Source organism: Lactuca virosa, chromosome 6 (assembly GCF_052849685.1).
Source record: "Lactuca virosa cultivar CGN04683 chromosome 6, Lactuca_virosa_CGN04683_v6, whole genome shotgun sequence".
NCBI classification, from domain to species: Eukaryota; Viridiplantae; Streptophyta; class Magnoliopsida; order Asterales; family Asteraceae; genus Lactuca; species Lactuca virosa.
Genome location: NC_136431.1, coordinates 176,095,576 through 176,383,933, shown reverse-complemented (window position 1 = coordinate 176,383,933; position 288,358 = coordinate 176,095,576).

Here is a 288,358-nt window from a genome sequence, read left to right as displayed (position 1 = left end):
TGTCAATCATCGTACAATTAATATTTTCGGAACATGTAATCTAAGACAATGTACTTGATGTGAACAATACCAGTTGTAATATGTAATGTTTGGTGATGATTGTGTTATGTTTCATGTATATTCATTGTGATGATAATTCAATTGATAGTCACACGAGCCCCCAGACGATTCCGATGTCTGGTTCGGGGTGTGAAAACCCTGATGATTTTGGGGTCGAACAAGGAGGGTATCATTAAGATGATGAAGGATCGCCTCAGGGCATTCAGGAGTGACATTGCACCTGGCCAGTCAGGGACTCACATGATCTCCTTCAAGGATTTCAGGGGATGCGGAGCACCAAACTTCAGCGGGGTGAAGGACCCCATTGTGGCGAAACAATGGATCGCGGACATTGAGTCTACGTAGGTGACGAGTTTCTGCCATGAGGGGTCGAAGGTCAGGTTTGCTGCTGGTTGTTTGAGAGAGCAGGCTAGAGACTAGTGGGAGGAATTCAGTTATACGTTGGGAGCCCCAACCATTGAGGCCATGACCTGGTCGGACTTTGTGACCAGATTCCAGGCCGAGTTTGCGCCAGCTGTGGAGATTCAACAGCTAGCCAGAGAGTTTTTGGATATGAGATAGATGATTAGGACAGTGGCAGAGATTACCGCCAAGTTCAGGGAGAGCGCCTTGTTGGTGCCCCAGTACGCGGGTGATGAGGAGATGAAGAAAACCCGGTACCATGATCTGTTGAGAGATGGCATTCAGAAGTATGTCAGCTATTCGGCATGCCCGACCTTGGAGGATATGATAGCCAGGGCATGGAAGAGAGAGATTGATATAGAGCACATCAAGAAGAGGAAGGCAGAGGCTGGGCAGACGACTGGGGTTTCTATGAAGAAACCTAAGGGATTCGACTCGATATCGAAGGGCCAGTAGGGCCGGAGCCACTGTGGGAAATGCGGCAAGACGCATGAGGGAGTTTTTCAGATTAGGGGGACCGGGCTGCTATAAGTGCGGCAAGTTGGGGCACTTTGGCAGGGATTGTACTGCATCTACCCCCACCCTTCAGACATCAGACCTGATTAGCTTTCATTGCAATCAGAAGGGCCATAAAAAGGCCAACTGCCAGAGATTGGTATCAAGAGCGCCAGTTACGGCACCGACTCCAGCGACCCTGCGGATCACAGATGTCCGCCAGGGCAAGACAGATGCTCCAGTGGTGAGGAGCCGAGCCTTCCAGGTGACAGCCGAGGAGGCATGTGCCACACCGGATGTGGTGTCAGGTATGTTTTTTTCTCCCTAACTTTTATTATATGTCAGTTTTGATATTTATATTCTATGTGTTTTGTTTAGGATCGTTCCATGTAAACGACATCCCAGTACATGTATTATTTGACTCGGGGGCTACCCGATCATTCGTATCTCTTGCACTCATCAAGAGGTTTGCTGAGTCTTCAGGAATGTTGGATTTTCCTTTAGAGGTCGAGATTGCGGATGACCAATCCATTCGGGCATCAGAGGTTTACAGAGATTGTGTCCTGAGGATGTATGATGAGCGTTACCTCGTGGATTTGGTTCCCATTCCTTTGCGTGGGAACAAGGTCATCATAGGCATGGATTGGTTGATCCCTAATGGGGCGGTGATCGACTGTGAGAAGCAGTTGGTTCGTGTCAGGACCCGAAGTGGAGGAGAGTTGGTGATTCATGGCGAAAGGCCGCAGTGTGGACCAACTTTGTGTTCAACAGCGAGACCTAGGCGCTACCTTCAGCAGGGTTGCGCAGGTTATGTTGCCTATGTTATGGATACCCGGGAAGGGGGTAAGGCGACCGTGAGCGATGTTCCAGTTGTGCGGGAGTATCCGGATGTGTTCCCGGAGGAGTTTCCTCGGATACCTATGAAGAGGCAACTAGAGTTCAGGATTGACCTAGTTCCGGGTGCGGCTCCGATAACCAAGGTATCATATCGGTTGGCTACTCCCGAGGTGCGGCTCCTTGGGGAGCCCCGATTCTGTTTGTGAAGAAGAAGGACGGGTCACGTCGGATGTTTATAGACTACCGGGAGTTGAACAAGGTAACGGTGAAGAACCGTTACCCACTCCCGAGGATTGACGATCTCTTCGACCAGCTTCAGAGGGCATCTTGGTTTTCCAAGATAGATTTGCGTTCAGGCTATCACCAGATGAGAGTCAGAGATGAGGATGTATAGAAGACTGCTTTTCGGACCCTTTGGGCTCACCAATGCTCCTGCCGTGTTTATGGACCTCATAAACCGCGTATGCAGACCGATGCTGGATCGGTCTGTGATAGTCTTTATTGATGACATCTTGGTTTACTCCAAGACACAGGAGCACCATCAAGAGCACTTGCGAGAGGTGTTGGATACCCTGAGGAGGGAGAGCTTGTATGTCAAGTTCTCTAAGTGCGATTTCTGGTTGTGCGAGGTGCATTTTCTGGGGCACCTTGTCAACCAGAATGGTATTCTGGTCGACCCGGCCAAGGTGGAGGCCGTGATGAGATGGGACGTTCTGAAGTCTCCATCATAGATTCGAAGCATCCTCGGCTTAGCAAGCTATTATCGGAGATTCATTTAGTATTTCTCCAAGATAGCGACGAAGAAGGTTGTTGTCTTTCACTGGGGGCCTGAGCAGCAGATAGCATTCGAGACTTTGAGGCAGAGGTTGTGTGAGGCACCGATCTTAGCCCTGCCAGAGGGCGTTGAGAATTTTGTAGTGTATTTTGATGCGTCCATCTTGGGTTTGGGCGCAGTGTTGATGCAGAGCACGTCATCGCCTACGCCTCGAGGCAGTTGAAGCCTCACGAGGCGAATTACCCGACGCACGACCTGGAGTTGGGGGCGGTTGTTTTTGACCTCAAGATTTGGCGACACTACCTCTATGGGGTTCGTTGTACCATTTACACGGATCACAAGATTCTGAGATACTTGATGGACCATCCAAATCTGAACATGAGGCAGCGACAATTGTTGGACGTGGTGAAGGATTACGATTGCGAGATCCACTACCACCTGGGGAAGGCCAATGTTGTGGCCGATGCACTTAGCCGTAAGGCATTCACATCCCCGATTAGAGACATATGCCTGAGGATGACAGTAGTGACTTCGCTTTTGGAGCGGATTCGGGAGGCCCATCAGGAGGCTATGAAGGAGGAACATTGGAAGAGTGAGCGTATTGTGGGTCAGATTTCTTCTTTCAACTATGATAGTCGCGGGCTGTTGACACTCCATCGTTGAGTGCGGGTTCTGTAAGCTAGCGGGGAGCGCCAAACCTTGATGGAGGAGGCGCACAAAGCCAAATTTTCCATCCATCCCAGGGTAACGAAGATGTATAGTGATCTTCGTCCTGATTACTGGTGGCCTTTCATGAAGCATGATGTAGCCTGGTACGTCGAGAGATGCTTGACCTGCAGGAAGGTCAAGGCCGAACACCAGAGACCTCACGGCAAGACGCAGTCGTTGGATACCCCTGTGTGGAAATGGGAGGATATTACTATGGATTTCATCACGAAGCTTCCCAGGACCGCACAGGGAGTGGATTCGATTTGGGTCATCGTGGATCGGTTGACCAAGAGAGGTTATTTCATTCCGCTTCAGGAGAGCATTTCGGCTGAGAAGCTGGTTAACATCTACATCAGGGAGGTAGTAGCTCGACACGGGGTGCCAGTTTCCGTGATTTCCGACCGAGATGTGTGGTTCACTTCCAGATTCTGGAAGAAATTTCATGACAAGTTGGGTACTCGTTTGCACTTCAGCACGACTTTTCACCCGCAGACGGATGGTCAGAGCGAGCGGACCATCCAGACCTTGGAGGATATGTTGTGGGCGTACGTTCTACACTTTGGTGGTAGCTGGGATACCTACCTTCCCTTGGCAGAGTTTTCCTACAATAATAGCTACCACGCCAGCATCTACCGTCCTCCCTTCAACATGCTTTATGGGAGGAAGTTCAGGACCCCGATATGCTGGGGCGAGGTTGGATAGAGGGTCATGGGGAGTACCGAAGTGGTACTCAAGACGATAGAGAAGATCCAGCAGGACCATAGTAGACTCCAGACGGCCCAGAGTCAGCAGAAGAGCTACGCCGACAAACTTCGATCATTCCTAGAGTTTCAGGTAGGAGATATGGTCCTCCTAAAGATGTCACCTTGGAAAGGTGTCATCCGGTTCAGGAAGCGGGGCAAGTTGGGCCCCAGATACATTGGTCCGCTCAGGTTCTTGGCTCGGATGGGCCGGGTTGCGTATCGACTGGATCTGCCAGCCGAGCTTAGTCAGATCCACAACACATTTCATGTCTCCTAACTGCGAACTGCTTAGTGGATGACTCTGCATTTGTGCCTTTAGAGGATATTCAGGTGGATGACAACCTGAATTACATCGAGAGACCAGTAGCCATTCTCGATAGGAAGACGAAGGATCTGAGGAACAAGAGGGTAGAGTTGATGAAGGTGCAGTGGCAGTACCACAAGGGCTCGGAATGGGCGTGGGAGCTGGAGGATGAGATGAGGGAGCACTAGCCAGAGCTATTTCCAACCACAGTAGACTTCGAGGACGAAGTCTGACACAAGTGGGGGATATTTGTAATGCCTGGTTCCTGGAGAAGGTATTTGAAGAAGGAGCAAGGGCGTGTAGGAGGAGAGTAGATCGAGAAGTTGGGCTTCATTTCTAGTTCATCTGAGGTATAAAGCTCCTACCTTGTCGATAGCATGCTTAGATCTAGTTTTAGGATGCTTTCTTCATGTTTTGGTCCAAGTATGTTGGTTTTTGGGATTTGGACATCCCATGTGGGAAAACCCTTGTGATCTAGGGTATTGAGGGGACTTCATGGCATGAAGGTGCCAACTTTAAGGCCATGGAAGTCCCATGCAACTTTTAGACCATCTTTTGGTCTTTTAAGCCCAAGTAGGTCATGCATGCAAGTAAAGATGGGAACTTTACGTGACCAAACTGTCCCTAGATTATATAGATAAAAAAAATAATTGTAAGAAAAATGCATTGGAATCTTGAAGTTTTAATGGCTTTTGGGGTTGGATCTAAGCCATTTTGAGTTAAGGTTAGAGCTCATTTCTTCTAGGAGGGGTCTCAATGGGTAAAGTAAGAAACTTTACCCTCCTAGATGTGTATTCGGCCCATATCTGGAATATGGGACTTAGATTCGAAGAATGATATCTTAATACATTAAGAAGGCTTAACAGACTGAAGAACTCGACGAGTTCATAGAGGAACTCGACGAGTTGGATCGAAGTGTCCCGACTCTATTAAAAGGAAGGAATCGACGAGTTCAAGGACGGGCTCGATGAGTTGATTTGGAAAGTCTCGATTCTGTTAATAGGAGGAACTCGACGAGTTAATGAAGAACTTGATGAGTCGAATAACGATTTCATGATTTTATGATTGTGGAACTCGGCGAGTTGAGTCAACTCAGAATGTTGACTTTGACTTTAACCAATGTTGAGAGAAAAACTTTTGAGAAACACTTGAACAAACGTTAGTATAAGTTATATATTGCGGAATGAAGTTAATCTCAAAGGATCATAAAGCTCAACAATAATAAGTTAGATTTGTTAGATGCGGAAATGTAATTGCGAAAAGTAAAGGAATTGTAAATGACAACAAGTTATAAATCAAGTAAACACTAAGCTGATTCTTAACACATTTTGCATTCAAACCGAGTTAGTATATGTGATCAGCTTGAAGTAAATGAAGACACAAGGAGTTGCTCCGAAGGAGAGTTTGAGAGTTCGATCTTAATATATGAATGTAAGTTCACAAAGATCTTAGAAGGCAAGAATAGAGAAAGTAATTTAGATAGAGAATAGAGATAAGAGTGATAAGAGATGTATATCATTCAGAAGCGGAATACTCTATTTATAGAGTTCCGAGAAATTACATAAGAGATAAACAAAGACTAAAGTACTGATAGAAGTGTCCATGCAAGGTACACTGGACAATACAAGTTAAACAGAAAAGTTAAAAAAGCTAATTCTTTGTCATTAATACCACTACGGATAATTGAGACTGATTACGGTTGGGAGATCATTGTGGTTGCTGAGGAGACTTCGGATTGACAAGTTAAAGAGGCCCACTTTCATGTTTCAACAATTTCCCCTAAGTGACCTCTTAACTTCTTCATTTGTTGAGTTTCAGGAACTTGATAAGCAACCACCAAAACTTTCTTACTTCACCCAGCCATGTAATCCTCCTTATGATTTCAAATTTTACTTCATCAATCATGTGCTTCGTCCTTTGAACCGAAGTCGGGGTGACTTTCAGTTGGTTGCGGTTTAGGAGGTGCATAGCTGTGATGGGGACGAAGTATTTTATGTTGCTATTGACTCTTTTGAACACAACTCCCAATTCTGGAAAGTTGGTTGCAACTATGGATCGATCTTGAAATCCTTCGGTGAAGAAAGAAGCTGGATCAAGTACATGGAGGTTAAACTTTTGAGCAAGAGCTGGATGAATATCAGCATCAATCTTGACAAAGTCGCAAACTGCGCATTTCAGGTACTCACAAGCCTTTTCATACGCAATCTTCATCTTGGGATGTTTTTCAGACTTCATCTGAGATACCCTAGCAATCAAGAATACCTCCTCCGGATTCATGCAGGGAAAGTCTGCTTGAGTTCGGATATACTTGTCACCTCTCTTGTCAGTGTGTACTGGACAAAGTCTAACTTCATAAATCTTATGATCTTATAGCTCGTGACTCTGGAGGGTCTATCGTTAGACCAAATGCATTCAAATGTTGATCCATGCTTGGCATGAAAACAGCTGAGTCATTCAAACTCAAGAGGAAGTCTTTGTTCATCAGGTAGACTGCGGTCGAAGGGTTCAAAGACAGTGAAGAACTTGGCATTGGAAGAGATTGGGATATCCAAATATCCATCCGAAGGGGGTTCAGCATAGGTCAAGATTGGCCTATAGTCTTCATCAATCAATCTTCTAGTAGGTATAACCCATGAATTGATTAGTGTTTCATCCATCGTCATATCGAAAATATGTTCTCTCTAGATCATTTCAGCAAATTTTGCTGCTTTCCAGTCTTTCTTTCTTTGTTGGGTTGCGGGGGAGTCATTGGAGTGTTCGGATGACATGGTTGCTCCAAATTTTTGAATTGAGGTGGAGTTTCTTGACGAGGTGGGGATTATGAATTTCTTGAATTGGAGAGTTTTCTTGAATGCGGTGAGTGTTTTTGTTCTTGATGTGGTGAGTGCGGTGAGTGTTGTTGTTCTTGATGCGATGAGTTTTGTTGGAGAGGAGGAAATTGACGAGTCTGGACTGGAGAGGGAGGCTTATATACATCCGTAGTTTCAATTTGAATTTGCTAAGAAGAGTGTTGTTGAGTTTCGATCCTTGGCTGTGAAGTACCAAAGTGAGATGGACCGAAATTTGGAATGTGAATTGCCTCAGTAGATTGATGGTGTTGTGGATTTGAGTCTTCACTTCCCCCTTTTGAGGAAGTAATGATGTGTTGCTCCTCAAACCATTGACGGATGCCATCAATCTTTGAGAAAGTGGTGGTAAACTGTGACTTGACCAGATCCGAGAGTTGAGTGTTGGAAGGAACTTCGGCTTTAAACAGCAAGTGTAGATTTCCTTGGTCAACCGCAGGATTTCATCAACATTGGAGTTAGCCGTGAGAGAACGTCTCAGGCCATTGATTGTGGTTTGGAGCACAGAGAGATTTGATTTGTACGCTTTGTGCGTTTCTTGAACAAGATTCTTGGATGAGATAGCTTGATTCTCCAAGGTAGATTTGAGTTCATCCTTGAGAGCAGTGACTTCCTTGATGAGTTGTTCTGCGGTAGAGATAAATTGTTTATGATCAGCAGTTATGTTGTTTTCAAGGTCTCGGATACCCATTTCTACTTTTACAGAGAGTCTTTCAACAGCCATTCTTTCTCTAGTCTCTAGTCTCTCAATTCTTTCTGCGATGGACTGCGGACCACCAATATTTGAGTCTTGCGGTTGAGAACTGGTGACTGCAGCCAAAATCTTGTCAACCTTGGACTGAGAGAGAGAAATTCTTTTCGGGATACAACAAGCTTCTTTTTCTTTTTTTTCTCATTTGGCTTAGAGGTGGAGTGTTAAGAACCAGTGGACTCTTCATCTTCATCAAATATCATTATGAAATCATCGGAGTGAATAGGCTGATCGACTTCATCAACTTCAAGATCATCGAGTCCGAACATAGGTCCTAAACTGATTTCAATTGTAGTGCCGTCTTCATTGGATCCTTGTGGGACTGCAGTGGGGAGGGGTTTATATGTACCAATATTGTGAAGATTTTGAGCATTTTGTAATGTTGCTTCCATGCGAGACATCCAGTCTTGAACTTGTCGGAGATCATACACAGCCTTCGCGTTGTTGATAGAGTCTGCCCAATATTTTTCAACTGATTGAATCTCCTGCTCCTTTTGCTACTGTTGCTTTGTTTTCTGATCTTTGCGAGCTTGGAAGGCCCTGCGGAAGGCTTCGTACTTCCTGACTTCGGACTCGGTGTTTGGTTGATACCAGGTCCAGGAGTCATCTGAAACATAACCGTCAAATCTATGAGTACGCACTGGGGTGTCCCCCGGGTTCGTGGATCATTGCACATTTGTGCTCACCACACCAAAACCACTTGTATTTAATGTAGGCAGAGTAAGATTTCCCAGGCTTCCTTGGTCTCCTTGAGTCGTAGTCAAGTCTGGCCTCGGCCTGGTTCCAACAAGGGCTGAAGAAGTGCCCTGTAGTTGGGTATGTGTATCAAGTGTTTGGGTTACACCAAGAAGGATGGAGCGCAACTCCTCTAGATCAAATATATGAAGGTGGGATGCCCTGGAGACCTTAGGGCGTGTACTACCACTGAGATCCTCTTGGGATTCCAATGGGGTTGTGTCTCCATGATGAAGTGAAACAGATGCACTTCCTGGATCTTAGTAGCTAGAGAGGGTTGAAGTAAATCTGCCTACGGGAGCACCAAGGACTATCGGAGTCTTTTGAGAGACTGTGGTATTTGTCGGGTCATGCATTTGGCTCTGGCTAGGTATGGTCATCTGTCTTTTGTGTCTGAGAAGTGGAACGGAGTCATCATCAGATTTCGTCTTCTGTCTTTTGTGCCTTGTCTTACGTTTCTTTGAAAGGGTTTCACTTTTCCTGGCTTTGCTGTGGGGAGCCTTTTTGGAGTAAAAAAATCTTCTTACGACGTGTAGTTGTTGGAGGGACTGAGGCAGGTGCAGATTTTGAAGGACCTTAGTTTGCGGTGGTGGCTATAATTTGCTGACTGGGATGAGGCGGGGAAGAATGGTATGGGTTGTCACACCCCTAAACCTGAACGGCGGAAACATTCGGGGGCGGAGGACGTGATATACAGTATCATAACAAATGAATAGTAAAGAAAGTACACACAACCATCGTATACATAATTGAAAAGTTTACATGATTGTAGTATTACATGTTTTCAAAAGTCAATTACAATATGATGTCCAAAAGATTAAACTAACGCCTGAGCGTGAGTCTTCAAAAGCAGTTGCTAACCTGATTTAGAGATTTCCTGAGAATACAAGTTATTTCAAAGAAAAAGTGTCAACATTTAAGTTGGTGAGTTCATAAGTAGTGTTTTGATAAAATGTATGCCATTCGAAAGTCCGTGTATGTTTTCCACAAAATCCGATATTTTCTTAATAAAGTGGGTTGTGAATCATTGTTGTATAAATTGAATGTTTGAACCAGGAAAATCCTATATTTTCCTAAATGAGATGCAGTCTTAAACGACCAAGACTGTAACCTGTAAGTAAATATGCCATGCTTAGAAATGAAGATGTATAGTTTTATTATTAATTAAAACTAGTTGTAGAAGTGTTTATCCTGAATTCTGAACATGCTGATAATACCCTATAATATAGTTATTACCCCCCGAGCATGATTGAGTTATGTATTACTACGTGCATGAGTCATTGTTTCCGCGTGTTGTGAGTTCCTCATAACCATACTAGACGCAGTACCTAATGTTGATACTTGTCACCCCAGGGACTGTAGCTAACAGTCAGGGTGCGGAGTCGTCATCCCCGTATAGATCTATACACACTTGTCACGCTCTCCCTCCAAGAGACTCTGGTTATAGGTGGGGAGTTTCGTTTGGTACAAACAAAGCCATATGACATCACATGATTGCTAACAACGATGTTCACGAGTAATATGATGAAAAATCTTTTGACAATTCGAGATAGCATTTAAGTCACGTATGCAAAAGTGTGTATGTTTATGCTCAAAATGATTACCCTTTATATGATGTAGTATGCAAATGTATAAATAAAACGTATTTAATTTATAAAATATATTGTATCCCCGGAGGGTAAGTTGTGTTGTGAGATGTTTTGCATGATAATGACTTCATAAGATAGTTAAAACAACAGTATAAAAAGTATAGCAAAAGATCGATGTTTCACACGACTTTAGCCGTGTGTTTACTTGTATTCCCCCCCCCCCCCCCTTGAAAGTGTTTAAAACATTTAAAAAGTATTTGAAAACGTAGTGATAGGGGTATGAACTCACTTGTTAGGAGTAACGATTTGATGAAAATGAGGCTTTGCTCGGGCAGCACTTCGACTGGAAAGAAGTCAATTTCTCGGAAATCTCGGGACTTCGGGACTTGCGTCGTGTGTTGGGGGTGTTATCGGGACTTCGGGGTGGTCTCGGGAGGCTTAACACAGAGTAGAAGTAGGAGAGAGGATAGGAATGAGCAGCCAAACTCGGAAGGCTTCAATTTCTATATATAGGCTAAAAATTGAAGCTCACGTCGTGAGTTTTGCCAACTCACGTCGTGAGTTTGTCCCGATTCGCTCGTGGCATGCGTCATCTGACAAGTGGCTCTGGAATGGTCAGTCACACTGTTCACGTCGTGAACTTTAGTGTTTACGTCGTGAACTCTGACAACTCTGACACAGCGTCGAAATTCATGCCTTGAACTTCAGAAATTCATATCTTTCGCATACGAGCTCCGTTTTTGACGTTCTTTATCTCCACGCGTAGGTGAAATTATGCTCTACAACTCTCGTTTAGACTTCGTTGGCTAAATTTGACTTTATTTTTAATATTACATTTTTAACAGGCCGGGACAGGAAAAGTCCGTTAAAAATCCATAACTTCTTCATCTGATGTCCGTTTTTGTCAGAATTTTTACCGTTGTAATACCATTGATGAGATCTTCGATTCTCGTTTAGGTCATGTTGGCAAAAAGTCGCTTGATCTCTATTTCGAGTTTTTAGCTGTCTATTGCTACGTCCGAAACTTCGAAAAATCATAACTTCCTCATATGAAGTTAGATTTGGGCGTTCTTTTTATGTATGTTTACAGTTTAATGATATCTACGACTTTCATTTAGATACCTAAGGTTAAAAAGTATTTTATTGAAATTTCTCGTTTTATGCTTAACAGTGTTTTACCGGTATTGTCGCGTATCTTCGATCAGTCATAACTTCTTCGTTATAACTCGGATTTTAGTGTTCTTTATATTTTTGGAAACCTAGTTACGATATCTACCACTTAGTATACTCAATTATGGTTACTGAACAAATTTTTTTTTGACCTAATTTTGCTGGTGTTACATTATCCCCCCGTTAGAGAGAATTTCGTCCCGAAATTCGCATTTTGACTGGGACTTCAATCGTTGAGGAAAGATGTGTGTACTTCTATTCCATTTGATCTTCTTGTTCTCTAGTGAATCCAGATCCTAGCGTGGGTGTTCCAACGGATCTTCATTATCCTGTCTATTGTTTTGATCGGTAGAGGTCGTGTGGATTTGGGTTTATTTGTCTATGTTCATCTAAATGTTAGTATTGATTACTCGTAATACAGGTCGGCTTTGTCTTGAACTTCATAGTTGAATTCATATCTGGTCCGTCTATCATCGCCTTGTGTATACCATTCGCATACACATTTTGTAGTGATAGGTTAACCATAATCATTCCTAGCCTCCGTGTTTGAACTTGACTCGTCGTACGTGTGCTATTACTAAATAGTCTGTCGGTAATACTTCGGGAAGGTTGCAAAGGATATAGTACTCCTCACATGAGTGCTATGGGATTTTGAAACTAGGAACGGTTTGGGAGTTGTGTCGGGTTTGTCGTTACAAATCGATAGAGTTTCGTTAGCCAACGGTGAAAGTGAAGGGTCTTTTCATAGCACATGCAATTGGCATGGTGAAGACCAAGCCAATCCATTTCTAGTAGCTATTTGGGAACTTCTTATCGTAATAATTGTGAAGTCGATTAGGACAAGTGTTCGTTAGTAGGATAGTGCATTCTACATATGTGTTTTCAGTGCTTTTAGTCTATCTTTGTTATTACTACTATGAAGGTTTTGCTTAATGATTGGGGTGTTTGTTTGAGTAGATTTTTAAATTTGTGACTCACGGAACTCCTCTCCGCTCCGATTATCAAATGGAATGCATGTAAATGAGATATCGAGGAGAAATGTACCCGGAATAACCGTGGGGTCTGTAATAGCCTCCTCTTGGCCCATTGCGAATACTCGACCTCCTCCACCAGCATTCCTGTTGTTTGCCTTCGGGCAGTCCCTTCGGAAGTGCCCCGTTGCTCCGCACTCATAAAAAGTACGGTCTACTCCCATATTTGTGGCTGGTTGGGTTGGTTCCCTGCAGTAGCGGACTGTGTGTCCCTTACTATTGCACCTAGTGCAATGCATTTCACGGCAGGGTCCGTGATGATGAAAGTTGCATCGGTTGCACTTAGGCTGGTTGCCATTGTACGGCCTTGTGGGTGTGGGGGTGGTAGGGATAGTAATAGTGTGAGCTGTCACTAACTGTTGCCTCTTGGGGTTCTCCTGCATTGTTTTCCCCTTTCTCTTATTCCAGAGTTTCCTGCGGTCCTCTATATCCTTCGGTGGCTCCGAAACAGCGGCAATAGTACCCTGTTTAACACCGTGATCAATCAATCGTTGAGCTAAGCGCTTCGCGCTGTCAAACGTGATTGGGTTAGAGGCCAGGACATGCCCCTGGATCTGAGGTGATAATCCCCAAATGTACCTCTCCACCTTCTTCGATTCCGGGTTTATCATACCTGGGCACAAGGCTGACAAATCACTGAACCTGGCCGTGTAAACGACTAGGTCTGATCCGGTCATCCTTAGGTTCCATAGCTCATGCTCTAACTTTTGGATTTCGCCCCTCGGGCAGTATTCTTCCAGCATCAAGATTTTGAGATCTTCCCAGCTCATGGCATTAGCAACTGGGAGAGATAGGGCTTTCACATGGCCCTTCCACCAGGTGAGGGCTCGATCAGAGAAATTGCAAGCGGTGAACTTGACTTTGCTGGTCTCCGGGCATGCACAGATCTCGAAGACCGTTTCGGTCTTCTCGAACCATTGCATAAGTGCAATTACTCCTCCTACCCCGTTGAAAGTCTTTGGCTTCGTATTCGAAAATTCCTTGTATGTGCATTCCCTGATATGACCATCGCTAGTGCCATGATTAAAGTGGTTGGTACTGCTTCCAGTTCCACCAGCTCCGTTAGTATTTATTTGCGTAAGAGCAGCTGCTACTGCTACAGTGATAGCATCCTGCACCATGATGGGATCATATTGTGGAGGAGGTGGCGGTGGCGTAGGTGTTGTGTTGTTGACGCGGCGTGCAGATCTGCGAGGCGGCATCGAGCTGCCAAAGAAATAACAATGAAGACAATAAGTCTTTAATGATTGAAGCCGCGTTTTAATGAGTTAGCTATCTTAAACATTTCACAAATTGGACTTGACCTAAACAAGGTTTTGAGTTTGATTCATAATGAGAGTTTTTGTATAAATAGATAAACTTATGAATTGGAGTGATAACCAAGAAAATTTATACGCATGTAAATGCGTTAGTTATATATATATATATATATATATATATATATATATATATATATATATATATATATATATATATATATATATATATATATATCGTGGATACATCGAAATGTTGGGAAAATTTGACCTTATCTACAGGTCTACAGTACAGGAAGTTAATACTAGGGTCTATAAAAAGACCTAAATTATCTCCAAAAGACAGAGTAGAGTAGACTCTACTTGCAAGGGGAATTGTTGTGATAGGTACTTGATTCAGCCCTGGCTTCAGCCAGCTGCTGTTCTGCTTCCCATACGCGTCTTTGCAGTGCCACCTGGTTCTGACGAAGATCCTTGGTCTCAGATCGACAGGCATCCAACTCTACCTGTAAGGCGTCAGTACGAGACCTTTCAAAGTCCTGGTCTTTGGTCAGATGACAAAGACGAACTGTGTTGACTCTAGAGTTAGCACGGTTCTCTCTGACTTCAGTTTGAGTTGCAGTTAGCTCTCTCTGCCAAGCTTCATTTTGATTTACGGCTGTACCATGAGCTAATCCTAATTGTCGGATGCGAACTGTATTGACTCCGGTGTTCGCATAATTCTCCTCGGTTCGTTGGATAGTTGCCCTTACTTGCTCATAGTTGCGGGCAATTCGGCGAACCAATATAGGAAGGACTCTGTCTGCTGAGCCTCCCTCGCTCAGATTGTAGAAGCTTGGGTCTCCATTTTATGGAAGGGGTTGACCCTGTTCGCGACTCCACCTATTCAGGTTGGTTGCCCATAGAGGTGTCGAGCCATGAAATTCCGGTCGAGGATTAGGATTTTGGATCGGAGCCACTAAGGGTAGGTTATTGTCCTCTGGATCTAGGTCCGAGTCTTCTTCCATTTCTTCTTCTGGATCATTCTCCACCCATCCCCCACTGTCTTGGTTCGGGTAGTAGGGATCGCCTGGTAGATGGAATCCGGCCATTGCGTCTGTACGAGAATAGGGAGATAAGGATTGTCTAGAACTAAGGCACATAAGGTTGAACATCGAAGTTAAACTATCGTATGCATAAAATACTCCTATAGTATTCTAAATGTTATGTTTAATTCTAAGGTTTATAAGTTTGGTAAGTTTTAGACTTGTTGTCCACTATAGCTATCCCCTGGCATATGCTGGTCGGCTCTAGGACAAATATAGTTGATTAGGCTATATCCATCCCAGTCCCGATTACATAATCCAAGGCATACCTGTATTGCACAACTCATCTATAATACTTCTATATTGTTTTCATTATGATACTGACCCTGTTATATAATGTATGCATGTATACTTTATAAAAGTTTCATTTTAAAAGTATAAATCTCACTCAGAGTGTTTTTGCCCAGTTGTGTTTATAGTTGTATATCAAAAATGGTTTTGATATACTTAGTTCACTATAAACAATGCTCTGATACCAATCTGTCACACCCCTAAACCTGAACGGCGGAAACATTCGGGGGCGGAGGACGTGATATACAGTATCATAACAAATGAATAGTAAAGAAAGTACACACAACCATCATATACATAATTGAAAAGTTTGCATGATTGTAGTATTACATGTTTTCAAAAGTCAATTACAATATGATGTCCAAAAGATTAAACTAACGCCTGAGCGTGAGTCTTCAAAAGCAGTTGCTAACCTGATTTAGCGATTTCCTGAGAATACAAGTTATTTCAAAGAAAAAGTGTCAACATTTAAGTTGGTGAGTTCATAAGTAGTGTTTTGATAAAATGTATGTCATTCGAAAGTTCGTGTATGTTTTCCATAAAATCCGATATTTTCTTAATAAAGTGGGTTGTGAATCATTGTTGTATAAAGTGAATGTTTGAAACAGGAAAATCCTATATTTTCCTAAATGAGATGCAGTCTTAAACGACCAAGACTGTAACCTGTAAGCAAATATGCCATGCTTAGAAATGAAGATGTATAGTTTTATTATTAAGTAAAACTAGTTGTAGAAGTGTTTATCCTAAATTCTGAACATGCTGATAATACCCTATAATATAGTTATTACCCCCCGAGCATGATTGAGTTATGTATTACTACGTGCATGAGTCATTGTTTCCGCGTGTTGTGAGTTCCTCATAACCATACTAGACGCAATACCTAATGTTGACACTTGTCACCCCGGGGACGGTAGCTAACAGTCAGGGTGCAGAGTCGTCACCCCGTATAGATCTATACACACTTGTCACGCTCTCCCTCCAAGAGACTCTGGTTATAGGTGGGGAGTTTCGTTTGGTACAAACAAAGCCATATGACATCACATGATTGCTAACAACGATGTTCACGAGTAATATAATGAAAAATCTTTTGACAATTCGAGATAGCATTTAAGTCACGTATGCAAAAGTGTGTATGTTTATGTTCAAAATGATTACCCTTTATATGATGTAGTATGAAAACGTATAAATAAAACGTATTTAATTTATAAAATATATTGTATCCCCGGAGGGTAAGTTGTGTTGTGAGATGTTTTGCATGATAATGACTTCATAAGATAGTTAAAACAACAGTATAAAAAGTATAGCAAAAGATCGATGTTTCACACGACTTTAGCCTTGTGTTTACTTGTATTCCCCCCCCCCCCCTGAAAGTGTTTAAAAACATTTAAAAAGTATTTGAAAACGTAGTGATAGGGGTATGAACTCACTTGTTAGGAGTGACGATTTGATGAAAATTAGGCTTTGCTCGGGCAGCACTTCGACTGGAAAGAAGTCAATTTCTTGGAAATCTCGGGACTTCGGGACTTGCGTCGTGTGTTGGGGGTGTTATCGGGTTGATCATAAAACATCTACACCCCAATGAAAGAATCTGACATTCGGTTTGCGATTGTTGAGGCCCTCATAAGGTGTTTTGTTTAGACGCTTGCAAATGATGCTTTGGTTTTGAACAAAGCATGCAGTTGCCACTGCTACGGCCCAGAAGTATAGAGGAAGATTTGCAAAGTTCAGGATAGATTGGGCTGCTTCGACTAGTGTGCGGTTTCTTCACTCTACAACTCCATTTTGCTGCGGTGTATAGGGAGCTGAGAAGTTGTGACAGATTCCTTTGGAAACCAAGAAACTATTCAAGAGATGATTCGTAAACTTGGTTCCATTGTCACTTCGGATTCTTCTCACATGTAACTTGATTTGAAGTTTAATCTCTTTAATGAAGTTGATCAGGACCTGCGGTGTTTTGGATTTGAGCCTCAGAAAGAAGACCCAAGTGAAACGAGTGAAGTCATCAACTATAACTAGTATGTACTTCTTGTGATGGAGACTGGCTACAGTAGATGGACCGTAGAGATCAATGTGCAAGAGTTCTAAGGGTTCAGAAATTGATGAATCAATCACCAGTGGATGGCTTTCCTTCGATTGTTTACCACACTCACAGGTTGGGCAGAGTGTATCGTTATTGTACTTTATAATGGGGAGACCTCGGACGAGTTCTCCGGTGACAAGGTTGTTGATATATCGAAAGTTCAGATAAGCCAGCTTGCGGTGCCATAGCCAGCTAACTTCGGAAACTGCTTTGGACAGAAAACACAACTGCGGTTTCCCAATGATCAAAGAGACATCCAAAGGATACATTGTCCCTTCGGACTTAGATTTGATCAAACAGGTGCTTCTATCGCTTGTCATAATGTAGCAGTATTCATTATCAAACTCAACCAGATCGCCTGCTTTACATAGTTGGCCTACACGTATGAGATTATGCTTGCGGCCTTCTACGTAAGCAACCTTTTATATTGAGAAATTCCCTGTTGTTAACACACCATAACCTCTGATGACACCATTTGCATTGTTTCTGAATGTGACATTTCCACCGTTACATATAGGCCTTAAATCCCGAAGGTATTCTAACCTTTTGGTCATGTGCAAGGAGCAGGCACTATAAATCAACCACTCCTCTTCTTGTTGCTCCTTACACATTTCATGTTCAACGATGCTAAGACTTCCATCTTTTGCCATGTAACAGTAGTTTTTCACCAGCTTCGTTGACCCATCCTCATCAGCAGTTGCCAACATACACATGTTTCCCTTGCGCTTGATATTGAAGTCTTCTTCTTCATCACCGGAAGACCAAACTTGATGATCCCTCTTGACTTGAGCCACGTATGCCCTTGCTATTTCCTTTTCTTCCAACTCTTGAGACATTCTAAGGTAGAATGCTCTGTCCTTCACCACATTGGCTTTACAGTCTTTGGCAAAGTGATTTTCTTTGTTGCATTTGTGACAATTGATGGCATTATTGTTGTCTTCGGTTGAGGTACCGGAGTCATTTGATTTGACAGGCTGCGGTGCCTCCTTAGATTGATGAGTATTCTGAGGTTGCGGAGACTGGTGAGTGGGGTGAGGATTTTTGGGATATCGAGAATGATTGTTCTGTGGATTGAAGTTACGGTTAAAGGGAGGTTTAGTGAACTGCTAATTTTTTCGAAAGGAGTTTGGTGGTAGTCGGTTGAACTATTGGCTAACAAGAGCAATTGCATTCTGGAATTCTTCTTCATCATCGTACTCTATGTCAGCTTCGTATGACTGCGGTGGGTTGTCATATGAGAGAGAATAAGGTTGAGTAGTTATGCTCTGTGGAGTTTGAGCAATGAGAGAAAGCGGTCCTCCGAAGTCTGCACAATCTTTGAGTATGGTTGATTCTTGTGCTTGGAGTTCTCCATACAGCTTGTGTGACAACCCGAAATTTCTATCTAGTAAATACAATCAATTCAATCAAAATTCAGTCTTGTTTCTGTTATATTTTAGCATTGTTAAGAGTCTATTTGAGAGTTTTAAGCCTACTACACTCAAGGTTTGTGTGTTAGGATGTGTTAGCTCGGGTTCTTTAAGTTGTATTTGAGCCGGAAACTCCATAAAAAGGGGTTCACGGCCACATCTAGACTCCTGGCCATGAACAGTCCCCTATATAAACAAAGTTGGCTCATTTTCTACACTTTTTCAAATCCTTCAACCCTAGCCGTGAACACTCTTCATTCTCTCTCTGCTTCTTCAACCGTGAACACTACTTAAAGCTACCAAAAAGTAAGTATCTCTTCCATTAGCTTGTTGTCCATTAAATCACTTGATTTCATCCATGAAACAAGCACCAAATTGCAAGATCTTCAAGAGTTCACGGCCGTGAACCCTTCATTGGGCCGTGAACCCTTCATAGGATCTTGACATGGCTGTGAACCCTTCTTAAAATGCAAGGTTTGGCCGTGAACACCTCATAGAATCAAGGTTGGGCCGTGAACACATCATGTGTTCATTGCCCGTGAACCCTCCTAAGGCCGTGAACATCCCTTTGTTTGGTCGTGAACTCCTTTAGTGCAATCATATGTGATTGTAACACTTCATTCCAAGTGTTTCCTAGTCCCTAAGGTTGTTCCCTATCAAGATTAGTTGTTATATACACTAATTATATCTATATATGTGTCATTATATGCTTAATAGGATCTGTTTGTGCTCGGGACTTCACCTGACACTTAGCTTCCTATATCGATCTTACATTCGAATCAATCACTACAGGTGAGTTCATACCCTAACTTATCTTTTAAATGATTTTAAATGATTTTATGGGGGGGGGGGGGTACAAGTAGAAAACATTATAGTTATTATATCACATGTGATTAATAACTATCAAACAAGTAGATTTCTTATACTTCAAAGCTGTGTTATCAAACAAACTATTTCAAAACGTTTTATAAACTGATATCAAGTCGTTTATAACCATTGAAATGGTTAAAACTCTTTTATATGCTAAACTTTTTATCAAACTCTTTTAAACTTATATATTGTCAAAATCATGTCTATATAGATATAGTTATATAAATGAGGTTGAAAGGGCTTATGACTGATAACTCGCTTTATTTCCTATTCCTTGTTTGGTTGTGGACTTAGGGTATAGGTTGTTTGTCCGAATGTCGTTTGAATCTTAGTTATATATTATGTATATGTATATAGATATAGAAGTTCTTCCATCAGTTCAATACCTTTGGGTAGCAAAGGTGTTCAAACATAATCAGTAAATCAAGCAACTTTACTAGTAAACTATAATAGGTATAGTTTAGGAAGTCACTACTTACTATTTCTAGAAAAATGAAACTTACAAGAGTAAGTTCATACATGAGTCAGTTCAAACATACTATAATGAGAAACAGAGAGAACATACTATACACTAGAACAGACAGGACATACTATACACTAGAACAGACAGAACATACTATACACTAGAAACAGAGAGAACATACTACACTAATACAATAACAAGATAACATTAATGTGAGCCACTACTTCATGGCACGACAATATACTGTTGTGTCACGTTTTGTAACCAGAGTCTCCTGGAAGGAGAGCGTGAATTTGTGTATAGATCTATACGGGATTGAACATCCTACACCTTTTTGCTAGCTACAGTGGGACCTGCAGGTCTACGGGTGACGAATGTCATACCATTTCGACGTCTTTGATCGTCGTGTTTTCCTAGTCAATCAAGTATGGTTATAATCTCATCACATTTTACCTTATTTAAACAAACTTGTTTAAGGTAGTTAGTACATATGTAGTTACTTATACACAATACTACTGTACATCGTCATTTTTCCCATTACATTCATATTGTGATCTTCTCACATAAACAGTAATGTAAACTATATTTTTGGTAATGATAGTCATACTTGGGGAAAAACACTCACTTTTACAAAAGAACAAACTTACTAAACAGTTGGGTCTTGGTAGAAGACTACTTTAGTAGAAAATATAGGATTTTCTAGGAATTATTCAAACATTTACATCAAACACTTACAAACTTTACATCAAACACTTACAAACTATACAAACACTTTCATCAAACTTATACAAACAATGACACTAAAATACTTATGAACTCACCAGCTTAAATGCTGATCTGCGCTTTCAAAATAACTTGTATTCTCAGGTCACCAGTAGACAGGTACCGATGACCAGGTTTTGAGAAGACGGAGCAAGTTCAAGACTCGTCTTTTATTTTGATTCATATTTTTGTGCCTTTCAAACTATACAGAACACACTTGTATTAAGTTATACTATTAATGCAATGGATGATGTTGTTGCTTGTTTTACTATTATGCACTGTTATGATACTGTACATGACGTGCTCTGCCCCCGAACGTTTCCGCCGTTCTGGTTTGGGGGTGTGACAGCTTGAAGAGAGATAGTGAGTGAATCTTCCTATCACCTTGGACTATTATTTTATCCGTATTCTAGTGTTTACCTAAACCATTGAGAAATTGAAGGTTTGTTTCATGATTACTTCGGACGGTGCCAACATTTGACAATTTTGTGACAATCAGGTTGAATCTTTTGAAGGAGTCTTCAAGAGTTTCATCAACATGATCTTTGAAGTTGTTGAACTCGTTGAGTGCGGTGATAAGCTTCTTGTCTTGAGCTTGTTCAGAACCTTCATACAAGTTTTTGAGAACATCCCAAATTTCTTTGGCTGATTTACAATTGATGATGATGTCGAAGTTGTCAGGAGCAAGTCCGCAGGATATTTCACAGGAAGCAACAACATCGCTTTCCATCATATCAAGATCATCTTTAGTGGGACGATTCATCGCAACTTGAGCTCCTCTTAGTCTCGTTTGAGCAACATCTGTTTGAACTGGAGTTAAAACATTAACATAAGGTCCTTCTTCTACGGATCTCCACACATCTCTTCCAAGTCTTTTTAGATATCTTTCCATCCTTTGTGACCAATGATGATACTTATTTTCCATAATTATTGGGGCTCGATTAGAACCACCAACACTGTTGGACGTTTAGTGATAATGCTTGTGCCAGTTTTCCTTTGCTTTTTTTGTTTTTTTTTTTAAGAAATGAGCTTTAGTGGTATAGAAGGCTTTTCAAAATCAAAGTTTTGTTTAAAAAGCAACCACTTTGGCTCTGATACTAATTGTTAAGAGAAGAACTTTTGAGAAACACTTGAAGTTAATCTCAAATGATCATAAAGCTCAACAATAATAAGTTAGAGTTGTTAGATGCAGAAATGTAATTGTGAAAAGTAAAGGAATTGTAAATGACAACAAGTTATATATCAAGTAAACGCTAAGCTGATTCTTAACAAGGTTTGCATTCAAACCGAGTTAGTATATGTGATCAGCTTGAAGTGAATGAAGTCACAAGGACTTGCTCCGAAGGAGAGTTTGAGAGTTCGATCTTAATATATGAATGTAAGTTCACAAAGATCTTAGAAGGCAAGAATAGAGAGAGTAATTTAGATAGATAATAGAGAGAAGAGTGATAAGAGATGTATATCATTCAGAAGTGGAGTACTCTATTTATAGAGTTCCGAGAAATTACATTAGAAATAAACAAAGACTAAAGTACTGATAGAAGTGTCCATGCAAGGAACACTGGACAATACAAGTTAAACAGAAAAGTTAAAAAAGCTAAGTGTTTTTCATCGATACCATTGCGGATAATTGAGACTGATTGCGGTTGGGAGATCATTGCGGTTGCTGAGGAGACTTCGGATTGACAAGTTAAAGAGGGTCACTTTCATGTTTCAACAACCAAAGTTAACCCTTATGGGGTTATGAATATGAAAGGGTAATTAAAAGAAATCTTTTATGTGTAGGAGTTTGAGTGGGGTTGATTTCAGATCCGGGGACTGTTCAACTAGTCTACATCATTTGAGGTGAGTTACCTTCCATTCGAAGTGGGTCGAAGGCACCAATGTCGGCCCACTAGTAGCTGATTATAGAAAAGATGATTTTCTTTGTGATAATTGTCTGGTATGCCACTATATGTTATGCTTCATTTGCTAGTATGCTATGATATTATGTGATAGTGGTAGGAGGGGTGGGATAGACCCCATTGCCGGTCGAAAGGGCCGAAGGAGTAGGCCAGCAACAAGATATGCTAAGTAGTATGTGACTTATGTGTTTATGTACTAGGATGATATATGGTAGTAATAGGGGTGAAATAGTCCCCGTTACCGGTTGAAAGAGACCGAGGGGTAGGCTAGCACCCAGATATGCTAGGCAGTTGCAGGTTGAAAGAGACCGAAGGGGTAGGCCAGCACCCTGATAAGCTAGGCGGTTACCGGTTGTAAGAGACCGAAGGGGCAGGCCAGCACCCATATAGGCTAGGCAATATGTTATTGTATGGTATGTGGTATGATGGGGGAGCTCACTAAGCTTTGTCCTTACGGTTTTTAGTTTTAGTTTCAGGTACTTCTTCTTCGAAAGGAAAGGAGCCGACATGATTGTTGTGCATCACACCAGGATTTCCGCACATGAGATCTTTGGGAGTTATACTCTGATGTTGTTTTATCATGACACGTTTTGATTATTGTTACATTGATTTTGATATGAGTTGATACTTTGGATGTTTTCAGACAAATGGTTTTATAATTATTGAATTAAAAATGAAATTTTTGGTCTTTTACATGATGTCTCCACAACCTTTGTGTGCTCTATGTTAGGCTCTCTGTGCTCTGTGTTTTCACCTTCTAAAAGCGTGTGTCATGCACCTGGGGCGCACCGCGCACGACACAAAACACAGATTTTGTAAATTTCATAACTTCTTTATATTGACTTTGTTTTTGACGCCCTTTTTTACACACATAACTCTCAACAAGTACTAAAACTTTACTTTAGGCTCCATCGGCTAATTCTGACTTTATTTTTAGCCCTTTTTTATATGATTTAATGATTTTTCAAAAATCACAACTCTCTCGCACGGATCCATCAGCTAATTCTGACTTTATTTTTAGCCCTATCCTAAAGAGTACTACGATTTTAATTTTGGTGACTTTACGCAAAAGTCAACCATTCTCTTCGTACCTTTTGATGTTTAATATTTTTTTTAATTACGCAGTTGATTTGTATATCTTATAAAATACATATCTCCTTCATATGAACTCGGATTTCTACAAAATTTATATCTTCGGGATCATATGTATACTTTCAATATATATATATATATATATATATATATATATATGTGTGTGTGTGTGTGTGTGTGTGTGTGTGTGTGTGTTTTAACGCACTTATTTTTCCGATTTACGAACGATTTGGTTGATTTTTCATATTTTTCTTAATACAAAACTTATATTATATCTTAAATGCCTAACCTAATTCTGCAGGCGCTAAAAAGACCATGGGAAGGACTAGATCTATGCTTTGGAGCTCTTGAAGTTGTGGGAAAATGACTTAATGGATTAAGCTGTCCAGACTAGTCCCCACGGTGTGGCGAGTGGGTGGAATCCCGTCTGCTTTGACTTTTAGCAGCGACGACGTGGCCAAGGATGGCCGCAACATGGCAACCAATTATAGTTTAACTTTTGACTTTTGACTGTTGACCGTTGACTTTGACTAACTTTGGCTTTAAGTCATTTAGGGTATTTTGAGTAGTAGATTGAGGCTTGGTCCTTGTGTGTTGTACAAGTGACCCGTAGAGTCGGTACTTGGAGCAGCATTTAGTTCAGCAATCTTTTGGACATTGAGGTGAGTTTTCCTCACTATACTTATGGGTTGAAGGCACCAATGTCGTCCCACTAGGTTATGTATCCTAGTATATAGGATGAGGTTATGTTGTTTATATGTTAGACTGCTAGATCTATACGATTACCTGTGCTTGCTAATTATATGTTAGACTGGTAGATTTGTATGATTACCTATACGTGTTGGTTATTGATTATTATTGTATATCTCGGCATGTTATTGTTTTGATGGATTGAGGCGGTCCTGCTTTGTGCTGAAAGTTAAGATAATCAAGCGGTCCAGTTGATACTGTAGGCCCAAGGGAGTGGTCCATCTTAAGTCGTAGGCTCGAGAGCGGTCCAACTTATAGCTGAAGGCTCGGTGGTTGTCCAGCCTAGTGTTGCAGGCCTGCTTGTGTGCATTGTATTATGATGTTGTGTAGGGTACCTTGAGGGAACTCACTAAGCTTTGGCTTATAGTGTGATGTTTTGGTTTCAGATACTCAGAGGACAAGGGCAAGGCGAACGCTTGATTGTACACATCATCCTTGATTTTATATGACTTATGATTTTGGGATACCCTGATTCATGTTAAGGCCTTGAGAAACTATGTTTTTTTGTAACTATTGGATTTGGGAATGGTTTCAAAAATGAAAGTTTTTTGTCATGATTTTGGATGTTACAATATGAAAGTTGTGTGATAGTTAGGTTCAAGAACATAAAACGAACACCAACATAGTACATCTCATCATGACACCTATAACGATATATAAGAGGAACCTACTCAAAGTTGTCAACAAACAATATTAGAGGTGGATGTACTTTGTATACCTTTTCATTCCAAGAAATTAGCTACAAATGTATTTCTTTTGTTTATAATAAAAAAATGTGTTATCTTATAAGTAATTTTTTAAAAATATTTTACATTAGTTCTACGGTAATCTTTAAAATAATTCTAATATTTTGGCTATTTGTAAAAGAAATAACGTAATATTCAGAAAAGTCTCAGTATTTTCACAAAGTTAACGAAAAATGATAAATACATGCTAAATATACGAAAGCGGCCAAAAAAATGTTATTACAAAGTTTTAGCCGATTATTTGTTCTATTATAAAAAAAATTAATTTTTGATTAAACCGTAAACTAACCAAATATATTAAAACGTTATCGTATATTTACCCAAAATTATTAATGGAAATAGAGTTAACTAATTCTATAGTATTTATCACATTTCCAATTTTAAATAAACTAATAGGATTACATCAAAATTTGATATTGACGTTTCAAGGATATCAAATTTAGGCTATTGGGTATGGGCAACATGTTAAGACATGTCATCATACACAAAATTTGTCAACTCACATGTCATGTCATCTTTAACACCATTTGAGTTATATAGGAAATGGTGTGCAAATGTTATAACATGTTAAGAGATACAAAGAGAATTAGAAAGAGAGAGAGTGAAATAATAGCTTTTGATTGGTTAATTCTCACGTTGATTCTCGTTGCCATGATAACATCTCTTAATATAACACCAAATAACAAGAGAGGCGGGCGGTGTACAAGGCATTATAATGTCGTTTTTTGATTGCCACCTCAAAATAACGTGCAAGGGCGTTACCCACTCCTAGCAGTCTTATGAAGAAAAAAAAATTATATTGAACTGTCAGACTTATTGCAGTTTTAGATATATAATAAATAGTTTAAATAGTTGGATAAAATGATTACAAAAACCTCTATTTACTTTTAATATATTAAGCTTTGATAACTTGTTCTCCTTATTTATTAACTTATCTCACCTGTTATTGAAAAATGATTTCATCATTACATATATAAACATTATTTGCCAAATATTTATAATAAAAAAAAAATTATCAGTTTTTTTACATTTTGGTAATAGATAAATTAAAGAAAATAATTTTTAAAAATACGTTTTGGGACTGGATAAACTAAATAATAAAGATTATTATTGAAAAAAGTGGTTTTAAATAAGCAATCCCAAACACCCTTATAGTCTTTGATTTTTTTTAACGATATAGAGAACATTTTCTTATTTAACCATTGAGACTTTACATTTTTATCAAATAAAAAATATATTGCGACCAGACATAATAGGTTTTTTAGGTATTTTTGTTGACGTGACATTTGAAAGGGCAATTTTATATAAACCACTATAGTTTGGAAGGTGGCTTAAATATGATGAAGAGTTAGAATAAGAAGAATAGTTTGGAATGACATTGTTTGGAAGGTGATCTTGTACAAAACAAACATTCCAACTTCATTTAAACTAATCTTGTTAAATATTATTTTAGCATGGTGTTATGTGTGAGCTTCGTTAACCTTGGTATGCAAACCTAATCTTGGTGCACAAATTCTTGCGAAGTAATTTTTAGGGATTTGTGCTTTAGGAGCTAGCTTGATGTCAACTGTTACATGAAAGGGGGCTCATTGTTTATGCATTACATGTTCTATAAAGAGGTTATTACATTTACACGTCTGAGAGTGGAGAGAAAATACTTGGAACTAGGGGACTACAAACTTTGTTTTGGTCTTCTCTTATAACGCGCTTATAATTTTGTAATTTCTTGGCTACTTTGCAGTAAGGAGTTCCGTAAATGGGTGTTTCCATTAATTATATCCACCAACTCGACCAAGTTACAAGTTAGTTACAAAGATATGATTATGTGTTATTAAAATAAAAATGAATCAAATTTAAAATTGTAAAACATGATCCTAACAGGCTCATCGAATTCCTAATTGCAATTTAGGGGTTCATTTTTTATGATTATTTGATCCTATTTGGAGACTTAATATTGTTGAATGGGCTTCGATCTCTAATCGTTAACATTGGCATCGATTCAATAAAAGTAGGGAAGGAAAAAAAAAAAAAAAAAACAATGGATGGTTTTATTGGTGCCGCCGGGAACCGTGTTTCGTTGGTGTGAGCAAGCTTCTAACCTACTCTTTTGGCAATCGTGATTCTACGTAGTTATGATAGTTGCCACAATAACTTCAAGAATTGTTTTGATATTTTTAGGTAGAAATAGGAAAATTTTAGGTAAGGGTTTGAGATTGAACTTTTTTCCTACTAATTTTTTTTAGGTGGGATTGGAAGTTTCTTAATAGGAATTTCTATTTGTTTGGACTTCAATCAATTCTTAAATAGTTTATGAATTTGTTTGGAGTATGTCATTCATTACTTGTGTTATGTTGTATATGGACGGCAAAACTATGATCTACGTATTCAAATTGTCATTTGTTACTGAGAATGATAATATATAAACAAAATATAACTGATGATATATGGAAAAAAATGCATCTAGAGGACCTAGGTATGGATTCATGTTCTGACACTAATACATAAGCTGATTTCTTGGAATTGGATTATTGTAGTAGTTTCCCATCAAAAGGTTTCATAATTCGTTTCTCTTTCTTGCTCATGATTTTTGGTTCACCAAGTTTATTTTTTATAGATACTTGATTTGGTATTTCAATTTGTTTTTGGATAGTTTGATTTGTGTAATTTTATTTACATATTTTTCATGCATTGTTGTCATCATATGTGAAGGAATATGAAGGGCGTGGGTGTGGGGATGGGGTCCGGGTAGGGGTGGGAATATAAAGAGGGGATAATGACTCTTTAGGGTAACTAACTGTTGCGTTTGTTTTCATTTGGTCACTTTCCTTTTTTTATACTCAATATATCATCGAACTTGTTGTTTGTGTTCACCATAACCCTTTTGACCGACTTTTGACTTGTGATAGTCGGTCAAAGGGTTATGGTGAACACAAACAACAATTCCGATGGTATATTGAGTACAAAAAAATGAAATAGACCAAATGAGAACAAATGCAACAGTTGGTTGCCCTCCTGATTCATTTTCCCTTTACTCATTTACAGCAAATATCACGTTATCTACTGCTGATATTAATGACTTTATGAGATTCATTCTTGCTTCTCTTCAAAACATAACCCACGAAAGAACATTATTCATACATATACAACTTTGTAATGCATTTGAATTTTTGTTAGGGGAATCTTGACTAAGCAGATGCATTTCATGACTACATTTACATTTCCAATCAAATTATTTATCGTATCATGGATTCTAGACCAGTCTACAAACGAGTGAAACCACAAGTGCTGTGATTTTTGAGTTTACTTAGCTTTAAGATCGAATTCATGGGATAAGATACAACATCAATATGTACAATATCATGCAACTTTTGCAGACAAATCACCATAATATACCTTGAGGTAAACGTTTATGCTGATAAATATACCTCGCATACACAGTCATATCTTTTTGTAGAGAGGTGTTGACAGCTAACCACAGTAAGCATAGCATAGACCACGTTTTAACGAAGTTACCCCTCCGAAACGCTCTTCATATACGTTATGGCCAAAGAAGGTTATAGTCTTTGATAATTTTGCAACTTTAATTTCATTTAACTTTTCGGGGAAAATGACTCGGGAGGGTAACCAACTATTGAGTTTATTCTCATTTGGTCCAGTTCCTTTTTTTTGTACTTAATATACCATCGAACTTGTTGTTTGTGTTCACCATAACCCTTTGACCGGCTATCACAGGTCAAAAGCCGGTCAAAAGGGTTATGGTGAACACAAACAACAAGTTCGATGGTATATTCAGTACAAAAAAAGGAAATGGACCAAATGAAAACAAACGCAACAGTTAGTTACCCTAAAGAGTCATTATCCCTAGAAAGAGAATCAAATCAAGAAACCAATAACACTAACATCTCCTATGTCTAAAAGAATAAAACTAGACAAATTTAAAGTTTATAAATTTTGAAAGTTCATTTTAAAGTATATAACACTGAAATATGTTATAAGATTTTTTATTTTAAACTATTTATTTAAAAAAAAAGGAAGACATTATGGGTGTGTTTAGTTGCCGAAAAATGGATCGTTTTTGGAAAAAAAATTCAAGAAAAATAAGAATTTTGAAAACGCGTTTAGTTCGTTTATTTTTCTAAATTTTTCACGTAAAATGAAAATTTTCCGTTTTCTAAAATTACAAAGAAGTTGGAAAGTTTTGGAAAACCGATAATCATTGTTTTCCATATTTTTCTAATTCCAAAATTTTTCTAAAGTATAAACACACACTCACTCCCATCCCATCCACCTCTACCTACCCTAGCCTTAACACCCTAACCCACCACACCCCTATATACTCACACTCACTCCCAAGCTCACCCCCACCTCCATAAACACACACACACACACACATACACACACCAACCCTCACAAACATACACACACACACATACACAAACAAACACACACCCAGAAACACACACCCACCCCCACCCCCAAAAACACACACAGACACACACACACACACACACCCAACAAACAAATACCCACCCCCACCCGCAGCCCACAAACATCTACAAACTCTGTCACACCCCCGAACTAGACGGCGGAAAACGTCCGGGGGCTTGTGTGTGACTTCATCTTGTAATATCATCACAATTGTATATAATTGAAACAAGACAACACCATCATCATACATATCAAAATACAACCAGCATTGTTTACATCAAGTACAATATCATAAATTACATGTCCAAAATATCTAATGTATGATGATAACAAAATATAACAAATTCCACACTTCCTGCTGACCTTTCTGCTTAACGATTCCCTGAGAATACAAATTATTTTGAAAAACGTCAACATATATAATGTTGGTGAGTTCATAAGCATATTTGAATGAAAAGTTTTGAATTGTTTGTTAACACCAGAAAATTCGATATTTTCTGAAAATGGTTTGAACGTGATGTATCAAAATCAAGTATTAATGCATGTGTGTTTTCTATATTTGGAATGTATATAAAATGTAATCTAGATAAAAACCGTGTAAAATCTGTAGCAAGTAAAATGTATTGTTTAACTGTGTATTACCCCAGAAAATCCTATATTTTCTGTTTATAAAAGTGTTGTGGTCTCAACCCTAAGACCGAATATCAGTGTATGTATGTTTTTGTATCAACAAGATTTTATAGGTGTTCCATAAAATTATGTTGGAGAGGATCTCTATGTGAGCCGTTTTAACCATACTTGATTATGACGAATTTGCCTGTCGTGGCGTTTTTAGGCTCCGACTTGATGTACGGTAAGGTTTGTCACCCTAGACTCGCCTAGTCTAGCTGTAGTGAACAACTCAGGTGTGGGGTGTCACCCCGTATAGATCTATACACAAACTCTCGCTCTCCCTCCAGGAGACTCTGGTTATAACTACAGGCTACGATTGTACACTCTAGAGGTGTCAACCGACATGTCTCACTAGCATCCTTGACTGAGTTTACGCGAGTATTATATTATATTATATAATGTTTACTTGTATGTTCTATGTATGAAAAGCCCAACGAGTATGTATATGAATGTACGATGCCCAACAAACATGTAGGAGGACCACTAAGGCCCAGTAAGCATGTAATGCATAGTTCAGGCCCATTAAGCATGTAAATGGACCACTAGGGGCCCAATAAACATGTAATGCACAGTTCAGCCCCATTAAGCATGTAAATGGACCACTAAGGCCCAATAAACATGTAATGCATAGTTCAAGCCCATTAAGCATGAAAATTTACAATTTAGGCATGTTTGTAATAAAATTTTACACTTTAGGGCCCTTAAGGTCAAAAGTTTACAATTATGGACTTATTTCAAATAAAATGACATTTTTAGCCCAATATCATAAAATTTGACATTTTCGGACCAATTTTTGTGAAAATAACATTTTAGACCCAAGCTTTGTAAAAATAACATTTTCGGTCCAAATATATATAAATTGACATTTTAGGCCCACATTTGAATAAAGTGTCATCTTCAGCCCATAAAACCGTAGATTTTCATTTTTGGCTCCAATTTGTATAGAATGACATTTTGGTCCACAAAAATCATAATTTTTTCATTTTGGGCCCAATAACTGTAAAGGCCCATAATATGGCCCATTATGCGAAAAGTTCACTTTTGGCCCCTTTAATGTCATGAATATCATAAAGACCCACCTTTAAAATAAAATGATTCTTTTGACCCTTGTAAAAACCGTAAATGCCAAGAAAGTCTCATCTTTTTGTTTATTTGTCAAAAATGGCTTTTTTTCAAGATTTTGTTTAGTTTCTTTTGAATCTTCACATGTTTAACACATTTATCTTTATAGTAAGTTGTGTGAAGTGTTTTAGTTTCCAAATATCACAACTTTTGGTTAGAATTTTCGAGATCTATAGTGTTTCATCACATAATCACAGCTTAAATCAAGTAAAACACACATATCATGCATAAATACATAGATCTACCACATATGCAACTTGTATTCTCCCCCAAAACATGTCAAAACCGAAAACAAGGGGTATGAACTCACTTTGCTTTGAAGTTTCGGTTTCTGATGAAGAAGATGAGGAGATTTCGGCCCTAGCAACTCCTTGAGGAAGTTTTCGAACTTAGATGGTTCTAAGGAGTTAGATCATGAAATAATATGGGTTAAGAAGAGATTTTGATGAAATCTTAGAAGTTAAACCATAGATTTAAGTAAGAACTTACCAAGGATGATGATCTTGATGAAAAATCCTCTTGAAAACACACCTAAAATCTCGAAAATTTAAAGGAGGAAGGAGGTGTTCTTGAGAGATTTTTGGAAGAGTTTGTGAGTGAAAATGAGAAAGGTGAGGGGAGGGTTTCGGCCGAGAGGTAGAAGAAGAGGGTAGAAGAATACGTTGAGGTGATGTTTGCATGGATACCCACCATGCAAACATGAGGTGTCACTTGCAAAATAATTCTATTTTTCTCTTTTTTTTGTTTATATGCATAATGGGCCGAGAATTTGGGCTAGAGAGATGAGAATGAAATGAGTTGGGCCCAATCTTGGCTTTGTTCGAATCTTAAGAAGCCTAATCATATTTTTTTTGGCCCATTGGGCCCTTATTAAGGTTTTCAACCCAATGAAGCCCAATTAAAAGGGTTTACGACCCATTAGGGCAAATGAAATCATTTATGGCCCAACAAGGACCATTAGAGATAAGATGCATTGTTCTAGGTTCACATGACCTAAAATGCTAAAATCTTATGAATGTGGGTCCCATTAGAGCCCAATTAGGGTTCTTGGCCCAAACTAGTCAAATTGTAGGTTTATTGGTCCATTAGACCCTTTAAGAGAATCCTAGTTCATATTAGACTTAAACCAGGATTTTTAGGGTTTTCAACCCTTGGTTGACTATATGAGATGCTTTGTATAAGGTTTTGAACTTTACTTGTGAACATTGATTAAGTTTGTTGCCATTGAATGAGCATAGTGTATATTATCAAATTAGGGTTACAAATATCACAATAGATGGTGTTTACATGAGACTAGAATTTCCTAGCTAAAATGCTAGTTGTGACATCGTTCCCCCGTTAGAGGGAATTTCGTCCCGAAATTCTTTTGAGAGTTAGGCTCATGGATGAGAGAATAGGTGAGGGTACTTCTGCTTCATCTTGTCTTCGCGTTCCCATGTGAATTCCGGTCCACGCTTAGCGTTCCATCGAACCTTCATAATCGGAATGCGACTCTGCTTCGTACGCTTTACTTCCTTATCCATTATCTCGACTGGTTCTTCGACGAACATGAGATTCTCGTTTATTTCGATCTCTTCCGAAGGAATGACAAGAGTTTCATCTGATAAGAACTTTTTCAAATTCGAGACGTGGAACACGGGGTGTACATTGCTGAGCTTTGATGGTAGCTGCAGCTTATAGGTTACCGGACCATTTCGGGCAAGAATCTCGAACGGTCTGATGTATCGCGGGTTCAGTTTTCCCTATTTTCCAAAGCGAATCATTCCTTTCCAGGGAGAGACTTTCAATAGCACCCATTCCCCGACTTGGAATTCTAGAGGCTTTCGCCGTTTGTCAGCATAGCTCTTCTGTCGGTTTCGCGATGCTTGAAGTCGGGCTTTGATTTGGATTATATTTTCGGTCGTTTCTCGAATGATTTCTGGCCCTGTGAGAGTGATGTCTGGTGATTGTCCTTTCGCTAGTTGGGTGTCACCCACCTCAGCCCAACATAGAGGCAATCTGCATTTACGACCATATAAAGCCTCAAAAGGAGCAACCTTGATGCTCTTGTGATAATTGTTGTTGTATGAGAATTCAACCAAAGGCAAGTGGGTATCCCATGACTTGTCGAAATCAATCACACAGGCTCGCTGCATGTCTTCATGTGTTTGGATGGTCCGTTCATTTTGGCCATCGGTCTGAGGGTGGTAAGTGGTGCTCATGTCCAATTGTGTTCCCATTTCCTTTTGAAGTGATTGCCAAAACCGTGACGTAAACCTACTATCTCGATCCGAGATAATAGAAATTGGTAACCCATGAAGTCTTATGATCTCCTTGATGTAGATTCGTGTCAACCTTTCCATCTTGTAAGATTCTTTTATTGGCAGTAAATTATCGGATTTTGTCAACCTGTCAACGATTACCCAGATAGCATCTAATCCTTCTGCCGTCTTAGGTAATTTGGTCACGAAGTCCATAGTAATCCTTTCCTATTTCCACTCGGGTATTACAGGCTGTTGTAATAGTCCCGAGGGCTTTTGGTATTCCACTTTCAGCTTGGCGCAAGTGAGACACTTGCCCACGTAAGTGGCGATCTCTGCCTTCATATTTGGCTACCAATAATGCTGCTTTAAGTCCAGGTACATCTTATCCGAACCCGGATGGATGGAATATCGCGTCTTGTGGGATTCGTTCATGATTATTTCTCTGAATCCCCCAAGTTTAGGGACCCAGATTCTGTTCATGAAATAATAAGCTCAGTCCTCCTTGACTTCAAAGTTCTTTTCCATCCCACGCAGCGTTTCATTTGCGACGTTCTCCGGCTTCAATGCATCTGTTTGGGCTTCCTTGATTTGTGAGGTTAGGTGGGATTGGATTGTTATTATTAAGGTTTTCACCCAGCGACCTGAGTATACTTTTCTGCTCAGGGCATCGGCTACCACGTTAGCCTTACCCGGGTGGTACTTGATCTCGCACTTGTAATCATTTAGCAGCTCAACCCATCTTCGCTGCCTCATGTTTAATTCTTTCTGATTCAGAATGTGCTGGAGGCTTTTGTGGTCGGTGAAGATGGTGCACTTTGTACCGTAGAGGTAGTGCCTCCAAATCTTTAGGGCGAAGACCACAGCTCCCAGCTCGAGATCATGAGTGGTGTAATTTACTTCATGCGTCTTTAGTTCCCTGGATGCGTAAGCTATCACCTTTACACGCTGCATGAGGACACAGCCTAACCCTTGATTCGAAGCATCGCAGTAGACCACGAAATCTTCGGTTCCCTCTGGTAAGGATATCACTGGTGCACTACAAAGGGCTCGCTTCAGGGTTTGGAAGACGGCTTCTTGCTTTTCAGTCCAGTTGAAAGATACACCCTTTTGTGTCAAGGCGGTGAGGGGTTTGGCTATCTTGGAAAAATTATGGATAAACCTTCGGTAGTAGCCTGCAAGTCCCAAGAATTGACGGATTTCTGTTGGGGTTCTCGGGATCGCCTAGCCTTCAATTGCTTTTATCTTGGAAGGATCTATGTGAATCCCTTCCTTGCTGACTACATGACCCAAAAAGTTTACACTGCGGATCCAAAATTCGCATTTGAAAAGCTTCGCATAAAGTCTTTCAGCTCTTAGGGTTTCTAAGATTTGACGGAGATGTTGACCATGCTCTTCTTTGCTTCGAGAGTAAATGAGAATATTGTCGATGAAGACAATCAAGAATTTATCAAGGAATGGGCGGCAGACTCGATTTATGAGGTCCATAAATACAGCGGGGGCATTTGTTAGACCGAAGGGCATCACGACAAATATCTTGTTCGAAAAGCAGTTTTAGGAATATCCTCTTCCCGAAGTCGGAGTTGACGATAACCGGATCTCAGATCTATTTTTGAGAAATAACTGGCTCATTGAAGCTGGTCAAATAGATCATCGATTAGTGGAAGTGGGTACCGATTTTTGATGGTGAGCTTGTTTAGTTCCCTATAATCGATGCACGTCCTGAAGGATCCGTCCTTTTTCTTGACAAACAAGACCGGAGCTCCTCAGGGTGAGAAGCTTGGTCGGATGAATCCTTTGCTCAGCAGCTCGCTTAGTTGGCTGGATAACTCCTGCATTTCGGCGGGAGCTAACCTGTAGGGTGATTTGGCAATTGGTGTGGCTCCTGGTATTAGTCGATTCAGAATTTGACATGTCTTTAAGGGGGTATTCCCGGAAGATCTTCTGGAAAACACATCCGGTAGTCATATGCCACTGGAATATCTTGAATGTTTACTTCTTCTTTTGTCTTATCCACCACATGAGCGAGGAATGCGTAGTTCTTCTTGTGAAGAAACTTTTGTTCCTTGATACACGAGATAAGGCGAAGGTTGGCGCTAGGTTTATCGCCATAGATTATTAGGGTTTCATGATTTGGGAGATGAAGTCGAACGACCTTCTCGCAACACATAATATCAGCATGGTAGGGACTTAACGAATCCATGCCGATTATCACATCAAAACTCCTAATATTTACTGGCATCAAGTCTATTTGAAAGGAGTGATTGTTTAGTGTTAATGTGCACCCTACATAGATATCTTTGGTTGTTTCATTTTTCCCATTAGCCATTTCCACCGTGAAGGCTTCGTTGAGCTTCTGGGGTTGTTGATTTAGTAAGTGTTTGAATTTATTACTAACGAAACTTCGCTCCGCCCCACTATCAAATAAGATGCATGCGTATGTGTTGTTAAGTAGAAACGTACTAGTAACAACTGCTGGGTCCTGCACTGCTTCACCTTGACCCCTTTTCAACACTCTTCCTGATGTTCCTGCCCCCTGATTGTTTGCTTTGGGGAAGTTGCGCCGGAAATGGCCGGTTTCTCCACACCCATAGCAGGTGTGACTGGCCCCAGTATTGTTGTTGCTGTTGTCGTTGTTGCGGTTGTTGTTGTTGTTGTTGTTGTTGTTGTTGTTGTTGTTTGACTGTTGGTTTTGTTGTGGATAAGTTATGAAGTATCTTGCAGTGTGACCCTTTCGGTTGCATCTTGTGCAATGCATCTATCTGCATTCTCCCTGATGGTGGAAATTACATTTGCTGCACTTGCGTAGGGTCCCTGCGTATTGCTTGGGAACATTTGGTGTGGATGAGGCTGGAGCATGTGGTGTTGTGGTGGCTTGAGTAGCAGCATGGACAGTCACATTTTGTTGTTTCTTTGATAATTTTGAATTTTGTCTTCCCTTTCGCTTGTTGTTCTTACCCTTCTTATCATCTTCTTTCTTAACTTCCGCTTCCCCTGCTTTGGCACCCTTTTTGTTGCCATGGTCGTACAGTTTCTTGGCTAGTATCTTTGCACTATCATATGTGGTCGGGTTTACTGCAATTACATTCCCTTGGATTGGCGCGGTCAATCCCCAGATAAATCTCTCGATCTTCTTCCTTTCAGATGTGATCATTCCGGGACATAAGAGAGACAGCTCACTAAACCTTGATATGTACGCATCGATGTCAGAGTTTTGAACCGTGAGGTTCCACGGCTCTTGTTCCATTTTCTGGATTTCTCCCCTTGGACAGTATTCAGCCAACAACATTTCCTTAAGCTCCTCCCATGGCATGGTGTTCGCCACCCGGAGTGTCATGGCCTCCACGTGACCATTCCACCAGGAGAGAGCTTGATCAACGAATGTGCAGGACGCAAACTTGACCTTGCACCCATCCGGACATCCGCAGATTTCGAACACTGATTCCAACTTCTCTATCCATTGATTCAGGGTTATTACGCCTCCCATCCCTTTGAAAGTTTGAGGCTTGGCGTTGGTGAAGTCCTTGTAGGTGCAGGTTCTTGTGGTTCCGTGGTTTGTTCCCTGGTTTGTGCTTCCGGTTCCCTGCCCGTTGCCTTCTCTGTGGTTTCCGTTGCAAATCTGCGCAAGTGCTGCAGTGACCACAGCGGACACTGCTGCTTAGAATGCAACTGAGTTTATTTCTGGTGGAGTCGGTGTTGTGTTGTTTCCACGGTTTGGTCTTTGAGGCATCTTTCTGTCATAAAATGGAAAGATGTTGAGCACCCAATGCATTTAGTTTCACGATTTCTTGGTTATAGCACAGAGTCAGTGATTCGGTTGTGTATAAGTGAGTGAATGCATACAATCAACATGTATTAAAAGTAATAGAACACATAGCAGATCACAACATTACGATAATATATATATATATATATATATATATATATATATATATATCATTTTCACTAGTAATAACCATTTTAATACAGGGGAAATTTGTTTAAAAGGCATACAGTACATGGGGAAACATATGATCTGACAACATGATGACCCTATGAGTAGTGTAATCACTTAAACATATGGTCGATAGTACATAGAATAATACAAAAAAAAATCATAACGATAGTTCATAGACGTATACTAGCCGCGATGGGGTGGGTCTGGTAACGAAATCATATGTCGAAATATTGTGCTACAAGATCAGCCATCTCGGCCATCTCCCTGACTACCTCGTCTCTCTCGTGCTCGGCTTGAACAGCTCGGGCCTCTGTCGCTAATAGTTGTTGCCGAAGAGTGGCAACCTCCTCCTCTAGGGAGTGAGTCCTATCTACGGGATCCCGTGCCACTGTGGAGTGATCTTGTACTGTCTCGGAAGTGGGAGGTTCACTAGGGACTTCATTAGTATCTCCGCCCTCCTCTGCGACCTCATCGGATTCTCCAAACTCATAGTCCATCTCCATGTACTCTTCGGGCCCGACATCGGGGGCTGCCTCCACCACGGGGTCTTCCTCAATTATTCTGTGGGCCACTAGGTTCTGATAGAAAAGAACGCCCTGATGTGCTCCATCCATGGCGACTGCGTGAGAAACTGGGAGTGACAAGTGTGTAAAGGGAGTGTGTATATATAGTATTACCAAAATACTCCTATAGTATTTTAATTATTTGCGTTTGAATTCCTTATAAGTTTTGGATACGAGGTAAGCTTCTAGGTCCATTTCCCGCCATGATTACCCCCAAACACATGTTGGTCACATTTTGAATAAATATAGTTGATCAGGCTATACTTATGCCCAATATGACTACATAACTGTCCGGGTTTAATCACAGTGTTTCATTTCCTCCAGAGACTTTTAGTGTTATAGTTTTAATGCAAACCTAGTTATTCATTTTATTCAGAGTGTTTTAGTCCCATTGTATTTATAGTTGCATATCAAGTACGATTAGATATGCTAGTTCACTATAAACAATGCTCTGATACCAATCTGTCACACCCCGGAACCAGACGGCGGAAAACGTCCGGGGGCTTGTGCGTGACTTCATCTTGTAATATCATCACAATTGTATATAATTGAAACAAGACAACACCATCATCATACATATCAAAATACAACCAGCATTGTTTACATCAAGTACAATATCATAAATTACATGTCCAAAATATCTAATGTATGATGATAACAAAATATAATAAATTCCACATTTCCTGCTGACCTTTTCTGCTTAACGATTCCCTGAGAATACAAGTTATTTTGAAAAACGTCACCATATATAATGCTGGTGAGTTCATAAGCATATTTGAATGTAAATTTTTGAATTGTTTGTAAACACCAGAAAATCTGATATTTTCTGAAAATGGTTTGAACGTGATGTATCAAAATGAAGTATTAATGCATGTGTGTTTTCTGTATTTGGAATGTATATAAAATGTAATCCAGATAAAAACCCTGTAATTTCTGTAGCAAGTAAAAGGGTATTGTTTAACTGTGTATTACCCTAGAAAATCCTATATTTTCTGTTTATAAAAGTGTTGTGGTCTCAACCCTAAGACCGAATATCAATGTATGTATATCTTTGTATCAACAAGATTTTATAGGTGTTCGATAAAATTATGTTGGAGAGGATCTCTATGTGAGCCGTTTTAACCATACTTAATTATGACGAGTTCGCCTGTCGTGGCGTTTTTAGGCGCCGACTTGATGTACGATAAGGTTTGTTACCCTAGACTGACCTAGTCTAGCTGTAGCGAACAGCTCAGGTGTGGGGTGTCACCCCGTATAGGTCTATACACAAACTCTCGCTCTCCCTCCAGGAGACTCTGGTTATAAATACAGGCTACGATTGTAGACTCTAGAGGTGTCAACCGACACGTCTCACTAGCATCCTTGACTGAGTTTACGCGAGTATTGTATTATGTTATATAATGTTTACTTGTATGTTCTATGTATGAAAAGCCCAACGAGTATGTATGTGAATGTACGAGGCCCAACAAACATGTAGGAGGACCACTAAGGTCCAGTAAGCATGTAATGCATAGTTCAGGCCCATTAAGCATGTAAATGGACCACTAGGGGCCCAATAAACATGTAATGCATAGTTTAGGCCCATTAAGCATGTAAATGGACCACAAAGGCCCAATAAACATGTAATGCATAGTTCAGGCCCATTAAACATGAAAATTTACAATTTAGGCATGTTTGTAATAAAAATTTACACTTTAGGTCCCTTAAGGTTAAAAGTTTACAATTATGGACTTATTTCAAATAAATTGACATTTTTAGCCCACCATTAATAAAAATAGCATTTTTGACCCAATATCATAAAATTTGACATTTTCGGCCTATTTTTTGTGAAAATAACATTGTAGACCCAAGCTTTGTAAAAATAACATTTTCGGTCCAAATATATATAAATTGACATTTTAGGCCCAAATTTGAATAAAGTGTCAATAACCGTAAAGGCCCATAATATGGCCCATTATGCGAAAATTTCACTTTTGGCCCCTTTAATGTCATGAATATCATAAAGACCCACCTATAAAATAAAATGATTCTTTTGACCCTTGTAAAAACCGTAAATGCCAAGAAAGTCTCATCTTTTTGTTTATTTGTCAAAAGTGGCCCTTTTTCAAGATTTTGTTTAGTTTCTTTTGAATCTTCACATGTTTAACACATTTATCTTTATAGTAAGTTGTGTGAAGTGTTTTAGTTTCCAAATATCACAACTTTTGGTTAGAATTTTCGAGATCTATAGTGTTTCATCACATAATCACAACTTAAATCAAGTAAAACACACATATCATGCATAAATAAATAGATCTACCACATATGCAACTTATATTCTCCCCCAAAACATGTTAAAACCGAAAACAAGGGGTATGAACTCACTTTGCTTTGAAGTTTCGGTTTTTGATGAAGAAGATGAGGAGATTTCGGCCCTAGCAACTCCTTGAGGAAGTTTTTGAACTTAGATGGTTCTAAGGAGTTAGATCATGAAATAATATGGGTTAAGAAGAGATTTTGATGAAATCTTAGAAGTTAAACCATAGATTCAAGTAAGAACTAACCAAGGATGATGATCTTGATGAAAAATCCTCTTGAAAACACACCTAAAATCTCGAAAATTTAAAGGAGGAAGGAGGTGTTCTTGAGAGATTTTTGGAAGAGTTTGTGAGTGAAAATGAGAAAGGTGAGGGGAGGGTTTCGGCCGAGAGGTAGAAGAAGAGGGTAGAAGAATAGATTGAGGTGATGTTTGCATGGATACCCACCATGCAAACATGAGGTGTCACTTGCAAAATAATTCTATTTTTCTCTTTTTTTTGTTTATATGCATAATGGGCCAAGAATTTGGGCTAGAGAGATGAGAATGAAATGATTTCGGCCCAATCTTGGCTTTGTTCGAATCTTAAGAAGCCTAATCATATTTTTTTTGGCCCATTGGGCCCTTATTAAGGTTCTCGGCCCAATGAAGCCCAATTAAAAGGGTTTACGACCCATTAGGGAAAATGAAATCATTTATGGCCCAACAAGGACCATTAGAGATAAGATGCATTGTTCTAGGTTCACATGACCTAAAATGCTAAAATCTTATGAATGTTGGTCCAATTAGAGCCCAATTAGGGTTCTTGGCCCAAACTAGTCAAATTGTAGGTTTATTGGTCCATTAGACCCAATAAGAGAATCCTAGTTCATATTAAACTTGAACCGAGATTTTTAGGGTTTTCAACCCTTGGTTGACTATATGAGATGCTTTGTATAAGGTTTTGAACTTTACTTGTGAACATTGATTAAGTTTGTTGCCATTGACCGCCGCTATCACCACCACTGCCACAATTGTCGCCGTCACCACCGCCGCCGCCACCCCGCTGCCACCACCACCACTGTTGCCATAATCAACATCACCACTGCCCCTAGCCCCCCCCCCCCCCCCCCACCGTATCCACGCCCACTTACCACCGCTACTGTTTTCTAAAAATGAAAACCGATAGAAAAACACACATCTAAACACGTTTTCTAATTTTCTAAAACTGAAAATAAAAAATGAATAAACTTTAACTAAACCCGTTTTCTAAATTTTCCACCCGAAAAGCAAAACGAAAATAAAAAAAAAAATTGTTTTTATATTTTTCTTATCAATTTTTTTTATATGATTTTCGAAAAGCTATCCTCCAAAAAGGGCGGTTGTCAAATATAAGTTGTTTTTATCTCTTAAAAGAAAATTAAACTATGGTGGACCTCTATGAGCTCCACGTACTTCAATCCACTTCTTCATGTCAATGTTTGAGTGCACTTTTTTGTGAATTTTTCCAAAAAGATACTATTTGGATTTTGGATGTCTAAAATTTGATTGATGACCACCGAATTTTAAGTATAAAATAAAAAAATCTACTCCAAAAACGTTATGTTTTATTTTATTAATCATTTAGTTTTTATATGTTTTTAGTCGATTTAGCTTAAAAACCGAATGATTTTTATTCTTTTATTTTTTTTGTATTTTGATATTTTTAGCTCATAAAACGTTATCAACAGAATATTATGTCATTTTTTTCAAATAAATCAAAATATAACGTTTTTTTAAAATATATTGTTTTTAATTTTTTAATATTATCTTATTATTTTAGTATTGTTATAATAGTTTTTTTATTAGACAGCGTATTATCTTATTATATTTCTTTATTATTATCTTCCATTGTTTCTTTTATATAAACACTACTTTATAACTTGGGAAAACAACGGTTATAAAATTAATTAAACTTTCATAATAAAAACTTAAAATTATTAATCAGTTATTTCAAATAAATTATTTTAAATAAATTATTAATTAAAAGATATGTTTTTAGTTATATAAAATTATAATCGTTGATTTAAATAAATACATGAAATTATATCACCATATAATACATATGAATTTAATTTAATTTTTTATTCTAATGTTATTAATTTAATGTAATTAAAGTGTGAAATTTAAAATTTAAAATTTAAAATGAATAATCAACTATCAATTATTAATTTAATGTAATTAGAGTGAGAAATTTAAAAATTTAAAAATTAAAATAGAGAATTAATAGGTTGACATGTGACATATAATCTTAATGAAGATTTCTAATATTGTAACACTTGTCAATAGAAGAATAAATTTATTCATTTATTAGAATAAGAAGAAGAATATAAAAGTTACAAAAAAATTATCTTAAAAAAATACACTTTTGTTAAACAAATGATATCGATGTTATTAAAATCACAACCTTAATCTCATGACTGTATGTTCACCTAGGTAAAATGATCCATATTACAGATGTTTCTTTTATATTTTAAAATATTTATTGTTAACTGAATGATCAACTGATAGACGAAAAAATATTTTTTATGTTGTAAAATGTTTTTGATAGGACCCTACGTTCTTGACAACGTATATAGGATCTTATGATCATAACTTGGCAAAGTGGAAAAACAATCCTATATAGATCAATGAAAATACCATAAAATTAATATAAGATAATAAAGTAAATTCTAAACTTTTGAAATACCCTAGCTGGCGATTGTTTGACTTTTGGGTTGACTTTTCTCTTCTGATCATCTACGGTGTGTGTGTGTGTGTGTGTGGGGGGGGGGGGTGGGTGGGGGGGGGGGGCTCCAGATCGAAGATGAAGGAAATTCGGCAACGGAAAACAGGTAAGCACCAAATTTGTATTTAAAATCATCAGGAGCGACAGTTTGATAAGATTACGATTCATGGGAACGCTATGAAATTGGAATGTTTGACTTCGAATGTATATCTTACAAATTTCTCGGAATCGATGACTTCTAAAGACATGTGGAACTTATGTTCACGCCATGGCACTATTGCAGACATCTATATCACAAGAAAACTACCAAAAATCAGAAAAAGATTCATGATTATTAGGTTCTTGAAATCAAAAGATACCGATCAAACTGTTGAAGATCTAAATCATGTCTAGATTGGAAATTTTCACCTATTTAGTTCATGGACTCGTTTTAGCAGACAAGAGGAAGAAAGAGGTGGGGTTAGAAATGAAGAAGAAGAAGAGGCAACTTTTCTAATCGTGTGAGATCATGAATCATGGGTGAATCATAGTAGGAGGTTGGTGCATAGAAAGATCACATGCCCAAGTCTTTTGCATTAGTTCTAGTAAACAACATAAAATATTAAAAGAAGTCATTTATTGAGAAAGCTACATTGAAGGAGCTAAAGCTTGGTCTTTCGGATATGGTTATGACCCCAGACACGTCTACACTTGTTATTGCTAAGGTTTATGACATTAATGTTATTGAAAAACTGTACAAGCTTTGTCATAATGAAGGATATAATGGATTGAACGTTGTCTATCTTGGAGGAGTATCAGTTTGGATTGAATTTAAGAAACAAAGTACATGCATCAACCTCAAACAATGCAAGGAGATGAAGAAGTTGTTCAAAGATACGGCCCCACCCACACTCGACTAACTGTGAGATATGGGCCCCGCCCACACTCAACTGCTGAACATACATACACGTATCACACATACAACAAGTATAATCAAATCTATCAATCAGTCCTATATCCATACTCAAGCAATGCTATGAGATACGGGCCCCGCCTACACTCGACTAACTATGAGATACGGGCCTCACCCACACTCAGCTACTAATCAAAACATATACGGGCCGGTCTTGGTGCCTTCGACCCGATCAATCCAGGAGGAAAACTCACATCGCAAAGCTATCAGTGAAATTACGCGTGAGGAATCTCTGACGACTGCTCGAATGACTCTCCGACTATCATTATCATAATAACACTTAGTCAAAATCCAATAATCCTTCTTAGGGTAAAATGACCACTTTACCCCTGGTCAAATTTAACTTTCTGGTCAAAGTCAACGTTCTGGGTTGACTCAACTCGCCGAGTTCTATAAATCCAGAACCTTAAAACCGCGATCCAACTCGTCGAGTCATCCCCCTGACTCGCCGAGTTCCCTTGCTACTAGTAGTCGTGATAAAGCGAGTTAACTCGTCGAGTCCCTCCTTGAACTCGTCGAGTTCTACCTGGTACAGAATCGGGACAAATCGGCTCAACTCGTTGAGTTCCTCTATGGACTCGACGAGTTCCTCAGTATGTTTGGCCATCTTAATGGATTAAGCTCCTACACTTCAGATCTAAGCTTCATATTTCTTATATACACTGAAAATGTCCTTTTAAGGGTAAAGTTTCCAACTTTACCCGTTAGTACCTTTACTTAATGGGTTTAGCTCAAACCCTAACTCTTTAGGACCTAGATCTTGGTCCACAAGCCATCCATACTCCATACTAAAACATACAAACAGAGATCTAAACCCTAAACACTACATGAACACATAAAGCTTCCACCTTTCACTCCATGCATGGCCTTTTGGAGCTTAAAAGGCCAAAATGACATCCTATTGCTTGCATGGGGCTTCAATGGTCATAAAGTTTGCACCTTTATGCCATGAAAGCCCTCTATGATTCCAGATCTGATGGTTCACTGACTTGGGACGTCCATATCCCAAAGGTCAAGCTTCTTGGACCAAAAACCCAATAAGATGGTGATAAAGAGATCTAAGAAGCTACTAAGCAAGTTTGAGACTTGCTTACCCAAAAATGATGAGGAAGAAATGAAGTCTCTGGATCTACTATCTTCTTCTTGAATCCCCAAGCTTCTCCTTCCTTTATAAGCTTCAAAACACACAAAGTTTCACTAAAAAATGGCTCACAAGCTCACAATTGCACTAGGGTTTCTGAATCTAGGGTTTGGGACTTGGAGACTGGAAATGAGGCCACCAAGTGGGGATTAGGATGTTTAAATAGGGTGCAAAACCCCAAAATTAGGATTTCATCCTAACAGCCTTACTCGTCGAGTTGGGGCTCTCAACCCGTTGAGTGGGTTACTTAAGATCCCACGTCTCTTCTAATCTCTACTCGACGAGTTCGAGGCTCCCAACTCGTCGAGTTGCTCTACCAAAATGAATAAATTATAAATTAAATGCGTACCAGGAATCAGGCGTTACATGAAGGTTCTTCACCGTCAACCTTTTCAACTCTCGGTAATCAATGCACATCCAGTGTGAACCATCCTTCTTCTCGAAAAATAAAATTGATGCTCCCTACAACAAATTGCTCGATTTAATAAATTGCTTGCCCAACAGATCCTGATGCTAAGAGGACAACTCCTGCATCTCAGGTGGCACCTTATCAATTAGGGTCGCACCCTGAACCAAATCAATCCTGAACTCAACTTGCCTCTCCGGAGGCACACCAAGCAACTGCTCCAGAAACACATTAGCAAATTCTCTAACAACTAGCACATCTAAAACCAAAGCATGCTTCCCAACTCGGGCCTCAACCACATAAACAAGATAACCCACACACACATGTTGAATATACGATTGAGCTTTGGCAGCTGAACAAAAGTTTGATCCCAATCTGGTACCCTCTCCATAAATAACCAGTACTCCCCCCCACTCGGGGTTCGAAATACTACCCGCTGACCTTGGCAATCGATCATAGCCCCAAATCTACTAAGACAGTCCATCCCTATAATCATACACACATCTCCCATGCGAATAGCGATTAGATCAATCGACTAAGGCACCCCAAAAATCTCCAAAACACAATCTCGGAAAAAACTTGATGCAGAAATCCCGCATTCGTTGGCGATAGAAACCTACAACAGTGCAGCTCTCCAAGGGTCAAATCTAAACCCTGCTAAAAGACTGAGATACAAAGGGCCGACTCGCACCTGAGTTGAATAACACAAGAGCAGGAAAATAATTCACTAAGAAGGTACCTATTAGAAGAATACACATAATAATAGCATAAAATAATTGACAAAATGATAAATGGAAACATACCAGTAACGACGTCCGACGCCGCCCTGGCCTCCTCTGCTGTGAGCTGGAAAGCACGACCTCGAGCCCTTGGGGGCTCCGTCCTACCCTAGCGCCCATTTATGATCCACAATGTGGCTGGTGCTAGAGCATGCGCTGGTCCCGCAATGACCAAGGGACAGTTGGAATTAATTTGGCCAACCTGCTAACGGTGATAATAGATCCTGGTGCTCGGTACTTGGACCTGCTAGCGACAGTCATTGACATAATGTACCTCCTTGCCACATTTTTGGCATCCAAAATATGATCAACAACCACCGTCATGAACCTTTCCGCACTTGCAACAAGTGAGGCTCCTCTCACCCCCAGATCTCAAATCAGCAGCCTTCAACTACTTCTACGCAGGCTGCGTCTGCAATAGAGCCTGCCTCCTCTCCCTCGCCTAGAGCTCCATCTCAATCTCCCGCCTCCTCGCGACCTCCTGTAGCTCCACAAGTATACAATAACGCTAAGTGGACATGAACTGGCGGATGTCCGTCTTGAGCATGCTCAAGTAAAGGGTCATCTGAGCTTGCTCAGAATCAGCAAACTAAGGGAAAAATAGATCCCTCTCAGTAAACATCCTGTTGATCTCAGTCAACTACTCAGTCCCCTGTTGCAAATCCAAATAGTCTTGAGCTAGCCTCTCCTTCTCCATAAATGGAACATATCACATGCGAAACATCTCAGAGAACCGATCACATGTCACAACAACCCTCTGCTCAGGAGTGTACGAGCCAGTCACCAAATCTCTACCAGTCCTTTGCCCTTGACCGGAGATGGTCTAGGGTGCACTTAACCTTCTGGTCAGCAGGGTAGGAGCATGTTATGAAACACCCCTCCACATCGTACAACCACCTCATCGCAGTTATCGGGTCCTGAACTCCATTGAACACCGGGGATTTTTTATTAGCGATGTCCCTGTATTGGAAGGCTCTCTCTCCATGAACCCTGCGGCTGCAACGGTCGTAGTCGCGGCAGCAACAGGAGCCTCAGAAAGTGTAGCATAATGATCATTAAAAAGCTCAATTATGGCGGTCTAGATAGACCCAAACAACTACGAAATCGATCCCCGGAAAGCAGTAACCACCTCATCATAAATCATCTCCCGAATTTGATCATCGGTCAACCCTGGCCTATCTTAGCTGCCGGCTCCGGCTCCTGAACCTGATCCCCTCATAAGCACCATATTGAAAATAAACAAGAATATATATCAGAAAAGACACATTTGAAACCATACAAGCTATTCTAATAAACAGAATGCTAGGGATGTGACTTCCCTGCTACGCATACGGGTCCTATGCTTCCGGTACTCCGAACCCATACTACCTTGCACACCTACCCATATTTGTCTCTGAGGATCATCAGAACTTCCATAACATCAAACACTAGGATACACAAAATCCTATCCTCGCTCCCTATAAAATGGCTAAACATTCCTCAACTAGCCAGCTACTTACACATAAACACCTCCATGAAATTCCACCAACCCTGCAACATTCGTGTATACTAATCATACATAACACTGGATCCTACAGACAAACGAATACGTGATTCTACCCTAAGACCTTCATTGAACAAGAACCTGATATAAGGCCAATCCAAACATTCTCAGGCTATAGAATCTTAGTTATGTATAACTATGATGCATACACTAAGCAACTATAGTAATGATGTCAATTCCATACAAGAAATAATCCTAGGCTATCAAGCAACACATATCAGGCAATTCTATCATGCAATTCTTGAAGATCCATAGCCTACCACTAGCATGCTGTTCTACCATAAGCGTAATATCAAATAACAGTATGGGTAACTTGGGGTATACTTTCTTGCTCCGGTTGATCGTACACATCACATCCTTCCTTGGTAACTTTTGAAAACTATTTTAATCAATTTTGTAGTTCCCTAGTTTGAGTATGGATTCACGCGAATGTTCATTCAATTCTCACAACCCAAGGTTGTGATACCAACTTGTAACATCCCAAAAATCATAAAAATTTACAACTTTTCAAAAGAACCATTAAGAATCATTGTTTACAAAAGACCATTGTTTCAAAAGTAAAAATCATGTCAGAGTGTCCCAAAATTTAGTATCATGAAAGTAGAAGGATGTACACTGTCAGGCTTTCGTTTTCCCACGATCCTTTGAAGTACCTAAAACAAAAAACTAAAACTATAAGCCAAAGGTGAGTGAGTTCCCCCAAAAGTACCAACACACAACATAACAAACAAAGCATGAAAATATGAGCCTTCATCTTGACTCGTCCTCCTCGCAGGGCCTACAGCTTATCTGGACGGCTCTACGGTCCTTCGGCCTAACTGGACCGCTTCGCAGGGCCTACAGCGTATCCACACCGCCCTGAGTGTCTTGGCCTTCAACACCAAGCAGGACTGCCTCAACCCAACCAAAATATGTCGACATATGTAACATATAAACATAAACACATAACCAATAATACAGCTAATCATACAGATCTATTAATTAGTCATATACTAGCACAATACTATCCTATAATCTGATGGGTTTTGAGCATAACTACAAATCTTATGTGTTCATGCAACCCTATAAACTTTGGATCTAGGTTTTCACTAGTTGAACATGCAAACTTGAATATAAGAGAGAAACCCTAATATGCATCTACAATAATCGAAATTAACCTAATACTAGGGTTTACACACATACCTTAATTGTTATGTAGTAATAACAATTAATCCTTGTAGATCTTGAACTCTTGAGAGCAAGTGCCTCAAATATAACACCTCTAACGGCTTACAAACACTCTTTGCAAGAGGATGAGAGGAGAGAGGGGGAGATAGCACCAAAATTTCAGCTATGCTAGGGTTAAAAGTAAGTGGCCGAAAATCCCAAGGGTTAGGGTCCTTTTATATTTACGGTTGCTTAGTCCCAAAGCTAGGGTTTGCAGGTGGAAACCCTAATTTTCTGCTTAAGGCCTAAGCAGCCCATGGACTCCTCATCTAGAAGCCATGGATGAAAACTTATAGGGCCTCCCTATAATTTTTGTCCACTCCTATCTAAGGAGTCCAAGAGCCCTATTTCACAACTGTCAATGAATTACAAAAGAGCCCCTATACTATTTAATTAATTCCTTTAATCCCAAAAATAATTCCAAATTAATTTCTGATTAACTGTTAATTAAATAACATGATTTCTAATTAATATATCATTCCTATAATATATTAACAAATCATTTATATCAATTTATTATTCCAAATAATAAATTCAATTTCTCTCCAAATGTCATCCTATCAAGTTGCAAGAGTGAAGGCAACCCAAAAGGACTGTGATTTTATCAATTCAAGTATATACAAATTATAGTTATGGGCTTAGACACCTAATCCAACAGTCTCCCACTTGGATAACTCTTATAACTATAATTGCAAGTACAACTTCAAAAATTGACCAGCACATTGTAGCTCTCAAAAGCCGTTGTCGAACTCTGACCAAGTCAATTACGTGTCCTAAGATAAGTGATCATATAATCCTCCATTCTACAAGATATCATGTGGACAAATGACATGAAATAGAATCATCTCATTGTCCAACAGTTTGTTTCCCGATTTCTGATTTGTAATGACAAAGAACTTAATTGAACACACCAATTCAGTCCTGATCGGGCCCGACACATAAGTAAACACCAAATCATCGAGGGGCCAAAGATATCGCTTTTCCCCTTAGGGAAAAAGGAACATATAAACTTTGACTTATATTCTTGTACTATTTACTCATCAAATCGTACACAACTATGTGTTTTATAACATCAAGTTATTGATGCGTTTACGCATTATCAATACACAACCAACTCTTAAACAACAACTCATGTATCTCGATTTAAAGATTATACGATATTATCGTATCAGAATTACTTGTGATAAATTCCATGAAGTAATTCTCTGAGTGTGGGTTAATCCAATACTCAAATCTCCATTTCAGAAGTACTCATGAATGTTGCAGCAAACCATTGCTATGTTTAAGCACTTAGACAGTCTACAATCCAATTCATGATAGTCTTAATTCACTACTTACTTCTAAAGTATGATCAACTATGGATGTTTTGAATAATCCAATTAGTCGGGAAGTAAAACATGCAAAGTTGAAACACAAAGATAAACAATTGAAAAAAGATAGTAAACAATGCTCATAAATAAATCTCCACTTATTCAATCATCAAATGTCAATTCCATTTATTTGTTACAAGTTTCTAAATATCTATCTAATTACTAAAATTACTATCATCCTTCAAACCAATGCTCCTCGCATGCTGAACATGCTTAATCCTACTTAGACCTTTTCTGACGGGATCAACATGATTCTCTTTTGATGATACCCTCTTAACGACGAGGTGTCCGTCTTCTACTCAATGTCTGATAAAATGATATTTTCTGTCGATATGCCAAGATCTTCCATGATATATTGGTTACTTGGTCAAGGCAACTACTCCTTCATTATCGCAGAAAATCTCCATCGGCTCCTTAATGGCTGGCACAACTCCAAGGTCTCCAATGAAGTTCTTCAACCATATAGCCTCCTTTGACGCTTCGATCGCAGCTATATACTCTGTTTCACATGTTGAATCAGCTACGGTCTCTTACTTGGAACTTTTCCAAGTTACTGCTCCTCCGTTAAGGGTAAACACCCAGCCTGACTGAGAACGAAAGTCGTCTCTATCTGTCTGAAAGCTGGTGTCCTTATATCCAACAACTCTTAAGTCATCACTGCCACCAAGCACAAGGACCCAATCCTTCTTCCTTCATAGATACTTCAAAATGTTCTAAACCGCTATCCAATGAGCTTTACCCGGATTTCCCTGATATCGACTAACCATGCTTGAAGCAAGGGGAACGTCAGGGCAAGTACATGTCATAGCGTACATGATCAAGCCTACGGCGGAAGCATATGGAACTCGACTCATCTCTGCTATCTCTACATTGGCACTCAGACTCTGAGTATTACTCAGTTTAGTATTACTCTGGATAGGTAACTCTCCCTTCTTTGAATTTTCCAAGCTAAAACACTTTATCACCTTATCCACATACGTGCTTTGACTAGGTCCAATTAGGCTTCTACTCCTATTTCTTAAAATCCTTATTCCCAGAATATAGACAGCCTTTCCTAGATCTTTCATAGCAAAACACTTTCCAAGCCAGGAATTAACTTCCTATAGAGTTGGAACGTCGTTTCTTATAAGTAGTATGTCATCAACATACAATACCAGGAAGGTGACTAAACTCCCACTAGCTTTGACATATACACAAGATTCATCTTCACTCCTAGAAAAGCCAAACTCTTGGACCTTCTCAACAAAGCAAGGATTCCATCTGCGAGAAGCTTGTTTTAATCCATAGATTGATTTCTCAAGCTTACACACTCTATTGGGGTATTTACCATCCACAAAACCCTCTGGCTGACTCATGTAAACATCCTCAGCCAACTTTCCATTAACGAAAGCGGTTTTGACATCCATCTGCCATATTTCATAATCATGAAATGCAGTTATGGCTAACATAACCCTAATAGATTTAATCTTAGCCACTGGTGAGAAGGTCTCATCATAGTCAACGCTCGGGGTTTGAGTAAAGCCCTTCGCCAACCAGTCGAGCCTTGAATATGTGCACCTTTCCATCCATGTCGTTCTTCTTCTTGAAGATCCATTTGCACCCAACAATCTTACGACCTGACATATTATCAACCAAGTTCCAAACTTGATTGGCATACATGGACTAGATCTCGTTGTCCATTGCCTCCTTCCCTTTAGCATACTCAGGGCCCGCCATGGCTTCCTTGTAGTTAGAAGGCTCATCCAAATTTACCAGTGTACTATCACTGATAAACATATCACCATATGTAGTAATATGGAAACCATAAAAATATGGTGCCATTCTAACTCGAGTGGAACGTCTAAGAGACAACGCCTCGTCAATTGGTTCAACAAGAATCTCTTCCTCGGGTTGAGTGCTATTGTTAGAGGTTCCTTCATTGCCTGACTCTTGAATGTTTTTCAAGATCAATTGTACTCCCACTGTTCTCTTTGAATATGAGCTCTCTCTTGTGAAAGATTCCCCTTCGTGCTACGAAGACCACATTTTCACTAGGTCTGTAGAAGAAGTATCCAAAGGATTTCTGTGGATAGCCGATGAAAACACATCGCTCACTTCGAGGTTCAAGCTTGTCATGAGTCTCTCGTCTAACGAAAGCTTCACAAACCCAAACCTTGATATGTGCCAACGAGGGAACCTTCCCTGTCCACATATCGTGAGGTGTTTTGGCAACCTTCTTTGTTGGGACTAGATTAAGAATATGGGCGGCAATCTCTAAGGCATACCCCCTGAATGATATCAGTAGTAAAGCTCGAATCATCATGGAACGAACTATGTCCAACAAGGTTCGATTATGCCTGTCAGCCACACCATTAAGTTGTGATGTCCTAGGAGGTGTCAATTGTGAAACAATTCCACATTCCTTGAGGTAGTCGTGGAAATCGATACTAAGATACTCACCACCCCTATCGGATCTGAGCATCTTGATCTTCCTGCCCATTTGATTTTCGACTTCATGTTTAAACTATTTGAACTTTTCAATGGTTTCTGACTTATGCTTGATTAAGTAGATATATGCATATTAGCTATAATGATCGGTAAAAGCCACATAAAATCGATTTGCATCCCTTGTGGTGGATCTGAAGGGCCCACACACATCCATGTGTATGAGATCCAACAATCCTTCACCTATTTCACAAGAAATAGTGAAAGGTGATTTAGTCATCTTTCCAAGGAAACAAGAATCTCATGTATCATCTGACCTTAAGTCAAATGATTCCAACACTCCATCCTTTTGGAGTTGGGCAACGAGTTTCTTGTTGACATGTCCAAGACGACAATGCCATAAGCATGTCTTGTCTAAACCATTAGACACATCAATTTGTAAAACACTATTTCCTAAATTGTCTACAACCATCAAAGTTTTGTATACACCATCACAAGGTAATGCTTCAAACTAAAATACACCATTATAATAAGCATTAATAGAACCATTCTCATTATTAAAATAATATCTAAAACCTTGTTTATACAAACCATGAAATGAAATAATATTCCTTCTCATTTCAAACAAGTAGCAACAATTATTTAAATCTAAACTTATCCCACTACTAAGCACGAAAGAGTAAATCTCAATCTTGGTAACAGGCGAGGATCTCCTATTTTCCATAATCAGGTTCATCTTCCCATGCTCCACATCCTCACTTCTTCTTAGCCCCTGCAAGTCAGAACAAATGTGAAAACCACATCCTGTATCAATGACCCAAGAATGAGAATGCGATGAGTTTTTAGACTAAATAGTGTAAATACCTGCCAAGGTTCGCTTGATCTTGCCAACCTTTATATCTTTCAAGTACTTGGGGAAACTTCTCTTCTAATTCCCCTTGTCATGGCAGTAGAAGCATGTAGCCTCTTTAGGATTAGAGGCAGGGGAGCTTTAAAATTGGACTTTCCTTTAGGGTCATTGCTAGACGACCCGACTTGGGACTTTCCCTTTCTGTTCTGTTTTGAGGGAGTTTTCATCTTCTTCCCCTTCCCTTGCCCAATGGCCAAGACGGGAGTAGTAGCAGCAACAGGAGGAGTGGAGGTAATACTCTTTCCCTTCATTCCATTCTCAGCGGTTGTCAGCAAGCTTTGGAGTTGACTCAATGTGACTTCCTCCTTGTTCAGATGATAAGTCATAACAAAATTGATCATAACAGGAAGGCAATGAGTGCAAGACTATGTCAATAGCTAATTCCACATCAAAGTTCACATTGAGCTTCAAGAGACGATCCACATATCGTTACATACGTTGCAAGTGGGTCGTGACGGACTCTCCGTCCTTCATCTTGCTAGTTATGAGGGACTTCATTATTTCATACCTATCTTGACGAGCTCGTTGATGGTACTTTTCCATCAAGTGCTTGTTCATCTCATACGGCCAATAGTCCTCATAGAACCTCTAAAGCTCAGGAGTCATAGTGGCAACCATGATGCATGACACTTTGGTCGCATCGTTGCAATGTCTCCTATACTCAACAATTTCTTCAGGAGTAGCTTTTGTTTCATCGATCTCATTTAGCTCATTTTCAAGAAAATATTCCTTATCCTCAAATGTCGAAGCCATCTTGATGTTGCGAATCCAATAATTATAATTGGATCCATCAAAGGTGTCTTTTGAGCAGATGCTCAAGAGCGAGAAGTGGTTGGAGTTATTGTTTGACGAGCCAGAAGCGTTGTTGGAAGTTAACATCTGCAAAAGAAGAAAGACAAAATTTCGATTTGATAAGGAAATCCTTAATATAACACCCAAAGGAAATATTAAGGCTAGTATCCAACTAAATAAATCACCATTCAGAATTGGGATGTCGTAATATAATTGCAAATTATTTAAAGGTAGGTAAATGACGATTTACCAATTTCACCACGAAAACAAAATTTAAATGAATTTGGTCTTAAATGAAATTCCTAGATCTTTTGAGATTCATTGAACTATTCAATGGCATGCTTAATCTCGATTATGCCCTTTCCATTTGTGACTTGGATACCGAGGATCACAAACAAGGTGTGAATAACCATGCAAATTAGCTTGGCACTCTCGATGTCATTTATCACATAATTAATGTACCGGTTAAGCACACACGCTCCACTAATCAATGATAATTCACGAGCTACCCATTGCCACTCTTTATTAGTCCATATTAGTGTGCTGGTTAACCACACACGCTCTACTAATGACTTTTATAAAATGCAATGTGCAATTTCATAGATTAGCATCAAATTCACATTTTCCTAAAGTAACTAAGATTGATAATTTTTATGTAAAGATTTAGTTACTTTACTTATTCCATTATACTTATTAATGAGAATTTAGTGTCCTATCAAATCCGTTTGGCTAACGACCATCCACCAATCAAGAGAGTGGTGGGCGAGAGTGGACACTCATTCAACCGCCATTTTATAAGCAGTTTCCTTATACCCCCTTATAGACCGACTTCGTGAATAAGGCCTACTAACGGTAAGACTGACCTTTTCTTATATATATATATATATATATATATATATATATATATATATATATATATATATATATATATATATATATATATATATATATATTAACTTTTAATTTTACAATATATAAGGGTGTATTTTAACTTTTTAAAATACATGGGTTCTAAAATTTATGATTTCAAAATTAATCTATTTTATTAAATTTTAAACTATAAAACCAAAGGGTGTACTTTTAAAACTTTTCAAAAATACTAGGTTAAATTTTTTAATAATTAAATTAACCATAAATTTTATCTTTATCTAAAAATTTAACCCAATCATGAATTCATGATAAGGATACAATATTAGTGATTAAAATTTCCAATTTTAAACCATTAAAACGAATTTAAGGTAATTATCTTAATTAATCCATGAAAGATTTGTCAAAGCCGAAAATCTGGGATCTAACAGCTCAACTCGTCGAATCTGGGCAACGCACTCATCGAGTTGATGCAAACTCGTTGAGTTCTTTGAACAGAATGACGATTCTGCTCCCTTCTTCTTTTAAAAATTCACAATTGCATCATATTCAAGTGAAAAACATCCTAGGTTCTAATACCACTGATGGGTTTTGAGCATAACTACAAATCCTATGTGTTTATGCAACCCTATAAACTTTGGAGCTAGGTTTTCACTAGGTGAATATGCAAACTTGAATACAAGAGAGAAACCCTGATATGCATTTACAATAATCGAAATTAACCTAATACTGGGGTTTAGATACATACCTAAATTGTTATCTAGTAATAACAATTAATCCTTGTAGATCTTGAACTCTTGAGAGCAAGTGCCTCAAATATGACACCTCTAATGGCTTACAAACACTCTTTGCAAGAGGATGACAGGAAAGAGGGGGAGATAGAACCAAAATTTCGGCTCTGCTAGGGTTAAAAGCAAGTGGCCAAAAATCCCAATGGTTAGGCTCCTTTTATACTTATGGTTGCTTAGTCCCAAAGCTACGATTTGCAGGTGGAAACCATAATTTCCTGCTTAAGGTCTAAGCAGCCCATGGACTCCTCATCTAGAAGCCTTGGACAAAAACTTATAGGGCCTCCCTATAATTTTTGTCCACTCCTATCTAAGGAGTCCAAGAGCCCTATTTCACAACTATTAGTCAATTGCAAAACAGCCCCTCTACAATTTAAATAATTCCTTTAATCCCAAAACTAATTCCAAATTAATTTTTGATTAAATATTAATTAAATAACATGATTTCTAATTAATATATCATTCCAAATAATAAATTCAACTTCTCTCCAAAAGTCATCCTATCAAGTTGCAAGAGTGAAGGCAACCCAAAAGGATTGTGCTTTTATCAATTCAAGTATATACCAATTATAGTTATAGGCTTAGACACCTAATCCAACATAATCAGGATACATAATCTAGTGGGCCGGCATCGGTGCCTTTGACCCATGGATAAAGTGAAGAAAAATCACCTCACAGTCCGAATACAAGCTAAATAAATCTGTACTCCAAAATCTGGCTCTACCCGACACCTATTATTCAAAGTATTGTCCAACTTAAATTAACACCAAATTACCCAAAATACCCTTTGGTCCAGATTGGTGAAACTTAACAAACCAGCTGATTCAACCCATCAGAGTTGTCCGATCCTCATACATGGGGCGTACTCCGTTTGACAGAGGAGTCGGGGCGATGACCTCGTCTACGCAACGTACCATTTGGTAACCCAGCATACATACCTGGTTAACCAACAAACTCATTAAGTGCTTAATATATCAATACTTTTCGTCCAAAACCATATCCAAGTCCCAAATGTTGTCCTTGACCATAAAGTTTCTAGCTTTATGGTCTTGCATAGCAATTAAGAGCTTAAAAACTAACACCCCAACATCTTAAGCCATTAAGACAACCAAACTCATGCATGGGGAAGAACTAAGAGCCAAGATCGTATTTTTATCACTCAAACTACCCTAAAAGATCCAGAAGGACAAGTCATTGGGTCTATGGTAGCTTATACCCAAAAGGACCAAGAATATGGGGCTAATAAACATACACTTTGGACATAAGCAAGATCTAGTGATAGGATCATCAAGTTCAAAACTTTATACCTCAAAATGAAGCTTGGAGGTGAGGTGTTCCTGGATCTATAAGGTCTTGATCTTCCAAGTTGGTGCTTCTTTCTTTACCTTTCTTCATAGGCACCACAAACACACACTTTTGAGCTCAAAGGAACACACATAAGAGATTAGGGTTGCAATGGACGAAATGAGGGTTGGAGTCTTGTGAGAGAGTGAGCATTTGAGATTTAATGATGTTTATATAAGTTCCAAACCCTAAAAATTAGGGTTTGTGGATCAGGCACATACGCCTAGCGTACGTGAGCTCGACCCAAAAATTACAAAAATGCCACTCTGGGCCATTTTGCAAGCTTTCTCATGCACAAGGGCTAAAACGCAATAACTCTTCATTCTTAGGGTTAAAATTGAAAATACCTCATCATCGGAATGTTAAAATATACATCCATAATTTGTGGTAAATAGCAATGTACTTACATGATTTGTATAAATTAGCAATCTAATTACATGATTTGTTTGAAATAATAATGTAATTGCATGATTTGTTAGAAATAACAATGTACTTCCATCATTTTTTGAAATAGCAATGTACCTTTGTTATTTTTTTGAAATAGCAATGTACTTTAATGATTTTTTGTTATAGAACATTATTTGTTTGAAATACCAATCTATTTCCATGATTTATTTGAAATAGCAATGTACAACCATGATCTGTTTGAAATAACAATGTACTTACATGATTTGTTTCAAATAACAATATACTTCCACGATTTGTTTAAAATATTTTTATACTTCCATTATTTGTATGTCTTATCAGTCTACTTACACGATTTGTTTGAAATAGCAGTATACTTTCATGATTCATTTAAAATAGCAATGTACTTCCATGATTTATTCAAATAACAATGTACATCCATGGTTCATTTCATAAAGCAATATACTTGCATGATTTGTTTAAAACAGAAATCTACTTTGACTGTTTGGTTGCAAAAAGTTTATCTAACAAATCAATCGTTGTATGCCAATAAGTGCCTGGAATTAGTGTTGGATTAGTGTCTAAATCCATAACTATATTTGGTATGTACTTGAACCGGTTGTAGCATGGTCCTTTTGGGTTGTCTTCACCAAAGCAACTTGACTGGATGAATAATAGAGAAAGAGGATATTATGGTTTATTAATATATTCTAAGAATAATATATTAAAAGAGAAATCATATTTTATTTAATTAACATTAGTCAAGATTTAATTGAGATATAATTTTATGGTTAAAAGAGGTTAATTGAATTAAGGGGACTGAACTTGTAATTATGTGATAGTTGCAAAGTTGGGTAAGGAAACCCTATAGTATAGGGTGGACGAATTCTAAGGATAAAGCCTTAGGAATTCGTCCAAAAGAGGGATTCTAGAATTATCTTTGGGTTGCTTGGTGGCTAAGTAACCAGATAAGGATAAGGACTGAAACCCTAATTTCCACACCTATATAAAGACCCTTTGGCATAGGAATTCGACTAACATTTGAACCCTAGAAGTCTTGGAGCCGAAATTCCCTTCTCCCTTCTCTCTCTTGCTTCATCTAATTGCTTTTGGTGTTTGTGATTCATTAGAGGCACAACATTTAAGGTGCTAAGGTTCTCAAAGCTTCAAGATCTACAATCAACAATCAAGGTATTCATCTAACTTGTTTATTTGATATTCAATAGTTTTTGTTGTATGCTAGATTAAGGTTTACAAGCTTTGGATAAATTTGCATGTAAAATAGAGAAACCTAGATCCAAAGCTTTAGGGTTTTGCATGTGCACATAGGATGTTCTTTTTCTCAAAACACATCAGTGGTATCAGAGCCTTGCTTGATTTGTATTGTATTTGATGCATTGTGTGTTTGTCCTTTGCTTGAAATCGATTTTCTGGCCTTCTTCCTCACAGACTCGTCGAGTCCCAAAGAGGAATCGCCGAGTCAGATGAACTCGATGAGTCCAAAAGGGGACTCAGCGAGTCGGGCTGTCAGACAGAGGGAATTTCGGGATTTTTTTGCTTATTTTGACTTGGGATAATTACCATAAATGTTTCTAATTAATAAAATCTGAATTTTATTGATTCTATATGATTATCTTTGTCAAAATAAAAGATTTTTGTCATTTAATTAGATAATTAATACCTTATTTGATAAATCTTAATTATTTGAATTATTTGATCAATTATCTTGCATGCAATTTGATTAGGTCAAAATTAGATAATCACCAAATAAATTGTTTAATTGTTTATTTGAATTTTGATCTAGATAGTTTTGAAATGTTTCAAAACTTGCCCTCAAGTTTTGGAATTTAAATTTTTGATTAAAAGTTAATTTTGAAATAATTAAATTCCAAACCCTAGAATTTTACAAGTTTAAAATTCAACCCTATACTATTATAATATTATAAGAATAACTATTATATATGTATAAGATAAATGCTAGTCTTACCGTTAGTAGGCCTTATTCACGAAGCCGACCTATAAGGGGGGTATAAGGTTATGGCCTATAAAATGGCCGTTTAATGGGTGTCCACTCTCACCCACCGCTTCTTTGATTGGTGGAGGGTTATTAACCGAAAGGGTAGGATAAGGCAACTAAATTCCTCATTAAAAGTATAATGATTAATAAATTAAGTAAATGTTTTTTTATAAAATTCTCAATCTTAGTTACTTTAGGAAAAATGCGAATTTGATGCTATTAAATGGAATTACACTTTGTACCCTTGCTAAGACGTTAGTGGAGCGTGTGTGGTTAACTGGCACACTAATTTGGCTCTAAGCAAAGGTGGAAAAGGGTGACTCGTTGTTTGTCATAGATCAATGGAGCGTGTGTGGCTAACCGACACATTGATTAGGTGACTGTAACTTCGAGGGCACCAAGTACATTCGCATGGTTATTCACACCTTGTTTGTTATCCTCGGTATCCCAGTCAAAAACTTGAAGGGTATATCGAGATTTAAACATGTCATTGAAAAGTTCAATGAATCTCAAAAGATCTAGGAGTTTCAATACATTTAAAACTTAATCCTTTTGTTTTTCATGGTGGAAATTAGTGAATCGTCATTCACTTACCATAAAATTATTTGCAATTTAAATTACAGCATCCCTCTTTTAAGTTGTAAATAATGTTTTTGGATCCTAGCCCTAATTTCTCATTTGGGTGTTTAATTAGGGATTCTTATTTAATCAAACTTTGTGTCTTTTCCTTTTTAGATGTCGAACTCTAACAACGCTCAAGGCTAGAACTCTTCTGGCTCATTCTCACTCATGAATTTGTGTGGGAGGGTGATCTTCGATGGAAACAATTTTAATGATTGGATCCGCAACATACGAATGGTTACCCTCTACGAGGATAAGGAGTATGTCCTCGACAAGGAGCTGAAGGAAGTGAACATCGAGACTGCTACTCCCAAGGAGATTGGTGCTTTTGAGGCCCATGAGCGAGATGCTACGAAAGTCCATTGCATCATGCTCGCCACCATGATGGCAGAACTCCAAAAGTCCTATGAGGACTTCTACCCCAACGAGATGCATCAAGATTTGATGGATACGTACCATTAAAGCGCGAGGCAGGAGAGGTACGAGATCATCACTTCGTTGATCACGACCAAGATGAGAGAAGAAGAGTCTGTCACTGCTCATCTCCAGAAGATGCAAAGATATGTTGACCGCTCGCAGAAGTTAAATGTGGACTTCAATGAGGATCTGACGATTGACATAATTCTTCACTCCTTACCTCCTTGCTACAACCAGTTCCGCATGACCTGCCACATGAACAAACAGGAGGTCACGTTGAGCAAGATTCAAGGGTTGTTGATGACTGCTGAGAGCAACCTCAAGGATAAATCTGTTGCATCAACTCCTACTGCTGCCCCCGTCTTGGCTATTGGGTCGGGGAAGGGTAAGAAGAGGAAGGCTCCTTCCAAGAGCCACCATAAGGGAAAGTCCAATGATGGCTCGTCTTCTAGTGGAACCAAGGCTGGTCCTGATGCACCCACCTCCAAACCCGAAGGATTCAAAGTGCTACTACTACCATAATAAGGGGCATTGGAAACGAAGCTGCCCGAAGTACTTGCAAGATATCAAGGATGGGAAGATCAAGCCGTCCTTCGCAGGTATTTACACTATTCAATCTAACAACTCATCACATGCTATTTCTTGGGTACTTGATACACGACGTGGTTTTCACATTTGTTCTTATTTGAAGGGTCTAAGAAAAAATAGGGATGTGGAGCATGGGAAGATAAACTTGATCATGGGGAACAGAAGATCGTCGTCTGTCATCAAGATTGGAGTTTACATTTTAGTGCTTAATAGTGGGTTAGGACTAGAGTTGAATAATTGTTGCTATTCGCTAGAAAAGGCAAGAAACATCATTTCTTTTCATGGTTTATATAAACAAGGATTTAGATTTTTGTTTGATAATGAAAAAGGTTCTATTAATGTTGTTCTAAATGGTGTTTTCTATTTTGAAGCATTGCCTTGTAATGGAATATATGAAACTGTGATGGTTGTAGACAATTTAGGAAATGATGTGTTGTGTATCGATTCTTCCAATAGTTTGGATAAAGCATGCTTGTGGAATTGTCGTCTTGGACATGTCAACAAGAAGCGCATAGCCCAACTCCAAAAATATGGAGTCTTGGAGTCATTCGACCTTAGGGACGATGACGTGTGCGAGTCTTGTTTACTTGGAAAGATGACCAAGTCAGCCTTAACTGGTACTTGTGAAAGGGGTGAGGGTTTATTGGATCTCATACACACCGATGTGTGTGGGCCCTTTAGATCCACCACAAGGGATGTGAGCCGCTTCTATGTAACTTTCACCGATGATTATAGCAGATATGGGTATACCTACTTAATCAAGCACAAGTTAGAAACCTTTGAAAAGTTCAAAGAGTTTAAGCAAGAAGTGGAGAATCAGTTGGGCAGGAAAATCAAGATGCTTCGATCCTATCGTGGTGGAGAGTACCTTAGTATTGAATTCCACGACTACCTCAAGGAATGCGAAATCGCAATTGACGCCGCCTAGGACACCGTAGTTGAATGGTGTGGCTGAGAGGCATAATCGAACCTTGCTAGACATGGTTCGTTCCATGATGAGTCGTTCTTCAATACCTATCTCATTCTGGGGGTATGCCTTAGAGACTACCACCCATATCCTTAACTTAGTCCCTACAAAGAAGGTTGCCAAAACACCTCACGAGATGTGGATGGGGAAAGCTCCCTTATTGGCACACATCAAGGTTTGGGGTTTCGAGGCTTTCATAAGACGAGAGACACACGAAAAACTCAAACCTCGTAGTGAGCGGTTTATTTTCATCGGCTACCCGTAGAAGTCCTTTGGTTATCTCTTCTATAGAACGAGTTACAATGTTGTCTTCGTTGCGAGGAGAGGATTTTTCCGAGAGCGAGAACTGATAAACCAAGGAGACAGTGGGAGGCAAATCAATCTTGAAGAGCTTCAAGAATCGAACGATGAAGGAACCTCTTACACTGGCACTCAACTTGAGGAGGAAATTCCTGTTGAACCAATTGACGAGTCCTTACCTCTTAGATGTTCCGAAAGAGTTAGTGTTCCACCCCAGTTTTATGGTTTCCATATTACTACTGAAGGGGATATGTTTATTAGTGATAGTACACTAGTAAATTTGGACGAACCTAACAGCTATAAGGAAGTCATGGCAGGCCTGGAGTCTGCAAAATGGAAAGAGGCTATGGACAGCGAGATTCAGTCCATGTATGACAACCATGTTTGGAATTTGGGTAACAATGTGCCAGGTCGTAAGATGGTCGGGTGCAAATGGATCTTCAAGAAGAAGACCGACATCAATGGGAAAGTACACACTTATAAGGCGCGATTGGTTGCGAAGGACTTTACTCAAACTCCCGGAGTTGACTATCATGAGACCTTCTCACTGGTTGCGAAGATAAAGTCTATTAGGGTGATGCTAGCCATTGCTGCATTTCATGACTATGAAATATGGCAGATGGATGTCAAAACCACTTTCCTTAATGGGAAGTTGGCTGAGGATGTTTACATGAGTCAGCCAGAGGGTTTTATCTATGTGAAGCATCCTAATAGAGTGTGTAAGCTTGAAAAATCCATTTATGGATTGAAACAAGCGTCTCACAGATGGAATCTTTGTTTCGACGAGAAAGTCAAAGAGTTTGGCTTCCTGCGAAGCGAGGATGAGTCATGTGTATATCTCAAAGCCAGTGGGAGTATAGTTAGCTTCCTCGTATTGTATGTCGATGACATACTACTCATAGGGAACGACATCCCGACCTTGAAGGAGGTTAAGTCCTGGCTTAGGAAGTGCTTCGCTACGAAGGACCTCGGAGAGGCTGCCTTTATTCTTGAAATAAGGATAGTGGGAAACAGGAGTAAAAGACTAATAGGACTTAGTCGGAATACTTACTTGGACAAGGTACTAAAGCATTTTAGTATGGAGAATTCCAAGAAAAGGAGTTACCGATCCAAAGCAATACCAAGTTGAGTAAGACTCAATGTCCGAGTATCGAGGCCGAGATAGCAGAAAAGAGTCGAGTACCTTACGCTTCCGCAGTTGGCTCGATCATGTATGCTATGACTTGTACTCGCCCTAATGTGGCCTTCGCTTTGAGCATGGTCAGCAGATATTAAGGGAACCCTGGTAGAGCACATTGGTGTTGGGTTTTGAGCATTCTAACACTCCTATGGTGTACATGCAACCCTATAAACCTTGGATCTATGTTTTCTCTATTATACATGCAAATATTAACTATTCCAAGGTTTCATCCTAACTAGCATATTATGAAGCACCTATACTATAAAGTTCTAGTTAGATGACATACCTTTTGATGTAGCTTGATGTCTTCAAGCCTTAAGAGCTTAGCCCCAATAGTGTGGAAGCCTCAAATGGAATCACAAATCACCAAAACACCTTGGAAGAACTTGAGAGAATATGTATGCACACTAAAATCGGCCCACTCTTATTTTCACACACTTGTGCCAATTTTGTGAGCCAAGGACCCCTTTATATATTATGGAGGATTAGGGTTACATCCATGTAAACCCTAATACCCATGACCTTTCATTTACATAGGATCCATGGGTTAAAAGCTCCATGGACCATCCATGAAAGCTTAGCCCAACCTAAATGAACTTGGCCCATTCCATATATATAAGAGTCCATATTTAATTAGTTCTTTTTGATCACTTAATTAATTCTAAATTAATTCTTGATCAATTCTAATTAAATAATATGATTCCATATTAATATATTAGAACTTATAATATATTAATATAAATCATAAATATACTATTCTCAAAAGACTATCCATATAAATTGTGCCGGTGAAGTGCAATCCAAATGGACCATGCCGGGTCGGGTCAAGTACATACCAAATATAGTTATGGACTTAGACATTAATCCAACAGTCTCCCACTTGGATAAGTCTAAAACTATTATTGCGTATGACTTCAAAACCTAACTGGCAATCGTAGCTCTTAAAGCCGCTGTCGAACTCTGACCTTGTCAATGACTTGTCCATTAGATAAGGGATCATATATTCCTCCATTCTAGATATCATATGGACTGAGACATGGATTATAATCATTCTCTCTGTCCATTTGTTGTTTCCCGATTTTCGATTTATGATGACTGACTGATTGAACAAATCAAATCAGTCCTGGCTTGGCCAAGCACTCACATGTGTCATTCTAAATCAACGAGGGGCCCACATATATCACTTTTATCCCGAAGGTAAAAGGAATGGATAAACTTTGACTCATATGGCTTGTTCTACTACTTGTTGAATCATACACAAAGGCACGTTTTATAACATCGAGTTACCAACTGCGTTTTCGTGCAATCAATGTATAACCAACTCATAGTAACAACTCATATCTCTAGGTTTGAAGAATATAAGATATTATCGTCTCATGATCACTCGTGATAAAATCCATGAAGTGATTCAAATGAGCGCGGGTTGAATCAAATACTCAGAACTTATGAGCACTCATGAGTGTTGTAGCACCACTTTGTCCACCAACTTGGACCTCTACAAACCAACCCATGACAGTCTTGATTCATATCTACTTCCAACATATGACCGACTGTGGATGGTTTGAATAACTTAATCATTCAGGAAGAGCGACTTAATTATTCTGGAAGTCAAAATATGCAAAGTGAAACACAAGAATAAATGAATAAAATATGGTATCAAACCCTATGAATATAAATAAACACTTTTATTTATCACCATACTGATTACTCATTATTCATTGTTTCGGTTTTATCAACTTTATACTTGAATTAAAAACACTAGTTGTCCCATGCTCCAAGCCTGTACACTATGTTTTTCTTAAAGAATAGCTTTGCCATACACCAAGTATGCACTCTATGTTTGTCTATGATCCTTACTTTTTGAAATAAACCAATTGAACATAATTTCAATGATTCTAATTTCACACTCCCAAATCCTTATCTAAAAATGTGAGAATTTCAAATTCCTATGATTTATCGAAATCTGTTTAGATTTTAAACTTATATGCACTGACCCTCCTGTAATGAATATGTACAAAGTCACAAAGACTTGTCAACAATCATTATAAGGCATTCCAATGGAGATCAACTCCATGGAAACTAAGTCTCATATTCAAAGTACATTGCTTTGGACATGCTTCTTGCATTAAGTTTTCTAATCTTACACAGATAACTTCCACCTATGGAGACAACTCCATATTCTCATTTTGACTATCACTTCTGAATAAGAGATGCCTCTTTTCAGAATATGTCAATATGGTCCTTCCAAAATTAGCGCTATACTTCCAACTGTCCCTAAGCAACCAATCTTTGGTAAACCTCACATTGTCCTCGACAATTGCTTAATCATTTTAGTCATATCCAATTCTAGACCTTTTCCCTTCTTAATGCCTCTGGGCATTTGGAAAAATTTAGAAATGACAAATATTATAGCACATGCAATCGATCCTGTACCCAAAGCAAATGGTACACGATTCATGATGTCTCACATAAAGACATGATTCTAGACCAGTCTTTTGCTACAATATTTTTATTTGCCATGTTTTCAAAATTTGACTATGAAGAGGGATGCCGTAATCATAATCGAATTTTGAGAACGCAATATATAGAATTTCCTTAAGTTGAACCAATCCAACATGAAATTCATATATATATATATATATATATATATATATATATATATATATATATATATATATATATATATATATATATTCTTGACTAAAGATGATTAAGGTCTCAATCTAAGCCTTTAGAACTGAAATGAGTATATCCTCTCCCTTAATTATAGCAAAACAACTTTTTCAATCCCTTCAGCCTCACGAATTGAAACTTTTGTTTTCTATAATTAACATTGCTAACTTGCAACACTAACAATAATTATCATGCTCCCACTAACATGATGATTATTAGCATAACACTTATGCTCCCACTAGCTTTGACATGTACTCAGAAATCAGCTGGACTTCTAGAAACCAACACTTTATTGACTTTCTTACCAAAGTTCAAATTTCTGATACGAGATGCTTTGATAAAACTTTATCAAAATCATACACCTTTCCTTAGATAGCATGCATGTGTGTCTAAACAATTTCAGAACTATGAAAAGGGATGCTGTAATCATAGTCTCAATTGTTTAGACCTTTTGTCATCTGCTTCAAATCTACTTGGTGGAAGTGTTTCCTCACCATCATTTTCATGAATCGGAGAGAAACCTTATGACCCTTAGATTTTATGGTGTATGTGTTCTTATCAATGTGAATCGTCAAAACCATAGTCACAAGACAAGGATAATGACAAATCCAAACTCATATGGACTGAACTTATACAATCTTAACTTCTTGCCACCTGACAGTACAGGGTCTGCCATTGCTTCCAAGTTGTTATGCAACCAATTGAGAACTTTCAGAACTCCTATGCAAAGCCAACTTTAACTGGAATGGGCACAGAATATGTCAACACGATAGGTTATAAACCTCAAGTCGTGTGCTAGTGAAGAACCTCAGGTTTTATTCTTGATTAGTTCTTGAAATTCTTTTTAGGATCTTTAAGACTCCCACTATCCTCTTGACATATAAGACTATCTTGCCAAATATTCAAGAGATAGTGCGGATTCTTTATCAAGACAAACACTTCACATAATTGGCCTTAGTTGGTCTTTGTTTTATCCAAAACATCACAACTTACCAATTTCAAATGTACAAGAGTAGGACACTTTTACTCTTACATTTGACAAGTGTTTTAAACCTTTCTTTAAGACATGTCACTCAAGTTACAATCTTGGAGTATGACTCTAAGAATTGTTTTGGAACGAAGTATGACTCATCTTCCTGATCTAACCATTTCAACAATTCATGACTCCTCTTCTTAGTCATAAGAATGCACTAAGATGACCTTTAGAGGACTAATTGTGATATGATTTCTAAATCATTAAGATGATCACAAACATGATACTAAAGTACTCTCCCATCTTTTCAGATTTGAGAAACTTTTATCTTTCTGCCTAATTTGATTCTTCCCATTCGTTCTGCCATACATTGAGACTTTTCCAATGTTTCAGAATTATACTTAAACTTGTAAGTATAACCATATTTACTAAACTTTAGTAAATCAAATAGTCTTAACGAGCTTTGTGGTGGACATGACCAGTGCACAAGAATGTGTACTCGATCCCTTTAGTCCTTCACTTGACTCACATATCCATGTGAACAAGTAATTAGTCTTGATTTTCCAATGCTTGAAAGTTCTCATTCATCATACTATTCAACTTGCATGATTCCAAGTTTCGGTCCAATTGAAACTTGGGCGATGAGGAACTTTCCTGATTTGGTAAATTTAGACACTACCACAAATGAAAGAATCAAATCCATTTTCCAATATTGCTGTCAGTGGAATCATATAAGCAACAATTTTCCACAAATGCCATTGTAAGGATACTTCAAATAAATAAAATTAAACAATTTTCTTTTATTTGAAAACTTTGCGGAAAAACTTATCCTTACAATTCACATGGAAAATTGTTGTTATCTATTCCTTAGCAATATATCATAACTTCTTAAGCAACTGCTCAAAATTCTGATGCGATCGAAATCCACCTTCGCGATCAGAATCAACATATACTTCCTTTAAGATTTCTCTCTATTCTTTGATTCTTAAAACATCAACATGTGACCCAGTCACATCATGTAATGAGGATCTCAGAATAGAACTTAACAGAGTTAGATAATGGGCTCTACCTGATGTAGAGTCAAACTTATTGACTTTAACATCCTTAGGTAAATTTGACAGCTTTGCAATCAACGCCCCTTCCTTTGGCAAAATAAACATATGGACCCTTTGGTAATGGGACTATCTCAGACTTAGCCTTTCTCTTTACCATTTGGTCAACCGGGTTGACTATGGCCAATCCCTTTCCATTGGGAAGAGAATGCTTTTTCTGGATTTCTAGTGTCACCATTGTCACTGTCCATAAAGTTTTTGGGAAGTTGATCTTCTAATCAAATTTGCTTTACTATCGTTCCAAATCATTGCTGATTCAGCAGCACCAAGCAAATAGATATGATCATTAAGGTTCATGTCATAGTCTGTTTCATAGTAGTCCCAAAGGAACTCACTATGTGACTTAGAAAGTGATTGAACATCCAACTTTCGCAAGACTTTGACACCCAACTCTCCCGGCTTGTCAATATGTGACTTCATCTCTAAGATGTGATCACACATAGACCTTGCTTTCCATTAGGGCTTGAGTGACCTTGAACTTGTGGGTTAGGGAGAATAATTGGAGGAGGTGGAGGAAGAGAAGTATGACTTCCATGAGCCAAACTCGGGAAGTCATATTCATTAGGAAAGCTTGGTTTGGGAAGATCATTGTTGTCTAAACCAGACATCAACAATGGGAGAAATTCACGTAAAGTTGATTTAAGTTCTTAATATAACACCTAATATGATATATTAAGGCTAGGACCCAACAAACTATTTTATAACTTGGAAGAGGGATGCCGTAATCCAAGCTATAAAATATTTGAAGGTAGGTGAATGACGATTCACCAATTTCCACCAAGATAAACGAAATGTATTATTAGGTTTTAATTGGTTTTGAAACTCCTAGATTCTTTTGAGATTCATTGAACTTTTCAATGGCATGTTTCAATCTCGGGTGTGCCCTTCAGGTTTTGTGACTGGGATGCCGAGGATCACAAAACAAGGTGTGAAGTAACCATGCAAATATACTTGGTACCCTTAATATTTACCCCTCAATCGATGTGCCGGTTAACCACACATGCTCCAACGATACTATGATAAACATTAAGTTACCATTTGCCTACCTTGTTAAGTCCAGGTTAGTGTGCCGGTTAACCACACACGCTCCACTAACAGCTTAAACAAAGTGCAAAGTGTAATTTCATGGATTAGCACCTTATTCACATTTTCCTAAGTAACTAAGATTGGGAATTTATAAGTGTTTAGTTACTTAGTATTTATCATTATACTTATACTGAAGGGAGAATTATAGTCCTTGTCCTACCTGTTCGGCTAACGACCCTCCACCGGTCAAGGAAGCGGTGAGTGAGAGTGGACACCCATTAAACTGCCATTTTATAGGCAGTAACCTTATACCCCCCTTATAGACCGGCTTCGTGAATGAGGCCTACTAATGGTAAGACGACTTGCTCTTATACATATAATATATTAAACTTTTAATATTATAATAGTATAAGGGTGTATTTTAGACATTTAAAATACTTGGTGGTTTAATCTATTAATTAAACTAGACTTTTAATTTAATTAAACTCAAACCATATATTTATGGATTAATAATACTCTTTTAATTAAACGCTTTAATTAACTATTAATAAAGTCCATAAGAGTTAATTTGAACTATTCAACCAAACATCATAATTCCAATTATTAAACTCAAAATTAAAACCATTTAATTAATTGTTTAAGTTATGAACCCAAGAGTTTTAGAATTCAATTCTTTTTTTCATAAAAAACTTTTCTCAAATTCCAAAACTTGAGGGCAAGTTTTGTAATTCTTGAAAACCTTTGGATTCCATAACTTATGGAATTAATGGTGTTTTATGATGAAACTTTCCATGTTCCATAACTTAAGAACAAGTTATGGAATTCTTTAAAACATTAACACCAAATTTTGTAACTCCATAAAAACTTTAAATCAATTTTTTTTTTTTAAAAAAAAAACTTTCATATCCATAACTTATGGAAGTTTCAAAAACCCTTAAGATCACAACTTCAAAAAAAAACTTTTGAGCTCCAAAATTTTATGACAAAATATGTAACTCCTTAAAATATTTAGATCAAACTTTTAAAACTAATAAAATAATCATATCATTTTATCTTTTACTAAATTTGACATAATTCAAATCATATAACAAATGATTTAAATTTTACAAATAATTCGTTTTTCACAAAACAAGTAATTATCTTAAAATTTGACAAACGTCATGTTTGTTTTTCTTTTTTTTTCAACTTGAAAATAAAACATTTGCATCAATATAACAGAAAACAACCCATGGCTCTGATACCACTGTTGGGTTTTGAGCATTCTAACACTCCTATGGTGTACATGCAACCCTATAAACCTTGGATCTATGTTTTCTCTATTATACATGCAAATATTAACTATTACAAGGTTTCATCCTAACTAGCATATTATGAAGCACCTATACTACAAAGTTCTAGTTAGATGACATACCTTTTTATGTAGCTTGATGTCTTCAAGCTTTAAGAGCTTAGCCCCAATAGTGTGGAAGCCTCAAATGGAATCACAAATCACCAAAACACCTTGGAAGAACTTGAGAGAATATGTATGCACACTAAAATCGGCCCACTCTTATTTTCACACACTTGTGCCAATTTTGTGAGCCAATGACCCCTTTATATATTATGGAGGATTAGGGTTACATCCATGTAAACCCTAATACCCATGACCTTTCATTTACATAGGATCCATGGGTTAAAAGCTCCATGAACCATCCATGAAAGCTTAGCCCAACCTAAATGAACTTGGCTCATTCCATATATATAAGAGTCCATATTTAATTAGTTCTTTTTGATCACTTAATTAATTCTAAATTAATTCTTGATCAATACTAATTAAATAATATGATTCCATATTAATATATTAGAACTTATAATATATTAATATAAATCATAAATATACTATTCTCAAAAGACTATCCATATAAATTGTGCCGGTGAAGTGCAACCCAAATGGACCATGCCAGGTCGGGTCAAGTACATACCAAATATAGTTATGGACTTAGACATTAATCCAACAATTGGACCACAGTTAAAAACATTCTTAAGTACCTTCGGAGGACCAAGGAAAGGTTTCTAGTCCTCGGTGGGTGTGATAACTTAAGGGTGTGAGGGTATAGTGACGCCAGTTTTCAGACAGACCGAGATAATTATCGATCTCAGTTAGGTTGGGTCTTTACCTTAAATGGAGGAGCAGTAACTTGGAAAAGTTCTAAGCAGGAGACCGTAGCTGATTCAACGTGCGAATCAGAGTACATTGCAGCGAGCGAAGCTTTAAAGGAGGCTATATGGTTGAAGAACTTCATCGGAGACCTTGAAGTTGTTCCAGCCGTAAAGGAGCCTATGGAAATTTTCTATGATAACGAAGGTGTGGTTGCCTTGACGAAGGAGCTGAGGGATCATGGCAGATCCCGAAATATCGACATGAAATATCACTTTATTAGACATCGGGTGGAAGAGGGACTCCTCGTAGTAAAGAGGGTATCATCAGAAGATAACCCAGCAGAGCCCCTCACGAATGGACTGAGTAGGGTTAAGCACTTGCAGCACGCTAGGAGCATTGGGCCGAAGGACGATATTAGTTTAGATTAGATAGCTTTGAAACGTGTAATAGATAAATTGTAATTAACATTTGATGAATAAATAAAGGAGTATTATTTATGAGTAAAGTTACTGTCTTCTGTTAATCATTTACCTATTGTTTCAATTTGCATGTTTTGACTTCCTGATTAATAAGATTATTCGAACAGTCCACAGTCGTTTATACTTTGGAAGTAGGTATGAAAGAAGACTGTCATGAATTGGTTTGTAGACTGTCTAAAGTGTATTAGACATAGCAAAGGGTTGCTGCAACGTTCATGAGTGCTTATGAATAAGATTTGAGCATTGGATTAAACCCACGCTTGCTGGCATCACTTCATGGAATTTATCACGAGGGATCGCAAGACGATAATATCATATGGTCTTTAAACCTAGATATATGGTTTATTGTTTGCAAGTTGGTTGTGCATTAATAATGTGTAAACGCATCAGTAACTTGATGTTATAAAACGCATTGTTGTGCATAATCTGATGAGTGAATGGTAAATGCATATAAGTCGAAGTTTATCTGTTCCTTTTATCCTAAGAGGGTAAAAGCGATATTTGGGCCCCTTCGATGATTTGGTTTGACTTATGTGCCGGGCCCGGTCAGGACTGAATTGATGTGTTCAATTAAGTTCTATGTCAGAGAATAAGTATGACTATGTTCCATGTAATTGTCCGCACGATATCTAGAACTGAGGACTGTACGATCCCTTATCTAAAGGACAGGTTATTCATAAGATCAAGATTTTTGAGAACTACGATTGCTAATCGGATCCTGAATTCGTACTTGCATTTATAGCTATTAGACTTATCCAAGTGGGAGACTGTTGGATTAGTGTCTAAGTCCATAACTATATTTTGTATGTACTTGACCCGGTTGTAGCATGGTCCTTTTGGGTTGCCTTCACCGAAGAAACTTGACTGGATGAATAATAGAGAAAGAGGATATTATGGTTTATTAATATATTATAAGAATCTTTAAATATTATTAAAAGAGAACCTTTAATTCTAACCTAAAACAATCAGGGTCATTGATTGGATTTCAATCCTATATTCTCCACCGTTGGATTATTTGCTGACATCATAGCTATCGACCAAACACCGTTACATAAGGCCATTTGCTATACTCTCCACGACAACGATCGTGGAGAGCTTCCAGATCGATCACCACCACCCACCATAAAGCCATGGAGTACCCTCAACAACCACAAAAAGAAGAACGAAGAGAGAGAAACAGAGGGGGAAGAAGAAGAGCTGAGAGAAGAAGAAGCCCTGATTGGGCGTTGTCGTTCGTCTTCCCCACCACAAACCACCACGAAAAAGCCCGACCACGGTAGGCCGGGGTGGTGTGCACGAACAACGCTCGTGGCCACGTAGACCACGAGCCTCTTCGTCGTTGGTATACCAGAAGGCCTAATTGTCTTCTTTCGTTCGTCATTCTCTCTCTCTCTCTCTCTCTCTCTCTCTCTCTCTCTCTCTCTCTCCAATCGTAACCTAAAGAAACAGAGAAGCCATTCCCGTCTACTTCAATCTTCTTCATCAATCTCAGATTTTAGGGTTTTCCGTCTAGCAAGGCAACGATGTGAATATAGTCCTTATCGGGAACAAAACTGATCTTGTTGACAAAAGGTGCGCATGGCATTCTTTTTAATTAGATGAAATTTATCCAATTTCCTTTGTTCATTAAGAATTTCGGTGGTCAAACAGGCAAGTAACAATAGTCCAAGGGGAATAAAGCTCGCAATTTTGGGTCCATGTCTGTAGAAACCAATGCAAATGATGGATTTAACATTAAGGTAATGTAATCACGATCTTATTAATTTGCAGTATGTTTTATACCTTCCTAACCTTGATCGGACTTCCAAGCTTTACTTGTATCGGATCTAGAGATGGAATAACCCCCGTTGTTGAATTTACATATAAATCTTTCCCATGTAATCATGATCTTATTAATTTGCAATATGTTTTCTGACATGTTCCTTTTGTTTGCTTCTGAATTTTATGATGATCGTATTCTTTCCTGAAGGTTTGCTATAACTATGAGTGCAACTTTACCTTAGTCCACTGATATTTGAATTTAGGGCTTACTGATTGGATTATGTTTTCAGAAACGGACTTTTATGTTAATTTGATGATTGAGATGAACTGAAACTACATAATTTTATGATTTGTAGACAAGTACCTTCTGTTTTCTTCTGATATCATAATTTAGGGCTTTGATGATTGGTATGAACTTACATAAATTACTTCATGATAGCTGTGGTATATGTTTTTTCATTTTCCATCTCTTAAATCAAAGATTTCTAATTACATAAAAATTACTAATTGAAAATGGATATGGGAAATGTTCATGCCTGATCTTACCATGTGATGTCAAGATGCCGAGAACAGAACATTATTATCTAATCTTTGATTTAAGAATTCTTCCCATATATGTTTTTATAACTTATGACTCTTGATAATTCATCATGATTTCACACAATTTATTAAAAAAATATACCTTCATTACCTTCTATCCTTATTTTTACTATGTTTCTGTGTTTTTTAATAATGGCAGAGACCAAAGATTCTTACTGTTGAAGACAAGCTAATGGTCCTATGATGCAAGTAAATTTTGGGTCTTCCTATTTCTCTTTTGCATTATGTTCTATTATTAATTTGATGAGTTAAAGTTAAACTATCTTATGGGCACAATCGTCTTTTTCATGGATTTAGAGAGAAGAATTGTGGAAACTGAGATGAAAATAACACTAGCAAAAAGTCAAAGTTTTCATAGTAACCAATTGAAGTCATCTTCTAACAAAAACTTTCTTGCTGTGATTGGCATTTACACTGGATTTGGTAAGAATTTAAGAAGAAATGCTTTCAGAGGATCATGGATGCCTGATGGCCAGTTCATGACAAAATAATATTTTAAATTTCCTTTCTAATGTTACTCTATGTTTAACTTAATACCTATAAATATACAATCTTTATATTATAAGAATGATAAATTAACTTACAAAGCCACTTGAATTTAATAGGTTATTCTTTAAAGAATCTTGAAGAAAGAGGAATAGTCATACGTTTTATCATTGGCAGAAGGTTTTCCAATTCACTCCTATTTTTATATTCATTTTCTTATATATTATGTTTTTATACTTTTTGACAATGTAAAGCTTAATATTTCATATTTATTATTAAAATTAATATCTTAACTATGAACTTTTTAAAATTTCAGTCCTAATCGTGGTTTTGGCTTGGATCGCAACATTAAGGAAGAAAATTGCACAAAAAAAGATTTCTTCAAAACATTTCTCCAAAGGTGTAATCACCTGGCTTATTAAATATTATACCATTTGAGAATTTAATGCCTGCAGTCTACATTGATACTCTTTATGCTGAAAAGTTAATTTGTTCATTTCAAATAATAGATGTGATTATGTTTTTTAAAAATCTAATTTGTTTTTTTACACATATTACTGTTCTAATTTCTTCTATTAAATAAAAACTACAATGTTGTTTCTTGCATTATATATATATATATATATATATATATATATATATATATATATATATAATAGTATACAGATAATAATTTGATAATATTTTGGTTTTGTAAATACAACCACTCCATGCAAAGTCACCATCATTTATTGGAGATAAAAGAATCAACTTATCTTGGAAAGAAGCTGTCAAAACTGATTTGTAAATTATAGCTCATTTTTAGGTAATGGTGATGGTTATTTCAATGATATTTGTGGTTTATCTTAAAGTAAAGAGTTGGTTGAATAAATGGTTACATAGAGCTATAAAAATGAATAAAAATAAAGGGTATTGTTGGTATATGGTTGGAAATAGTTTAAAAAATAGCAATTCTTTGAGTTGAGAAAATTTCATATTGATGTGGTTTCGATGAAATTCTAAAAACAGAAGCAGATTATGTTGTTTGAGGCTTGAATGGTATTTCGGTCTTTTGTCAGAATTTAAGGATGTTTATTAGATCTCATTTAGACGACCGTTTTTTTTTAACATTTTGTTAATGGAATGTACATTGTCATTTTCTTTCACGTATGGACCTTTTATGTATTTTTTTTATAAATATAAACCATTTATGTAATTTTTTTCACAAATGGACCATTTATGTAATATATAATTTTAAATGTTCATTAGTTGGTAATTAATATGATAGTTTTTGGGGAAAAAATGTTTTTAGTATTGAACTTTGAAAAAAAAGTTATTTAATAGCATCATCCTTTAAAGAAAATATTATTTTTGGATTATTTTTAAGATGATATGGAAAAGTTTCTTTTTTTTTTTTTGTAAATTGAAGCTCATTTTTAGGTAATGGTGATGATTATTTCAATGATATGAGAGGGTTCAAGAGCTTATTGAAATTATTGAAGGACAAGCAAATCTTTAATGCACAGTTTGATGTGAGTACACAATATTTATTATATGAAAAATGTCAAAACATTTTAAGAGATGAAAGTTAATGTGAACCACTTGTATGGTTGTTGGTGATGTAGCATATACAGGAAACACTCACTTGATTTATGCAAATCAAGAATCATCAGGAGATACAACACTCCAGTTCCTAAGGTGAGTTTAAAACTTCAAGTCATGAATTACCAAAAGTAAATTTTGTAATTTACCATTTACCCTTCCATTAGCAGCATCCAGATGAATGGTTATTTCAGTTTGTAGTAGGTGTCAAGGTATTCATTATTGACTACTGACTAAATTGTGTTTTCAATTCTTGACTTTTTTTACTGATAGTTTCTTGATTTCTACCATGCAGACTATTTTACTGGTGCTTGTTACTCCACATGGAGTTCTACAACTCGGGTCATTAGAACACGTATGTATGCTTTCATTCCTTCATGTCATGTTAATTTCTGCCAGCTGGCACTTTATTATACACTTTGATCTAATGATCTAATCCGCAATGAATCTTCCAGCTTCCTAAGGATGCAAAAATGTCCAACTATATCAAAAACGATTTTTTCACACATAAAGATTTCATGAGTTATTCTGATACTTTTTCAACAAATCAACAATTTACATCTTCATTCATTATGCAAAGCTTCAATGAGTTCCCATCATTCATGAAGAACAACAAGAGTTCTGATGAAGTCAACTAGTCAAACCACAATGGACTTATAATCAGTGACGTGGCCCCGTTTTTAAGCTTCCCTAAAGAATGTGAGCTGCATAAAGCTCTTGGTCCGACTTTTATGGGGCCCGCAGATGATTCTTTCCAAAATCTTTCCATTGGTGATGATAGTAAAAGTAAAACCAATGGAATGGTTTTTTCCAATGAGAATGTGGAAAATCTTTTCGTAAATATGAATCCTTGTATCCAAACGAGTGGTGAAAGTTCACTTAGTAATTCATTTGGCCATTTTTCTTCTTTGACAAAAAGAAAAAATATAAATGAAAATGGAGGCTTTGAGGGAGATAGTTCAGTATTTAATGACCATTTAGTACCCGGGGTTTTTAGCAGGGTGACAAGTCATAATGATAGTTGTTCAACTTCTGCTATTTCATATGAGGGTGAAGGTGATGTAGTGAAAGAGGAAGAAGAACAAAAGAGTAGAGGGGCAAAATTGTCAATTGTCAATAAACGAAGGGGGAAACCAGGTGCTAAACAGAAGGCTAGACCTTGAGACAGACAATTGATTTAGGATCGGCTCAAGGACTTACGGGAACTTGGTCCAGATGGAACAAAGGTTCTTCTTCTTCTTTAAATTACTAAATTGCCCTTTTGTGTCATATCCTAATTTTTTTGAATTGCAGTGTAGCATTGATGGTCTGCTGGATAGAACAGAATAGTAAAACACATGCTCTTTTTAAAAAGTGTTGGTGATCGTGCTAGCAAGTTGAGACAATGTGTTCAACCAGAGGTAAGTCTATGAATATTTATATTTTTTTTTATTCATACCTTGTTGCATAATAAAACATTTAAAATATTTAATGCACACAATCTTAATGGGTGGATGATCTTTAGGGAGTGGGAAGCATTGAGACAAATGATATAACATCTGAAGAAAAAAGTGGTAAAATGGGGCAACTCATGTATGGAATCGTGTTTTCAATATGTTTTTTGAACTTTTTTTCTTTTTGTTTCGTTATGTTTTTTTTCTTCATTATTATTATTATAGTTGAATTGATTCATTAGGTTAAATTGTGATTATATTTTCAGAAAATCATTATATGAACATAAATCTGAATGTTAACTATTAACATTATAAATAAAAAGGATTCCTTCTAGAAACCAAGAAAACTTGAATCAATGAATACAAATGTTGGCATGAAAATTTCTCACTGTTAACATTATATGAACGTAAATCTCTCACTGTGAACTCTCTATTAATTTACATCACTTTCATCAACTGAGTTTTTAAAAACAATATTATAATTTAAACTATTAACTACTTTTCCACCATGAATACAAATGTTCGCATGAAAAGATCATCATTATTTTTATGTTTTGACTTTTTTTAGTAAACTAATTCCAACTTCCTATCTTAGGAGTGGTAGGGTCACATGGGGGATTTTAATGGTTATTGAATGCTCTATCAAATGATTGCCTTAGCTTTGGTTCAATATACAATTTAGCTACAAAAGCATTTTACATTGCTTCATTCTCTCTATGTGTGTGTTTATCTTCGTCTTTGATATAACTGGATAATTTTTTGAAATGTAATGTCTTCATACTAAAAAGTGAAAGTGCAATGTCTTAATACAATCATTTGTTTTCCGTCATAACAACATACTTTGACTTTGTTTTCAAAATGTAAGTACATTGTTATTTTGGTACAAAATATAAGTCTATTTTTTGTGGGTAAATTAAAAGTATGTTATCATTATAAGTTAACTTTCGAGAGGTATTTGCATTTTAACTTAGATATAAATTTGATGCAAATTCTAATGGTGTGGTTATAGGCGGCGCTTCAAATACAAGAAAGGTCACACACAAAGGATCTGTGAATACTGATTTAATTGTATATATATTAAATAATATAATATTAATTCAATTTATACAGAAAGGTGTTGTAGAGTAAGTACGAAAAAAGTGTATTTGAACTAAGAGTTCAACTTTTACCAACTATTGTTTTTATAAATTGTTAAACCATGTTAGGCTATAAAACTTTTGTATAAAATAATATATTTACCCAAGTTTATTTATATAAAAGCTATATATTTTATATATTTATCAAAAATAAAATGTAATAGTAGCATGTTTTAGATTTCTTATTACCATTTTGACCCAAGTAAAATGTTAATACAACATATATATATATATATATATATATATATATATATATATATATATATATATATAATTTCTTTTGTACATTGTATTATAATGTGTCATTGGCTATATTTTGATAGGAATGAAAATTGCAACACTTGATTCCATGTCCTATATCAAAAGCATCATGTATATGTTATTATCAAATATAACACTTTTAAGCTAAATAATCTACTTTGTATGTTTTGTCATATAAAAAGGCGACCTCTGTTTGTCTTTTGATCTTGACTTAATTACTTTGAACTCTTTTGCAATTCAAATAAAACAAATGGCTGTAAATTGTTACAGTTGGTTGAGACACTGTAAACCTTAAACTATTTGCAAAAAAAGTTCATTAATTATTATTCATTAAACCAATTCATTTTCTTTTGTTAAATCAATTCATGTTCTTTTCTCTACGAATCCCTACCCAATATTAGGTTGCACACAAAAATAGAGTTAAGAGGACTTGGTTGAGTCACACGTGTTTAACCAAGAACACAAACCAAATAAAATATATTGAAATGAGTGACATTTCATATGTTTCGAGAAAGAAAAAACCTAAAAGTTCTGTTAGTAATGTTTTACCCATTAACTCTTCTCCAACCACACCATTGACATCACAAATGGTAAAATTCATATTTATATATTACCTTTATATTTTCAGTGCTTAAATGTCTATAATGTACGATTTGTATAACTCATTTTTTCCTTAAATTCCGTATTATCTTTATACTTTCCTTAAATTTGTATAAGTATACATGGTTTGCATATGTTAACAGAATAAAAGCTTTAAATTTCGTATTAAGTGTTTGATATATACTATTGTTCCACACCACTCTCTGACATCACAAATCTACTCTTGTATATTGCGTTTATTCCCTCCATAATCATATTGAGTGTTTGATATATATTATTCTTCACTCATTGTCAGTTATATGTAGTTGTTTCTCACATGATAAGTAAAAAAAGCTTGAAGGTACTCATATGTGACGAGGAAGGTCGTTCAACCAATAAAACAAAAAATATTGTCTACAAAAAGATCATTCAACAATTATAAATAATCAGACATTTCGTTTTATTAATTTATACATTATATTAATCAATAATATAAAGTCTCTTTATGTTGCTTTGTCTTATTTTTTTATGTGTTCCTCCGCGTTTAACGCGGGTCATAATCTAGTAATATATTAAAAGAGAAATCATATTTTATTTAATTAACATTGGTAAAAAATTAATTGAGAATTAATTTTGTGGTCAAAAGAGGTTAATTGAATTAATGGAAATGAACTTGTAATTATGTGATAGTTGCAAAGTTGGGTAAGGAAACCCTAGAGTATAGGGTGGACGAATTATAAGGATAAAGCCTTAGGAATTCGTCCAAAAGAGGGATTCTAGAATTATCTTTGGGCTGCTTGGTGGCTAAGTAACCAGATAAGGATAATGATTGAAACCCTAATTTCCACACCTATATAAAGACCCTTTGGCATAGGAATTCGGCTAACACTTGAACCCTAGAAGTCTTGGAGCCGAAATTCCCTTCTCCCCTCTCTCTCTTGCTTCATCTAATTGCTTTTGGTGTTTGTGATTCATTAGAGGCACAACATTTGGTGTGCTTATATTCTCAAAGCTCCAAGGTCTACAATCAACAATCAAGGTATTCATCTAACTTGTTTATTTGATATTCAATAGTTTTTGTTGTATGCTAGATTAGGGTTTACAAGCTTTGGATAAATTTGCATGTATAATAGAGAAACCTAGATCCAAAGCTTTAGGGTTTTGCATGTGCACATAGGATGTTTTTTGCTCAAAACCCATAAAATAGTGGCATATATTGGCATAAAATCATTGATTCGTTAGATAAAATCGTTAAGTATATATGACGGTTAAAATAAGAAAAAAACAGCATTTCCATAAGATCTAAGTTCTCACATGAGTTCATGTTATATACGATAACAAAACGAAGAATTAAAAAAAGTTGTTAGTATTATAAAGAATGTAATTAACATTTACGATTAATTCCTAGTAATAGTTATTTTTGGTTCTTTGTAGGAAAAAGAATGAAAATAATGAAAACATGTCGAGGGCCACAGTAACATGCATTTTGAAAAAGGTACTTGGTGGTGTAGAATGGAGGCCTAACGAGATTGGGTAACCTCCAACGTGCTTTTACTCATTTTTTATTCCATTACTTGTTTGAAATACAAATGTACATCCATAATTTGTTTGAAATAGCAATGTACTTCCATTATTTGTATAAACTAGCAATCTACTTATATGATTTGTTTGCAATAACAACACACTCACATGATTTGTTTTAAATAAAAATGTAGCTTCATCATTTTTTGAAATAGGAATGTACTTCCATGTTTTTTTTGAAATAACAATGTACTATAGTGATTTATTTGTAATAGAAATGTACTTTTGTGATTTTCTTGAAATAACAATGTACTTTCTTGATTTGTTTGAAATAGCAATGTACAACTATGATTTGTTTTAAATAACAATGTACATACATGATATGGTTGAAATAACAATATACTTCCATGATTTGTTTAAAATATATATGTAGTTCCATTATTTATATGTCATAGCAATCTACTTCCACAATTTATTTGAAATAACATCATATTTCCATGATTCATTCAAAATAGCAATGTACTCCCATGATTTCTTCGAATAAATGTGTATGTCCGCGACTTTTTTCATATAGAAACATACTTCCATGATTTCTTTAAAATAGAAAAGTATTTTCATTAATTGGTTTCTTAAAATTTAACTAACGAATCGATCATTGTATGACAATGTATGCCTAGAATGAGAGGCACATATTGTCATACGCTTATTGAATCGTTAGTTATAATCGTCAAGTATATATGACACTTCAGTTCTTATAAGAAAAAAGAGAATTAGTACAAGATCTAAGTTCACACATGAGTTCATCTTATACTAAATAACGACACAAAGAAGTAAAACATATTTTTAGTATTATATAGAAGACAAAATTACATAGATGGTCCTTGTGGTTGATACAATTGACCAAATTTGGTCCTTATGACAAATGTTTTACATAGACGGTCCATGAGATTTCAAAATCTTGCAAAGAGGGTCCTTTTGGCTAACAGTGTTAACCTTTTCAGCTAAGTCCCTTATGAAATGACCTATTTGCCTTTAATGACATAAGGACCATTTATGTAAATTGTTCCAGCCACAACGACCATTTATGTAACTTTGTCTATTATTTATTATTTTTTTTATATAATTTACTAATGTTTCTATGATTTAGATTTTTTTGACGTCTTGTTCGAATATATTCTTGATGTTTTTTTTTATTTTTTCGCTTGCATTTTTTGATATTTTGTTCATATAATTTTTTCTATTTTTTTGACGTTTTATTCAAACTAGTAGGAATTACATGCGCCGTTGGCGCTGGATCAAATCTGGTTTACGTAAATGTTGATAATTTTTTGTTTTGTATTTCGTTGTATAATTAAAGGTTTTGGGCTTTTGTCAAGTTTCACAACAAATTAAAATAATAACAAAAAATATTTATAAATATTTTCAAAAAAAAAACAAAATATAAAAATTAAATTCTTTCAACCAAATCCTCAGCTCCAACTGTAGGATTCTTAAAAGCAGCAAAATTCCAGAAAGTCTTCAAAGAGTAGGGCTGGGAGATGGTCATACCTTCGTCCGTGGTCTTCGCTAACTGTCGTTTCAATCATCAACACAACACAGTAATTTATCATTACCAAAATTTCTATTTAGAAAGTTTCATTTAAAAAAAAATGAAAAACTGACCTGAAGCTTGTTTTGACACCCTCCTCAAAAGTCAAATCTCCCCTCCATTCCTCAGGAAGTATTGGGCGTGGCAGGTGATTCCCAAATCCAGTTGCCACATGATTGTCCTCAAAATGTACACCGATCATGCTCACCTGATAACATATAAATCAAACAAATAATAATAAATACTTTTATGAATTTATATTGGTAAATATTCTATATAAAAATTAAAATAAAAATGTGGTAAAAAGTTTGCCGATCGTAGATATTTGTGACCTTTTTTGACTCCACCGATTATAAGGGAATTCCATAAAGGTCAAACTTGTTGCGGCGATTGTACATGACCCTAGTGAGATAATTTTGACCTCTTTAGGTCCAAGTGAGTTCTCATCATCCTACATCTTGTCATTCAATCTGTAATGTATGTATAAAAAATTACATCTATTCTTACTAATAATATTCAAAACAATTAGTTTATGTAAAGTTTTTGCGTTAAGATTACTTGTGGTCCCTTTTGCACCAAAAAAAAAAGAAAAAAGAAAAACTCGATTCTGGTGAATTATCTGCATGAGATTACCCTATTGTGTCTTTGTTGAATGATGTGTAGATACACTGACAAATAACCAAACCATGTCCTTAGCTTACATGTAAGTCAAATGTTGCAATTGTGATGACAAATAACCAGCTTATAATAAAAGGGCATTATGGTAAAGCCACACTCTTGGCCAACACAAAGTCATAGAAAATGTATATTTGATAATATAATGGAACATCTGAAATTACCCAAAACCAAAGTGTATTTCTTCCACACATAGCAGTGCTTCCAAAGGCCAAAGCCTCGAAGTCAATCACAAATCAAGAAATTATAAATTGAAAAGATCACTTAAGAAAGGAGTAGAAGAATTGAGGATTAAAGAGAACATACACCACAGAGAAATTTGGAAGTAAATTAATGAAGATTTATACCAAAAGTTATAAGAACTGATTCTGAGGTTAATATATCTAAAAGGAACCTGGCACAAGAAGAGAAGTAGTCCATGGGCAAAATGAACTCATCTTGATTGATCAGAATCCGAATGTGGTGAATATATATTTGTTTAAGTAAATGTGCCATAAAATATAGATAAAAATTATTGCAATAAGAGTCACAACTATTAGTAATGTATAAATTAGCCTCATAAACATGTCAATATAGCCATAATGAACATGTGAATACCAAATGAAGAATATGTAAGATGTCTTGCAGTAAAAAACGATCAAAGTCATGTACTCACATAGCCAAGAATTACAGTGAATAGAATTGGTACAACTTGTCTCTGCATTGTTGTAGGCACAAGGAATCAAAGTTCTTCAATCCCGAAACAAAATCAGCAAAATGAATCATCATACTTTGACCACTGTTCCATCACAAAATGGGATTAAGAAAGTAACATTCAACACTAACTGAGCACAAAATTAAGATTAAAAAGCAAATTGAGCACAAAATTAACGCTACCCAGAATCATATATTTGAATAAAAATTTAAAAATATGTCCACGCATTTTATCGAGCAGTTGGTGGGTGGGTATAAGTGAAGTGTTTTCTTGGTGTAACATGGAGGCCACTCAGTAAATGTGCCATAAAATATAGATAAAAATTATTGCAATAAGAGTCACAACTATTAGTAATGTATAAATTAGCCTCATAAACATGTCAATATAGCCATAATGAACATGTGAATACCAAATGAAGAATATGTAAGATGTCTTGCAGTAAAAAACGATCAAAGTCATGTACTCACATAGCCAAGAATTACAGTGAATAGAATTGGTACAACTTGTCTCTGCATTGTTGTAGGCACAAGGAATCAAAGTTCTTCAATCCCGAAACAAAATCAGCAAAATGAATCATCATACTTTGACCACTGTTCCATCACAAAATGGGATTAAGAAAGTAACATTCAACACTAACTGAGCACAAAATTAAGATTAAAAAGCAAATTGAGCACAAAATTAACGCTACCCAGAATCATATATTTGAATAAAAATTTAAAAATATGTCCACGCATTTTATCGAGCAGTTGGTGGGTGGGTATAAGTGAAGTGTTTTCTTGGTGTAACATGGAGGCCACTCAGGTAGGTCCCTGGAACAGACGACATCATCTCATCTAAATTAAGTAAACATAAATGGGTACTGATGAAGCATTCGATGACAAAATAAAAAAAGATTACTGAATTTCAAAGTTCATACCTTCTTAATGTCTTGTCCAAAATGAATGGAACCCAATTGGTTTTAAGTAAGGGGAAGAGAGAATCAGGTGGCAAGGCAAGCAAGATGATAATTTTCTCTGCATAGTCTCTGTCCACTCCTCCCTTTTGAGCACCATATAGCAACACATACCAACAGAAAAGCTAACCGTGGTTGCGGAATGCATCTGTTTTCGGTGGAATTTGGAACGAGTATAGAATTTTTGGTGGAGATTAAGGAACAGGAATAGAATAGATTTGATGGCGGTCGGGGAGAAAGCAGAGGCGAGCACAATAGGGGTTGATCGTTTCTCGGAAATCCCGTCTACTCCAATCGAATTACTGATAAACAAACGTTCGCATTAATAGAAAAAACAACAAAACAAAATCAAAGAAATAGTAAATCGATAGAATTTTGTTATGGTAAAATTCCGCCACAGCCTCACCTCTCACTCTCGTTGTTTCTTTCGCTCGGTATCTCTCTCTCGTATATTTGGTTACCATCTTCGGAAGGTGGTGGTATTTGATCGGGAAATCGAAGTATATCGTTGGCGGTGACGGTGGCCTTTGTGTTCGCAAGAGAGAAGGTAGAGAGGGAAGTAAGCAGAAAAAAAAGAGGAAATAAAGAAAAGCGAACGAATTTGTATTGGACGAGGAGGGGGCAAGGCGGCGACCCAAACGGATAAGAAGGAAAGGGAAGAAGAGAAGAATTGGGGCTTTTTTATGAAAAGGTAAACTTCAGTGGAAGAAGAAGAAAGAGAAAAAAGTTTCATGTTCCTCAAGATTTTAACAATTAATAGTATATATAATACATTTATTAATATTTCCTTTGACTTTTTGCTTGAATAATTTCTTCTATTTTTTTTGACTTTTTGTTCAAATATATTCATTAATGATTTTTTTTTTACATTTTGTTTGGTTATATTTGTTAAAGATTTCATGGTCACTATAGTCATAATTCGTAACTTAATTCACTTACAATCATATTTTTCTATTTTTTTTGTTCTTTTAATATATATATATATATATATATATATATATATATATATATATATATATATATATATATATATATATATATATATATATATATATATATATATATATATATATATATATATATATACGAGTAGGATCAAATGAGAACACGTAAAAGGTTGAGAACGCGAGAACAGATCTGGGTCATTTAAATATTTAGATCTAAGGTTATTATTAAACAGACGATTTATGAAAAATTCTAAAACTACGGGCATTAAAGTGTAACTTTTAAATTGCCAGAAGGGCATAATAGGAACTGCAAATTTACATATTTCCTACAATTTCTCACCCTCTCTCCTCTTTCCTTTCATAATCCCGTATCTTTATCTCCCTCGCTCTCTCTCTAGGGTTTCAAAATAAACGCCTCTCTCAATGAATTCGGTTCCCTTTTATTCCCTCTCTTCACATCGATCGATCCACTGCCGTCTTACCCCAATTTCAAGTTTGAATCCATGTATGAAATCAGCGACATTGGATTCTAGTTCCACAACAATCATCGACGATCCGACATCGGCTTCCGCTTCAGAAGAAGAAAGTCCAGCGAAGATCGGCGCTAGGGTTAGGGTAAAGGTGACGTTGATGTCCCTCTTCAGATTCAGGTATCTCGTTCCCATCGACCATCTGTGTATTGATAATGTATGTTTCAGTTATTTAAATGAGTGCCTCTTTTTGTACCGAGGTTTTGTGTTTTTCCTGTGCTAGCTTGTGATTACCATCTGATTCAATTTCATTGGTTTCTTTTCAATCTTTAGATAGCCTCTGCAAATGTTTTTGAAATTGCTTTTATGTTGTGTCCAATATATAGCAAAATTGGGTCTTTCTTGACATGCTATGGCATAGGAAACATAAACATAACAATGAATATGCGGTTGGGCTTCTTATGATAAGAAAATAGGTTCTTGCTTACTGAATACCATTTTCCTTTTCCTTTTTATGTCTGATAAATGGGTTTTTGGATGAATCTCTTCATGCACACCAAGTGTTTGATTGTTGGTTTCTTTAAATCTTAAGTGATTCATGTTCATCATTTAATCATATTCATAGATGAATCTAGTTTTATTCATCTATGAAATATGACTATGTGAATTTATCAATAAAAATTCAATTGTAATCTTATATGAATACAATGTCAAATGTCTCATTTTTTTAACTAACATATTATTCATTTATGAACAGTGAATATCATAGTCTGGCTTATTATATTACATTATTTTTTTTACTCATGTCTTTTTCATTTATCAATATTGGGTTTTTATGTTGATACAGATACAATAGCTTGATCAGAAAAAAAATATACACATAGAAAGAATGCTATGGAAAAGGGAAGTCGGGTGACAGAAAAGATTAAGGCGGTCTGAGAAAAATCATCGCCGGACTACCACACCTCTGTGACCCATCGGAGATCTACAACGAATCAATCTCTTTAACCGAGGAAGCCAAAGTCGATACCATATTAGAAATTCTTTGTCTCTTAACAATGTTTTCGATTCATTTATGACTAAATGTGTATTCATTAGTGATTCATTTATGACTAAATGTGCATTCATTAGTGATTAACTGTGTATTTAAATGTATTCATAAGATTAGATGTATATTCATTAATGATTGAAGCAATTCATATTTAGATGTTTTTATGGTGATGTTTCTTTAATTGTGTTTTATTCATTTATGAATATAAATTAATTCATCTATTCATTCAAGATTATTACCAGCTTCATATGACTACAAATATATATTCATTCATGCATGATTACTAATATTCGGATAAAATGATTAATGCGTCAGTATTTTTGATGTGGTTGGTAGAAAAAACTTAAAGCAAAAAAAAATAACATTTTTTTTAAAATTATGCTAAAAACGTTTTTAAAATCATTTTATTGATTTTGTTAATTTAAAATAGATTATATAAGTTCATAGTATTTGGGTACAAAATTTATTAATCATATTAAATCCCATGATTATAGGAATTAATTAATTAATCATAAATTATCCATAATTAATTATATTGTAAAATTCCTTTTATGCCCTTATATGATGATTGGTTCACAATTGTTCTCGCGTTCTCAATCTTTTAGGCGTTCTCATTTGATCATTTCCCTATATATATATATATATATATATATATATATATATATATATATATATATAAGGTTATGTAATTATTATTATTTAATTCAAATCTATAACCATATAACACATATAAGGTTGTATAATTATTATTTTAGTAAAGCTTTTTATAAAAAAAATTTGATATATAAAAGACTTTGTTAAATGTGAATATGATTAATATAAATAGGCTAATCGGAACATATAGGCTAATCGAAAAAAAATGTCTAAAAGAATTAAATAACTCGAAAATACTAAAGTTAAGTCCAATGTGAAGTTACATGGGCGCCCTCTTCAAGATTACGAGACAGTCTTGGGTTATCGTATGTGTACCTAATTTATATTAATCATATTCATATTTAACAAAAAAAATTTAAATTTTTTATTAAAAATGTTAATAAAAAGATTTACAAAAATAATAATTATACAACCTTATATGTGTTATATAGTTATATATATATATATATATATATATATATATATATATATATATATATATATATATATATGAATTATAAAATAATACTTATAAAGGCTTATCTATATTAAAAGAACAAAAAAAAAGAAAAATATGATTATAAGTGAATTAACTTAGGAATTATGATTACAGTGACCATGGAATCTTTGATAATACAAACAAACAAAATGTATAAAAATGTATTAAAAAATACATTCGAACAAAAGTCAAAAAAGTTTAGAAGAAATTATTCAAAAAAAAAACTCAAAAGAAATATTAATAAACGCATTAGAAAAAAATGTCAAAAAATTAGAAAAAATTATACAAACAAAATATCAAAAAGTGTAAGCGAAAATATAAAAAAAATTAAATAATATATTCGACCAAACGTCATAAAAATTCAAATCATAGTAATATAAATAAGTAATAATAATAATAATAATAATAATAATAATAACTAGAAAAGATTCTCCAACATTGCCGGGGTCGAAAGGTATTGCTTTGTAAAGTAAAGTAGCATGTTGGTTGCTTTTTGTCCGTTAATGTGAGGGTAATTTGGTCTTTTCAGGTAGTAGGGACTGAATTTGTCACCATGCGTAAACCATATGGACCATTTATGTAATTTTGGCGGTGGTGGTGGTGGTGGTGATGGCAGATGGTGGGTGGGTTTATGGTATTGGGTGGGTATTTTCTAATAAATAAAACATTAATTTAAAATCAAAAAGAGAATGTTAAATCTGGTAAACCACAGGGACCAATCGTGTAATTTTGTCTAACAATAATAATAATAATGATGAGGGACCATTTCTGCCAAAAGACTAAATACTAATAATATGTAATAAAAGGCGAGGGTTATGAAAAATTCAAACCAAAGTGAAAGGGTTGTTTGTGAACAAAAACATAAAGATGAAGGGTCAATATTGTAAGTTGGAGGACCAAAATTGACAAAAAATATGCCACTTTACTGTTAAAACTTTTCATAACTTTAATATATATATATATATATATATATATATATATATATATATATATATATATATATATAATAATAATAATAGATGACATTACAAAAATGGTCCCTGTGGCTGGAACAAAGCACATAAATGGTCTTTATGGTAGGAAGGAAAAATATGCCATTTCACAAGGAAGTTAACTGAAAAAATTAACACCGTTACCCAAAAAGACTATGTTTACAAGATTTTGAAACAAAAGGGACTATCTATGCACAAAATTTGTCATAAGGACAAAAGTTGGTCAATTATGTCAACCACAAGGACCATTTATGTAATTTTGTCTTTATAGAATGTCATTAACATTTATGACGAAATCCTAGTAATATTTATTTTTGGACTTTGTAGGAAAAATAAGGACAAAAACTAAAACATGTCAAGGGTAGGAGGAACATGCATTTTAAGGAAGGTACTTGGTGGTGTATCATGTTTGCCGAACATGATTAGGTAAGTTCCAATGTACTTTTACTTTTTGTATTCCATTATTTTTTTGAAATTGAAATGAATATGCATGATTTGTTTGAAACAATACTGCACTTCAATTATTTGTATAAAACAACAATCTACATACATGACTAAATTGAAATAAAACGTACTTGCAATATTTGTTTGAAATAACAATGTATTTTCATCATTTTTTGAAATAACAATGTACTTCCCCGTTTTTTTTGAAATATCAATGTACTTTAATGATTTGTTTGTAATAGAAATGTACTTCCATGATTTTCTTGATATAACAATGTACTTCCATGATATTTTTGAAATAGCATTGTACAACCAGGATTCGTTTGACATAATAATGTACTTCCATTATTTATTTAAAATAACAATATACTTCCATGATTTGTTTAAAATATCTATATACTTCTATTATTTGGATGTCATAGTAATGTACTTCCACGATTTGTTTGATGTAACAATATATTTCCATGGTTTGTTTGAATAGCAATGTATTCCATGATTTATTTCAAATAAACATGTACTTCGATGATTCGTTTCACATACCAATGACCTTCCATGATTTGTTTAAAATAGAAATGTAGTTTCATTCTCTGGTTGCATCAATTTTAATATCATTGATGTTCAAATAATACATGGATACTATAGTTTTTTTAACTTATTGTAATTTTTACTTCAAGAAAAAAATCAGGTAGAGCTTAAGAAAATAATTGATGAAGTGGGTGGATTTTTAATAGATGAGATTGAACGCATCAAACATGCTTTAGGTGGAGTATATGGATACACATGAGACATTGGTTATAAGGTTGCAATTGAATCCATGAGTTTAAGCCAAGTGAATCTACACAAAGTCAAAGAACAAAAATTCACAATTAAAGGAACTAAGTCAATAGTTGGCTCGGTAATTGACTTAAAAGTTGCAATTAACAACTCGCACCCCAACAATATTCTGATAATAAGATGCTTACTGATAATGCTAATTACGAACTCGCACTCCAACCACATGTCAATTTTTATCCATCTTGGGATTGAAGAATAGAGTTGAGCTTTCGATTAAGTATATTGAACTGTTTGCCAGACATTAGTATATGATCTGGAATGTTTTCTTCGTCAGAATCAAATTCTAAGTCTGCAAATGTTCCTCCGAAACCTCCACATCAGTTTCATCATCAGAATTAGGCTTTGGTGGATCAGTGGATTGTGATGTGAACAAGGTAGTAAAGGGTTGTTGTAAGATGTTTTCGAAAGTGGGTGAAGTTGTGGTGGTGAGAACTTTCGAAATAAATGGTGGAAGTGAAGTGTTAATGAAAGAAGTAGTTTCGACAGTAGATGAAGTGATTATACCTTGAGAAGTAGCTGACTTCGTGACACCATCACCCATGTTGACATTTGCACACGTGTCAGATACATTTGCAAGAATGCCTGAAGTTGGAACTGTTGGATTAGATGTCTAAGCCCATAACTATTATTGGTATGTACTCGGCCCGAGAGTAGCATGGTCCATTTGGGTTGCATGGCATCGGAACAATTGGATAGACAAGTGAGAAAAGGTTATTTATGATTTATATTAATATATTATAATTTCTAATATATTAATATGAAATCATATTATTTAATTAGTATTGATCAAGAATTAATTTGGAATTAGTTTTGTGATCAAAAGAGACTAATTAAATATATGGGGATTGATTATGTAAATCATTCATTCTTATATATGTGGGCTTGTGATCCATTGTCCTTCATATTGGGCTTAACCCATGTGGTAACCCATGGATACTCCATGGAGGTTAAAACCCATGGATCATGAAGGAAATGGAAAGTCATGCACATTAGGGTTTACATGGTGTAACCCTAATAAGCCACACTATATAAAGGATCCCATGGTTCATGAAATGACACTAGTGGATACACAAAAAGAGGGCAAGGGCCAATTTTCATAGGGAGAACCAAAGTAACCTTCTTCTCAAGTTATTCCATTTGTTGGTGGTGTTCTGTGATTCCATTTGAGGCTTCCACACTATTGGGGCTAAGCTCTTAAAGGTTTAAGACTTGAAGCTCCATTAAAAGCTATGTCATCTAGCTAGACTTTTGTAGTATAGTTGCTCCATAATATGCTAGTTAAGATGATGCTTTGGAATTTTGTATACTTGCATGTATAATTAGTGAAAACATAGATCCAAAGCACATAGGGTTGCATGCACACCATATGAGTGTTAGAATGCTCAAAACCCATCAGTGGTATCAGAGCCTAGGCTTGGTTGTCAATTATACTTGATGCAATTGCAGAAAAAAATCGAAAAACTGGCTTTTTGGACAGTGGACTCGCCGAGTCCACTGGGGGACTCGCCGAGTCCATGAGTAAGTTCATCCTACTCGACGAGTAGGAGGCCCAGAGTGCAGATTTTCGACTTTTAAGGCTGGAATGGGACTAGAATCATTACCCTAAGCTGTTTTTGAACTTATAAACTTGTTTTGATGTGGTAATGATCATTCTAATCCAATTCAAAAGATAATTTTCAAAAGTTTCATGTTTTGTATTAGTTTAATGGTTAGGCTAATTACATGAAAATTGTTTGATTTGAATTGCCTTGTTCATATGAGTTTAATCTAGATCATAGTTTTTCTTGACATGTTTGTTTGTTTATTAGATGATCTAAATGGCCTTTAATGGATTCCATAACTTGTCCTCAAGTTATGGAAAACCAAAAGTATCCCTTGTTAATGAGTCTTTAAAAGTCATGAGTTATGTTTTTGAAGAGTTTTTCTCATAAATTGTTTTATGGCATCCATAACTTGTCCTAAAGTTATGGATTTTCAAGAGTCTTGCCATTAAAAGCCATATTAAGCTCATATGTTATAGATTCGAAAAGTTTTTGAATTGTTCAAAACTTTCCCTCAAGTTTTGGAATTTGTAAAGTTACACTTTTGAATACTTTAGTTCCAAACCCTAGAATTTTAAATAGTTTAAAGTTCAACCCTTATACTATTATAATATTATAGGTTTAATATTTATATATATATATATGTATAAGAGTAAAATTCAATCTTACCGTTAGTAGGCCTCATTCACGAAGTCGGTCTATAAGGGGGGTATAAGGTTACTGCCTATAAAATGGCAGTTTAATGAGTGTCCACTCTCACCCACCGCTTCCTTGACTGGTGGAGGGTCGTTAGCCGAACGGGTAGGATAGGACTCTAATTCTCCCTTCATTAAAAGTATAAGGATAAATATAAAGTAGCTAAACACTTATAAATTCCCAATCTTAGTTACTTTACGAAAATGTGAATATGGTGCTAACCCATGAAATTACACTTTGCACCTTGTTAAGTCGTTAGTGGAGCGTGTGTGGTTAACCAGCACACTAATATGGGACTAACCGTGCGTGGAAAAGGGTAGCTTGATGTTAATCATAGATCAATGGAGCGCATGTGGTTAACCGGCACATTGATTAGGTGGTTGTAACATTGGGTGTACCAAGCTAATCTGCATGGTTATTCACTCCTTGTTTGTGATCCTCGGCATCCCAGTCACAAACTTGAAGGGCACAATCGAGATTTAAACATGCCATTGAATAGTTCAATGAATCTCAAAGGATCTAGGAGTTTCAATCCAATTAAAACTTAATGAACAATTTCGTTTTTCATGGTGGAAATTGGTAAATCGTCATTTACCTACCATCAAATATTTTATAGCTTGGATTACGACATCCCTCTTCCAAGTTATAAAATATTGTGTTGGGTCCTAGCCTTAATATTTCATATTGGGTGTTATATTAAGGACTTTAATCAACTAACTTGGATTTCTCCCATTGTAGATGTCTGGTTCAGACAACTAGAGTCTTCCCAAATCCCTTGGAACAAGCTTTCCTAATGAAGATGATGTCCCGCGGTTGGATCATGGAAATCATACTTCTCTTCCTCCACCTCCTCTAATTATTCTCCTTGAGCCACAAGCTCGAAGACTTGAAAAGTTCAGGATCACTCAATCCCTATTGGATAGTAAAGACAAAGATGGAAAGCCTATATGTGCTCATGTATTGGACATGAAGCTACATATTGACAGGCTAAGGATGCTGGGTGTCTTCTTCCCAAGGAAGTTGGCTATTGACTGGGTCCTTCAGTCACTTCCCGAGTCATATAGTGAGTTCGTTAAAGAATACTATGTGATAGATCACGACATAACCCTAATTGATCTTACCTATTTGCTAATTGCTGCCGAATCAGCAATGATTTGGCGCAATGGTCAAGCAAATCTGATTGGAAGGTCTACCTCCCAAGCTGACATGGACATCCCAGAAAAGATTCCTTCTCCTAAAGGAAAGGAATTGGGCATGGTCAAAAGTTTTGATCATAAGAGAAAGGCCAAATCTGAGACTGCTCCATGTGAGCCTGTGTTTCTATTGCCAAAGACAGGGGCATTGGAGTCGAAGCTGCCGAGACTACCTGAGAAGTTTAATCAGATTGTATGGTTCTGCTTCAGGTAAGTCTACTGTCTAACTCTATTAAGTTCCTAATTGTTGATTCTTAATACATGATGTGACAGGGTTGCATTTTGATGTTTTGTAGGATCATGAAAAGGGAAGGAAGCTTAAAGGAAGAGTATGTTGAATCTGATCGTGAAGATGGATTTCAATCGCATGGTTCGAAGATCGGATTTTTGAGCTGCTGCTTAGAGTTATGATAGATTGCTAGGAAATATGTAATAGCATAGTTTTTCACTTGTAATTGCATTGTAAGGAAAAGTTTTTTTCCGCATTTTATAAATAAATAATTTTTTTTTGTTTTATATCTCCTTGCAATGGCATTTATGAAAAAATTGATGTTTGTATGTTTCTAGCAATATTGGAAATATGAATTTGATTCTTTCATTTGTGGTAGTGTCCAAATTTACCAAATAAGGAAAGATTCTCATCACCCAAGTTTCAATTGGACTGAAACATGGAATCATGCAAGTTGTATTGTATGATGAATGAAAATTTTCATCTTTGGAAAATCAAGACTAATTCCTTTTTCACATGTATATGTGAGTCAAGTGAATGACTAAGGGATCGAGTACACATTGTTGTGCACTGGTCAAGTCCACCACAAAGATCGATAAGACTATTCGTCATGATTTACTAAAGTTTAGTAAATATGGTTATACTTACAAGTTTAAGTATAATTCTGAAACAATGGAAAAGTTTGAATGTATGGAAGAACGAATGAGAAGAATCAAATTAAGCAGAAAGATAAAAGTTTCTCAAATCTGAAAAGATGGGAGAGTACTTTAGTATCATGTTTGATGATCATCTTAATGATTATGAAACCATATCACAATAAATCCTTTAAGGACATCTTAGTGCATTCTTATAGCTAAGAAGAGGAGTAATGAATTGTTGAAGTGGTTAAATCAAGAAGATGAGTCATACTTCGTTTCAAAACAATTCTTAGAGTCATACACCAAGATTGTAACTTGAGTGAAATATCTTAAAGAAGGTTTATAACACTTGTCAAATGTAGAGTAAAATGTTTTCTACTCTTGTAAATTTGAAATTGGTAAGTTGTGATGTTTTGGATGAAACAAAAACCAACTAAGGCCAATTGCGTGAAGTGTTTGTCTTGATAAGAATCCGCACTAACTCTTGAATATTTGTTGTCAAGTAATGGTATTTGACAGAGAGAAACTTATATGTTAAGAGGTCAGTGGGAGTCTTAAAGATCCTGAAAGAGTTTCAATAAGTAATCAAGAATAAAACCTGTAGTTTATCACTAGCACATGACTTGAGGTTTGTAACCTATCGTGCTGACATAATTCTTGCTTCTGTGCCTATTCCGGTAAATTTGACTATGTCTGCGAGTTCTATGAGTTCTCAATTGTGTTCATAACAACTTGGAAGCAATGGTAGGCCCTTGTGCTGCCAGGTTGCAAGAAATTAAGATTAAACAAGTTCAGTCCATATGAGTTTGAATTTGTCACTAACCTTATCTTATGATTATGGTTTTGACAAATTCACATGGATAGGAACACATACACCATAAAATCTAAGTGTCATAAGGTTTCTATTCGATTCATGAAAATGATGGCGAGGAAACGCTTTCACTAAGAAGATTTTAAGGAGATAGCAATTGTGATGTTTGCATTCTCAAATTCGATCATGATTACGGCATCCCTCTTCATGGTTTGAGTTGTGATAATGGAAAAAGGTCTAAGCATTATGATTACGGCATCCCTGTTCATAATTGTTTAGACACACATGTGAGCTATCTAAGGAAAGGTGTATGATTTTGAGAAGATTGGATAAAGTTTTATCGAAGCATCTCGCATCAGAAATCTGAACTTTCATAATGAAAGTCGATGAAGCATCGATTTCTAGAAGTCCAGCTGATTTCTGAGTATATGTCAGAGCTAGTAGGAGCATAAGTGTTATGCTGGTAAGAGCATAATTAATTATGCTTATATATAGAAAACCAAAGTTTCAATTCGTGAAGTTGCAGGGTTGAAAAAGTTGTTTTGCTATAATTAAGGGAGAAGAAATTATACTTCATTTCAAATCTAAAAGCTTAGATTGTGAGATTTTAATCAAATTTATTCATGATTACATTATTTGTGTTCTAAAATTCGATTATGATTACAACATCCCTTTTCATAATTCGAATTATGAGAACGTGGCAAGTTATAAGAAATATTGTAGCAAAACACTGGTCAAGTATCATGTCTTTATGTGAAACATCATGAATCGTGTCTCGTATGCTTCAGATATAGGATCGATTGCATGTGCTATAATATTTATCCGTTCTAAATTTTCCAAATGCCTAGGGCATTAAGAGGGAAAAATGAATAGAACCGGATATGACTAAAATGATTAAGCAATTGTCGAGGACAATCCGAAGTTTACCTAAGATTGGTTTCTCATGGACAGTTGGAAGTATGGTGTAAAATTTTGGAGAGGGACCATATTGACATATTCTGAAAAGAGGCATCTCTTGTTCAGAAGTAAGAGTCAAAATGGGAATATGGAAATGGTTCCATAGGAGGAAGTTATTCTTCAAATCTGTGTAAGATTAGAAAAAACTTAATGCAATAAGGATGTTCAAAGGAATATACTTTGAATGTGAGACTTCATTTACATGTAATTGATCTCCATTGGAATACTTTGTAATGTCTGTTGCCAAGTCTTTGTGACTTTTTTGCATAGTCATTACAAGAGGATCAATGCATATGAGTTTAAAATCTAACGGATTACATTAAATGACAAGAATTTGATATTCTTACATTTACGGTAAGGATTTGAGATTGTGAAATGAGCATCATTGGAATAATGTTCAATTGATCTTTTTCACAAAGTAAGGATCATAGAAAAACATAGTATGCATACTTGGAGTATGGCATAACTATTGTTTAGAAAAACATAGTGTGCATGCTTGGAGCATGGGGCAACTATTGTTTTAATTCAAGTATTAAGTTGATTATTTGAAACTTTATGCAATGAATAATGTGTAATCAATATGGTGATTAAAGAAAAGGTGTTATATTTATATTCATAAGTTCTGAGACCATATTGGATTCGATTATTCTTGTGTTTCACTTTGCATGTTTTGACTTCCCGAATAACTGAGTTATTCAAACCATCCACAGTCGATCATACTTTGGAAGTTGGTATTGAGGCAAGACTGTCATGAATGGGTCTGTAGTTTGTCTGGGACAAAGTGGGTGCAGTTTTCATGAGTGCTTCTGGAATAAGATTCGATTATTTGATTCAACCCACATTCATTTGAATCACTTCATGGATTTTATCACGAGTGATCATGAGACGATAATATCTTATATTCTTCAAACGGAGATGTGTGAGTTGTAGTTGCGAGTTGGTTGCACATTGACATATGTAAACGCACTAGTAACTTGGTTGTTATAAAACATATCATTGTGTGTGATTTGATGAGTAAGTACAAGCGAGCATTTGGGTCGACGTTTATCCATTCCTTTTACCCTTGGAGGGATAAAAGCGATATCTGTGGTCCCTCGATGATTTAGTGATGACACCCCTAAGTGCTTGGCCAAGCCTGGACTGATTTGATTTGTTCAATTATTCAGTCGTCATAAATCGGAAATCGGGAAACAACAAATGCACAGAGCAAATGATTATAATCCATGTCTCAGTCCATATGATATATAGAATGGAGGAATATATGATCCCTTATCTAATGGGCACGTCATTTGACTAGGTCAGAGTTCGACATCAGCTTTAAGAGCTACGATTGCTAGTCGGGATCTTAGAGTCATACTTGAATAATAGTTTTAGACTTTTCCAAGTGGGAGACTATTGGATTAGATGTCTAAGCCCATAACTATTATTGGTATGTACTTGGCCCAAGAGTAGCATGGTCCATTTGGGTTGTATGGCATCAGAACAATTGGATAGACAAGTTACAAAAGGATATTTATGATTTATATTAATATATTATAAGTTCTAATATATTAATATGAAATCATATTATTTAATTAGTATTGATCAAGAATTAATTTGGAATTAGTTTTGTGATCAAAAGAGACTAATTAAATATATGGGGATTGATTATGTAATCATTCATTCTTATATATATGGGCTTGTGATCCATTGTCCTTCATGTTGGCCTTAACCCATGTGGTAACCCATGGATACTCCATGGTGGTTAAAACCCATGGATCATGAAGGAAATGGAAAGTCATGCACATTAGGGTTTACATGGTGTAACCATAATAAGTCACACTATATAAAGGATCCCATGGTTCATGAAATGGCACTAGTGGATACACAAAAAGAGGGCAACGACTGATTTTCATAGGGAGAACCAAAGTAACCTTCTTCTCAAGTTATTCCATTTGATGGTGGTGTTCTGTGATTCCATTTGAGGCTTCCACACTATTGGGGCTAAGCTCTTAAAGGTTCAAGACTTCAAGCTCCATTAAAAGGTAAGTCATCTAACTAGACTTTTGTAGTATAGTTGCTCCATAATATGCTAGTTAGGATGATGCTTTAGAATTTTGTATATTTGTATGTATAATAGTGACAACATAGATCCAAAGCAAATAGGGTTGCATTCACACCATAGGAGTGTTAGAATGCTTAAAACCCATCAGGAAACTCCTCAGTAAATGACTTAGCTACCAAAACTTCGGGTGGAACTGTTGTAGGAGTAGATGTTTTGATTGGTGATTTCGATCCCAAAGGTGTTTCTGGGACAATCTCACTGTCTGATGACTCTTCGTGAATGATCAGCTTTCTCTTCTTTCTCTTATCAGCTATATGTTTTGCAACATCTTCAGCTCTTCTTTTCTTTGAGGATGGAGAAACTGGTGCAGGGATTTCTCGAACAAGAACTCCCTTCCTATTCAATTGCGCTTTTCAAACTAAAGGAGAGTGATCATCAGAAGATACTTTGGACTTGTGTGACAACTTCCTCAATATTTTAAACACCCCTGATTTAGAAGGTAGTAATTCCTTCGAAGAACCAGGTTTAGTCACTTCAATTTGCTTGACCACTTTCTTTGAAACTTTTTCTTTATCAACAACACACTTCTTTGGTGATTTAGCCAGGATCTTCTTAGGACTTTCTTTCAAAGGAATATCTTTAGTTTCCTTCTTTGACTTCTTGGTTTTCTTGGAAGATCCTTCATCACTTCTAGATAAAAGAACTCCAGTTTCCACTGAAGGATTAATCTTCTGCAAATACTCCACCAAAATAAGATTCGACGGATCTATCTTTTTGAGCATAGCATCCGAAATTCTTGCAATGTTTGGAAATACCTCTGCATCATCTTCAACTATCTTTGGAAAATGATACTTCAAGAATTCTGCTTTGGGTTCATTAACTGGAACTTGAATTCCTTCCTTCTCATAAGAATAACGTATGATCAGACTCCATTACCGAGCACACGATATCCCTTGAACCACATTCGTGTTTTTTACACTTTTAAGAAACTCCTTCCAAATCTGCGAAGCATAATCAACATTCAGATCATAATGTATTCCAGCCACCATAGCATATACTTCCAAACGACCCTTGTCAAGCCCTACACTTCAACCAGTTAAGCATCGAAGGTAAATGCCAAAGAGAAAGTTCCAGATACAGGGCAGACTTGATTTCTTGAAGTCACTGATCTTGGTAAGAGGTGGTTGATGACCCATCTCATTGAACATATAGATGACCTGAGCATTCGTAACCTTGTAGAATGGCGGAGAATTAGGGATTTCAAGAATTTGAGTGAACAACTTCTTTGTGAGACGAATCTTCTTGTCATTTACCAGATTGAAGGTAACGACATCCATAGCCTTGCTATAAGTTGCAGTGGAACCCGCCATTGACAACCAGGACATTGGAACATCAAAATAGTTGAACATCGCAGTTGACAAGCCTGACTGCTTGAGAGCGACAATTAACATCTTGAGTTCATCTGGATATACTGAAACATCATCTTTAACTTGGTAATTAGTGCTCTGAAGCTTCATGATTGGCTAAGATGAAGCATCGTCGGTGGTATTAGTTTGAGCAGTAGCCATTGATTAGGGTTTTGAAAACGTTGAAGAACAGAGAGAAATTAGGGCTTAAATCGTCTGAGGGAATTTTGAACGCATAAAGTGTTAATGATAAACCAATTTCCTTTTATATGTATCCTCATTTGAATACCAATCGATTTAGTCAAATCACTAGCCACGTCTCTCCTTGAAACTTGCACCACTAGCTGTTATTAATGCCATGTTAGATAAAGTAACCTTGAAAGTCGCACCTTGTTTCCAAATGGTCACATAAGACATTTCGTGAGTACCAAGAAGATAAGAACAAAAACCTTCGGCATAGAGGTTGGGCTCTTTCGCTTTTGGGTTTAGAAACGAAGTCATATGCCAGACTTTCGAAATCTTCAGCCTGAGTTGGTAGTACTCAGAACCTCAAGGATTTCATTAGTACAGTGTGCCAATGAAATGAGATAAGAAGCAATAAAAAAAATTTGGTTCTGTGATGTCGAAATTAAAATTTCGACATAAAGACAGTTAAATCCCGGGCAAAGATTGCTTCGTTAATTATCAAGAGAGATAATCAACTACTTGTGTGGTTTCTGGTGAATTACAATCGAATACTTGTTAAGAAGTATCGAAGGGCTTCTTTTATAGGCTTTATGGGTGGTTAAGAATTTCGTTACATTTCAGCACTAAACATAAGTGTGATCAATTGTAACCGAAATTATTTGTTTGACCAGTGTAGTCGGTGACAAGTATGCTTTGGAAAACTTTTAAGGTGACAAAGATATCGAATGATACTCATACATAAATCATATTCAGAAAAACAAAATTTTAGCTGGATCCTATTGGGAAACAAATGTCATGGGTTTCGAACATTTGATCAAGATCACTCTTAACAAAAGAATATGATTTTGAATATCGAAAAATTGGTACTGAAACAAGTGTTTCGCGAAAATCTGGAACAAAGTTCCCCATTAATTCCTTAAAAAAGTTCAAAATATTGGGTTTCACTTTCATCACGGCCTCATGAATCCAGATTATAAACACAGATTTTTGATATGTTTAAATCTTAATTGGTTTCGATCAAAGATCTCTTGGACATACGTCTTTGTGTGTGAATGTGTTACAAATTTAGGGTGAAAAAGATTAGTTTTGGAAGCGTTTGTACTTCTGCTATGTTTGGACCAAGCAGTAAACTCTTAACTCCATTGAGAAGAGTAAGGTAGCCCAAGGACTAACGTGAATACAGCCTAATTGGGAAGAAATTTTTCGTAAGAAAAATTTCATTAAGGCTTTCGAAAATACACATTGAGTCAAATGGAGGTTTGGGTCGATATGTTGCAGCATGCTTCTAGGGACAACCTAACTAGTTCAAAATTTCTTCAAAAGAATACCTGACCCTAGAACTGCAAGCATGATTCCTGAAAACCTTCATTATAATCTGCATGAACTGATTAGAAACAAACTACAAACAACAAAAATCTTTTTGGATTTTATATTTTGAAAATAAAAAAAATATTTTTGTGATTTTTGATTTTTCGAAAAGAAAAACAAACAAAAAAAATATTTTTGGTATTTTTGATTTTTCGAAAATAAAGAACAAATAACGAAAATATTTTTGTGGTTTTCCAAAAAATTTCGAAAAGGAATAACAAAGAAATTTCGAAAATTTAAATGTACCTAACTCGCGAAAGTTTTTCATTCTAGGTGTCGAAATCGAAGCGTGTCGAAGCGCTGAATGTGAACAGTAACCTTTGAATGATTAACCATTACATCTGAATCGACACTTTTCCTCAACACCAACTTTTCATTCTTTCGAAAGTAGTCCTGGAACATAACTTGTTTCTATCATCCCCAAACCTGTTAAAATTCTAACAAATGACTTTTCATGCAAGGGTTTTGTAAAGATATCAGCTAGCTGATCAGCTGTCTTTACAAAATGAACTTCAACATTTCCATCTTCCACATGATCTTTTATGAAATGATAACAAAGTGCAATGTGTTTTGTTTTCGAATGTTATTGCACTTTGTGAATCACAATACAATGGAATCTTTTTCATATTTATTGCATAATCACGCAATTGACTTTGGATACATATAATTTGAGAATTGCATGCAGCAGCCACAACATACTCTGCTTCAGCAATTGAAATTGCAACACATGTTTGCTTTTTCGATTGCTGTCACACCCCAAAACCGAGAACGGCGGAATACGTTCTGGGGTGGAGGACGTCATGTACAGTATCATAACAAAGCATAATAGTAAAGACAAGCAACAACATCCATTGCATTAAGATAATAATTGTAATACAAACGTGTTCAGTACAAATGTTAGACACCAAAAATACAATCAAAATAAATTGGAGTCTTATGTGTGCTCCGTCTTCTCAAAAGTTGCATCCGTACCTGTCTACTGATGACCTGAGAATACAAGTTATTTTGAAAAACGTTTATCAGCATAAAGCTGGTGAGTTCATAAGTATTTAGTGTCATTTCCTGTATAAAAATATTAACATTTATACATTGTAAAAGAAAATTTCGGTGTTTGAAAATAGTATGAACCCTAGAAAACCCTATGTTTTCCAGAAAAGTAGTCTTTACCAAGACCCGATGGTTTGTTTGTTCCTTCTAAAATGTACTAATTTTTCCTAGTAGTTATTAGTATGAAAATATAGTTTTCAGACTTTATTCTTGTATAGTAATGAGAAAAACGTTTTACCCCAACAGTATCATTGTCGGCCATATGTAATGAAATGCAGGCTCCAGGTAGTATTAAATGTACATTACACCTCAGGGAGTCTGTTTGCCTTTAATTTTTAAGGTATTAATTAAAGGTTTGAATGTGAACTCGTACGTAACCATGCTGATTGACAATCGAATCCCTTTGACCCTCCAAGTCATATGTAGTGATGTGACATTTTGTCACCCCTGGGCCTAGGCGGCTCGGACTGTAGGTAGCAGTCGGGATGTGGGAGTGTCTGTCCCGTATAGATCTATACACATAATGCCCGCTCTCCCTCCAGGAGACTCTGGTTACGCGGTGATAGCACTAAGACGTGTCGTATCGAGAAATAGTATGTCACATTCTATTTTAGTAAGTTCTCTTGTATAGTATGTAGTGTTCTCTTTGTATAGTATATAATGTTCTCCTTGTATAGTATATAGTGTTCTCTTGTATAGTACATAACATATATTGACTCACAACTGAACTGACTCTGGTAGTTGTCATGGCAATAGTAGTATTGAGTAGTATCCCTTAACTATACCTATTACAGTTAAATAGTATTGTTGGTTGCATGTCTTTGATATCCAAAGGCATTGAACTGATATGAAAACTTTTATATCTGACACAAATATATAAGATATATAACTAAGAATTCAACGAGAGTCGGACTAATAACAAAATACCCTAAGCCCACAATCAAACAAGAACAGGAAGTAAGGTGAGTTATTAGTCCTAAGTCCTTCAAGTCTTACTTATATAAATATATTGGTGTAGATATGGTTTGGGAATAAAAATAGTTTAAAAGAGTTTTGGAAATAGTTTTATAATGATTTAACATGAAAATGAATTTGGTAATCATTTGAAAACAGTTTAATTGGCAATATAGTTGAAAATATAGAAAACCCCTTTTTGGTGGTAAAACAGTTAACAATGTAGAAAAATCCTTTTGGTTGCAAGTTATAATTCACATGCGATTGTTACTATAACTTATTTGGTTCAACTTGTATTCCCCCCCATAAAACAGTTAAAAACATTTAAAAGGTTAATTTAGGGGTATGAACTCACCTGTAGTGAGTGAAGTGGATGGAAACGCCGGGTAGGATGCTAGGCGTCAAGTGAGGACTTGAACACACCTACGGATCCTATGTAACATGTAGTGATGTATAAAGTATCTAATTAGTTGTGTAATCACTAATTAAGTGAGTAAAGGCACTTTAATTAATGAAAACACTTTGTTTCAAGTGTTAGGAGTGCTAAAGGTTGCATCTACGGAGTGTATAGCCTCACTATGGAGTTTACACTTCAAATGGCCACCCTTAAGTGTGTTTACGGTTGGGAGACCATTTCCCCCATGAGTTTACGGCCGTAAACTCATGGAAATGGTGAGTTTGGGTGTCTAAAGGTCTCATGCATCACAAGGAAGGCTTCTAGGATCAATTCAAAGGCTTGGGAAGTGATTAGGGTTCAAATGGGTACTCCCTTGGAGTTTACGGTCCTTGGACCACTCGTTGGGAGTTTACGGTCGTAAACTCTAGGGTTTACGGCCGTAAACCCTTGACCACTTCAACCATTTCATGTTTCAAGGTCCTAAGCTCATTTACACTAGTTTCTAGTTCATCAAACAAGCTAAGGAAGGGGTTAGGGGCACCAAAACACCATTTGAGGTGTTTACGGTTTTGGGTTTACGGTTCTTGAATGTTCAAGAACCGTAAACTCATGTTTATGGTCAAAAAGACATGATCTTGGGGTCCTTAGTCCATGCATGCAAGTATCTAAGCCATATCTAAGCATTAGGGGAGGTTTGGAAGTGTTTTTGGGGCTTCTAAACCCCCTTTTTGGGAGTTCACGGTTTTGGGAGGCTCCCCAAACCGTAAACACATGCATGTTGAGGCATTTGGATGATTCAAACTTGAGATGGCATGAATACTAAGTTAAACAACAAGTTAGGAAGATTACCTTTGATTTTTGAGCTTGAATGAGGTGATCTTTTGGCCAAACCCGATTTTAGAGAGAGAGAGTAGAGAGAGAAAGCTCCAAGGTGGGAAAAGGCTCTAAAGGTGGTCACTCCACCTTTTTATAGTACTTGGGTTGGCTGCCAAGTGGGAACCCACCCTATACTGTCGTTTAAACGGAGCTAAATGTGTTTACCGGGTAAACTAACCATAACCCGACTTAGTTGTTTTTATCCCGTCAATAAATATATTATAATAATAATTCAAAAATGAATTATTTAGATAAATATAAGTCAACAGAAAATTTTAATAAAACTAACTTTTATTAACGGAAACGGGTTACAGTGACGGAGTAAATTTCAGGTTGTCACATCATCCCCCCGTTAGAGGGAATTTCGTCCAGAAATTTAGAATTTAAGTAGCTAGTAGATACTACCCAACTAAGCAAAGAGATGAGGGTATTTGAGTTTCATTTGATCATCGCGCTCCCAAGTGAACTCCGGTCCTCGCTTGGCGTTCCAACGAACCTTCACAATTGGGATGCGGCTTTGCTTCGTTCGCTTGACCTCTCGGTCCATGATCTCCACAGGTTCTTCCACGAAGTTGAGGCTCTCGTTGATCTCGATCTCTTCGAGTGGAATTACAAGAGTCTCGTCGGATAGGCACTTTTTCAAGTTCGAGACGTGGAAGGTAGGATGCACATTACTAAGTTCGCGGGGTAGATTGAGTTTGTAAGGTACGGGGTCGATTCTAGCGAGAATCTCAAAAGGCCCTATGTATCTTGGATTCAGCTTTCCACGCTTTCCGAACCGTATCAAGCCCTTCCACGGCGAGACTTTCAAAAGGACTCGGTCTCCCACCTGGAATTCCAAAGGTTTCCTCCGTTTGTCTGCGTAGCTTTTCTGTTGGTCTCTTGAGGCTTTAAGTCGCGCTCGGATTTGTACAATCTTTTCGGTGGTTTCGCGGATGATTTCTGGACCAGTGAGAGGGCTGTCCCAGATCCGATCCATGAGGTAATAAGCTCCGTGTCGCGGTCCAGAAATCATCCGCGAAACCACCGAAAAGATCTTTTCGGTGGTTTCGCGGATTTGTACGATCTTTTCGGTCTCTCTGAAGCCACCGTGTCGCGGTGTCCAGATCCGATCCATGAGGTAATAAGCTCCGTCACCCTTGACTACCAGATTCTTATCCATTCCTCGCAGGGACTCTCCCGTCACGTTTTCCGGTTTCAAAGCTTCGAGCTGGGCCTCCTTAATTTGAGCGGATAGGTGCGAATGGATAGTCATGGTTAGGGACTTGACTCTTCGCCCAGAATATTCTTTCCGACTTAGGGCGTCTGCTACTACGTTGGCTTTACCCGGGTGATAACGAATTTCACATTCGTAGTCATTGAGTAGCTCGACCCACCGTCGTTGTCTCATGTTGAGCTCCTTCTGGTTGAAGATGTGCTGGAGACTTTTATGGTCGGTATAGATGGTGCTCTTTGTACCATACAAATAGTGTCTCCATATCTTTAGGGCGAATACAACCGCTCCTAATTCGAGGTCGTGCGTGGTGTAGTTGACCTCGTGTGTCTTCAGCTGTCTTGAGGCGTAGGCAATGACCTTACCTCGTTGCATCAGAACACAGCCGAGCCCTTGATTGAATGCATCGCAATATACTACGGAGTCTTCTATCCCTTCGGGGAGGGACAGTATCGGTGCTGTGCACAAGGCTCGCTTTAGGGTTTTGAATGCCCTCTCTTGTTTCTCTTCCCAGTCAAAGGCCACGCCTTTCTGGGTCAATGTCGTAAGAGGCTTCGCAATCCGAAAGAAATTCTGAATGAACCTTCGGTAGTAGCCAGCAAGGCCTAGAAATTGGCGAATTTCTGTAGGCGTCTTCGGTGCTAACCAGTTCTCGATAGCTTTAATCTTGGATGGGTCCACGTGGATCCCTTCTTTGCTAACCACATGTCCTAAGAACTCGACTCTTCAGATCCAAAATTCGCACTTTGAGAACTTTGCGTAAAGCTTCTCAGATCGTAGGGTTTCCAGGACTTGTCGCAGATGATCGCTATGCTCTTCCTCACTTCTAGAGTAGATAAGTATATCATCAATGAAGACGATGACGAACTGATCCAAGTAAGGACGGCATACTCTATTCATCAAGTCCATGAAGACTGCGGGCGCATTGGTTAGTCCGAACGGCATCACTACGAACTCGTAGTGTCCGTAACGAGTCCGAAAAGCTGTTTTCGGAACATCTTCCTCGAGCACTCGCAATTGGTGATACCCGGACCTTAGATCGATCTTGGAAAAATAACTCGCCCCTTGCAGTTGATCAAATAAATCGTCTATGCGAGGAAGGGGATAACAGTTCTTGATTGTCAGCTTGTTAAGTTCTCTGTAGTCGATGCACATGCGGAACAATCCGTCTTTCTTCTTTACGAACAAGACTGGTGCTCCCCAGGGTGAGAAGCTTGGTCTTATAAAACCCTTGTTGAGCAGTTCGTTAAGTTGGCCGGATAGTTCTTGCATCTCAGCAGGCGCTAGACGATAGGGCGCCTTTGCTACGGGGGTTGCTCCTGGGATTAAGTCGATTCGGAACTCGACTTGACGTTTAGGAGGTAAACCTGGGAGTTCCTCTGGAAAGATGTCAGGGAAGTCGCACACGACGAGGAAATCTTTTAGTTTTTTCGTTTTCCGGCTCGTGTCGACAACGTGTGCAAGGAATGCGCGATATTCCTTGCGCAAGTATTTCTGAGCTTGAATGCTCGAGATGATGCGAAGGCTCGTACTGGGTTTGTCTCCATAGATCATCAATGTTTCATTGTTGGGCAGGTTCAGACGAATGGCTTTGTCGAAACACAGGATGTCGGTATGATGGAGACTCAACTAGTCCATGCCTATGATGACATCAAAGCTCTTGATCGCTACTGGTATGAGATCAATAGGAAACGAATGATTATCTAGCGTGAGGGTACAACCTATGTAGATTTCGTTAGAACTTTCTGTCTTGCCGTTAGCCATTTCTACGACGAAGGTTTCTTTCAGTGATTGTGGTGATTGTTTGAGTAAGTGTTTAAAGTTTTGATTTACGAAACTTCTTTCTGCCCCACTATCGAATAGAATACAAGCATAAGAGTTATCAAGAAGGAACGTACTCGTGACTACAGTGGGGTCTGCTACAGCCTCATTATGGCCGATAGCAAGTAGTCTACCTGCTCCTCCCGCGTTGCCAGCCTTTGGATAATTTCTTTTGAAATGTCCGACTTCGCCACAACCATAGCAGGCCTGGATCGCTCCCGAACTGGGAATTTGGGAAATGGGTTTGGGAGGTGATCTGCAAAATCGAATGGTGTGGCCCTTCGGGTCGCAATTGGTGCAGTGCATTTCACGGCAGGGGCCGTTATGATGGAAGGCGCACTTATCGCACTTGGGTAGATTCCCTGCATATGTTTTGGCGGGCACAGGGGCAGTAGGAGTAGTGGCAGCATGGACAGCCACCATTTGCTGGTTACTGGAAGAGGATTTGACTGATTTACCCTTCTTTCGATCCCCCCGCTTTCTCTTGTTGTCGGAGGCGTGAGTTGGGGCAGTAGTGATGGTTGTAGTTGTTGATGGAGCACTGGGAACTTCATGATCGATAAGCATTTGGGCCAACTCCTTGGCACTTTCAAAGGTCGTTGGTCTTGATGATAGAACGTTCCCACGATACGGAGGCACTAGGCCCCCGATGTATCGTTCAATCTTCTTGGCTTCCGAGGGAATCATGTTAGGGCATAGGGCTACCAGCTCGCAGTACCGGGTGGTGTAAGCTACTATATCGGAACCCTGAATTTTGAGATTCCAGAGTTCTTCCTCCAGTTTCTGAATTTCTCCCTTTGGGCAGTACTCTGTCATCATCAGGTCTTTCAGTGTATCCCAACCCATGCCGTTAGCTGCTACCAGGGAGAGGGCTTTGACATGGCCATTCCACCATGTTAGGGCCCTTTGGGTGAGGGTGCAAGTAGCAAACTTTATTTTTCTCCCTTCGGGGCAGGAGCACATTTCGAACACCGCTTCGGTTCGTTCGAACCATTGGGTTAGGGCGAGGATTCCCCCGGTCCCATTGAAGTAGGTAGGCTTGCAACTGATGAAGTCTTTGTAGGTGCATTCCCGTGCACGGCGGTGGGTTTCGCCCTGGCTAGAGTTAGTGCCCAGTCCACCTCCACTGGCACCACCAGAATTGACTTGTGCCAGTGCAGCGGTCACGACTGCAGTCACAGCCGTCTGAAACAACACGGGGTCGAACTGCGGAGGGACCGGTGGCGGAGGAGGTGGTGGTGGTGGAGCTTGAGTTGTGGGGGTTTTCCTGGCTGGACGCTTGCGAGGCGGCATCCTGTACTGAAAGATTACGAAAACGATGACAATAGTAAGAATTGGTTTGTAAATAGGATAAGAGTGTTTCTTGGACTAAATCTCTATAGTCCGACAAACAAAAAAGGGAATGTACTACTAGGTTAGGGACACCCAAAAGCACAACTTCACCATCGATTAGATACTGCCAATATTACTGGTATTACTGATGTATAATGAGTTCGGGAAAGAAAATGACCTAGCAGGAGGTCTTACATCAAACCATCAAGGAAAATGTTGGCAGTTTAGTAGTCTAGCTAGAGTACTTCCAAAGTTAGGAATGTTTACAGGCATGTACTCTATTGACTATAGAAAAGAAGGCTATTCCTTAATCAAAAGGGAAGGATGAGTTGGCATCTCTTACTGGCGACGGGTATCCTTTGGGCAAACCCTAAGATTAGCCAGTTGGCGCACAACTCCCTGAAGATGTCGCTCGTGCTTCCTCTGACGCGCTCGGAGTTCCTAGACTTCCGCTCGGGATGCAGTTATGCTGTCTACGCGAGAATGGGGAAAGAAAAGTTGGTAGGCGCGCTAATCTATGATACTTATAAGATGATCATTATTAGTCGACCCAATACTTGCATAGTGCATACCAATTACATGTAACCGAAGCAGAATAGACCTTCGAATAAGTGACCCTAACTCCAAGCCCACAATCAAACAAGAACAGGAAATGAAGTAAAGGTCACAGATTCTAAGTCTATAACGCCTTAGTCACATGTAACCGTGGTGTATCCACTTAGCAACTATTGCCCTACTAGTAACGACCTTTTTAGTTCTCACATAAGTTGTAACTAGAATGCAGAATACTCCTATAGTATTCTTGTTCTGATGTTCTTGTAGTAGTATTGGTAAGTTTTAGACTTGTTGCAACACCGCAACCATTCTTAGGCACATGCTAGCCACTCCTAAGAAAATGTAGTTGATCAGGCTACATCCGCCTAGTTTTGGCCATATGTCTCTAAGCCTAACTGTGTTGTTCAACAATCTTAATACTTTTGTTCTGTTCTAGTATGATACTGACCCTTTGTATGAATGAATGTATATATATACTTAGTTAAATATTTTATTATTTAAAAGTATATATTCTTGTTCAGAGTGTTTTAGTCCCGATGTGTTTATAGTTCGTACATCTTTTATGAGTTGATATACTTGATTCACTATAAACAGTGCTCTGATACCAATCTGTCACACCCCAAAACCGAGAACGGCGGAATACGTTCTGGGGTGGAGGACGTCATGTACAGTATCATAACAAAGCATAATAGTAAAGACAAGCAACAACATCCATTGCATTAAGATAATAATTGTAATACAAATGTGTTCAGTACAAATGTTAGACACCAAAAATACAATCAAAATAAATTGGAGTCTTATGTGTGCTCCGTCTTCTCAAAAGTTGCATCCGTACCTGTCTACTGATGACCTGAGAATACAAGTTATTTTGAAAAACGTTTATCAGCATAAAGCTGGTGAGTTCATAAGTATTTAGTGTCATTTCCTGTATAAAAATATTCACATTTATACATTGTAAAAGAAAATTTCGGTGTTTGAAAATAGTATGAACCCTAGAAAAACCCTATGTTTTCCAGAAAAGTAGTCTTTACCAAGACTCGATGGTTTGTTTGTTCCTTCGAAAATGTACTAATTTTTCCTAGTAGTTATTAGTATGAAAATATAGTTTTCAGACTTTATTCTTGTATAGTAATGAGAAAAACGTTTTACCCCAATAGTATCACTGTCGGCCATATGTAATGAAATGCAGGCTCCAGGTAGTATTAAATGTACATTACACCTCAGGGAGTCTGTTTGCCTTTAATTTTTAAGGTATTAATTAAAGGTTTGAATGTGAACTCGTACGTAACCATGCTGATTGACGATTGAATCCCTTTGACCCTCCAAGTCATATGTAGTGATGTGACATTTTGTCACCCCTGGGCCTAGGCGGCTCGGACTGTAGCTAGCAGTCGGGATGTGGGAGTGTCTGTCCCGTATAGATCTATACACATAATGCCCGCTCTCCCTCCAGGAGACTCTGGTTACGCGGTGATAGCACTAAGACGTGTCGTATCGAGAAATAGTATGTCACATTCTATTTTAGTAAGTTCTCTTGTATAGTATGTAGTGTTCTCTTTGTATAGTATATAATGTTCTCCTTGTATAGTATATAGTGTTCTCTTGTATAGTACATAACATATATTGACTCACAACTGAACTGACTCTGGTAGTTGTCATGGCAATAGTAGTATTGAGTAGTATCCCTTAACTATACCTATTACAGTTAAATAGTATTGTTGGTTGCATGTCTTTGATATCCAAAGGCATTGAACTGATATGAAAACTTTTATATCTGACACAAATATATAAGATATATAACTAAGAATTCAACGAGAGTCGGACTAATAACAAAATACCCTAAGCCCACAATCAAACAAGAACAGGAAGTAAGGTGAGTTATTAGTCCTAAGTCCTTCAAGTCTTACTTATATAAATATATTGGTGTAGATATGGTTTGGGAATAAAAATAGTTTAAAAGAGTTTTGGAAATAGTTTTTATAATGATTTAACATGAAAATGAATTTGGTAATCATTTGAAAACAGTTTAATTGGCAATATAGTTGAAAATATAGAAAACCCCTTTTTGGTGGTAAAACAGTTAACAATGTAGAAAAATCCTTTTGGTTGCAAGTTATAATTCACATGCGATTGTTACTATAACTTATTTGGTTCAACTTGTATTCCCCCCCATAAAACAATTAAAAACATTTAAAAGGTTAATTTAGGGGTATGAACTCACCTGTAGTGAGTGAAGTGGATGGAAACGCCGGGTAGGATGCTAGGCGTCAAGTGAGGACTTGAACACACCTACAGATCCTATGTAACATGTAGTGATGTATAAAGTATCTAATTAGTTGTGTAATCACTAATTAAGTGAGTAAAGGCACTTTAATTAATGAAAACACTTTGTTTCAAGTGTTAGGAGTGCTAAAGGTTGCATCTAAGGAGTGTATAGCCTCACTATGGAGTTTACACTTCAAATGGCCACCCTTAAGTGTGTTTACGGTTGGGAGACCATTTCCCCCATGAGTTTACGGCCGTAAACCATGGAAATGGTGAGTTTGGGTGTCTAAAGGTCTCATGCATCACAAGGAAGGCTTCTAGGATCAATTCAAAGGCTTGGGAAGTGATTAGGGTTCAAATGGGTACTCCCTTGGAGTTTACGGTCCTTGGACCACTCCTTGGGAGTTTACGGTCGTAAACTCTAGGGTTTACGGCCGTAAACCCTTGACCACTTCAACCATTTCATGTTTCAAGGTCCTAAGCTCATTTACACTAGTTTCTAGTTCATCAAACAAGCTAAGGAAGGGGTTAGGGGCACCAAAACACCATTTGAGGTGTTTACGGTTTTGGGTTTACGGTTCTTGAATGTTCAAGAACCGTAAACTCATGTTTATGGTCAAAAAGACATGATCTTGGGGTCCTTAGTCCATGCATGCAAGTATCTAAGCCATATCTAAGCATTAGGGGAGGTTTGGAAGTGTTTTTGGGGCTTCTAAACCCCCTTTTTGGGAGTTCACGGTTTTGGGAGGCTCCCCAAACCGTGAACACATGCATGTTGAGGCATTTGGATGATTCAAACTTGAGATGGCATGAATACTAAGTTAAACAACAAGTTAGGAAGATTACCTTTGATTTTTGAGCTTGAATGAGGTGATCTTTTGGCCAAACCCGATTTTAGAGAGAGAGGGTAGAGAGAGAAAGCTCCAAGGTGGGAAAAGGCTCTAAAGGTGGTCACTCCACCTTTTTATAGTACTTGGGTTGGCTGCCAAGTGGGAACCCACCCTATACTGTCGTTTAAATGGAGCTAAATGTGTTTACCGGGTAAACTAACTGTAACACCGGGTTCATGGTATAATTTTATTTAAGTTTCTATCTTAATTTTGCCACGAACTCGGCGAGTCTGCGTCCCGACTCGCCGAGTAGTAGCAGGGTGGACACGGGATTTGAGCGGTGAAATGGGTATTTTCAAGACCTTAAACCTCCCAAACTCCGTGTTTTTATACCCTAGGAGCTTAGATTTATGGCTTGGAACCATTGCATGTCTCAGTTTTGTCCAGAATGGGTGAAGAGTCGAAGGGTACTCGGCGAGTGCCAAAGTGCACTCGGCGAGTTCCATGAAGATGGCCTTAGACTCGGCGAGTTGGATAAACAACTCAGCGAGTCCTATGAAGATTGCCTAGTACTCGGCGAGTTGTTCTTCAAACTCGACGAGTCCCTTGAATATAGCCTTGAAGTCGATGAGTTGTTCTTCCAACTCGGCGAGTCATATGATCAGTCACTAGGATAAGAAGGGTTTAAGTGTAGGAGGTCCAACCCTCCGTAGTCGCACGTGGAATTAGCAATTTAACGTGTAGCTATAGTCCCAGAATCTCCAAATCTCCAAGGTTGATGTTCTGATGGAAGATTGGAGCGATTGGTGAGATCTGTTCGTCGGAATCGGCGAGTAACCCCCTTGGACTCGGCGAGTCCAGTCGCGGGTTGTTAGTTGTCCCCGTCTGCCGAGTCAGGCTGACTCGGTGAGTGGAAACAGGGACCCGATGAGTCAAAGTCGGGCTAGACATAGAAGGACTCGGCGAGTCGCCATATGGACTCGGCGAGTCCAGTCAATCAGAAGGTTGACTTTGACCAAGGAGTTGACTTTGACAGGTCATTTGACCTTAGGGGTATTTATGAGTACCTAATCCATGTTTACGAATTTATAGCCGGAGGGATTACCGGTGCGGCAGCCAGGCGTAGTCTGAGCAGGTTTTCGGCAGCTACTCTCGAGGTGAGTTTCCTTTCCGTAGGGACGGGTCTAAGGCACCAAGGCCGGCCCGTATAGACGATTTGTTAGTATCGGAGTGTGGGCGGAGCCCGTATCTCATAGCGGAGTTTAATTGTGATATATGCCAGTATGATAGAATTGCTTATACTTGTTGTCTGTGTGATACTTGTATGTTATGGTTTAGTGGCGGAGTGTGGGCGAGGCCCGTATCTCTCAGAAAGTAGAGTGTGGGCGAGGCCCGTATCTCCTAGCTAGTAGGGTGTGGGCGAGGCCCGTATCTCTATAGGTGTGGGCGAGGCCCGTATCTCTTAGCTATTCATTATATGATTGCATGGTATGTGGCATTATGGGGGAACTCACTAAGCTTCATGCTTACGTTTTATAGTTTTGTTTTCAGGTACCTCTTCAGCTAGGGGACAGGAGCCGGCGCGGTAGCGGCATATCACACACTCTCATGTTTTCCGCACTATGGATTTTCTGGGATGTACTCTGAATATTTTACTATGATGTTACCGATTCTCAGACATAAATTAATACTATGAATGTTTTGTAACGATGTTTTTATGTATTAACCTAATTTAAAAACGAAATTTTTAGCTGGTATTGTTGGGATGTTACAAGTTGGTATCAGAGCCCTGGTTTGAGGGATTCGGACACACCTTCGGGGGTGTCTGGACTCAAATCGAGGGATTAAAAGATTTTTATAAAGAAATGATTTTCTAAAGACTAAGTAAAAGGGATTTCTAAAAAGAAAAAGGTGTGTGATGTGCGCGACCGGCCGAGCTCAAGTAAGTTTTCCCCAAAGTGCCCATACAAGTTTACATTATCAGTTCAGTTTCAGTAGAACAGCATGCTAGAATAGGACTAAGGATCTAGGAATGATGCCTTATGTGCCTGCTTTATGTGTTTCGGCTTTTTGAGAATTGCATGCTAGTACAGATCAGTCAGTATGATAGCCAGAGTATTATATACTTGATTATGGGTACTCAATGCCCGAATGCTGCTTGCTTTGTGCTATTAGGAGTTCTAGTCGTCTTTCACTAACTAGTGAACGAATATGCTAAGTTACATATTGCAAGGATTAAATAATTTCAGAAGGTTGGGTCTAGCCCTATTTCGCAGCTCTTGTTTGAGTCCAACCGTTGTAGGGTAGGACCTCTCATTCGAATAATTATCTAGTCTGAGTAATATGTAATAGTATTCGCAAGCTAGTTAGGGAAAGAAAGCAGGGACTTCTTGTGCAACTGATGGCAGAGAGTGCGATGGCGATTACTTAGGGTAAGCCTAGGGCGAGAGTAGCACGAGAACCGCAGTATTAGTAGAAAGAAATTGGTTGAGTTGAGGCAATTCTTGAGGGAAGTACGGATAGACGTGGAAGGTAGTATGGGCCCGTACTACTGAAAGCGGAGGATCCGTACTCGATTCAAAAAGGACCGAGGCGAGACTGGGGACTAGTAGTATGTATGTGAGCCTCGTTAGTGGAATATCGTTTGATGGTGGTTATGCTATGTTTTTCAGTATGGTGACCACACGACAGGGAGCGGGAGGCTCAGGATCGGGATCGGGTTCGGGTTCAGGGTCCGAACCAATTGATGAGGGTCTACGTGAGTTCATCGCGTCAGAGATTACCAGGGGCATCCTTGAGTCGACTCCCATCATCTTCGGGTCGATCAAGGAGGGTATTGTAGAGTTGATGGAGGATCGTCTCAGGGCGTTCAGGAGTGATATGGCGGCTAGCCAGTCAGGACCACGCACACTGTCCTTTAAGGACTTCAGGGGCAGTGGTGCATCAGATTTCCATGGGGCGAAGGACCCCATTGCTGCCAGACGATGGATTGCAGACCTTGAGTCTGCACAGCTGATCAGCTTCTGCCCCGAGGGGTCGAAGGTACGATTTGCAGCAGGGTGTCTACGTGACAGAGCTAGAGATTGGTGGGAGTCGGTTTGTGACTCTTTGGGAGCCGCGGCCATTGAGGCTATGACATGGCCGGACTTTGTGACACGATTCAGGGCGGAATTCGCGCCTACGGTGGAGCTCCAGCAGTTGGCACGGGAGTTCTTGGATATGAGGCAGACGACAGAGTCAGTGGCGGAGATCACTGCCAAGTTCCGGGAGAGGGCATTACTGGTGCCCCGGTATGCAGGTGATGAGGATATAAGGAGGACCCGCTACCATGACATGCTGCAAGCCGACATTCGGGAGCATGTCAGTTTTTCAGCTTGCCCTACCCTGGATTCTATGATTGCTAGGGCGAGGGAGAGGGAGATAGATCTGGAGCACATCTGGAAGAGGAAGGCAGAGGAGGGACAGACGATAGGGGCTTCGGGAAAGAATCCCATGGGATCAGATGGTAGGCCGAAAGGCCATTCAGGATCGGGCCGCTGCAGGAAGTGCGGCAGGTCGCACGAGGGAGCGTGTAGATCAGGATCGACAGGCTGCTACAGGTGCGGCAAGACGGGACACTTCAGCAGGGATTGTACTGCCCCTGCTCCGGTTATTCAGACATCTGAGTTGCTGTGTTTCCACTGCAACCAGAGGGGCCACAAGAGGGCCAACTGCCCCCAGTTGACAGCAGCAGCGCCAGTACAGGCGCCAGCTCCAGCGACCCTGCGGATTACAGATGGCTGGCAGGGCAAGGCAGAGGCTCCGGTGGTGAGGAGTCGGGCATTTCAGCTGACAGCCGAGGAGGTACGCGCTGCACCCGATGTGGTGACGGGTATGATTCTTTCCCTCTGACCTATTTATATGAGATTTGTGATATTGACATGTGCTCTGTGTATATACGTTTAGGATCGTTCCATGTGAACGGTATTCCAGTCTAGGTGTTGTTTGATTCGGGGGCTACCCGATCCTTTGTTTCTCTTGCACTTAGCAAGAAGTTTCCTGAGTCCTCGGGCATGTTGGATTGCCCTTTAGAGGTCGAGATTACAGACGACCGGTCGGTGCGAGCATCAGAAGTCTTCCGAGATTGTGTGTTAAGGTTGTTCGAAGAGCGGTATTTGGTTGACCTAGTTCCCATTCCATTGCGGGGAAACAAGGTCATTATTGGTATGGATTGGCTGAGTCCCAATGGGGCAGTGATAGATTGTGCGCAACAGTTAGTACGAGTCAGAGCCCCAAGTGGGGGAGAGTTAGTAATTCAGGGTGAGAGATCACAGCAAGGGCCAGCCTTCTGTTCGGCAGCGAGGGCAAGGCGTTACCTTCAGCAGGGTTGCGCAGGATATGTCGCATATGTCATGGACACCCGGGAGGCGGCTAAGGCGACGGTGGGCGATGTGCCTGTAGTACGAGAGTTCGCGGATGTATTCCCCGAGGAGCTGCCTGGGATACCTCCAGAGCGACAGGTGGAGTTCAGGATCGACCTAGTCCCTGGTGCGACTCCGATAGCCAAGGCACCGTATCGGTTGGCTCCTCCTGAGATGCAGGAGTTGTCTACACAGCTTCAGGAGTTGTTAGACAAGGGTTTCATTAGACCGAGCAGTACGCCCTGGGGAGCCCCGATTCTGTTTGTGAAGAAGAAGGACGGGTCGCATCGGATGTGTATCGATTATAGGGAGCTGAATAAGGTAACGGTGAAGAACCGCTACCTACTCCCGAGGATTGACGACCTCTTTGACCAGCTTCAGGGAGCATCTTGGTTCTCCAAGATAGACTTGCGTTCAGGATATCATCAGGTGAGGGTCAGAGAGGAGGATGTGCAGAAGACGGCATTTCAGACACGTTATGGCCACTATGAGTTCGTGGTGATGCCTTTCGGGCTCACCAATGCTCCTGCCGCGTTCATGGACCTCATGAACCGCATGTGTAGACCGATGTTAGACCGGTCGGTGATAGTATTTATTGATGATATCTTGGTTTACTCCAAGACGCGAGAGCAGCATGAGGAGCATTTGCGGGAGGTTTTGGAGACTTTGAGAAGGGAGAACTTGTATGCTAAGTTCTCCAAGTGTGAGTTCTGGTTGCACGAGGTGCAGTTTCTTGGGCACCTTGTCAACCAGAACGGGATTTCAGTGGATCCAGCCAAGGTGGAGGCCGTGATGAGATGGGAGGTTCCGAAGTCTCCATCTGAGCTTCGGAGTTTCCTGGGATTAGCTGGCTACTATCGGAGATTCATCAAGGATTTCTCCAAGATAGCATTACCCCTGACCAGGTTAACGAGGAAGGCTGTGGTCTTTTGTTGGGGGCCTGAGCAGCAGGCAGCATTCGAGACACTGAGACAGAGATTGTGCGAGGCGCCAATCTTAGCCTTGCCAGAGGGCATGGAGGATTTTGTTGCATACTGTGATGCGTCCATCTCAGGTTTGGGCGCGGTATTGATGCAGAGAGGGCATGTCATCGCCTACGCGTCGAGGCAGCTGAAGCCTCACGAGGCGAACTACCCGACGCATGATTTGGAGTTGGGGGCTATTGTGTTCGCCCTCAAGATTTGGTGTCATTACCTCTATGGGGTTCGCTGTACGATTTACACGGACCACAAGAGTTTGAGGTACCTTATGGACCAGCCAAATCTGAATATGAGGCAGCGTCGGTGGCTTGATGTGGTAAAGGATTATGATTGTGAAATCCTTTATCACCCGGGGAAGGCCAACGTGGTGGCCGATGCGCTTAGCCGTAAGGCGGCGCCGATCAGGGATATTTGCATGCGGATGACAGTGGTGACTCCGCTTTTGGAGCGGATCCGGGAGGCTCAGCAGGAGGCTATGAAGGAGGAACATTGGAAGAGTGAGCGGATTGTGGGACAGGTTTCCTCCTTCGACTATGACAGCAGAGGATTATTGACATTACACCGCAGGGTGTGGGTTCCATATCTTGGAGGCGTGCGTCAGGTTCTGATGGAGGAGGCGCACAAATCCCGATTCTCCATTCATCCAGGGGCAACAAAGATGTATAGGGATCTTCGTCTGGACTATTGGTGGCCCTGCATGAAGCGGGATCTAGCATGGTACGTTGAGCGGTGCCTGACCTGCAGGAAGGTCAAGGCCGAACACCAGAGACCGCACGACAAGATGCAGCCGTTGGATATCCCACTATGGAAATGGGAAGACATCACGATGGATTTCATCACCAAGCTTCCCATGACCGCGCGGGGGAGTGGATTCGATATGGGTCATCGTCGATCGATTGCCCAAGAGCGCCCACCTTATCCCGATTCAGGAGAGCATCTCGGCCGAGAAATTGGCCGATATCTACATTAGAGAGGTGGTGGCACGGCACGGGGTGCCAGTTTCAGTGATTTCGGATAGGGATGTGCGGTTCACTTCCAGGTTCTGGAAGAAGTTTCATGACGAGCTGGGTACTCGTCTGCATTTTAGTACAGCCTTTCACCCGCAGACGGACGGCCAGAGCGAGCGGACCATCCAGACTTTGGAGGACATGCTGCGGGCATGTGTTTTAGACTTCGGTGGTAGCTGGGATACCTATCTTCCTTTAGCCGAGTTTTCATACAATAACAGCTATCACGCGAGTATTGACTGTCCTCCCTTCGAGATGTTGTACGGGAGGAAGTGCAGGACCCCGATATGTTGGGGCGAGGTTGGACAGAGAGTCATGGGGAGCACCGAAGTAGTGCTCAAGACGACAGAGAAGATTCAGCAGGTCCGGAGCAGGCTTCAGACTGCTCAGAGTCGGCAGAAGAGTTATGCCGATAGGCGCCGATCAGACCTGGAGTTCCGGGTCGGGGATATGGTTCTCCTGAAAGTGTCGCCGTGGAAGGGCGTCATCCGATTCAGGAAAGGGGGCAAGTTGGGTCCCAGGTATATTGGACCGTTTAGGGTTGCAGCCCGAGTGGGCAAGGTGGCATATCAGGTGGACCTGCCAGCCGAACTCAGTCAGATCCACAACACTTTCCACGTCTCCCAGCTGCGGAAGTGCATGGTGGACGATTTAGCAGTGGTACCTTTGGAGGACATCCAGGTTGATGACAGCCTGAATTATATCGAGCGGCCTGTGGCTATCCTAGACCGGAAGTCGAAGGAACTTCGGAACAAAAGGGTGGAGCTGGTGAAGGTGCAATGGCAGCATCGGAAGGGCTCGGAATGGACTTGGGAGCCCGCGGATGAGATGATGGAGCATTATTCGGAACTGTTCCGGAAGGGAGCGGCAGACTTCGAGGACGAAGTCTAAATAAGTTTCTATCTTAATTTTGCCACGAACTCGGTGAGTCTGCGACCCGACTCGCCGAGTAGCAGCAGGGTGGACACGGGATTTGAGCGGTGAACTCGGCGAGTCGATGCATGGACTCGGCGAGTCCACCTGTCTGGACGAAACTCTATTTTCAGACATTGCACCCTATTTTACCCATTCTAAAACACCCATTTCGTCCCATTCTCTTCCAGAAGAACTGGAGAGCGAGACCCTAGCCCATTTTTGATCCTTATGAGTGATTTTGGCTTGGTAAAGGAAGTTTGAAGCTTAAGAGAAGAAGGAGGAAGTTGGAGGGTGCAAGGAAGTGTGGTAGATCCGAAATCTACCCTGGGAGAAGCTCCTAACCAGGTAAGAAAGGTCCTTCTTAATCTTTAGTATAATAGATTCCCTTTTTGTCCTTTATAAATGGATTTCAAGACCTTAAACCTCCCAAAATCCGTGTGTTTATACCCTAGGAGCTTAGATTTATGGGTTGGAACCATTGCATGTCTCAGTTTTGTCCAGAATGGGTGAAGAGTCGAAGGGTACTCGGCGAGTGCCAAAGTGCACTCGGCGAGTTCCATGAAGATGGCCTTAGACTCGGCGAGTTGGATAAACAACTCGGCGAGTCCTATGAAGATTGCCTAGTACTCGGCGAGTCGTTCTTCAAACTCGGCGAGTCCCTTGAATATAGCCTTGAACTCGACGAGTTGTTCTTCCAACTCGGCGAGTCATATGATCAGTCACTAGGATAAGAAGGGTTTAAGTGTAGGAGGTCCAACCCTCCGTAGTCGCACGTGGAATTAGCAATTTAACGTGTAGCTATAGTCCCAGAATCTCCAAATCTCCAAGGTTGATGTTCTGATGGAAGATTGGAGCGATTGGTGAGATCTGTTCGTCGGACTCGGCGAGTAACCCCTTGGACTCGGCGAGTCCAGTCGCGGGTTGTTAGTTGTCCCCGTCTGCCGAGTCAGGCTGACTCGGTGAGTGGAAACAGGGACCCGATGAGTCAGAGTCGGGCTAGACATAGAAGGACTCGGCGAGTCGCCATATGGACTCGGCGAGTCCAGTCAATCAGAAGGTTGACTTTGACCAAGGAGTTGACTTTGACCGGTCATTTGACCTTAGGGGTATTTATGAGTACCTAATCTATGTTTACGGATTTATAGCCGGAGGGATTACCGGTGCGGCAGCCAGGCGTAGTCTGAGCAGGTTTTCGGCAGCTACTCTCAAGGTGAGTTTCCTTTCCTTAGGGACGGGTCTAAGGCACCAAGGCCGGCCCGTATAGACAATTTTTTAGTATCGGAGTGTGGGCGGAGCCCGTATCTCATAGCGGAGTTTAATTGTGATATATGCCAGTATGATAGAATTGCTTATACTTGTTGTCTGTGTGATACTTGTATGTTATGGTTTAGTGGCGGAGTGTGGGCGAGGCCCGTATCTCTCAGAAAGTAGAGTGTGGGCGAGGCCCGTATCTCCTAGCTAGTAGGGTGTGGGCGAGGCCCGTATCTCTATGGGTGTGGGCGAGGCCCGTATCTCTTAGCTGTTCATTATATGATTGCATGGTATGTGGCATTATGGGGGAACTCACTAAGCTTCGTGCTTACGTTTCATAGTTTTGTTTTCAGGTACCTCTTCAGCTAGGGGACAGGAGCCGGCGCGGTAGCGGCATATCACACACTCTCATGTTTTCCGCACTATGGATTTTCTGGGATGTACTCTGAATATTTTACTATGATGTTACCGGTTCTCAGACATAAATTAATACTATGAATGTTTTGTAACGATGTTTTTATGTATTAACCTAATTTAAAAACGAAATTTTTAGCTGGTATTGTTGGGATGTTACACTAACCGTAACCTGACTTAGTTGTTTTTATCCCGTCAATAAATATATTATAATAATAATTCAAAAATGAATTATTTAGATAAATATAAGTTAACAGAAAATTTTAATAAAACTAACTTTTATTAACGGAAACGGGTTACAGTGACGGAGTAAATTTCATGTTGTCACAATTGCCAACTAACAAGCTTCCCATCTAATAATTCACATCCGCCACTTGTACTTTTTTCGATCAAGACTGCAACCTCCCAAATCTGAATCTGAGTATGCTTGAATGAAAAAGCCTGATTTCGAAGGATACCACAATCCAAACGAAATTGTTCCTTTGAGATATCGAAAGATATTTTTCACAACAGTTAAGTGAGGTTCTCTGGGATTTGGTTGATACCTAGCACAATTACAAACAAAAAACATGATATCATGTCGAATTACAGTAACATAAAGTAATGAACCTATCATGCTCCTGTATAAAGTAAGATCAACAGCAGGTTTATCTAACGAAGGTGTAAGCCTTGTTCCAACCGCCATTGGTACTCTTAACTTGGTGCTATTCGTTATTCCAAACTTTTCAAGCAAATTCTTGGTATATTTTTCTTGATTGATAAATATGCCTTCTCTGCTTTGACGAATATTTAACCCCAGAAAATTGTTAATTTTTCCCAGCATACTCATCTCAAACTGACTTTTCATTGAACTTTCGAATTCACTGGACAAAGCAGGGTAAGTAGAGCCAAAAATAATATCATCAACATAAATTTGAACAAGCATTAGATGATTCCCAACTTTCTTTCGAAATAAAGTGGGGTCAACTGATCATTGTTTAAATTTCGATTGTTTTAAGAAATTGGTAAGAGTTGCATACCAAGCTCTTGGTGCTTGTTTTAACCCATAAACAGCTTTATCTAAGATATAACAATGATCAGGATATTTTTCATTTACAAAACCTGGAGGTTGTTCAACGTAAACTGTTTCTTCAAGTTCGCCGTTGAGAAAAGCACATTTGACATCCATTTGATATACATCAAAATCCTTGTGAGCTGCATAGGCTAAAAATATTCGAACAGCCTCGAGTCTTGCGACAAGGGCAATTGTTTCTTGATAATCGATACCTTCTTGTGGCGAATAGCCTTTAACTACAAGCCTAGCTTTATTTCGAACAATGTTGCCATCTTTGTCAGTTTTATTTTTAAAAATCCATTTTAAACCAACAATTGAAACATCTTCAGGTTTAGGAATTAATCTCCAAACCTTGTTTCTTTTGAATTCAGCTAGTTCAGATTACATATCAACAACCCAATCTTAGTGTTCCATTGCAACTTTAACTGTCTTAGGCTCTATTTTCGAAATAAAAACATTAAACATGCAAAAATCTTGATGAGTATTAAGTACCTCATTCTTTGCACGAATTTGAGCTCTTGTCAATACTCCATCTTGTGGATTTCCAATGACTTGTTCTTTTGGCTGATTTCTTGTCCATTTTTCCAGTGGTGGATATGCTGGATCAAAATGATATGGTGCATCTTCATATATTTCATCATTTTCTGAACCTGAAATAGAAACATTATCAGTTGACTCAAGAAAAATTTCATTTTAATTCACATTCGACATATTTGTATCAATAAGCTCCCCGTCGACATTATTATCATTTTGATGCTCCCCCTCGACATCTCCATTCATTCTCCTATTCTCCCCCTCGAAAGAATGCTCCCCCTCAACTTGAGAAGTTGAATGCAAGTGCTCCCCCTCCACTCAATCATTTAGCATACTTTCGAAAATTCTAGGAAAATTCGATGCTAAGTTTAAATCTGAATTTTCTTGTATTAATGTTGAATTTTTAGGATGCTTTGATGCTTTAGATATTCGATTGTCCGCGACATTGACTTCAGCATCAGCAACCCTATCAGGAACACCAAATATTAAATCATAATCATAAAATATCGAATTAACATTTGCATATTCATCATTTGATTCACTAATAATTGGATGTTGTTCAAAACATTTTTCAACTCTTTTAACGTAGTAATCATCAAACGTGAGATTAAATGTTTCTTCCACTTTTCTCGTTCGTTTATTCAATACTCTATATGCAACCGAATTATGTGAATATCCCAAGAAGATTCCTTTATCAGCCTTAGATTGAAATTTCTAAAGATTATCTTTGAGATTCATAATAAAACACTTGCAACCAAAAACATGAAAGAATTTGACATTAGGTTTTCCGATATTGATAATTTCATAAGGAGTAATATTGAAACGATGATGAATGAACGATTTATTTTGAGTAAAACATGCGGTAGAAACTGCTTCAGCCCAAAGATATTGAAGAAGATTCGCATATGTGAGCATCATTCTTGCTGCTTCACAAAGAGAACGATTTCGTCTTTCAACTACACCATTTTGTTGTGGTGTATATGGTGAAGAAAAATTATGTGAAATTCCTTTATCCGTTAAAAACGAATCAAGAATATTGTTCTTAAATTCAAAGCCATTATCACTCTTGATTTTCAAACTTTCTTCCTTAAGCTTGTTTCTATTTGCTTGATGAAATCAATCATTGTTTGAGCTACTTCAGATTTTAACCTGAGAAAATAAACCCAAGTGAATCGTGAAAAATAATCAACAATGACTAAAATGTACCGTTTCTTGTTGAGTGTTTCAACAGTTGATGGTTGTCACACCCCCAAACCGAAACGACAGAAACGTTCGGGGGTGGAGGACGTCTTGTGTAGTATCACAACAATTGCATCATAGTAATCAAAGTAAACACAACCATTATATTGAATATATAAAATGTATTTACATCTGTTTGATTCATAATTATATACATCAAAAGTAGCAAAATATAAAGACATGACTCTCTATACGCTCCGTCTTCTCAAAAGGTGTGGGAGTACCTGTCTACTGATTTCCTGAGAATACAAGTTATTTTGAAAGAGTAGATCAGCATTAAGCTGGTGAGTTTATAAGCATATTTTTGTAATGAAAACCTGTTAATGAAAGCAGTGAAAATGTTTGTATGTTTCCAAGAAAATACAATATTTTCTAACATATGAGTTGTTATAGTGTTTACCATAGATGAATTGTATAATACTGTTTTGAATGTAAAATACCTTTTGTAAGACAACCCCGGTTATCACCAGTATTTATAGAATGTTCTGTTGGAAAACGTTGGTTACCTCCAGTATGTATAGTAATTTCATTACTTAAAATAAAACCATGTATTTTCCATACTTATGTTATTAAAGCGTTGTTCATGAAAAGTATATTACTATGTAAATATATCGTTGTTATCTACTTGCGAGTTTTATGACCATACTAACTGATACGACGTGAATCAGATGCCAATATCCTTTATGACTTTGTCACCCGTAGACCTGCCGGTCCTACTGTAGCTAACAGCAAGGTGCGTGATTGTCAATCCCGTATAGATCTATACACAAACTCACGCTCTCCCTCGAGGAGACTCTGGTTCATAAGGGTAGTCTTCCATTAGTACATATGTGAGTACCCAAAGACGTGTCTCTCAAACTAGATTAACGACTTTACAAGTAATAATATCAAAATCTTTTTTATAAATTACAGTTAATTTTATAAACAGATACTTTCATTCCCTAAACTATATACTTATAATAGTTTATATGACTGTATATATATAAAGCCATGTATTGAAATCCCAAACTATACCTTTTATAGTTTGTATGTATGTTATGTACTTGATTTATGTATTGATCTGAAAACTATGCAATTATGCTTGTAAGTTGAAAACGACCCTTATGCTCAGCATGTTACAAGAGGGATAATATATCTAAATATTTTTTATAAACGTGGAAACCGTATAGTTATATCAATTGGATCAGTTTTAAACGTGTTGAAATCCTTTTATATAAATTCACAATATCATTTGCGTTTGGCTTGTATTCTCCCCCTGGAAACATTAAAATCATAAAAGCATAGGGGTATGAACTCACTGTTAGTTGCGTGAAAGCGTCGGACAACGAAACTGGGAATGAAGACCCTCGGGTTGATGTACGCGGCACTTAACGAAATCCTAATAACAATTAAATACATATATGCATTTTATTAGCGAAACCATTATTTATAGTGTTAGAAAAATACTTGCTTTTGGTTTAGGAATGTTACCGAGACTCGATTGAATCGGGAAAAAACGGGTTTTCAGCTAAGTTCATGATTTAAGGAGGATTTGCGGTCGTGAATGGGATTACGGCCTTGAACTGTTCTCGGTCGTGATCTGATATCGGCCGTGAACGATTCACTGCCCTTGAATGGTTCACGGTCTTTGAAGGTTTGAAGGGTTCACGACCTGTTCTTGATGAAATATGAAGATTTGAAGGGTTCTCGGCCGTGAACTGAAGAACAACAATGTTCGATCTTGATGAAAAACGGATGTTTTGATGCTCCAAAAAGAGTTCCAAGGCGGATATAGTGATAGATGAAGAGAAATCTTGTGTTTTCTTGTGTTTTCGGGTGATGATTTTTAGAGAGAAAAAGAGTGTTCGCGGCCAGAAAAGTATAAATGAGGGTAGGAGTCATGTATATATAGGGGGTTCATGGTCGGTAGTGGGGGCCACCAACCGTGAACGGGTTTATGGCCGTGATCGGATTCACGGCCGTGAACACCAGTCAGGCCGGTTTTTCGTTATTTTCGAAGGAACTCGGGTTTTCGCACGATTTTGGTTCCGACTCATATATAAAATTCAATTATATAACTTAAATGATTTTTCAAACCATAAGAGTTCGACGGAACTAAATAAAAACTAATAATTCATTTAACGGAATCAGCTGACGTTAACGGAAAAAGGTTCGGGTTGTCACATCATCCCCCCGATAGAGGGAATTTTGTCCCGAAATTCTAACATAGAATACAAATCATGGACTGAAAAAAAATGAGGGTACTTCTGCTGTCTTGAATCTTCTTGCTCCCAAGTGAACTCAGGTCCTCGCTTGGCATTTCAGCGAACCTTCACTATCAGTATGCGACTTTGTTTCGTTCGTTTGACTTCCCGATCCATCATTTCGACTGGTTCTTCCACGAAATTAAGGTTCTCGTTGATCTCGATCTCATCAAGAGGAAACACAAGGGTTTTGTCGGATAGAAACTTTTTATGGTTTGACACATGGAAGATAGGATGAATGTTGCTAAGCTCTTGGGGTAAACGAAGTTTATAAACTACGGGACCGATCCTAGCGAGGATCTCGAATGGTCCTATGTATCTCGGATTCATCTTCCCACGCTTTCCAAGGCATATCATGCCTTTCCAGGGTGAGACCTTCAAAATATACATGGTCACAAAAGAAATCATCTTGAAGCTTTTAATTGTTCTCGAATTTGTACGATCTTTTCTGTGGTTTCACGAATGATTTCTGGGCCAGTGAGAGAGCTATCAGGGACTTGGCCTCTAGCTAGCTACGTGTCATCCACCACAGCTCAATACAGAGGGGATCTGCACTTACGACCATAGAGAGCTTCAAACGGTGCAGCCTTGATACTGGTATGATAGTTGTTGTTGTAGGAGAACTCGACCAATGGAAAATGGGTGTTCCACTACTTGCCAAAGTCTATAACACATGCTCTCAACATGTCTTCCAAGGTCTGAATGGTCCTCTCACTCTGCCCATCGGTTTGTGGATGGTAAGTTGTGTTCATATTCAGCTTAGTTCCAAGAGACTTCTACAGTGACTGCCAAAATCTCGAGGAAAATCTGCTATCCTGATCGGAGATAATGGACACAGGCACACCATGCAGACGGACTACCTCTTGAATGTAGATTTGTGTTAGTCTCTATGCTTGAATTTGACCTATTGGATGAGTGGTGGTTCTGAAAGATCTGCTGGATATACGTTGGCGAGGTTTCGGAAGTCATAGTACTCCTCTCATGAGTACTTTGGGGTTTAGAATACAAAAAGACAACTCTGAGGTCTGGGTTGGGTTGTCGTTATGAGTGACGAGGGTTTCGTTCATCAGTCGGTTAAGGCGGTGAGTTTTCGTAACACATGAACTTGGTATGGTGAGGACCACGCCAATTCACGTCGAATGACGATGCAGGACTCTCTATAAAACAAGTGTTGAGTCGATTTGAAAGAGACGTCTATTATAATGATGGTGTATCCCGAGTGTTCACGTCAGTGCATTCTATGTAGGCTTTCTAGTGCTTGATAACTAGTGTCGATACTTTATATTATGATCCTTCTCGGTACCTCTATGATCGGTTGGCATATACAAGTTATGTATAATTAAGATGAATAAGACGGTCGACTGAGTGACTCTGTCCTAAATCCACAACCAGACAATGAACATGAATTAAGGCGGAATCACTCACTCTAATTCTGCAAAATCTTAGCTATGCTTAACCCTAATGTACGTACTAAGCCATCATAGCTCACCTGTGCTGATCTTTTGTTCTCTTATGAATGTCGTGACTTGTTCAGACGAGTGAGTTATTTATAATTACTTTTTAATTTCCGTGAATTTTAATATGAATATAAGTTAGATCTTTAAAGAAATTTGTATTTAGAAGACGTACCAAAATCTCAAAAGGGGGGGGGGGGTCCTCGTTGCTCTTATATGTCATGCCATTACACTCCTCCTTCTCCTCCGTCATTTCTCTCCGTTGGACATTCGCTCTTGAAATGCCCCATTTCACCACATGCATGACATACTTGAATTATACTAGCATCGGTAGTTGAAGTGATGTGTTGAGTAAAAGTCCTATGGAAGCGAGCTTCTTCGCCATTTCTAGTCTTTGGACAATCTCTTTTGAAATGTCTAGATTCGTCGCACCTATAACATGCCTGAATTAAGCCAACGCCGAGGACTTGGGTGGTTGGTTGTGACGGTAATCTGCAGAAACGAATGGTGTATCCTTGTTTGTTGCAGTTCTTACAATGCAATTTGCGGCATTTTCCTAAGTGATGGAAATTGCATTACTTTCAATCCGGTAGGTTTCCAGCATACTGACGTGCTGGCATTGGTACTGGAGTGGCAGAGTTGTGGCTGTAGGGGTTGCCACAGGTTGTTGTCTCTTGGCAAGTCTTTGAGATAACTTGCGCTCCTTTTTGTTCCAAAACTTTCGTTTGTGGTTCTTAGGTTTATGTCACACCCCGGCCGTCGGCAGAAACATCGGGCGGTGTAATGTCATTTCTCGTATCATAGTTATCAACTTCCTGAAAACACATGCAATTTAAAATACGTCAACATAAAGTTGGTGTGTCCACAGGTTTTGACTTCGTATAAAAATAATACATTTTCCAAGTTTCAAAAGTATAGTTTTGAAAGTATCATTTTGACTCTCCAACGTTTACTATATATATCCTAGGTATAAAAGTTTACTTACCAAATAAGTAGTTTACCTATAAGTCTCATATACTATAAATATAAGTGTTTGTAATTCCATACAAACGAAAGTTGCTACGTATAAATCTTATTTCAATTCTATACGAGTAAAAACCGCTACGTATAAATCTATTTCAATTCTATACAAGTAAAACCGCTACGTATAAATCTATTTCAATTCTATACGAGTAAAAACTGCTACGTATAAATCTATTTCAATTCTATACGAGTATGTGTGTTAGGTATAATTATCTACTTAATATACAAGTAGTATACCTACCAGTTTCTTGTACTTAGAGTATAAGTGTTTGGGAAACTTATACTTAAGATTTATACTTGTATAACGACAAACTATAATGCTTCTAACAATTTGCTACCATGAGTCCGTAACCGCGGCTATATGACTAGTTTCAAACCTCAGCTTGATGCTACAAGTCTCGCATTTTAAGATAAGTTCCACACGCTTCATCAACGTCAGAACAATAAACAAATAAAAGGACAGTTCGTCACTCACACATCGTTGTGTTGTAGCTAGCAACCACGAGTGGGGTTGTCAACCTGTATCTTATTCATACACGACTTCCTCGCTCACACGGGATTAGCGGTTACAGGTCAGAGGATTTTCCCTAAGATTTCCAATCTAAATAGCTCATGTAGACTTGTCGAGTTCCGTTAGTTCTAGTAGTAAAAACATATGCGTGTCTAAAACCCTAAGTTATTAGACTTTGCTTTAAGCATTACTCCTAATATTTATAATACTTAGGTTGTACAACAACTATAACTTGAGTTAAAACCAGGTTTTATCTTGACATAAAACCAACAATAGCAACATACTTAACAAGTATATATAGAACTCCTGAATATACCTTTAGGGTTATATTAATAACATAATAGGTTTTATCCAACAATAACAACATATAACGTTTCTAGTTGTATCTTGACATAAAACCAACAATAACAACGTACCTATCAATTAACATATAGAACTTCCGAGTACAACTCTGGAACTATATCGCACACAACATATATATAGAATCCTAAGTATAACTCAAGATCTACATTAGTACAAGAACATGCTAACAAGTTGATAATAGTTGTATATATTGAAAATATTATATTTAGAACAACTATGTCCCGGTTATTATAGCTATCTACCTTGATACTAATATACTATCATATAGACATAATAGTAACGTATATACAATATTTAGCATGCGTTTTCCCCCGAAAATATTAGAAAGTGGGGCCGTGAAACTCACCCTAGTAGCGTGATCTATAGAATCTAAACGGACAGAGGCTCATCGTTGTCAGGCTCGGGAAGGGAAACGGCCTTCGGAAACGAGAGAGAGTGAAAGGAAACGGTGTAAGGAATGAATGAGCTTTGATCGCTATTTATAGGCTGTTCTGGGCCATTTCACGTCGTGACATACCTAGGGCCACGTCGTGAACATCCATGAGTCACCCCGTAGCTTTAACACGTGTTTTCTAGCCCCGATTAGTGTCCCTGACACGTTTCACGTCGTGAACTTCATGTTCACGTCGTGACTTAAGGCAGCTAGGGTTTCTGCCACATGTCATGCTCTTAGACAGCTGCATCTTCGGAAGGTCATAACTTTTGCATACGAGCTCCATTTTTGACGTTCTTTATATCCAGCCGTAGGTATTTCTGAGTACTACAACTTATGTTTAGATTCCAATAACTAATTCTAAGTCTATTTTACATTCCTTTTATTATAGAGATTTATAGCATTAGGTTTTATCATAACTTCTTCACGCGAAGTCAGATTTAGACGTTCTCTATATTTTTGGAATTGTATGGACGTATACTTTGAGTTGTATCATAAATTATGTATGAAATTTCATACTTTAACATGAATTACATAGTAAGTTTATCACATTACTAGTTTAACAAAATCACATACATGATTGGCATAATCATATGTGATTGTTTTTGACCTATTTTGACTGGTGTTACATTCTCCCCCCGTTAGAATAATTTCGTCCCGAAATTTATCTTGTGGATGGGGTTTGTTTAAATAGTTGGGGAAAATATTATGTATACTGCTTAGCTCTTGAGGTAACTTGAGTTGGTATGCGACAGAACCAATTCTTGCTAGAATTTCAAATGGTCCTATATACCGTGGGTTTAGTTTGCCTCGTTTCCCGAATCAAATTATGGCTTTCCAAGGAGAGACATTCAATATTACTTTATCTCCAACTTGGAATTCTAAAGGCTTACTTCTTACATCAGCATAGCTCTTCTGACGATCACGTGCTGCCTTTAATCGATCCTTAATTTCCGCGATCTTTTGAGTTGTCTAGTGGGTTATTTATAGCTCGGTACAGAAGGTATCACCTATATGTTCTCTGGCCAATTGTGTGTCTCCAATTTCTTAGTGAAAAAACTACAACTCACAATTCAAGGTCGTGGGTAGTGTAATTATTCTCATGCACCTTAAGTTGTCGAGATGTGTAAGCAATAACTTTGCCCCTTTGCATCAACACGCATCCCAATCCTTGATTCGATTCATTGCAGTATATGAAGAAATCTTATGTCCCATCTGGAAGGGATAGGGTTGGTGCACTACACAACATTTGCTTTAGTTTCTGAAAAGCAGCTTCTTGTTTGTCTTCCCAGTTGAACTTCATATCCTTCTGGGTTAGTGTTGTAAGTGGCTTGGCTACCTTGGAGAAATTCTCTATGAATCTACGGTAGTAGCCAGCAAGCCATAAGATATGACGCACTTCTATTGCCGTCTTCGGTGCTTCCCAATTCTTAATTGCTTCAATCATGGAGGGTTGGACATGAATCCATTTGTTACTAACTACATGTTCTAAAAATTTGTACTTCTCTAATCCAAAATTCACATTCGGAGAATTTGGCGTACAACTTTTCTTTCTTAGTAGTTCCAAGAATATTTGCAAGTGTTGGCCGTGTTCTTCCTTGGTTTGTGAATATATCAATATATCATCGATAAACACTATCATGAATTTATCCAAGTACGGTTTGCAAACACTATTCATGAACATTGTTGGAGCGCTGGTCAATCCAAAGGCTTAACTAGGAACTCATAATGACCATACCGAGTCCTAAAAGTTGTTTTCGGAACATCGTCTTCTTGTACTCCGAGTTGATGGTATCCTGATCTGAGATCTATCTTGAATCTTCTAGAATCTTCAGGTGTTTTAGTCTATCAAACACCGTATTCAAGTTTAGTTGTGCATCGGTCTGACCAAAATTAAACATAGGTGATCAGTCTACGTTCCGTTGTGGTTCGGCCCATGTACAATAAAACTTAACTAAGGAGTTTGACCTAAAACATTGTATTGTATTGCTATGGAGGGTTTAGGTTTTCTATATTTTTGGGTTATACATGTGTTCTGATCGCAAGACTGAGTTCATACATAACTCTATATCTTTGTGTTTGTTGTATTCACGGGTATTATTAATTATTGTTTGCTACTTCAGGTCTAGCTGATAAGGCACCGGCCAGTCAGGACAATCGGTGGGCAAGATCATTTTAGCATATAGCCGTTCTGAAATCCAACAACCCAACACGACATGTCTATCCTGTCACCGCTCCCGTAAGTAGTCCTTCAGTAGTATAATTACTAATACTTTTTATTTATAGGTTAAGGGATATACCTAAACCTAACAGAGTAAGCCCTAAACTATAGTCGTGCCTTCTTAAGAAAGTACTAATTCACTATAGTTAATAGCTCTGATACCAATCTGTCACACCCTGGCCGTCGGCGGAAACACCGGGCGGTGTAACGTCATTTCTCGTATCATAGTTATCAACTTCCTGAAAACACATGCAATTTAAAATACGTCAACATAAAGTTGGTGAGTCCACAGGTTTTGACTCCCTATAAAAATAATACATTTTCCTAGTTTCAAAAGTATAGTTTTGAAAGTATCATTTTGACTCTCCAACGTTTAGTATATATATCCTAGGTATAAAAGTTTATTTACCGAATAAGTAGTTTACCTATAAGTCTCATATACTATAAATATAAGTGTTTGTAATTCCATACAAAGGAAAGTTGCTATGTATAAATCTTATTTCAATTCTATACGAGTAAAAACCGCTACATACAAATCTATTTCAATTCTATACGAGTAAAACCGCTACGTATAAATCTATTTCAATTCTATACGAGTAAAAACCGCTACGTATAAATCTATTTCAATTCTATACGAGTATGTGTGTTAGGTATAATTATCTACTTAATATACAAGTAGTATACCTACCAGTTTCTTGTACTTAGAGTATAAGTGTTTGGGAAACTTATACTTAACATTAATACTTGTATAACGACAAAGTATAATGCTTCTAACAATTTGCTACCAGGAGTCCATAAACGCGGCTATATGACTAGTTTCAAACTTCTGCTTGATGCTACAAGTTTCTCATCTTAAGATAAGTTCCACACGCTTTATCAACGTCTGAACAATAAACAAATAAAAGGACAATTCCTCACTCGCACACTGTTGTGTTGTAGCTAGCAACCACGAGTGGGGTTGTCAACCCATATCTTATTCATACACGACTTCCTCGCTCACACGGGATTAGCTGTTACAGGTCGGAGGATTTTCCCTAAGATTCCAATCTTAGTTGATGAATACAATAGCTCATGTAGACTTGTCGAGTTCCGTTAGTTCTAGTAGTAAAAACATATTCGTGTCTAAAACCCTAAGTAATTAGTCTATGCTTTAAGCATTACTCCTAATATTTATAATACTTAGGCAGTACAACAACTATAATTTGAGTTAAAACCAGGTTTATCTTGACATAAAACCAACAATAGCAACATACTTAACAAGTATATATAGAACTCCTGAATATACCTTCAGGGTTATACTAATAACATAATAGGTTTTATCCAACAATAACAACATATAACGTTTCTAGTTTTATCTTGACATAAAACCAACAATAACAACGTACCTATCAATTAACATATAGAACTTCCGAGTACAACTCTAGAACTATATCGCACACAACATATATATAGAATCATAAGTATAAATCAAGATCTACATTAGTACAAGAACATGCTAACAAGTTGATAATAGTTGTATATATTCAAAATATTATATTTAGAACAACTATATCCTGGTTATTATAACTATCTACGTTGATACTAATATACTATCATATAGACATAATAGTAACGTATATACAATATTTAGCATGCGTTTTCCCCCTAAAATATTAAAAAGTGGGGCCATGAAACTCACCCTAGTAGCGTGATCTATAGAATCTAAATGGACACAGTCTCGTCGTTGTCAGGCTCAGGAAGGGAAACGGCCTTCGGAAACGAGAGAGAGTGAAAGGAAAAGGTGTAAGGAATGAATGAGCTTTGATCGCTATTTATAGGCTGTTCTGGGTCATTTCACGCCGTGACATACCTAGGGTCACGTCGTTAACATCCATGAGTCACCCCGTAGCTTTAACACGTGTTTTCTAGCCCCAATTAGTGTCCCTGACACGTTTCACGTCGTGAACTTCATGTTCACGTCGTGACTTAAGGTGGCTAAGGTTTCTGCCACGTGACATGCTCTTAGACAGCTGCATCTTCGGAAGGTCATAACTTTTGCATACGAGCTCCGTTTTTGACGTTCTTTATATCCACGCGTAGGTATTTCTGAGTACTACAACTTTATTTTAGATTCCAATTCTAGGTCAATTTAAATTCATATTATTATAGAGATTTATAGCATTAGGGTTTATCATAACTTCTTTACGCGAAGTCAGATTTAGACGTTCTCTATATTTTTGGAATCGTATGGACGTATACTTTGAGTTGTATCATAAATTATGTATGAAAGTTCATACTTTAACATGAATTACATAGTAAGTTTATCACATTACTAGTTTAACAAAATCACATTACGTGATTGGCATAATCACATGTGATTGTTTTTGACCAATTTTGACTGGTGTTACAGTTTATGAGCTGGAGTATCATTATGGCTAGGACCTTGTTGGTTTCCATGGTTTGAATTATTGAAACTATTTCCATTCTCGTTTGGGTTGTTAGCATTGAATTGAACTATGACAGCTGTCACGGCGGCTGTGAACGCGGCCTAAAATGTAGCGGAGTCTATCTGCAGAATTGGTGTCTCGCAAGTTGGTTGGTTACCTCCTTGTGAAGACATGGTTCTGTGGCATGACGAGAAACGATCTTGTGAGTAATGATGGTCATAGGTAGTTATATTTCACCAATTTATACATACTTAAAAATTCCACGCCTTGATGGACTATCCTGAATGTTTCTGACAACATTCCTAAAGTGTATTCTATGGAAGTATCATGATCCAACTTCTATAGTGTTCTGAATACCATCCGAAAAGGAAGTCTATATGAAATAGACTTTTAAATTTGAAGTCACTATTCTTGAATGAATTTCTGTGACATGGTTTACTAATACTAGTTGCAAGAAAAGAGGCGATAAGCCTAACACATAGTGTGAGCAGTGTAATCACTAACTCACTAAGTTATATTTTTTTATTAGGTATTAGTGTGACGTATAATGTGTTTGGTTTCTTCGCATGATTCGAGAGTGGTTTCCTCTGTCTAAGTGATTTGTGCGAGAATGGGAGTGTCGAAGGAATCTATGAGATTAATATAACATTTTTATCTTACGTGGTGATCCTTTCTGGGTCCTTCTATGACCCCGCAGTGTATACAAGTGGTATATAATTTAGGATTAAATAGACCTTCGAATAAATGACCCTACTCTAAAACCACAATCAAACAAGAAACAGGAAGCATAGCATAGATCACCAATTCTAAGTCTATAAAATTTCCATTATATAAAACCCTAGGAGTACACACTCCACAATTATAGACCTACCAATATGGGTCTTTTAAATTTTCATATAATTTATTTATAGAGTCTAAAATACTTCTACAGTACTCTTAATTGTATGCTCGATACTTGTTCTTATCTTATAGTAACTAAAATACTCCTATAGTATTTTAACTATGATTCATTAGTATATGATTTGGTGAGTTTTAGACTTGTTGCAACACCACAGTCACTCCCAAACACATGTTGGTCATATCTCGGACAAATATAGTTGATCAGGTTATATTAGCCCCACATATGACTACATAACTATCCAGGTTTAACCGTAGTTCCCAACTTTCCCTAAATACTTTTATGTAATTTTTACTATGTTATAGTTTCTTGCTCGTATGTATACTTGTATACATCTTGTAAAATACTTTTATTTTATAGTATACTTTTAGTTTCAGAGAGCTTCGGCCCCTTTAGTGTTTATACTTGTATACCATGTAAGGTTCGGTATACTTAGTTCACTATAAACAATAGCTCTGATACCAATCTGTCACACCCCCAAACCGAAACGGCGAAAACGTTCGGGGGTAAAGAACGTCATGTGTAGTATCACAACAATTGAATCATAGTAATCAAAGTAAACATAACCATTACATTGAATATATAAAATGTATTTACATCTGTTTGATTCATAATTATATACATCAAAAGTAGCAAAATATAAAGACGTGACTCTCTATACACTCCATCTTCTCAAAAGCTACGGGAGTACCTGTCTACTGATTTCCTGAAAATATAAGTTATTTTGAAAGAGTATATAAACATTAAGCTGGTGAGTTCATAAGCATATTTTTGTAATGAAAACATGTTAATGAATCAGTGAAAATGTTTGTATGTTTCCAAGAAAATCCAATATTTTCTAACATATGAGTTGTTACAGTGTTCTATAAAGTATTAGTTCGAATGCCTGTTTACCACAGATGAATTGTATAATATTGTCTTGAATGTAAAATCCCTTTTGTAAGAAAACCCTGGCTATCACCAGTATGTATAGAATGTTCTGTTGGAAAACGCTGGTGACCTCCAGTATGTATAGTAGTTTCATTACTTAAAATAAAACCATGTATTCTCCATACTTATGTTATTAAAGAGTTGTTCATGAAAAGTATATTACTACGTAAATATATCGTTGTTATCTACTTACGAGTTTTAAGACCATACTAACTGATACGATGTGAATCCGATGCCAATATCCTTTATGACTTTGTCACCCGTAGATCTGCCGGTCCTACTATAGCTAACAACAAGGTGCGGGATTGTCAATCCCGTATAGATCTATACACAAACTCACGCTCTCCCTCGAGGAGACTCTGGTTCATATGGGTAGTCTTCCACTAGTAGATATGTAAGTGCCCAAAGACGTGTCTCTCAAACTAGATTAATGACTTTGCAAGTAATAATACGAAAACCCTTTTTATAAATAACAATTAAGTTTAGAAATAGATATTTTCGTTCCCTACACTATATACTTATAATAGTTTATATGCATGTATATATATAAAGCCGTCTATTGAAATCCCAAACTATACCTATTATATTTGTATGTATGTTATGTACTTGATTTATGTATTGATCTGAAAACTATGCAATTATGCTTGTTAGTTGAAAACGTCCCTTATGCTCAGCATGTTACAAGAGGGATAAAATATGTAAATATTTTATATAAATGTGGAAACCGTATGGTTATATCAATTGCATCAGTTTTAAACATGTTGAAATCCTTTTATATAAATTCACAATATCATTTGTGTTTGGCTTGTATTCTCCCCAAGAAAACATTAAAATCATAAAAGCATAGGGGTATGAACTCACTGTTAGTTGCATGAAAGCGTCGGACAACGAAACTGGGAATGAAGACCCTCAGGTTGATGTACGCGGCACTTAACTGGATCCTAATAACAATTAAATACATATATGTATTTTATTAGCGAAACCATTATTTATAGTGTTGGAAAAACACTTGCTTTTGGTTTAGGAATGTTACCGAGACTCGATTGAATTGGGAAAAAGCGGGTTTTCAGCCAAGTTCACGATTTAAGGAGGGTTTACGGCCGTGAAGGGGATTATGGCTGTGAACTGTTCTCGGCTGTGATCTAATCTCGGTCGTGAACGATTCACTGCCCTTGAATGGTTCATGGTCTTTGAAGGTTTGAAGGGTTCACGACCTGTTTCTTGATGAAATATGAAGATTTGAAGGGTTCTCGGCCGTGAACTGAAGAACAGAAATGTTCGATCTTGATGAAAAACGGATGTTTTGATGCTCCAAAACGAGTTCCAAGGCGGATAGAGTGATAGATGAAGAGAAATCTTGTGTTTTCTTGTGTTTTCAAGTGATGATTTTTAGAGAGAGAAAGGGTGTTCGCGGCCAGAAAAGTATAAATGAGGGTAGGAGTTACGTATATATATGGGGGTTCATGGTCGGTAGTGGGGGCCACCAGCCGTGAACGGGTTTAGGGCCGTGATCGGGTTCACGACCGTGAACACCAGTCAGGCCGACTTTTCGTTGATTTTCGAAGGAACTTTGGTTTTCACGCGATTTTGGTTCCGACTTATATATAAAATTCAATTATATAACTTAATTGATTTTTCAAACCATAAGTATTCGACGGAACTAAATAAAAACTAAAAATTCATTCAACGGAATCGGCTAACGTTAACGGAAAAAGGTTCGGGTTGTCACAATGGTCCACATAAGTCAATATGAATAAGTTCCAACAGTTCAAAAATGTTCGAATCTATGATAATTGGATGTCCTTGACGATGTTGTTTTCCTTGTTCGCAAGCTCCACATAAAGTATCATTGTCAAACTTGAAAACAGGTAAACCTCGAACAAGGTCATTTACCACCAATTTGTTTAGATTTCGAAAATTCAAATGAGAAAGGCTTCGATGCAATAACCAGCTAACATCTGTTGGAGCTTTTGAAAGTAAGCACACTGAAGGTTTCCCAACAATTGGTTTGATGTCGAGAGTGAACATGTCACCATGTCTCTTAGATTTTAACAAAACCTCTTTTGTTTCGACATTTGAAATAGTGCTTCCTTCTTCATTGAACACCACTTGATTTCCAGTGCCCACAACAAGTTGCGAAACACTTATCAAGTTATGTTGAAGACCTTCGACATAAGCAACTCGGTTAACTGTAAACTTTCCATTCGTAATTTTACCATAACCTTTCACTTGACATTTTTGATTGTTTCCAAACTTCACGACTCCTGCATTATCCAAACTTCTGAAGTCTCGTAAAATTTCATTCTTTCCAGTCATGTGACGCGAGAAACCACTATCAATATACCATTTTTCGTCATATTGCTCGTCACACAAAACCTGCAATTAATGGAAAATTTTAGGGTCCCAAGGCTATTTGGGTCCTGGGTGATTAGTTTGAAAAACAGAGTGTAAACTTGAACTTAAGACCCAACTTTGAACTTTGGATTTGAAACTATCAATTAAGTCCACATCATTAGTTAAAGGCGCAGAGACATAAACTTTCGAAGATTTAGGATTGTCACTGACATTCTCCTTTTTCTTCTCAGTTAGATTCTCAAAATTCTTCACTTTCGAAATTGGTCGCCAAGTTTGAACAAACGGATTAGATTCTTTAGAAGAAGAAATCCCACTTGAAGATTCATTCAAATATTTCTATTAGGCATCATTGATTTGTTGTTGAGAAAATTTTCCAGATTGGTAGATTTTGCCTTTGCCTTCAAGCCAATGATCTAAGTTGTTCATATCTGAATGACCCTTTATGTATGAAACTTTCGAAGGTTGTTTCACAGATGGATTTGGAAAGTTTGGTTTTTGTGGAGTGAATTTTACATTTGGTTTTGTTCGAACATTTTCAAAATTTTCATTTGTAACGTTTGAGTGAAAACCTGTTTTCGAAGAAAATCGATTTTGAAAATTCGATGATTGTTGTGTAAAAGAATTTTGTTTTGAAAAATGATTTTGTGAAAACCTTTGTTGATTGTGGGTTCTAAAATTCCTTGATGATTGAGATGTTGGAAACTTCTTTGTGTGATCATTTTGATTAAGATTCTGAGACAAAGATTTAGGTGTTTGAGATTTAAATTTCATAGAATTTTCTGGTGGTAATGATTGAGACAAAGACTTTTGTGTTTGAGCGGGATTTTTCTTAATATCTGAATTTGTTAAAGACATTGTCTTAACAGATTTGGACACTATCTTCTCCGTCTTTTTCTTTGTCAAATCATTTGGTTTCTTACGATTATCCACAACTTGCCAAAAAAATTTCTTTCTTGCTTGTCTTTTCGAAATTCCATTTTCTTTAGAAAAATTTTCAATTAGTTCCTTAAAATCTTGCGAATTGATTTTAACCATTTGATTTGTTTCAACAACATTTTGTTTTGAAACTTCTTTTGAAATTTGTTGTTTTTCAACCCAAATTCGTTGAGGTTTTTGTCTTTGAAAAATGTAAGAATTCTTTGTGAGATTATTTTCGACAGTGTTTTGATTTGAAATGAATCCTTCATCTGATGTTTTCTTGTTATCTTCTTCAACCATCTTGTTAAATTCCAGTTTAATGTTGTCAACATTCCCTGTAGTGACAAACACTTGATTAGGAAAGATAATATCATCTGTGCACTTGAAATTTGGATACAGAACCGTATTTGTTTCAAGATATTGAGCACCTTTTTTAATCATCACTTTGGTAAAATTTTCAGTATCTCCGTACACTTGATCAACAACAATCGAAGAATTATTGTTTCTTTAGAAACATTCTTTTCTGACTTTGAATTTTTCGAAATCTCATCCTCATCCTCATCATCACTACTATCAGTTTGACTATCTCTGACACTCACATGGTCGAAATCATAAACTTTCGAAGTAGAGGATTTGTCAGTGTCAATCTTAACCATCGAATCATTACATATTTCTTTGCCTTTAGACTTAGATGTGACATTAATGACAGACAACTAAGAACAATCAACACTTTCATCTTCCTCAATTTCACTGATTTCGCTAAAACTATCAGAATATCATCGATATCAGTGAAATTAGATTGAGAGTTAGATTTCGAATTCTCAGTTGTTTTCAAAATTTTTATTTGTTCACTTTTGGTCAATGTGTCATTCACAATTTCAACAAGTTCATCAACATCAAGATATTCATCTATTTTAACAAAACCATAAGCAAATCGATTATCAGGAATTATGTCAAATTTTGCTATGGTTTTTTCACAGTCATAAGATATGCTATCAACCTTTTCTCTTTCGAATTCTAGAAAAGGTAATAACTTCCTATGTTGTTCTTTGCTTATATCAGATGAATGATGCAATGCAGTTAATTTCGCATATAGACGTTTAGCAGAATTACAATAGATGTTCCTTTGTGCTAATAACTTCCTTACATCATTGTCCAAATTTTCCCTATCACAACTAAGATTTTTCAATTGAAGTTCTAGATACTCCACCCTCCCTCTTTTCGAATCCAACAGCTTTTGAGTCTCTAGCAATTGAATACTATATTTCTTAGCCTCATTACTAGCAGACACAATAGGTGTATCGAAATAAGCAACAGTATCATCAAAATAAGTTATCTCAAAATCATATGTTTGTAAAGGAATATTAAAAGATTGAAGAATAGAACGTACCTTGGTAGTCATCGGTGATTTATCTCCACTCTTGGTCACGAAACAATGACCAATCACCACTTTTTCATCTTTTTCCACGAACCTTGCATACATCGCACCATGCGTAGGATTACGCATCTCCTCATCATCTGATCCAGATGACCAGATTTGATAAGTTCCATCATCTTCACTTTCACCTCTAGCAACCAAAGACATACCCTTTGATTTTGCTCGAACTTCCTCCAGATGTTCAACATAGTATACTTCGTCTTTCACCTTGTTCTTCTTTTCATCCATCTTTCGAAGCATACAGTCATTAGCCATGTGATTTGCACCGTGGCAATAATGACAATCAATTCCATAGTCACCTTTGAGCTTCTTTTCAACTTTTGCATCATTAGTCTTCACATCATTCTTTTCGACCTTTTTCTTATCATCACTCACAACTTTGTTGACAAAACTTCCTTTACCATCATTTGGTTTCGACTTTGGATTAAAAGGTTTCTTGAAAAATTTCTTTACTCTGTTATTAGAGTAGAATGCAACTGCCTCATCATCAGAATTCATCAAAAATCCTTCTTGATCAGAATTGTCTTTCTCAAGTGTCTCCTTCTCAGCAACTTTCGAAACCAAAGCTAATGGACCTCCCAGACTCGTTTTTCTCTCCACAGCTATTTCATTAACTTCTCCTTCTTGAGTCTTAAATAAGTTGTATAGATCATTCAAGGTTGAATTATCAAAACTCTTCTAATTTTTCACCATCATGCTAACACTTCTCCATTCCTTACAAAGTCCCATAATGAATGTGAGATTGAACTCCATGGTTGACCTTGTGACTCCATAATGATTGCATCTGTAAATGAGTTCGTTCAAGCGATCATAGTATCTTTCAATGGATTCACCATCTTTTTGTTTGAACTCTTTCAACTCAACCAAGCATTGCTTCACAGAATTAATCTTCGTTTTCTCACTTCCTTGAAACTTCTCTTTGAGAGTATTCAACATTTCTTTAGCAGTTTTACAACCACGCACATAGTTGTAAACAATAGGTGGAAATTCACCTCACAGTTCCCTCATGCATCTTTTCTCATTGATCTTCGGTCTTGTAGATTGTTCATTAACAGCTTGAGTTGAACCAGTTGAACCAATGTTCTGAACAATCGAAGGAGGTTGAACATTTCCATTAATACAATTCCAAAGCTCCTCATCCAGTCCATTCAGATAATACTCCATTCGATCAGCCCACTTATCATAATAATCTTGAATCAGCATAGGAATCTTCGTTGAAGATCCTAGCATATGAGAAAAAGAGGTCATCGTATTCATGTTAAAGTTCGCCATGAAAGTACGGACGTCATTTTCAGAAAAACTTGATGAATTTCACAGATGAATGAATGAATTGATCAGGAATTCCAAATCAATCACTCGACTAAACAAATCAATTGCAAAATGAAATCATAACTGAAGATCAGAGATGATTTTTAGAACCAAAAAGTGCGGAAACTTTTGAATCAAAATCGCGAGTCAAAAACTTATGATTCAGAATGAAAATCAGATCATTGCAGTGTGATTCCTGCTCTGATACCAATTGTAGATGTGATTAATCGAGTGTAAGAAAGAAATCAGAGTAAAACAACGTAATCAGAACACCAGAGTAAATAAGATCTTGTTTCAGCTCATTTATACTTTCAACATACAACGAGAGTGTTAGACAGAATTACAGCAAAAGTTCTATCTATCTCAGAGTACATCTCCTATTTATAGGAGAACTGAAAGCATACAAAAAATACTAAGGACTCGAAATTTAGACTTCGAAACTAAAATGCCTTAATAAATAGATTACATAACATTCGAAACTGACTCAACAAACTTCGACACATTACAACATATTTGACTCAACAAGAAGGCGGGTTTAAGAGTCCATTTCAAAAAAGATGTAACCGTTCGCGGTAGGGTAGACACAATAGGGAACCATGTTTTGTTTTGAAGGGATTGTGATGTTATGATTACATGTTGAAGTCAATAAAGCAACCGCCGTCCTTGATCGGCTTATTTATGTAATAAAGGGAGGCTAGTTAACCAAAGGCGCGAAGAAGACGAGTAGAAGGAAATCAAAATATGTAGCTTTGAGTTTGGTTCATGTTGTGGTAATAGAAGACGTTAAAGGTGACGTTGACCTTGTTTTCTTAATTGGCGGTATAATCTTTTGAAATAGTATTGATCGAAAAAGGTACGACTATCAAGATAAAAAGGAATGGAGAAACAACTTGGTGTGAATATTATGGTGGTGGAAGTTCCAATTAGGTAGCTTTGGATGTGGATAAGGAGGAGGTTGTGGATCTGGAAATGGTAGAAATGGTAATGAACATATTACATGTGTTGTGAACCAATAAAAAGGGTTTGCGATAAGACTTTGGATGTAACCGTGGTGGATATCGGGTGTTCGTGAAATGTTAAGAATCGAGATGGCTCGAAAAGAAGTTGATGAGAGACCTGTTAGGAGTGAAGGACGTAATAGATTCTAACTTAGGTGAAATGTTAGGATAATTTAGAATCTAAGGACAAATTGGTCCCACAAGTATTTTTGAAAAAAAAAACATTTCTATTTTAAGTATTAGAGCTAATTTTCATAAAATATGACAAGTTTAGTTTATGTCTAATTAGGAAGTTGTTTACTTGCTTAAAAAGCATTAGTTAATTGTAAAGTTTAGGGCTCTTTTCTTCTTCCTATAAATACTTGTAATGTTTTGTAGTTTTTAAATAATATTAAGTATAAAAGAGTAACAGTTTCTCTTATAAGATTCAATATATATGCACAAAAGTTTTACATAGACGTAGCGGGTAAACAAACAACAAGATGCGTCGAAATCCTTTTTTGGTTGGAAAAACTAGTTCTTTTAAAAACAACATCCACAGATCTTCGGGTCATAACATTACTATGCATGGCTCGTTGGACTCAATTGAGGAGTTCCACAACATCTAGTGTAAGGAAACAAAAAGTATCAAATACAAAAGGTATAAATGTGTGTTAATTTTCGATGCACGTTTTCTCATGTTTTGCCACGTTGCATGAGGCAGCTTTCAATGGAGCTTGACTATAGTGAAAACCCCACTCCTCAAGATCAGAATAAGGGAAACCCATGTTAGATCTACACATGAATGCTTCCCTCCAGCCCATCCAAAAACTAGAACATCGGCTAGTCTAATTGTCAATCTTCTTTCTAATGGGTTAGTCTAAAAGTTCACAGGTGCCTCTTTCTTTGCAAAATCCCCGACACATGTAAATATGTCAAAAATAACATTGTTTTAGTGCTTGAAACCCAAGAGCTCTGTACAATGACCTGCATGCTCCCTAAAGGAATCTAAGCATGCCTTGCGACAAATAAGGCATGTATCATCAAATGAAAATAAAGGGATCTGAAGGTGATACTTGAAGATAACATGATAGTCCACATGCGAAATATGCTGGCCAAGACCATCAATAGAAATAGTCATAAGAAAATTTTGAGTTTGTGGTGCCCTTAGACACTCAAAAACAGATTTCTGCATAATAGTCATGTCGAAGTGAACTTCCATGTCTTGGACAATTTTACTAAAAAGGGCACTCATTAATGAACGTTGGGCTTTTAGCGGGGCGATATCCTTATTAGTGAAACTTCTGAAGTCAAAGCCCATAATCATATCAAGAAGACAGGCCAATGCACAAACATAATCATAATTTATACCACATATGCCGCTATCTCGTAAGATATAGTCTTGTAACACCCATGATTGAGCTTATGAGGCCACAAAAGCATAGGAAGAAGCCTCTACAGTGTATTATAGCCCCAAACCACCAAACGTAATTGGAAATGAAGATAGTCACCATTTAATGTTCCTAAAGTAAGGGCCACCACATACCACATTGTCCTTGTTAGGAAGTAAAACTTATAAGTAGCAAAACCAAAAGCACACAAAGATATAATATTTATGTGGTTTGGTCAAGATGACCTAAGTCCATGGATAGGAGGTGAGTATTCTATATTCATGTGTTCTCAAATAGAGGTTACAAATACAATTTCACAAACATTTTCCTATCAATCTGTAATTACAGACACATCAAATGACTTATCATGCATCCCTATTTATACTTGGGGATCAGACATAAACCCCTAATGTGTCAAACCTATTGGCCCATAGACCCATGAATGGTGACAACCAATCACAATCCGCCATACAGCAGCTTCTTGAACATTCATCCACGACATACAAGACATGAGTATTAGAAACGCACATGATGGATCACCATCAACCATAGTGGACCATCAGGATACACATGTGGCGCATCATGAACACTAGTGGCCCAACATCGATCATGGTAGAACATTATAGTGTATTCCTTGAGCATCACCAACTGCTAAGCATCATAGGGGACTTCATAGCACGTGTAGCTCATATCATGTAATGATGGAGCAATTTCCTCCGATATCGTGTAACTCCTTTCCATTTGGTGCAACTCTCTTCCATCTGGCACATCATGATCACATTTGGCGCAACATGCTTCCATTTGGTGCAACATCGTATTCTTTGGTGCAACATGCTCATGGATGGCACAACTTCTACTTGTATGGTGCAACATATTACTCCATGTTGCTCCAAGTTGTTCCAAGTTGCTCCAAGTACTCCAAGATGCTCCAAGTTTCTCCAAGTTGCTCCAAGTTGCTTCAAGTTGCTCTAAATTGCTCTAAGTTTCTCCAACTGCTCCAAGTAACTCAACTGCTCCCTGAGAATGCTCCAATTTTTTAACTCACATTTAATAGTCCTCAATCGACTCATGTAATACTTTATTAAAGAACAAAGCCTCTTTTTCTATGTGAACGAGTTGGAACGTCGTAAGGCCAAAGAAAAGTTTGGCAATAACCATGAATGATCGAAGCAAAAGGAGCTCCCTCTGGGGATTACATAACTGAGAAAGAAGACACATTAATTAACAATCTTAACAGCTCTCTTCATGGCTAACCTGCTACTAAAGTTCACATCTCTACTAACAGCTCCTACAAGAACATTACCCCCAATAAAGGCCGCCCAATGTCAACAAGAGATAAACTTGCACAGAGCTTCCCACCATCATATGAAGGCCAAAATAAATTAGTTTTCTTGTTATTTAGCACAAGACCTAATCCTGGACCTATGACCCTAATGATGTCCAATACTCTGACCACCTCCTCTGAATCTCCAATGACAGTCCCATCATCAAGATACCAAGAATGAAGAAGGAGATTGCAAATTGTCTCTAATCTGGCATACAAGTGGTTGCAATACAAGAGAAAAAAGAATTGATCCCAAAGGGTTGCCTTTCTGAACTGCAGTATTGGATCAAATATGCTTGTCTCCCAGATAAAACCTTGCTGCCTATTCTTATAAGATTTCGACCCACAAAGAAATGGAAGGGAACCTCATCCTGACCTCATGAAGTAAGGTAAATCTATAAACCAAATTATAGGTATTCGAGAAATCCACAATGAGCATTACAAGAGATCCATCACCATGTCGTTCACTCAACACCCTGTTGATACTATGACGAACAACCTCAAAACCACCCGATACACCAACTTTGAATTGAAAATCATTAAGGTACTATGACATTTCTTTACCAATTCCTTTCATAGAAACCTTTGAAACCAAGCACCTCCATATAGTTCCGAAAAAAATAGGACATATTCCATTGTCAGGTTTTAAGAGCAGAGTAAGAGCGGCCGACTCTAAAAATTCTGCCAGACACGACGAATATTTTCCCCTAAACGTAGATTAACGACAAACATTATCTTATGTTTTATTTTTCCTATTTTTTAGTTTTTTCCCTGCTCATAACATAGGAATTATCAAGTTTTTTCTGTCACATCCCCGAACCAGACGGCGAAAACGTTCGGGGGCTCGTGTGACTAACAATTGAATTATCATCACAATGAATATACATGACACATAACACATTCATCACCAACATTACATATAACAACCAACATTGTTCACATCAAGTACATTGTTATAAATTACATAAATTCAAAGTATTAATAGTACGATGAGTGATGTTACACAAAATAAATCCATACACACTTGAAAATCTTCCTGCTTAACGATTACCTGAGAATACAAGTTATTTTGAAAACGGTCAAAATATATAATGTTGGTGAGTTCATCGGTATGTTTAGATAAAAGTCTTTGTATCTTTTGTAAAAACCCAGAAAATCCGATATTTTTTGTAAAGTGTCTGAAAATGATGTGAAAATCAAATATAGATGCATGTGTGAATTTCGTAGTAGTAACATATACGAATGCAGTTTAGATTTCTTTGTATTGTAAGTAAGTGATAATTGAATAATAGTATTTCCCCAGAAAATCCGATATTTTCTTATTTATAATAATGTCGAGGTTCTTAGATCATTAATTTAAATTATTTCGTATTGACATAATCGAAGGGTTAATCTTCGAAATGTTAAATTGGTATTGGATCTCTATATGAGCCGTTATAACCATACATAATAATGACTAGGTTGCCTGTCTTGGCATTTTTCCAAATGCCGGTATTTGCTCAAGGTTTTGTCGCCCTAGACTGGCCTAGTCTAGCTATAGCGAACAACTAAGGCGTGGGGGGGGGTCACCCCGTATAGATCTATACACAAACTCCCGCTCTCCCTCCAGGAAACTCTAGTTATAAGTACAGGCTATGATTGTACAGTCAAAGGTGCCAACCGACAAGTCTCACGAGATTCTCAACCTTTCAAGTTCGTTATGTTTTTCACTATGTTTAATGTTTACGTGTATGTTGCATGTTTTCATATCCAAAGGTCCATAATTATGTAAGGGATAGAGTTACGATCTACTAAGCATGTGAAATTCAGTCCAAGCCCAATTAGCATGTAAATGGACCACAAAGGCCCAATAACATGTAAGAGGGTAATTTAGGCCTAATAGGCATGTAAATGGACCACCAAGGCCCAACAAACATGTGACCCATAGCTCAGGCCCAAATTAATATGTAAATGGGTCGCAAGGCCCAATAAACAGGTCATGGAAGATATTGGGCTCAATATACACTTGAATGGGCCTTTAAGGCCCATTGGCCATGTAATGTGAATATTAGGCCCAATAAAATTGTTATCGATGTATTTCGTCCATTCGTTATTGTTTCGTTGTTTATATTTAACTCGAGGTTTACCAAATTGATTATAAAAAGTCTTTTTTTTTTCGTAAAAACAACGTTCTTGGTCAATAAGCCTCAAATTTTCAATTAAGGCCTAAAGTTTTGTAAAAATAACAATTTAGTCCATAATTTATAAAAAATTGTAATTTCGTCCCAAATGTTTAGAAATTCATGGGTTTAGTTCAAAAATTTAGACATTTTCGGCCCAATTTTGCAGAAAAGTGCATTTTCAGCCCCTTGTTTGTAAAAATTGACACTTTCGGCCCAATTTTGATAAAAGTTACATTTTTGGTCCCATTTAGAAATAAATGTTATTTTCACCCCTAAATTTGGTTTATTTACATTTATGACTCAAACTTTGGTCAAATAACATTTTTAATCCCAAAACTTTCATTTTTTCGCAAATTTGGGCCCAAAACCGTGAGGCCCAAATGTTTGGCCAATTAAGCTAAAATTTACATTTTTGCTCCTTTGGAAAGCATGTTTATCATAAAAATCCATTTTTATACAAGTAGGACCAGTTTGATCCTTATAAAAACATAAATGTCACTTTTTGCCCTTATCTTCTGTTTTCTTGACAATTTTGACCCTTAACAAGGTTTTTGCCTTAAATTTTTATATCTTCAACATATAAACACTTTTAACTTGATAATATGATGTATAAGGTGCCTTAGTTCATGGATATTTACTCAATGTTACTTAAGATGTCGAGATTTGTTAAGATCTAACACATTTTTACAAAATAAACTAAGAAATCACACAAGACATGCATATAACACATAGATCTACACATTTTACTTGTATTCTCCCCCAAAAATCATGTAAGAACCGAAAACAAGGGGATATGAACTCACCTTTGCTTTGATATTTCGGTTTTGAAGAAGAGATGAAGAGATTTTTGGTCCTAACAAGCTTTCTTGAGTGGATCTCGAACTTATGAGGTTTCTAGGAGTATGATCACCAAAAATTTGCTTAGAAGGAGTGATCTAACATGAGAATGAAGTTATATAACTTGGATATGTAAGGACTTACCAAGGAAATGATGATTTTTGGTGGAAATCTTCTTGATCAACCCTAGATCTTCGTAAATTTGAGAGGAAAGGAAAGATTGTTTCTTGTGAGTGTTTGAGAGAGTTTGATGTTGTGTGTGTGTGTGTGCTTACCTTCGGCCGAGAGGAAGAAAAAAGAGAGGGAAGAGAGGTTAAGATGTGATAGGTGCATAGATGTATGGGATTGGGTATTTGTTTAGAGGGTAATTTGCATGGATTACCTCCATGTATTAGTGAGGTGGCATGGCTTGGATAATTAGCCTTTTTTTTATGATGGGCCGAGAATTGGATTAGGAAGGAAGAAGTGAATTAATTTGGGCCCAATAAATTTTAAAGCCCATAGAGAAGTTTTTGGCCCATTGGGCCTTTAGGGTAGTTGACGGCCCAAAATGGCATAAAAGAATGGATTTATGGCTTACTAGGGTTAATTGGATTAGTTATAGCCCAATAAGGCCCATTAGGGTTAGAATAAATCATTCTAGGCCCAAATGGTCCAAAATGTTTTAGATTTGTGAATTTGGGTCCATTTAGAATCCAAATATGGTTTCCAAGCCCAAAATAGTTGAGTTGAATGCTTATTGGTCCATTAGGCCCAATAAGGAATCCTAGTCCAATATGGACTTAAACCAAGGTTCTTAGGGTTTCAGACTCATTGATGAACATGAGAGGTACATTTAAATGAGCTATGGGTGATAATTACTTAGAGTATATGTTTTACAATCATTGAATGATTACACAAGAATAGAATTTCCTAGCTAAAATGCTAGTTGTGACATTTTCCAACAGTTTAGATATGAAGGATGGATAGTTTCAGATGGGAAAGAGAGGTGGAAGAAGACATAACAACCATATCTTGAATTTAGAGTTACTTTAGGATATAAATTTTTTATTTGTTTGGCAAAGTGGGATTAATGCACATTCTCTTGGGTGAAGATTGATGGGCGGCATACTATTTATGAATAACCATGGTAGATGAGAGAGTAGGACTATATTTTGGTTTTGAGTTTTCAAATGCAGAAAAAAGTTGGGGGAGGGGGTAGGACAAATTGTTGGGGGGTAAGGATGATGCTTGTACTACTTAAAAATTAAAAGTGTGATGCTTTAAAGATTTTTGAATTATTAAAGGTTGATAATAAAATATAGATATTAGCAACCATATTTGCCTAGGCCGGAGATTTTCTTAACATAAAATATTTTGAGCAATTCATGCTGCTTCATTAATTCAGGTTTTTGAAGTGGGTTCATCTAAAGGTTTTGGAATTGCACTTTAGAGGGTTCTACTGAGGTAAGGATTACCTTTCTTATTTTCATTCTTAGTAATACAAATACAAATACAAGAGTGTTTTTATTGATCCAACATTTGTATTTACGTAAAGGTTATGTAGGAAAATTATATTCTTTTGTTTAACATATTGGTGACTTTCTCCTTCATAATGGTATTTTCAATCTCTTCCACTTCAAATTTGGCCGATACTTTGGAACTTGGGTCATTAACTACAATGATTCTTGCTATTATTTTTGGTAATCAAACATCAAAGCATTTCAACCAAGGCTTCTTCATAAGGTATCGTGTTTTTGATATGACTTTAGAGAAGGTTTTTGGATGAAGTTTAAAGAGTCTGAAGGTGAGCAATGAGGTTGGGAAATAGAGCACCCACTTACTTCACCATTCCTAATCATAAGGTTACTAGGCTCTACTTTTAATTTACTTGACAAGAATGTTTGATATAAAATTTTAATTTACATAATATAACTTTGATTAAAGATGTTCAAGCTTGCATATGAGAGACACGTTTTGACTTTGGTCCAATCAATATAATTTCTTAAAAGGAACACTTAGTATTTTAGTAGTGAAAAGTATTGCGGTAAAAGTTCCACTGGCTGAAATCAAATGATGAGGATCAACCTCTATAATGATTTCTCCGCCTTCATCCATATCTATATATGCGTAAATACTTCCACCAGTCTTTATGAAGTAGTCAAAATATGGTGCAAATTCTTTGGCATAACTTCCTTAATTACATAATTATTCAAAATTTTTGGTTTGAAGTCATATTTGACAAATTCATTTTGAAGGTAATTTGTTGGTTTTATTGATTCTATTTCTTTGACCATGACTACATATGTACACATGTTGAAAAAGGTATATGGGAAAATGTCGTATTTTGGTCCTCAGTGAAGGTTTGCACACATTCAAAATCACTGGTGGACATGCTTTTGTCGTCATATTCCAAGTTTAGAATATTACTCATGAATGTTCCACAACTCTCTTTGAGTTCCTAAAGAGAGGGATGTCTTTTAGTTCTGAGTCTGTCACCTTTAGATCATTGATATTGAAAATTGTTTGTCAAATGATCGTTATGCTTAATCTTTTTCAATGTAACATAAAGCTTATCTATTAATCCATTTAATCTTACCTTGTCAACCATTAAAACATTCAATTGTTTAAGGGCTAATACATGTCGATTGGAGTATTTCTTTCAATTCAGGGACAAACCAAAATCATATTTAGAAAGAGTATATGGAGTTTTTTTAGTTTATTCGAGAGCACCAAAATATGGAGTATTCCTTCTATTCATACTCACAAAGGAGATAAGGTTGGCAAAAACATTTTTAGCAAGATATTAAAGTGTATCAAGAAAAGGCAACCTTTTTTTTTACAATTTTCTTAAAATTAGTATTAAGTAGTAAACGAATTAGCAGACCCTAAGTTTGGGAATCAACAGTCTGCACTCAACAAACTAGGCTCCTTAAAAAAGTAGACTACTTAGTTGATCAGTGGCTACTCAAAAGAGGAAAGTACTTAGGAGAGTAGACTACTCCGCAGAGTGAAATACTTAGAAAAGTAGTGCTCAATAGATTACCTCATCATATTAGCACTTAAGAGAGTAGGCTACTCAAAAGAGTAACACTCACCAAAGTAGGATACTTAATAGTGTTTTGACTTAGTATTTTTTTTTACTTTTCTATTAATTTGTTGTTGAAAATTATAGAGGAAATGTTGCAAGTTGGCAAGTTTCCTATATCCCACATTGGTGGGGAAAGAAACCTTTTGTGAGCTTATAAACCATTTTTATAGGCCTTCAAAGGCTTTAGTGGATCAAAGGAATGAGCCAAGCCCACACACGCGCGCCTAGCATAGCCTAGCACTAGCCGACGTCTCGAGTGCGCGGAATTGCACGATTTTGGCACACTTGGTACTTTGCATGACACGTCGGAGCTGAGGAGCTTTTATTTTTTATGAGATTGGTTCAATTCGGTCCGACCAATCCGGTTAAATGGTTGACTTTGTGAAAACGGTGACATAATGTTCTAGAAGGCTCATAAATCGGCTTGCTTGGAGAGTAAGTCATCACCCTAGGGTTTCTATGCGCCGTCCTACGAGCGCCCTTTTCTGCCATCTAGGATTTGACGCCTATAAATATAACTCCCTAGGTGTCGTATTCCACACATGAAATTTAAGGCTCTCTGAGTATTCTTGGCAATTTCTTCCTATTTTCTTAGTATTGATTTTGCGTTTATAGTTTTCCATTGCTGTTGGAAACTCGATAAATCTGCATTAAATCTTGGGGTTTTACTATATTGCTGACAACAAGTAGAAGCGAAGTAAATACCTTTAAGGACAGGAGTCAGGTCCGTGTAGTTCTTTCAGATCATGATTAGTTGTCATCAAGTTGGTTTTACATTACTATCTAGTGTTTACTTTCGTCAAATAACATGGCACTCTTCTTCTACCTTTCTTATAATCAGATCTAATCGAGAAGGGTTGATCTAGTTTCTGGACGAAACTTGGTAATCATATTAGTAATAATTGGATTTATTATTCAAAACTAATCGACATATAATTCTCAATATTATTTGTCGGTTTCCTTGCATGTGTATTGGTTATGATATTCAACATTCTTAAAGGTTTTTATTGTGTTTATAAATCATTAGACTAATGGACACTGAAATTCTAACTGCTAGTCTCCACTACCTAAACCAAAAGTTTGCCAAGATTGACTGATTCGATGGTCAGAATTACACCCACTTGGCCAACAAGGTCAAGTTCATGCTTCATGTGCTGATGCTCACCTATGTTTTGGACCCAAAAATGACCCCAATTCATGTTGATCCAATTCCTGAGGTGGGGACGACTATGGACCCAACGATCATATATGATATGGAAAAGCAAAGGGCTCTACGTAGAGAAGCTGATGAACTGTATATAGGTCACATCAATAGCTCACTGTTTGATCAACTCTATGATACTGACGTGCCGGTCAAAGATACGAGAGAGCTATGGAGTGCTTTGGAACTCAAGTACAAGGTACATGAGGAAGGTACTAACAAGTACCTAGTGTCTAGGTACCTAGAGTATCAAATGGTTGATGATAAACTTATCATAGAGCAAGTACATGAACTCCAGGTCATGGTCAAAAAGCTGAACACGCTCTCCATCTCGATACCAGAACTCTTTCAGGTTGACGTCATCATCGCAAAACTGCTACCCTCGTTGAAATACTTCTCTAAGAGAATGATGCACAAATCTGAGGACTACTCATATGATGATCTAATAAAACCCCTTCGCATTGAGGATGAAACTCGTATCAGGGACAAGTGTGGTTAATTCGGATCGAGTGTGCACCATGTATCAGCTGCGGGTTTTGGTCATAAGACCAAATATGGGGGACAAAAAAAGGAAATTGATACCCAAAAACAAAGCTTCAAGAAACCAGGTCATCAGAATCCTAACTCAAAGCCAAAGAGGGTTGGACCTTGCCACACATGCGGAGAGATTGGGCACTATGCGAGAGAATGAAAAGATTGCAAATCAGGACCGGTAGCACATGCAGTCGAGCAGGTCACTGATATAGTGGAAATTGTGAACATTGGAGAGTTTTCATGATCCTTTCCCTTATCCAAGTAATCTATTCTCGAGGATGGTTTGTAGATGTTGGAGCCACTATGTATGTTTGTGGGAAATGAGAAAACTTCTGCACTTACTGTCCAAATATACTAGGAACAATAGTCGTCTGTGTTGATGGTCATAAAGATGAAGTTCAAGGAAGAGGTGATGTTCGTTTAAAGTTCATACGTGGTGAACGGCTTACCCTTCGAGATGTTCTTCATGTTCCTTCTATCTCGAATGGTTTGTTTATGCGGACAAGTTTGACAAGGGTGAGTTCAAGATGGTTCTTTAGATAGGCAAAATTACGAACACTAAGGGCAGAATATATGCTGGGAGCGCGAACAATTGTTCAACAATGTATCGTTTCTGCCTTTGTGATGAGGGTAGTGCGAGTGGGCCAAGTGTTGAGAGTAATGGTGCTAGTGTGAGTGTTGCAAGTGTGTCTAGTGTTGCTGGTAATGATGTAATTGGTGGATTGGTTGCTAATGTGAATGAAGTGAAATTTCGTAGGTATTTTGTTTGTTCAATTTCTTTATGGCATAAACGTTTAGCACAAACTAATGTTAAAACATTGAAAAAAATGAAAACTAAAGGAATGTTAAAATATGACACAAAAGATTTTGAAAAATATGAAACTTGTGTGAAATCAAAGTATACAAAGAAACCATTTCCATCAGTTAAGAGAAATACATCATTACTTGAGCTGATTCATTCTGATATATGTGAATTAAATGGAATACTTAATCGAGGAGGAAAAAGGCATTTCATCACATTCTTTGATGACTCCATGCGATTGCTGGGATCAAAAGGTGAAGCTTTTGATGCATTTAAATTGTATAAGGCCGAAGTCCAAAATCATCTTGAAAGACACATCAAAATTCTTCGCTCGAACAGAGGCGGAGAATATTTTTACCAAGAGTTTGACATATTCTGCGAAGAGAATGGAATCAAGCATGAGAGAACTTCACCAGATAATCTGGAAAAGAATTGTTTGGCTGAGAGAAAGAATAGGACCCTTTATGAGATGGTCAAATGAATTTTGAACTAATCTTGCCTACCAAATAATCTGTGGGGAGAAGCAATGTTGAATGCTTATCATGTTCATATTAGGATCACTAGTCGTGTGATTACTACAAGCCCTTATAAGTTGTGGAAAGGTAGAAAGCCTAACCTAGACTATTTGAAAGTGTGGGGGTGTGTGGCTTATTATCGGACACTTGATCCTAAGAGATCGTAATTGGGGGCTCGAGCTATGAAAAGTGTGTTCATTGGATATGCTCAGAACAATAACGCTTACCGGTTATTGGATGATGAATTTGGTGTTGTCGTAGAATCCAGAGATGTGGAATGCTTCAAAGACAAGTTTTCTAGATATTATGAAAACTCCAATAGCACAACACCAACAAGTACTTGTCCAAAAATATTCCTACATCCTCCTATTGTGGAGAAACCAAGGAGAAGTACTAGGGATAGAATAGAGAAAAGTTTTGGAGACGATTTGTACTCTTATTTAGTCGAAGGAACACAAAAGAAAGTTACAAGAGAGGTCATCTTCTCCATTAGCTCGGATGATGATCCTAAGACCTTTACTGAAGCCATGACGTCTAGAGATGATCCTTTGTGGAAGGAAGCCATAAATGATGAAATGGACTCATTTATGGGTAATGGGCCTTAAGAGTTAGATGATCTACCCAATGGGAGGAGACCCATAGGATCCAAATGGACATTCAAGAGAAAATATCATCTAGATGGATCCGTATTTTCCTATAAAGCAAAATTAGTTGCTAAAGGATACATGCAGCGAGAAGGGATCGATTATTTTGATACATATGCCCCAGAAGCTAGGGTTAGTTCTATTAGAACTCTCAAAGCAATATCAACTTTGAAAGGATTGTACATTCGTCAAATGGATGTGAAGACAACCTTTCTGAATGGTTATCTCAAGGAGGAGATTTACTTGGAGCAACCTGAAGGTTTTGTAATACCTGGACAGGAAAATAAAGTGTGCAGGCTTGTTAAATCCTTGTACGGATTGAAACAAGCTCCTAAATAGTGGCATGAGAGATTTGACACCACTGTGAGCACTTTCAAATTTGAACACACTAGAGCTGATAGGTGTATTTATTCCAAATTCACATCCAAATACATACTTGTTATATGTGTTAATATTGATGATATGTTGATCATTAGCACTCACCTAGAGGGTATTCTTGAGACGAAGAAATACCTATTCTCAAACTTTAAAGATGAAAGATCTTGGAGAAGTTGATACAATTCTTGGTATCAATGTGAAACGAACAGGCGGTCAAATTTCTTTGAGTCAATCTCATTATATAGAGAAAATTCTGATAAAGTTTCAACATTTCAATATGAAGGAATTCAACACTCCCCTAGATTCATGTGTGAAACTAAACGTGAATTATGGACGAGTAGTGGCTCAACTAGAATATGAAATTGCAATTGGGAGCATGATGTATGCTACAAGTTGAACTCAACCTGACATCACATTCGCTTTAAGGAAACTGAGTCAGTATACTGTCAATCAAGGGACGACCTACTGAAAGGCAGTGGGTAGAGTACTAGGATACCTGAAAAGACAAGTACTTTGGAGTTGACGTATTTTTCATCAAATGGAATATTAGAAGGGTATTCTGATGCTAACTGGATAAATCACACTAATGAATCAAAATCTACAAGTGGTTGGATTTATACTCTAATTGGCAGTGCTATTTATTGGGAGAGCAAGAAACAAACATGCATAGCTCACTCAATGCTGGAAGCAGAGCTAATTGCCTTAGTATCAGTGGGCAAAGACGCACGGTGGATTCAAGATCTACTTATGGATATCCATATGTGGGATATTCCAAAGCCTTCAATACTCATGTACGGTGACAGTGAGGCCACACTGTCTAAAGTATATAATGTGGTATATCATGGGAAGTCGAGATATGTAGGTCTGCAACACAATTTTATGACACAACTAATTGAAAGTGGTACCATAAAAGTTGTCTATGTTAAGACAAGTAAGAACTTGGTAGATTCGTTTACCAAACATCCGACGAGAGATTTGGTTACATCTACCACATGACTCATGGGTCTAAAACCAAAATAGAATCGCTTAGTGATGCAAACCCAACTTGGCATTCGTTCTCTGATATTTTAAGTTTAAAGGGTAACAACGAAGCCACAAACGATAGAAGGTTCTATCATTAATGATAGATCCATGTGTGGTAGGATAGTACGTCGTTGCCAAGAATAAGGTTGAGTTACGACTCTTAACAATGTTTTGGAGACATCTATGCAACAAAAATGTTGTAAAACTTTGCCTATATGATCTAGAGGTGGTTCCGCCTCAAGTGAAGATTATTTGTTAATCTTCTAAAGGGTCATGAAAAGCATTTATAGTGTCTGGCCATATTAGCGCTCAAGGAGAACACAAAGACGGCATGTGATGTGTGGGGTTAAACCAGAGAGGTCACAAGGTTCATGGTTTAAACCTGTAAGGATACGATTGAATTGGTCTCTTCTTGTTTGTTACCATTAAACTAGGTTTTAATGTTCGTGAAACTGGAGTGACAATATATGCTTGAGTGAAAGGAAACTTCCAACTTGGTGGGGGATTTTTGTAAATTATAGAGGAAATGTTGCAAGTTGGCAAGTTTCCTCTATCCCACATTGGTAGGGGAAGAAACCTTTTGTGAGCTTATAAACCTATTTCCTTGATAGGCCTTCAAAGGCTTTAGTGGATCAGAGAAATGAGCTAAGCCCACACACGTGCGCCTAGCCTAGCCAAGCACTAGTCGACGCCGCGAGTGCACTTAATGGCGCGATTTAGGTGCACTTGGCACTGCGCATGGCGCATCATTCACTGGGAGATGAGGAGACTTTATTTTTGACGAGTTCGGGTCAACTCAGTTTGATCAATCCGGTCAACCGGTTGACTTCGTTGATAAGGTGACAGATTGTTCTAGAAGGATTAGAAAACGGCTTCCTTAGAGAGCATATCGTCGCCCTATGGACCGACCATTTTCTGTCTTCTAGGGTTTCGACATCTATAAATACATATCCCTAGGAGCTGTATTCCACACACGAAATTCAAGGTTTTCTTAGTATTCTTGGTGATTTCTTCCCGGTTTTTCAGTTTTCACTTTGCGTTTAACGTTCTCCATTCTTGTTGGAAACTCGGTAAATCTGCATTAAATCCTGGTGTTTTACTCTGTTGCTTACAACCAGTAAAAGCGAAGTAAAAACATTTAAGGACAAGAGTCCAATACGTGCAGTTCTTTAAGATCAAGATCAGCCGTCATCAGGTCGGTTTTTCATTACTGTCTAGTGCTTACTTTCATCCAATAACTGTACACTTTTTTTCTACCTTTCTTATAATCAGATCTAATAGAAAATGATTGATCTGGTTTCTAGATGAAACTTGGTGATCATATTAATAATAATTGGATTTATTATTCGCAACTAATTGACAAATAATTTTCAATATTATTTGTCGGTTTCCTTTGTCTATTGGTCTGATATTCAACATTTGCTAGAGGTTTTGCGATCTACACATTAGACCCGTAAGGGACGCTGCCCTCTTGACCCTTACTTTTTGTTGTGTCCAGTATCAACCTGGTCTTTTATTTCATACCACGTAACTTGTATAAGATCAGAGTTTAAATCCCTATTCATACTGTGTACATTTCAATTACACTAAATGGCCGGTGAGATTAAAATCACCCGCCGTTGCGACTTAGTAATATTTTTGGATTTGTAATATATGTGAAAAAACCTAGTGCGCATTGGAAAGCTTGGTCAATGAACCCACACTTGGCATCAACTTTTTCTAGATGGCTTGCCGTTGGCTACCTAGTACTCTAATAGAAAAATACAGCATGTTAATCATAACAGATTGAATTATAATATACATGTATATGCTACTATATGACATTGGTGACCTTTACAAGTTCACAGCAATTTATAATAGAGTACTCTTCGATGAAGGTTTATTTTATTGATTGTCAAATATGCGTTAAGCGTGTCTTCGGATGGTTACTGCAGGAAAACAAAATTTGGTAAAGGCAGCTCTTGAGAAGCCACTCATTTTAATGTTCATAGTAGACTTATGAATTAGTTATATATAAACTATTCTTAAATAGTCAAAAAGCAGCATCATTTTTATATATGAACCCTAATAATTTAAATATGTTGTTTTGATGAATATAAAGATCTTTGTATTAATAGATTGAATATATATATATATATATATATATATATATATATATATATATATATATATATATATATATATATATATATATATATATATATATATATGATTAGTATAAAACATCTTAGATAATAGTATTTCTTGCAGTTAATGTAGTACAAAATAATTATACGACTGCCACGGCATAGAGTAAACCACACGTACACTTTCCATACATTAAAGTGGACTAGGATATGACATAAACAAATTGTCCACTTCAAATATCAAAATAGTGCTTCTTGCACAATAGCTCACATCCTTGTGTCTTCTCTATATTGAATATGAATCGCACTTATATTTAAATGGCCCCACAAAAATATGCATTATTTAATCTTGGAATAAAAGTGCAACACTTGCAGCCTAAAGTTTTAACACATGCAGAGTTTCATATGGCTTGTTATGTATTTTAATAACTAAATATGAAAAACTTAGTGAAGTCCAACCTTTACTGTTGTGCAAGATGGTGACTTCAGATTGCACCTACGGCATTATATATATATATATATATATATATATATATATATATATATATATATATATATATATATATATATTGTTTGGTTTAGTTCCACCAGATTCGAGAGATCTTGTTAAAGATGCATATCCTAACCAGTTTCATATGAGATTATGGGAATTGATTGTTGGATTTTATCCTAAAATGGTGATCTGAATATATGTTACTATCATAATTTCGTGAGCTGTCAGTACAAGACAAACTGACAAAAACATTGTAATGGGTGAATGTGTCATAGGCTCATAGCCTTATATTTATGAAATTAATAAACAAGAAAGCTCTTCACACTGGTTTTATTTTAATTTTATATATAGAAAAGGTATTACTAAAATATGGTGATGGTAAAAAGAAGCTTATTTGCTTAAGAAACGTGTTATGGATTAATCGAAAATGTCACATTACCGGCAAATGTCTGAAATCCATTGATTTATTTTTTTTATTTTTTATTTTTATTTTATTTTATTTTTTGTTGTAAAACTCACTACTAGCAAAATACTTTGAAACACATACATTGGATGACATCAAAAGATACGGATAACAAACAAATGTATGTCATTAAAACCCAAGACACAAATGAAAGATGACACATTTGTCTGTCATAATTTTATATACATTTACAACATATAATTATTACATACATACGTTTATGACATATATTTACGACTGACTATTTATATGTAGCAAAAATTTGACATTTTTAAAAGTTCTTACGTAGACATTGTCTATCATGAACTTTGACAATCTTTATAAAATATATATAATTTTAAATGTACTAATATTTAAATTAAATCACATATTTAATGTTTCATAATACATAATAACATACCATAGAGCAAAAAAATAAGCCAATGCATAGTGTATGGTATATAAATACAAATAATCAATCTAATGGTAAAAAGGTTAATACATTTCTCTATTTTCTCAAGAAGTATTTGTTGAGGGTGGTACTAAATGAACACATTATTCATCAAACTACCAACATGAGGTACAATATCACCTTCAGGATTCAAAGATCCAAGAAGTCCAAACAATGAATTTTTGAAAGGAGTACATATCGTATTCCATTCAAGTTATGTCACAATATTGGTACATACCCAAGTACTAGAGGTTACATAGACTGTCATTGTACTTTCCTAGTCCATACCATAAGATATGCCTCCTCACATAATAGGATTTTCATGTGATGATGAGCCAATAAATATAAGAAGCAACCTCAGTTAGGATCATGGACAAATACATAAATTTTGAATGTTGAATGAATCACATGGACCAAAACTAGAAAATAATTTTAAATTATTATTTTCAATGTGATTTTACATGGGCCAGAGACAAATCCAAAATAAAAGCAAATTTAAGGGCGGATTAGAAACGAAAGAAATGTTGGACTAAAATATGCAATCTTTGGTATAATACATGGACCATTATTATAACTTATAATTTGAATTTTAATAAATGAAATAACTGAAGGGTAGTTTGTTAGTTGTTGATTGAGTAAAAGCTTTGATTGAGTTAGCTTTAGAATGAAACTTCTTGTACGATATTGTTTTTCTCTAACTCTACTCGATAATGAAAATGAACATATTACCCTTCTATTTTATCCTATGTTGATTCAATGTATATGCTTAATAAAGTATTTGAATGAAGTTGAATAATAATTATAAAAAAGTACAAATGTCATACAAAATTCAAATGAACATAAATTAGTTAAAATCTAAAATACATAATTAAATTCAAATATAAATCAGTTAACTTGAACCATTTGAAAGTAACAAATTAGTAACATGTTCATGCAAAGTACACATATATTCAACACTTTCTGAACCTTATTCTTTTCCTATTGCGTTTTGGCCCTCACTTCCTCCATCTTGCATGTTAGGAGTACTGCAATGTTCTCTTCAAAGTCCATACGTAAATCATCTTGAATAATCTATTTCTTTAAAACATGATGGGCCGCAAAACAAACAATGACTATGTCTTTTTGCACTACAAAAGGATAATGAGCAATTTATTTTAAGATTAGTAATATCTCCTTCAATACACCATAATCATGCTCAATAACATTTATGAGTTGTGCATGAGCACGATTGAATCTTTTTTCCTTAGTTAATCTCGTCGTCGCCAAAAATCTGATAACCAATACCACGTATTGCGGTAAGGAGTCATAAATAAAAGAGTGTTAGTATATTCAACATCACAAAGATAGTATTTATCTCTAAACGTTAGTTTCACACCTATTATATAAATAATATAGATAACATATTTAATAGCAAAAATTTTAGAAAAATTATAAACTTGATGGAGGGAATGAAAATCTTCAACTTGGATTAAATGCTACTTCTTTCAAAACCCATTAATCATGTGTTATTCCCTCACATCCATCCCATGCAAAGGTGAATATCATAACAAAATCACAAAATACCAATACATTTTGATAATATTCACCTTTTTGTCTTTCCATATAATGATTTTGTTGATCAACGGGCACAACTGCATGCATAAGAGTTCCACCTAGCTAACACATCTATTGCTCCAAGAAATATGTCTTTAACTCTTCTACGTTGTTGTGAGGTATTTGTAGTTGCATTAGATGACCTTTTCACTATAATTTATTTTGCAAAACATATCATTGCAACCCAAACCTCATGAAAACATTTATGAACCATTTGTATGGAGTGCTGAAATCTTCGTTTAACCACTCAAAAACATTCACTATTCCCTATAAAATTGTAAAAAAATAGCCATCTTCTCTTCAATGCTTATTATCCTACTAGCTTGAAACTAATTCCTTTATGTAAAATGATTACATAATAGTACAAACGTTTCACGTGAAATACACATCATATCGAGACATTATGTAGAAGATATGTGTATCAATTTTTACGTATAAACATGCTTGCTTAAATCTGATTCATTATCTTTAATTCTTTTGATATGTCTTTGTCTTTGTAGGGCCGACATCAACATATACCACGAAAGTAAAAAAGAAAGCTAAAATTGGACCATATGTACTCATATGTGAGCTGTTAAATAATAACATTTAAAATTTATCCAAATTTCACCTCTAAATAAATAAGATTTAAAATTCATTCAAATATATAACATTTAAAATTCATCCTAAAACATAAATTCATCCAAAAGTAAACAAAAAGTCATCGAAAAGTAAACCGAAAGTCATACAAAAGTTATCTAAAAGTTAACCAAAAGTCATGCAAGTAATCCAAAATTCATACCCGCATTCTCGCCCATGAATCAAAGCTCCACGACTTAAGGCGTAACCAATCTTTTCTAATATCGACACATTCATCGAATAGTAAAAGCGCCATTCGTTATTTTAGATCAGAATCACCCCACCCCATATTTTCCAACTTTTCCATACATGAATCTGATGGGTTTTGAGCATAACAACATCCTATGTATTCATGCAACCCTAATTGCTTTGGATCTAAGTTTTTCACTAATTGAACGTGAAAAATAAAATCCAAAGCAATAACCCTAGATCTAGCATATATAATTCAAAATTCATATATAAAAAGGGTTAAGAAGATTACCTTGCTTGTTATATAGCAATAACAAGAATTCCTTGATTGATCTTGACTCTTGAAAGATTTACTGTCTCAAATGTTGCACCTCTAATGGCTCACAAATACCTGTAGCAAGAGGATGAGAAGGAGAGATGAGGATACTCTTAGAATTTCGGCTAGGGTTTCTTCAAGGAAGCATTGGCTAAAATCACAAGGCATGGGGTCTTTAAATAGCTGGTGGGTTGCTAGGGTTTCTGGAGGAAACTCTAATTTCCTGCTTAGGGCTTAATCAACCCATGGACCTCCCACTAGGAAGCCTTGGACGGATTTTATAGGGCCTCCTTATAGATTTCGTCCACTCCATTCCAAAGGAGTCCAACAGTCCAGTTTTGCAACTATCAATGATTTACAAAATAGTCCCCGTTCTTTTAATCAGTTCCTTTAATCCCAAAATTAATTCCAAATTAATTTCTTATCAAATACTAAGTAAATAATATGATTTCTAATTAGTAAATTACTCTCATAATATATTAATAAATCATTTATTAACCTCTCTCTCCTTGAGTCGTCCTGTCACGTTGCTAAAGTGAAGGCAACCCAAAAGGACCATGCTACTATCAAATCAAGTTCATACCAGTTATAGTTATGGGCTTAGACACCTAATCCAACAGTCTCCCACTTGGATAAGTCTAATAACTATAATTGCAAGTACGACTTCATAATCTGATTAGCAATCGTAGCTCTCAAAAGCTGTTGTCAAACTTTGACCTAGTCAGTTGTGTCTTTAAGATAAGGGATCATATAATCCTCCGTTCTGCAAGATATCATGTGGACAAAGACATGGAACGGAATCATTCTCATTGTACAACAATTGGTTTCCCGATTTTTGATTTGTATAACAAGGAACTTAATTGAACACATCAATTCAGTCCTGATCGGGCCCTGCACATAAGTCAACACAAAATCATCGAGGGGCCCAAGATATCGCTTTTACCCCATGAGATAAAAGGAACAGATAAACTTTGACTTATATGCTTATACTATTTACTCATCAAATAATACACAATAATGTGTTTTATAACATCAAGTTACTGATGCATTTACGCATTATCAATGCACAATAAACTCGTAAACAGCAACTCATATATCTCGGTTTAAAGACTATACGATATTATCGTCTCACAATTACTCGTGATAAATTTCATGAAGTAATTCAAATGAGCGTGGGTTTAATCCAATAATTAAATCACCATTTTAGGAGTACTCATGAACGTTGCAGCAAACCAGTGTTATGTCTAACCAATTAGACAATCTGCAAGCCAATTCACGACAGTCTTAATTCACTACTTACTTCCAAAGTATGATCGACTGTGGATAATTTGAATAATCCAATTATTCTGGAAGTAAAACATGCAAAGTTGAAAAACAAAATAACTAATTGACAACAGATAGTAAACAATACTCATATATAAATCTCCATTATATAATCACCAAATGTCAATTACATTTATCTATTGCGAGTTTCTAAAATATCTATCAAATCACTAAAACAAATATTGTCCTTCAAACCAATTCTCCTCGCATGCTGAATGTGCTTAATCCAACTCAGACCCTTTGTGAAGGGATCTGCAGGATTCTCTTCTGACGATACCCTCTTGACGACGATGAGTCCTTCTTTTACCCGATGTTTGATGAAGTGATATTTCCTGTCGATATGTATGGATCTGCCATGATCCCTTGGTTCCTTGGTTAAGGCAACCGCTCCTTCATTATCGCAGAAGATTTTCATAGGCTCCTTTATGGCTTGTACAACTCCAAGGTCTACCATTAAGTTCTTCAACCATATAGCCTCCTTTGACGCTTCGCTCGCTGCTATATACTCTGACTCACATGTTGAATCAGCCACGCTCTCCTGCTTGGAACTATTCCAAGTTACTGCTCCTTCGTTGAATGTAAACACCCAACCAGACTGAGAACGAAAATTGTCTCAGTCTGTCTGAAAACTAGCGTCGCTATAACCAGTAACTCTCAAATCATCACTTCCACCTAGAAAAAGGACCCAATCCTATGTCCTTCGCATATACTTAAAAATATTCTTTACCGCTATACAGTGAGCTTTAACCGGGTTCCCTTGATATCAGCTGACCATGCTGAAAGCAAAAGCCACATCAGGGCGAGTACATGTCATAGCATACATGATCGAGCCAACGGAGGAATCATATGGAACTCGACTCATTTCCGCTATGTCGGCATCGATACTCGGACTCTGAGTCTTACTCAACTTGGTATTGCTTTAGATAGGCAACGCTCCCTTCTTGGAATTTTCCATGCTAAAACGCTTTAACACTTTATCCATGTACGTAAAGTCCAATTAGTATTCTACTCCTATTTTTCAAAATCTGTATCCCCAGAATACAGGCAGCCTCTCCTAGATCCTTTATAGCGAAACACTTTCCAAGCCAGGACTTAACTTCCTGCAAGATTGGTACGTCGTTTCCTATGAGCAGTATGTCATCAACATACAATACTAGAAAGCTAACTATACTTCCACTGGCTTTGACATATACACATGAATCATCCTCACTCCTAGAGAAGCCAAAATCTTTGAACTTCTCATCAAAGCAAAAATTCCATCTGCGATGTAACACCTGGTTCCCGGTACGTATTTTAAATAAAAGTAATTGCATTTTTACACTGGGACTCGACGAGTTGGAGGCCCAACTCGTCGAGTAGACTAGACTCTTGGTCGCGAGGTTTAAGTAATCTACTCGACGAGACGGGGAGCCCGACTCGGCGAGTAGGACTGTCTGGATGAAACCCTAATATTTAGGGTTTGCACCTTATTTAAACACTTTATCTCGTCCCAACCCAACCTCCATCGTCCCTCCCAGTCCAAAAAAGCCCTAAATCGAAAACCCTAATAATTTATTGAGTGTTCTTGAGCTTTTGGTGCCATTTGTTTGTATTTGAATTGTGAAGGAGAAGGAAGCTTGAGAGATCAAGAGGAAGCAAGAAGATCCAAAGGTTTTGGCACATTTCAAGCTCAATTGAGGTATAAAGCTGAAACCTTGACCACCTGTCTCTTAAATCTCTAGTTAGGGTTCATTTCTACCTTTTCTAAGCCTTAGAAGTGCCATTTTCGGGATTTTGTGGTAATAAAGGGGTATGACTTCAGTTCTGGAACCATTGAGTGTTCCTATGGAATAAAGGTGCCAACTCTATTGCCATAAGAGCCCCATGCACATTGTAGACTCCATTTTAAGGCCATTTGAGCCAAATACCCCATGCATGAACGTCAAGTTTGCAACTTTATGTGTATTATGGATGCTTGGAGGGCAGATCTATGTTTTGGATATGTTAAACCCGACTAAAATCAACAGTATGGATATGGACTTTGGGGGACTCGGCGAGTCGTTCTTGGGAATCGATGAGTCGGGGTATGGTTCCCTAACCCTTTTCTGCTTGGATCGAACTGGTTGAGTCTAAAAGAGGACTCAACAAAATAGATGTGAAGCTGGACCTAGAAATCGTGGAACTCGGCGAGTTCAAGACAAGTCCCAACTACACGAAGGCGTACTCGAGGAGTTCATAAGGAACTCGGCGAGTCCAGGGATAAATGTGTCTTCTTGCATGAAGAAGGAATCGATGAGTTCAAGGATGAACTTAGTGAGTCAGTTGAAGAAGGTCCCGACCTTGTGTGAAGGGGAACTCGGTGAGTGGGTACAAGGCTCAGCGAGTAGAATCGAGGTTTTACCGTTTTGATGATTCGGGAACTCGGCGAGTTATGGGGTTAACTCGGCGAGTTGAGTCAACCAGGCGTTGAATTTGACCAGGACATTGACCTTGATTGTGGCTTTGAATTTAGTAACCCTTGAAAGGTTTAAGAGTATGAAATGGTAATTAAGAAAGGTTGTTATGTGTAGGAGTTTGAGTGGTGTCGGTTCTAGCACCGAGGATAGTTAAGTTATTACACGACATTGAGGTGAGTTGCCTTCCAGTAGAAATGGGTCTAAGGCACCAAGGCATGCCCACTAGTACGAGTCATAGTAGAGATAGATGTCTTCGTGATAGTTATCTGGTATGTTGTTATCTATTATGATTATGTGCCATCATGATATGACTTTTGTGACAGTGGTAGTAGGGGGGAAAATCCCCGGCTACCGGTCGATAGGACCCAAGGGGCAGTCTAGTACCTAGATATGCTAGATAGTATGTTTATGTTATGATATGTTATTACGTGGTAGTGATAGCGGGTGAAATAGTCCCCGTAACCGGTTGAGATACACCGGAGGGTAGGTCGGGCACCCAGATATGCCTGACAGGGTAGGTTGGGTACCCAGATATGCCCGACAGTATGTGGTTTGTAATGGTATGTGGTATGATGGGGGAACTCACTAAGCTTCGTGCTTACAATTTTCATTTTTGTTTCAGGTACCTCTTCAGCGAAGGGGAAGGAGCCGGCATGGTAGCGGCGCATCGCACACATAGGATTTCCGCATTTTGAGATCCATGTGATTGTACTATGACATTATTATTGTTTTGTGTTATGGTTCTTGAGACATATGACTAAGGTTTTATGAAATGATATGAATCGTTGATGTTATTCAGTAAATTATTTTATGAGTTATTTAATTAAAAACAAAATTTTTGGTCTTCAAAATTGGGATGTTACAAGTTGGTATCAGAGCCTTGGTTTGAGGGATTCGGACACACCTTCGGGGGTGTCTGGACTCAAATCGAGGGTTTGAAAGATTTTTCACAAGAAAATGGTTTTTCTAAAAGTTAAAGTAAAAAGTTTTGGGAAAGGACAAGGTGTGTGATGTGCGCGACCGGCCGAGCCAAGTAAGTTTTTTCCCCAAGATACCCATACATTCATGTTATATTATGATATGATTATGAGAGTTGCATGCTAGAGTAGGGTTAAAGATCTAGGAGTGATGCCTTACATGTATGTAGTATTTGTATGAGAACTGCATGCTAAATTAGGGCAAAGGATCTAGGGGATGCTTTATGTGCCTCCTATATGTGCTTATTGAATTACATGCTAGAACTGATTGGTCAGTAGTATGATGGCCTGAATAGGATATGCTTAATATGGGTAATCAATGCCCGAATGTTGTTGCTTCGTGCTTTAAGGAGTTCTAGTTATCTTTAGCTAACTAGTAAATGAATATGTAATGGTATTCACAAGCTAGTTAGGTGAAGGTGGCAGGAATTCCTTGTGAAGCTGATGGCGGAGAGTAGGTAGGAGAGTTACCTAGGGTAAGCCTAGGATGAGATTAGTGTGGAAAGAAGTAGTGGTAGAAGGGACTTGGTAAAGTCAAGGCAATCCTTGAGGAAAGTACGGATAGATGTGGAAGGTAGTATGGGCCCGTACTACTGGAAGCAGAGGATCCGTACTCAAGTCGAGGAAGGCTGAGATAGAACCAACGAACTTGTTGTTGGATTAGTGTCTAAGTCCATAACTATATTTGGTATGTAGTTGACCCGGTTGTGCATGGTCCTTTTGGGTTGCCTTCACCAAAGCAACTTGACTGGAGGAATAATATAGAAAGAGGTGATTATGGTTTATTAATATATTATAAGACTCATATATTAAAAGAGAAATCATATTTGTTTAATTAAGATTGGCCAATAAATAATTAAGAATTAGTTTTGTGATCAAAAGAAGTTAATTGAACTTAAGGGGCTGAACTGTAATTATGTGATAGTTACAAAGTAGGGCAAGGAAACCCTAATAGATAGGGTGGACGAATTCTAGGGATAAAGCCTAAAGAATTCGTCCATAGGGATTCTAGAATTATCCTTGGGCTGCTTGGTGGCTAAGTAATCAGATAAGGATAACCATTGAAACCCTAATTCCTACACTTATATAAAGGACCCCTAGGCATGGGAATTTCGGCCACTTGAACCCTAGAAGTCCTAGAGTCGAAATTCTCCTCTCTCCTCTCTCTCTCTCTCTCTCTTGTTTCCTCCAATTGCTATTGGTGTTTGTGATTCATTAGAGGCACAACACTTGAGGTGCTAAGGTTATCAAGGCTTCAAGATCTTCAATCAACAACAAGGTAATCATCTAGATCTGTTTACATATGTTAATTTCGAATATCATATGCTAGATCTAGGGCTTAAAAGTCTTGGATGAATGCATGTACAAATAGAGAAACCTAGATCCAAGCATTAGGGTTTGCATGAGCACATAGGATGTTCTTTTGGCTCAAACCCAGCAGTGGTATCAGAGATTTTTTTGGTTTCTATTGTATTGATGCCTTGAATGTTCATTCATGCTTTAAAATCATTTTTTGGGATTTCTGTCTGATGAACTCGACGGGTTCCAATGAGAACTCGACGAGTTGGATGACCTCGATGAGTTCCAATGAGAACTCGACGACTTTAGCTGTCTGACAGAGAGATTTTCGGGATTTCTTAATGTTTTGCTTAAGGATAATTACCTAAATCGTTTTTGACTAATAAAATCTGAATTTTATTACTGTTTTATGATTATCCTTACCAAATCACAAGATAATTACCAATTGTTTGAATAGTAAATTCCTTATTTGATAATATTTGATTATTTAAATAAATTGTTGAATTATATTGTAAATAAAATTGATTAGGTCAAATTTAGATAATCATTAAATTAATTATTTAATTTAAATTATTTGCTATTTGATCCTTTGTGTTTTGAAAAGTTCAAAACTTGCCCTCAAGTTTTGAAATTTAATTTTTTGATTACAAGTTTAATTTAAAGTATTTAAATTTCAAACCCTAGAATTTTACAAGTTTAAAATTCAACCTTATACTTTATAATATTATAAGATTAGTATATATATATATATATATATATATATATATATATATATATATATATATATATATATATATATATATAACTTAAATGCTAGTCTTACCGTTAGTAGGCCTCATTCACGAAGCCGATCTATAAGGGGGGTATAAGGTTATGGCCTATAAAATGGTCGTTTAATGGGTGTCCACTCTCACCCACCGCTTCCTTGATTGGTGGAGAGTCGTTAGCCGAACGGGTAGGATAGGGAAAACCTTTCCTCATTAAAAGTATAATGAATCTATATAAAGTAACTAAATGTTTTTTACAAAATTCCCAATCTTAGTTAATTTAGGCAAAAGTTAATTGATGCAATTCCATGAAATTACACTTTGTACCCTTGCTAAGACGTTAGTGGAGCGTGTGTGGTTGACCGGCACACTAATTGGGTTCTAAGCAAATGTGGCAAAGGGTGACTCATTGTTTGTCATAGTTCGATGGAGCGTGTGTGGTTAACCGACACATCGAATAGGTGACTGTAACAATGAGGGCACCATATATATATGCATGGTTATTCACACCTTCTTTGTGATCCTCGGCATCCCAGTCACAAAGTATAGGGGCATATCGAGATTTAAACATGCCATTGAAAAGTTCAATGAATCTCAAAAGATCTAGGATTTTTCAATATATTTAAAACTTAATCTCTTTTTCGTTTTTTATGGTGGAGAATTAGTGAATCGTCATTCACTTACCTTCAAATTATTTACTTGTTAGATTATGGCATCCCTTTTCTAATTTGTAAATAATGTTGTTGGATCCTAGCCCTAATTTCTCATTTGGGTGTTTAATTGGGGATTCATTTCTAATCAAACTTTGTTCTTTTTCCTTTTCAGATGTCAAACGTCAACAACAACGCTTCTGGCTCAACTTCCTATGGCTCGTTCTCACTCATGAATTTGTGTGGGAGAGTGATCTTTGACGGGTCTAATTTCAATGATTGGATCCGCAACATTCGAATCGTCACTCGTTACGAGGACAAAGAGTATGTCGTCGATGAGAAGCTAAAGGAAATCAACATCAACACTGCCTCAGCTGAAAAGATCGCGGCCTTTGAGGCCCATGAGCGTGATGCCACGAAAGTCCATTACATCATGCTAGCGACTATGACTGCACAATTCTGGAAGTCCTATGAGGACATGTACCCCTATGAGATGCATCAGGATCTGTTGGACCGGTACCACCAAAGCGCTAGGCAAGAAAGGTACGAGATCATCACTTCGATGATCACTACCAAAATGGGTAATGGAGAGTCCCTTACTACTCATCTACAAAAGATGCAGAGATATGTCGATCGCCTGTTAAAGTTGAATGTGAACTTTGATGAAGAGCTGGAAATTGATATCATCCTTCATTCCTTGCCTCCCTGCTATAGCCAGTTCTGCATGACCTACCACATGAACAAGGAGGAGGTCACCTTGAGCAAGCTTCAAGGACTGTTGAGGACTGCTGAGAGCAACCTCAAAGATAAATCTGTTGCACCATCTCCAACTCCTACTGCTGCCCCAGTCTTGGCAATTGGGCAAGGGAAGGTAAGAAGAGGAAGGCTCCCTCAAAGAGCCACCATAAGGGAAAGTCCCAAGATGGAACCTCTTCTAGTGGAACCAAAGTTAGTTCTGCTAAACCCAACTCTAACCCTAAGGAGGCAGAGTGCAACCACTGCCGCAAGATAGGGCATTAGAAAAGAAGCTTCCAGAATATCTGCAAGCTATCAAGGATGGGAAGATCAAGCCGTCCTTCGCATGTATTTACACTATTAAATCTAATGATTCAACTCATGCTATTTCTTGGGTTCTTGATACAGAATGTGGTTTTCAAATATGTTCTGATTTGTAGGAACTAAGAAGAAATAGGGATGTGGAGCGTGGAAGGATAAACCTAATCATGGGAAACAGAAGATCGTCGCCTGTCACCAAGATTGGAGTATATTCCTTAGTGCATAGTAATGTATTAGGTTTAGATTTAAATAATTGTTGCTATTCGCCAGATATGGCAAGAAACATTATTTCATTTCATGGTTTATATAAACAAGGATTTAGATATTCATTTGATAATGAAAAGGGTTCCATTTATGTTTATCTTAATAGTGTTTTATATTTTGAAGCATTGCCTTGTAATGGAATATATGAAATTGTGATGGTTGTAGACAAACTATGAATTGATTTGTTGTGTATTGATTCTTCCAATGATTTGGATAAAGCATGCTTGTGGCATTGTCGTCTTGGACATGTCAACAAGAAGCGCATAGCCCAACTCCAAAAGGATGGAGTGTTGAAGTGATTCGACCTTAGGGATGATGACGTGTGCGAATCTTGTTTACTTGGAAAGATGACCAAGTCACCCTTCACTGACACTTGTGCGAGGGGTGAGGGTTTATTAGACCTCATACATACAGATGTATGTGGACCATTTAGATTCACCACAAAGGATGCATGCCGCTTCTACGTGACTTTTACCGATGATTATAGCAGATATGGTTATATCTACTTAATCAGGCATAAGTCAGAAACCTTTGAAAAGTTCAAAGAGTTCAAGCAAGAAGTGGATAATCAGTTGGGCAGGAAAATCAAGATGCTTCGATCTGATCGAGGTGGAGAATACCTAAGTCTTAAATTCCACGACTACATCAAGGAATGCAGAATTGTTTCGCAATTGACGCCACCTAGGACACCACAGTTGAATGGTGTGGCTGAGAGGCGTAATCGAATCTTGCTAGACATGGTTCGTTACATGATGAGTCATGCTTCGCTACCTATCTCATTCTGGGGGTATGCCATAGAGACTGCCGCCCATATCCTTAACTTAGTCCCTTCGAAGAAGGTTGCCAAAACACCTCACGAGATGTGGACAGCGAAAACTCCCTCGTTGGCACACATCAAGGTTTGGGGTTGCGAGGCTTTCATAAGACGAGAGACTCACGAAAAGTTCGAACCTCATAGTAAGCGATGTATTTTCATCGGCTACCCGCAAAAATCCTTTGGATATCTCTTCTATAGACTGAGTGACAATGTTGTCTTCGTTGCGAGGAGTTTTCCGAGAGCGACAACTCATAAGCCAAGGGGACAGTGGGAGGCAAATCGTTCTTGAAGAGATTCAAGAGTCGAGCGATGAAGGAACCTCTAACACTGGCGCTCAACCCGAGGAGGAAACTCCGGTTGAACCGATTGACGAGTCCTTACCTCTTAGACATTCCGAAAGGGTTAGTGTTCCACCCCAGTTTTATGGTTTTCATATTACTACAGAACGGGATATGTTCATTAGTGATAGTACACTAGTGAATCTGGACGAACCTAACAGCTATAAGGAAGCCATGGCAGGCCCGGAGTCTGCGAAATGGAAAGAGGCTATGGACAGCGAGATTCAGTCCATGTATGACAACCAAGTTTGGAATTTGGTTGACAATGTGCTAGGTCGTAAGACGGTCGGGTGCAAGTGGATCTTTAAGAAGAAGACCGACATGAATGGGAATGTACACACCTATTAGACGCGATTGGTTGCGAAGGGTTTCACTCAAACTCCTGGAGTTGACTATGATGAAATCTTGTCACCAGTTGCAAAGATAAAGTCTATCAGGGTGATGCTAGCCATTGCTGCATTTCATGACTGTGAAATATGGAAGATTGATGTCAAAACCGCCTTCCTTAACGGGAAGTTGGCTGAGGATGTTTACATGGCTCAGCCAGAGGGTTTTGTCGATGGGAAGCACCCTAATAGAGTGTGTAAGCTTGAGAAGTCCATTTATGGACTAAAACAAGCATCTCGCAGATGGAATCTTTGTTTCGATGAGAAATTCGGAGAGTTTGGTTTTCTACGAAGCGAGGATGAATCATGTGTATATGTCAAAGTCAGTGGGAGTATAGTAAGCTTCCTCGTATTTTATGTCGATGACATACTACTCATAGGAAACGACATCCCAACCCTGAAGGAAGTCAAATCCTGGCTTGGGAAGTGCTTCGCTATGAAGGACCTCGGAGAGGCTGCCGATATTCTGGGAATAAGGATAGTGAGAAACAGAATTAAGAGACTAATAGGACTTAGTCAAAATACTTACTTGAAAAAAGTACTAAAAAGTTTTAGTAGGGAGAATTCTAAGAAGGGGGAGTTACCGATCCAAAGTAATGCCAAGTTGAGTAAGACTTAAAGCCCGAGTACCGAAGTCGAGGTAGCAGAAATGAGTCGAGTACCATACGCTTCCACAATTGTCTTGATTATGTATGCTATGACTTGTACTCGCCCTGATATGGCCTTCGCTTTGAGCATGGTCAGCAGATATCAAGGGAACCATGGCAAAGCACATTGGACCGCAGTCAAGAATATTCTTAAGTACCTTCGGAGGACCAAGGAATGGTTTCTAGTCCTCGGTGGGAGTGATGACTTAAAGGTGCCAGGGTACAGTGACGCCAACTTTCAGACTGATAGGGACAACTATCATTCGCAGTTGGGCTAGGTCTTTACCCTTAATGGAGGAGCAGTGACTTGGAAAAGTTCCAAGCAGGAGACCGTAGCTGATTCAACGTGCGAATCAGAGTACATTGCAGCGAGCGAAGCGTCAAAGGAGGCAATATGGTTGAAGAACTTCATCGGAGACCTTGGAGTTGTGTCGGCCATAGAGGAGCCTATGGAAATTTTTTGTGATAATGAAGGAGCGGTTGCCTTGACCAAGGAACCAAGGGATCATGGCATATCTCGACATATCAACAGAAAATATCACTTTATTCGACATCGAGTAGAAGAAGGACTCCTCGTAGTGAAGAGGGTATCGTCTGAGGATAACCCAGCAGATCCGCTTACGAAGGGACTGAGTAGGGTTAAGCACTTGCAGCACGCTAGGAGCATTGGGCTGAAGGACGATATTAGTTTAAATTAGATTGTTTAGAAATGTGTAATAGATAAATTGTAATTAACATTTGATGATTAAATAAAAGAGTATTATGTATTAGTAATGTTACTGTCTTATGTTAATTGTTTACCTATTGTTGCATTTTGCATGTTTTGACTTCTTGAATAACAAGATGATTCGAACGGTCCACATTCGTTCATATGTTGGAAGTAGGTATGAATGAAGACTGTCATGAATTGATATGTGGATTGTCTAAAGAGTATTAGACATAGCAAAAGTTTGCCACAATGTTCATTAGTGCTTATGAGTTTGATTTGAGCATTGGATTAGACCCGCGCTTGCTGGAATCACTTCATGGAATTTATCACGAGTGATCCCAAGACGATAATATCATATGGTCTTAAAACCTAGATATACGGTTTGTTGTTTGCTAATCGGTTGTGCATTAATAATGCGTAAACGCATTAGTAATTTGATGTTATAAAACACATTGTTGTGTATGATTTGATTAGTGGATAGTAAATGCATATAAGTCGAAGTTTATCTATTCCTTTTATCCTAAGAGGGTAAAAGCGATATCAGGGCCCCTCTATGATTTGATTTGACTTATGTGTCGGGCCCGGTCATGACTTAATTGATGTGTTCAATTAAGTTCTATGTCAAATGAATTAGAGATCGAGAAACAACTGCTGGACAATAAGTATGACTATGTTCCATGTATTTGTCCGCACGATATCTAGAACAGAGGATTATGTGATCCCTTATCTGAAGGACAGGTTATTGATAAGATCAAGAGTTTTGAGAACTACGATTGCTAATCGGATTCACAAGGTGCATTTGCATTTATAGTTATTAGACTTATCCAAGTGGGAGACTGTTGGATTAATGTCTAAGTCCATAACTATATTTGGTATGTACTTGACCCGGTTGTGCATGGTCCTTTTGGGTTGCCTTCACGAAAGCAACTTGACTGGAGGAATAATATAGAAACAGGTGATTATGGTTTATTAATATATTATAAGACTAATATATTAATAGAGAAATCATATTTGTTTAATTAACATTGGGCAATAATTAATTAAGAATTAGTTTTGTGATCAAAAGAAGTTAATTGAACTTAAGGGGCTGAACTGTAATTATGTGATAGTTAAAAAGTAGGGCAAGGAAACCCTAATAGATAGGGTGGACGAATTCTAGGGATAAAGCCTAAAGAATTCGTCCATAGGGATTGTAGAATTATCCTTGGGCTGCTTGGTGGCTAAGTAATTAGATAAGGATAACCATTGAAACCCTAATTCCTACTCCTATATAAAGGACCCTTAGGCATGGGAATTTCAGCCACTTGAACCCTAGAAGTCCTAGAGCCGAAATTCTCCTCCCCCTCTCTCTCTCTCTCTCTCTCTCTTGTTTCCTCCAATTGCTATTGGTGTTTGTGATTCATTAGAGGCACAACACTTGAGGTGCTAAGGTTCTCAAGGCTTCAAGATCTTCAATCAACTGTTGGATATAGTGTCTAAGTCTATAACTATATTTGGTATGTACTTGACCTGACCCGGCATGGTCTATTTGGGTTGCACTTCACCCGAACAATTATGGATAATCGTTTGAGAATAGTATAAGTTATGATTTATTAATATATTATAAGTCCTAATATATTAAAATAAAATCATATTATTTAATTAGTATTGATCTATAATTAATCTAGAATTAATTTAGAGATCAAAAGTATGACTAATTAAATATGGGCTCTTGTACTTATATAGTGTGGGCTAATGCTTATTTGGAATGGGCTAGGCTTGCATGGAAAGTCCATGGATACTCTATGGATCTCATGGAAATGAAAAGACATGGGTATTAGGGTTTACATGAATGTAACCCTAATCCACCACACCATATAAAGGAGGCTTTGGTTCTTGAAATCACATGAGTTGTGGTGAGTAAAGTAAGAGGGCCGATTTCAAGAAGGTGATTACTATTCTCTCAAAGTTCCAAGTTTGTGGTGATTTGTGATTTCCATTTGAGGCATCCACACTATTGGTACTAGGCTCTAAAACTCCAAGCAATCAACTACAACTACAAGGTAAGTAATTCTACTAGCTTTATTTGATTCAAGTTCCCCATGCCATGCTAGATAGGATAAGAACCTTGGAAAAATAATTATTTGCATGTATCATAGTCAAACATATATCCAAGGTTTCTAGGGTTGCATGTACACCATAGGAGTGTTAGAATGCTCTGTAAACTCATCAGTGGTATCAGAGCTAGGTTTGTTTATTTGATACTTGATGCAAAAAATAAACTTGAAAATCGAAGTTTTGTTCAAAAGCTCGTATCAAAATTTCAAGTTTTGTATATGTACTTACGATTCTTGAAATTTTTGATATGAACATTCATAAACATATGAGTTTAGAAGATCATAGAAATTATGTGCTAATAATAGATTAGATTAATTCTTGATCTTTATGTGTTTTAATGGAGTCCATAACTAGTTCTTAAGTTATGGATAACCAAAAGTCACATTTATAAATAACCATTAAAAGAACACATAGGTTACAAAAAATGAAGAGTCTTCATTTTTAATAACCATTAACTCATAAGTTATGAGAAATGAAAAGTTTTGAAAGTTTACAAAACTTGCTCTCAAGTTTTGGAACATGTAAAGTCATATTAAAAACTTTAGTTCCAACCCCTAGAATTTTAAAAGTTAAAATTCAACCCTTATACTTTATAATATTATAAGTTTAATAATATTTATATATGTATAAGATCAAGTCGTCTTACCGCTAGTACGCCTCATTCACGAAGCCGGTCTATAAGGGGGTATAAGGTTGTTGCCTATAAAATGGCAACTTAATGGGTGTCCACTCTCACCCACCGCTTCCTTGATCGGTGGAGGGTCGTTAGCCGAACGGGTAGGACAAGGACTTATAAATTCTCATTAAAAGTATAATGATAATACTAAAGTAACTAAAATTTATTGAATTCCCAATCTTAGTTATTTTAGGAAAATGTGAATAAGGTGCTAATCCATGAAATTACACTTTACACTTTGTTTAAGTTGTTAGTGGAGCGTGTGTGGTTAACCGGCAAACTAACTTGAACTTAACAAGGTAGGTAAAGGGTGACTTAATGTTTATCATAGTATCGATGGAGCGTGTGTGGTTAACCGGCACATCGATTGAGGGGTAATACATTAAGGGTACCAACTAATTTGCATGGTTACTTCACACCTTGTTTTGTGATCCTCGACATCCCAGTCACAAAACTTGAAGGGCACAATCGAGATTGAAACATGCCATTGAAGAAAGTTCAATGAATCTCAAAGAATCTAGGAGTTTCTAAACCAATTAAAACCTAATTAAATATTTCGTTTTTCATGGTGGAAATTGGTGAATCGTCATTCACCTACCTTCAAATATCTTATAGCTTAGATTACGGCATCCCTCTTCTAAGTTATAAAATATTGTGTTGGGTCCTAGGCTTAATATTACATTTGGGTGTTTTGTTAAGGACTATCTCTATATCTAATCTAATCTATTCCCTCTTCTTTTCAGATGTCTTCCAATAACAATGCTTCTGGCTCAAACCCTACTAGCTCCTTCTCTCTCATGAATCTTTGTGGGAGAGTCATCTTTGATGGGTCTAACTTTACAGATTGGATTAGAAATATCAGGATGGTCACTCGGTATGAGAACAAAGAATATGTTCTCGACAAGGAGCTGAAGGTACCCGAGCCAACTGCTACTCCTAAAGAGCTTGCTGAATATGAGGTACACGAAAGAGATGCTACAAAAGTGGCATGCATCATGATGGCCACCATGACAGTCGAGCTCCAAAAGTCCTATGAGGACTATTATCCTTTTGAGATGCACCAGGACTTGATGGACCGCTACCATCAAAGTGCTCGTCAAGAGCGATATGAGATAATCTCCTCCATGATAACAACCCGAATGAAGGATGGTGAACCCATCACGGGCCACATGCAGAAAATGCAAAGGTATGTGGACCGTTTACTGAAGCTGAATGTGAACTTCCCTGAGGAGTTAGCAATAGACATCATTTTGCACTCCTTGCCATCGTGTTATGATCAATTCCGCATGACATATCACATGAACAAGGAAGAAGTCACCCTCAGCATACTTCAAGGACTCTTGAAGACCGCCGAAAGTGGTTTAAAGGGTAAGTCAGTTGTTACTACTCCTACTCCTACTCCAACTGCGGCCAATGTCTTGGCAATCGGGCATGGCAAAGGGAAGAAGAGAAAGAACCCTTCTAAGGGTACCAAGGGTAAGACCCTTGAAGGCTCTTCTTCAAGCAAAACCAAGAAAGGTTTTGTCACTCCTTCTGCTAACCCTAATGAGGCTGAATGCTTCTATTGCCATGAAAAGTCGCACTGGAAGCAAAACTGCCCAAAGTACCAGCAAGATTTGAAGGATGGGAAAGTAAAACCCAACCATGCAGGTATATACACTATATTGTGTAATAACTCACCTCATTCTAAGTCTTGGGTCCTTGGTACAGGTTGTGGTATTCACATATGTTGTGATTTGCAGGGACTAAAAAGAAGTGAGAATGTGGAGCAGGGAAATATAAACTTGATCATGGGAAACAGGAAAGCTTCACCTGTCACCAAGATAGGAGTTTATTCCTTAGTGCTAAATAGTGGGTTTACATTAGATTTGAATAAATGTTATTATTCGCCAGAAATGGCAAGAAATGTTATTTCCTTTCATGCATTGTATAAACAAGGTTTTACCTTTTATTTTGATAATAATAATGGTAGTATTGATGCTTTCTTTAATAATGTTCTTTATTTTAAAGCATTACCTTGTGATGGCGTGTATGAAACTGTATCTGTTGTAGATAATCTAGGAAATAATGTATTGTGTATTAACTCTTCCACTAGCTTAGATAAAGCATCCTTATGGCATTGTCGTCTTGGACATGTAAGCAAGAAACGCATAGGCCAACTCCAAAAGGATGGAGTCTTGGAGTCATTTGACCTAAAGTCCGATGATAGTTGTAAATCTTGTTTGCTTGGTAAAATGACAAAGTCACCTTTTACTGGCACTTATGCTAAGGGTGAAGGTTTGTTGGACCTCATACACACGGATGTGTGTGGACCCTTCAGAACCGCCACAAGAGATGCTAATCGGTTCTATGTGACTTTTACTGATGATTTTAGTAGATATGGATATGTCTACCTAATTAAGCATAAGTCAGAAACCTTTGAGAAATTCAAAGAGTTTAAGCAAGAAGTGGAGAATCAGTTGGGCAGGAACATTAAGATGCTTCGATCCGATCGTGGTGGTGAGTATTTTAGTACTGAGTTCCTTGACCATCTTAAGGAATGTGGGATTGTCTCACAATTGACACCTCCTAGGACACCACAGTTGAATGGTGTAGCTGAGAGGCGCAATTGGACCTTGTTGGACATGGTTTGTTCCATGATGAGTTGAGCTTCGCTACCAATCTCATTTTGGGGGTATGCCTTAGAGACTGCCGCCCATATCCTTAATCTAGTCCCTACAAAGAAGGTTGCCAAAACACCTCACGAGGTGTGGACTGGAAAAGTTCCCAATCTAGACCACATCAAGATTTGGGGTTGCGAGGCTTTCGTGAGACATGAGACTCACGATAAGCTCGAACCCCGAAGCGAAAGGTGTATTTTCATCGGCTACCCACAGAAATCCTTTGGTTACATCTTCTACAGACCCAATGATAATATGGTCTTTGTAGCAAGAAGAGGATTCTTTCGAGAGAGAGAATTCATGAGCCAAAGAGACAGTGGGAGGCAAATTGACCTTGAGGAAATTCAAGAGTCAAGTGGTGAATGAACCTCAAACCCTAGCCCTCAACCTGAGGAGAAAACTCCTGTTGAGCCGACTGAAGAATCTATACCTCTGAGGCGTTCCACCAGAGTTAGGAATGCACCTGAGCATTATTATGGTTTTCGTATTACTGCAGAAGGTGAGACACTTATCAGTGATAACACACTGGTAAATCTGGATGAGCCTAACAGCTACACGGAAGCCATGGCAGGCCCTGAGGCTGCTAAATGGAAAGAGGCTATGGATAGCGAGATACAGTCCATGTATGACAATCAAGTTTGGAACTTGGTTGACAATGTACCTGATCGTAAGATAGTTGGGTGCAAATGGATCTTCAAGAAGAAGACCGACATGGATGGTAATGTACACACTTATAAGGCACGACTGGTTGCAAAGGGTTATTCTCAAACTCCAGGAGTTGATTATGATGAGACCTTTTCACCAGTGGCCAAGATTAAGTCTATTAGGGTTCTGTTAGCCATTACTGCATTTTATGATTATGAAATATGGCAAATGGATGTCAAAACCGCTCTCCTTAATGGAAACTTGGCTGAAGATGTTTACATGGTTCAGCCAGAGGGTTTTGTCAGTACAGAGTACCCCAGTAGAGTGTGTAAGCTCGAGAAATCCTTTTATGGATTAAAACAGGCACCTCGCAGATGGAATCTTTGCTTTGATGAGAAAGTCAAAGAATTTGGCTTTTCAAGGAGTGAAGATGAATCTTGTGTCTATATCAAGGCTAGTGGGAGTGAGGACTTGAGAGTTGTAGGGTACAGAATATCCTCAAGTACCTACGGAGGACTAAGGACTGGGTCCTTACCCTCGGTGGCAGTGAGGACTTGAGAGTTGTAGGGTACAGTGATGCTAGCTTTCAGACTGACAGGGATAATTTCCGCTCTCAGTCGGGCTGGGTCTTTACTCTAAACGGAGGGGCAATTACTTGGAAAAGTTCCAAGCAGGAGACAGTGGCTGATTCCACTTGTGAATCAGAGTATATAGCAGCAAGCGAGGCAGCAAAGGAGGCTATATGGCTAAAGAACTTCATCGGAGACCTTGGAGTTGTACCAGCTATAAAGGAGCCAATGGAGATTTTCTGTGACAGCAATAGTGCGGTTGCCTTAGCCAAGGAACCAAGAGATCATGGGAGATCCAGACACATTGACAGAAAATATCACTTTATTAGACATCGAATAGAAGAAGGAATCCTCGTGGCAAAGAGGGTATCATCGGATGAGAACCCAACAGATCCCCTCACGAAGGGATTGACTCGGGCTAAGCATCTCCAGCATGCTCGGAGCATAGGGCTGAAGGATGATATTAGTTTTAGTAGTTAGATAATCTTGAAATTTGTAAAATGTAATTGACATTTGATGATAAATAAAAGCTGTTATTTATGAGTAAAGTGTTGCTATCTCTTGTTAATCGTTTACTATTATTTCTTTTTGCATGTTTTGACTTCCAGAATAATTATGTTATGGTTTATATCATATTATTAAAACTCTCCACAGTCGGTCATATGTTGGAAGTAGATATGAATCAAGACTGTCATGGGTTGGCTTGTAGAGGTCTAAGATGTTAGACAAAGCGGGGCTACAGCTCTCATGATTGCTCATAAGTTCTGAGTATTGGATTCAACCCACGCTCACTTGTATCACTTCATGGAATTTATCTCGAGTGATCGTGAGACGGTAATATCATATAAGTCTTTAAACCTAGAGATATGATTTGTTGCCTATGAGTTGGTTATGCATTGATTGCACGAAAACGCATTGGTAACTCGATGTTATAAACCGTGCTTTTGTGTGTAATTCAACAAGTAGTAGAGCAAACATATCAGTCGAAGTTTATATGTTCCTTCTAGGATTAGAAGCGATATCTGGGCCCCTCGATAATTTTGTTTTGACCTATGTACCGGGCCCGGTCAGAACTAAATTGATGTGTTCAGTTAAGTTCTATGTCAAACAAATCGGAAATCGGGAAACAAATGCTGGACAATAAGCACGACCATGTTCCATGTATTTGTCCCGCTGATATCTAGAATAGAGGATTATATGATCACTTATCTAAAATGGCGATTCATAGTTCAACAGAGTTTAAAGAGCTACGATTAATGATCGGTTCCTGAAGTCATACTTGCAACTATAGTTATTAGACTTATCCAAGTGGGAGACTGTTGGATATAGTATCTAAGTCTATAACTATATTTGGTATGTACTTGACCCGACCCGGTATGGTCCATTTGGGTTGCACTTCACCCGAACAATTTATGGATAATCGTTTGAGAATAGTATAAGTTATGATTTATTAATATATTATAAGTCCTAATATATTAATATAAAATCATATTATTTAATTAGTATTGATCTATAATTAATCTAGAATTAATTTAGAGATCAAAAGTATGACTAATTAAATATGGGCTCTTGTATTTATATAGTGTGGGCTAATGCTTATTCGGAATGGGCTAGGCTTGCATGGAAAGTCCATGGATACTCCATGGATCTCATGGAAATGAAAAGACATGGGTATTAGGGTTTACATGAATGTAAACCTAATCCACCACACTATATAAAGGAGGCTTTGGTTCTTGAAATCACATGAGTTGTGGTGAGTAAAGTAAGAGGGCCGATTTCAAGAAGGTGATTACTATTCTCTCAAAGTTCCAAGTTTGTGGTGATTTGTGATTTCCATTTGAGGCATCCACACTATTGGTGCTAGGCTCTAAAACTCCAAGCAATCAACTACAACTACAAGGTAAGTAATTTTACTAGCTTTATTTGAGTCAAGTTCCCCATGTCATGCTAGATAGGATAAGAACCTTGGAAAAATAATTATTTGCATGTATCATAGTCAAACATAGATCTAAGGTTTCTAGGGTTGCATGTACACCATAGGAGTGTTAGAATGCTCCGAAAACTCATCATCAACAACAAGGTAATCATCTAGATCTGTTTACATATGTTAATTTCGAATATCATATGCTAGATTTAGGGTTTGAAAGTCTTAGATGAATGCATGTACAAATAGAGAAACCTAGATCCAAGCATTAGGGTTTGCATGAGTACATAGGATGTTCCTTTGGCTCAAACCCATCACTTGTAGTATGAGAAACCTCTCGAGGTTATGTATGACCCTGATGATTATGTGTTTTGTTTCAGAATGGTGATGATTACGCGCCACGGAGCAGTAGGATCAGGATCAGGATCGGGATCAGGAATGGGTTCAGTTTCGGGATCCGAACCAGTTGATGAGAGACTGCGCGAGTTCATCGCATCAGAGATCATGAGAGGCATTCTTGAGGCGACCCCGGTGATATTGGGGTCGATCAAGGAGAGGTTGTCGAGCTGATGGAGGATCGTCTCAGGGCGTTCAGGAGCGATATGACGTCTGGCCAGACGTGGACTCGCACACTCTCCTTCAAGGACTTCAGGGGATGTGGTGCACCAGACTTCCACCGGATGAAGGACCCCATTATTGCCAGGAGATGGATTGCAGACATGGAGTCTACTCAGTTGACTAGCTTCTGCCCTGAGGGGTCGAAGGTTCAATATGTTGCTGGATGTTTGAGGGATAGGGCTAGAGATTGGTGGGAGTCGGTGGGTGATTCTTTGGGAGCCTCAGCCATTGAGGCTATGACCTGGTCTGACTTTGTGACCAGGTTTAGGGCTGAGTTTGCGCCGGCTGTGGAGCTTCAGCAACTGGCCAAAGAGTTTCTTGACATGAGACAGACTACAGAGACGGTGGCGGAGATTACCGCCAAGTTTCGGGAGAGGGCCTTATTGGTGCCCCAGTATGCAGGAGATGAGGAGATGCTGAAGACCCGCTATCATGACATGTTGAGAGCTGATATTCGGGAGCATGTCAACTACTCAGCATGCCAGACCCTGGATTCCATGTTTGCCACGACGAGGGAGAGGGAGATCGACTTAGAGCACCTCAGGAAGAGGAAGGCAGAGACAAAGCAGGTTATGGGGGTTTTGGGGAAGAAACCCAAGGGATCCAATGCTAGGTCAAAGGGCCATCAGGGTCGGAGCCGTTGTGGAAAATGCGGCAAGCCACACGAGGGGGTATGCGGGGCGGGGGTACCGGGCTACTACAACTGCTGCAAGACTGGGCATTTCAGCAAGGATTGTACCGCCCCTACCCCCACTATCCAGACATCAGAGTTGTTGTGCTTCCACTGCAACCAGCGAGGCCATAAAAAAGGCAATTGCCCGAGGTTGTCAGCAGCAGCAGCGCCATCAGCGGCACCAGCTCCAGCGACTCTGCGGATCACATATGGCCGGCAGGTCAAGTCAGAGGCTCCAGTGGTGAGGATCCGAGCCTTCTAGTTGACTACCGAGGAGGCATGCGCCACACCCGATGTGGTGACGGGTATGATTTCTTCTCCCTAGCTTTTATTATAATATTTATGTGCCATGTTATGTGTTTTGCTTAGGATCATTCCATGTGAACAGTATTCCAGTTTAGGTGTTGTTCGATTTGGGTGCTACCCGATCATTTGTCTCCCTTACACTTAGCAAGAGGTTCCTTGAGTCTTCGGGGATGTAGGATTGCCCTCTAGAGGTCGAGATTGCTGACGACCGATCAGTATGAGCAGTAGAGATTTTAAGGTATTGTGTTTTGAGACTGTATAAAGAGCTCTATATGGTAGATTTCGTTCCCATTCCGTTGCGTAGGAACAAGGTTATTATAGGCATAGATTGGTTGAGCCCGAATGGCGCAGTGATCGACTGCGCGTAGCAGTTGGTCCGGCTCAGGACCCCCAGTGGGGGAGAGCTGGTGATTCAGGGTGAGAGGCCACATCATGGACCAACTTTATGTTCAACAGTGAGAGCAAGGCGCTATCTTCAGTAGGGTTGCGCAGTGTATGTCGCTTATGTTATGGATACTCGGTAGGCGGGTAGGGCGACGGTGAGTGATGTACCAGTGGTGTGAGAGTACGCGGATGTATTCCCGGAGGATCTGCGTAGGATACCTCCAGAGAGACAGGTACAGTTCTGTATTGACATGGTCCCTGGTGCGGCCCCGTTAGCCAAGGCACCATATCGGTTGGCTCCTCCCGAGATGCAGGAGTTGTCTTCACAGCTGCAGGAGCTGTTAGACAAGGGATTCATCAGACCAAGCAATTCACCGTGGGGAACCCTGATCCTGTTTGTGAAGAAGAAGGACGGGTCACATCGCATGTGCATAGACTACCGGGAGATGAATAAGGTAACGGTGAAGAACCGTTACCTACCCCCGAGGATTGATAATCTTTTCGACCAGCTTCAAGAGGCATCTTGGTTTTCCGAGATAGATTTACGTTCAGGCTACCATCATATGAGGGTCAGAGACGAGGATGTGCAGCAGACTGCGTTCTGGACTCGTTATGGCCACTACGAGTTCGTGGTGATGCCCTTCGGGCTCACCAATGCCCCTGCAGCGTTCATGGACCTCATGAACCGCATATGCAGACCGATGTTGGATCGGTCTCTGATATTTTTCATCGATGACATCTTGGTTTACTCCAAGACGCAGGAGCAGCATGAGGAGCACTTGCGGGAGGTGTTGGATACCATGAGGAGGGAGAGCTTTTATGCCAAGTTCTCCAAGTGAGAGTTTTGGTTGCACGTGGTGTAGTTTCTTGGGCACCTAGTCAACCAGAACGGTATTTTGGTCGACCCGACCAAGGTGGAGGCCATGATAAGATGGGAGGTTCCGAAGTCTCCATCTGAGATTCGGAGTTTCCTGGGATTAGCGGTCTATTACCGGAGATTCATTCATGATTTCTCCAAGATAGTCATACCCTTGACCCGGCTGACGAAGAAAGCCATTGTATTCCGCTGGGGGCCTGAGCAGCAGGCAGCGTTTGAGACATTGAGGCAGAGATTATGCGAGGTGCCGATCCTCGCCCTTTCAGAGGGCGTGAAAGATTTTGTGGTATATTTCGATGCGTCCATCTCAAGGTTGGGTGCGGCATTGATGCAGAGAGGGCTTGCCATCGCCTACGCTTCGAGGCAGTTGAAGCCTCATGAGGCGAACTACCCGACGCACGATTTGGAGTTGGGGGCGGTTGTCTTCGCCCTCAAGATCTGGCGACACTAACTCTATGGGGTCCGATATACCATTTTCACGGACCACAAGAGTTTGAGGAGCCTCATGGATCAGCCGAATCTGAACATGAGGAATCGTCGGTGGCTAGACGTGGTAAAGGATTACGATTATGACATCCTCTACCACCCGGGGAAGGCCAACGTTGTGGCCGATGCTCTTAGTCGCAAGGCAGCCCCGATTAGAGATATATGCTTGAGGATGACAGTAGTGACTCCACTGTTGGAGCAGATCTGAGAGGCCCCACAGGAGGCTATGAAGGAGGAACACCGAAAGAATGAGCGTATTATGTGGCAGGTTTCCTCTTTCGACTAATACAGTCGTGGGTTGTTGATACTACATTGCAGGGTATGGGTTCCATATCATGGAGGTGTGCGCCAGGTTTTTATGGAGGAGGCGCACAAATCCCGATTTTCCATTCATCCGGGGCGACGAAGATGTATAGAGATCTTCGTCCTGACTACTGGTGGCCCTGCATGAAGCGGGATGTAGCCTGGTACATTGAGAGATGCCTGACCTGCAGGAAGGTTAAGGCGGAGCATCAGAGGCCTCATGGAAAGACACATCCGTTGGACATCCCCATGTGGAAATTGGAAGATATTACCATGGATTTCATCACCAAGCTTCCCAGGACTGCACGGGGAGTGGACTCCACATGGGTCATCGTGTATCGGTTGACCAAGAGTGCCCATTTCATACCGATCCAGGAGAGCATCTCGGCCGAGAAGCTGGCTGATATCTACATTCGATAGGTAGTAGCGTGACACAGAGTTCCAGTCTCCGTGATTTTAGACAGAGACGTGCGGTTTACTTCCAGATTTTGGAAGAAATTTCTCGACGAGCTGGGGACTCGTCTACACTTTAGCAGTGCTTTTCACCTGCAGACGATTGGTCAGATTGAGTAGACCGTCCAGACATTGGAGGATATGCTGCGGGCATGCATATTAGACTTCGGTGGTAGCTGGGATACCTATCTTCCATTGGTTTAGTTCTCCTACAACAACAGCTACCACGCGAGTATCGATCGTTCTTCCTTCCAGATGTTGTACGGGAGGAAGTGCAGGACCCCGATATGTTGGGGTGAGGTTGGAAAGAGAGTCATGGGCAGTACCGAAGTGGTACTCAAGACGACGGAGAGGATCCATCAGGTCAGGAGCAGGCTTCAGACTGCTTAGAGTCGGAAGAAAAGTTATTCCGACAAGCGCTATTCGGACCCGGAACTCCAGGTCGGGGATATGGTTCTCCTGAAGGTGCCACCTTGGAAAGGTGTCATCGGTTCAGGAAGCGGGACAAGTTGGGCCCCAGGTACATTGGTCCTTTCAAAGTTGTAGCCCGGGTGGGCGAGGTGGCATATAGGCTGGACCTGCCAGCCGAACTTAGTCAGATTCATAGTACCTTTTACGTCTCCCAGCTGCGGAAGTGCCTGGTAGACGACTCTGCAGTGGTACCTTTGGAGGATATTTAGGTGGATGACAGCCTAAACTACATTGAACGACCAGTAGTTATTCTCAACAGGAAGTCAAAGGATCTGACGAACAAGAGAGTCGAGCTGGTGAAGGTGCAATGGCAGCACCGTAAGGGCTTAGAATGGACTTGGGAGTCGGAGGACGAGATGCGGGAGCACTACCCCGAGCATTTTCCAGATACAGCAGCAGACTTCGAGGACGATGTCTAAAATAAGTAGGGGAGATTTGTAACGCCCGGTTCCCGGTACGTATTTTAAATAAAAGTAATTGCATTTTTACACTAGGACTCGACGATTTGGAGGCCCAACTCGTCGACTAGACTAGACTCTTGGTCGCGGGTTTTAAGTAATCTATTCGACGAGTCGGGGAGCCCGACTCGACGAGTAGGTTTGTCTGGATGAAACCCTAATATTTAGGGTTTTCACCTTATTTAAACACCTTATCTCGTCCCAACCCAACCTCCATCGTCCCTCCCAGTCCAGAAAAGCCCTAAATCGAAAACCCTAATCATTTATTGAGTGTTGTTGAGCTTTTGGTGCCATTTGTGTGTATTTGAAGTTTGAGAAGGAGAAGGAAGCTTGAGAGATCAAGAGGAAGCAAGAAGATCCAGAGGTTTTGGCACATTTCAAGCTCATTTGAGGTATAAAGCTGAAACCTTGATCATCTATCTCTTAGATCTCTACTTAGGGTTCATTTCTACCTTTTTTAAGCCTTACAAGTGCCATTTTCGGGATTTTGTGGTTATAAAGGGGTATGACTTCAGTTCTGGAACCATTGAGGGTTCTTATGGCATAAAGGTGCCAACTCTATTACCATAAGAGCCCCATGCACCTTGTAGACTCCATTTTAGGGCCATTTGAGCCAAATACCCCATGCATGAATGTCAAGTTTGTAACTTTACGTGTATTATGGACCCTAGGAGGCCAGATCTATGTTTTGGATGTGTTAAGCCTGACTGAAATTAACAGTATAGACATGGACTTTGGGGGACTCGGTCAGTCGTTCTTGGGACTCGACGACTCGGGGTATGGTTCCCTAACCCTTTTCTTCTTGGATCGAACAGGTTGAGTCTAGAAGAGGACTCAACAAAATAGACGTGAAGTTGGACCTAGAAATCACGGAACTCCACGAGTTCAAGACAAGTCCCAACTGCATGAAGGTGTACTCGACGAGTTCATACGGAACTCGGCGAGTCCAGGGGTAAATGTGTCTTCTTGCGTGAAGAAGGACTCGATGAGTTCAAGGGTGAACTCGGCGAGTCAGTTGAAGAAGGTCCCGACCTTGTGTGAAGGGGAACTCGGTGAGTGCGTGAAACGCTCGGCGAGTAGCATCGAGGTTTTATCATTTTGAGGATTCGGGAACTCGGCGAGTTATGGGGTTAACTCGGCGAGTTGAGTCAACCAGGCGTTGACTTTAACCTAGGGTTAACTTTGACCAGGATGTTGACCTTGACTGTGGCTTTGACCTGAGTAACCCTTGAAAGTGTTAAGAGTATGAAATGGTAATTAAGAAAGGTTGTTATGTGTAGGAGTTTGATAGGAGGCGGTTCCAGTGCCGAGGACAGTTCAGTTACTACACGACATTGAGGTGAGTTACCTTCTAGTAGAAATGGGTCTAATGCACCAAGGCCGACCCACTAGTACAAGTCATAGTAGAGATAATTGTCATCGTGATAGTTACTTGGTATGTTGTTATCTATTATGATTATGTGCCACCATGATATGACTTATGGGATAGTGGTAGTAAAGGGAAAAGTCCCCGGTTACCGGTCGATAGGACACAAGGGTTAGTCTAGTACCCGGCTATGCTAGATAGTATGTTTATGTTATGATTTGTTATTATGTGGTAGTGATGTTGTTGAAATAGTCCCCGTAACTGGTTGATATACACCGGAGGGTAGGTCGGGCACCGAGATATGCCTGGCAGTGGGGTAGGTTGAGCACCCTGGTATGCTCAGCACGGTAGGTCGGGCACCCAGATATGCCAGACAGGGTTGGTCGGGCACCCAGATATGCCTGCAGTATGAGGTTTGTAATGGTTTGTGGTATGATGGGGGAACTCACTAAGCTTCGTGCTTACAGTTTTCAGTTTTGTTTTAGGTACCTCTTCAGCGAAGGGGAAGGAGTCGACACGGTAGCGGTGCATCGCACAAATATGATTTCCGCATTTTGAGATCCATGAGATTGTACTCTGACATTATTATTGTTTTGTGTTATGGTTCTTGAGACACGTGACTAAGGTTTTATGAAATGATATGAATCGTTGATGTTTTTCAGTAAACTGTTTTATGAGTTATTTAATTAAAAACGAAATTTTTGGTCTTGAAAATTGGGATGTTACATGCGAGAAGCTTGCTTCAATCCATAGATTGATTTCTCAAGCTTACACACTCTATTGGGGTATTTAGCATCCACAAAACCTTCTGGCTGACATATGTAAACATCTTCGGCCAGCTTCTCATTAAGGAAAGCGTTTTTGACATCCATCTGCCAGATTTCATAATCATACAACGCAGTTATGGCTAACATAACCCTAATAGACTTGATGTTGGCCACTGGGAGAAGATCTCATCATAGTCATCCCCCTGGGTTTGAGTAAAGCCCTTCGCAACCAGTCGTGCCTTGAACGTGTGCACCTTTCCATCCATGTCGGACTTCTTCTTGCAGATCCATTTACACCCAACTGTCTTACGACCTGGTACAATGTCAACCAAGTTCCAAACTTGATTGTCATACATGGACTGGATATCGATGTCCATTGCCTCTTTCCATTTCGCAGACTTAGGGCCTGTCATGGCTTCCTTGTAGTTAGCAGGTTCATCCAAATTTATCAGTGTACTATCACTGATAAACATATCACCTTCTACAGGCGGAACGCTAACCCTACTGGAACGCCTAAGAGGTAATGACTCGTCAATTGGTTCAACAGGAATTTCTTCCTCGGGTTGAGTGCCAGTGTTAGAGGTTCCTTCAACGCTTGAATATTGAATTTCTTCAAGATCAATTATACTCCCACTGTCCTCTTTGCATATGAGTTCCCTCTCACTGAAAACTCCCCTTCATGCTACGAAGCCCTACGTTCTCACTACTTCTGTAGAACAAGTATCCAAAGGACTTCTGTGGGTACCCGATGTAAATACACCGCTCACTTCGAGGTTCAAGCTTTTCGTGAGTCTCTCGTCTAATGAAAGCTTCACAACGCCAAACCTTGATATGTTCCAACGAGGGAACCTTCCCTGTCCACATCGCGTGAGGTGTTTTGGCAACCTTCTTTGTTGGGACTAGATTATAGAAATGGGCGGCAGTCTCTAAGGCATACCCCCATAACGATATCAGAAGCGAAGCTTGACTAATCATGGAACGAATCATGTCCAACAAGGTTCGATTACACCTCTCAGCCACACCATTAAGTTGTGTTGTCCTAGGAGGTGTCAATTGTGAAACAATTCCACATTCCTTGAGGTAGCCATGGAACTTGATACTAAGATACTCACCACCCCTATCAGATCTGAGCATATTGATCTTCCTGCCCAATTGATTCTCGACTTCATGTTTAAACTCTTTGATCTTTTCAATGGTTTCGGACTTATGCTTGATTTAGTAGATATATCCATATCGGCTATAATCATCGGTAAAAGTCACATAAATCGATTCACATCCCTTATGGCGGATCTGAAGGGCGCACACACATCGCTATGTATGAGATCCAACAATCCCTCACTTCTTTCATAAGTACTAGTGAAAGGTGATTTAGTCATCTTTCCAAGCAAACAAGAATCACATGTATCATCCGAACTAAGGTCAAATGATTCCAATACTCCATCCTTTTGGAGTTGGGCAATGCGCTTCTTGTTGACATGTCCAAGACGACAATGCAACAAGCATATTTTGTCTAAACCATTAGACGAATCAATGTGCAACACACTATTTCCTAAATTGTCTACAACCATCACGGTTTCATATACACCATCACAAGGCAATGCTTCAAAATAAAATACACCATTGTGATAAGCATTAACAGAACCAATTTCATTATTAATTGAATATCTAAAGCCTTGTTTGTACAAACCATGAAAATAAATAATATTCCTCATCATTTCTAATGAGTAGCAACAATTATTCAAGTCTAAACATAATCCACTGCTACGCTTTAAAGAATAAACGCCGATCTTGGTAACAGGTGACGATCTCCTATTGTCCATTATCAGGTTCATCTTCCCAAGCTCCACATCCTTACTTTCTCTTAGTCCCTACAAGTCAGAGCAAGTGTGAAAACCACAACATGTATCAAGGACCCAGGAATTAGAATGCGATAAATTTTTAGACAAAATAGTGTAAATACTTGCCGAGGTAGGCTTGATCTTGCCATCCTTAATATCCTGGAGGTACTTGAGGCAGCTTCTCTTCCAATGCCCCTTGTCTTGGTAGTACAAACACGTTGCATCTTTTGGATCTGAGCCCGGGGAGGGGGGGGGGGCAGAATCGCATTTTGCTTTGGGTCCACTAGAAGAAGACCCATCATGAGACTTTCCCTTCCAGCTTTGCTTAGAGGGAGATTTCCTCTTTTTCCCCTTTCCTTGTCCAATAGCTAGGAATGGAGCAGCAGCAGGAATGGATTCAACACCTTTTCCTTTCAATCCACTTTCAGCAGTTCTCAACAAGCCTTGAAGCTTAATCAAGGTGACTTCCTCTTTGCTCAAATGATAAGTCATTTTGAACTGATCGTAGCAAGGAGGTATTGAGTGTAAGACTATGTCAATAGCCAGCTCCTCGTCGAAGTTCACATTCAGCTTGAATAAGCGATCCACATATCTCTGCATGCGTTGCAAGTGGCTCGTGACGGACTCTTCGTCCTTCATCTTGGTGGTAATGGGTGACCTGACTATCTCATACCTTTCTTGATGCGTAATTTGATGGTACTTCTCCATCAAGTCTTGGCACATCTCGTAAGGCCAATAGTCCTCATAGAACCACTGCAGCTCAGGAGTCATAGTGGCCACCATTATGCAAGAAACCTTAGTAGCATCCTTGCATTGGGCCCTATACTCAGCCATTTCTTCCGGAGTAGCTTTGGTATCGTCTATCTCGTTCAACTACTTGTCGAGGACGTATTCCTTGTCCTGATAACGGAAGACCATTCATAAGATATGGATCCAATCATTCAAATTGGAACCATCGAATGTGACCCTCGCATAAATGTTCAAGAGCGAGAAAGAGTTAGCGGAGTTGTTGTTGTCGTTGGAGGAGCCAGAAGCGTTGTTTGAGGTTGACATCTACAAAAGAATAAAGACAAGTTTTTTTTATTAGATAAGGCATCCTTAATATAACACCCAAAATGAAATAATAAGGTTATGACCCAACACAATAATTCATAATTCGGAAGAGGGATGCCATAATCCAATTGTAAATTATTTGACGGTAGGTAAATGACGATTTACCAATTCCACCCCGGAAAAACAAAATTTTAAAAATGAATTAGGTTTTAAATGAAATGAAATTCCTAAATTCTTTGAGATTCATTGAACTATTCAATGGCATGTTTAATCTCGATTATGCCCTTCAAGTTTGTGATTGAGATACCGAGGATCACAAACAAGGTGTGAAAAAACATGCAAATTAGCTTGGTACTCTCGATGTCATTTACCACCAAATCAATGTGCCGGTTAACAACACACAGTCCATTGATCAATGATAATTTTTGAGCTACCCATTTCCAATCTATGTTAGTCCAAGTTAGTATGCCAGTTAACGACACACGCTCCACTAACGACTTCACAAAGTGCAATGTGAAATTTCATGGATTAGCATTAAATTCACATTTTCCTAAAGTAACTAAGATTGGGACTTTATAAAAACATTTAGTTACTTTATATTTATCATTATACTTATTAATGAAGATTAATATCCTATCCTACCCGTTCGGCTAACGACCCTCCACTAATCAAGGAAGCGGTGGGTAAGAGTGGACACCCATTTAACCGCCATTTATAGGCAGTTTCCTATACCCCCCTTATAGATCGGCTTCGTGAATGAAGCCTACTAACGGTAAGACTGATTGCTCATATACATATATAGTATTAGACTTTTAATTTTATAAAGTATAAGGGTGTATTTCAAACTTTTAAAACACTAGGGTTTTTATAATTTAATATTTCAAAATTAAACTTTTAATTAAATTTTAACTTCGATAACTAAAGGGTGTAATTTGAAAGTTTTCAAAAGTACTAGATCAAATTTTAAATAATTAAATTAATAAAATAATTTTGTCATTATCTTAAAATTTGAGCAAATCAATGTTATTTGATAAGGAAATCAGATTACCATTAAGAAAATTCAATTTAAGGCATTAAAAACGAATTATGGTAATTATCTTAAGTCAAACAACATCTAAAAATCGAAAAATCAGGCATCTTACGAGTCAACTCGTCGAGTCAGGCTATGAACTCGTCGAGTTAACCCAACTCGTCAAGTTCCTCAAAGAACTCATCGAGTTTAGCTGACAGAATTCAAATTTTGTTTTCTTCAGCTTTGGACAATTCACAAAAAGCATCAAATTCAATTGAAAAACATCCTAGGCTCTGATACCATTGATGAATTTTGAGAATAACAGCATCCTATGTCTTCATGCAACCGTAATTGCTTTGGATCTAAGTTTATCACTAATTGAACATGCAAAAGAAATTCCAAATCAATAACCCTAGATCTAGCATATATAATTCGAAATTTATATATAAAAAGGGTTAAGAAGATTACCTTGCTTGTTATATAGCAATAACAAGATTCCTTGATTGATCTTGACTCTTGAAAGCTTTAGTGCCTCAAATGTTGCACCTATAATGGCTCACAAACACTTGTAGCAAGAGGATGAGAAGGAGAGAGGAGGATACTCTTAGAATTTCAGCTAGGGTTTCTTCAAGGAACCATTGGCCAAAATCACAAGGCATGGGGTCTTTAAATAGGTGGTGGGTTGCTAGAGTTTCTGGAGGAAACCCTAATTTCCTGCTTAGGGCTTAAGCAACCCATGGACCTCCGAGTAGGAAGCCTTGGACGAATTTTATAGGGTCTCCCTATAGATTTCGTCCACTCCATTCCAAAGGAGTCCAGCAGCCCAGTTTTGCAACTATCAATGATTTGCAAAATAGTCTTCTTTCTTTTAGTTAGTTCCTTTAATCCCAAAATTAATTCCAAATTAATTTCTGATCAAATACTAATTAAATAATATGATTTCTAATTAATATATTATTCTCATAATATATTAATAAATCATTTGTTAACCTTTCTCTCCTTGAGTCATCCTGTCAAGTTGCTAACGTGAAGGCAACCCAAAAGGACCATGCTACTATCAAATCAAGTTTATACCGATTATAGTTATGGGCATATACACCTACTCCAACATAATCCATATCATTTTCAATATTATTTTTATCTTCCAATAACTTTGCAACTTTAATAATTTTCCTCCTAACTTTTCTTAAGTCATCATCTAATGTGTTTCCAAGAACTTCTTTTCCATTTTGTTTTCTACCTTTTTTGTTGACCTACTAGATGATTCTTCACTTGCATGTGGAAGGTCTGTTGACGTTGGGGTTTCCATTTGAACATTATCAGAATCATGCTCAATAAATTCTTCAGCGAGATGCGGGACCGTAGAAGATGGCCCCCAGTTGGATAGAAAGACCAGGACAAGGGAGGGGTAAATTTATGAATTTATCCACAAAATTGTTCAACTATTTCAAAATTTATTTAGTATTATAACACTAGTAAAGCACAATAATCAAATTTAAAAAATATCATCGCCTCCGCATCCCATTCTTCACCACTCATAATGAAAGTGTTTGTTTTAGGATTATAAAGATTCGTGATTTTGGTTTTCAATTACAACCAAACAACATATTGTGCTTTTAAGTAGTCACATTGAATTTTCATTTGTTTTTTTTGTGAACAGTAAAATTATGAGTGTTTTTAGTTTTTCTGCTACTACATTCCATAAGCTTCCTTTTACATGACTACCCTCCCGATTTTTAGTTGTTAGTTCATGTATACATGCTTCTAGGAAGGTTTTGTCCATTGATTCCAACTTCCAACTTAGGTCTCTTATTTGTCATGTCTAGGATAAAAGCAATGATAAATCTGCCAACTTAACACAAATATAAAGCATAAATTAAGCATCAATATGATTTCATCGTATTTTTACCAACATGTAGAGCATAATTTCTTATTTCTTGAAAAGGAATTGCTATTTCGTACCAACAAATTTTGATTCCATACCAAGATCATACAAGATTTCAACAAGATTTTGATTTCATACAAAGATCATACAAGCTATCAACAAATTCTTATTTCATAACAAGATATTGATGTGCTTTTGATAGTCTATAAAATAAAGTTATTTAAATTACAAATCTAGTTTTAAATTTATAAAACCTAACGAATCGAACTAGCAATCAGTGCAAGACAGTCTAGTATAGTTGGGATAAGTAAGGTTGTCGAAATCAAGGAGAATCAAAGTGTACTAAATAAAATAAAATTGACAAAATAATTCTAATGAAAGTAAATTAGAATACTTTTTCATAATGGTACTTTTGATTAGATTTCGATTCACGGTATGATTATGTTTATTGATGCGAAGTGCAACGAAGTTTTAATAGAAAATCACTAATTCCTAATTTGACTAGATCGGATGGTCAAGTCTTTAATCTTATGATTCTAAGTTTTCTACCATTAGTGATAGCTCCCCCAGAGTCATTTTATTCATTCATATTATGTTATGACTCAATATCTGTAATCAATCCATGGTTTAGTGGTGGCTTCTTAAATTGTGTAAATTATCGGATCAATGACGAACATTAACTTAATTTTGTTATGTTTAACCTAGGATACGATCGGCCTCTAGTCCTACTGCATGCATTATTAATGGAGTGTTGGGCCACAAATTTTTAGGAAAACAAAAATGTTTAGCAAAACCTCCATTGTATTTTTCTTCTCTCTCTCTCTCTCACGAAATCTGAGTTTAATTAAAAGGGTTTGGTAACAAACTTATTTCACGACACGACAAATGTTTTGTGGTGCGATTTTTGTATTTCAATAAATATCTTCAAAACCTTCTATCTCTTTAGAATTGTATTCATTTAAATTATCATAAACATTTATTAATATTCAAGCAATGAATTATGTCAAAATATGTATTATTAGCATTCAAATAATCAGATGGTCCTTTTTATCAGCAAAATATAAATTTATAATAATTAAGTATCATTTTAACCTTAAAAGTATACTAAAAAGTACTAAATACATCCCTTAAAATATGTATAATTTATGACATATCAAAATATCGTATTCTTGCTATTTGCTTCTCCTTGAGCAAATAATATTCATTTAATCAACAAATATTCAAGATAATCTTTATTTTAAATTATTCAGTAGCTTTTGTGCTCATATTTGTGTCTAATATTTAAAACTTTTCTACATTTAAATATTCACAATCTTCATAAATACTCACCACTTAATATGAAAAATACACACTTTTGTATCCCTTTGAGTATACCTTATCAAAAATTCCCCAACCTTAAGGTGTTTTTATAAAGTTCACATAATTTAGATTCTATCCCAGAATGATGTTTCTATTTGAGATACCATTATCCACATGCCATGGTCCCAACTTACTAGATTTCGCTAGTAACTTTCTATGAGAGATTTTTGGATAGGTGTTATTGTTCCTACCAAAGGCCACTAAAAGGAGTCCATGACTTCCGATAAAATCCAAGTAATAGGAATTCTACCTGATGATCCTTTACCAAATTGCTCGTAGTCATCAGACATTTAATTTGCTTCGGAGTTTACTATCTCAAATTGTAAAGGCCAGAAATTAACTTCTCCTCTTGAGCTCTACTAGAAAATATTAATTTTTCCACACTTCATATATTTCACATTTGGAACTTTTATTCCTTTCTTTCTATCCATATTGTAAACTTGACATCAATCTTTATTGGTTCAAATATGTTTTTAGGTGGGGTTACATTTCAGCAAACAATGCAAATATATATAATATCCTTCATACCACACAACCTTACATTTTTGTTTCATGATTTCACTAATGCTAGAAATGCACAAATCTACTATAACATATCTACCAAATATAGCCTTAATATTTGTTTCGGATTATCCTTCATATGTTTTATATTTTTAATTCTTTTTTAAATAGTTTAGAAATTTAACTAGTAATATAACTGTTTAGCACTCAATTAATCTCCCACCGCACACTTAAAATATGCAACATCCTCTTTGTATATACGAATTTAAAAAGTAAAAAATAGAATAAACTCCCATGGGATAAAGTGGCGAGATAGGTTATGTAATAACTTATTCTTTTGCCAATTGTCTTCTTCTTCATAGTTGTTGAAACCGAAGAAATGTTATTGAATGTCATGCGTTTCGTTCACATATACAAATCTCAGCGAGATATGGAATTCGCGAGACTAAAAGTTGTCATAAATGTAACATATGTGTAACGGTAACTTTTTCGGCGATATTTTGTAGTATAGGTGGGATTATGATAAAACAATCATCTTTTGCTTATCAAACGTTGATGGAGAGATTTTTGTTTATCATACACTTAACTCCCTTGTCTTTTAGATATAAATTGTTTCTTTTTTTAAGTGGGTTGACCCCTTACTTAGTTTCTTATCTCCTTTCTACATGATTGATCATGGATGAGTGCAAGTTCACGGATTTGCATAGACAAGGTTTGAAAACTCAAACCGTGAGTTAAATAACGACAATGGTTGCTTTTAATATAAGTCTAATTCAAACCTTGAATAATATAACTCAACAAAGTGCTCAAATATAAAGTGAAGTAAAGAATGAACATTGAAGAGTAAATAAGAACACCAAGAATGCTAGAGAGAAATGATTGACTGAATAATTATTGATTCGATAGAAGTGAAGTGTTTCTCGAGTTGCGCACTGATTGCAAAGGTTGACACTCCATTACAAAAGACAAATTATTGTAAGGTGTGCATGGACTGAAAATCAATAGCTTGAGACAACTGTTTGGTGTTCATCTTGTCTAGTATTCGACACTAAATAACAAACACTAAATGTACTTTTTCTAATTTTAGAAATAGTAGGAACTCTAAACTCAATTTTCTCAGAAACTCTACTCATCTTGGAATAAGCACAATCTCGAAAATGGAGTTTGCTCGAATTGACTAAGGGGCACTTTTCATGAACTAACAATCTCCCCTAAGTGGCCTTAGCAATCGATAGGCTTTTATACTTTGTCTCCAAATACTAACGCGTGGCAATTTGCAACCAGTTTCTAACTACGATCCACCATTGAAGTTGTTTGATCAACTGCTACTTCACTTGCTCTGAACCTTCTAACTTGGTTGTCTTGGCAATGATTTTCTGAAGCACACCGGTATGCACCAAGTGCTTTTGCCTAACTCTAGAGAATTCTTTCTTGTCGGAATTCTTCTTCCTATACATGTATCTGAGTTCTGGTTCGGATATTGAACCTTCATTTAGCAAGTCAATATCATCTAGTGAGGTGTCAACGGGAGCAAGGAGTTTGTCGGTTTTAAACAGAGGAGAAAATTTGTCATCTTATCATCCAAATTTAGTGATGTAGTCTTTCAGAAAACTAAATGTTGCATTGTAGGCTCTAGTTCTTATTTCACTATACTGTTTATCTTTGAGATAAGTTGTAACCATGAGTACATCGTTCGGATTGATGGTTGGGAAATCAACATCAGTGATCGTTATCCTTTTCTGAGTGTCCCGATAGATCTATGAGTTGTGGAGAAGCAAATCTAGTCCGAATTTTCTTAACACTTTCATTCCACAGGCACTAATTTGAGTGATCCTTCATTTTGACCACACTTGCTTTTCTGGAAGTGTGTTGGTGGCATAGAAAGTGTCTAATCTTTCTCTTTTTGTTCGGAAAATGATTTTGACGTCATCATTTAGATGGAGTTGAGAGAACTTGATGTAGAACTATGTATACTGAGATCTTGGTAGATCAAGTTGACCAACATCCGAGATTGGAAAGTCATAGCTCATACAAGGGACTATATGATGCTCATGTAAGATTCCATCAAGGTACAGAGGAGATATTCCAAAGAAAGGGTTAGGTGAACCCTTTTGAGCTAGAAGTTTTAGGTTTTCTTTGATGCCTTGATTGATCAGATCTTGTGGCCAGCCCTTATACGTTTTTGACGACTTCATTGGGCTAATCGCCTCAAACGAAATTCCCTTTCCTTTGTCTTTAATATGTTCTCTAGGTGTGAATTGAATGAGTGTCTAAGCTATAGGAGTTATGAATGCTTTGGTAATTGGTAGATCCAATTACGGTGCCAGGAGATCATCATCTTCTCGGATTGGGGAACCTTGATCAATTTCAACAATTTTAGGAGCAGGAGATGAACAAGATATTTGTTGAGTATCTCGGAATGCGTCAACATCAAGCTTCATTTTCAACTTTTCCATTTCTCTTCTTTATTTAGACACTTCTAAAAGATTTGATGGCCAAGCAACAAAGGACCATTTTTGCTTCTCTTCATCCAAAATGATTTTTGAGGTTTGCTTTCTGACAGGTAGTAGAGCAAGCACAACTTTCACCAAATCATTGTCGTCATCACTTTCTCCTTTCATTCCTTCATATTCCTCATTTTTTTCCCTTTTCACCAGTCATCATGAGTTCTTCTTTATCTATTTACTTATCTTAATATTGAAATTCCATGTTGGTTTTTATTGAAACATCTTCTTTCCTCCTCTTGCATAGGAAGGCCCGACTTCCGATGTAAGCAATTTTCCAGGTTTTAGATCTTCAAATTTTTCAAAAACTTTTGGAAACTAACGTTGATTTTTTTGTGAGTTTTTCATATGCATCAACCGTGGGAGCTTGGGCTTTTAGGTTGTCAAGAGTTTCTTCCATGACCAAGAGAACTTCATCGAACATGTAATTCAAAATGTCTTTGAAGTGTTGGGCAGACTAAATTACATTGATTAGAACTTGTTGCATTATCATATTCATCCCATCTTTCTCTCGGATCTCCTTATCCAATCTTTGAATTTGGTTTTAATGATGATTATGAGTCTGCTTGATTAGTTTATTCGTTGTAGAAATCATTTCATCATGAATTTTGAGCATTGTAGAAAAGGTGGACATATGGCGATCGAGGTCGTCTTTGTATTTCTTCTCAGGTTCTTCTAAGGTATTCTTTAAACGGAGAGAGATGAGTTGATCTAGGAAGGGGATTTTATCGCTAAATCAATTTTTTTACAGTCAAGTGATCCGACTTTGGTATTGACAATGTGGACTTTGGAATTAAGTTTTTCAACATTGTCTCAGAGTTCCAAAATAGAAAAAGGATCAACAACTTCTTCATCAGAATATGTGGTGTTGAAACTGGATCCTTTGGACTTCTCAACATCATCATCATCCTCCGATTCATCAATACATTTAGTATCATCACCAGCTTTATTTGTTTCATTATCATGGTCTTCAATATTCATTTCTTCAGAAGATTACTGAAAATTAAATTATTGTCTGGAGGAGGAAGCTTGAAGCAGTTGAAAGTTGGTTCTGAGAGGAAGAAGGCTTGAAAAATCAACTTTAATGTTGGCAAACTCAATCTATACTTCATTATTGATATGGTAATCATGAGGAGGACTATTCGATACTAGATTAGTAATGGGGACTTCTCTTTTAGCTTGATCATATTTCAGAGGAGGGTCATCCCAGATTGGCATTAATTCCGGTACATCTCATTTTTTAGTCTTCTCAGCTTCGTTGATGGATCGATTATTTGTATTATCGGGAACATCATCGACTGGTTGCTTTTTGGGAGCAGGAGAAAGAACATCAATTTTGAAATATGCGGGACATATCTGTTGGGTTTTAAGCACTATAACACTCCTATGGTGCACATGCAACCCTAGATGCTTTGGATCTATGTTTTCTCTAATTATACATGCAATTTCAATTTTCCAAAGCATACATTCTAACTAGCATACAATAGAGGATATACAATATGAAACTCATAGTTAGATGAATACCTCTTGATGTAGTTGTAGTTCTTAGCCTTAGAAAGCTTTAGCACCTCCAGTGTGATGCCTGAAATGGTTCACAAACACCATGAACGGATGAGGACTTTGAGAGAGAGGTTAAGCACCACCAAAATCGGCTAGGGTTCTCTTAGAACTCTTAGAATGCTTAGTGTAACCGATTTTGGCTAAGGGATAACTCATATATAGTGTAGGATTCCAAGAGTCATGGGTAAACCCTAATCCATACACTCAGGTTATGAGCCATATCTCATGTGGGCTAACTCTTCTTGGATACTTACACAAAACTTAGCCCAACATGGATCAATAACCCAAACACTATATATATCACTAATTTACATAATCAGTCCCCGTTAATTTAATTAGTTTCTTTTAATCATTAAATTAATTCCAAATTAATTCTTGATCAATACTAATTAAATATTATGATTTCATATTAATATATTATACTTGTAATATATTAATAAATCATAAATAACCTCTTTCTCAAATATCCATCCTATCAGATTGTTCTGGTGAAGGCAACAAAAATAGACCATGCTACTCTCGGGTCAAGTCCATACCAATTATAGTTATGGGCTTAGACACCTAATCCAATAGTCTGCCACTTGGATAAGTCTAATAACTATTATTGCAAGTACGACTCCAAAATCCCGACTAGCAATCGTAGCTCTCAAAAGCCGTTGTCTAACTTTAACCTAGTCAAATGACGCGTCAATTAGATAAGGGATCATATATTCCTCCATTCTAGATATCGTATGAACTGAGACATGAATTATAATTATTCTCTCTGTTCATGTGTTGTTTCCCGATTTCCGATTTATGACAACCAACTAATTAAACAAATCAAATCAGTCCAGGCTTGGCCAAGAACTTAGGTTTGTCATCACTAAATCATCGAGGGGCCCACATATATTACTTTTATCCCACATTGGGTAAAAGGAGTGGATAAAATTCGACTCAAATGCTTGCTTTTATCACACACAACAATATGTTTTATAACACCAAGTTACTGGTGCGTTTATATATGTCAATGTGCAACCGACTTGTAAACTACAACTCATATGTCTTGGTTTCAAGAATATAAGATATTATCATCTCATGACCACTCCTGATAGAATCCATGAAGTGATTCAAATGAGCGTGGGTTTAATCCAATACTCGAATATTATTCCAGAAGTACTCACGAACACTGCAGCAAACTTGTGCTATGTCTAAAACACTTTAGACAATCTAAAGACGGATTCATGACAGTCTTGCCTCAATACCTACTTCCAAAGCATGATCGACTGTGGATAGTTTCAATAACCTAGTTATTCGGGAAGTCAAAACATGCAAAGTGAAACACAAGAATAATCGAATCCAATATGGTCTCAAAACTTTTAAATATAAATAAAACACCTTTTATTTAATCACCATATTGATTACATATTATTCATTGTATAATGTTTCGATTAATCAACTTAATACTTGAATTAAAACAATAGTTATCCCATGCTCCAAGCATGCACACTATGCTTGCCTATGGTCCTTACTTTGTGAAATAGATCAATTTTAAACATTTCCAATGACACTCATTTGACAATTCCAAATCCTTATCGTAAGTGTAAGAATACCAAGTCCTTGCCACTTGCTGTAATCTATTAGATTCTAAGCTTATATGTAGTGATCCTTTTGTAATGACTATGTATCCAAGTCATAGAGACTTTGCCAATTACAAAAGTTTCCATTGGAGATTGTTACAAGACAATTCCATAGATACGAAGTCTCATATTTAAAGCACGTTCCTTTGAACATCTTTCTTGCATAAAAGTTTCTAACTTACTCATAGATTCTTGATATCCAACACCCATTGTGGAAACTTTTCCATAATTGTGATATGACAATCCTTTCTTAATATAATCCTATCTATTCAAAATCATATCAATATGGTCCATTCATTACTATACTTCGAACTGTCCTTAAGCAACCAATCCTTAGCGAACTTCAGATCGTCCTTTACAGTTTTTTAATAACTTTAGTCATATCTGGTTCTAGACCTTTTTCCCTCTTAATGCCCTAGGAATTTGGAAAATTAGAACAGGATAATATTATAGCACATGCAATCGATCCTATATCCGAAGCATATGGGACACGATTCATAATGTCTTACATACAGACCTAATACTTTACCAGTCTCTAGCTATAACATTTCCATATATAGAATTTCCTTATGTCGAATCTTTTCGACATAACATTCATATATGTCCTTGACTAAATTTGATTAAAATCTCAATCTAAACTTTTAGAATTGAAATGAAGTATAACTTCCTCTCCCTTAATTATAGCAAAACAACTTTTCAAACCTTGCAACTTTGCGAATTGAAACTTTTGTTTTCTATAATTAACATTGCTAACTTGCAACACTTACCATAATAATTATGCGCCCAGTAGCATAATAATGATTATCTTATTAGCATAACACTTATGCTCCCATTAGCTTTGACATGTACCAAGAAATAAGTTGGACTTCTAGAAATGAATACTTGTTGACTTTCTTACCAAAGTTCAGATTTCTGATACAAGACGCATCGATAAAACTTTATCTAGGCTTCTAAAACTCATACACCTTTCCTTAGATAGCTCACATGTGTGTCTTAACAATTTTAGAACTTACAGCAATAAGTCTCAAATGTATAGACCTTTTTCCATTTCTCACAATTCGAACTATGAGTAGGGATGTTGTAATCATAATCAAATTTGAGAATGAAAATATTACAATTGCTATCTCCTTGAAATCTACTTAGTGAAACCATTTCCTCACAATCATTTTCGTGAATTGGAGAGAAACCTTATGACAGTTAGATTTTATGGTGTATGTATTCATATCCATGTGAATTTGTCATAACCATAATCACAAGACACGGTTAGTGACAAATCCAAACTCATATGGACTGAACTTGTTCAATCTTAATTTCTTGCCACTTGGTAGCACTTGTTCAATCTTAATATCAAACAGAAACCCTAGTATGCTCCTATAATTCTCAAAATCCATAAAAAAATTAGGGCTTAGTTACATACCTTTAAGATTGTTATTGTAAACAATCTTTAATCCTTACTTGAAAGACCTTTGGTAGCAAGCGCCACAAGTGTCACGCCTCTAATGGCTAACAAACAAACCAAGCAACCAAGGATTACTATATATATATATATATATATATATATATATATATATATATATATATATATATATATATATATATATATATATATATATATATATATATACAGAGAGAAAGAGAGAAGGGAAGAAAAAATTTCGGCTCTAAGCCTTTTTTAAGAGTGCATCACTGAAAATCCTTATGGTGTAGGGTTTATATAGGTGTTAGGAAGGTATTGGATTAGGCAGGTGTATCCAAGGTAACCCTAATCCCTTAACATCCTCCCTAAGCATCCAAGGCACCCTTAGAGGCCAAGGAAACCCTAGGAACAACTTAGAATTTGTCCCCCCCCCCCCTTTAGGGAGGTTCTAAAATGCTCAATGCTCAACTATTGAACATTGTCATCTTTAGTCCCTGTAATTTCAATTAATTCCTTTAGTCCCAAAATTAATTCCACATTAATTTCTGATTAAATATTAATTAAACATTATGATTTATAATCAATATATTATTTCCACAATACATTAATAAATTAGTGATTTAGACTTATAAATAATTTATTAACCAAGTAATAAATTAATAAATCATTCTTCTCTCTCTAACAATTATCCTATTCAATTGACAGATTTTAAGGCAACCTAAAAAGACATTGCTACTATCAATTCAAGTTTATACCAATTATAGTTATGGGCTTAGACACCTAATCCAACAGTCTCCCACTTGGATAAGTCTAATAACTATTGTTTCAAGTATGAATTCAAAAATTGACCAGCAAATTGTAGCTACCAAAAGCCGTTGTCAAACTCTGAAGCAGTCAGTGACGTGTCCTAAGATAAGTGATCAAATATTCCTCCGTTCTACAAGATATCGTATGCACATGAGACATGAATTATAATCATACTCTCTGTCCAAAATTTGTTTCTCGATTTCTGATTGATGACGAGTGAAATCAGACTACTAATTGAACACATCAATTCATTATAGGCTTGGCCAAGCGCTTTAGATGTCATCATCAAATCATCGAGAAGCCCATAGAGATCGCCTTTCCCCGTTAGGGAAAAAGGAATTGATAAACTTCGATTCATATGCTTGCACTATTTACTCATCAAATTACGCAAAAAAATATGTTTTATAACATCAAGTTACTGATGCGTTTACGTACTATCAACGCACAACTTAATCATAAACAACACCTCATATGTCTCCGTTTCAAGAATATAAGATATTAACATCTTAAAATTACTTATGATAAAATTCATGATGTAATTCTCTGATCGTGGGTTAACCCAATACTCAAATCCCCATTTCAAAAGTACTCGTGAATGTTGCAGCAAACCATTCCTATGTCTAAACCCTTGAACAATCTATAATCCAATTCACGACAGTCTTAATTCACTACTTACTTCCAAAGTATGATCGACTATGGATGTTTTGAATAATCCAATTATTCAGGAAGTAAGACATGTGAAGTCAAACACAATAATAACCTAATTAAATATGGTCTCAAAACGATTGGATTTAAATAAAACACTTATTATTTAATCACCATATTAATTAGACTTTATTAATTGTATAATGTTTCGATTAATCAACTAAACATGTGAATTAGACATCAGTCATGCCATGTTCTAAACATGCATACTATGTCTCTCTATGGTTCTTCCTTTGTGAATAGATTGATTGGACATTATTCCAATGATGGTCATTACATAATTTCAAATTCTTATTAGAACTAGTAAGAATTCCAAAAAAAAAAAATTCATCGCTAAATGTGTTAGAGTCTAAGCTTGAATGCAATATCCTTTTGTGATGACATGGCCTAAAAGTCACAAAGACTTTGCCAACGATGTCACAAAATGATCCATTGAAACTTTGTTACTTAAAACAATTTCATGGTAATGAAGTATCAAATTCAAGGTAACTCATTGAACACCTTCCTTGCATTAAGGTATCTAACTCATATATAGATTTCAATAACCAACTCTCATTACGAAAACATTTCCATTTTCCCATATGACTATCAATTCTGATAAAAAATTATCCCAATCAGAAACATGTCAACATGGTCCGTCTAAATATTACTAAACTTCCAATTGTCCACAAGCAACCAATCTTCAGTGAACCTCAGATTGTTCTTGACAATTGTTTAACAACTTTAATCACATCTTGTTCTAGTCCTGTTTCCCTCTTAATGCCCTAGGCATTTGGAAAATTCAGAACAAGTGAATATCATAACATATGTATTCAATCCTATATCTGAAGCATATGGGATTCGATACATAATGTAAAGACATGATACTTGATCAGTCTCTTGTTATAATAATTCCATATATAGAATTCTCCTATGTTGAATCACTTCAACATAGGTATTCATATATGTTCAAGACTAAGTTCCATTAAAATCCTTCAATCTAAACTTTTAGATTTGAAATGAAGTATGAGTGCTCTCTCCCCTATAACTTTCTATAGCGAAACAATTTTCAAACTCTGCAACTTGCAAATTAGAAAACTTTGTTTCCTATAAATAATATTGCCAAATTGAGACACTTAACATAACAATTATACTCCCACTTAGCATAACAATTATATTCTTGTTAGCATAACAATTATGCTCCTACTAGCTTTGACATGTATCCAGAAATCAACTGTATTCTAGAAATCAATACTATTGACTTTCTTACTAAAGTTCAGATTTCTGATACGTGATGGTTCGATAAGTCTTCAACCAGACTTCTCAAGCTCATAAACCTTTCATTAGATAGCATATGTGTGTGTTTAAACCCATTTAGAACTTATAGCGATAAGTCCTGAATCTTCAAACTATTACTTGCCATTTCTCACAATTCGAACTATGAAAGGGATGTCGTAATCATATACGAATTTGAGAACACAATTATCACACCTGCTAACCATGATATCAATAAGATTTAAAATCTACTAGCAAAAGTGTTTCCTCATAATCTTTTTCAAGAATTAGAGTGAAAACCATTGCCACCTAGATTTTAGGGTGTATGTGTCCCTATCCATGTGAATTTATCAATTCCAACCTACAATCACAAGAAAAGGTTGAGGACAAACCAAAATCAAATTTTGTTTTTCTTTTCATGGACTAAACTTTGCTTATTCTTAATTCCTCGCCTTCTGGTAGCACAAGGGCCTACCAGCACTTCCAAGTTGTCAAGCAGCTCACTCATAGTGATCAATTTACTATCACTAACCAACGTGCTCTGCCTTTTGTAGTCAAATGAGATCAACATAACTCACATGCATTGCCAACTCAACTGGAAGGTGCATAGAAACAAGAATGTGTCAACTGAACATGATAGGTTATCAACCACAAGTCGTTTGCTAGTGATAACTAAAAGGTTTATTCTTGATTGAATCTTAAAACTCTTCAAGATTAACAAGACTCTCACTGACTTCTTTGCATATAATTTTTTTTGTTAAGGAACATTCCTTGACAACCAAAAACAAATATTCAAAAGTTCGTGTGGATTCTCGACAAGAAAACACTTCATGTAATTGGTCTTAGTTTTTCTTTGTTTTAACCAAAACATCACAACAACCAATTTCAAATGTTCCAAAGTAAGAAAATATTTATACTCCACATTTCATGAGGTGTTATAAACCTACTTAGTTTAAGGTACGATTCGCAGTTACTAGAGTATGACTCTAAAACTTGATTTTGGAAACGAAGTATGACTCATGTCTTGATTAAACTATTTCAATAATATCTCATTCCTCTTCTTAGTCATACAGATGCACTAAGATGTCCTTAGAGGATTAATTATGACATAGTTTTATAATCATTAAGACGATCATAAAACACGATACTAAAATAATCTCCTTTCCTTTCAGATTAGAGAAACCTTTATCTTTCTGCCTAACAGATTCTTCTGATTCGTTTTGCCACTCTTTGAAACTTTTCAAAGAATCATACTTACACTTAATCTTATAAGCATAATCATATTTATTGAACAATCAGTACATCATGATGAATAGACTTATCGTCCTTTGTGGTGGATCTGAATAGTCCACATCATTGTGTACTAGATCCTTTAGTCCTTCACTTTGACTCACATAAACATGTGATCAACGAATTAGTCTTAATTTTCCAAAGATCGAGATTCTCATACATCACACAATTCAAATTGTATGATACCAAGTTTCTATCCAATTGAAACTTGGGTGATAAGAATTCCCTTTTAACTTGGTCAATTATGACATTACCACAAATGATAGCAATATAACCACCAATTTCCATAAATACCATTGTAAGGAAATATTAAAAGTAACCAAGATAAACGAAAATTTTAATTTATTGATAATGTGCGGAAAAATTTGTCCTTACAGTGCAAATATATATATGAAAACTATGTTTCTACATATTTCCTAAGCAATCTATTAATCTATCATAATTCCTAAGCAGCAGCTTCATATTCTAATTATCGAAGCATGTGATTCAAATACATCTCTCACAATCAGAATTAGCTTTCTTCTTCTTAAGCTTCCTTCTTTCTCTTAGATCCTGCAAAAAATCAAAATGTGACTATCACATCATGTAATAAGAATCTATGAATAGGAACTTAATAAAATAGAGTTAGATAGTGGATGTACCTGAAGTAGACTCATACAACTTGACTTTACTATCTTTACGATCTTTCAGGTAGATAGGGCAGCTTCACATCCAATGTCCCTTGAATTGGAAATAAAAACATATGGACTCCTCAGGAACAGCACATGGGACTATCTCAGAACTGGCTTTTCTCTTTACCATATGGTCAAACGGTTTGACCTTGGCTGATCCCTTTCCATTGGGAAGAGAAACCTTTTCTAGACTATCATTGTTGCTATTGTGCATGGAGTTTTGGGAGACAGGTCATTCAAATACATTTTCTTGACTAGTGCTCTTCAACATTTATGCTTCAACAATAATTACCAAATATGTCAGATCAATTAGGGTCACGTCGTGGTCCCTCTCGTGGAAGTCTTCAATGAACTGACTATATGAGTTAGGAAGCGAAACTAGAACCAAGTCAATGGCCAGGTCCCTTGGGAAAACGACACCCAACATTCCCAATCTGTCAATGTGTGACTTCATGTTTAGAACATGTGCACACACAAAATTTCCATGTAGGTGTTTGCATGCCAACAAGGCATGAGTAACGTTGAACTTTTCAAGCTGAAGAATACGTGGGTCGGGGAGAATCACTAGAGGAGGTGGATGAAGAGTTGGAGAGGCATGATTTCCAGTTCCACCATTTGAAGACGAAAACATTCTTTCACCTAGATCAACTTGTGGAAGATCATCTTCAGATTGAGAAGGAAAACTATTTCCAGAAGGATTAGAAAAACAGTTGTTGTCTTGACTCGACATCTATAAAAGGAGAAAAGAATTCAAGTTATTTGATTTATTTAACGCTATTAGATCGACAGATTCTAAACAGATAAACATATATTAAGTGACAAAGGAACACAATAATGAATCAAACGGATGTCGAATGATTAAAATATGCTCCACCTCAGAAGAGCTCGATGAAGAACTTCGACTGTAGAGGTGTGCTAGGGTTACAGTGCTATTCAATGCAAAATAATCAATGAGAAGCGTATCTAATCTAAGCATGCATGCACTATATATATACTAACCCTAAAGACAATACACGGTTGGACAGGCCCAAACCGTGAATACAAAATGGACTATAACACGAGCCCAAAGACGCAACACCCCAGACCCAACAATCCCCCCTTTGCGTCAATAGAGGCGAGAGGTCAAATGGGTTGGGCAACAACACCCTTCTTCACTGTCTTGAAGAGCTTCGGTATGATGGCAAGAAGAGTATGACGGAAGTCTATATACCACTGAAGCATATCCATGAAGTTCTTCTTATCTGCAGCCTCATTTTGTTTATACCTGTGGATGATATCCAAAATGCGCTCCAAGCAAGACGTGGAAAACAGGTGTTTGTCATCAAGATAAAACACAAACTTCTGATTGTCTTGACTTGTGAACATGATAGCACAATACTTAGAATCAATCTTGCCCATCTTCATCTTGGTAGCATCACATGAAGTCCCAATGGGTTTGATTGTAGGCCTTTTCCTCATGACATGAGCAATCTCCTGATCCATCTTAGCAACCTCATGAATGTAGGAAGCTAGCATTCTCTTGATATGATCAATAATAGGCTCGTACTGCTGTGGATTGGAAACCAGAATGTTGTTTAGAAGAATCCAATAATGGGGATTCAGGTTCGGTAGATCAGCCAGTGTAAACATATGAACCGAATCATCTGACCCTCGGGTCACCCTGAAACCAACATTAACAAAAGGCCCAGCCGAAGTAGGCTTCAATACTTTGACGAATGTAATCTTCTGTGCACTCCACATCAAGTATTGAGGTTGTGAATACTTAAGATAAAAATGAATAAGATCCCGATCAACCTTCGGGTCTGGAGAAGGAATATTTACAGTCGCATCAAAACTGTGAAACACAAAGGCCTTTCGGGTTATAGGCATATCAAACTGTGAGTCCTTGGTGTTTTCACAATCGAACGAAGTAACTGGTTCCAGCCAATGAGTGCTTGGAAACTCAATTGCTTCTTTTATCAACTTCTCCTTGGTCCATAAACGAAATATAGCTTTCTTGCATTCCAGCAAATCATGTGCCTCTTTTTCCCTTTTCTCTCTTTGTTCTTCTTCTCTGGCCACTTTCAGAGTTTCATCAAGCTCTTCATCACATTTCTTTCTTTTTAGAGCTTATTCCTCAGTTTCCTCTTCATCATCACTCTCACCCATAATGCCCTTCTTTTTGTCCAACACACTAGAACCCGAAGCTTCATTACCATGCGGTTTAGTGGTGACCTTTGGCTGATTCGGCTGTTTAGGAGGATTTTGATAATCTTCTCCCCCTTGTTGCGGAGTAGCAACCGACTCCGTAACACCCTCTATCCGACTTAACATTTCCAAAGCAGGAAGAAGTTTTTCCTTTAAGTGCTGTCGGACAGTGATTGTAAGAACCAAATCGTGAGCATCCAAAATATTTGAAAGAAGTAGATGCACATCACTCACACAGATTTTAAGTCCTAAAGTGAGATTGGAAATCTGAGATTAGGAGAGTGCAGGATCTTCCCTCACTTGGTTATCCAGGGCAAGGTCTGCTTGAAATTTGGCAAGACGTGTATCAACACAGGAAAGAAGATTAGCATTATCAGCTTGAAGACCTTGACGAACTGCTTCAAAATTTTCTCTTTCAGCCTAAAGAGATTTTGACAGAGAGGCAATGGCTTCATTTTCTTTAATGGTATTGGCCTCTGCAGTGCTTTGATGAGATTCCATGAATGTCTTTGAATAAGAAATAAGGATTTTGACCTCACTAATCGCGTTGATGGAAGAGAGAGTGACAGCTTCAATAGCTTGAGTAGCTTTATCAATCGATTGATCATGTTGTTTGATCAAGGTCTCAACCAAAGCCTTTATTGCAACATCAGAGTATGCTGAAGTGGAGGAAGTAGCAGAAGATCCCAGTAACTGATCAAGCTGGTCATTGAGATCCTTCAAGTGACGCTTGGTAAGAGGAGCATCATCATCATCTTCGTCACATTGAAGTCGATACAGACTATAATAAAATGAGTCAAAGTCCATTTCAGCTCCATTGAGAGTATTACCAGACTCATTAGAGGGTAAGGGAGATGGAGGTGGGTTTGTAACAATGGTTTCGATTCCTGAGGTAAGTGCCCCTGTATCAGATACGTTGACCTGAACCTCAGTTTTGGTTGTGGTTGTTGTTGTTGAAGTTGCTTGAGTAATGATGGGTGGTGGTAGAGGTATAGTAGAAGTGGGTATAGAAGAAACAGGTGGTGGAAGTGGTGCAATGGAAATTAGAACAAAAGTATGATTTGGTGAAGGAGGAGGGGTTGGAACCGAGTCAGAAAGTGGTACCTCTGGAGTTGGAGAACGTGGAGGTGTGTTACCCCTTGGTGAGTCTTCATTGTGAACATATTCACCTTCGGCTGTCTTCTCTTGATCATCATCATAAGGAACATAATCTGAGTCATCAGGCGAGGATGACTTCGGTTTCTTTGCCATCTGCTTTACCTTTTTCTTCTTTCGAGCCGAAGGAGCTGCTTTGTCAGCTTTACGCTTTTTGGGCATTTCAGCTTGTGATGAAGGACCTTCGGTCTCTTTCTTCTTGGAATCTGGTTTCTTCCCCCTCTTTGTTGGTTTTTCAACGGCGTCTAGAGCAAGTTGCATCTCCGGAGTCAATTGTCTTGGTCCCGTAGGAGGAAGTTTTATGTATTCCGCCATGACATTGCTAACTGTGGCAACACTTTGGTACATTGATTCAGGAATGGACCCAATGAAGAAGAACTTGGTTGAATCAGTGACAATAATTTTCTTTGTGTGAAAGGTCGCAATTGATGAGCGTAGGGCAATCGCCATAACTGGAACCTGAAAGGTCTCAATCGCCCTGTGAGTTATAAGGGTCCAGAACCGACAACAAGAAATCTCTGAGTCGCATGGAGAGGAATTGAGACTCTGTACCACTTGAGCCCAAATAAGCATTCCATAGTCGAGGTTTAGACCATGGTAGAGACCATAGAGAATAGTCATAAACCCTTTGTTTGACCCATCTGAACCTGCAACCCTTTCTGATAAACCCTTAACTAGAAGGGTTAAAATTATGTTCCATTATGGTGGAAGGCAGGATTTCTTGAACTTCGTTATCGTGGTTAGAACATCAGTATACCCCATATCATAGAACATTGTGAACAGCTGAGTTGTGGTGATGGAATCAGGATTTACCAAAGAATCACCCGTAGGAAGCCCTATCAACGAACAAAATCGAGCTTTGGAGACTGAGGTCTTGTGATTGAAGATATCGAAAAAGATCATGTCTTTGCGTTTGTAATAAACGGCAGAGGTATACACCTGGGAAAGCAGAGACATCGGCATAGATTCCACCTTGGTGAGAGCAGTTACGAGTGGTGAATATTTTAGACATTCAACCACTTGTAGCATATAAGGATCATAGAGGAATGGATTCAATTCGATAAGAAGATTCTGGTTAGGTTTGATGACCAGCAAAGTCGATGAGGCAGTTTGGTCATGAACTGAAGAAGATTCAGCCATTGTTGCAGGTTTGAGGAAGAAGATGAACAGTATAAACACCGATGTGTTCTTGAGAGAGTTGTAGTAAATGGTAAAAAGGTGAGAGAGGAAATTCTGGACCTTTTAAACGATTACCATGAGAGAGAAGATCTTGAGTAATCATTCCCTGATCTTCAGAAACGTCGCCTGAGAAAGCAAGATTTGACAGCTGTGTTTCCCTATGAAGACGTCATCAGGCGTAATGATAAAGACCGTTTCAAATTCACGCGCCCAAATCAATTCTTATCCAGTTACCGCCTCTTCAACTTCAAAGACTCTTCAAATTCATTGACCATCATTGATCCATCTTATCGATTCAAAAGAAGATGCACCATAATAGCATGTGAAACCGAACGTATAAATCTGAAAATAGCCATTAGTAACCCGAACTAGACTTGTGAGAATCACATGGAGTCTCGTGCAAGAGTGTGCCAATAAAAAGAAATAAAGCAAAATGATTTGTGGGAAAGAAAGTGATGGCAATATAGACACGAAACTGTTGATCCCGGGAACGAATCACTTCCTTCAAAGTCAAGGGAGACTAAGAAGTGTCTGTTTGGTTTCCTGTTAAAATATGATCAAATGTTTATAAAGAAACATTGAAAGGCTTCTTTTCAAATTAAGGCTTTAAAGGGTGGTTTAACTTTAACCGAACTTCAGTGCTTGAAATAAGACTGAAAGTTGGATAATGTGCTTGTGAGACCGATGTGCCCTGTTGAACAAGTAAATTTGATAAAATATTCAGTGACTTGATGTATTTTAGAAATCTCAAAAAAAATAAAACTGGATCATATGGGAAGAAACGTCTTGGTGTTAGACAATTTCATAAAAATCACGCAAAAAATAAAATAAAAAGAGATTTCTTGAGGTAACAAGTAATAGCTTGAACATTAGAGTGTTCACCGTCAATTCATTTAAGGTATTGGATATTGGGTTTCACTTAGCACGTGGTGAACGACACTAAGATCATTAACACAGATGTTTTGTAACCATAAACCTCAGTGGTAATTGTTGAGAGTCTCAAGGGTTACGTTTGTGGAATGAAACATAATGGAGAAATGAGTGGAGGTGGTTAAGAAACCGAAAGTACCTCTGCTATACAAAAATGACAAAGCAGACAACTCTTGACTCAATATGAGAAGAGTAAGGTAGCTCATGACTTGAGAGATTTGAGCAGCCTAATTGGGAAGAAACGATTGGTGTTTATCGAATCATTAAGGCTTCACTCAGAGTTTTGGAGGCTTCGGTCTACATGCATCAGCATGCTTCTAGGGACTCCTAGCTAGTACAAAGATAAGAAAGTTATACGTGCCCCAACATCATTTAGTGTCGCATCTGTGAACTTGAAACAAGATAAGAATAGAAAAAAAATTATATTTTTGTAGTTTTGAGTTTTTGTGATTTCTGAAAAATAATAAAAACAGAAAATAAAATATTTTTGAATTTTTATAAATTCTGAAAAATAATAAAAACAGAAAATAAAAATATTTTTGGATTTTTGTAAATTCTGAAAAATAATAAAAATAAAAAATAAAAATATTTTTGGATTTTTATAAATTCTGAAAAATAATAAAAACAGAAAATAAATATCATAGTAAAGCAGGTGAAAGGATAAATGAGATATACAAAAATATACAACCGAACCCAATCCTTAGATAAGATGAAGCGAAATGGACCGAGCGTTCAGCTCAATTCGGTTCCCAAAAATTCAAGAGCTGAAATAGACCGAGCGTTGGGTTCATTTCGGTTCCTGAAAAATTCTAGAGTCGAAATAGACTGAGCGTTCGGCTCATTTCGGTTCCTGAAAATTTCTAGAGCCGAAATAGACCGAGCGTTCGGGTCATTTCGGTTCCTGAAAAATTCTAGAGCCGAAATAGACCGAACATTCGCACTATTTCTCTTGTACAGTTTTAATGAGAAGAAAGGGGTTTCGGTAGTGACTCAGCTTCCATCATTCCCAAGCCTTGGAGTATCTTATTAAAGATTGCTTCAGGTAAGGCCTTGGTGAATATATCAACAAGTTGATCAGCAGATCTAATGAAATGGACTTCGATATTACCATCTTCAACATGGTCCTTGATGAAATGGTATCTTAGTGCAATATGTTTCGTCTTGGAGTGTTGCACTGGATTGTGACAGATTCTAATTGCGCTTTCAGAGTCACAGTAGAGGGGAATCTTCTTCATGCTTAGTCCATAATCCCTAAGTTGGCTTTGTATCCATGCAACTTGTGAAGTACAGGATGCTGCGGCTATGTACTCAGCTTCGGCTATAGAAAGAGACACGTAGGTTTGTTTCTTTGATTGTCAACTGATGAGTTTACCATCAAGGAATTGACACCCACCAGTAGTGCTCTTTCGGTCCAGACCACATCCACCAAGATCAGCGTCAGAGAAGACCTGAATAAAGAAGCCGGATTTTGCAGGATACCGGAGACCGAGAGACGAAGTTCGCTTCAAATACTGGATGATGTTTTTCACTGCAATCATATGAGGTTCTCTTGGGTTTGCTTGAAACCTGGCACAATAACAGACAGAGAACATGATATATGGTCTACTAGCTGTTAAATACATAATGGACCCTATCATTTGACGATAGAGTGTCAAGTCAACAGCCGGTTTTTCCAGAGATGGTGTTAACTTTGTGCCGAATGCCATTGGAATCTTTACTTTAGAGTCTCCCATCAACTTCCTGAATTCGGTTGTTAAGCTAGGATTCGTTGAGTCGAAGATGATGTCATCGACGTAAATTTGAAATATCATTAAGTGTTCGCCTTCTTTCCTACGAAAGAAGGTTGGATCAACCGAACCTTGTTTGAATTTGGACAACTTAAGAAAGCGTGTTAGAGTTTCATACGATGCTCTCGGGGCTTGTTTCAAACCGTAGACTGCTTTATCCAGAATGCAGCAATGATCCGGATACTTCTCGTTCACAAATCTAGGTGGCTGCTCAACGTACACCGTTTCTTTGAGTTCCCCATTCAAGAAAGCACACTTGACGTCCATTTGGAAAACTTCGAAGTTTTTATGTGCAGCATACGCCAGAAAGATTCTTACTGATTTCAACCTTGCTACAGGAGCGAAGGTCTCTTCATAGTCTATCCCTTATTCCTGACAGTATCCTTTCGCCACTAGCCTCGCTTTGTTGCGAATAACATTACCCTCTTTATCCATCTTATTTCTGAAGACCCATTTTAATCCAACAACTGATGCATCCTTTGGAGTGGGAATCAAACTCCAAACTCGATTTCGATCAAATTCATGGAGTTCGTCTTGCATAGCTTGCACCCAATCGGAGTGATCAAAGGCAACATTTACCGTCTTCGGTTCAATTATAGAGATAAACGAATTAAACATGCAGCATTCTACTTGAGAGAATAAAGCAGTTTGCTTTGCCTGCATTTGATAGCGTGTGAGAACTCCCTCAGATGATTCACCAATGATTTAAGTTTTAGGATGATCTTTTGTCCATTTTATGAGAGGTGGATAATTTGGATCATAGGCAGGATCGAGCTCAGCATTAACTTCTTCTTCCAGTTCTGACAGATCGCTTTCGTCATTTGTATTTTTATTCTCCCCCTCAAATGGCGAACCGAATCCCATGTCAGGTTCAGAATTCTCCCCCTCAAATGGCGAACCGAATCCTATGTCAGGTTCAGAATTCTCCCCCTCGGTTGGATGACTATGGACTGTTGTTGATGATGGATTCTCCCCCTGGAAAGGCAAATCTGTTGACTTTGGTGTTGACGAACCCTCCCCCAGGAAAGTAGAGTTTTCTTTTGGATTGTCATCTGAAGTTGGAGGATTGCTTGATTCGAGTGGTTCGCTTGGAGTCTTCTTCTCGGTTGGTTCTTGAGGTTCGGTTTCCATATCTTTAGCAGCTTCGTCGATTATCTTTTTCAAGTTGTCGATTTTATTATCTGCTGCTTTTGCTTCTGAGTGAATCGCTCTCTCTGGTTCATCAAAAAGCATCAAGTATTCTTCAAACAAATTTAATATGGGAACTGAGACTTGACCAGATTTAGGAAAGATTTCCTCCGTTGGACCTTCGTTTATTCGAATTTTCTTCATGTAGTTATCATCAAAAGTCACATAGTAGGTTTCCTCAATTTTCCTTGAGTGTTTATTCAGAACCCTATATGCTTTTGAAGTAAGTGAATATCCAAGAAAAATGCCTTCATCTTCCTTGACATCAAACTTGTTTCGGTGCTCTTTGGAGTTGAAATTGAAGCAACTTGAACCGAACACATGAAAAAACTTTACATTGGGTTTGTGTTTGTTCAGAATTTCGTATGGGGTGATTGAAAATCGCTTGTTGAGGAAGGTTCGGTTCTGGGTATAGCATGCAGCGGCTATAGCATCGGCCTAGAAGTATAACGATAGAGAAGCAAAACTCAACATTGTTCGGGCAGCTTCACACAATGAACGGTTTCGCCTTTCGACAATCCCATTCTGTTGTAGAGTATAGGGTGCAGAGAAGTTGTGAGACACCCCATTTTCAGTTAGAAACTCTTCAAGGTCTTTGTTTTATAACTCTAGCCCGTTATCACTTCTTATGTTCCTCACCACCTTTCGCATTTGCACTTCCACTTGTTTGATGAAAATCTTTAGCTTAGGAGTCGCCTCTGATTTCTGTTTAAGAAAGAAAACCCAGGTGAAACGTGAAAAATCATCTACAATAACAAGTATGTACTTACTACCACCGATGCTTTCCATTGCCGAAGGGCCACATAAGTCGATGTGTAGAAGTTCAAGAGGTTCGATGATCTTTGTATTAATGCGAGTAGGGTGACTCTTTCGGCTTTGCTTTCCCATTTCGCATGCAGCACATAAACGCTCCTTATCAAATTTGAGAACTGGAAGTCCTCCCACGTGATCACCAAGCACCAGTTTGTTAATATCTTTAAAGTTGAGGTGCGAGACCCTTCGGTGCCACAACCAGCTTTCATCTGAGTTAGCCTTCGACAGCAGGCAAACTGCTGGCTTCCCTTTAATTCGATTGAGATTTAGAGGATACATTTCCCCTTTGCGCTCAGACTTCAACAGAATTTTCTTCGTTTGCTTTTCAACTATCTCAGAGCCTTCATAATCGAACGTGACTTTCAATCCGGTTCCCACAACTAGTTGGGAGACACTGATGAGGTTATGCTGCAATCCCTCCACGTATGCTACCTTCCGTATTGAGAAATCACCGTTTGTAATCATACCATACCCTTTGATTGTGCCATATGAATTGTTCCCGTATTTGACACATCCACCATCCTTAAGGGACTGAAACTCTCTCAGCTCTTCCTTTCTTCCTGTCATATGACGTGAGCAACCCCTATCAATATACCATTCGTCGTCAAACTGCTCGTCACTTATAACCTGCAAAAATTAAGCATATTTAGGAACCCAAAGTTTCTTCGGCCCACGTGAGTCTTTTACAGAATAGGGAATTGCAACAGAAAGATCGACCATGTAAGTTCTTTTTATTAAGGTGGTTTCATCTTTTCTTTTTATGGTAAACACTTGGATTTTGTTGTTGGCTTTTTTTGGTTGAGGTGATTCACATGGTTTATTTTTAGTTGGTTTGTTAGTCTTTTGATCCCTAGGGTTAGCTGACGTTTTCTTAATGTTGACTTCAGATTTCGTGATGAGCTTTCCCTTTCCTTTGATATCCTTCACTAGGTTTGTTTTTGGTTGAGGATTGTTGGTTTTAAGACCGAAATTGGGCTTTTGGTTGTTGGGACCGAAACTGGGCTTTCGGTTGTTGGGACCGAAACTGGACTTTCGGTTGTAGGGACCGAAACTGGGCTTTCGGTTGTTGGGACCGAAACTGTACTTTCGGTTGTTGTGACTGCTAGTGTTGGGACCGAAACTGGGCTATCGGTTCAATTGACTGAACGATTGGCAGTGACTGTTTGAAGGAGACTTGGCTGTTGATTTCTCTTTCATCTTGAGATTGGAAGCCTTATTAGAGTGAACGTAAGTAGGGTTTTGGAATTGCCAAAACTGTTTCCTCTCATTAAGATTCTTTAAATGTCTTTTGTTCCTCTGGCGTTTCTGTTCTGCAAGTTGCTCTTGGGTCAAGTGAATATTGGCTTTGAGTTTTGTTTTCTTTTCATGAGCTTCGGTTGCTGTTGATGATTCGCTGGAAGCTTTTAGTGGTTCGTTTGGTATTTCTTTTGTACCACTTGTACTTGGTTTATCGAAACTTGAGGGATTATTGATTGGTTCAACTACGTATATGCCCTTAACTCTCCTTGAGGTTCGCTCCGACAGACCGACTGTTTCGTCAGCATTGTCAATAGGGGCAGACTAGAAGTAATTTTCGCAACCTTCAGCATTATCTTTGTCAACGAAGGAGGTCAACTCCTCTGTTTTTTTCTTAGTTACCCATGTGACGGCATACACTTGATTAGACACAGTTTATACCTTTTGATAAACAACTGCCTTTTCTTTGAGAACCTTGGATTTGTCCTTGGACAAGCGAGCGTACCCAACTGAATTTTCAGATATGAGTGGTTTCACGGGCTCGGGTTCGTTCTTAAGAAACTCAGAACAATCAACTACGTCTTCTACAGAGATTTCGCTCATCTCACTATCATCGTCAAATTCAAAAGTGGTTTCCATATTAATCTTATGTTCTGAACTTAATTTGACAGTCGATGAGTCAAATTTATGTATGGTCTCGGCCTTGATTTTTAATTTGTCATTTTCGTCCAATAGATGCTTAAGCATGCTTTTGTGTTCTTTGGACTCAATAAAGGCCTCAATTTTGTCCAGTCCGTATTTGTAGGTTTCTGAAACCTTCTCAGAAGACACAATCGATTCACACTCATAACATTCAGCATCGACTTCATCCTCCTTGAATTCAAGGAAGGGCAAAATCATTTTATGAATCTTTTTGCCTATTTCACAATCTAGATGCAACTGGGTGATATTTGTATATAAACGTTTAGCAATAAAACAAAAAATATTCCTTTGTTTTAAAAACTTCAAATTGTCACGTTGCAAATAAATAAGTTCATCCCTAGCCCTAACTAACTCCAATTCCTTCTTCTCTATCCACATCCTTCTTTCATCACTCTTGGAAGATACCCTACTGAGTTGATCAGTTAGGTTAGCATTCGCTAGACGTGTTTGCATTAGACTTCCACTTAATTAGAAAAATTGAATTTTAATTCGTTTAAGTCTTTTTCATAATTCGTTATTTGTATTTTAAGTGATTCGAGAGTGGATTGTACCTTCTCGATCAACTGATCGCAATTGTTGATCCTTTCACTCACAGGTTTTGCAGCGAAGCACTTCTCTTCTTTTTGCTTCGCTTCATCATGCTCACCTTCGATCGTATATCCCCTCATTTGCGATACTCCAGCCGTCACCATTAAGCATCGTCCAGCAACCTTTTCACTTTCTTTCTTTGCCACAAAGGCTCTGCCATGCGAGGGCTTTCGTACTTCATCGTCTTCGGAGTCGGTAGACCAGACCTCCACGCCACCGAACTCATCATCATCACAGTTTTCCTGCACAATTAAAGCGTTCATAGAACTGTTAGAGATTTTCTTCTTCTTTAGTTCCTCCAGCATGTAGTAAGCTTCTTCATCTTCACCATCCTTCTTCTCAGACATCTTTCTCAACATGCAGTCCTTAGCAAAGTGGTTCTTGCCATGACAGTAGTTGCAATCATATCCTGAATCTCCCACAAGCTTGCTCTCTTTCTTCTCTTCGTCCTTCTGAGAAATGTTCTTGGTCTCCTCTTTCGTCTTTTCAGAACTGTAACTTCCCTGCCAGTTTCGGTTCTTGTTGACCGGGAACTTTTTACAAGCAAACCTTTTTGGGTTAGTAACCATCATTGCATATTCTTCACTTGTCAGATCACATTCTGACATATCCGATTCTTCCTCTTCTTCTATCACATTCTTGCTTTTAGAAACAAGGGCCAAGGATCCCATACCCGAAACTACTTTCGCTTCTTTTGACACGACGCTTTCATGCGATTTGAGAATACCCATCAGTTTCGCCAGTGAATAGGATTTAAATTGCTCATGAGCCTTAACATTCGAGACCACTGCCATCCATTTGGGTCTTTAACCATTCATGAATGTAACTTTTTTTTCTATCACCATCCTTTCAATACCATGCTTGATCATTTTACTAAGCAGATGGTTGAAGCAATCGAACGTTTGAATGTGTTTCTCTTCTGATTTTTGTTGGAAAGCACTGAACTCAGAAAGCAACAAGGTTTGTATTGAGTGCTCCAGATCCTCATCAGTGGAATACAAATCTTTCAACCTATATCATACTTCTTTTGCTGTAGTGCATGAGCTTACTAGACGAAATGTGTCAGATTGCAAAGCGAATATGATCATTCTCATGGCTTTGACATTACATAACATCTTGTCTTTCTCATCTTGAGGAATCTTCTCCACATCTATCAAGAGCTTGTTATACTCCTTTTGAGTCTTAATTTCTCTATTCGTTACAGAGTGAACAAATGGACCCAAGGTAATCGCCTCACAGATCAGATAGCCATTGTCTTCTGATCCAACCACGTAGTCCTCGAAGTGGTGCGTCGATACTTCACAGTCTTGAGTGTAGAGAATGGGAATCCTAGTAGTGAATCCAATGCTGTTGGAGATGTTGATCAGATTGGTTTGAGAATCGTCGTGAGACATGATGAACTTCTTCTTTTATCTGCTAGAATCAGACTTCTAAAGATTGACTTAGGGTTTTATCAAACACAAGAAACACCGTCGACAAAGAAACAGTGGCTCCTGTAGATTCGATAAAAGTGGAAACCCTAATTGATTCTTCAAACAGAAGAGATGCGTATGTATTACAGAGTCTCCTGCTCTGATACCAATTGATGAGATTATAACGCTATTAGATTGACAGATTCTAAACAGATAAACAAATATTAAGTGACAAAGTAACACAAGAATGAATCAAACGAATGTCGAATGATTAAAATATGCTCCACCTCAGAAGAGCTTGATGAAGAACTTCGACTGTAGAGGTGTGCTAGGGTTACAGTGATATTCAATGCAAAATAATCAATGAGAAGCGTATCTAATCTAAGCATGCATGTACTATATATATACTAACCCTAAAGACAATACACAGTTGGACAAGCCAAACCGTGAATACAAAATGGACTATAACACGAGCCCAAAGACGCAACACCCCAGACCCAACAATTAACCCAAAATTTAAATTAAGGCTAGGATCCATATTTTTGAATCGAATTCTGAAGAGGGATGACGTAATCAAATTCGAATCTATTTTAGGCAGGTAAGCACTTATGCATTGAACTATTCAATGGCTAGGATCCTATACCTTTTGAGATTCATTGAACTATTCAATGGCATGTTTAATCTCGATTATGCACTCACTTTCTGATTGGGATGTCGAGGATCACAAACGACATGTGAATAACCATGCTAATTAGCTTGGTACTTATCAATGTCATTTATCACCCAATCTATGTGTCGGTTAACCACACACTCTCCATCGATCAATAATAATTTACGAGACACCCATTGGCATTAATATCATACCTATATTGGTGTGCCGGTAAACTATACACGCTCCACTAACGACCAATAAGGTCCAATGTGCAATTCCATGGGTTAGCATCAAATCACATTTTTCCTAAAGTAACTAAGAATGGGATTTTATAAAATGGCTTAGTTATTTTATAATTCATTATACTTTTAATAAGAGTTTAGTGTCCCATCAAACCCGTTCGGCTAAGGACCATCCACTAGTCAAGAGAGCGGTGGGTAAGAGTGGATACCCAATGGCGGTCATTTTATAGGCCGCTTCCTTAAACTTCCCTTATAGACCAGCTTCGTGAATGAGGCCTACTAACAGTAAGACTGACTTTTATTATTATTATTATTATTATTATTCTTATTATTATTATTATTATATATATATATATATATATATATATATATATAAATTAAACTTTAAATTTTATATAGCATAATGGTCTATTCTAAACTTTTAAAATACTAGGGATTTAATCTTTTAATAAATTAAACTTTTATTTGATTAAATTTAAACCTTTAAAATACTAGGGTTCTAGAATTTAAGATTTCAAAATTAAACTATTTAATTAAATTTTAAATTTTGAAACCAAAGGGGTATTTTTTAAAACTTTTCAAAAAATAATAGGTTAAATTTTTAATAATTAAATTAACCATTAATTTTATCTTTATAAAAAAATAAACCACATCCTTAAATTTGATAAGGATATACAATTACCTTTAATAAAAATTCAATTTTAGGCAGAAAAACGAATTAAGGCAATAATCTTAATCAAGCCAAAATTATCAAAATCGAAAAAATAGTGATGTAACAGGCCAACTCGTCAAGTCTGTGCAGTGCACTCGTCGAGTTACGCCAACTCGTCGAGTTCTATGAACAGAATGACAATACTGCTCCCTTTTCCTATGAACGATTCACAATTGCATCAAGTTCAACTGAGAAACATCCTAGGCTCTGATACAACTGATGGGTTCATGCAACCCTAAAAATAAGGATCTAGGTTTTCATTAGTTGAACATGCAAACTTGAATATCAAAGAGAAACCCTTGTATGCTCCTATAATTTTTGAACTCCATAAAAAAAAATTAGGGTTTAGTTACATACCCTTAAGATTGTTATTGTACACAATCTTTAATCCTTGCTTGAAGACCTTTGGTAGCAAGCGCCACAAGTGTCGCGCTTCTAATGGCACACAAACAAACCAAGCAACCAAGGATTAATATAGAGAGATAGAGAGAGAAGGGAAGAAGAAATTTTGGCTCTAAGCCTTTTTTAAGAGTGCATCACCGAAAATCCTTATGGTGTAGGGTTTATATAGGTGTTAGGAAGGTATTGGTTTAGGCCGGTGTATCTAAGATAACCCTAATCCTTTAACTTCCTCCCTAAGCATCCAAGGTACCCTTACAGCCCAAGGAAACCCTAGGAGCACCCTATAATCCCCCCCCCCTCCCGCCTTTAGGGAGGTTCTAGATTGCTCAATGCTCAACTATTGAACATTGTGACCTTTAGTCCTTGTCGTGTCATTTTATAGGATATTCCTTATCGACTGGAAAATTAAAATTGGAATGCAAATTAGCTGATAAAGTCTAAATGAAAGTTGTAGCACTCTATCATACGAAATCGAGGATATAAGGAACGTCAAAAATGGAGCTTGTATGTGAATGATATGAAGGACGCTTGGTGCCAAAGGTTGATATGTAGTGTAATTTTAACGGATTTGTAAATTTAAAATAGAACAAGAATTAGACGAGGAAGTCTAAAGGAAATTTGTAGTACTCGTCAATACAAAGTCAGAGATATCAAGAACATCAAAAACGAATCATTTACACGACAGATATGAAAGAAACTTTGCGCCTAAGCTTAAGGCATGCGTGCCCAATAAAAGGCATGGTGCGCCGAACACCAAATTTTCTATAAACAACAACTCAAGCACCCATTATTCCTTGTTCATCCCCATTAGATTTTCTCTCTCTAGGTACTTTTTCGCTCTATAATTCTATCTTTTTGAGTTGCGAAGTGTTCGTAACGAAGTGTTGAAGCATTGGAAAACCCGAAGAAAAAGAACTATTCAATGTCGAAGTAATGCATGCAACTTCTCGTACTTTCGCTAGAAAACCTATAAGTTGAGTTATACTAGTTATGCTCTCAAGTAACTTATATTTAAGTTCATAATCATTATAATGAACATATAAATAAGATTTATTAGTAATTCCAATTATAACACTAATTGATCTTCTTATGGGAATGATGTCTTGGCTAGAAGTAGTGAGGGTGTTTAAAGTGAATTTTCCAAACAATATACTCTTTATTCCAAACGAATCTTACCTCCAATATGATCTTAGTTGTGTAGAGGCGAAAGTTATAGTGAGTAGTCGAAAGCTATGTCTTTGTGTTTCGAGTCTGTAAATAGCGAAAGTTTAGTATTTTCATTATGTTTTCTATTTACAAGGCATTATCTTGTTTTGCATTGTATAGACTAGTCCTTGTATTTTTTGGTCTGATATGTACCATATAAATATGGTGAGTACTTAGGAGCAAGAGGAACGAACACACCTAAGATATTCTTTGTAATCGAATACTTTTGTACTTTTTTAGACGATAAATTGAGCTAAACAGATTGTATTTAGATCTCGGTGTTCTTTTCTGTTTTCTTTGATTCGATTGATTTAAACACAATTTCAAACAATCTTCAATTGGTATCAGAGCAAGAATCATCACATTGATAGAAGAATCTGTATCTCGTTTTTCAACTTTTTGAGTCGTTCTTTCCGATTCATTATTCCACAAATTCGAAAGAGAAATTCTTCGTTTAATCAAGTGTGATTAATCGATTCTGATGTTGTTTTTGTCAATTGATCTGATAATCATCTCAACCTCTTTTCAACAAATTCTTATTTTCATCAAATTAAATGGCCAATTTCAATGTGAACAAAATGATGAATTACGCAAATATTCTTGGATCTACAACAAAGATCCTGATGCTGGTCCCAAAGAATTATGATCAGTAGGCAGATCGAATGGAGGATTACCTTAACGGAATCAGTGAAGATCTGTGGAGGTCAACTAAAAAAGTTCATTATCATGAAGATTTGGTTCAAGCTGTGGGTAATATCGGAGCAGCTGGAGACATGGTTGCACAAGCAAACAAATGGAAGGCTAATGATAAAAGTTCTTTGTGAGTTAAGAGGAGCACTTCCTCCTGTCATCTACAACTATGTTCATAGATGCTAAACTGCTAAGGAAATTTGGGATATGCTAAAAGAACAATATCATGGAAATGAGAGCACAAAGAAGAGTTCAGTAACTAAATGATTGTCTGAAGTTGTTGATTTCAAGCAGAAACAAACCCAAAACATTAAAGCATACTACGATATGATGAATGATCTGATCTTTAGGTGCAATCGATATGGTGTAAGGCATACTTCTCTGGAATTCAATCTTACTTTCATGTATGGACTTAGAAAGGAATGGTGAAACATATGCTTAATGATCAAAACACAAGAGAATTTTGATACACTTTTGCTATCGAAAGCCTTTTTAGAAATTAGTTGGTTATGGCATCGAAATATTTCTCATCTTAACTTCAAAAATCTAAACAAACTTGTTCTTAATGATCTTCTTTGTGGTTTACTTCTTTCAAAATTTGACAATGATTCAATGTGTGCGCTTGTGCACAAGGTAAACAACATCATCAGGTTCATCCATTCACAATTGATCAAAAGATCATTGAACCATTGGAACTTCTTCACATTGATTTTTGTGGTCATTCAAATTTTGATTCTCTCAATAAGAAGAAGTATATACTTGTTATTGTTGATGATTTTTCGCGATTTACTTGTGTTTTCTTTCGTCGATAGAAGTTCGAAACATCTTAAGTGATGATCGATTTTATTAAAAACATTAAGCTTAGTTTGAAAAAGAAAGTTCATAAGATAAAAAGTGACAATGGCATAGAGTTCAAGAATTGAAATCTAGATTTATTTTTGAATGAACTGGGAATATCACACAAATTTTCGTCACTTACACACCACAACACAATGTTTTTTTAGAAAGGAGGAATCGTTCCTTGTGCGAAGCGGCTAGGAAGATGCATACATATATGAAAATTTGCCACAATACTTTCACGCGGAAGAGTTTCGACAGCTTGCTTTATGCAAAATCATTCTTTTATTCATCATCGTTTCAACATCACACCTTATGAGATCATAAACAAAAGGAAACCTAATGTTAAATTTTTCCATGTTTTTGGTTGCATATCTTTTTATAATGAATATCAAGGATAATCTTTCCAAATTTCAGATGAAAACTGATGAAGGAATTTTCTTGGGATATACTCATAATTTTGTTGCTTATAGGGTGTTGAACAAGCGAACAAGAAAAGTTGAAGAATCATTCAATCTCAATTTTGATGATTATTATGTCAAGAGAATTGAACAAGAAATTTCAAAGAAATCAATAATTTATGAAACAAATGAAGAATCTCTGCAAATGCTTACTTTCGAAGTAAATCTTGATTTAATTTTCGGTATACCTGGCAGGGTAGTCGATGCTGAAGCCAATATTGAATAGAATCAAGTTCCAGAGGCGTCAAAACATTCAGATGATTCTACACTCACTAATGAAGAAAATGAAGTGCATTCGTTATCAACCTCACGAACTAATTCCAAAAGAAGACAACATTTGACTGATGATCAAGTGGAAGGGGAGCACTTGATATCTTGACCTCATAATGAAAGACATCATTCAGTCTCTCAATCTCATGTCGATGGGTAGTTATTGAATTTAGATGTAAATGTTGGGGAGAGCAGTTAACTTCTCAAACTGGTGTTGAGGGGGAGTAGTTAACTTCTCAAACTAGTGTTAAGGGAAGCACCAAATAAGGAATCCATTGATTGAGGGGGAGCCAAGTGGATCGAATTATCATGTGACTGATGCTCCAAGTAACGAATTTCATGATACTAATAATAATATTTCTAGTTCAGATGAATTATCAGAAGTAGAAGAGGCATATGAGGATGCATATTTGGAATTTAATCATGCCTTTCCTCTTATGTGTAAATGGGTGAAGGATCATCCAAAAGGACAAATTCTTTGTGATCCAAGTTTAGGTGTTCTAAGACGAGCACATATTCGAGCCAAAAATGAAGTTATAAATGTTCATCAGGAATTGTGTATGTTTAATGTATTTATTTTGGAAATTGAAACAAAAACAATAAAAAATGCATTAGAACATCCCAGTTGGGTTGTTGCAATGTAGTATGAGTTGGCTGAATTTGAAAGAAGCAAGGTTTGGAGGTTAATTCCTAAACATGAAGATGTTTCGATTGTTGGTCTTAAATAGGTTTTCAAAAATAAAATGGACAAATAAGGCAATATAGCTTGAAACAAAGCTAGATTAATCGTAAAAGGTTATTGTCGGTAAGATGTAATTGATTATGACGAAACCTTTTCCCCTATTGTAAGACTCGAGGTTGTATGAATTTTTCTGGCTTATGTAGCTCATAAAAATTTCAACGTCTACAAGATACATGTAAAGTGTGCATTTCTTAATGGTGTTCTTGAAGAGACAGTATATGTCGAACAACCACCTAGGTTCGTTAAGGATAAGTATCATGACCATTGTTATATCCTTGACAAGGGAGTTTATGGGTTAAAACATGCAGTCTCCTTGTGCTTGGTATGCGACTCTTACCAATTTTTTGAAAAATGAAAATTTTAAGTAAGGATCTGTTGATGCAACTTTATTTCATACGAAAGTAGCGGATCATTGGATGTTTGTTCAAATTTATGTCGATGACATTATTTTTGGTTCAACTGATCAATACCAGTGTGGGTAAATCTGTTTATTATTTTGTCATTTCTTTATAAAATTGAAAAACCCAAAAAGATTTTCTTATTTTTGTCTTTTCTTTATAAAATTCAAAAATCTAAAAAGATTTTCTTATTTAGTATTTTCTTTATGATATTCAAAAATCCAAAAAAGATTTTTCTTATTTTTCTTTTTGCATTTACAAAATCAAAAACCCAAAAATATTTTCATTATGTTTGAGTTCTATTTTAGACCAATCGAAAATACAAAAATATTTTCCTTATTTTTGAAGATCATTGTAACGTGTTGCACTTTCGCATGCCAAATGAGAACATTTTTAGGGAACAGGTATGATACGAAACTTTTGTCCTAGTTAGGTGTCCCTAGGAGCATGTTACAGCATGTTGTCTACAAGCCTCATAGACTCTTTGTGTTCGAAGCCTTAATGAAAATTTTCTCATGAAATTTTCTTCCTAATTAGGTTGTATTCACAATAGTCGAAGAGCTACCTTTCTCTTCTCATTTTGAGTAAAGAGATTTTGCTATGTCTAAATTTTTGCATAGTTTCAATGTGTCTTAGTATCTAATCTTTTACAGCCAAAATTTCTAACACGTTCACACACAATTGTTGGATTAGGTGTCTAAGCCAATAACTATAATTGGTATGTAGTTGTCTTCACATTAGCAACTAGATAGGATGACTAATTGAGAAAGATGAAGAATTTATTATTTGGAATAATAAATTGGAATAAATGATTTATTGATATGTTATGGAAATGATATATTAATTAGACATCATATTGTTTAATTAATATTTAATCAGTAATTAATTTGGAATTAATTTTGTAACATCCCAAAATTTAAAGCCAAAAATTTCATTTTTGAATAAGTAATTATAAAAACTAGTAGTATGAAACATCAATAGTGTCAACTCATTTTATAATCAAAAACCAGTATATCAAATAACCAAAAACATGTCATAGAAAAGTAATATCAGAGTACAACTCCCAAAGATCTCATAATGCGGAAATCATGGTGTGATGCACTGCGATCATGCCGGCTCCTTTCCTTTTGAAGAAAAAGTACCTGAAACCAAAAGTGAAAACCGTAAGCACGAAGCTTAGTGAGTTCCACCATCATACCACATACCATAGAATAAACATACTGTCAGACATATCTGGGTGCCTGACCTACCCTGCTGAGCATACATGGTTGCGATACCTACCCATTTCAGACATACCGGGGTGTTCGACCTACCCTCGTCAGGCATACCTGGGTGTCGGATAAACTCATGTCAGGCATATCTGGGTGCTCGACCTACCCTCTAGTTTATTTCAACCGGTTTTGGGGTCTATTTCACCCCTACCATTACCATATAATATCATATCATAAACATACTATTAGGCATATTTGGGTGCCCGACCTACTCTCCAGTTTATTTCAACCGGTTACGGGGCCTACTTTACCCCTCCTACCGCTACCACATCATAACATAGCATACAAACACATAAATCTCTACAGATAGTGGCATACTAGAGAATTATCACAAAGAAAATCGTCTCTACTATAAATAAAAACTACTAGTGGGTCGGCATTGGTGCCTTCGACCCACTCATACAGGGAAGGTAACTCACCTCATACTACTGAAGATCACTATAAGAAATCCTTAGTTGCTGCCTAGGCAACTCCTCGAGCTATCAATACCAAATATCACCCAATTAGCAATTGGGTCCTAACCCATGATCCATAATCCATACTTGGGGTAAAATTACTGCTTTACCCTTGTCCCAACAAGATTCATAACTAAGGCCCAAGCCCAAAACTCCAATATCCATAAAAGCCCACTAATGGCCCAATTTTCCAAATCGGGCCCAAACCCTTACAAAGGCCTTACCCTAAATCCCATCAACCATTGTCAAATAATAATTCTTCGATAGCCTAAAGGTCCAAGCCTATTGGGCCTACTAAAGCCCAAAACCATTAGGCCCACCAAGGCCCAATATAAACCTAGGTCTAGGTCCAGAGGCCTTACTCCATAGTGGGTCATGAGGCCCAATAAAATCAGGCCCAACCTCCTAAGGCCCAAAAACACCTTTGACAATTCTGCATGCGTCGGCGCGGCGTACATGGCACGTACGTCCAGCGTATGCTGGCCTTGACCAACTTCGAAGAGGTTGACCAAGTACGCGCAGAGTACTAGGTGTACACTCGGCGTACTGACCAGCCTCCTAAGAAACTCCTTTGTGACTTAATCCATTAAGTCCTAACGTCCAAAACATAGATCCAGTCCCTTTAAGACGTCTTAAACCATAAAGTTACAAAAGTTATATCTTTGCATGCATAGATGGGAGTTAAGACATGATTTATGTCCTTTATCAAACTTTGTAACTATCTAACATTTGCATGGTTGTGGCTTAACCATCAAGGCCTGATTTTTATGGTTCTAAATGCTTCCAAGGGCTAAAAAGGACAACTCTTATGGGCTGGAACTACCAGAACACAAGCAGTCCCAACTATGGTGTTGGATCAGGTGTCTAAGCCCATAACTATAATTGGTATGTACTTGACCCGATATTAGCATTGTCCTTTTGGGTTGACTTTACTCATGCAACTTGATAGGATGACTAGTGGAGAGAGAGAGAGTAGGATTTATTATATGAATAATAAATTGGTACTTAGAATGATTTTTTTAATATATTATAAGATTAATTTATTATTTGGAAATCGTATTATTAATTAGTAATTAATCAGAAATTAATATAGTATTAATTTTGGGATTAAAGGAACTGATTAATAATGGAGGGACTGGTTTCGCATATCACTGATAGTTGCAAAGTTGGGCTAATGGACTTCTTTGGGAGGACTGGACGAAATCTATAGGAGGCCCTATAGAATTCGTCCAAGGCTTCTAATTAAGGAGGTACATGGACTGCTTAATGCCTAATCAAGGAAATTAGGGTTTCCACCTGAAAACCCTAATGGCCCTGACTATATAAAGCCCTTTACCCTATAGATTTCTCCCCTATGAGTTTCTAAGAGATACTGGTTGAAATTCCTTCCCTCTCTAAGTCATCATTTGCAAGAGTGTTTGTGACTCCAATAGAGGTGCAACAATTGGGTCACTAAGCTTTTAAAGGTCAAAGAGGTCTTGTTATTGCTACATAACAAATGAGGTAATGTTCCAAACCCTATTTTACATATGAATTTCGAAATTATGTATGCTAGTATTAGGGTTTATGCTTTGGATGATTATTTGCATGTATAACTTGAGAAAAACCTAGATCCAAAGCATTAGGGTTGCATGTACACCATAGGAATGTTGTAGTGCTCAAAACCCATCAGTGGTATCAGAGCATAGAGTGTTTTTCTGTTATATTTGATGTCATTGTTGTTTGTTCAAAGCTTGAAAAAATTGTTTTTTTGGACTCTGCCTGATGACCACGAGGTGGTCAAAGTCACCACGAGGTGCTCTCTGGTCTGATGGATTATTTCCGGATTTTTGGCCTAAATTAGATTTTGATGATTACCATAAGTTGTTTTACTAATCAAAATTCAAATTTTATGATATGGTAATTGATATCCTAGTCTAAATGGAAGATAATTGTCAAATTTTAAGATAATTACAAGATTATGTGATAAATTAATTCTTTGTAGAATTTGATTTGAATTATCTTACCATATAAAATAGATTAAGTCAAATTTTTGATAAAGATTAAATTATATGATTAATTTAATTATTTTAAATTTCATCCAGAAAGTTTTTGAAAAGTTTCAAAATTTTCCCTCAAGTTTCGGAATTTAAAATTTGACTAAAATGTTTTAATTTTGAAGTATTAAATTCTCAAACCCTAGTATTTTTAAAAGTTTAAAAATACACCCTCGTGGATTTTATTAATTAATTAATTAAGTGTTTTAGTTAAAAGACAATTAATAAGTCCTTAGATAGGTTTAAATTTAATTAAATTAAAAGTCTAATTTATTAAAAGATTAAACCTTAGTATTTTAAATTTATAAAATACACCCTTATACTATATAAAATTAAAAGTCTAATATATTATATAGTATACGTAAAAGGTCAGTCTTACCGTTAGTAGGCCTCAATCACGAAGCTGGTCTATAAGGGGTGTTTAAGAAAGCGGCCTGAAAAATGAACGACATTGGGTATCCAGTCTTACCCACTGCACCCTTCACCAGTGGAGGGTCGTTAGCCGAACGGGTAGTATATGACACAAACTCTCATTAATAAGTATAATAAAATACAAAGTAACTAAATATTTTATTAATTCCCAAATCTTGGTTACTTAGGAAAAATGTGAATTTGTGCTAATCCATGAAACTGCCCATTGCACCTCATTGGTCGTTAGTGGAGCGTGTGTGGTTAACCGGAACACTAATATGGGACTAATGAAGGATGGAAATGGGTAGCTCGTAGATTATCATAGATCAATGGAGCGTGTGTGGTTAACCGGCACATTGATTAGGTGATAAATGTCTTCGAGAGTACCAAGCTAATTTGCATGGTTATTCACACCTTGTTTGTGATCCTCGGTACCCCAGTCACAAACTTTAAGGGCATAATCGAGATTAAACATGCCATTGAAAAGTTCAATGAATCTCAAAAGATCTAGGAGTTTCATCTAAAACCTAATTCGTTAAAATTTTGTTCTGTGGTGGAATTGGTAAATCATCATTTAACTACCTTCAAATATTTTGCAATTGGATTACGTCATCCCTCTTCTGAATTGTAAATTATTGTGAAGCGTCCTATCCTTAATATTTCATTTTGGGTGTTATATTAAGGATTAAATCAAGTAAATTGAATTTCTCCCTTTTGTAGATTTCTACTTCTGACAGCTATGGTCTTCCCGAATCTTCTGGAAAAAGCTTTCCTCATGAAGATGATGATCCACGTTTCGATCAAGGAGCTAAAGATCATACTTCACTTCCTCCACCTCCTCCAATAGTTCTCCCTAACCCATGTATTCGTCGACTTGAAAAGTTCAAGGTCACTCAAGCCCTATTGGCATGCAAACACGAAGATGGAAAGTATGTATGTGCTCACGTCTTGGAGATGAAGTTGCATATTGACAGGTTGGGAATGTTTGGTGTCGTTGTCTCAAGGAAGCTGGTTGTTGACTTGGTTCTTCAATCACTTCCTAAGTCATATAGCGTGTTCATTAAGGACTACTATATGGGAGACCTCGACGTGACCCTTATTGATCTAACCTATTTGCTTTGAATCAGCAATGATTTGGAGCACTAGTCAAGCAAATTTGTCTGGAAGATCAATATCCCAAACTTCCATGGACATTGACAATGGCAACATTGGAGGTCCAAAAAGAAAGGCTAAATCTGAGATAGTCTCATGTGTCATTCCGAAAGAGTCTGTTTGTTTCTATTGCCAAAAGAAAGGCATTGGATGTGAAGCTGCCGTATCTACCTGAAGGATCGCAAGGATCGTAAAGTCAAAATGTATGATTCTGCATTAGGTAAGTCCACTATCTAACTCTATTAAGTTCATGTTTATAGATTCTTATTACATGATGTGATAATATTGCATTTTGATGTGTTGTAGGATCGGAAAAGAGAAAGGAAGCTTAACGGAAGAGTGGGTTGAGTCCGGTCACGAAGAGATGGATTTCGATTGCATGGTTCGATGATCAGATTTTTGAGCTGCTGCTTAGGAGTTATGGTAGATTGCTTACGAATATTTACTGACATAGTTTTCATTTGTACCTGTGTTGTAAGGACAAGTTTTCCGCATCTTTATAAATAAAGAAAAAGTTTGATTTTGTTTTATTTATATTTCTTTGCAACGGCATTTGTGAAAATTGGTGTTTATATATTTTTAGCATTATTGAAAATGGATTTGATTCTTAGTAATATCGTTTGTGGTAGTGTCAGGAATTTACCAAATAAGGAAAGATTCTCATCACTCAAATTTCAGTTGGACAGAAACTTAGAATCATACGACTTGTATTATGTGATGAATGAGAATTTTCATCTTTGGGAAATTAAGACTAATTCCTTGTTCACATGTAGATGTGATTCAAGTGAAGGACTGAAGGATCTGGTACAAATTGATGTCCACTAGTCAAGTCTGCAACAAGGAAAGATAAGACTATTCATCATGATTTGATAAAAGTTTAATAAATATGGTTATGCTTACAAGATTAAGTGTGATTCTAAAAATGTTGCAATGTATAACAGAACGAATAAGAAGAATCAATTAGGCAGAAAGATAAAAGTTTCGCCAATATGAAAGAAAAGGAGAGTACTTGAGTATCGTGTTTTATGATCACCTTAGTGATTATGAAACCATGTCACAGTTGATCCTATAAGGACACCTTAGTACATTTGTATAGCTAAGAAGAGGAATCCGTAATTGTTGAAATGGTTGAATCAAAAAGGGTGAGACATACTTCGTTTCAAAATCGAGTCTTAGAGTCATACTCCAAGATTATGCCTTGAGTGACATATCTAAAGTAGGTGTATAACACCTCATGAAATGTGGAGTAGAAATGTTTCTTGCTCTTGCACATTTGAAATTGGTAGTTGTGACGTCTTAGATAAGACAAAGACCAACTAAGACCAATTATATGAAGTGTTTTTTCTTGATAAGGATCCGTACTAACACTTGAATATTTGTTTGTCGAGGAACGTTTCTTGACAGAAAATCTTATATGTCAAGAGGTCAGTGGGAGTCTTAAAGGTCTTGAAAAGTTTTAAGAACTAATCAAGAATAAAGCTATTGTTCATCACTAGCATACGACTTGAGGTTTGTAAGCTATCGTGTTGACACATTCTTGTTTCTGTCCCCATTCCTGTTGACTATGCATGTGAGTTCTATGACTTCTCATTTGATTGCACAAGGCAAAGCATCTTAATCACTGAAAGTACATTGACCAGTATAGGTGAGTTGGTCAACAACCTGGAAGTAATGGTAGGCCTTGTACTACTAAGTGGCAAGAAATTAAGATTGAACAAGTTCAATCCATATGATTTTGGTTTTGTCACAAACATTGTCTTGTGATTATGGTTATGAAAAATTCAAATGGATATGAATACATACACCATAAACTCTAAGTGATAATGGTTTCTCTACGCTTCATAAAAGGATTGTGAGGAAACGCTTTCACTAAGTAGATTTAAGGAGATAGCAGTTGTGTTAATTGCATTCTCAAATTCGATTATGATTACATCATCCCTCTTCATTGTTCGAATTATGGGAAATGGCAGATATTCTGAACATTTGGGACTTACTGCTGTAAGTTCTGAAATAGTTTAGACACAAATATGAGCTATCTAAGGAAAGGTGTATGAGTTTGAGAAGCCTAGATAAGTCTTATCGAAGCATCTTGTATCAGAAATCTGAACTTTGGTAAGAAAGTCAATAAGTATTGATTTCTAGAAGTCCAGCTGATTTCTGGGTACATGTCAAAGCTAGTGGGAGCATAAGTTTTATGCTAGTAAGGACATAATTATTGTGCTAGTGGGAGCATAATCATTATGATAAGTGTTGCGAGATAGCAATGCTATTTATAGGAAATAAAGTTTTGATTTGCAAAAGTTGCAGAGTTTGAAAAGTTGTTTTTCTATAGTAAGGGAGAGGATACTTATAATTTATTTCGAATCTAAAAGTTTAGATTGAAATATTAATGGAACTTAGTCATGAGCATATATGAATAGCAAGTTGAAATGTTTCAACGTTGGAAATTCCATATATGGAAATATTATAAAGATAGATTGGTAAAGTATCATATCTTTATTATGAATCGTATCCCATATGCTTCGGGTATAAGATCGATTGCATATGTTTTAATATCCGCCTGTTCTGATTTTCCAAATGCCTAGGGCATTAACAGGGAAAAAAGGACCAGAACCGGATATGACTGAAGTAATTAAACAACTGTTAAGGACGATCTAAGGTTCGCTAAGGATTGGTCGCTTGTGGGCAGTTGGAAGTATAGTAATGGATGGACCATACTGACATAATCTTGAATAGATGGGATTCTATTAAGGATGAATTGTCATATGGAAAATATGGAAATTTTTCCATAATGGGAGTTGGATATTAAGAATCTATGTGTAGAAACTTTTATGCAAAAATGATGTTCAATGGAATGTACTTTGAATATGAGACTTCGTATCTATGGAATTGTCTTGTAACAATCTCCAATGGAATGTTTAGTAATTGGGAAAGTCTCTGTGACTTCGGTGCCTAGACATTACAAAATGATCATTGCATGATAGCTTAGAATCTAACACATTCTAATAGTGCAAGAATTTGTTATTCTTACACTTATGATAAGGATTTGGAATTGTGAAATGAGCCTCATTGGAAATGTGTTCAATTGATCTATTTCACAAAGAAAGGACCATAGATAAACATATTGTGCATGCTTGGAGCATGGGATAATTGTTGTTTTAATTCAAGTATTAAGTTGATTAGTTGAAAAGTATATAATGAATAAGTCAAATCAATATGGTGATTAAATAATAAGTGTTTTATTGATATTCAAAACTTTTGAGACCATAGTTAAATAGGTTATTCTTGTGTTTCACTTCACATGTTTTAAATCCCGAATAAATAGGTTATTCAAACATACACAGTCAATCATACTTTGAAAGTAAGTAATGAAGTAAGACTGTCATGAATCCGAATGTAGATTGTCTAAGTGTTTAGACATAGCACAAGTTTGCTGCAGTGTTCATGAGTACTCCTGAAATAGGATTTGAGTAATAGATTAACCTCACGCTCATCTGAATCACTTCATGGATTTTATCACGAGTGATTGTGAGACAATAATATCATATATGCTTGAAACAGAGATATATGAGTCGTAGTTTACAAGTCGGTTGGACAATGATGATATGTAAATACACCAGTAACTTGGTGTTATAAAACGTATTGTTGTGTGTGATTTAATGAGTAAATTGAGCAAGAATATGAGTCGAATTTTATACATCCCTTTTACCCAATGTGGGATAAAAGAAATATTTGTGGGCCCCTCGATGATTTAGTGATGACAAACCTAGGCGCTTGGCCAAGCCCGGACTAAGTTGATGTGTTTAATGGTAGTCTGAAGTTAGTCGTCATAAATCGAAAATCAGGATACAACACATGGACAGAGAGAATGATTATAATCAATGTCTCAGTCCATACAATATCTTGAAGAATGGAGGAATATTTGATCCCTTATCTAAAGGAGGCGTTACTGATGAGATCAGAGTTCGACAGCGGTTTTTGAGAGCTACGATTGCTAATCGGATTTTGAAGTCGTACTTGCAGTTATAGTTATTAGACTTATCCAAGTGGGAGACAGTTGGATTAGGTGTCTAAGCCCTCAACTATAATTGGTAGGTACTTGACCGGATAGTAGCATGGTCCTTTTGGGTTGCCTTCACTCATGCAACTTGATAGGATGACTAGTGGAGAGAGAGTAGGATTTATTATATAAATAATAAATTGGTACTCAGAATGATTTTATTAATATATTATAAGATTAATATATTGTTTGGAAATCATATTATTAATTAGCAATTAATCATAAATTAATATAGTATTAATTTTGGGATTAAAGGAACTGATTAATAATGGAGGGACTGGTTTTGCAAATCACTGATAGTTGCAAAGTTGGGCTAATGGACTTCTTTGGGAGAACTGGACGAAATCTATAGGAGGCCCTATAGAATTCGTCCAACGCTTCTAATTAAGGATGTACATGGACTGCTTAAGGCCTAAGCAAGGAAATTAGGGTTTCCACCTGAAAACCCTAATGGCCCTAACTATATAAAGCCCTTTACCCTATGGATTTCGCCCGTATGAGTTTCTAAGAGATATTGGTCGAAATTCCTTCCCTCTCTAAGTCATCATTTGCAAGAGTGTTTGTGACTCCATTAGAGGTGCAACAATTTGGGCACTAAGCTTTCAAAGGTCAACGAGTTCTTGTTATTGCTACATAACAAGTGAGGTAATGTTCCACACCCTATTTTACATATGATTTACGAAATTGTGTATGCTAGTATTAGGGTTTATGCTTTGGATGATTATTTGCATGTATAACTTGAGAAAAACCTAGATCCAAAGCATTAGGGTTGCATTTACACCATAGGAATGTTGTAGTGCTCAAAACCCATCATATGGGGCCAATATACCACAAATAACACCCCAAAACTACAAATAAGCATGCAATGGTCAAGTTTGAAGCTTGATACCTCAAATGAGTCCGAAAAGATGCTAAACTCTTGGATCTACAAGCCCTTCTCACGTTCTTGCTCCTTCTTCTAACTTCCTCTTCTTCAAGACCACCAAAAATCACCCAAGAGTGCACCAAATTAACTCACAAAGCATGTAAGATGTTTAGGGTTCAATTTCTGCTCTCTAGGGACAGTGGAGGCTGAAAGGATGAAGGTTGGGGCGGACATAAGGCCTTTATATATGGTGCAAACCCTAACAATTAGGGTTTTAGGGATCCTAAGCGTACGTTGTGCGTACTTCCTGTACGTTGGGCGTACTTCTCCCAAACCCGCATCCATTTTTCCATCTCTACGTTGGGCGTGCCCCAGCTTACGCTAGGCGTATCCAGCTAAACATGCGCATGCATCCTTGCATGCGTGGGACTGATTTGCAAGCTTTTCCACCCAAGGCCCAATTTTGTCAATAACTTTAAAATGCCATAACTCACTAATCCTAGGTCCGTTTCCAACATACCTTATATCCATGAAAAGGTGGCGAGAAGCCCTACTATCCTAACAACACATCAAAGCCTCAAAACCTTACGAAGAAAACATAAAACCCATAAAATACCATGTTATCAAATTATAGTTATAACCTTGGCTTCCGAAGACACAGTCAAGTACATGGATCACTTAAACCTTGGCAACTACATCCGAAATGGGCTAAATTCTTCCTTTCCCGAAGCCCTAAACCCCATGACAGCTGATGATTGGACCGCAGCCCCAAGCAACAAGGCAAATCAGAAACAGAGTGTTACAACTCTCCCACACTTAAATTAGATTTCGTCCTTGAAATCGCTCCTTACTAACACTCATATTAACACAACAAGTAGAGGAACACAACTGAAGATTTTACGCATAGGACAACCTTCCCGAGACAACCGAAACCCCAACCGAGATTCCATCCCAAAGAAATCTACTTCTATCTCTCTGAAAGCGGAAATCCGCATTGGTCTGACTCCCTGACAGACCACCCACGCTAAACTTTACCATGGTTAGCCCTCATCGAATGACCGACCAGATGCATGCTTCCAACCCTGATTATCTCGATGCTACCAATAGAACTAAGTTATAGACTAGAAACAGTTGTAGAACACTTATACTTAACAGAAGGCTTAGATAATCGTTCGAGTAGAAGATTCATCCCTGCAACGGTTAGACTCAGATAAGAGCTGTGCAACAGGGTCAAATCAGTTACTCTGAGATTATGTAATCCCGCTGTGAGTGTGTAACAACCTGTTATTTCGACTTTATGTAATAGTATATATATATATATATATATATATATATATATATATATATATATATATATATATAATAAAGAGAATTTTTTGTATACTATGTACATTTACATATCAACCCTCAAAAATTAAATGTTAAACAAACTTGTTAGGGATGAACATAGTGGTAGAAATCCTGTCAAGGATTCCGAAAATATAAATAACACCCAATTCCGAGTTATAACGAAGAAGTTATGACCAATCGAAAATCCGCGACAAAACCGACAAAACTCTATTTAACGTAAAAAGTGAATTGTCAATAAAATGCTTTTTTTAACCTTAACTATCTAAATGAAAGTTATAGTATACGTTAAACAGAGAGTGTCCATAAAAAGAACGACTAAATCTGACTTCATATGAAGAAGTTATGATTTTTCTAAGTTTTGACACGACAATACACAGCCTGAAACTCGAAAGTGAGATCGAGCAACTTTTGGCCAAAACAACTTAAACGAGAATCGGAGATCTTATCAAAAGAAATCCAACAATAAAAAGACAGACGAAAACAGACGTCGGATGAAGAAGTTATGAAATTTTAACAGACTTTTCATGTGACGGCCTATTAAAATAATAACTTTAAAAATAAATTCAAAATTAGCCGACGGAGTCTAAACGAAAGTTGTAGAGCATAGTCTCACCTATGCGTGGATATAAAGAACGTCAAAAAAGAAGCTCGTATGCAAAAGTTACGAATTTTTGAAGTTGAAGAAATGTGAGTACGCCCAGCGTACTCGGAAACAAGGTTAGGGACCGGGCACGTCGACACTCCGTCCCCCTCTCGCTGTATGAGAGCCATGCATGCATACTAGCTCCGATGCGTAACGACTAGGTTGGACACGTACACTACACCCAACGTACACCGCGTACGCCCAGCGTACGGGGAGGCCTCAGCCTCCTATAAATAGAACCCGAGAGCTCCGGGTTTAGCTTGCAAATTCACAACCTCTCTCCTACTTTTACACACTTTTAAGCCCTCTTAACTACCCCGACGCGCCGATGACATATCCAAGCTCTGACGAAAGACCGAAGCCCCAAAATTATCGAGAAGCTAACATCTTTTCAGTCGAAGTGCTGCCCGTGTAAAACCCAACTTTTCATCAAATCGTCACTCTTACCAAGTGAGTACAAGTCTAACACAAGGATTTTGTGTTACAAATAAATGGATTTCAATTATCTTATCAAAAATGGATTTCAATCACCATTAAATCAAGTAGTTTCAAAATGTGTTTAAATGACATCAAGTCATCAAAAATATTTCCAAATATTAAACTCTTTAAATGATTTTATAAACTAATGTTTTCCCAAAAATCATATATATATATATATATATATATATATATATATATATATATATATATATATATATATATATATATATATATATATCGAAGCAGTAGCAGCTTGAAATTATATATATATATATATATATATATATATATATATATATATATATATATATATATATATATATATATATATATATATATATAAGATTTAAAAGGCTTAGGACTGATAACTCACTTTGGGTCATTTTCCTTGTTTGGATGTGGACTTATAGTATCGGTTAATTGTCCGAATATCGTTTAAATTTTACTTATATATAATTGTATATGTATATAAATATAAAAGTTATTTCATTCAGTTTAGATATCCTTTGTAACTTGTTGAGCAAGGGATTACATTCATGAACAGTTAGTAGCAATTCAGAAAGTACATATAAATTATAATGGTTATAATTTATGATACATAGAACATTAATTCACGATTCAAGTATACTAGAATACACCGTTTACAAGAAACAATGGTTTGATTCAAAACTAATCAAGGGTATACAACTTTCAAATACATGTTAATAATACTAATTCAGGAATATACAATCAATCATTATTTCAGAATGATTGGGTTTTCACTTATATTATACATGTAACGTCTATATGCTTTTTATGAGTCATTTGATTCAGGTTGTTTAATTCATTTAAACAACATAGTTAAAGTTCTGACATTATAACCAGAATCTCCAATCGGGGATCGAAACAAGTGTGTATAGATCTATATTGGGATTGACAACCCCGCACTCAGGCTGCTAGCTACAGTCAGGCATACACGCCTATGAGTGACAATTGTTATCAACCGTTTAAACGCCTTCAAAGTGTTTGTTTCAGGCTATCTAGTCGTAGTATGGTTATAATAACTCATTAAAAAGATAATAACAATATGTTAGTGTATAATTAACTAAACATCAGTACATTTTCAAAGTACTAGTTTACAGAAATATAGTTTACAACATAGTTTACAATAACAGCTGGTGGAGCCAGACACACTCACTTTTACAGAAGACAAACACTGAACAATAGAACGGTTTTATGGATTAAAACTACTTTTCATATACAGCAGATAATATAGGATTTTCTGGAACAGTTTACATATTCAATGAACAGAAAACATACTTTTAAACATAAAAATTTATGTACTCACTCAACTTTATGTTGATACTCTCTTTTAAAATTACTTGTATTCGCAGGGAAACAATAAACAGGTACTCCCCGAGCTTTTGATAAAATGGAGCTATTTTGAGTTATATCTTCTGTCTTTTGTTATAACTATTTTGGTGTCAATATACAATGATTGAACACATGTAAATATTTATACTTTTTAAATACAATGGTTGTTTGTACTTTGATTACTATGATGCATGTGTTGTGATACTACAAATGAAGTCCTCCACCCCCGGACGTTTCCGCCGTCTGGTTTGGGGTTGTCACAGATTGGTATCAGAGCATTGTTTGTAGTGAAGTCAGTATATCAATCCATAAAGGATATACAAACTATAAATACATTTGGGGCTAAGAGCTTTGACTACAAGTATACTTTTAAAATATAAGTATTTATTAAGAAGTATACTAACACTTATATATACAGGAACAATATCACAGTCATAACAACTCAAACGTATTTGGATATTGGACATTGCAGTCAAACCTGGGCAGTTATGTATTCGGATATCTGGGATCAATATAGCCTGATCAACTATATTGGTTTGAGATATGACCAACATGTGTTTGGGAGTGAAAGTAGTGTTGCAACAAGTATAAAACTTACCAACTACATATACAGAAGAAACTCTAGAGCAGAACATAAATTTAAAATACTATAGGAGTATTTTATGATACTATAGATGCAATAGTTTAACATCGATGCTTAATATTATGTTCTTTAGTTTTTCATGCACTTCTCATGTCCTTATTCTCCCACAGACACAATGGCCGGATTTTATTTACCAGGGGACCTTTACTTTCCAAACCACGGTAACGAAGGATGGATAGTAGAGGATCCGGAAGAGGATCCAGAAGAAATTATGGAAGAGGATCCAGAAGAAATTATGGAAGAGGAAGAAGAAGATGAAGATGAAGATTCAAAGGGTACCGACACAGAACCCATGGTATACAATACCCCACCAGCCATCCCACCTCCCGCAAGGATTTCAAGGCCCAACGCCAGTTTGGGGAGATCACATATACCACTGGAGCCGACAACAGGGCCAACGCCCACCCTATGGAATGTGCCGAGATTTCTACGACCTCAGTAACGGAGGATCAGCCGACAGGGCTCTTCCTTTCATTGTTCATCGCATACCGATTAGGCGAGGGTTTTGGTAAACCGGATCCTGGAAGTCAATGCAACGGCACAAATCAACGCTGCGGATATTCGTCGTCTGGACGAAATTCAAGATGAATCCCAAACCCACACCGAGGCACTACAAAACCAAATGAATGCTGCCCTAACAGAAATAAGAGAATTAAGGGAGCATCATACTACCTTGGAAAGACAGCTAATGGAAACCAAACACCAGGAAGCAGAGTCTAGTATTCGTCGCAGTACGCGACGCAAGTAGTGTTTACACTACTTATATTTTCTATTTTAATGTAAATTAAGATATCGAATGTATATACTACTTTTTACTATATGTACAAAACCGTATATCAATAAAATGATAAGCATTTTACTTCAAAAAGAGTTATTACAATTTTCATAAACATCATATTTCATAAATTTTGATTATAGTGTAAATCTACGGATATGTTCTAGTGCTATTTTTCATATTTTTTAGTACGACCGCGAAAATTTCACTTTCGGTAGGTCGGTTTGATGTCGATGTTTTCCCAATATTGTGGTATATTGTCGACCTGCTTTAAGGTCAAGTTTTCCAGACTATAGGTACTTAATATACCAATACAATCGACATGCATTTTCATACTCTTTGAAAAATAACCACTCAAATTCATATTATCTTTTTGCAAGTTGTACTTGTAATAGACTTGTAATTCCAATTCCTTATAAGATTCATATTGAACTAAACATTTTAGTTCGAAGATATCATATCCATGTTCACTCTTGATATCTTACCATCTTTTCATCTTTTAACTTTTATAGTAAAAGATGCCTCCACATAGAAACCCAAAGCATGTAAATGTTAATGAAGCGCCAACACCACCTCCGCCACCACCTCCTCAATTTGACGTTGCCATGTTTCACGTGGCGGTCACGGCAGCTGTTGCAGCTGCTATGTCTCATATAAACACCGCTGGTGCAAGTGGATCAGGAGTTGGTATGCATCCTTCCAACCACGGTGAAAATCACGGGCACTCACGAGAGTGTATGTACAAGGTCTTCTCAAATGCCAAACCCAGGACCTTTAACGGGACTGGAGGAGTAATGGCGTTAAGACAATGGATCGATAAAACAGAGGAAGTCTTCGAGATCTGCTCCTGCCCGGAGGGTAGCAAAGTCAAATTTGATGTCTGTACCTTTGCTGAAAGAGCCCTAACATGGTGGAACGGCCACGTTAAGTCACTAACCTTGGTAGTGGCTAACTCTATAAGTTGGGAGAACTTGAAGACCATGCTAATGTGGGAGTACTGCCCACCGGGTGAAATTCAAAAGCTCGAACAAGAGCTGTGGGGTCTTACTATGGTGGGTTTAGACATAACAACCTACACAAATTGATTTTGCGACTTAGCGATCCTATGTCCAGAAATGGTTGCTCTGGAGAGCAAAAAGATCGAGAGGTACATATGGGGACTGTCACTCTAGATTCAGGCAAGTGTCATTGCTTCCAGGCCTGTTACCTTTGATTGTGCCTAAGAGCTAGCATAGTCCCTTATCGACCATGGAGCCCGTCAAAACTCAGTGGTTATTGCCCCAAAACAACCCAACGGAAACAAAAACAACAACATCAAGAAGAAAGCCTGGAATAAGAGAAAGGGCAAATCTTCTCAGGAACCCTCAAAGAAGCAACAATTAGTGGCGGTCCATGATGCTATTGTACCTGCTGCTGTTCCTGCTAATCCTGCACCAGCTAAGCCTTATGCTGGTAATCTCCCCAAATGCAACAAGTGCAATTTTCACCACAACAGAAATTGCCTGGAAATGTAGTGTCGTAACTGCAACAGAAAAAGGCATATTGCCGCTGGAGTAGGTCAAGCATGCTATGGATGCGGTGATGTGGGGCATTTCCAAAGAGATTGTCCAAAAGATGGAAATGCCAGTGGAGTTGGGAGGATTCTAGCATTGGGTCACGAAGAAGCGGTGGCTGACCCTGCGGTGGTCACGGGTACGTTTCTTCTCAACAATACTTATGCATGCATTCTATTTTATTGTGGTGTTGAGAAGAGCTTCGTGAGCCATAATTTCAAACACCTGCTAAATCAAAACTCCCAACCAATAAATGAAACTTTCACAGTCGAAATAGCTAACGGGAAATCAGACTACACCAATGATATATACATAGGATGTACCCTTACCTTGAATAACTTTTCGTTTCAAATAGACCTTATGTCGGTCTCTATCAAAATTTTCGACGTCATAATAGGTATGGATTGGTTGTGCCCTAACCATGCTGACATCCTATGCTATGAAAGAGCCATTCACCTGAACTTGCCAACTAACGAAACTCTCATTATCTACGGCGACAAACCCGGAACGAACCTTCAGATCATTTCTTGCATCAAGGAACAGAAGTACCTTCGCAAGGAGTACTGTGCTTTCTTAGCTCATGTTGTAGACAAAAAGCAAGAAGTGATAGACATCGCGAGCATTCCTGAGGTCTACAACGTTCCCGATATATTTCCCGACGATCTTCCAGGAGTGCCTCCCGAACAACAAGTCGAATTCAGAATCGACTTAATCCCTAGGGCTACCCCTATAGTCAAATCCCCCTATCGTCTTACACCTTCTGAAATGCAGGAATTATCCAGCCAACTGAACGAACTCCTTAGCAAAGGTTTCATAAGACCAAGCTTCTCACCCTGGGGAGCACCGGTTTTATTCGTGAAGAAGAAGGATGGATCATTCCGTATGTCCATAGACTACCACGAGTTGAATAAACTTACCATCAAGAATCGATATCCTTTGCCTCACATTGACGATCTGTTTGACCAACTTCAAGGTGCGAGCTACTTCTCGAAAATAGACTTAAGATCCGGGTATCACCAGTTACGGATTTTGGAGGAGGACATTCCCAAAACCGCGTTCAAAACTCGTTATGGTCATTACGAGTTCGTAGTGATGCCTTTCGAATTGACGAATGCATCTGCTGTGTTCATGGACATAATGAACAGAGTGTGTCGTCTGTTTCTGGAAGAATTCGTCATAGTCTTTAGTGACGACATCCTTATCTACTCAAGAAGAAAAGAGGAGCATGGCCAACATCTTCGTCAAGTATTACAAACTCTGAGAACCTAGAAACTTTATGCGAAGTTTTCAAAATGTGAATTTTTGATCAGGAAAGTAGATTTCCTAGGTCACGTGGTTAGTTCGGAGGGAATACACGTGGACCCTTCCAAAATCAAGGCAATTGAGAACTGGTCAGCACCCAAAACAACTATATAAATCCGACAATTCTTAGGTCTTGCTGGCTACTATCGCAGATTCATCCAAATTTTCTCCCGGATCGCTAAACCGCTTACCACCCTGACACAAAAGTGTGTAACTTTTAGTTGGGGAGAGAAGCAAGAAACAACGTTCCAAACGCTGAAACGAGCTTTGTGCAGTGCACCGATCTTGTCTTTACCCGAAGGGTTAGAGGACTTTGTAGTATATTGTGATGCTTCATGTAACGCCCGGGTTTCGGGGCTAAGCATTTTTACACAATGTAATAGTCTAGGTCAACTATTGTAACTCTTTGTGAAGTAATAAAGATGAAATATTTGAATTCTATGTGAATTATGTGTATTTGTGTGCTCATTACTTAATTATAAAGATATAATTAATAAAGGATAAAAATAAGCGTCAAAATTAAAGTGTGAGATAAGCCCGATATCTTTACATAAAGTTGTAGTGGTCGAAACAAGGATTCTGGTGATATAAAGAACGCCGAAATCCGAGTTATAACGAAGAAGTTATGACCCGTCGAAGTTTCGCGACGGAACCGACACGGCACCGGGAAGCGTAAATACTGAATTTACGATGGAGTGACTTTTACCCTTAGTGATCTAAACCGAAGTTGTAGTATATGTTAAACCGAGAACATCCATAAAAAGAACGCCCAAATCTGACTTCGTATGAGGAAGTTATGATTTTTCTAAGATTCGACTTAGCAGTACACGGCCCGAAACTCGAATTTTAGTTCGAGCGGTTTTTGGCTTACGCGACCTAAATGAGAGTTGAATATCTCATTCATAGGAACTCAACGGTAAAAAGACAAACGAAAACGGAGTCTGTATGAAGGAGTTACGAATTCTTCGCGGTCATTTAACAGTCTAAACTTCTCCTACTGTTAAATTTAAGATCGGTCGAGAATTAGCCGACGGAGTCTAAATGAAAGTTGTAGATCTTGTTTTTACCTACGCGTGGAAAAAAGAACGTCGAAAACGGAGCTCGTATACGAAAGTTACGGGGTTTAGAAGTCGGCAGGGTGCTGTTGCAAAAGGGGTGACGTGGCTGAATATGGGCCAAGGCTTTCTCCCCAAGGAAAGCCATCAGGTGATGACACGTGGCACCGATTCGGCGAGTCCGTCAGGATTTCACCCTGTAAATAGAAGTGTCGGGTTCTCTCATTTCTCACACCTTTCCCCACTTCTTTCTCTCTCTACACTCTCTCTCTCTAAGCTCCCTAAGCCCCCCTAAAGTCTAGGTAAACCCCCTAGCATCCGAAGGAAGCCCCGAGGCTCCCTGAGTCCCAAGAAAAGAGCCTTTCGGCTCGGAAACGCTGCTCCAGCGAAGCCCCGTTTTGATAAAACCCCGCTGTAAGTGAGCTACGCCTACGCAATTTTTAATATAACTTTTAAATAATTATAGTAATGTTATTAGGTCCTTAAAATAATTATTTGGGCTATTATTATGAGTTATATTGAGTGTTATTTAACGCTTATATAATAATAATAATAGCTAGACTATTAATTAGTCGCGGTTAACGCTAGACTAAACCATAGTGGTATTGATACTAGGTTTTATCGAGGGATAATTGTTTTTGAGATAACGAAGCGCTGTTCAAGGGCAGAATCACCACCTTTTCAGGTGAATGCATAGTTACTTTCCTCTTACATATAGATATGAAGTATTTAATATAAATTACGTGCTATGTGTGCATATTCTCTAAATACTTGCTGTCTATGCTGAGTGAAAGATTTTTATACAAGTTTTACATGATTTAAACTGTATATGTATTTTATATCTACAAAATATGTTGGGTAAAACATGGGTAGATGTAATAGTTTCTGTATGACCAAATAATATAACGAGAGGCCTCGTTATAGATGTTATTGATGATCCAGTCATCTAGCGGAGTATAGATGACGACCACGGACTATTCTAGACAGTCCAGTGGAACACTAGCAGGCTCGCAACCTGTAGGTGTTTATTTGAACTGTGTGTTTATTTGAACTGTGTGCTCACCAGGTGTATTCCATCCCCCACATGGTTGCCTTAAGGACATTTATTGCTGAGGAATCCCCTTAGCAGTAGTGTCCATCCCGATGATAGTCCTTAGACTAGGTCCCTTGTGTTAGATGTTTTAGGGACGTAAAGTGAGGATAACGGGAACGGGTAATCGGGTTTGTTTGGTTTGATAAAGTTAATAAACTTATTTATTGTAGGTTGAAAACCCTATGTGCTCACCAGGCTCCCAAGCCTGACCCACTCAGTTTCTTGTATTACAGGTAGTGGCGCATGAGCATAGATGTGATGTCTTGGGATGAGAGATTAAGGAATTTTAGGCCTGTAAATACGGAATAATGTAGTAAGGCCTATGCTGTATTGTTTATTCTTATGATCTGTATCGAACATGACATCCCTAGTCTTTTTAATGAAATACATTTCTATGGAAATGCTTTTGATAAATCTTTATCATATTTTATTTTGGGACAAATTCCGCAACACTTTTATTTAAAATGTTACTCTGATTTTTAAACAAAGCATAAACAAAATCGGTCTTTTCTGGCCGTGAAAATGGGGATGTCACACTTCTAATCAAGGGCTTCGATGTTTTTTGACGCAACGAGGAAAGGTTATATCCTACGCCTCAAGGCAGCTAAAGACACATGAGGTCAACTATACAACACATGACCTTGAGCTAGGAGCAGTGGTATTTTCTCTGAAGATATGGAGACATTACCTATATGGCACGAAATGCACAGTATTCACGGACCATAAAAGTCTCCAGCATATCTTCGACCAAAAAGAGCTAAACATGAGACAACGACGGTGGGTGGAGCTACCGAACGATTACGAATGTGAGATTCGTTATCACCCTAGAAAAGCCAATGTAGTAGCTGACGCTCTTAGCAGAAAAGAATACTCGGGATGCCGAGTAAAGTCTCTAACTATGACTATCCATTCCCACTTATCCGTACAAATCAGGGAGGCTCAGTTGGAAGCTTTGAAACCTGAGAACATGACAGGTGAAGCCTTGAGAGGAGTGGAAAAGAAATTAGAAATAAAGGGTGATGGAGTTTGTTATTTCATTAATCGAATCTGGACACCGAAGTTCGGTGGCTACAGAGATGTCGTCATGAAAGAAGCTCATAAAACTCGATACTCTATTCACCTGGGTTCAGACAAAATGTATCTGGACCTAAAGAAAATCTATTGGTGGCCAAACATGAAAGCCGAAATAGCTACTTTTGTGGGCAAGTGTCTAACTTGCACCACGGTTAAAGTAGAAAATCAAAAGCCCTCAGGTTTACTTCAACAACCAAATATACCTGAGTGGAAGTGGGAACAAATTACAATGGATTTCATAACCAAGTTACCCAGAACAACGGGTGGTCATGATACCATTTGGGTTATTGTTGACAGATTAACCAAATCCGCCCACTTCCTGCGAATAAAAGAAACAGATAAAATGGAGAAGTTAACAAGGACGTGCTTAAAAGAAATAGTACGGTTGCATGGTGTGCCAATATCTATTATCTCTGACCAAGATAGTAGATTTACCTCGTGGGTTTGGCAATCATTGCAAAAATCCTTAGGAACAAATCTTGACATGAGTACAACATTCCATCCCCAGACAGATGGGCAAAGGGAGAGAACAATTCAAACGCTGGAAGACATGTTAAGGGCTTGTGTAATAGATTTTGGTAAAGATTGGGATACCCATTTACCACTAGTTGAATTCTCCTACAATAATAGCTATCACACCAGCATCAAAGTTGCACCCTTTGAAGCTCTCTATGGCCGTAAGTGCAGATCCCCTCTATGCTAGGCTGAAGTGGGTGATACGCAAATAGAAAAGAACCAAATACCTGATAGTACTCTAACCGGTCCTGAGATCATTCGTGAAACCACAGAAAGGATTGTCCAAATCCGGGAACGGTTAAAAGCTTCTCGAGATAGACAAAAGAGTTATGCGGATAAACGACGAAAACCTTTGGAATTCCAGGTTGGTGACCGTGTTCTTTTGAAGGTCTCACCCTGGAAAGGAATTATACGTTTTGGTTAACGTGGCAAACTAAATCCAAGGTACATTGGACCATTCCAGATCATTGCTAGAATTGGTCCGGTTGCTTACAAACTCAATCTACCACATGAACTCGATAACATTCATCCCGTTTTTCATGTCTCAAATCTCAAAAAGTGTTTGTCCGACGAGACTCTTGTTATCCCACTCAATAAAATCGATATAAACAAGAGCCTCATGTAGAAATCCTAGACAGGGAAGTCAAGAAAACAAAACAAAGTCGTATGCCGATAGTGAAAGTTCGTTGGAATGCAAAATGAGGACATGAATTCACTTTGGAGCGAGAAGATCAGATGAAATAGAAATATCCACATCTCTTTCCCTAGTCTTTCCGTAACGTTATAGTCCTAATTTCGGCATGAAATTCTCTCTAACGGGGGGATAATGTAACAACCTGTTATTTCGACTTTATGTAATAGTATATATATATATATATATATATATATATATATATATATATATATATATATATATATATATATATATATATATATATATAATAAGGAGAAAGTTTTGTATACTATGTACATTTACATATAAACCCTCAAAAACGAAATGTTAAACAAACTTGTTTGGGATGAACATAGTGGTAGAAATCGTGTCAAGGATTTCAAAAATATAAAGAACGCCCAATTCCGAGTTATAACGAAGAAGTTATGACATATCGAAAATCCGCGACAAAACCTGCAAAACTCTGTTTAACGTAAAAAGTGAATTTTCAATAAAATGCTTTTTTAACCTTAACTATCTAAACGAAAGTTATAGTATACGTTAAACCGAGAGTGTCCATAAAAAGAATGACTAAATCTGACTTCGTATGAAGAAGTTATGATTTTTCTAAGTTGTGACACGACAGTACACAACCCGAAACTCGAAACTGAGATCGAGCAACTTTTGGCCAAAACAACTTAAACGAGAATTGGAGATCTTATCAAAAGAAATCCAACAGTAAAAAGACAGACGAAAACAGACGTCGGATGAAGAAGTTATGAAATTTTAACAGACTTTTCCTGTCCCGGCCTGTTAAAAATATAACTTTTAAAATAAAGTCAAAATTAGCCAACGGAGTCTAACTGAATGTTGTAGAGCATAGTCTCACCTACGCGTGTATATAAATAACATCAAAAACGGAGCTCGTATGCAAAGGTTACGAATTCTTTAAGTTGAAGAAATGTGAGTACGCCCAGCGTACACGGAAACAAGGTCAAGGACCGGCCACGTGGACGCTCCGCCACCCTCTCGATGCATGCGAGCCATGCACGCATACTAGCTCCGACGCATAACGACTAGGCTGGACACGTACGCTACGCCCAGCCTACGGGGAGGCCTCAGCCTCCTATAAATAGAAACTGAGAGCTCTGGGTTTAAGTTGCAAATTCACAACCTATCTCCTACTTTTACACACTTTTAAGCCCTCCTAACTACCCCGACGCCCCGGTGACATATTCAAGCTCTGATGAAAGCCCGAAGCCCCGAAATTCTCGAGAAGCTAACCTCTTTCTAGTCTAAGTGCTGCCCGCGCAAAGCCCAGGTTTTCGTCAAATCGTCACTCTTACCAAGTGAGTTCATACCCCCGTATTTTCATAGTTTTTACTGTTTTAAGTGGGGGGGGGGGGGAATACAAGTCTAACACAAGGATTTTGTGTTACAAATAAATGGATTTCAATTATCTTATCAAAAATTGATTTCAATCATCATTAAATCAAGTAGTTTTAAAATGCGTTAAAATGACATCAAGACATCAAAAATATTTCCAAATATTAAACTCTTTAAATGATTTTATAAACTAATGTTTTTCCCAAAAATCATATATATATATATATATATATATATATATATATATATATATATATATATATATATATATATATAAGATTTAAAAGGCTTAGGACTGATAACTCACTTTGGGTCCTTTTCCTTGTTTGGATGTGGACTTATAGTATCGGTTAATTGTCCGAATATCGTTTAAATTTTACTTATATATGATTGTATATGTATATAAATATAAAAGTTATTTCATTCAGTTTAGATATCCTTTGTAACTTGTTGAGCAAGGGATTACATTCATGAACAGTTAGTAGCAATTCAGAAAGTACATATAAATTATAATGGGTATAATTTATGATACATAGAACATTAATTCACGATTCAAGTATACTAGAATACACCGTTTACAAGAAACAATGGTTTGATTCAAAACTAATCAAGGGTATACAACTTTCAAATACATGTTAATAATACTAATTCAGGAATATACAATCAATCATTATTTCAGAATGATTGGGTTTTCACTTATATTATACATGTAACGTCTATATGCTTTTTATGAGTTATTTGATTCAAGTTGTTTAATTCATTTAAACAACATAGTTAAAGTCCTGACATTATAACCAGAATCTCCAATCGGGGATCGAAACAAGTGTGTATAGATCTATATTGGGATTGACAACCCCGCACTCGGGCTGCTAGCTATAGTCAGGCATACACGCCTATGAGTGACAATTGTTATCAATCGTTTAAACGCCTTCAAAGCGTTTGTTTCAGGCTATCTAGTCATAGTATGGTTATAATAACTCATTAAAAAGATAATAATAATATGTTAGTGTATAATTAACTAAACATGAGTACATATTCAAAGTACTAGTTTACTGAAATACAGTTTACAATAACAGCTGGTGGAGCCAGGCACACTCACTTTTACGGAATACAAACACAGAACAATAGAACGGTTTTATGGGTTAAAACTACTTTTCATATACAGCCGATAATATAGGATTTTCTGGAACAGTTTACATATTCAAAGAACAGAAAACATACTTTTAAACATAAAAATTTATGTACTCACTCAACTTTATGTTGATACTCTCTTTTCAAATTACTTGTATTCGCAGGGAAACAATAAACAGGTACTCCCCGAGCTATTGAGAAGATGGAGCTATTTTGAGTTATATCTTCTGTCTTTTGTTATAACTATTTTGGTGTCAATATACAGTGATTGAACACATATAAATATTTATACTTTTTAAATACAATGGTTGTTTGTACTTTGATTACTATGATGCATGTGTTGTGATACTACAAATGAAGTCCTCCACCCCCGGACGTTTCCGCCGTCTGGTTTGGGTGTGTGACAGAGTGACTTAGCATTATCCCAAGCAACCAGTTACTCCATCCATACATGAAATTCTAAAAACACTAATGCTTCCCGAAACATTGAAACTGCTTCAAACACTGAACTGCCCAAAACAGCATGCTGCCTCCTAGCTGCTTTTTCAAAATCCATCGAGACCTCCCTGGTCTCAATTTGTCTGCCAGTCATCAACAATACCAGGTTCCATCGCGATTGATGAGCCAAATTACTCCCACATAGTCGCCCCACACGACTTTCGAATGAAATCCTCATTTGTCGATAGTTGCCATTAGTTATCTTGCCACTGTGGCTCTAACGGCCTTTTGGCCCAACTGATTGGGTCCATTTGTCAAATCCTGACAACATCAAATCTAAGGCTAAAAGTTATTGCTACATGACCAAAGGTAGACTTATATCATAAATGACCTTATATGGTTCATCGCTTCCTTGATCCCATGACTGCAGTGGTGTTCCTACGGTCTTATCACTGGCTCAAACATGTCTAATCCATCTGGGTAAACTCGTATCCCAATTCGTGGGTTTTCCATGCCCTTACTGTTGTATGGAAACTGGTGGGTGCTACGGTTCTTTCTACGATCTAACAACAATCCCATTTTATCTACCAACCTAGAGAATGCTACGGCTATCCCTGTAGTCTTACCGCACTCTAGCCCTATCTAACAACCTTGTGAATGCTACGGCTACTGCCACAGTCTTACAACACACTAGCACTATCTGACAAGCTTGTGAATGCTACGGCTACCCTCACAGTGTTACAACACTCTAGCACTATCTGACAACCTTGTGAATGCTACGACTATGCCCGCAGTCTTACAACACTCTAGCACTATCTGCCAACCTAGTGAATGCTACGGCTACACTCACAGTCTTACAACACCGTAGCCCTATATGCCAACCTAGTGAATGCTACGGCTACACCCGTAGTCTTACAACACTCTAGCAATATCTGACAACCTGGTGAAGGCTACGGATACATCCTCAGTCTTACATTACTCTAGTACTATCTGACAATCATGGTCCGACCACCAATCCAACTATACCCATCCTGAGTCAAACACGCACCAGACCATTCTCCTAATCAGGTGTCCGGGTGAGGTTTCAAACCGCAAAGCCTTTATCAGAAAAGAACAGGCAACGAGGCTCTGACACAACCCTTGACCTGAATCCATCCACAAAATGCAATGCAGAACAAGAAGATGCCGACCAGCTGTCGGGAGTTCATTGAACTCCCACTTACACCACTTCAATCTAAACGGCCACTTAGGTCTTCCCTATTCCTCACCAGGATGTGAAACTTGTCCTAGTTCCACACCTGATTCAACTCCCAGAAGTTCTGGTTGATTCTCCCCCACTTGGATTCGAAGAAGCTCCTCACGGCATACGAGAAATGGAAGGATTTCCAATCCTTACTACCATATAATGATCGATCTGCTGACAACCGACACTTACCAATGCTAGCGATCCATTACTAGCCAAACTTGAAAGACCATACCACCCTGAAGACTAGATGAACACTTTCTGAATCCCCAATACTGATAACTCCAAATGCCTTGAAATGATATCACGCTCAGATCTCGAAATCCAAAAAACAGATGCTCCAACCAAATCCTCCGTGAAAACCCCCTTTTCTCGGCAATCCCGAAATCCATCCCAAGTACAAATACTACGGCTACTGAATCCTGGCGATACTGGAAGACTAACCCGCTAAATCCTAACCATAATTCCTTCGTTTAAAACCCTTGAACCGACGTCGACTACATTAAAATAACAACCGAACACTGGGGACACACTATGTATATGGAGTTGACCTCGTACTACACCACTAAAGATTCATGGTATGCAAAATGGAATAATTTCAGCAAAATCAAGAACTAACCCGAAGATAACACTTACCCATACTCAGTAACATTCCAAAGAGAATATAATTACTGATCAAGAGTAATTACACAATAAGATCATTATAAAAAGGGGAGTTCAAATTACATACCAGCGATCTATTGCGACTCGATCTTGACTTCCTGTGGAACAATGGGCGCTGGAACCTGAACTCTCTCCGCCACCTAAGCTGGACAATGGGACTTGAAATGACCTGGCTGGTGACAATGAAAACATATATGATCCTTCTTACAATCCCAATGGACATGCCCTCTTTCTCCACACTTGAAACACCTAAACTTGTGACAAGCAAACCCATGGGTTCCCCCACACTTTTCACACACCTCAAGATCTCCCTGACTTCCAACACCCAAGTCAGCCTATTCGGACCCTCCTCATCCTCCTAATCGTCCTGAGATAGGTGTCCGTTTCCTTTTTTCAAGTCACGCTTCCAAACTCACATTTCCTTCACTACCAGCCCCAGCAGTTGCACTTGCAGCACGTGAGAGTGCGGCCCGATCCTCTAATTTGACATTCAATCTGTCAGTGATCCGACCAATGATACCAAGCAATCCCTTGCAAAGGGGTCGTGAAATCTCAACGGCAATCCGATCACGTGGTTGACTCTCCTGAATACATGACGCACAAATCTCCTCTGATCCCAAATGACTAAAGCTAACAAGAGGATCATCCTCCTTGAAGGATCCTAAGGATCCAAAAGCCTTGGGCTCCAGATGATCTCCTAGCTTCCCTGCTATAGTCTCAACCCGAAAGTCCCCGAGACAGCTATCCAATACTTTGAAAATCCCTTCCTCGACTGACCCCGAGATCATATGAGTCTGCTCCATCATACCGCGGGTAATCTTCGACGAGATGAACTCCCGCATATGCTCGCTTATCGAATTAGCACATGCATCTATGCCGGAACACGAACCAGAAACACCTTCCCGAGTGCTCATCTCCAAACTGAACAACCATGAACCACTGGTCAAAATATACTCAAGGATTCTCCTCCCCTAAGCTTCTTAGATTCTCCAGGACTCTCACAGATTCGAGTATGGATCCTGTGCTTTTAGTAGTACGGTCCCAATACTACCTTTCACACCTATCCATACTTTCCTCAGCGATCATCCCGGATCCTCTAAATCATTTCTTCAAACTGATGCACCCAAAACTCACTAACCGCAGTACTAACCCACTGAAGCATGTCCTAGGCTTTCTTAGGTTCCCGAACCCACCCAGTCCTCAGCTACTGAAGGACTCCCACCAATTTCAATTAACTTCCTCATGAATATAATCACATGCAACAGAGATCGGATAATCGTTTGAGTAAATGACTCAACCCTAGAACGGCTGGACTTAGACGAGAGCAGCGTAATAGGGTCAAGTCCATCACTCTGAGATTATCCAGCCTGTGGCACATGTGACTTGACATATCCACTTAGTAGTCAATTCACATCACTAAGAGTCCCACAAAGCACAAAGCAAGCAACATTCAGATAATGGAAAAACTAACCAACATACTCCAATCAAGCCATTCTATCCTCTTATCAGGAATCTGTAATAGCATGCAGTTCTAAGGGTCATACAATCAGGCATAACCTAACTAGGCCATCCTAACACTGACAAATCAGTACTAGCATGCAGTTCAATAAGCACATACAGTAGGCATACAATGCATCCTTCCTAGATCCTTAGCCCTAATCTAGCATGCAGTTCACATATTCATACTTTATATCATAATATAACATGTATGGGTATCTTGGGGAAAACTTACTTGAGCTCGGCCGATTACACGCATCACACTCCTTCTTCTTTATTAAAAACCCTTCATTTTAATTTTTGATAAATTATTTTTCTTGTAAAAGTCTCTCAAAGCCTCGATACCAACTTGTAGCATCCCAAAATTTAAAATCAAAAATTTCATTTTTGAATAAGTAATTATAAAAACCAGTAGTACGAAACATCAATAGTGTCAACTCATTTCATAATCAAAAACCAGTATTTCAAATAACCCAAAACATGTCATAGAAAAGTAATATCAGAGTACAACTCCCAAAGATCTCATAATGCGGAAATCATGGTGTGATGCGCTGCGATCATGCCGACTCCTTTCCTTTTCAAGAAGAAGTACCCGAAACCAAAACTGAAAACCGTAAGCACGAAGCTTAGTGAGTTCCCCCATCATACCACATACCATACAATAAACATATTGTCAAGCATATCTAGGTGCCCGACCTATCCTGTTGAGCATACCTAGGTGCTCAACATACGCATGTCAGACATACCGGGGTGGCCGACCTACCCGTGTCAGGCATACTTGGGTGCCCCACCTACCCATGTCAGGCATATCTAGGTGCCCGACCCACCCTCCGGTTTATCTCAACCGGGTACGGGGTCTGTTTCACCCCTACCACTACCACATAATATCATAGCATAAACATATTGCCAGGTATATCTGGGTGCCCGACCTACCCTACAGTTTATTTCAACCTGTTACGGGGCCTACTTCACCCCTCCTACCACTACCACATAATAACATAGTATACAAGCACATAAATCTCCACAAATAGTGGCATACTAGACAATTATCACAAAGACAATTATCTCTACTATAAACAACTACTATTGGGTCGGCATTGGTGCCTTCGACCCACTCATATAGGGAAGGTAACTCACCTCACACTGTTGAAGATCATTGCAAGAAATCCTTAGTTGCTGCCCAAGCAATTTCTCGAGCTATCAATACCAAATATCACCCAATTAGCAATTGGGTCCCAACCCATGATCCATAATCCATACTTGGGGTAAAATGACTGCTTTACCCCTGGCCCAACAAGATTTATAACTAAGGCCCAAGCCCAAAACCAAACAATCCCAAAACTTCAAAATCCATAAAAGCCCACTAATGGCCCAATTTTCCAAATTGGGCCCAAACCCATACATGGACCTTACCATAAAGCCCATCAACCATTGTTAAATAATAATTATCCGATGGCCCAAAGGTCCAAGCCCATTGGGCCCACTAAACCAAAAACCATTAGGCCCACCAAGTCCCAATACAAACCTAGGTCTAAGTCCAGAGGCCTTACTCCACAGTGGGTTATGAGGCCCAACAAACTCAGGCCCAACCTCCTAAGGCCCAAAAACACCTTTGACTATTCTGCATGTGTACGCGCGGCATACATGGCACGTACGCCCAATGTATGCTGGCCTTGACCAACTTCGAAGAGGTTGACCCAGTACGCGCAGCATACTAGGGGTACTCCCGACATACTGACCATCATCCTAAGAAACTCCTTTGTGACTTAATCCATTAAGTTCTAATGTCCAAAACATAGATCCAGAACCTTTAAGACGTCGTAAACCATAAAGATACAAACATTATTTCTTTGCATGCATAGATGGGGGTTAATACATGATTTAAGTCCTTATTCACACTTTGTGACCATCTAACACTTGCATGGTTGTGGATTAACCATCAAGGCCCAATTTTTATGGTTCTAAATGCTTCCAAGGGCTCAAAAGGACAACTCATATGGTCTGGAACTACCACAACACAAGAAGTCTCAACTATGGGGCCAAAATGCCACAAATACACCCCAAAACTACAACTAAGCATGCAATGCTCAAGCTTGAAGCTTGATACATCAAATTAGTCTGAAAAGATGCTAGACTCCTAGATCTACAAGCCCCTCTCACGTTCTTGCTCGTTCTTCTAACTTCCTCTTCTTCAAGAACACCAACAATCACCTAAAACTGCCCCAAATTAACTCACAAAGCATACAAGAGGTTTAGGGTTCGTTTTCTGCTCTCTAGGGACAGTGGAGGCTGAAAGGATGAAGGTTGGGGCGTACATAAGGCCTTTATATATGGTGCAAACCGTAACAATTAGGGTTTTGGGGATCCTAAGCGTATGATGGGCGTACTTCCTGCACGCTGGACGTACGTCTCCCAAACCCGCGTCCACTTTTCCATCTCTACGTTCGACGTACCCCAGCTTAGGCTAGGAGTACCCAACTAAACACGCGCATGCATCCTAGCATGCGTGGGACTGATTTGCAAGATTTTCCATCAGAGGACCAATTCTCTCAATAACTTCAAAATGCCATAACTCACTCATCCTAGGTTTGTTTCCAACGAACCTTACATCCACGAAAAGGTGGCGAGAAGCCCTACGCTCCTAACAACTCACCCAATCCTTAAAACCTTCCGAATAAAACCCAAAAACCATAAAAGTCTGCGTTATCAAATTACAATCATACCCTTGGCTTCCAAAGACACAATCGATTACTTGGATCACTTAAACCATGGTAACTACATCCGAATGGGCTAAATTCTTCCTTTCCTGAAGCCCTAAACCCCATGACAACTGATGATTGGGACGCAGCCCCAAGCAACAAGGCAAATCTGAAACTGAGTGTTACGCAATAGTTGAGCAAAAGGGTCCAGAACCTTCCTAGGGAAGGGTATGGAGGAAATTTATAATATATATAAGATTATTCTAGAGTTTCTAGAATATTTTATCATATATGTATAATCAAAGGAGATGGATAATTACCAAAATTTGAGATATTAATATTATATTGAAATTAGGGTTATCCATAGCATCCTTGGTGCATTATATATAGAACCCCTTGCTATATGATTTTCGGCCAATCACTCTTACATAAGAAGAGAAATCTGAAATCAAAACCTCCTTCCTTCTTCTCACAATCATCTTCTTGCTTGGTGTGTTTGTGAGCCATTAGAGGTGTTACACTTGTAACACTAAGTTCTCAAAGTTCAAGATCTATAATGAATTATTGTTATTACAATATAGCAACAAAGGTAGGAATTCTAACCTTGGTTTTCAGAGAATTTCGATTATAATACATAGATCCTAGGGTTTCTTGTATTGTGTTCATTTTTTCCATGTTTAACTAGAGAAAACTTAGATCCAATCAATTTAGGGTTGCATGCACACATATGATATGTTGTTATTCTCATAACCCATTAGTGGTATCAGAGCCTATGATTAGTTTTCTGTTGAATATGATGTAATTGTGAATTGTTCAAATAAGAAGGGAACAAAATCGTCATTATATTCATCGAACTCGACGAGTTCATCTTGAAACTTGACGATTTGACATCCACTCGACGAGTGCATTGCCCAACTCGGCAAGTTGCATTGCCAGATCCTAAATTTTCGGTTTTAATAATTGTCTCGTTGATTGATTAGGATAATTACCTTAAATTCGTTTTAATTTTTTAAAATTGGCTATTTCAATAAAGTAATTTTTTATCCTTATCATGAATTCATGATTGGGTTAACTTTTTTATAAATATAAAATTAATTTGTTAATTTAATTGTTAAAAAATTAACCTAGTATTTTTTGAAAGGTTTTAAAAATACACCTTTGGTTTTAAGATTTAAAATTTAAATTAAATAGTTTAATTTTTAAATTTTATAACCCTAGTATTTTAAATGTTTAATTTACACCCTTATATATACTGTAAAATTAAAAGTTAATATTTATATATATGCATAAGGAAAGGTCAGTCTTACCGTTAGTAGGCCTCATTGACGATGTTGGTCTATAAGGGGAGTTTAAGGAAGCGGCCTATAAAATGACCATCATTGGGTATCTACTCTTACCCACCGCTCTCTTGAGTAGTGGAGGGCCGTTAGCCGAACAGGTTTGATAGGACACTAAACTATCATTAATAAGTATAAGTATATATAAACTAACTAAATGTTCTTATAAAATCCCACTATTAGTTACTAGTAAAAATGTGAATTTGATGCTAACCCATGAAATTGCACATTGCACCTTATTGGTTGTTAGTGGAGTGTGTGTGGTTAACCGGCACACTAATGTGGGACGAATATTGTTGGAAATGAATGTCTCGTAAATTATAATTGATTAATGGAGCATGTGTGGTTAACCGGCACATTTATTAGATGGTAAAGGACATCGAGAGTACCAAGCTAATTTGCATAGTTATTCACATCTCGTTTGTGACCCTCGGCATCCCAGTCACAAAGTGAGAGCGTAATCGAGATTAAACATGTCATTGAATTGTTTAATAAATCTCAAAAGATCTAGGATTTTCATAAGATTGAAATTGGTAAATGGTTTACCTACCTAAAATAGATTCGAATTTGATTTGCGGCATACCTCTTTAGAATGCGAATCGAAAATATGGATGCTAGCCTTAATTTCAATTTTGGGTTAATAATTAAGGGTTAAAATCATCTAACTTGAATTCTCTATTCTCCCTAAATAGATGTCGAGTCAAGACAATAATGGTTCTCCTCGTTCTTCTGGAAATGTTTTTTTTTCATCTGAAGATGATCTTCCACATGTTGATCAAGGTGAAAGAATGTTCCGTTCTTCAAGAAATGGTGGAACTGAAAATCATGTTTCTCTAACTCTTCCTCCACCTCCTCCAGTGACTCTCCCTAAGTCATGTCTTCTTCAAGTTGAAGAGTACGAAACCACTCAAGCCCTATTGACATGAAAAGTTTGTTTGTGCGCATGTTCTGAAAATGAAATCTCACATTGAAAGATTGGGGATTTTGGGTGTCGTTTTCCCAAGGGAGCTGGCCATTAACTTGGTTCTAGTTTCTCTTCCTGAATCATATAGTCGGTTCATTAAAGACTACTAGATGAAGAACCACGACGTGACCCTAATTGATCTAACATATATGTTGATTGATGATGAAGCAGAAATGCTTAAGAGCACAAGTCAAGCAAAAATGTTCAAATGATCTGTCTCCAAAATTTCCATAGACATTGATATTGGCAACATTGGTAGTCCAGAAAAGGTTTCTCTTCCCAATGGAAATGGATCGGCCAAGGTCAAACTGTTTAACCATATGGTAAAGAGAAAGGCTAATTCTAAGATAGTTCCATGTGTTAATCCCAAAAGGTCCATGTGTTTCTATTGCCAATTGAAGGGGCATTGGATGCGAAGCTGCCCAGACTACCTAAAAGATCTTAGAGATAGTAAAGTCAAGTTGTGTGACTCTACTTCAGGTACATCCACTATATAACTCCTTTATTTTATTAAGTTCCTACTCATGGATTTTTAATACATGATGCCATAGTCACATTTTAATGTTTTGCAGAATCTAAGAGAAAGAAGGAAACTTAAGAAGAATAAGTTGAATCTGATCATGAGAGACGGATTTCGGTCGCATGGTTCGATGATCAAATTTTGCAAGCTACTCTTAGGAGTTTTGATAGATTGATAGATTGCTTACGAAATATCTAGAAACATAGTTTTCATATATTTGCATTGTAAGGACAAAATTTTCCGCATATTATCAATAAAAGTGAGTTTTGATTTATTTACATTTCCTTCCAATGGCATTTATGAAAATTGGTGGTTATATTTCTATTATTAGCAATGTTAAATATGGATTTGATTCTTAATTGTGTTATTTGTGGTAATGTCATGATTAACCAAGTGAAAAGGATTTATCATCACCCAAGTTTCAATCGGATAGAAACTTGGAGTCATACAATTTGTATTGTGTGATGTATGAGAATCTTGATCATTGCAAGATCATGACTAATTCGTTGATCATATGTTTATGTGAGTCAAGTGAAGGACTAAAGGATCTAGTACGCATTGATGTGGACTGTATAGATCCACCACAAAGAACGATAAGTTTATTCGTCATGGTTTACTGATAGTTCAGTAGATATGGTTGTGTTTATAAGATTAGGCATAATTATAACACTTTGAAAGGTTTCAAAGAGTAACAGAACGAATAAGAAGAATCTATTAGGCAGAAAGATAAAAGTGTCTCCAATCTGAAAGGAAATGAGAGTACTTTAGTATCATGTTTTATGATCATCTTAATGATTGTGGAACAATGTCACAATTGATCCTCTAAGGACATCTTAGTGCACTTGTATGACTAAGAAGAAGAATCAAATATTGGTGAAATGGTTTAATCAAGAGATGAGTCATACTTCGTTTTCCAATCAAGTTTTAGAGATATATTATAGTTACTTTAAATCGTATCATGAAGCTTATTTCAAACTAAGTAGGTTTATAACACTTCCTGAAATGTGGAGTAATAATGTTTTCCTACTCTCGCACATTTGAAATTGGTATTTGTGATGTTTTGGTTAAAACAAAGGATAAACTAAGACCAATTCAATGAAGTGTTTTCTTGACAAGAATCCAAACTATATTTAGAATATTTTTTTTGCCCGTCAACGAATGGTCCTTGAGAGAGAACCTTATATGTCAAGAAGTCGGTGGGAGTCTTATTGATCCTAAAGAGTTTTAAGAGTCAATTGAGAATAAACCTTTTAGTTATCACTAGTACACGACATAAGGATGATAATCTATCGTGTTAAGTTGACGCATTCTTGTTTCTGTGCATCTTCCAGTTGAGTTGGCAATGCTTATGAGTTCTATGGTTCTCATTTGACTGCAAAAGGCAGAACATGTTGGTCAGTGATGGTACATTGGTCAATGGAAGTGAGCTGCTTAACAACTTGGAAGCATTGGTAGGCCCTTATGCTAGTAGAAGGCAAGAGATTAAGAATGAGCAAAGTTCAATCCCTGAAAGAAAAAACCTAAAAATGATTTTGGTTTTGTCCTCAACCTTATCTTATGATTGTAGGTTGGAATTGATAAATTTACATTGATAGGAACGCATACACCTTAAAATCTAGGTGGAAAAAGGTTCCGCTCTAATTAATGAAAAATGTTTATAAGTAAAAGACTTTCGCTAGTAGATTTTAAATCTGACTAATATCATTAAGGTTAGCGGTTGTGATAATTGTGTTCTCAAATTTGCATATGATTACGACATCCCTTTTTATAGTTCGAATTGTGAGAAATGGCAAGAAATAGTTTGAATGTTTAGGACTTATTGCTATAAGTTCTGAAATGGTTTAAACACACACATATGCTATCTAATGAAGGTGTATGATCTTGGGAAGTCTAGTTGAAGACTTATCGAAGCATTATGTATCGGAAATCTTCACTTTAGTAAGAAATTCAAAAGAATATTGATTTATGGAAGTCCAGTTGATTTCTGGGTACATGTCAAAGCTAGTTAGAGCATAATTGCTTTGCAGATAGAAGCATAATTGTTATACAGATAAAAGCATAATTGTTATGCTAGTGGAAGCGTAATTGTTATGCTAAGTGTTGCAAGTTAGCAATACTATTCCTAGGAAACAAAGTTTACAAATTTGGAAATTGCAAAGTTTGGGAATTGTTTCGCTACAGAAAATTTTAAGGGAGAGGACACTTACACTTCATTTCAAATCTAAAAGTTTAGATTAAAGGATTTTAATGGAACTTAGTCATGAACATATATGAATATCGTGTTGAAGTGATTCAACATAGGAAATTCGATATATTTAAATATTATAGCAAGAGACTGATCAAGTATCATGTCCTTATGTAAGACATTATGTATCGAATCCCATATGCTAGAGATATAGGATTCATTACATATGCTATATTATTCACTTGTTCTGATTATTCCAAATGCCCACAACATTGAGAGGAAAAAGGACTAGAACTTGTTGTGACTAAAATTGTTAAACAACTATTAAAGCTCAGTCTAAGGTTTACCTAAAGATTTTGTTGCTTGTGGACAGTTCGAAGTATAAATTTGGAAGGACCATAGTGACATGTTTCAGATTGGGATAATTTTTTATCAGAATTGATAGTCATATGGGAATATGGAAATGTTTCCGTAGTGGGAGTTGATAATTAGAATCTGCATGTGAGTTAGAAACCTTAACACAATGAAGGTGTTCAAGGACTTACCTTGAATTTGAGACTTCATTACTATGAAATTGTTTTAGTAACAAAGTTTCAGTGGAGCCTTTTGGTGGCATCGTTGGCTAAGTCTCGGTGACTTTGACGCCACGTCGTCACAAGACGATATTGCATGTAAGGTTGTACTCTAACATATTTAGTGGTGACAAGAATTTGGAATTCTTACGCTTGTAATAAGGATTTGGAATTTTAATATGAGCATCATTGGAATTGTGTCCAATTGATCTATTCACAAAGGAAGGACCATACAGAGACATAGTATGCATGTTTGTAACATGGCATGACTAATGTTTAATTCAAGTGTTTAGTTGATTAATCGAAACATTATACAATTAATAAAGTCTAATTAATATGGTGATTAAATTATAAGTGTTTTTTTATATTCAATAGTTTAGAGACCATAGTTAATTAGGTTATTACTGTGTTTCATTTCACATGTTTTATTTCCCGAATAATTGGATTATTCAATCATTTACAGTCGATCATACTTTTGGAAGTAAGTAGTGAATTAAGACTATCATGAATCAGATTGTAGATTGTCTAAGGGGTTAGACATTACAATGGTTTGCTGCAATATTCATGAGTACATTTGAAATGGGGATTTAAGTATTGCATTAACCCACGCTCAAAGAATTACTTCATGGATTTTATCACAAGTAATTTTGAGATGATAATATCTTATATTCTTGAAACGAAGATATATGAGTTGTTGTTTACGAATCAGTTGTGCATTGATAATACGTAAACGCATCAGTAACTTGATGTTATTAAACGTATTGTTGTACGTGATTTGGTGAGTGAATAGTGCAAGCACATGAGTCGAAGTTTATCCGTATCTTTTTCCGTAAATGGGATAAAGCGATATTTGTGGTCCCCTCGATGATTTAATGTTGACATCAAAAGCGCTTGGCCAAGCCTGGACTGAATTGATGTGTTCAATTAGTAGTCTTGTTAGGGTATTTAATGTGTTGTGTAAATAATGTTTTGTACTAGAATAGTCCACAATATAACGGGATGGGCCTATCCACGAGGAATTTAATTATATTAGGGTTAGACTAATAATAGTGCATGCATGCAATGCTTTTAGGATTAATCGATTGTATCGCCCTACATTGCCTATACAGAGAAGTTCACACAGAACTCTTCTAAGGCTTTGATATATAATCATTCGACACCTTTTTGATCAATCGTTCTTCTGTTTGGATTTACTTTTCTTTTAAAGAATCTTATGATCTTAAGTTTATTGTTTCTACAATTGGTATCAGGGCAGCAGACTGTTTAATTTCATACGCATATCTTCTGTCGAGCTTATTAGGGTTTTTAAGTTTTTGTAAGATCCGTTCTTGTCGTTTTCATCGTTCTCATCGATTGCAGATGATAGATATGGTTTCTTTTTGAGCCCTAAACTAGATTATTATATTACACATCTGATTTTTAACAGGTCTTTGTGAATCGATTTCATACAACCAGAAGATCCACACTCTCTATCCTTTAATCTATCAAGCAGCATCAGATCTACTACCAGGATCCCTATTCTTTTTTCTCAAGATTATGAAGTATGGGCGTTGAAATTCAAGGACTATGTACAAGGTCTTGAAGAACACAGTTCATTGATATGGGAATCAATAACCCAGCAAACGTTTGCTCACACTACTTCAAGGAAAGTCATTAAAACTCAAGCAGAATACAACGCTCTACTCATTGAACAAATGAACATTCCTCAACGTGAAAAGGAGAAGTTATTGAGTAGCGTCAAGGAAATGAGGATTATCAGATTCGCTCTTCCTCCAGACACATTTCGGCTGGTGAGTTCTTGCGAAACAGCGAAGGAGATATGGGATAGGCTGAAAGAACTGTATTCGAGTGATGCAGATCTTGAATATTCAATTCAAACACTACTTCTTTCAGAGTTTGGTGCTTTTGTTCAAAAGCCAGATGAGAAACTTGATCAAACTTTTATTCGTTTTAATCATCTTTTAAGCAGTATGTTAAAACATAAGATAAAGTGTGAGCCGATAGAGCAAAAGCTGACGTTCATGAATGGTTTGACATCGGAATGGAAAGTTGTTGTGTCAACCGTAAAAGCCCATAAACCGTTTAAGAATTATTCCTTGGCGAAGCTGGTGGGAGTTCTTAGATCCCACGAAGATGAAGTTACAAAAGATGTTAAACTTGTTTCCAGTATGGCTTCGTTGGCCCTGATAGCAAAGGGAAAAAAGGCAGCAGAAGAAGATTCAGAGTCTGTACTCTCTGATTGTGAGCTTTTAAACGAAGAATACGCTTTGATGGTGTCAAATCCCAGATAGTTTGCCAAAAAAAATTGGACGCCTCAAAAATAATGATTGGCATGGGAACTACAGTTCAGATAAAGCAAAAGATGAGAGCCACAACAACTCTTAAAAGGATGAGGTGAACAAAGAGAAAAAGCTTATGGGAGATTTCGGCTATGACTACAACTATCGTCATGGCAAAAATCATTTGGCCAAAGAGTGTATGCTTAGAAAAATGAGTGAGAAGAAGGAGGAAGAAGATAATGAAGCTTATTATCTTCGAAAGTTATAAGAGATTCGAAAGAAAAAGACTGATGATAGTACTAAACCTGCTTTGATTGTGCAGGAGGATGTTGATGAGTTCGGACATGTTGAAATTTAGTCAATAGATTCAGAAGACGAGGAAGTTAGGAATCCCTCGCATGGTGGATGCTTCATTGTGAAGTCTTGAGTCCCTGAGTATGAGGGAAGATGTTTGGTGGTATGTGGTGATGTTTCGGAGCAAAGAGGATACGCCACTGATAGTGTGAAGGCCTCTGACAGCTGTTTTGTTGCAAGACCAGTTTCAGAACAGGTCAGTGAATTTGAGCGGGTCATCAGTAAGGTACAATCTATTCTCCAGTCTCTTAATATTCCAGTTGCTCGTTACGAATCTGAATTAGATGATTTGAATTTTACTGTCTATAGTTTCAGTGATAGTTTAAAAAGATCATGTCTAAACAATTCTAACCTAACTGATCAAATCAGCAGGATAAAAAACAAGAGTCAAGAGAGATGGATGTGGATAGAGAAGTTAGAGTTAGAGCTAAATAGGTCTAGGGATGATGTTAGTTATTTGAAAAGAGACAATTTAGAACTTTTAAAACAAAGAAATATTTTCTGTTTGATTACTAAGAAATTATATTTTAACATTACCCAACTACATCTTGACTGTGAAATAGGGAAAAAGATTCACAAAATGATTTTACCCTTTCTCGAATTGAAAGAGGATGAAATTGGTGCAGAATGTTACAAATGTGAATCCATAGTGTCCTCGGATGATGTTTCTGAATCTTATAAAGTCGGACTTGACAAAATTGAAGCTTATATTCAGTCCAAAGATCATAAAAACATGCTAAAACAAATGTTGGATGAAAATTATAAAGAGAATATTAAATATGATACTGTACAGAAATTTCACTCTTTATGCACAAAATTGAGTTCGGAAAACACTTTCGATATTGAGAATGTTTCTGAATTTGACGAAAGTGACATGAGTGACATCTCCGTAGAGGATGAGATTGATTGTTCGGCATTTGTGCAAAATGAGGATGCACCAAAGAAAAAGTTGATTTCCGAAAACTCAGTTGAATATGTTCGCACCGTTAAAAATAAGGGTTCGGATGTTTTAAAAGAGAAAGCTACTGTTTTTGCGAAAGTTCAAACCGTCCCTAGCAAACTTTTTGTAAAAACCGGACTGGAAAAAACTCAAACTTCTGAACTAACGTCTCTGTTGATAATGCAGATGGTTGCGATGAATTCTTTTGGTCAGGACCAATCGATAACTCTGATCAAACCAAAGTTATTCCTGAAATGACCTCTTGGAAAACTAAAGGGAGATATGTCACAGAACCATTAAATAGTGTCAATCCTAGTAATGATATAGTTGGTTTGAGTGGAACCAAAGATGTCCTTAGTGATACATCTTCCGAACAGACTAATTTACCAGATAGAAAACCGAAGCCTAGAGCGAAAATTCATAAGTCAGCTGAAGAACATATTGCCAAGAAAGAAAACAATTCTGAAAAAATCACAATTCCAATCATAATACTGTTAATTCAGTTAGATCTCTTGTTCAAAATGAGAAATCTTCTCTTATTAAAAATTTGAAACCAAAGTTTGTTCAAAAACCACAGGTTGCGAAACCTCGTGTTACAAACCTATTGCGAAAACAACATCTTTTTCAAAACCTCGGGTTTCGAAATAAGTTGACAAAGCGAAAACAAAATTTTCTCCTAAAACCAATTTTTCAAAAATTGTACACGCATCAAAAGATGTTAAGGGCAAGGGAAAACTAGTTTCGGAACCGGAACCTTCCTTCAAGAATTCTGAAACACACTTGAGAAAAGAGGAAAACAAGATTGTGAAAAAGGCTGCCAAGCAACAAACAGCATCTAAACAAACAAAAATTACATTTAAAAGAAATCCCAATGAGGAAAGGATAATTTTTTCTAAAGTAATGAAAGGAGAGAATTCAACTTTGATTAAGAGATCGGATTTGATTGATGAATCTATAACAATCCTTGTTCTTAAGAAAACCTAACAAAGACCCAAACAACATTGGGTTCCTAAATCTCTCTGATTTTTATAGGTGATTCGTGACGAACAGTACGACTCGGAATGGTACATTGATAGTTGTTGTTCGCGTCACAGGACTGGAAGGAGAGAAGAGCTGAGGGAATTCTGATCACTGAAGGACAGAGGCAAAGTGAAGTATGGAACTAATGCCACGGGAGAAATCAAAGGATATGTCATGATCACGAATGGCGAATTCTCCATTCGCATGGTAGCATGTGTGGAAGGCCTGCAACATAACCTGATAAGTGTTTCTCTATTAGTTGTAGGTACATAGCTGAATGTTTTATTCGATGAAGAGGGATCTGAAATTATAGAAAAGAAAACAAAGGCAGTTCTTTTGAAATCCAAAAGAAAGGGAGAGATGTATCCTTTGGACATAAAGCCTATCACGGGAAAGCCTTCAATATGCCTTCTTACGAAAGCATCTTTGGATGACAGTTGGTTATGGCATCGAAGGCTCTCACATCTCAACTTCAAGGACATCAACAAACTCATACTTGGCGATCATGTGCGAGGACTTCATCTTTTGAAGTTTGAGAAGGAACATCTATGTGCTGCTTGCGAGCTAGGAAAGCAAAGTCGGAAAAGTCATTCGACTATCATCAACAACAAAGTGATTAAGCTTTTTGAACTATTACATATAGATCTTTGTGGTCCTTCTGCCATCGAGAGTATTGGTGGTAACAAGTACATTCTAGTTATTGTTGATGACTTTTCCATATTTACGTGGGTTTATTTTCTTAAATAGAAATCAGAAGCAACTTCCAAGCTCAATGACTTTATCAAGTAGATCGAGCTTCAATTGCGAAAGCTGGTTCGGAGTTCAAAAATCAAGTGTTGAAGAATTCATGATGCTGCTAAAGAGCTTGAAAAAGAACCTCAAATTCCGAACACATCTGAAATTCCACCTTCACCACGAGCTACAAATGCACCTTTTCAACATCCGATTCACCTGTTCAGGGGGAGGATGAAATCCTTGTAGTCATCCTTGACACTCAAATCCATGGGGAGAACCCGATTCCAAACATTGAGCCAAATTCACCATTCCAGGGGGAGAATGAAGGTGAACATAATGACTCAGATGCCTAATAGAAATTCAAAGATGTAAATGTTGAATTGGATCCTTGCTACGATTCGGACTACCCTCCATTGGCAACGTGGACCAAAGATCATCCTAAAATCGCAAGTAATTGGTTCAACTTCTTCCGGTATTCTCACTAGAGCTCAGCAAAAAGCGAATCAGACTGCATTATTTTCCAAAATGGAATTTTGCATGCTTAATTCGTCCATTTCCAATGTTGAGCCAAAAATAGTTAGGATTGCTCTTGATCATTCCGATTGGGTGCAAGCAATGCATGAAGAGCTCAATGAGTTTGAGCGTAATAAAGTTTGTAGGCTGATTCCAACTTCGACGGATACATCGGTTGTAGGTCTGAAATGGGTGTTTCACAATAAGCTTGACAAAAAAGGAAACGTAATCAGAAACAAAGCTCGCTTGGTTGTAAAATGGTATTGTCAAGAGGAAGGTATAGACTATGAATAAACTTTCGCACCAGTAGCAAGGCTGGAGTCTATTTGCATCTTCTTGGCATATGCAGCTCAAAAGAGCTTCAAAGTCTATCAAATGGATGTGAAGTGTGCATTCTTAAATGGTGAACTGGAAGAAACGGTCTATGTGGAGTGACCACCAGGTTTCGTCAATGAAAAATATCCAAATCACTGTTATATATTGGATAAGGCTGTGTACGGTTTGAAACAAGCACCTCAAGCATGGTATGAAACTTTAACTCATTTTTTAAAGCAATCTAAGTTTAAGCAAGGATCGGTCGACCTAACCTTTTTTCGCAAGAAAGATGGTGACCACCTTATGATCGTTCAGATTTATGTTCATGATATCATTTTCGGATCTACTAATCCTAGATTAACTGAAGAATTCCGAAAATTGATGGAGACTAAATTTGAAATGAGCGCAATGGGTCCTATTAACTTTTTCCTTAGATTGAATATTAGACAGAGTTCAGAGGGCATATTCATAAATCAAGAAGCCTACACAAAGTCTCCTCTTCCGAAATTCGGAATGGTGGGAGACTCAAAGGTCAAGGTTCCAATGGCATTCGGAATGAAGCTTACACCTTCCTTGGACAAGTCAGCAGCTGATATTACTCTCTATCGACAAATGATAGGTTCATTAATGTATCTAACTGCTAGTCGTCCAGACATTAGGTTCCAAGAAAATCCTCGCGAACCCCACATGACTACAATAAAGAACATCTTTTGATACCTTAAAAGAACTACTTCTCTCGGAATATGGTACCCTTCAAAATCAGGTTTCATTGTTCAAGCGTTCTCTGATGCAGATCTTGGCGTATGTGGACTTGATCGTAAAAGTACAACTGCAAGATGTCAATTTCTAGACGGCAAACTCGTAAGTTGGCAATCAAAGAAGCAAACATGCATCTCTTTGTCCACTGTTGAAGCTGAGTACATCGCAACCACTTCATGTACCTCTCAAGTGATATGGATTCAAAGTCGGCTTAGGGATTACCGGATTAATATGAAGAGAATTCCCTTATACTGTGACTCCGAAAGTGCAATTCGCATTTGCCACAACCCAGTGCAACATTCCAAGACTAAGCATATAGTACTGAGGTATCATTTCATAAAAGATCACGTGGAGGATGGCAATGTAGAAGTTCACTTTGTAAGATTTGTCGATCAACTGGCTGATATCTTTATGAAAGCCCTGCCTGAACCTTCATTTAATCGAATCTTACAAGGCTTAGGAATGATAGAAGCAGATTCTGTTCTAAAATCAGCGTAATAAGGTAAAGCAATGTTCTTTCTCCAAACTGTTCCGAGTCCTCGGAACGCCTCAGGATCTATACTTCGTGTTCTGAATGGTTGAGAGTCCTCGGAATGCCTCGGAGTCCACTCTTCATTTAAAGGTTCGGACATTTTGTATCCTTTGTATATCAAGTTTCTTCTGACTGATTCGAAGGTTACTATACATTTTCTTGTTTTGAGTTTATTTTTATGTTTTTATTTCTATTTTAGAAAATTCAAAAATCACAAAAATATTTTCTTAATTTTTATGTTTTTATTTCTTTTTTAGAAAATCCAAAATAACAAAAATATTTTCTTGGAGTTTCTGTTTGTATCTTCTTCATAAAAACTTAAAATTACCAAAAATATTTTTCTTTATTTTGTGTGTTATTTTCATATTGTCTTTTTAGAAGCAGGTTTGTTTGCATCTTGCTCTCAATTCCGAACGATGGGGAAGGTGTTTAACTCTGAATCTTTGTACTAGTTAAGTGTCCCTAGAAGCACGCTACTGCATGTCGATTGAAGCCTCTAAGACTCAATGTTTGAAGCCTTAATGATTCGATATTACCAATTGTTTCTTCCCAATTAGGCTATACATTCACATAAGTCATTGAGCTACTTTACTCTTCTCACAATGGGTTAAGAGTTCACTGCTTCGACAGTATTATATAGCAGAGGTACATTCTATCTTCGGAACCACCTCCAACATTTCTCCATCATTTTCACTTCCACAAATGTAACCCTTAAGACTCTCAGAAATTACCACTGAGGTTTATGGTTACACAAACTCTGTGTTCGTGATCTTAAATTCGTTATCACCATGAATTGATTGAAACCCAAAATCTGAAACATGTCTCTGAATTGACGATGAACAATTAACATCTGCTAGATTTTTCACCATGGAATTGTCGGAGTTCAACCTTTGTGGTTTGTACCTTGGAATCTCATTATTTTTATTTTTGCAAGATCTTGATGAAATGTTCTTGACCTAAGAATTTTCTTCCCACAAGATCCAGTTTTTATATTTCTTGAGATTTCTATATTATCCAGCCACATAAATTAATCCAAAGCAGACGTGTTTTATGGCTACACCGGTCAAACAAGTACTTCTTCCATAATTTCAGACTTATATTGAGTTTCGGAATTTGGTTGAAGATAAAATCCACCCTTAATCCTATATGAAACGAAGCCTTTCACTGTTTCTTAACAAACAAATGATCGTAATTCAACGGGATGCCACACAAGCACTTCCGAGTCTCTCTGACTCCGAAGGAAGAGATCGTTGCCCGGGCTCCAACTGTTTTTTTATGTTGCCTTATAATTGACATCACAGATTCCTAGATATTATTTTCTTTATTTCTTTATCTTTGGCACACTCTTGCACAAAAATCCTACTGATTTTTCAAAAGTCTGGTCTCACAATTCCGAGTGGTTACTTTCAACTCAAAAACAGGAGATGGCTACTTGTCCCGAACAGGTTGAGGTGTTTTACGCTTGGTTACGAATGTGCAGAACAAACTTACCAAGAAGAAATTTTCCACAAAAGTCATACATATGTTCAATGACATGGGTCAGCACCCCACTCTTTCAACTATCAGTGACTTCAAGAAGTCGAGTTTTCCATGTTTTTGGAGTTTTTTCTTCGGAATTACATTACGGTGTTTAACAAGACGAAGTTCAGGCTTGGATAAGGCAAAGCTTAAAATTTACTCTATTCTGGTTGGGTTATATTAGGGGCTAAACATTGACTATGCATCTTCGTTATGGCAATAATTTGTAAATTCTATTTCTCATTCTAAAACTGGAGACTGGAGGTTCGAGTGCTAGGTTTTGGGGTATGATTTTGAAGCAAGTATATAATCAAGAAGGTATTCTTTTTCCTTCTGATGTTGATACTATTGAATATCCACCAATAATAGTTTCTAAAGTTGTGTTGAATGATGTTATAACTTTTCTACTGGCTACTCGAATTCCTAATTTGATGCTCAAGTTAGTGAATCCTTCTAATCAATTGTTGGTTAAGTATCAAGCTTCTATGAATTCAACTCCAACTGGTATTCTTGCACCAAAGGTTAATTCTAAAATTTTTGAAGGTTCAACGAAAGCAACTAAGGGAAATAGGAAAAAGAAACAATAAGCAAATCCAAAGAAAATAGAAGAAGATGTGGTTAAAGAGACCGTACCCACGAAGATAGGTAAAGGGGTACTTAAGAGGACAAAGACAAATGCTCCCAAGAAACAAGTTGAATGTGAGTCTACAAAAGAAACTAAAGAACCATTTGTGACACAGGCATCGAAAATTGATAAGGAGATTTATATTCTTGTTCAAGAACTCGTCACATAAATAGTAGAAACTTTTGTTACTAAGGGTTATCATTCAAGAAGTTTCCAGTCCTGGTTCTCCAGCTTCCAAAAAGAGACAAGCTTTATATGTTACACAAAAGTTGAAGAAGAGGAAGCCTACTCCAGTTGAGGAACCTCTTAGTAATGTTATGGTTGAGTCTGATCATGATAGTGATGGAACAGACACAGATATGGGAGGTTTATTTCATATTTCACCAAGGAAGGATACCTCTGTCAAATCGATTTTTGAGGAGACAAGTACTCCTAATGACAATGCACATGTATCTAATACGGATTGAAATATCAATCCAAGTGAACAACTTAGTACCTCAATCGCTGAGAAGATGAAAGTCACACCACTCAGGGTTTCGCATACTGAGTCCATTTTGGAGGAGGTCGAAATTCCAAACATCCTTGTGAACTTATCTGATAAGGACACAAATGTTACCACGGGTGAAGGGAGTTCTACTATGGAAACTTCAATTGTTGTTACTTCGACTGCATTACCATCACCACCAATTTCACAACCACAAACGTCTATCATTCTATAAACATCCACTATAGCAGTGTCTCCTATTTTTGCTGGTGTCATGGAAGAACCAATTGCTTCCTTATTTTCATCTCAATCCACTGAGCCAGAGAAGACAGTTCATGAAGATGAAGTAGATGATGAGGATGTTATGGTTTCGTTTACTAATTTGCAATTCAACCCTGAAGAAGAAGATATACCTGATGAGTTAATCATGTCGGGTAACACAATTCAAGATCCTTAATTCTAAAATTAATTAAATTCTTGAATTTTTGGCTGATATTGGTGGGAAGAATTCTATTAGTTTAGTGGAGGTTAAATACCTTTTGAAGTCTCAATAGTCTCATTTGAAAACGTTGATTGAATGTATGTATAAGAAGAATGAAGAGTGAGTGGCAAATCAATCTCGTAATTTTGATCATGAGATTTCTAAACTTTGTGATGTTGCAAGAGAACGTCATTAACTCTTTGAAAAGATGGTATCTGAATTGAAAGCTTCTCTTGATTTGAAGACAAATGAGCTTCAAGACTTCATCACAAAAGAAGTTCATAGGTTGGATAATTATTGTGTTTCTTCAAATAAAAATATTGACGTAGTGGCTAGTACAACAACTCGATTGATTGAAGATCTTATTACTTTCAACAAAGATTATTCAAATGATCTCAAAGTCAAGACTAAGAAGGGTGAAAAAGTGTTTGAGAAGGTTGAAGCGTTTCTAATTGACTTTAAAGAAACGTTATCGAAAGTTGATTTTCCATCTCAATCTTCCATTTCTCAAGAATCTATCCCTGCAATGGTTTTGAGTATTGAGTCTCGTTTCAAAGCAAAGTTGGCTTGAATTTTGAATTTAGTTATTCGACTATTAATTAATGCTACACGACTTGTGCATGTCTCGCAAGGGGGAGAAATAGGTGTTGGTTCTTCTATAGGTTTAGTCAAAGAAACATGAGTTGTTGTGGGAAGGGTTTTATCAACACAAATTCTGACATATATCCCAATGAAGCAGTTGTATTGAATTCAAAGATAACTACTTCAACAACAAATCCTTCTCAATAGAATATTGTTCAAAAGTAAGGGATTTCGATAAATGGAAGAGTTGGGGGTTTGAGTTCTACTTTTTTCAAAACATCTTCAAATGTTTATCCCAAAGATAAAGGGAAAACATTCTAGTGGAACAATTTGTAAAAGAGAATAAGAGATTGCAAGAGAAAGAAATAGAAAAACAATGTCACACCCCCAAACCGGAACGGCGGAAACGTTCGGGGTGGAGGACGTCATGTCAAGTCTCACAACACATGCATCATAGTAATCAAAGTAACAACAACCATCGTATTGATAATATAATATTTACATTATGTTCAAAACATTACTCGAAATACATAAAAAGCACAACAAAAGATAAGACGTAAAGCTCCATCTTCGCAACACCTGGAAGAGAGTACCTGTCTACTAACGACCCTGATAATACAAGTGGTTTGAAAAAGTGTCAACATTTAAGTTGGTGATTTCATAAGTATTTTTGTTACAGAAAGTATATCATTTATTCTTTTGAAAAGTTCGTCAGTTCCTCCAGAAAATCCTATATTTTCTGCTAATAGATGGTAAGTAAAACAACTCATGATTGTTCCTTCTACAAGTACTTAATGAATACAAGTCATATACATTTCGATCGAACAGATAGTCGACTGTGTGGTTCTGCCCCAAGCCCACAACCAAACAAGGAACAAGAAATGAGGTGGAATCCACACATCCCACTATTTGTCGGATCCTCATGTATCTAACCCTGACGTATTTACTAAGTACATTAAGTTTAATGATCCTTTAATTTGAAAACGTTCCCTTAAGAAAATCCTATATTTTCTTAATAAGTAAAATGATTGTAGTTAATCCTTCTGTAATCATTTGGTGAATACTAATTATATATAATACAGATCGATTAGACAATTGACTGGGTGAATATGATATAAGCCCACAACCAAACAAGGAACAGGAAATGAGGCGGAAGTCACACATTCCACTGTCTACCGGATCTTTATTATATATAATCCTAATGTATTCATCAAGTAATTACATAATTAACATTAACGAATCTCCGGTAAAATGGTAACCACAATAGTTCCTTCTATAATCACTCAGTTTATACGAACTATATATAACCTAATATAGAATGGACAGTTGAATGTCTGAATCTGCCCTAAGCCCACAACCAAACAAGGAACAGGAAATGAGGTGGAAGTCACACAATCCACTGCCTATCGGATATTATTTATATATAATTTGAATGTATAAACTAAGGAATTATAGAATTAACCATAAAGGTCCTTTATGTAATACTAGTTTAATAATATAATATTAAACCTTTTGTAAATGAGTTTATCTTCCAAAATAACGATGTAAACCATAGAAAATCCTATGTTTTCTATAAAACCGATTTGTAGTCTTAAACACTCCAGGACTAAGAAGCACAAGTATAATTACCATACTTAGCTTAATGATACCCAGTTTTGTGTATCAGTAACCCTATCTGAACATGTAATTACCCTGAAAACTTGACGTGACGATACTACCCTCCTATGATCACTTAGTACACACAAGTTGTATAATACCGAGATCGAATAGACAGTTGAATGGGTGAATCTGCCCTAAGCCCACAACCAAACAAGGAACATGAAATGAGGCGGAAGTCACACATTCCACTGTCTATCGGACTTCAGTTTTAGCTAACCCTATTGTATATATACTGAGAAATCATATAGCTAGTATCCCATGGGAAAGTTTGGGAAAAGTATATCTTTATGTAAATAATTAGTTTATACTATTGTGAATATTCATTATAACCATACTAATACAAAGTTAGTCCCGTATAGATCTATACACCAACTCGCGTTCTCCCTTATGAAGACTCTGGTTATAATTAAGATTCGAACGGGTACCCTGAATGGTACATTGAGTGGTTCACAATCCTGTATTAATTATTTACATAAAATGTAAAACCTTTTTATAATTAACAAGTAATTTTGTAAAAATATTTCCTTTCGTTTCATAAACCATGTTTATAAGTTCATTTCCATGTTTTAACCTGGATTTTTGTAAAATAGTTACTATGATCCATAAACCATACCTATTATAGTTTATTAGTAGATTTCTATGATTTTAACAAGTTTCAAGTTCAAATACATTTAAACAGTAAGAAAACATAATAAGTAACTTATGTTTTTAAACACAAGCAATCTTATGTTTTACTTGTATTCCCCCCCCCTCCCTTTAAAACATTAAAAAGCTTGGAAAATATGGGGGTATGAACTCACCTTATTTATGGGATTCAATAGAAGATTTGGTAAATTTCCCGAGTGAAATCCCGAAGCACAAACGAGTCCTATTTAGTATATTATGAGACATATATGTATATAGTTAGTGAATATAACTACAAAGGTGTTTAGGAAACAACCTTGGATGCTAGAATAACTCACCAAAAGAGTGTTAGAAGCAAGTTAGGAGACTGAAATGGAGTTCACGGCTACCTGGAGGTGTTCACGGCCCAAGAACATGAAGGGTTCACGACCTTGGGAGGGTTCACGGCCCAGAAATGGTGAAGAAGACTAGAAGATTTTGTTGTTTGGTGAGTGTTTGAAGGCCTTTTGATGTATTCCAAGAAGATGGTAACGAAAAGGGATGAAAAATAGTGAAAGATGAAGTTCTTGTGGATGATACTTGAGAGAGATTTGAGAGGATCACGGCTGGAAGATGAGAAATGAGGGAAAAATAGCTAACACTCATATATATGTGCGAGGGTTCACGACCGAGGGGTTTACGGTCCGAAGTCGGCAAATGGTTCATGGCCGAAGCTTTGTTCACGGTTGGAGTTTCGTTCATGGCTGAAGCTTCGTTCACGGCCGTGAATTGAGGGTTCACGGTCCGAAGTTGTTTGCGGCCATGCGAAACTTCTTAATTTCTTTTGCTTTTCTCTTCCAAACTATAACACACTTAGTTATCTAGGCTTCAACACTTATAACCCATCTAATTTCAAGAATCATGGCAGTAATAAGTTTAACCAAAGTTGACTTTACGAGAATAAAATTTTCTGTTTGTCACAAACAAAGACAAATAAACATTATTCTTTGTCAAAGAATGAATGATCCACCACGTTTGAAAAAGGGTGATCCTAAAAAACATTGGTGTTATGAAATAATCGAGATAGCAATACTCGATAAGCCAGATGAATTTTTGAAAAAGCCCAAGAAAAGCTACGAAACTGAAGACTATAACTTTAGTTAGCTTGACTTTCCAATCAATCATCTGATGTTTACTTTTACTCGGTTCAAGTTATCTGAGAATTTCAAAGACAAAGACGAATACACGAGATTGAAGATTCATTTTCATATTGTCTTGGGAAAATATCAATAGAAGGTATGGTCATTGGTGAAGATTGTAAGAGTGTTAATTGTGCCCAATGTGTTATTTGAAGGATTGCTGCAGAACTTTTATTATTTAGTCTTAAGGTCGAATAATGTTGCTTTCAAGTTCCCTATTGCAAATTTTCCTTTGATGAATCTAAATGATCTCATCACTGTGTCTAAAATATTATTTCACATTGATTATTCAAAAGTCGAAGAGGAGAATAGAGATGCATTTATTATTGGATATGCTCATAGAAAGACATTTCTTGATTGCTACTATGAGTATTTGGTGATTACTAACATAGGTCTTGCCATGGAAATCAATAAGTCTTCAAAGGTGCGTCAATCGTTATTAACAGGGAAGTTGAATATTGATGATTTTGAATATGGAGAAATTATTCACCAACCTTTTGGAGTGGTTTTTCAATGGAAGAATAAGAAGGACAAGTTGACTAAATTTCTTTTCCAAGTGAATGACATTGAGAGATATAAAACTCTCATTTTTCGAATATTTTGATCTGTATAAATAAATTCAAGAAGAATGACAATGAATATAAAGCGAAGATTCAAAAAATCATTCATTGGTATATGGAGATAAGAAGGATGTTGTTACAGGTAATGAAGACTATAGCTTGAAGTTTCGACTATTCTCTCTAAGGGGAGATTGTAGAGTTGAAAGTTAGTGAGTAGTCGAAAGCTATGTCTTTGTGTTTCGAGATTGTAAATAGAGAAATTTTAGTACTTTCATTATGTTATGTATTTACAAGGCATTATCAAGGTTCTCATTTTATAGACTAGTCCTTGTACTTTTTTGGTCTAGTATGTACCCTATAAATAAGGTAAGTACTTAGGTGCTAGAGGAACAAACATTCTTAGGAGACTCTTTGTACTCGAATACTTTTGTACTCTTTCATATGATAAACTGAGCTAAATAGATCTTATTTAAATCTCGTTGTTCTTTTTTGTTTTCTTTGATTCGATTGATTTAAGCATAATTTCAAAACACTCTTCAAGTTGGTCATTCCTTAACAGTTAGAACTTGAAGTATTCATTGGGAATAATGAAGGATCAAAATATTAGTCGTTATACTCAAATAGTTAATAACATGTAGAGTATATTATAGAGTTATACATGTAGGTCAAATTGTATGTAACTCTACATACTTAGCTGTTTCGAGACTGTTCAGGTGATTTATCTCACTATAGTATATATATATATATATACATATATATATATATATATATATATATATATATATATCACTATAGTATATATATATATATATATATATATATATATATATATATATATATATATATATATATCTGTGTGTGTATGATAGGACGTACGAGCTAGTAGAACCAAGTTATATGTACTAATTGGTAGAATCTCTATATGATTAAATATTACTTATATGATTAGCTCATTATCAATATGTAAGGAGATAATGGTAGAACGACGATAGACCATGAGCCTAAAGACTCGTGTTGATAACATAATGGTGATAAGCCGTGAGTCCAGATACACATGTTATTGGTAGAATGACGAAAGGTTCTAAACATCATTTGTATGCATGTACGTGTATTGTGATATGTGAGATATTCTGGAACTCACTAATCCTTGGCTTATAGTACTTGAGTAACTATTTTTCATGTTGTTCTTCGGATCGTGGAAAGGCTCCAGCATGACTTTACTTGCGTCAAGAAATAAATATGTTATTAAGACTTTCGATAAGACTATATTTTATATTAATAAATGTATAATGATGATCAATTAAAGAAGATTGGCTTTGGAGTGTAATATTTTTTTGTTTAAAATGAAAATTTTATCTTGAAAAATCAGGAGGTGACAAAGGTATTGAAAGATGGGTGAAATCCAATATCCTATAGGATCAAGGTCTTCAGGCCAAGATCCTAGATAGGTGCTACCACTTCCTTGGTGTATTCTATTTCAGGTTTAATGAGATAGGATATCCAAATATTCATGTTAGGATGAGTCTTGAATGTATATCCAAGATTGGCTAATGCGTCTATTTCTGTGTTCTTGTCTACATGTACCATTTTTATGTCAAAATCTTGGAACTTAGATGTCGGGTTTTTTACTCTCATAAACTATAAAGTTAGTTATTTGATTTTTACTACAAATTATCCATTAAACTAGTTAGTAACTATTAATGAATACACATGTACCTGAAGATTTTTTATCCCAAGATTTGGAGTGATTTGTAAACCCAAGATCAGTGCTTCATATTCTACCTCGTTGTTAGTTGATTGAAAATCACAACTTGATACATGGGGTATAATGTCCCCTTGTGGCGATTTTAGTACAACTCTAAGACCTAATCCTTTAGAATTAGAAGCTCCATCTGTAAAGAGGGTCCATTCTTCAGTTCTTTTGTATCTTCAAGCCACTAAAGTTCTTTTTGGGCTTCATGTTGAAGATCCTAATTGAAATCAGCCAAAAAGTCTGCTAATGTTTGTGGTTTTATGGCAAATCTTGGCTCATATCATAATTCATATGTGCTTAATTGTACAAACCACTTATCCATTCTCCCTGACCTCTCAGGTTTTCTCATCACATTCTTAATTGGATAGTTAATTTTTACATAAAAAGGATGAGTTCCAAAATAATGAACTATTTTAGTTGAAGCACAGACAAGAGATAGAATTAGTTTTTCAAGATGTGAGTACCTGGTCTCCACATCCAATAAAATCTTCCTTACATAATATACATTATGCTAAGCACCATATTTTTCCTTAACCAAGACTGAGCTTGTTGCATTCTAGGATACAGTTAAGTATAGAAACGAGGATTATCTATCTTCAGATTTATCCAATAATGGGTCCAAAGATAAATAATTCTTTAGCTCTTGGAATGTTGTGTCATGTTCTGATTTCCATTCGCATATTTTGTTCTTTCGAAAGACATCATATAAGGGTTTTCATATTTTGGATTCTTTAGAAATAAACATGTTTGTGGTTGCAACTCTACCAGTCAATCTTTGGACATCTTTGGTAGAAGATTGGGGATTGTAAATTCAAGATATCTGTAATTTGTTCTAAGCAAGCTTCAATTCCTCTCTTTGTTACTATGTAGTCGAAGAACTTTCCAACTTTCAAACCAAAATGGCATTTAGAAGGGTTGGGCTTCATGTTGAATTGATCCAATATGTTGAACGCCTCGTGAAGATCTTGGAGATGATTTTTATATTTCTAGGATTTTACTACCATGTCATCTATATAGAATTCCATGGTTTTTCGAAGTTGTTGCTTGCACATCTTGTTCACTAGTATTTGGTATGTAGAACCAACATTTTTTAAACCAAAAGTCATTGCTATATAACAATATATACATGTTGGGGTTATCAAAGTAGTATCTTCTTGGTCTGAAGGGTCCATTTGGATCTTTTGAAATCCAGCTGAAGCATCCATGAAGGTAAGGATTTCATGACCTGCAGGTAAATCTACCAAAGAGTGTGTATATGGAAGAGGAAATTGATCTTTAGGGTAGGCTTTATTAAGATCTGTTAAGTACACACATACTCTCCATTTTCCATTCGTATTTTGGGCTACCACCACATTGGCCAGCCATCTCAAGAATTTTACTTCTTTAATCATTTTGGCCTTGAGCAATCTTTCAACCTCTTCTTGGATGATCAAGTTTCTTTCAGGTGCGAACTTACTTCTTTTTTGATGAATTGGCCTAAAAAGTGGATCAACATTTAACTTATGAGTTATTATATCTTTACATATAACTATCACATCTTCATCCTTCCAGGAAAAGGTTGATTTCCTATTCTTCAAGAACTTGGTAAGATCTTGGTCAAGATTCACACCTAACAACAATTATATGTCAAGATCCTCATGATTAAGCAAGAGTTCTTTGACTTATATTTCCTTAGCTTCTAGAACATCTCATTTTTCTTTAATTTCTATGCTTGGCTAGGATTAGTTGAGTTTTTCATTAAAGTGGTATCGCAATATGTAGCTTCTTTTTCGTCGTTGTTAATTTTTATCACTACCCATGGTGTAGGCATCTTCACATATCTGTGGTAAGTAGAAGGACAACTTTCAAGTCATGGATCCAGGGTATGCCTAAGACAATATTACATCAAGACAAAGAATCAACAACACAAAAACATAGTGTAGAGGTAACTCCCTTT